General features: G+C 43.1%; 4 protein-coding genes and 1 long non-coding RNA gene across 8 annotated transcripts; 3 read left to right on the top strand and 2 right to left on the bottom strand.

The window, feature by feature from the left end:
- Positions 1 to 14212: 14212 nt before the first annotated feature.
- nipal3 (NIPA like domain containing 3) lies at positions 14213 to 23915 on the top strand. Of its 2 annotated transcripts, none has more exons than XM_020488342.2 (11): positions 14213 to 14442; positions 14846 to 14914; positions 15045 to 15216; positions 15615 to 15674; positions 16124 to 16269; positions 16525 to 16621; positions 16915 to 17050; positions 19404 to 19492; positions 19584 to 19647; positions 21318 to 21421; positions 21786 to 23915. In XM_020488342.2, the coding sequence occupies exons 1-11, from the start codon at positions 14398 to 14400 to the stop codon at positions 21977 to 21979; spliced, it is 1176 nt and encodes a 391-aa protein (XP_020343931.1). In that variant the 5' UTR covers positions 14213 to 14397; the 3' UTR covers positions 21980 to 23915. The 2 variants fall into 2 exon arrangements, with proteins under 2 accessions (XP_020343931.1, XP_020343933.1); XM_020488344.2 differs by having other exon boundaries at positions 21318 to 21412.
- A 12044-nt stretch (positions 23916 to 35959) lies between these two features.
- Positions 35960 to 129556, top strand: rcan3 (regulator of calcineurin 3). Of its 2 annotated transcripts, none has more exons than XM_031829202.1 (4): positions 35960 to 36157; positions 104376 to 104549; positions 113030 to 113201; positions 126193 to 129556. In XM_031829202.1, the coding sequence occupies exons 1-4, from the start codon at positions 35960 to 35962 to the stop codon at positions 126351 to 126353; spliced, it is 705 nt and encodes a 234-aa protein (XP_031685062.1). In that variant the 3' UTR covers positions 126354 to 129556. The 2 variants fall into 2 exon arrangements, with proteins under 2 accessions (XP_031685062.1, XP_031685063.1); XM_031829203.1 differs by lacking the exon at positions 35960 to 36157 and adding an exon at positions 61704 to 62165.
- Positions 129557 to 166857: 37301 nt separating this feature from the next.
- On the bottom strand, positions 166858 to 187650 carry dcdc2b (doublecortin domain containing 2B). 2 transcript variants are annotated; one of them, XM_020487012.2, is made up of 15 exons: positions 187058 to 187649; positions 185942 to 185996; positions 181647 to 181717; positions 181436 to 181567; positions 180974 to 181108; positions 179521 to 179560; positions 179321 to 179386; positions 179024 to 179192; positions 173518 to 173624; positions 172680 to 172751; positions 172482 to 172535; positions 172214 to 172324; positions 169151 to 169261; positions 168817 to 168957; positions 166858 to 168162 (listed from the first exon to the last, which is right to left on the bottom strand). In XM_020487012.2, exons 1-14 carry the CDS (start codon positions 187339 to 187341, stop codon positions 168835 to 168837), a joined length of 1530 nt encoding a protein of 509 aa, XP_020342601.2. In that variant the 5' UTR covers positions 187342 to 187649; the 3' UTR covers positions 166858 to 168162; positions 168817 to 168834. The 2 variants fall into 2 exon arrangements, with proteins under 2 accessions (XP_020342601.2, XP_031685064.1); XM_031829204.1 differs by lacking the exon at positions 172482 to 172535 and having other exon boundaries at positions 187058 to 187650.
- Positions 187651 to 194277: 6627 nt separating this feature from the next.
- On the top strand, positions 194278 to 195452 carry LOC109894687 (uncharacterized). Its single transcript, XR_002255901.2, has 3 exons — positions 194278 to 194715; positions 194870 to 195022; positions 195267 to 195452. It is a non-coding gene; the product is annotated as an uncharacterized LOC109894687 (long non-coding RNA).
- A 2884-nt stretch (positions 195453 to 198336) lies between these two features.
- On the bottom strand, positions 198337 to 217337 carry soul3 (heme-binding protein soul3). Its single transcript, XM_020488345.2, has 5 exons — positions 216673 to 217337; positions 207242 to 207336; positions 203141 to 203282; positions 202601 to 202784; positions 198337 to 202022 (listed from the first exon to the last, which is right to left on the bottom strand). The coding sequence occupies exons 1-5, from the start codon at positions 216920 to 216922 to the stop codon at positions 201851 to 201853; spliced, it is 843 nt and encodes a 280-aa protein (XP_020343934.1). The 5' UTR covers positions 216923 to 217337; the 3' UTR covers positions 198337 to 201850.
- Between the last annotated feature and the right edge of the window lie 67573 nt (positions 217338 to 284910).

Consider the following 284910-nt stretch of genomic DNA (forward strand, 5'->3'; position numbering starts at 1 on the left):
TACATGTTTATATACAGTATCAGTACATGTTTATATACAGTATCAGTACATGTTTATATACAGTATCAGTACATAATTATATACAGTATCAGTACATGTTTATATACTACTGGTCAAAAGTTTTAGAACACCTACTCATTCAAGGGTTTTTCTTTATTTGTACTATTTTCTACATTGTAGAATAATAGTGAAGACATCAACACTATGAAATAACACATATGGAATCATGTAGTAACCAAAGAAGTGTTAAACAAATCAACATTTGTTTTGCATTTGAGATTCTTCAAAGTAGCCACCCTTTACCTTGATGACAGCTTTGCACACTCTTGGCATTCTCTCAAACAGCTTCATGAGGTAGTCACCTGGAATGAATTTCAATTAACAGGTGTGCCTTGATAAAAGTTAATTTGTGGAATGTATTCTTAATGTGTTTAAGCCAATCAGTTGTGTTGTGACAGGGTAGGGGGGTATACAGAAGATTTGGTAAAAAAACAAGTCCATATTATGGCAAGAACAGCTCAAATAAGCAAAGAGAAATAACCGACACAGGAATGGAAGACCCAGCGTTACCTCTGCTGCAGAGGATAAGTTCATTAGAGTTACCAGCCTCAGAAAATTGCAGCCCAAATAAATGCTTCACAGAGTTCAAGTAACAGACATTTCTCAACATCAACTGTTCAGAGGAGACTGTGTGAATCAGGCCTTCGTGGCCTAAATGTATCCTGCATAGCTGTCCTTTTTACTTGCATAGGGCTAGCAGGAAAAGCTGGGAAAAGAAATTGCCCAACTTGCTCCACGTGTCAGAATCATGATCATGCTAACTCGCTGCCTACATTTATGATGGTAGTTCATCATAAAGTTCACCCATCAGAATTATGGAGAATATTTTTGGGTTGGTTCACACCAGAGTAATATACATCTATATCTCTATGAACAGAATGAAAGCATACCCAAATGCGCTTCAGCCCAGCTTGAGTAAAAAGGGAGTCAGGTGCTCAGCTCAGGGACTTGATAATCCCAAAAATCTGTCTTTACAACCAGGACACTTCAGTAGGTGACTATCTGTAGAAAAACCAAAGCAAAAGGAAATCTCGGTATAGAAGTTTGATTATTCACAGGGCACACAAACAGGCTTCTCTTTATTAACTTTGTCTGGTATAGTCAAACTATTGATGTGTCCTGGGGTAAGGAAGTATTTTTGTGATCTCTATATATGTCTCTTATCCACAGCTGAGGGATACATGTCGTGTAATACTCTGACATAGGGTTGCAAAATTCTTGCAATTTTCCCGAAACTCCTTGGTTTTCCTTAAATCCTGGTTGGAGGACTCCTGCTTATTCCTTTCTGATTCTGGGAATCTTCCAACCTGGATTCCTGGAAAACCTGGAATTTGGGGAAATTTTGCAACCCTACTCCGACATGTTCTAATTTATGACTACTTAGTTAACAGAAATGGTCTTTGTGTGAATAACGTGATGAGGGTGAGGAGCAGGTAGGTAACCTGAGTTGAGTTGACTCTGAGGGGAGCAGCCAGCGCTAGCCAGCATAAGGAGACATCAGACAGACAGGCAGACTATTGTGTGACTCAAGTACCTTCTGATTGAATGCACCTGTCAGGGAGAGAGAGGGAGGGAACGGGGGAACGAGGGATGGAGAGAGAGGGAGTGAAGGGGGGAACGAGGGATGGAGGGAGAGAGGAAGGGAAGGGGGGACAAGAGATGGAGAGAGAGGGAGTAAAGGGGGAATGAGGGATGGAGGGAGAAAGGGAGGGAAGGAAGGAAGGGGGGAACGAGGGATGGAGGGAGAGAAGGGGGAACAAGAGATGAGAGGGAGGGAAGGGGGGAACAAGAGAGTGGGAGGGAATGGGGAACGAGGGATGGAGAGAGAGGGAGGGAAAGGGGAATGAGGAATAGAGAGAGAGGGAAGGGAGGGATAGAGGGAGGGAAGGAAGAGGGGAACAAGGGATAGAGAGAGAGATGGAGGGAAGGGGGGAATGAGGGATGGAGAGAGCGGGAGGGAAGGGGTGAATGAGAGAGAGAGAGGGAGGGAGGGAATGGGGGAATGAGAGAGGGAAGGGGGGAACGAGGGATGGAGAGAGAGAAAGGGGGGAATGAGGGATAGAGAGAGAGAGAGAGAGAGAGAGAGAGGGACGGGGGAGAGAGAGAATGAGGAAATGGGGAATGAGGGGTGAGAGGGAGGGGGAGGGAAGGGGGAGAGAGAGGGAGGGCAGGGGGAGAGAGAGGGAGGGAAGGGGGAATGAGGGATGAGAGAGAGAGAGAGAGAGAGAGAGAGGGAAGGGGGAGCGTGAGAGCAAAGGGGGAGAGAGAGAGGGAGCGAAGGGGCTAGAGGGATGAGAGAGAGAGGGAGAGAAGGGGGGAAAGAGGGATGAGAGAGAGGGAGAGAAGGGGGAAAGAGGGATGGAGAGAGAGAAAGAAGAAAAAGAGGTGCGAAGGATGACTTCCTTCAAGATGAATGTGGACTGTCATTATGTAAAACACCACAAATCAAGATTGAGTGTGAATGAAGGTTTGGAGGAGATAGAAGGAAAAGGAGGAGGACAAGGTGGAACATACTTGGAGGAGAGGAAGGAAGGGAAGGGGGTGGTAACTTGTCATTATGTAAAACGCTACAAATCAAGATTGAGTGTGAATGAAGGTTTAGAGGAGATGGTCTGAGGAGGAGGAGGAGGAAGTGAGGGGGGGTGGTAACTTGTCCTCTCCTCTGCAACAGGTTAAACCTGAATTCAAAGCTAACAAAAGCCAGTGATTGCAGGGTGCTGAAAATAGGAAGGAACAAGCAAACAAAACAGAAGAAGAAATGAAACAGTCTTTGTTCCTCCTGCTGTCCTCTTTTCCCAGGGCTTCTCTCTCAAAGCTTTGTCTTCAGCTGAGGGTCTCTCCCTCAAAGCTCTGTCTTCAGCTGAGGGTCTCTCCCTCAAAGCTTTGTCTTCAGCTGAGGGTCTCTCCCTCAAAGCTCTGTCTTCAGCTGAGGGTCTCTCCCTCAAAGCTCTGTCTTCAGCTGAGGGTCTCTCCCTCAAAGCTCTGTCTTCAGCTGAGGGTCTCTCTCTCAAAGCTCTGTCTTCAGCTGAGGGTCTCTCCCTCAAAGCTCTGTCTTCAGCTGAGGGTCTCTCTCCCAAAGCTTTGTCTTCAGCTGAGGGTTTCTCTCCCAACGCTCTGTCTTCAGTCGCAGAAACAAGATCAAGTTGTCACCGGATGACCGTGGCAAAATGTACCCAATCATACAGGCAACATGGCAGCAAGCATGCAGGCACACACACAGGATGGCACACACACACACAGGAAGGCACACACACACACACACACATGCATGGACGCAGGAAGGCACACACATGCAAGCAGGAAGGCACACACACACACAAACACACATATGCACGCAAGAACACACACACAAAGCAGCAATGCAGTCTAACACACACACACCGCTCCCAAACATAAATATATAGCCACTCAATTACACATAATTATACATTCACACAGCCATACTAAATCAGGCACTAGCTGAAACGCTGCTAGACACAAACATACATAAATTACCATTATGAAAAATGAAGTGTTCTGAAGAAATGACAAAATATTAGATTTAAGATTAGGATGAATGCGTGGATTGTCTAAACACAGACCACTATGTACAAACATACTTCTTACAGCACGTACAAGGGATGCTGCCAGAAGCATATGCAGCTGTGTAAAATCTTAGCTGAGGCCAAAAGGTAAGACAATTAGTTCCTTTTCTCCCCTCGTCTCTTTTCCTTGATTCGGTCATTGTTTCAGATCAGGGCTGTCAAAACACTAATGTTACAGTGATGCAGTCATGGCAACACTGTCATAATGTTACAGCTGTACAGTCATGGCAACACTGTCATAATGTTACAGTGATGCAGTCATGGCAACACTGTCATAATGTTACAGCGGTGCAGTCATGGCAACACTGTCATAATGTTACAGCGGTGCAGTCATGGCAACACTGTCATAATGTTACAGTGATGCAGTCATGGCAACACTGCCATAATGTTACAGTGATGCAGTCATGGCAACACTGTCATAATGTTACAGCGGTGCAGTCATGGCAACACTGTCATAATGTTACAGCGGTGCAGTCATGGCAACACTGTCATAATGTTACAGCGGTGCAGTCATGGCAACACTGTCATAATGTTACCGCGGTGCAGTTATGGCAACACTGTCATAATGTTACCGCGGTGCAGTCATGGCAACACTGTCATAATGTTACAGCGGTACAGTCATGGCAACACTGTCATAATGTTACAGCTGTACAGTCATGGCAACACTGTCATAATGTTACAGCGGTGCAGTCATGGCAACACTGTCAATGTTACAGCGGTACAGTCATGGCAACACTGTCATAATGTTACAGCGGTACAGTCATGGCAACACTGTCATAATGTTACAGCGTTGCAGTCATGGCAACACTGTCATAATGTTACAGTGGTGCAGTCATGGCAACACTGTCATAATGTTACAGCTGTACAGTCATGGCAACACTGTCATAATGTTACAGTGATGCAGTCATGGCAACACTGTCATAATGTTACAGTGATGCAGTCATGGCAACACTGCCCCGTTGCTGCTGTGACTTACGAGGACATTACTCACCTCTGCACAAAAACAAGCATGGACACACACACCAAGTCTGTCACGCACGTACGTACACACACACGGAGCATGACCCGTAAGCCCCAAACCTCCTCATTTGTATTCAGCCTAATTATAGTACTTATGCCATTAAGGATCTCCAGCAGGTTGACTCCTCTGTTTCTACTGAGCAGGTTGACTCCTCTGCTTCTACTGAGCAGGTTGACTCCTCTGCTTCTACTGAGCAGGTTGACTCCTCTGCTTCTACTGAGCAGGTTGACTCCTCTGCTTCTACTGAGCAGGTTGACTCCTCTGCTTCTACTGAGCAGGTTGACTCCTCTGCTTCTACTGAGCAGGTTGACTCCTCTGCTTCTACTGAGCAGGTTGACTCCTCTGCTTCTACTGAGCAGGTTGACTCCTCTGCTTCTACTGAGCAGGTTGACTCCTCTGCTTCTACTGAGCAGGTTGACTCCTCTGTTTCTACTGAGCAGGTTTACTCCTCTGTTTCTACTGAGCAGGTTGACTCCTCTGTTTCTACTGAGCAGGTTGACTCCTCTGTTTCTACTGAGCAGGTTGACTCCTCTGTTTCTACTGAGCAGGTTGACTCCTCTGTTTCTACTGAGCAGGTTGACTCCTCTGTTTCTACTGAGCAGGTTGACTCCTCTGTTTCTACTGAGCAGGTTTACTCCTCTGTTTCTACTGCGCATGTACGGCTGCACTATCCCCATGGCAGGACAATACATTTTCGGGCTTATGGGCCTGGCGGGATGGAAGGACAGGGATTGAGTGGTTTTGTCCAAGTCCTAATGGTTACACTTTCGTAGATGATCCATATCATGTTCTATATGGCCAGGTGCTGGGATCGTGCTGCTACCTTTAGAAATATGGGCTTCAGAGGGTTTGTTTGGTAACTCAATACAGTGAAAACAATTGTGCTTTATTATGTAGATGGCCTGGCATATGATAGGTAGTGAATCTGGGGCGGCAGGTAGCCTAGTGGTTAGAGCGTTGGGCCAGTAACCGAAAGGTTGCTGCATTGAATCCCCGAGCTGACAAGGTAGAAATCTGTCGTTCCCCTTTAACAGCATGCATAGTTAAATAAAGGTTATAAAAATGAATAAAAAAACGTATGTAAGGTCAGTGATACGGGGACATAGAGGTTGCACGCTGTTACTAATAATAGAATGTTCTGGACTGGCAGAGTAGTGTCAGATCTCCCCAAGGAGATGTAGGTGTGGAGTCAGGCGCAGGAGAAACAAGTTCCGAAGGAGAAGGACGTTTTATTAAACAAGCAAAATGAAACCAGGTGAAACACAAAACAGACATAACCAAAAGAAAAGGAAAAAGGGTCGGTGGCAGCTAGTAGAACGGCAAAGACGAACGCCGAGCGCCACCCGACGCACTTCAGCGTCCTGTAGTGGACCAGCGCATGAAACGAGGGGTTAATACGATAGTAAGACGGGAGCTGTAACCTATAACACACCTCGTTTATTCTCCTCAGGACTTTAAATGGCCCCACAAACCGCGGACCCAGCTTCCAGCAGGGCAGGCGGAGAGGCAGGTTTCGGGTCAAGAGCCAGACCCTGTCCCCCGGTGTGAACATAGGGGCCTCACTACGGTGGCGGTCAGCGCTCACCTTCTGTTGCCCACCGGCCCGTTTCAGGATTTCCTGGACGGCTCCCCAGGTCTCCTTTGAGCGCTGCACTCAATCCTCCACCGCAGGAGCCTCGGTCTAACTCTGATGCCACGGTACCAGGACCGTGGCATCCCAACAGCTCAACACGCACTGAAATGGCGACAGGTCCGTGGAGGAGTGGCGAAGTGAATTCTGGGCCATCTCGGCCCATGGGACGAACCTCGCCCACTCTCCAGGCCGGTCCTGGCAATACGACCACAGAAACCTGCCCACATCCTGGTTCACTCTCTCCACCTGTCCATTACCAGAGGTCAGGCTGATCGAGACCCCCAGACGCTCCATGAATGCCTTCCAAACCCGGGACGTGTGTAAACAGAGCCTCCACAGTCTGTAGGGTCGTAGGGAGACCGGGCAAAGGGAGGAGACGACAGGACTTAGAGAACCGATCCACAACGACCAGGATCGTAGTGTTCCCCTGTGACGGAGGAAGATCGGTAAGAAAGTCCACAGACAGGTGTGACCAAGGCCGCTGTGGGACGGGGAGGGGATGAAGCTTCCCTCTAGGCAGGTGTCTAGGAACCTTACACTGAGCCCACACCCAACAGGAGGAAACATAAACCCTCACATCCTTAGCCAAGGTGGGCCACCAGTACTTCCCCCTAAGAGCCCGCACTGTACTCTCGATCCCCGGATGACCAGAGGAGGGTGGCGTGTGGGCCCACCTGATCAATCTATCATGAACACCAAGCGGAACGTACCTCCGACCTGCTGGACACTGTGGTGGAGGAGGTTCTAACCGAGACGCCCGCTCGATGTCCTTGTCCACCTCCCATAACACCGGTGCCACCAGTCAAGAGGCCGGAAGGATGGGGGTGGGATCAATGGGCCGCTCCTCGGTATCATAGAGACGGGACAGTGCGTCGGCCTTTGCGTTACGGGAACCTGGTCTGTAAGAGATAGTGAAGCTAAATCTGGTTAAAAAAAACATCGCCCACCTTGCCTGACGAGGATTCAGTCTCCTCGCCGCCCGGATGTACTCCAGATTACGGTGGTCAATCCAGATGAGAAAAGAGTGTTTCACCCCCTCAAGCCAATGTCTCCACACCTTCAGAGCTTTTACCACAGCCAGCAACTCCCGATCCCCCACATCATAGTTTCAGAATGAGCTTCCTCGAAAAGAAAGCGCAGGGGCGAAGCTTCGGGGGTGTGCCCGAGCGCTGTGATAGCACGATTCCAACACAAGCCTCGGACACGTCCACCTCCACTATGAATGCCAAAGAGGGGTCCGGATGCGCCAATACGGGAGCATCGGTAAACAATGCCTTCAGACGACCAAAAGCTCTGTCCGCCTCCGCCGACCACCGTAACCGCACCGGACCCCCCTTCAGCAGTGAGGTAATGGGAGCAGCCACCTGCCCAAAACCCCGGATAAACCTCCGGTAGTAATTGGCAAACCCTAACAATTGCTGCACCTCCTTTACCGTGGTCAGAGTCGGCCAATTACGCACGGCCACAATGCGGTCACACTCCATCACCACCCCAGATGTGGAAATGCGATACTCCAGGAAAGAGAAGGCTTGTTTGGAGAACACACATTTGACTCCACCGCCATGGCGATGAGAGGTAGTGGGTAACTGAACCCCACTGTGATGGAATTTAGACCTCTATAGTCAATGCACGGATGCAGACCTCCCTCCTTCTTCTTCACATAAAAGAAACTCGAGGAGACAGGTGATGTGGAGGGTCGAATGTATCCCTGTCCAAGAGATTCGGTGACATATGTCTCCATAGCCACCGTCTCCTCCTGTGACATGGGATAGACGTGACTCCTGGGAAGTGCGGCGATTACCTGGAGGTTTATCGCACCTCGTCGATGTGGTGGTAATTGGGTCGCTCTCTTTTTACAGAAGGCCAAATCAGCATATTCGGGGGGGATGCGCACGATTGAGACTTGTTCTGGACTCTCCACCGTCGTTGCACCGATGCAAACTCTCACACACCTACCTGAGCACTCCTCTGACCACCCCTTAAGAGCCCCCTGTTTCCACGAAATTTTAGGATTGTGAAAAGCCAACCAGGGAATACCCAGCACCACTGGAAACGCAGGAGAATCAATGAGGAAGAGACTAATCCACTCCTCATGACCCTCCTGCGTCACCATTTACACTGCACCCGTTGGCCCACTCCAGCGCTCCTCCAGCACCGGTCAGCAGTGTGTCCTCTCCGACCACAACTGGTGCAGGAGGAGACCGTTGGCCCACTCCAGCGCTCCTCCAGCACCGGTCAGCAGTGTGTCCTCTCCGACCACAACTGGTGCAGGTAGCTATTTAAGGAATAGAAGGAAAGTTATGAAGAGGATTTCATACCGCCTGAATTCCACATTTAAAGACATCTCAAGGAAAAGAGTTTGATAGTAAGCATCAACAGTTGTAGATGCGTAAGTAACAGCCTCTCAATGGGGCTATCGACTTCTCAACCTCAAAAACAGGAAATAACCTGAGAATTTAGGGTTGTCTTTAAGATTACGAGATTGTTAAAATGGCACATGCTTCCGAAAGCAATGCTCCCGATGGGTGCTTGTCCTAAAACAAACATAATGATCCAATCAATGCAGAATCATAATTAATGTCACACTCAAGGCAAAGGTATGCACAATCACACCCACCCAAACCATTCCTATAATGTTCTTGCTCGCATTGCCAATGTCACCGTCACCTTTCTGAATCAAAGCCTCTGTATTCCTGAACGTGCAAGGAGACAAGTCAGGACAGGTAGAAAGGATTTAAGAAAGTCCTGCTCTGCCACTACCTCATAACGACACAACATTCCTCTGCTAAATGGAGTACCACCTCATTGCTCAAAAGGAAACCAAACAGCCTTCCTGAAAAAGTGACATGCTGTACGGTAATAACACATACCCTTCCTTCCTCTTTTTTCTTCCTAATGTACATGGATTCTTCAGCCATGATTAGAGACGTATGTTTTGGCTGCCTGCAGGATTGTTTGCTTTTTGAAACTGGTTTGTCGGATGAAAGTGTACTTTAGGGACACTGGTCACCAACACACACTTATGTGCATTCCTACGGATATGGTGGGCATCGCCAACGCATGGCAACCAACGCACGGCAACCAACACACGGCAACCAACACGCGGCAACCAACGTGCGGCAACCAACGCGCGGCAACCAACACACGGCAACCAACACACGGCAACCAACACACGGCAACCAACGCATGGCAACCAACGCATGGCAACCATCGCACGGCAACCAACACACACTTATGTGCATTCCTACGGAGATGGTGGGCATCGCCAACGCATGGCAACCAACGCGCGGCAACCAACGCACGGCAACCAACACACGGCAACCAACGCATGGCAACCAACGCATGGCAACCAACGCATGGCAAACGAGAAAGAGTGACATCCATACAGCTAAACACGATAGTTATATATGACAATATAAAAAATGGATACATATGACATAACATAAATAAAAGAGAGTTAAATATGACAACATAAATAATAGGTATACATGACATAATATAAACATTACATAGTTAAATGACAATATAAATCATATATAGTTATATGATAACATAAATAATAGTTTGATATGACAACATAAATAGTAGACAATATGACAATATAAGTAATAGATAGTTAAATATGACAATATAATATATTATATAATTAGATAGTTACAGCTGTATACAGTATATGACATAATAGGAGTAACAGGGAGAATACACATAAGAATACACATAAGGCGTAGGCACACATGAACACCAACAGACGCACAGACACGAACACACACACCATCAATCATGTGCTTCACCTCACAAACAATCAAAACTAAACACAATATCTGTTGCCCCAAAGACAGAACAATATTAAATATGAGATGCAGTAACAAAGACAATGGTGTGATGAGAGGACTCCTACACATCACCTCTGATCCCAACTCAAAACCCATACTCCTAAACATCACCTTTGATCCCAACACCAACTCCAATACATCACCTCTGGTCCCAACACCAACCCTAACTCCTACACATCACCTCTGATCCCAACACCAACCCTAACTCCTACACATCACCTCTGATCCCAACACAAACCCTAACTCCTACATACCCCTACTGATCCCAACACCAACCCTAACTCTTACACATCACCTCTGATCCCAACACCAACCCTAACTCCTACACATCACCTCTGATCCCAACACAAACCCTAACTCCTACATACCCCTACTGATCCCAACACCAACCCTAACTCTTACACATCACCTCTGATCCCAACACCAACCCTAACTCTTACACATCACCTCTGATCCCAACACCAACACTAACTCTTATACATCACCTCTGATCCCAACACTAACTCTTATACATCACCTCTGATCCCAACCCTAACTCCTACACATCACCTCTGATCCCAACACTAACCCCTAACTCCTATGCATCACCTCTGATCCCAACACTAACCCCCAACTCCTATACATCACCTCTGATCCCAACCCTAACTCCTACACATCACCTCTGATCCCAACCCTAACTCCTAACTCCTATGTATCACCTCTGATCCCAACACTAACCCCCAACTCCTATACATCACCTCTGATCCCAACCCTAACTCCTACACATCACCTCTGATCCCAACCCTAACTCCTATACATCACCTCTGATCCCAACTCCAACTTCTATACATCACCTCTGATCCCAACTCCTATACATCACCTCTGATCCCAACCCTAACTCCTATACATCACCTCTGATCCCAACCCTATCTCCTATACATCACCTCTGATCCCAACCCTATCTCCTATACATCACCTCTGATCCCAACACTAACTCATATACATCACCTCTGATCCCAACTCCAACTCCTATTCATCACCTCTGATCCCAACACTTTACTTTGACACTGCATCCGTCATAGCACATTAGACCAACACCTTTATGCACCTCTCCCCACATCCAAGACCCACACCTTCTACTGGGGCTTATGAAACGCCTCAGTCCTACCCATTCAACCCCCCAGTAAAACGACTAGGAGCTTGCCTTTATTCTCGACTGTAGAACCAGGAGGGAGTCGTTAGCATTCAAAGCTATTACAATGACAAGATATTGGGGGATTTATTTTGGAGTAGCCGATTGATCCTCCCTTAGCCCCTGTGGGTTATCATAGCCAGACAGCTCAACAGCTGTAGAAACTCCAACGGTTATTATAGGTGGGCGGATACAGGTGGTAAACTGAACTGGTCGGTCCAGTATGCAGTATGTATGACCCTCTAAGGGCTCGAGTAAGATGGACCCTCTCCCCTTTGGCGCATGGCCCCAGGACCCCCACACCCACACTCATATATGCACACACACACACACACACACACGCTCACACACACACACACACACACACACACACACACACACACACACATATTCATTCATAGTCACAGATCATGTCCGAAATCTGTCTTGCCTACTTACTAAAACGATATACTGTGTACTAATTGTACTACATACTATTTAGAACATACTGTTTAGTAAAAATGGATGCAGTAAGCATCACACACACATCCGTGTCAGGTGGTGCAGTTTAAGATGAGGGAGGACAATTTATTTTCATGACCATGGCCTTATTGCTATTACAGTCATTCATATTCCATTCACCCAGCTCAATGTAACATCGATGGGTTTAGGCTACTAATGAAAGTGTTCAATGTAGATACACAGGTCGAGAGACATTTTTAAGTAATCAAGGTGACAGACAGTGACACATTCAATAGCGCCTTGCACACTTGCCTGCATCTAGCTGTTCTAAGGTGTAATCATTAAACCAACAGTTGCAAACGAGAGTTTCTATTGGACAAATTCAGGTATGATTATCCCTGTTTTGTTCCGTTTGTTTCCGTTTGAGAATGAACACACCCCTGATCACACGCAAACACAGTTCACTTTCATAGCAGCCACATACGAACAGCATGATCAATTTTCTTATTGTATAATTCCTTCTGGCATCTATGCGCTCTCCTCCTTTGCCCTTCGCTTTCATCCATGTCAATGTGCCAATTTGAGTTTGTTATTCACTGTGTCTCATAGCATCATTGCCATGGGCTTTGTCAGTTATTGTCAACACTGGCAATATGTCCCCAATGATTGAGTGAATCTATTGGCAATTTCCCATCTAACTAAAAACTCTGCTCTCTATGCAAAGTGATAGTACACTTCCAACTGCAAATTGACAACGTATCACATCAATTCCCTCAGTTTGTGTGGTTGTGTCCCCATGTGAGGGAATAAAAAAAAATGGTTTGCTTCAGGGCTGTAAATATCACATATACAAATCATATATAGTTTTATTTGTCTGCGTTTATAATGGAGTTCACCTACTCAAGGTAAGGAGGACACTTTCCATGATCAAAGTCTACAAAATTAAGCCCAGGAAAGGTACTCCCCCTACTGGACATATTGCATGTTTTTCCCAACAAACTAAATACAAAATATAGACTACATGTAATCTATTTGCTTATTCACCACAAATAACAAATAGTAATGCATCCTCACATTAAGTAATGCATCCTCACAGACTCTCTGTCTGACATATTTAATCTTATCATAAATGTGACATAGCCTACTTAATCTTATCATAAATGTGACATAGCCTACTTAATCTTATCATTCATGTGACATAGCCTACTTAATCTTATCATAAATGTGACATAGCCTACTTAATCTTATCATAAATGTGACATAGCCTACTTAATCTTATCATAAATGTGACATAGCTAGCCTATTGTATCCATCTCCATCATTCACCTTTGTTTTATTATTTATATTTGACCATGGCTTTTCTCCAGTCCCGTAGGCAAATCCTCGGAATGTAATTTCATTTAACAAATGAGTTAGTCATGACTCATCTAGAACAGGTGTACAGGCGTGATCCCCGTGTGTAAAATTGGTGGGCACAAATATTTTCATCCCGTCTTTCACAGGCACAATACAATACCTCTGTTGACCTTGCCTAAAGCTACAATTGCAGGGAATGCGTATGGAACCAGTGACTGTGACGCAGTGCAGGGCCTGTCAAATGCCCGTAGGACTGTATGGCACAATAGCCAAGCTTGCGTTTCATTAATCAACGTCAAAAATGACTGAATGGCATCAGATTATGGTGATCTGTCTCCAGGGTGGCCCGGTTACCACCCAGTTTTAATAATAACACCATAGAAAGTACAACGCACAGGCCGATCCCAAATGTAACACATTTCTGTATCCTACCATTACACATGTCACAGGTATGTTGTGGTGGATAGACGAACAGTCATTGGAAGAAAACTTTATGAACCTCTGGTTTGCAAGCGTATAGCTTTAATGTAATGGTTATTTATCAGAATTTGTTCTCCCATTATGATAAAATACGTTTTTATTGAGGTAAAAAAACAAAACATACTGTAAATAATAAACGCAAAAACCTAGACTCCTTCATACTGTAAACAATTAACGCACGTGTTGACTCCATACATAGGTAGTTACCTCCCTTATGTAGCCTTTTCCTTGCCTGTTTGAAGAAATGGCTCGTTGGCGCGGCCTACTGTACTGATGTGACAGTGCGACAGCTGAATGGAGCATATCATGCAAAATAAACAACATTGGCAAGAAAACAACTCTTGTTAAATTCGTGGCAATAATTTCCATTAGCAACAGGCCTACACACCAAATAAATCACATTAATTGTTTTTTGTTGTTGTGAATTTGTCATCTTTATTTGCAAGATGAACAAACCATTTTGGCATGCAAATTCAATCTGCTAAATTACTGTCATAGTCCCCCATCACCGCGCAAGTCATCCAAAGGATGGTAGTTGAAAGTTTCTCTCGCATTTCTATCACAGCATCCGTGTCCGTTTTTGGTCTTTCTTCCAGCGGCATTCAAATGAATCTCGCTGTGCGTCATGCGTAACAGCTGTGTGTCAAATAGAATCCGGAAATACAAGCATCCAAAGATGGCGTTCTTCTCGTAGAAGAGTCTTACTGGGAAATTAACTATTGCTATTGTTTATTGATTGAAGTTGCATTTGAACAGATACATGATGTCTCTGGAAATGTTCGCCTGCTGTTGATGAATAGACATTTCCCTCAACCAGAATGGCAGGAGTAGAATATACTGCAGTCGGCGGCGATTCCTATACGGTGAGAATATGATGCGTCGTGGCGAGTGTTACATCCTGTTATGAACCGCAAATAGCAGTTTAAAAAAATAAATTGTCAAATGTAGCCAAAGAGCGACGCATTAAGATACACTTTGTCAAATGTTCAGTCTGTAACTTGAAACAGCTGGATGAGTATGTCCAACATGTTTATTAGATCAACTGCCTGTTTTATTAGTTGCGTTAAGGCGTTTAAAGTGTTGTGCTTAGTCTTATTCATTCGTCATTTGAAGATATCACATTCCATTAATACACTCGTGTGTCCATGCAATAACAACATGTGGGTGTGGCCTACATGTCACCTGTGTCACTGCCCACATATTTGAAGTGTCTCTTGAAATATTTATGACCCCTAAGTGAATGGATTTGTTTGTTTGCATTTACAGGAAAACCTAATTGGAACCTTGCTGGCCATTTTTGGTAATTTGCTTGTCAGCATCTCTGTAAGCATTCAGGTAAGCTCAGGCAACTGCCAACCCTCATGTTGTATGTTTTGGATATAACAAGGAGTGGGTGTCCGAAGAGACACAATATTTGTACAACGGTGGTTCTATTTAATTGTCTTTATTTTCCTGAATTTTCCAGAAATACAGCCATGTAACATTAGCAGGGACCAAGGACCCCCGTGCCTTCTACCGAACCAAAACATGGTGGTGTGGCCTGGTACTTACCGTTCTAGGAGAAGCAGCCAACTTTGTCTCCTATGCCTTTGCACCTTTATCTCTAATAGCTCCATTGAATGCAGTGTCTGTCATAGGTAAGCAAATTACACTTCACTCTCACTGCTGGGGAGCTTGGCCTATCATAGCCTGAGAGAAGCGAACGGATTGGGGAGCGACCTACCTGAATTTGTCCAATAGAATTTGTCCAATAGAAACTCTTGTTTTCATTGCAAAACGTTTCCCGTTTGGACAAAATGGTTTCCGATGCTAATGTTTTTTCTACGGTGCAAAACGTTTTGCCAACAGTGTCAATTTATGAATACAACCCTGAACTTGGAATTGAATGTTGACATGAAATAATAGGAAATGTGTACCAGATTGAAGTTGTTTATAACTATATTATCGACATTTCGGAAAGCAAACAATGCCTAAATGTAATGTGGCATTTTTTTAATCATGTTTAATGAACATTTGTTTTTTTTCTACTTTTCAGCAAGTTCAATCTTAGGTTTCATTTTCCTGAGAGAGAAATGGAAGCCAAAGGAATTTTTAAGTAAGTTCAATGGGTATTTTACATTTTATGATTCAGTTTTGGAACTGACATTCTGCTTTAGGCAAATTGTATGGAAATTATGCTGAGACAATGCAAATACTGGGCCCACTGCACACGCTGCTATTTGCTATGGATTTTCTTTTCCTCATAAAATAACCTGAATAATCAAGTGTTTTGGGGAAATGGATGAAAAGTATTTTTAAATGTAGTGTATATGCAGCCATTTACTTAGCATTTTAGAAATACAAAACCCATATTTGGAAAGTTTGTGTACCAAAAGCATTTATATACAATGCATGTTAATGCTAACGTGAATGCTAACATGAATGCTAACATGCTAACATGAATGCTAACATGCTAACATGAATGCTAACATGAATGCTAACATGCTAACATGAATGCTAACATGCTAACATGATGCTAACATGAATGCTTGTCTTTGACTCTAGAGCGATACGTTTTGTCTTTCCTTGGATGTATCTTGACGGTAGCCGGGACCTACCTCTTTGCCACGTTCGGACCCAACTATCACCAGAAACTTACTGCAGAGAACATAGTGAAACAGGTCGTAGGATGGCCCTTCCTCTTGTATGTGGTAAGAAATTTGATTCTGTATAGGAGAATGGGGATTGAGGTATTTCATAAATACTATTTTTAAGTCTACATACTTCACCTTTCTGTGCATAATTAGAATGTATCAGATTTGGACAAGAGCGTAACTTTTTTTTTCACCAGGTTGTTGTTTTCTTTGGCAACCCGATTTCCCCCACCTCTATGTTAGTTATGATAAATGGGCTATTTATAAGAGCTGTAATATCCCCTGTTGTTGTTTGGGTTTTCTACGGGACAGTTCTTGGAGATTATTGCCTTCTGTCTTCTGCTGTACTTCTACAAGCAGCGCAACGCTAATCACCTTGTTGTCATTCTCCTGCTGGTGGCGCTGCTCGGTAAGTTGGACGACGGCAAAATATTAATGTTCAATATTTAGCAACAACAAACTATTTTCTGGACATCAGCAACAGAGAACAGCAGATGTGTGTGTGTGTGTGTGTGTGTGAAGACCTCAACCCACTGATAGGTAGAGCTGTGATAAACAGTCCAATATTATTAGATTGATAGAAATTGAACTCAGGTCTAAATAATAGAATTTCATGAAAGTTGCTCTTTACTGAAAATGTCTCTTTTCATTTAACGTTTCTGTTTTTAAAGGGCTTGTTAACCACCGCTGCTTCTTCCCCAGGTTCTGTGACTGTGATCACAGTGAAAGCAGTGGCAGGCATGCTGGTCCTCAGCGTCCAGGGCACCATGCAGCTCAACTACCCCATCTTCTACGTCATGTTTGTCTGCATGGTTACCACTGTGGTCTTCCAGGCTACGTGAGTGCACAAGGCAGTTAGCAATAGCTAACCCTTCATTCCATTTTCCCCCAAAAATACAAATATTTGAGCATATACAGTCCCAGTGGAATGAATGTGTCCAAACTTTTGACTGGTACTGTATGTGGTAAGGACTGTATGTGGTAAGTATTCCATGAGTAGCCTACAGGGTAACTACTAGAGGTCGACCGATTAATCGGAATGGGCGATTTAATTAGGGCCGATTTTCAAGTTTTCATAACAATCGGAAATCGGTATTTTTGGACGCGGATTAAAAAATATTTAACTAGGCAAGTCAGTTAAGAACACGTTCTTATTTTCAATGACGGCCTAGGAACAGTGGGTTAACCTCCTTGTTCAGGGGCAGAACGACAGATTTTTACTTTGTCAGCTCGGGGATTCAATCTTGCAACCTTACAGTTAACTAGTCCAACGTGCTAACCACCTGCCTCTCATTGCACTCCACGAGGAGCCTGCCTGTTACGCGAAATGCAGTAAGAAGCCAAGGGTAGTTGCTAGCTAGCATTAAACTTATCTTATAAAAAACAATCCATCAATCATAATCTCTAGTTAACTACACATGGTTGATGATATTACTAGTTTATCTAGCGTGTCCTGTGCTGCATTTAATCGATGCGGTGCGCATTCGCGGAAAAAGGACTGTTGCTCCAATGTGTACCTAACCATAAACATCAATGCCTTTCTTAAAATCAATACACAAGTATATATTTTTAAACCTGCATATTTAGTTAATATTGCCTGCTAACACTAATTTATTTTAACTAGGTAAATTGTGTCACTTCTCTTGCAACAGAGTCAGGGTATATGCAGCAGTTTGGGCCGCCTGGCTCGTTGTGAACTGTGTGAAGACTATTTATTCCTAACAAAGACAGCCAACTTCGCCAAACGGGGGATGATTTAACAAAAGCATTTGCATAACATTTGTGAAAAAGCACAATCATTGGACGACTGTACCCAACCATAAACACCAATGCCTTTCTTAAAATCAATACACATAAGTATATCTTTTTAAACCTGCATATTTAGCTAAAAGAAATTCAGGTTAGCAGGCAGGTGAAATTAGCAGCCAGGTGAAATTGTTTCACTTCTCTTGCGTTCATTGCATGCCGAGTCAGGGTATATGCAACAATTTGGGCCACCTGGCTCGTTGCGAACTAATTTGCCAGAGTTTTACGTAATTATGACATAACATTGAAGGTTGTACAATGTAACAGCAATATTTAGAGTTCGGGATGCCACCCGCTAGATAAAATACGGAACGGTTCCGTATTTCACTGAAATAATAAACGTTTTGTTTTCGAAATGATCGTTTCTGGATTCGACCATATTAATGACCAAAGGCTCGTATTTCTGTGTGTTGTTATGTTATAATTAAGTCTATGATTTGATATTTGATAGAGCAGTCTGACTGAGCCGATGGTAGGCAGCAGCAGGCTCGTAAGCATTCATTCAAACAGCACTTTCGTGCGTTTTTCCAGCAGCTCGTCGCTGTGCTTCAAGCATTGAGCTGTTTATGACTTCAAGCCTATCGTCTCCCGAGATTAGGCTGGTGTAACCGATGTGAAATGGCTAGCTAGTTAGCGGGGTGCACGCTAATAGCGTTTCAAACATCACTCGCTCTGATACTTGGAGTAGTTATTCCCATTGCTCTGCAAGAGCCGCGGCTTTTGTGGAGCGATGGGTAAAGATGCTTCGAGGGTGGCTTGTCGATGTGTTCCTGGTTCGAGCCCAGGTAGGGGCAAGGAGAGGGATGGAAGCTATACTGTTACACTGGCAATACTAAATTGCCTATAAGAACATCCAATAGTCAAAGGTATATGAAATACAAATGGTATAGAGAGAAATAGTCCTATAAATACGATATTAACTACAACCTAAAACCTCTTACCTTGGAATATGGAAGTCTCATGCTAAAAGGAACCTCCAGCTTTCATATGTTCTCTGTTCTGAGCAAGGAACTTAAATGTTAGCTTTTTTACATGGCACATATTGCAATTTTACTTTCTTCTCCAACACTTTTGTTTTTGCATTATATAAACCAGTTTCATTATTTATTTGAGGCTAAATAGATTTTTATTGATGTATTATATTAATTTAAAATAAGTGTTCATTCAGTATTGTTGTAATTATCATTATTACAAATAAGAAAAATTGAAATCGGCCGATTTAATCGGTATCGGCTTTTTTTGGTCCTCCAATAATCGGTATCGGCGTTGAAAAATCATAATCGGTCGACCTCTAGTAACTACATGTATTGTTTATATATAAGGTCTACTGCTATGTGAGACACTTGTATTGTGTTTGACTGACACCTCATTGTGAACCCTCTCAGGTTTCTCTCCCAGGCTACTCACCTGTACGACTCCTCCATGATAGCCTGTGTGAACTACATCTTATCCACATCCTTTGCGATTGTCGCAGGTAAGAGAGCTGCTGACATTGTCAATTTAACCTCTGTGGAATCACAGCTCAAGAAGGTGTGAACATCAGTCTTTTATTTTCACATCTACAGGAGCCATATTTTACCTGGAGTTTAATCACGAAGACATTCTTCACATCTGCATGTTTCTGTTGGGGTGAGTAGGCAGTTCTATAATAGTCTACATGTGTCAGATTGGACATATGGTGATATGGCCCCAAAACTTGCGCTATCAGACAATTAAACAAATGAGATGGTTGTTTTTTCCTATTAGTTTAATCAGTTGTCATAAGTGCTATGTAATTGATAGACTCAAACAATTTTATTTTTACAGGGACAGTGCACATTAATCGACGTTTCAGTAAAAGTGCCGGTTTTAGCCAGCCGGCTAATTTTCAACCACAGTCCCTGGGCAGGTTATTAAAAAAATTACAATATAGACAATCATTGAGCAGTGAGCACACGCAGAGCAACATAGGACAAGCACTACGTAGCATACAGACAGAGCAACATAGGACAAGCAAGACGTAGCATACAGACAGAGCAACATAGGACAAGCAAGACATATCATACAGACAGAGCAACATTGGACAAGCAAGACATATCATACAGACAGAGCAACATTGGACAAGCAAGACGTATCATACAGACAGAGCAACATTGGACAAGCAAGACGTATCATACAGACAGAGCAACATTGGACAAGCAAGACGTAGCATACAGACAGAGCAACATTGGACAAGCAAGACGTAGCATACAGACAGAGCAACATTGGACAAGCAAGACGTAGCATACAGACAGAGCAACATTGGACAAGCAAGACGTAGCATACAGACAGAGCAACATTGGACAAGCAAGACGTAGCATACAGACAGAGCAACATTGGACAAGCAAGACGTAGCATACAGACAGAGCAACATTGGACAAGCAAGACGTAGCATACAGACAGAGCAACATTGGACAAGCAAGACGTAGCATACAGACAGAGCAACATTGGACAAGCAAGACGTAGCATACAGACAGAGCAACATTGGACAAGCAAGACGTAGCATACAGACAGAGCAACATTGGACAAGCAAGACGTAGCATACAGACAGAGCAACATTGGACAAGCAAGACGTAGCATACAGACAGAGCAACATTGGACAAGCAAGACGTAGCGTACAGACAGAGCAACATTGGACAAGCAAGACGTAGCGTACAGACAGAGCAACATTGGACAAGCAAGACGTAGCGTACAGACAGAGCAACATTGGACAAGCAAGACGTAGCATACAGACAGAGCAACATTGGACAAGCAAGACGTAGCATACAGACAGAGCAACATTGGACAAAAAGCAGCAAGACAAAATTCATAAAAGCAACAAAGTGTTTCCACACCTCACAAGCTACAGACAACAGACAACATGGAAAGCGGCAACACACAGCTAGGGACCATGTTCACAAATCTGATTGACCTTTAGCCATGTCTTCAAGCATTTTGTGAAACTGTGATATGTGGTGCAGTTATGTGTGTCTGATGGCATTGTATTCCAGACATGGGAAGCTCTCACAGAGAACTGATTTACTAAAGGTGCTTTTCCTTAAGGGAACTATACAGTCACATCTCATGGCAGACCTTGTGGATCTGCTGCCATATGTTTGGGTTTTCTGTTTAACACAACTACTGAGTGGAGGGGGAGCCAGGCCATTTATGATCTTGAATACAAGACAATGTATTGCACAAGATTTTCCCAACTCAGGAGCTCATGCTTTCTGAGGATGTAACAGTGATGATGGCTATTGGGCTTCCTATCCATGTAATGTCTTATCTCTGTCCTTCATTAGATGTTTCTCTTGTTTCCTGGGAGTCTTCCTGATTACCAAGAACAGGAAAAGGCTAAAGGCCTTTGAACCCTATGTGACAATGGACATGTCGCAAGGTAATGAAGGTACAGTTCCCTTTGCCGTGACGCATGCTTCCCCCCCCCCTCCATTGTCCCCAATACGAATTCAATAGCTTGCTGACGTTGTACGGTAAATTCCTTGAATCTTCTGACTTTGATATTAAAACTCGCTTGACTGTCTTGCAACAATTAACAAAAAAAGTTACCTGTGAATTATGATTGATGCCACCATGGTGCTCTCCACGCGACACAGGCAATCTAATGGGAATTAAAGCCAATAAGTCAATTGGTTTCTCTGCCCCATTGCCATGAATTCAAACTCACATTGAGTTAATGACATCTGCCTTGTGTTACAGATTCACCTTGTGTTATGAATTCATGTCATTCTCACCCCTTTTCCTAAACACAGGTATTCCCACCATTCACGACAAGGGCTGGCGAGCAGTGCAGCCGGACTATAACGGTTCCTTTTCCTACGGTGCCCTGGTCAACAATGACAGCGTGGCGCCCGCCACTCTACCAGAGCTGGATCATGACCAGCTGGCAGTCACACCCAGTCCCACCGCTGCCCCCTATAGTTCAGCTGACCTGAAGAACGACTGAGGCACCTTTCAGACGTGCTTCAACCTCCCCCCCCGTAGGCTGCGTCTCAATCCTCCACCCTTCTCCTGAAGTGGTGCACACGTCTGGAAAAGGGTTCAGAATAGGGATGTAACCATAGACTCAGTGTAGGATGATGTCATCATTACTATGTTACCCCCATCTGGCCATGTCTAACAATAAGGAAGTGTTTTGTGGGTTGTCAGAATCATGCTGTGCAGCGGTGGTTCCCAAACTGTGGGGTGCCCCCCCCCCCCCCCCCCCCCCCCCCCCAAAAAAAAACATTTATGATTGTTATTTTTTTTTGGGGGGGGGGGGGCACCCAGTCCAACTTTCAACGTACTCTTGAAAAGTTTTAGTAGTAGAATGCAGAAGGTGCAACTTCTAAATTGGGTAGTACGTCATCAGTTCCTCTTGTCATGTCAGTCATTGCCTTCCTTATAGTGAGCTATGTATAACCTGTCAGAAATGTCCCGATCAACTATCCCATGTTGGCTAACATTTTCTAGATAGGTTTGTTTAGCCCTTGGATTTTATGTTTGAGTCACTCAAATATCACATTTAAACATTACAAAATGTATAGCAATTTGAGTAAATTTGCTTTAAATGGGGGGGGGGATGTTCCCCAATGCTGGAAGGGGTGTCTGAGTGAAAGTTTGGGAACCCCTACTCTACAGTAATTCAACTGAGCTGTACACTTTTCTTTTAATGTCTTCCTATCTACGGACTGCAATGAGGGACATTTCAACCATGAGACATTTGCTTTATTCCTGCAAATCATTCCAAGAAAGGTACTGAAGTATCCTGAAGTTGTCACTGACCACGGACAAACATCGACCTGGATCCACGCAATCCAGGCCCATAGACATGTCATACCTTTGGACATTAATGTGCCTTAGACTAAAGCACCCTGCCTGTTTCTCCCTGCTGCTGTGTGTTCGCCACATAAGATTGAGTGACTTATTCCATGTTAATGCATTTCTGCAGGATTTCTTTTAATAGACTTGCCAATGAATACTGTCTGCAGTTTTCCTTGTATGTTTTGCTTGAGCAGTTGAAGTCACCCCACAATTCTGCCTCTGACGAGTAAGACGGTGTACGACGGCTTAGTCCAAAAATGACCAAAATGCTTATAAACTGTTATTGTTTTAAGTTATTTTAGCTGCATTTGAATCATCAAGTTGTAGTTGGGACTATGGTCTTAAATGCACAATGATTGTGTGAATTTCATGTAAAACTGAAAGAAATGGTGATTTAAAAAAAAAAAAGTACCATATTTATTGTGTTTGAAGCATAATGTGATAACGGTTGGACGGCTTTATTCAAGTGGTCTTCTTGTGTTAGGAATGGATTTGACGCTTGGGCTTCGAATCTACATAGCGTCTGACTGGGAGTGCTGATCTAGGATCAGGTCCACCCTGTCCATGTAAGCCTGGATCAGCACTCTTGAGACGCTTTGTGGCTACGGGCTGTGCTCTGCTCACCACACTATCCATTTATAACAATGTCAATGAGTGTGACGCCACTTTTTCTGCTCTTTAAAAAAAAAAAAACATATGTTTTTAAGTTGGGATCTACCTTTAGTTTAGCTGCGTTTATTATGTGGACTAAATGGGATTCTGAATGTCTTAAGTTATATAGATGTTATGACAATTTCCTTGTATCACTGTGCAAGCTAAACCAATATGAAGAAATGTCCAATGAGTGACTGAGCTGATTTAGAATAGACTACTGACGTCTCTGGTCAACACTTGTTGTTTGTCATTCTGCCAGTCTTTTCAATGAATAGGAAATCCAGAGGTACTGACACGACCAATGAGCTCACAGTATACTATTGTTTTCTTCCTGTAATGAATGATTTGTAACCCTTAACCTCATTGCCACCACTGTTGCTGTATTATGAACTAGGTAAGCAAATAAATAATATACTACTGACGTTCATGCAAAAGATTCATGTATAGATATGACTATATGAAACATTAAATTGGGAGGGTATCCAAATATAATTTTGGTGATGACAGAACGTCGTCGTTTTTCCACTAGGGTGGATGAGCTGCAACAAGTCAATTTGGAATCTCGCCCTCTGAGGTGAGCTGAAATTGAGGAAATATTAGTTTCAGACCTGATATTTTCTTAGTCATGCAGTTTTTGTGGTATGTTAAATATCTCAAAAAGATTTTACAACTCCATTGTCACTGTCGCAATATATCACCGAGGAGCTTCAGCATAGGGCTTCAGTAAAGTAAAGTCCAGTTTACTGCGTGCTTGCCACCAATCTTGAACACGAACATCCTCCCCTTGCTCAATTACCATTGGTAGAAAAGCGCATCAGCTGGGTTATCATTGGTCTCACCTGGCAGTGACCGGTGCTGGTGTAGGCTGCATCAGATATTGTACAATAATCTAATGTAAAGAAAAACTGCGTCAGAGAGATACATCAACAACTGTAACCAACTGTTTTTCTTCAGGCGACAGTGAATGTTGATATTTCCGGCTGGACTGTGTTAGTAATTAGGTATGTAGACGGACGAGTCGGTCAAGGATCGATTCAGACAAGGTGGTAAATTGTATGACAAGCTACAGTTTATTCAGAGTGAAGATATCTAGAACAGCGTAATTACGGCTCTCCCGCTGGTTCGTACGGAAGCGCAGACGAAGAAGAGACCGATACAATCAGTACACCACTTATATATAGAACAGAAAGTAGGTTGATTCTGGAAGATCGGATCTTTGGATTGGTTCAGCTGGGGTGTAGTCTGTAGTCTTCCGCCATTGGCTCAGTTGTCTGTCCGTCATCGTAGAATCCTCTTCGGGCATTCAACTTTCAGCTACAACGGAGATCATGTGTGTGTGCGCTGGTTTTGGCCATTAGTGTAATGCGGGAGCTATCCTGTAGGGGACCCCACAGGCTCAACTCTGAGTTGTAGCCCTTTATCAACAATAGTTTGGTCACCTACATAAGAATTAGCATTTCTCTACAAAACCCTCTCTTCACGTCTCACCAGAGACGTGACACAACCTAACTGGATCCAGACACAAAGAGAAACTTCTCCCAATGGGACTATGAAATAAGGCACGGTTTTAAACAGAAATAGATATATATGTATTACATCATGTTCTCCATTCAATCCCACTATGTACTAAGTTGGCTACCAGCCACCTAGGAACTTACAACCCTCATTTTACAGAGCGGAGAACAACAGCTCAAAATAAAAGTAAATGCTTGTCTACATAAGCCAACTTTTTTCCCGCAGGAAAAAGTTGTGATTCCCTCTCTTCACATCTCCAAAGAGATGTGACTTAAACTAGGCAAGTCAGGCGGAATGATCCACTTGCATAACACATACATACATCCCCATAAGGCAACAGCAGATATAATGTAAACCTAAATAGGCACTCTCCTCCTCGAATTCATGTAGGTCTTTATCCAGCAGAGGAAACATCTGGGAAGGGGAGGAAGGGTCAATGGCTCTAGAGATAACCCCAGTGGCAAGGGGACGGATGCATGGAATGCAACAGCATCCACAGAGAACTAAAATGGCAGCGAACACCGAAATGGATACCAAAATGGAGGACACCAGGGTTTTATATTTACCAAACGCACTCATCCAGGAGTCCCCACATAGAGGTATCCATCCCAGAATGAGATTTCATTTTACCATTAAGCGTCCTCAAACCTTCTAGGGCCATGGTCAAGCTACCATCGGAGGCTGTGTTACTAGGGATGAAAGTGCAACACTGTTCACCAAACATAGTACAAGCTCCACCTTTCTCCGCCAGTAGCATATCTACTGCAATGCGATTCTGGAATGTCATAAGAGAAGTTGCAGCCAGGCTCTCATGCTCCATACCGTTATCACGCACCTGGCTCCTGTTATCTAACAAAAAAAATGCTTGTTCTCGCAACCCCACGCTCTGAATGTGCCCTCCCTTCTGTATTTTTCCAGCATGAGAAAGTCCCCTGGCCCTGACACTTTTAACAATGTTTCAAGTCAGCTATGTTGCATAACACTTGCATACATCAACACAAGCCAACAGCAGATAATATTCAATCATATATATGGTAATGGCTACAATGTAAAACACAGGAACCAATAATCCCTCTTTTTCACACCCCCCAGGGTGTGAACAAAAATTCAGCAATGAATCATACAACAGTCACAGAGTTTAAAATACCTTCATGTCAAAAGAGAACAGCTCATTCAAAAACAGCACATTAAAAAAAATTTGTGTGAAATTTAAGTCCCCCTTTTGACACCCACAAGGGTGTCACTTAGCAAAAACAGGATAACACTTTGTTTATTGACATGTAAGATACCGGATAAAACTTTGGTCATGGAAAACAGAGTAAAACAAAGCAAAGCATTATTATAAACCATCTGGTCCTCTCAGCTACTCCTATCCTGCACCAGTTGGGCTTCATGCCACCCAGGGACTCAAAACCTTCACAACAGGGAGAACAAACATACTGGAAAGAAAACCCATCATAAAGATGTATAACAAGGAACTGTGGTGGTGTAAGATTTATTCTACTACCTCGCCCACAGCATACCATGGGTCATCCTCAGTCAGTCTCATCCTCCCCTGAAAGCATGCTTCAGTATCAGCATCTCCAACTGGAGCATCAAGCAAAGGCATCATCATGCCTGAAGCCTTCACCACATCTGTAACAGACTTCTTAAAACACGGTATGATGCAAGCAGCACAACACGTCAAATAACAAAAATTAGGGTCAGAAATCCAGTAACCACCATTCTAGTTTACTTACCAAAACCAGGCTCCCAGTCAAGAGAACAGGCCAGACTCCTCCACCCCCGCCATGGTCCACATCTCAGCAGATAGTGCATCAAGCCCACTAAGGGCCTTAGATATACTACTATCTGGACTGGTGTTATTAGGAATATACGTGCAACATTGTTCACCGAACATCTTGCATACGCCCCCCTGACTGGCAAGAAGCATATCCCAAGCAAGTCTATTCTGTCTGGCAACCCTAGATGTGGCCTCAAACTGTTCAGACATACCAGTGAGTGCATCACGGGGGTAATTAACAAAACGCTGTTGATCATAGTAGATGTAATGAATCCATGCAGTCTGTCTTGCATCCACTGTGGCTGGACCTATAATCCATCATTCCTGCCCAAGGCCTGAAGCTCATGAGGAACCCCCACCGGCACTCCCAACAGGTTAGTGTGTATGTCAACTACATCCTCTGTCCATGGAGCACTACTTCTATGTCTCCCATGGGATGGAATGTTTTCAGGTCCCCTGGATACAGAACCCAACAACTGTTCAGCAGTAACATCAACAATGGTCAGTGGAATTATCAAACTGGTCAGAGCACACGTACCTTGCCAGTCTCCTCTAAGAATGAGTCTCAGCACTCTTTTGGGTCCACAGATCCACCACACATCAGCCAGACCACTAGTTTGGTTTAGGCCTGTAACTGGCCAAGTGGAATTAATGGTTATGTTACTACTGCAATCAGCTTCAGGCAATCTCCCATAATCAATGCCATTACCTGTACCCGTGATGCAACTGTAATTGCCCCCATATGCCTCAACACCCCAAGGGGCCCGATGAGGAGGTACTGTAGGAAACACAAGGCTCAAAGAGGAACAGAGAGTTGAATTGGCCTCAACCAGGTATAAACCTCTCAGAATACACAACCACCCCTCTCCTTCTCCTATAGCAAATGGGTGTGTAGCCAGAACAGGTCCATCATGACCAATGTTTCATGTAACTCATGTAGTCCTTTCTTTTCAGGGTCTTAACTGTACCTCATAAGAAAGCCACAAATTGTCCCTACCAATAACACCAGTCTCAGTGCCTAATTGATCAATAGCTGAATAGTCTAACATTAATTACCTGAATGGGATTTTTTAATACAGTGGTGGCAGGTTCGGTCCAGGGGTGGTAGAGGAGTGTGTCTGGCCCTGGTTCATCTGGGACCTCTGGTTTTGGCAGCACCTTAATAGAAAACACACCCATCGTGTCTGTCCCGGTCCTTTGTAGTCCGAGGGTGTAAGTGCCTGCATCAGAGAGCTTAATAGTTTTGATGGTTAGCAAGATTTCATCACCTTTACAAAGTTCAACAGTGCTCCCAGGTTTTCCCATATCATGAAAAGCCTATCCACCTTTGTGGGATCCCCTATGCTATAAGGATACCCTCTCTTCCAATCCCAGAACTGTCCCAAGTCGGTTATCCTGTAATCCCCATACGGACACCCTCCCAATTTAATATAATTTCATTTATAATTTTCGTCCACTTGTTCTGTAGACATACATTCAGCATTCCACGGGTCAGAACCTGGAATCCGCTGGTACATCACCATCTATTTCCATCGATTTCTCCAGAGTCCTGGAAATAAGGCCTCATAGACAGGGAGTTAGACAACAGCCCCATAAAACTAAAACAGTCACACAGGTGAATGTAGCCCATAATACAGTGATCATAATATTTTCCCCATTTTCTAAACATATTATCCAACCCAATTAATCAGAAGTATCCACCCCAGTGTTTTCTGTCAACCCGTGATCCAGGGTGGTCAAACCAGCTGAGGCTTCGGGTACTGATTCATCCGGAGCTGTGTTATTTGGGATGTCACCCACGATAAGACCGCTCAGACAAACAGCTTCCATGTGAAGCCCCACCCTTTCCCCGAGAACACATCACTTAGCAAGAGCCAGACACATCTTCACTTCTATGAACAAAAACAGGGGTGACAGGACAGGGAGGATTTTCTTCATTCGAGAGATGGCCCCCGGAATTCTGTTAATTCCAGTTCTCCTCTCGAACACTGTTTATTGTTCGATAGTGTCAGTGTGTCTTACCCTCCCACCGTGCGATATGAATCCGGGTAGCTCTTTCAGCTAGCTGCCACCAGGAGACCTTGGTATGGTCCCCCCAACAAGCCTCTGGGACTGGATTGAGTGACTTCACCTGCAGTTCACCTATAATGCATAAAATGCTGGACATACAGGCTTGGTTAACAAACAGTTTCTCATGTTTGATCTGATTCTATCTTTAACTTCTATGCCCATTTGTTAACTACATTTAAAAAAATATTAGTTTCTTATCCAATAGGCCCCATCCTATCCTAGACCACAATTTACCTATCCCCCTTTTGATACCTAGCTTTGCCCAGGTAACAACTTTACCTGCTCTAAATAATGACTTAGGTAAGATTAGTATATTATCCGTCTGTTCTGACATTATCATGTAGGAGCGCCCCTTTAATTTTCCACATGTCCAATTCTCCCTTTTGTCTCCACTCAGTGACTGTTATCTACACACTCCGTTATCCTTGCTCGTCCTGGCTCCCTTCTAAAACTTCTCCTCTCTGCTCTCCAACCGTCAAGGTCTCTGCAGTGCGGGGGAGGGCTCATCTGTCTGCCTTTTCCCATGTTTCCACATTTTAACTAAATGTCTCACTGTTTGGCTTTATCTAAACTCATGGATTTTTATTTTTTGAAAAACATGTCTATGGTGGCAATTACTAAAGTCTTTATATAGGTTAAGTAAACTCCACTATAATTAAGTTACCTTAAAAAATTAAATTTAAAAAAAATAAAATAAAATAAAATTTTTTTTATAAAACAGTATTACCCATGACCACAAATGTATTATTCAAATGGCACCCCCTTGTGGCTGATCAGACCACCCGAGGGAGCCATGAAATCCGGTCACGGGTTACACCATCCCCCCACATTCGTGTTCCATACCATAGACATATTAAAGAACCCTTTATCCTTAAAATAAAATAAAAATCACTTGTGTAATTAAAACTCATAAAATAAAAAACTCATAAAGGTTCCATATGTGAGCGTGCCTCTTTAAAATATCATGTCTCTGGAAACATGGAAATCCCCTTAACCCAAACATTTACTACAAAAACAAAACCTAATAATTATGATAATCCCCTCAAACTCAAATAATTTGTCTCGATGTTTCATGTCTTATTCGTGTTTCTGCAAATTTTCTCCCAAAAATACTTCTTAAATACCCAGCCATTAGACAGACACACACAACTGTGATAAATGTGCACTGTCCCTTTAACATAAAAACCTCAGCCTGCAATCCACTCTGCGGGCCTTTCATAGTTCTCCATAATGAAAACAGATTCTAATGTTAGTATACCTTGACCTCCTGTTTAATTTCAATGATGTTATCTGAACAATCAAACCAAAATCAATACCCGGGAAGTACTTGTGTAAATGAATTAAAATAACTAAATAATTTGGTTAGAACACCACTCCAGTCTTACATCGACCACACCCTTCGCCCCGTACCTAGTGTACAGCTTATCTATTACTCAGTGGCTCAATTCATGTTTAACGTAAGTATGTTCAGATGTTGATTATGTAATTCTACAACATTAGTATAGTTCAAACCTCATAATATAAATCCGCAAAAAGAAATTTGCGTTAATAGAGTTTAACACTCTTTCCAACAGTCATGCACCCCCCTCAATATTCTACGATATAACTCTCATCAGCAAGCCTGCGACTTTTTCAACATTCTCACCGGTTCCAGCTCCATCTGAAACACCTCATGTACCACACTCGCTTTGTCCCCGACCTCATTCATATCGATATTAGTCCCCGACTGAATATCAAGCGTGTTTCATGCACAGGATTTGATTCTTGCAAATCTTCATTTACGCCAGTAAGCAGACCAGTGGGAGACGCAATGGCCCCGCCTTCTGTTCATTCTCTGTTTGGTCCCTTGGTTCTTAAATACATGGCTTTTATTTCTTTCAACTTCCTTGTCTCTGGCCTCCTGCTACGTCCCTCTCAACTCACGTTCCATTGTTTTCAGCTGGGCCCCTGTTGGCGGCCACCCCCCTAGATAACCTGCTTGTGTCCATCTTAACTTCAATCCCTCCCAAACTTTCTTTATAGGCGTCCATCGTTCCTTTCCCCCTGATCTATATTCAATTTTTTGTTCTAGGAACTCATTAAACCTCAGCTTTGGAGTATTGGGGTTCGCCATTGTGAATTTGCTTTAAACGTAATTTAATTTAATTCAATCGGAATTTAATCGTAGTTTTAATCGAAATTCTCTCCTTCTATCTGAATATAGTTAGCATATACTTCGCCCGACGTTGATTAATGCCCACGAGGTATTCGAAGAGACACTATTGCTCGTGCTCTGCCTTATCTCAGAGCTTCTCCTTCGTATATTCAGGTTGAGAAAAACCGCATGGGCTGGTATAGCATTTGTGGAGCGCACAACCAAGGGATCTATTCGACTATTTAGTCTCAATATTTAAATATTATATTCAGATATTATTTCAATTATACATCAGTCATTTCATTCCTGATTATACATTTATACATGTACCTATTAACATAGGTACATAGGTACAATATAGAAGTTTCGGATTTATCCAATATCCCTTATTATAATTCTCTCTCTCTCCCTCTATCTAACCACCAACAATCTTAATGGAAACAATTACAACCACATTGCATTTTAACATAACATAACATAAACAGTTACAAATAGACAAAACAAGACAAAACAGCACGTTATATCTCTGACCCCTGAAAGCCGATCCTTATCAGTGAATTTCTATCAGACTGAGCCGTACCGGACCACAGGATAAAATTACAACTTATCCCCATCGGCGCCAGATTTGAAGAATAGTAATTAGCTATCCCCTACTGATCTCTATTCCTGATCCCTATCGAGCTGACCCCTATCAGAATTATTACACATGTCCGACCCCTATCGGTGAATCTCTATCAGACTGAGCCGTACCGGACCACAGGATAAAATTACAACTTATCCCCATCGGCGCCAGATTTGAAGAATAGTAATTAGCTATCCCCTACTGATCTCTATTCCCGACCCCTATCGGAACTAACACACATGTCCGACCCCTATCGGTGAATCTCTATCAGACTGAGCCGTACCGGGCCACAGGATAAAATTACAATTTATCCCCCTCGGTGCCAGATTTGAAGAATAGTAATTAGCTATCCCCTACTGATCTCTATTCCCGACCCCTATCGGAACTAACACACATGTCCGACCCCTATCGGTGAATCTCTATCAGACTGAGCCGTACCGGGCCACAGGATAAAATTACAATTTATCCCCCTCGGTGCCAGATTTGAAGAATAGTAATTAGCTATCCCCTACTGATCTCTATTCCCGACCCCTATCGGAACTAACAAAGACAAAACAGTGATCACTCATCATTGAAAGCTAGCAGACCGTGCTGACCGGACTGATATCTCATCAATGATTTAAATCACACCGGCCGTCGCCGGTTCGTTACTACATATGTTCACATACACTGTTATTTCGACTCGTCAGCAAATTATAAATTTACACAAGAATTCATACTTACTCGGAAAAACTGATAAAAATTTGGACAGACTATTCGACAATATGCAAAGTTTGATTTAACAGGCTTTTGCTTACCTTATTTTTATATGGTGCACCTTGAAATCAGTTTTCCGAGTTGAGCAGAATTGTTGCCCTCCCCCGAAAGTCTTCACCCGTCTTTCTTATTTATTTAATGAATCGTCCTTTCCCCAACTCGCCTTCTCCACACCCAAATCAACTCACTTCGACTGGATCGTTAGTAAACTATACTCTGCTACCATTTCTGTTAGTAATTAGGTATGTAGACGGACGAGTCGGTCAAGGATCGATTCAGACAAGGTGGTAAATTGTATGACAAGCTACAGTTTATTCAGAGTGAAGATATCTAGAACAGCGTAATTACGGCTCTCCCGCTGGTTCGTACGGAAGCGCAGACGAAGAAGAGACCGATACAATCAGTACACCACTTATATATAGAACAGAAAGTAGGTTGATTCTGGAAGATCGGATCTTTGGATTGGTTCAGCTGGGGTGTAGTCTGTAGTCTTCCGCCATTGGCTCAGTTGTCTGTCCGTCATCGTAGAATCCTCTTCGGGCATTCAACGTTCAGCTACAACGGAGATCATGTGTGTGTGCGCTGGTTTTGGCCATTAGTGTAATGCGGGAGCTATCCTGTAGGGGACCCCACAGGCTCAACTCTGAGTTGTAGCCCTTTATCAACAATAGTTTGGTCACCTACATAAGAATTAGCATTTCTCTACAACTGTCTTGACCAGAAATCATATTGACATTCTGGAATATTTATTTTTTGCTCAATGATAGTGGTAAGTCGTTTCAAGAGGCCACTATTCCGTCTATTGTCACTCTAAAAAAATATGTAAATATATGCGCGATTTTGATTCGTTGACATGTCGCTGTGTGTCACTTTGACATTGATGGGGTTTCGCCCTTAGTGACAGCTCAGCCGGCGCTAAGCTTTTATCTGGCAGCTCTTATGTAACAAGTTTTGAAACAAATCGGTAGCTTTTAAAGAGAGGCGAGTAAATATTACGTTAGGCTACAATGTTACGGGCTTGCGTTGTTGACATGCTGTGCAGTTTTGGCTACATCATTTGCTGTACTCTGTAGGCTATTCTGCGGTTTGGAAAGAAAAGTATGGCAGTTACGTTACCAGTCAGAAGTTTGGACACCTACTCATTCAAGGGTTTTTCTTTATTTGTACTATTTTCTACATTGTAGAATAATAGTGAATACATCAAAACTATGAAATAACACATATGGAATCATGTTGTAAGCAAAAAAAGTATTTTATATTTGAGATTCTTCAAAGTAGCCACCCTTTGCCTTGATGACAGCTTTGCACACTCTTGGCATTCTCTCAACCAGCACCTGAAATGCTTTTCCAACAGCCTTGAAGGAGTTCCCACATATGCTGAGCACTTGTTGGCTACTTTTCCATCACTCTGCTATCCAACTCATCCCAAACCATCTCAATTGGGTTGAGGTCGGTTGATTGTGGAAGCCAGGTCATCTGATGCAGCATTCCATCACTCTCCTTTTTGGTCAAATAGCCCTTACACAGCCTAGAGGTGTGTTGGGTCATTTTTCTGTTGAAAAACAAATTATAGTCCCACTAAGTGCAAACCAGATGGGATGGTGTATCGCAACAGAATGCTGTGGTAGCCATGCTGGTTAAGTATGCTTTACATTTTAAATAAATCACTGACAGCGTCACCAGCAAAGCACCATCACACCTCCTCCTCCATGCTTCACGGTGGGAACCACACATGCGGAGATCATCCATTCACCTACTCTGCGTCTCACTAATACACAATTTGGACAGATTTTCACCGGTCTAATGTCCATTCCTTGTGCTTCTTGGCCCAAACAAGTCTCTTCTTCTTATTGGTGTCTTTTAGTAGTGGTTTCTTTGCAGCAATTTGACCATGAAGGCCTGATTCACGCAGTCTCCTCTGAACAGTTGATGTTGAGATGTGCCTGTTACTTCTCGGACTGCAATTTCTGAGGCTTATTCTCTGCAGCAGAGGTAACTCTGGGTCTTCCTTCGCTGTGGCAGTCCTCATGAGAGCCAGTTTCATCATAGCACTTGATGGTTTTTGCAACTGCACTTTAAGAAACTTTAAAAGTTCTTGACATTTTCTGGATTCAAGTCTTAAAGTATTGATGGACTGTCGTTTCTCTTTTTTTATTTGAACTGTTCATAATATGGACTTGGTCTTTTACCAAATAGGGCTATCTTCCCTACCTTGTCACAACACAACTAATTGGCTCAAACGCATTAAGAAGGAAAGAAATCCCACAGATTAACTTAGAACAACAGTGTACTACTGATAATTGAAATGCATTCCTGGTGACTACCTCATGAAGCTGGTTGAGAGAATGTCAAGAGTGTGCAAAGCTGTCATCAAGGCAACGGGTGGCTACTTTGAAGAATCTCAAATATAAAATATGTTTTGATTTGTTTAACACTTTTTTTGGTTACTACATGATTCCATCTGTGTTATTTCATAGTTGTGATGTCTTCACTATTATTCTACAATGTAGAAAATAGTAAAAATAAAGAAAACCCCTTGAATGAGTAGGTGTGTCCAAACTTTTGACTGGTACTCTATCTACATCATTGTATTTCAGCTTGACAGCATACAGCATTCTTCTTCTATGATTATGAACGACATAGTAAGTTCTTACTACATTGTATTCATTTATAATTCAGGTTAGGTAGTGCTTCAATTATCCTTCTATTGACCGCCAGATGTCACCCTATCCCACAACAGAGTTAGAAATTATCCTCAATTGATGTATTTGTTCAGGGCCCTGGTTCGCCAAATTCGGACGGCTGTTGTTTTTATCCCCCCCCCCCCCTTCATGTTTTCTGAACACTTGTATTTATGTTGGACATAAAATACTGTGAAATTTAAATGAGGAAATCTGTTCCCAAGTATTCCCACGCATAAATAGGGAGACACCTCCTCCTCCTAGAGAGACATGTGATTGTATCCCAATGTGATCAAGGTTTGAAATAATTTTTTCGTTGTTGTCAAGTATTATATCTGGTTGGGATTCTTGCAGTCAATTTGCAGTGTACAAATTATTTATAACTATGTCTCCCCCCCACTCCCTACCATCTGCTCAAGGAAAAATCTGCCCACTGCTGAATGTAATTGGGGACCTCTGGTGTAGGGTATAAATGCTTGTGTTGCGGTCTTATAATGGGAAACACCCATAGACCTATAAGGACAAATAGGAATATCTGCAGTGTTTTGGTTTGTTCAATATTCTCATCAATTTGTTGACTAGAACTGTCTGTCTGTCATAAGATTGTGAGACCATGCAAGGAGCAGGGAAATTGCACCATCAATGTATACAATAGATATATTACTTGAGACAAGTAAATACTAAATTCTCTCTCTCTCTTTCCCTCTCTCTCTCTCTCTCTCTTTCTCTCTCTCTCTCTCTCTCTCTCTCTCTCTCTTTCTCTCTCTCTCTCTCTTTCCCTCTCTCTCTTTCCCTCTCTCTCTCTCCCCCCCCCCTTCAGTCTTGTCCCTGCTAGAAGCCCCAGAAAAGTTCCACCCCCCCCCCAGTGGCTCACCTCTCCATCCCCTGTTCCCTGCCTCTGGGTAGCCATGCTGCGGGAGGGGGCCAAGGCCTGGAGCAACGTCTCGGAGGCCTACAGCAGCGACCCCGAAGAGGAGGAGGAGGAGGACATGGTATGTGAGGAAGACGAGGACAGAGAGGAAGAGATGATGGACCTGAGTGAGCTGCCCACCGCCCTGTTCGCCTGCAGCGTCCACGAGGCCGTGTTCGAGGAGGACCGCCACCGGGTGAGACACTAGTGATGCTATCACTTCCTAGTTCGGTTTCACCACACCCTCTTGTTGGGAGCAATTCACTTTTTAAAATCTGACTATCCATCAGAGGAGGCTGGTGGGGGGAGCTATAGGAGGACAGGTTCAATGTAATGGTTGGAATGGAATAAATGGAACTATATCAAACACATCAAATATATGGACTCCGTTCCATTAATTCCATTCCAGCCATTACAATGAGCCCGTCCTCCTATAGCTCCTCCTACCAGCCGCCACTGCTATCCATGCACCTTACATTAGTTCTGGATTAAGTTCCAAAAATAGCATGATGTCATTATCAGCTAGAATTTGCACCTCACACAGCCTCAGCCTGGCCAAATTCAGTCATCTCTCCCACAGTGGCTGCCAATGGCCCAGGAAGCACACCTGCTGCCACAGGGTTCATTGGGGACATCAATGCCTGGAAACATCCCATGCTGGGGTCTAATATGATGACTCATACATCACACACTGTCCCTAGCTGAGTCACTTGCCATGTTATCTCACTCTCTCTGTTCCCTCTCTCGTTACCTCACTCTCTCTGTTCCCTTTCTCGTTACCTCACTCTCTTTGTTCCCTCTTTAGTTACCTCACTTTCTCTGTTCCCTCTCTAGTTACCTCACTCCCTCTGTTCCCTCTCTCGTTACCTCATTCTCTCTGTTCCCTCTTTCGTTACCTCACTCCCTCTGTTCCCTCTTTCGTTACCTCACTCCCTCTGTTCCCTCTCTCGTTACCTCATTCTCTCTGTTCCCTCTTTCGTTACCTCACTCCCTCTGTTCCCTCTTTCGTTACCTCACTCTCTCTGTTCCCTCTCTCGTTACCTCACTCTCTCTGTTCCCTCTTTCGTTACCTCACTCTCTCTGCTCCCTCTTTCGTTACCTCACTCCCTCTGTTCCCTCTCTCGTTACCTCATTCTCTCTGTTCCCTCTTTCGTTACCTCACTCCCTCTGTTCCCTCTTTCGTTACCTCACTCTCTCTGTTCCCTCTCTCGTTACCTAACTCTCTCTGTTCCCTCTTTCGTTACCTCACTCCCTCTGTTCCCTCTCTCGTTACCTCACTCCCTCTGTTCCCTCTTTCATTACCTCACTCCCTCTGTTCCCTCTTTCGTTACCTCACTCCCTCTGTTCCCTCTATCGTTACCTCATTCTCTCTGTTCCCTCCCTAGTTACCTCATTCTCTCTGTTCCCTCTCAAGTTACCTCACTCTCTCTGTTCCCTCTTACGTTACCTCACTCCCTCTTTTCTCTCTCATTTTCTCTCTCTTTCCCTCCCTCCTGAAGAGGCAAGTGATAAACAACACACAATCATGCAACTAAAATTGGCACCAAATGCCCCTTTAAATGATTCACTTTCCAGTTGAATGCCCCTTTAAATGAATCACTCTCCCTTTGAATGCCCCTTTAAATGAATCACTCTCACCTTGAATGCCCCTTTAAATGAATCACTCTCACCTTGAATGCCCCTTTAAATGAATCACTCTCACGTTGAATGCCCCTTTAAATGAATCACTCTCACTTTGAATGCCCCTTTAAATTAATCACTCCACTTTGTGAACTTGGTTGTTTGTACATCCTTCCCTCCCCATCATTTTATTCCTGACGTTATATAGATTCACAATAGCTTTTTTTCCAGCTTTAATATTGCAGATAAGAGCACAATCTATCAATGTAATTTTCTGCATCAAAGTTCTTGACATACTGACCTTCATGTCTTAAAGTAATGATGGACTGTTGTTTCTCTTTGCTTATTTGAGCTGTTCTTGCGATAAGATGGACTTGGTATTTTACCAAATAGGGCTATCTTTTGTACACCACCCCTAACCTTGTCACAACACAACTGATTGGCTCAAATGCATTAAGAAGGAAAGAAATTCCACAAATGAACTTTTAACAAGGCGCACCTGTTAATGGAAATGCATTCCAGGTGACTACCTCATGAAGCTGGTTGAGAGAATGCTAAGAGTGTGCAAAGCTGTCATCAAGGCAAAGGGTGGCTACTTTGAAGGATCTTAAATATTAAATATATTTTGATTTGTTTAACACTTTTTTGGTTACTACATGATTCCATATGTGTTATTTCCTAGTTTTGAGCCAATCAGTCTTCACTATTATTCTACACTGTAGAATATAGTAAAAATAAAGTCAAACCCTTGAATGAGTAGGTGTGTCCAAACTTTTGACTGGTACTCTATATCTTACTAGATTCAGGATATTTAAGCCTCTATATATCCACTAGTTTCAATATAACCATATTATTCGTAATTTCCTTAAGTGTTTGAGGGGGATAGTTGTATAGTGATTTCCTTTACGGTCCATTAAGGTATCGTATTATAATCTCCCACCGTAATAATTGAGTCATGTATTAACTGTAAGCTCGCTAAATCATTATATTTTCATAGAAGGATCATCTTTTAAAGGATCTGCATGGGATGAATATACCTCCCCCCAGCCCTTTTTCCATACAACTTTGTCTAATGGTGTATAATGATTTTCCTGTAAACAGAAGATATTATATTCCTTCTCTTTTAGCCAGGTAAAGACTGATCTTCTTTTCTTATTATCTACTAAGCCATTTCAATTATAACTAGCTGTACTTATTTCACCACTGACCACACTGAACATAATAAGTTTTGATGATACTTGCCATAATATAACCCGATAAAACCTCCCCCCATCCCATGTTGGGTTGTCGTTCCAGTGACAGGCTGACCAGCCCTGCACACATGGATCCTAGGACTTAAAAAAAGAGGACTTTAAGATATAGGGCCCCATCCTTTAAAAAGAGCACATGGTGTCACCTACAGTACAGAACCAGATTAACAGCCAACATCATTTGGAACGCCTTCATCTCGGTTCTACTGCATCTAGTTATATAAACATGTATACTGTGCCTTCGGAAAGTATTCAGACCCCTTGAATTTTCAGACCCCTTGAATTTTCCCCCGTTTTGTTAGGTTACAGCCTTATTCTAAACTGTATGAAATAGAATAAATGTTCCTCATCAATCTACACACAATATCCCATAATGACAAAGCAAAAACAGTTTTTTTTTAAATGTTTGCTAATTTATAATAAATAAATAAATAAATGAAATATCACATTTACAGACCCTTTACTCAGTACTTTGTTGAAGCACCTTTGGCAGCAATTACAGCCTCGTGTCTTCTTGGGTATTAGCACACCTGTATTTGGGGAGTTTCTTCTTCTCTGCAGATCCCCTCAAGCTCTATCAGGTTTTTTTCTCTTTTTTTTCTGGAGGGTGGATCAGCCTAATATGGCGGAAAGAATGTTGCTTCCAATGTAATTGTCTGCATCATTTCCAATCCCCCATATTTTTGGGGTAGATATATATATACACATACACACATGCATACATATACACATATATACATACACATACCTATATAGACATACATATACACATATATACATACACATACCTATATAGACATACATATACACATATATACATACACATACCTATATAGACATACATATACACATATATACATACACATACCTATATAGACATACATATACACATATATACATACACATACCTATATAGACATACATATACACATATATACATACACATACCTATATAGACATACATATACACATATATACATACACATACCTATATAGACATACATATACACATATATACATACACATACCTATATAGACATACATATACACATATATACATACACATACCTATATAGACATACATATACACATATATACATACACATACCTATATAGACATACATATACACATATATACATACACATACCTATATAGACATACATATACACATATATACATACACATACCTATATAGACATACATACTATTTAAAATAATATACCTTTATTATTATTCCCAACCCTTCCACCGATCCCCCAATTGGAGTAAACTAATAAACACTTCTGCTTTTACCTTCAATCCAGACATCTTATACACACTCTACAGACACAGTCTACTTTACAATAGTTCTCTCTTGTTTGTTCTTAGTCCTTCTTCTATTTCTGATGTCCATCCAGTTTGATTTCTATTTGTAACTATGCTATTTTACAAAAGCTCCGAACCTTTATACATTCTACAGATCCCGTATGATTTACATTGTTTATCTTGTTATTAGTCCCACCCTTCAGCTCCACTCAACCCCTCCCATCTGTCTCTTAACATCATCCAGTCCCACCCTTCAGCTCCACTCAACCCCTCCCATCTGTCTCTTAACATCATCCAGTCCCACCCTTCAGCTCCACTCAACCCCTCCCATCTGTCTCTCAACATCATCCATTTCGGATTTCTACTTGCCATATATTTTTCAACTGTGCTGTGATGCTTCACAAAATAATTGAACCTTCCTATTCTCATAGCTTCTACAGATTGTAAATTAAAAATAAACATTTTTAATAAAAAGCTCTGTCAGGTTGGACGGGGAGCATTGTTGCACAGCTATTTTCAGGTCTATTTTCAGGTTGTTGTCCTGTTGGAAGGTGAACCTTCACCGCAGTCTGAGGTCCTGAGCACTCTGGAGCAGGTTTTCATTAAGGATCTCTCTGTACTTTTCTCCGTTCATCTTTGCCTGACCAGTCTCCCAGTCCCTACCACTGAAAAACAGCAGCATGATGCTGCTACCACCATGCTTCACCGTAGGGATGGTACCAGGTTTCCTCCAGATGTGACACTTGGCGTTCAGGCCAAAGAGTTTAATCTTGATTTCATCAGACCAGAGAATCTTGTTTCTGATGGTCTGAGAGTCTTTAGGTGCCTTTTGGCAAACTCCAAGCGGGCTGTCATGTACCTTTTACCGAGGAGTGGCTTCTGTCTGGTCACTCTACCATAAAGGCCTAATCGGTGGAGTGCTGCAGAGATAGTTGTCCTTCTCTCCACAGAGAAACTCCAGAGCTCTGTCAGAGTGACCATCGGGTTCTTGGTCACCTCCCTGACCAAGGCCCTTCTCCACCAATTGCTGAGTTTGGCCGGGTAGCCAGCTCTAGGAAGAGTCTTGGTGGTTCCAAACTTCTTCCATTCAAAAATTATGGAGCCACAGTGTTCTTGGGGGACTTCAATAATGCAGAAATGTTTTGGTACCCTTCCCCAGATCGGTGCCTCGACACAATCCTGTCTCAGAGCACTACGGACAATTCCTTTGATCTCATGGCTTGGCTTTTGCTCTGACAATGCACTGTCAACTGTGTGACCTTATATAGACAGGTGTGAGACTTTCCAAATCATGTCCAATCAATTGAATTTACCACAGGAGGACTCCAATCAAGTTGTAGAAACATCTCAAGGACGACCAATGGAAACAGGATGCACCTGACCTTCATTCTGAGTCTCATAGCGAAGGGTCTGAGTATTTATGTAAATAAGCTATTTCTGTCTTAAAAAAAAAAAAACATTAACTAAATTCTCAAAACCTGTTTTCACTTTGTCGTTATGGGGTATTGTGATGTCATTATGGGGTATTGTGATGTCATTATGGGGTATTGTGATGTCATTATGGGGTATTGTGTGTCGATTGCTGAGCAAATCATTTTATTGAATACATTTTAGAATAATGCTGTAATGTAACACAATGCGGAAAAGGTAAAGGAGTCTGAATACAGAAAGTATTTTCCGAAGGCACTGTATATTAAAAAAATCCTTCATATTTTAAGTTATTCCCACAGTTGACAAATAATGGGCATAATAATATAAGCACTTCTATGAAGGATTGTTGCCCATAAAAACGGTCGGTAGTAGGAATTCTACATGTTTGTCAACATATATGGGATTCATACACTCACCCCTAAAAATCCTTGTATATTATGTTCACCCTTCCGGGGGCTTTGGCTTTTAGACAAACCCTGCCAGGCAGGCTCAGAATCTTGAGGGGGCGGTTCTGATCTCATTTAAATTGCACAACAAATCTGATAACTAGAATGTGGACTTTCCAAGATACAGTTTATGTCGTCCTATCATCAGTAATAATGTCTCAGATGACAACTGATCTGACATCATATTCTTTAAGTATGAACGCATATTTTCAACTGGTTGGATTACCGAAATAGGGTTCTGGTCCCCACCCTTTTGATGTTTTCAGACTCTCTCTATGTTAACAAAGGACTTTCTAAGAGTCACTCTGAGTAGAGAGAGAGGAAAGGGGGAAAGGTATTTATGGGGGTCATAAACCTCAACAGGCCAACTGCATGACAACATCATGGGAAAATCCAAAAGAAATCAGCCAAGAACTTGTAGACCTCCACAAGTCAGTTTCATCCTTCAGAGCAAACGCCTGATTTCCAAACGCCTGAAGGTACCACGTTCATCTGTACAAACAATAGTACGCAACTATAAACACCATGGGACCACGCAGCCGTCATACCACTCAGGAAGGAGACGGGTTTTGTCTTCTAGAGATGAACGTACTTTGGTGCGAAAAGTGCAAATCAATCCCAGAACAACAGCAAAGGACTTTGTGAAGATGCTGGAGGAAACAGGTACAAAAGTATCTATATCCACAGTAAAATGAGTCCTATATCGACGTAACCTGAAAGGTTGTTTAGCAAGGGAGAAGCCACTGCTCCAAAACCGCCATAAAAAAGCCAGACTACGGTTTGCAACTGCACATGGGGACAAAGATCAAACATTTTGGAGAAATGTCCTCTGGTCTGATGAAACAAAAATATAACTGTTTGGCCATAATGACCATCGTTATGTTTGGAGGAAAAAGGGGGAGGCTTGCAAGCCGAAGAACACCATCCAAACCGTGAAGCACGGGGGTAGCAGCATCATGTTGTGGGGGAGCTTTGCTGCAGGAGGGACTGGTGCACTTCACAAAATAGATTAATGAGGAAGGACAATTATGTGGATATATTGAAGCAACATCTCAAGACATCAGTCAGGAAGTTAAAGCTTGGTTGCAAATGGGTCTTCCAAATGGACAATGACCCCAAGCATACTTCCAAAGTTGTGGCAAAATTGCTTAAGGACAACAAAGTCAAGGTATTGGCGTGGCCATCACAAAGCCCTGACCTCAATCCCATAGAACATTTGTGGGCAGAACTGAAAAAGTGTGTGCGAGCAAGGAGGCCTACAAACCTGACTCAGTTACACCAGCTCTCTCAGGAGGAATGGGCCAAAATTCACCCAACTTATTGTGGGAAGCTTATGGAAGGCTACCCGAAACGTTTGACACAAGTTAAACAATTTAAAGGCAATGCTACCAAATACTAGTTGAGTGTATGTAAACTTCTGACCCACTGGGAATGTGATGAAATAAATAAAAGCTGAAATAAATCATTCTCTCTACTATTATTCTGACATTTCACATTCTTAAAATAAACTGGTAATCCTAACTAACCTAAAACAGGGAATTTGCACTAGGATTAAATGTCAGGAATTGTGAAAAACTGAGTGTAATCAGTTGAGTGTAACCGGGTCTCTAATCCGGACGCTTATAAGAAATCCCGCTATTTCCTCAGACGAACCATCAAACAAGCAAAGCATCAATACAGAATTAAGATTGAATCCTACTACACAGGCTCTGATGCTCGCCAGTTGTGGCAGGGCTTGAAAGCTATGAAGGACTACAAAGGGAAGCCCAGACGCGAGCTGCCCAGCAACACGAGCCTAACAGACCAGCTAAATGCCTTTTATGCTCACTTCGAGGAAAGCAACACTGAAGCATGCACAAGAGCACCAGCTGTTCTGGATGACTGTGTGATACTGCTCTCGGTAACCGATGTGAGCAAGTCCTTTAAACAGGTCAACATTCACGAAGCCGTGGGGCCAGATGGATTACTAGGATGTGTACTCAAAGCATGCAACCAACTGGAAAGTGTCTTCACTGACATTTTAAACCTCTCCCTGACTGAGTCTGTAATACTTACATGTTTCAAGCAGACACCATAGTCCCTGTGCCCTAGGAAGTGAAGGTAACCTGCCTAAATGATTACCGACCCGTAGCTTTGAAAGGCCGGTCATGGCTCACATCAACAGCATCCTCCAGGATACCCTAGACCCACTCCAATTCGCATACCGCCCCAACAGTTCCACAGATGACGCGATCTAAATCGCACTCCACACTGCCTTTTCCAACCTGGACAAAAGGAACACTTATGTGAGAATGCTGTTCATTGACTACAGCTCAGCGTTCAACACCATAGTGCCCACAAAGCTCATCACTAAGCTAAGGACCCTGGGACAAAACACCTACCTCTGCAACTGGATCCTGGACTTCCTGACGGGCCTCCCCCAGGTGGTAAGGGTAGGCAACAACATGTCTGCCACGCTGATCCTCAACACTGAGGCCCCTCAGGGGTGTGTACTTAGTCCCCTCCTGTACTCCCTGTTCACCCATGACTGCGTGGCCGAACACAACTCCAACACTATCATTAAGTTTACTGATGACACAACAGTGGTTGGCCTGATGAGACAGCATATAGGGAGGAGGTCAGTGAACTGGCAGTGGTGCCAGGACAACAACCTCTCCCTCAATGTGAGCAAGGCAAAGGAGCTGATCGTGGACTACAGGAAAAGGCGAGCCGAACAGGCCCCATTAACATCAGCGGGGCTGTAGTGGAGCGGGTCGAGAGTTTCAAGTCCCTTGGTGTCCATATCACCAACGAACAATCATGGTACAAACACACCAAGACAGTCGTGAATAGGGCACGACAAAACCTATTCCCCCTCAGGAGACTGAAAAGATTTGGCATGGGTCCCCAGATCCTCAAAATGTTCTACAGCTGCATCAACGCCTGGTATGGAAACTTCTCAGAATCTGACCGCAAGGGGCTACAGAGGGTAGTGCGTACGGCCCAGTACATCACTTGGGCCAAGCTTCCTGCCATCCAGGACCTATATAATAGGCGGTGTTGGAGGAAAACTCATAAAATTGTCAGAGATTCCAGTCACCCAAGTCATTGACTGTTTTCTTTGCTTCCGCACGGCAAGCGGTACCGGAGCTCCAAGTGTAGGACCAAAAGGCTCCTTAACAGCTTCTACCCTCAAGCCATAAGACTGCTGAATAATTAATCAAATGGACACCGGACTATTACATGGACATCATCAGCATCAGCATTTGTGGGTTCGATTACATTCTCAAAATGGACAGAAACACATAACTTTCTTCTGAAACTCTTCAGTCTATTCTTGTTTTGAGAAATTAAGGCTATTCCAAGTGAGAAATTGCCAAGAAACTGAAGATCTCGTACATCGCTCTGTACTACTCCCTACTCCCTACTACTCAAACTGGCTCTAACCAGAATATAAAGAGGAGTGGGAGGCCCGGTGCACAACTGAGCAAGAGGACAAGTACATTAGAGTGTCTAGTTTGAGAAACAGTCCTCAACTGGCAGTTTCATTAAATAGTACCAGCAAAACACCAGTCTCAACTTCAACTGTGAAGAGGCAACTCCGGGATGCTGGCCTTCTAGGCAGAGTTTCAAAGAAAAAGCCAAAATCTTAGACTGGCCAATAAAAAGAAAAGATTAAGATAGGCAAAGAAAACAGACACTAGACAGAGGAACTCAGCCTAGATGGCCCAGCATCGTTGAGCCTGGTGTTTTGCGGGTACTAGTTAATGAAGCTGCCAGTTGAGGACCAGTCTTTCATCCCGTCATTATGGAGTAACGGCCTTGTGCTAATACTTCATTTTACAGCCCGGTTAAAGCTGGTACCTTCCTTGTATTTACATGGTATTAACTAAGAAATTGTGGTAACAATGAATGCTATCTGGTACTTACCTGAAAGCATTCAACATTATTTGGAAGTACCATTTGGTATCAGAATAGTAACTACCGGGACCTCCCGAGTGGCGCATCGGTCTAAGGCACTGCAGTGCTTGAGGCATCACTACAGATCCGGGTTCGATCCAATGTCGTATCAGAATATGAGGGGTGTGTGAGGGAGTATTCAGTTAGTAACAAGAGAGAAGAAAGGGTGGTGGCGCAGTGGTTTGGGAAAAGGTCAGGAAGGCTATTAAGACCGCCCGATTCAGAGACTTTCAGAGATGCTTTCAGTGCTGCTGGCAGGAGCAATACTTGTAGGCTACTTTCACTGTCTATGGTGATTCAGGAAGACCCCCTATCACAAAACAATAGCACAATGCTTTTTGTGGTGCAGACATGCAGCACTACTATGGAACAGAAGTGAAGCATCGGTAGTGCAGGGAAAAGTCCATTCTTAGTAACCCCGCAATATGTAAAGTGCTTTGAACATCAGGAAAATCCTAATCTAAAGTAATTATATGAAGTTTAAAGGGACACTTCGGGATTTTGGCAAAATTAACTCCCCAGAGTCAGATGAACTTGTGGATACCATTTTTATCTCTCTGTGTCCATTATAAAGGAAGTTAGAGGTAGTTTCACAAGCCAATGCTAACTAGCGTTAGTGCAATGACTGAAAGTCTATGGGTATCTGCTAGCATGCTCATTGCCAAAATCTTGAAGTATCCCTTTAACTATAATCAGAGAACATCATTACCATGATGGCATTGTATTGCCATTGTGCACTGTGGAATGTAAACCTCAGCTCATTACATCAGTGTTGGGATCAGCTACTCACTAGGTCAGGGTTGGGGTCAGCTCCTCACTAGGTCAGGGTTGGGGTCAGCTCACTACTTCAGGGTTGGAGTGAACTACTCACTACATCAGTGTTGGGGTCAGCTACTCACTACATCAGGGTTGGGGTCAGCTCACTACGTCAGGGTTGGGGTCAGCTACTCACTACGTCAGGGTTGGGGTCAGCTACTCACTACGTCAGGGTTGGGGTCAGCTACTCATTACATCAGGGTTGGGGTCAGTTACTCATTACATCAGGGTTGGGGACAGCTCCTCATTACATCAGGGTTGGGGTCAGCTCCTCATTACGTTAGGGTTGGGGTCAGCTCACTACGTCAGGGTTGGGGTCAGCTCACTACGTCAGGGTTGGGGTCAGCTCACTATGCCAGGGTTGGGGTCAGCTACTCATTACGTCAGTATTGGGGTCAGCTACTCATTACGTCAGGGTTGGGGTCAGCTACTCACTACATCAGGGTTGGGGTCAGCTCACTACGTCAGGGTTGGGGTCAGCTCACTACGTCAGGGTTGGGGTCAGCTCACTACGTCAGGGTTGGGGTCAGCTCACTACGTCAGGGTTGGGGTCAGCTACTCACTACGTCAGGGTTGGGGACAGCTCACTACATCAGGGTTGGGGTCAGCTACTCACTACGTCAGGGTTGGGGTCAGCTACTCACTACATCAGGGTTGGGGCAGCTACTCACTACATCAGTGTTGGGGTCAGCTCACTACATCAGGGTTGGGGTCAGCTCCTCATTATATCAGGGTTGGGGTCAGCTCACTACATCAGGGTTGGGGTCAGCTACTCATTCCGTCAGGGTTGGGGTCAGCTCCTCATTACGCCAGGGTTGGGGTCAGCTACTCATTACGTCAGGGTTGGGGTCAGCTACTCACTACATCAGGGTTGGGGTCAGCTCACTACATCAGGGTTGGGGTCAGCTCCTCATTATATCAGGGTTGGGGTCAGCTCACTACATCAGGGTTGGGGTCAGCTACTCATTCCGTCAGGGTTGGGGTCAGCTCCTCATTACGTCAGGGTTGGGGTCAGCTACTCATTACGTCAGGGTTGGGATCAGCTACTCACTACATCAGGGTTGGGGTCAGCTACTCACTACATCAGGGTTGGGGTCAGCTCACTACATCAGGTTTGGGGTCAGCTCCTCACTACGTCAGGGTTGGGGTTAGCTACTCACTACGTCAGGGTTGGGGTCAGCTCACTTCATCAGGGCTGGGGTCAGCTGCTCACTACGTCAGGGTTGGGGTCAGCTACTCACTACATCAGGGTTGGGGTCAGCTACTCACTACGTCAGGGTTGGGGTCAGCTCCTCACTACGTCAGGGTTGGGGTCAGCTCCTCACTACGTCAGGGTTGGGGTCAGCTACTCACTACGTCAGGGTTGGGGTCAGCTACTCACTACGTCAGGGTTGGGGTCAGCTCACTTCATCAGGGTTGGGGTCAGCTACTCACTACGTCAGGGTTGGGGTCAGCTACTCACTACATCAGGGTTGGGGTCAGCTACTCACTACGTCAGGGTTGGGGTCAGCTCCTCACTACGTCAGGGTTGGGGTCAGCTACTCACTACGTCAGGGTTGGGGTCAGCTACTCACTACGTCAGGTTTGGGATCAGCTACTCACTATATCAGGGTTGGGTTCAGCTACTCACTACGTCAGGGTTGGGGTCAGCTCCTCACTACGTCAGGGTTGGGGTCAGCTCACTACGTCAGGGTTGGGGTCAAATCACTATGTCAGGGTTGGGGTTAGCTCACTACATCAGGGTTGGGGTCAGCTCACTACGTCAGGGTTGGGGTCAGCTCATTACGTCAGGGTTGGGGTCAGCTCACTGCGTCAGGGTTGGGGTCAGCTCACTACATCAGGGTTGGGGTCAGCTCACTACGTCAGGGTTGGGGTCAGCTCACTACATCAGGGTTGGGGTCAGCTCACTACGTCAGGGTTGGGGTCAGCTCATTACGTCAGGGTTGGGGTCAGCTCATTACGTCAGGGTTGGGGTCAGCTCACTGCGTCAGGGTTGGTGTCAGCTCCTCATTACGTCAGGGTTGGGGTCAGCTCACTACGTCAGGGTTGGGGTCAGCTCACTACGTCAGGGTTGGGGTCAGCTCATTACGTCAGGGTTGGGGTCAGCTCACTGCGTCAGGGTTGGTGTCAGCTCCTCATTACGTCAGGGTTGGGGTCTATTCGAAGTAAAGTCAGTCAATTCAGGGAGTAAACTGAAATTCCAATACAATATTTGAAAAGGTGATTTTATTTTCAATGTCTTCTCAATAAACCAAAAAGGATCAACTATTCATTTTAATTTGTAGGAAGAGGAGGAAGGGACACGCTACTAAGGTACACAATAGTACATTTTGGTAGACAGAAGGGGCTCTTTAGTAAAGGGGTGAATTGGTCATCAAAAAGAAAGGAGGACCAAGGCATTCTTCATAAAATGAATTAAAATGCCTTTATTTGTATGGCATGTTCAATAGAAACCAAGTTGAAAAAATCTGACGCGTTTTGGTTGCATGGCCTTCGTCAGGGAGTACAAAGAAATAATACAATGTCCTCTTTTGAACAGCTTTTCCAATCAGCCCTAATTGGAAGAGGGAGTGGTTACACAATTGATTGGACACACCTAGTAAGCAATACTATACACATTAAAAGGTGAAATACTGTAGCTATGTTATCATAAAAATACAACTCCAAGCTAGAAGTATCAGAACACTTAGAAAGGTAGTTCTAACCTTAAATATGACTGGGAGAAGTGAAGTATCAGAACACTTAGAAAGGTAGTTCTAACCTTAAATATGACTGGGCGAAGTGAAGTATCAGAACACTTAGAAAGGTAGTTCTAACCTTAAATATGACTGGGAGAAGTGAAGTATCAGAACACTTAGAAAGGTAGTTCTAACCTTAAATATGACTGGGCGAAGTGAAGTATCAGAACACTTAGAAAGGTAGTTCTAACCTTAAATATGACTGGGCGAAGTGAAGTATCAGAACACTTAGAAAGGTAGTTCTAACCTTAAATATGACTGGGCGAAGTGAAGTATCAGAACACTTAGAAAGGTAGTTCTAACCTTAAATATGACTGGGAGAAGTGAAGTATCAGAACACTTAGAAAGGTAGTTCTAACCTTAAATATGACTGGGAGAAGTGAAGTATCAGAACACTTAGAAAGGTAGTTCTAACCTTAAATATGACTGGGCGAAGTGAAGTATCAGAACACTTAGAAAGGTAGTTCTAACCTTAAATATGACTGGGCGAAGTGTCAAGAATACGAAAGCAATATATTCCATAGAACACTAGAATACAGCAAAACATGAACAACAACAGTCTAAACATAACTGAGGGCAATTGAGCAAAATGTCCACTAGATGACAGCAAATAGACCCATCACGACCTTACAGGAAGGGTGAGAAATCCATATCTTCATTTAAACCAGGGTATTTAGTGGCCTGTAGTTTGTAAATCCATATCTTCATTTAAACCAGGGTATTTAGTGGCCTGTAGTTTGTAAATCCATATCTTCATTTAAACCAGGGTATTTAGTGGCCTGTAGTTTGTAAATCCAAAGACTTTCCCTTTGGTATAGCTGTTTCAGACGGTCCCCTTCTAATAGAGGATGGAATATGATCAATACCCATAGCTTGGGTATTAAAAATCCTACAATGTGATTTTCTGGATTTCTTTTCTCATTTTGTCTGTCATAGTTGAAGTGTACCTATGATGAAAATTACAGGCCTCTCTCATCTTTTTAAGTGGGAGAACTTGCACAATTGGTGGCTGACTAAATACTTTTTTGCCCCACTGTACAGTATATATATTTATTTTATTTATTTGATTATTATAATATTTTTTTTCATTCACAAAAGTAGTGCATTTAATAGTGCTGCATTAACGGACCGGTATAGCATCTGTAGCGCGGGCAAGAATATTTTTTCAGCACCCCCATTGAAGATACAGTTAAAAAAATATAAATGTTTACAAAATCTACGCAGCACCCCAACCCCCAAACTACTTCCCGCAGCTATGTGAGCAGCAGAGCCATATAGAGCAGAGACTAGTGTCGTGGCCAGTGTGTTTGTTTGTATCGAGAACAGTGAGGTGACACCAGACAGAAGGATAGAGGGGATTGTGGAGAGAGAGAGCTACTGTGCTGCATGTGTTAAATTGTCCGTCTATTTTTGGGACTCTGTCCCAGAGGGGGAACGTGCGGGAGGGTGCGCAGTTGGCTGAAGGTCATCTAGGGCTGGGCGATATGGACAAATATCATATCACAATATGTTTTTTAAAATTAGGTGGTATTTGAGAGTATTTTATGTTTTTGAATAATTAAGGTTATAAATGTGTTTTATGAGTAGTTCATGACCCTAGGGTGGCAACACATACATTATAAGTGATTTCAATGGGTCTTTCTCCATTCTGATTGTTTTATACTGTTCAATTCAACTTCAACCCACATTTTTTAAATATAATTTTCAAGAATTTCTGCATTTCCTGCACTAATTTGAGATAATTTCCACACTGCCACACAGGGCGGCACGATATGGGCAAACCTTATTTTTAACCAATATGGCAATTGCTATTTGACTTGCGATTTAGAGCAAAACACTTAGGTCCTAACTGCTATGCTTTATCTTGGTCAGGTCACAGTTGTAAATGAGAACTTCTTCTCAACTGGCCTACCTGGTTAAATAAAGGTGTTCTCAACTAGCCCACCTGGTTAAATAAAGGTGTTCTCAACTGGCCTACCTGGTTAAATAAAGGTGTTCTCAACTGGCCTACCTGGTTAAATAAAGGTGTTCTCAACTAGCCTACCTGGTTAAATAAAGGTGTTCTCAACTGGCCTACCTGGTTAAATAAAGGTGAAATAAATAATAAAACATGTCATAGTTTTGATGTCTTCACTATTATTCTACAATGTAGAAAATAGTTTTAAAAAATACAGAGAAACCCTTGAATGATTAGATGTTCAAAAACTTTTGACCGGTAGTGTAGGTCTACACCATCACTGGTATTATCAGGCTCTTTAGCTAATTATGTTTGTGCTGATTCAGTACATTTATTAGTGAGCTAGCAATTAGCATTAGCAGCTAACAAGATTTATGCCCAAGTTGCTATAAAAATACAAACCAGCTGTTTGCAGATGTAACAAACAACAATCTAATAGTGTAATTATAGAACACTAGTGTATTTACAGTGCATTAGGTGAGTATTGAGACTCCTTTACCTTTTCCACATTGTGTTACATTATAGCCTTATTCTAAAATGTATTAAATTAAATTTTCCTCATCAATCTAAACACAATTCCCCATAATGACAAAGTGAAAACATGTTTTTAGATTTTTTTGCAAATGTATAAAATATTTTTTTAAACAGAAATACCATATTTACATAAGTATTCGGACTTTTACTATGAGACTCGAAATTGAGCTCAGGTGCATCCTGTTTCCATTTGATTGGAGTCATCCTGTGGTAAATTCAATTAATTGGACATTTTGTGGAAAGGCACACACCTGTCTGTATAAGTTCCCACAGTTGACAGTTCTGTCAGAGCAAAAACCAAGCCATGAGGTCAAAAGAATTGTCTGTAGAGGTCCGAGACAGGATTGTGTTGAGGAACAGATCTGAGGAAGGGTACCGAAAATGTTCTGCATCATTGAAGGTCCCCAGGAAGATAGTGGCCTCCGTCATTCTTAAATGGAAGAAGTTTGCAACCACCAAGACTCTTCCTAGAGCTTGCTGCACAAACTGAGCAAACGGGGGAGAAGGACCTTGGTCAAGGAGGTGGCCGAGAACCCGATTGTTTGTAGTTTGCCAAATTTGGCAAATGGCACCTAAAGAACTCTCAGACCATGAGGAACAAGATTCTTTGGCCTGAATGCCAAGTGTCACATCTGGAGGAAACCTGGCACAATCCCTACGGTGAAGCATGGTGGTGGCAGCATCATGTTGTGGGAATGTTTTTCAGCTCCAAAAACTAGTCACAATTGAGTGAAAGATTGAGTGAAAGAGGAAGGGAGCAAAGTACAGAGAGATCATTGAAAACCTGCTCCAGAGCGCTCTGGATCTCAGACTGGGGCGAAGATTCACCTTGCAACAGGACAACGACTCTAAGCACACAGCCAAGACAACGCAGGAATGGCTTCGGAAAAAGTATCTGAATGTCCTTGAGTGGCCCAGCCAGACCCCGGACTTGAACCCGATCGAACATCTCTGGAGAGACCTGAAAATAGCTGTGCAGCAAATGGGAGGAACTACCCAAGTATAGGTGTGCCAAGCTTGTAGCTTCATTGCCAAGATGACTTGCGCCTGTAATCGCTGCCGAAGGTGCTGAGTAAAGGGTCTGAATACTTATTTAAATGTGATTTTTAAGGTTTTTATATTGAATAAATTAGCAAAAAAGTCTAAAAACCTGTTTTTCCTTTGTTATTATGGGGTAATGTGTGTCAATTTTTAAAAATTCATTTTAGAATAAAGCTGTAACGTAACAAAATGTGGAAAAAGTCAAGGGGTCTGAATACTTTCTGAATGCACTGTATATTAAGAAGCAAAGGGAAAACTGCATTGTTGTCATTAACATGTTGCATGTTGCATGTGCTGCATTGATCATGCAGACTGAATGCAAGTGTCTCGTGGTCAAGGAACAACAAATGTGCTCCTTGAGTGTCTGGGGGTGGGGCTAAATCTTTGGAAAGCGGCATGGAGAGAGAGCGAGACAGAGATGACTCAAGTAGCAAAGTAAACTATAAAAATGGACGTTAGTCATGGCATATCACATTTAACAAACCAAACGTTCAAATACCATTATAGGAGGTAAAGTAAAATCCTAAACCGGTCCGTACATCAATACAGGTATATCGTAAAATACAGTATACCGCCCAGCCCTAAGGTTACCCATGATGCAGCGCAGATTGCATCCATCTTCCATCCCTCCTGCGGTCTTCTGTAAGCCTTTGGTGAGGTGAGCCTGCCTCTGGGTCAAATCCATGGTTATGTAATGGTTAATCTCTTTGGTGAGGTGAGCCTGCCTCTGGGTCAAGTCCATGGTTATGTAATGGTTAATCTCTTTGGTGAGGTGAGCCTGCCTCTGGGTCAAGTCCATGGTTATGTAATGGCTAATATCTAAACTCGACATCCAGAAGCAAATCTTCTGCAGGTCTGTCAGGAGACACTAGGTGATGGCTGACACTACACTGCTATCAAAATGAAGTATATAGCAACCCAAGTGCTTTTCCCCCATCAGACCTTTTCAATTTAAGCAACGTAATGATTTTAGGATTATTGATGTGACAAATGAAATATCATGGATTGCCTTGATCGATAATAATGACCTTACAATATCATAATCTAGTAATAAATCAGGGAGGCCAGATGACATCGTTCCTATTATCTAGTGTTATAATATGTAGTTAGTTACATAACGGTACAACATTCAGTTAAAACAGGCAACGTTCTATGTTTGTTGTACTGTGCTATTTTTGGCATTCGTGATCTGCAGCAGATGAATGCACTTCAATATGTAGGGCAAAGAAGGATGCCTAGTCAGTTGCACAACTGAATGCATTCAACCTAAATGTGTCTTCCGCATTTAACCCAACCCCTCTGAATCAGAGAGGTGTGGGGGTGCTGCCTTAATTGACATCATCAGAACCCAGGGAGCAGTTGTGGTTGGGGGTTAACTGACTTGCTCAAGGGCAGAACAGCAGAATTGTCCACCTTTCCGGCTCAGGGATTCGAACCAGCAACCTTTCGGTTACTGGCCCAACGCTCTTAACCGCTAGGCTACCTGCTGAATGGTGTGTATCTCGGCTGAGCATGAGTAATGAAAAGAATCAACACAGGGTGCATCTTCAGTGTCAATAGCTTGTAGTTTACTTACATCGTAAATTTGTCTGGCAGTGGTTAGAAGTATTGTGTTGGGAAGTCTGCCATGGTTTGACCTCCAAAGTGTTGTGCAGGTTGTTGTTATTGAAGAAGGAGCGTGTGACATTGAAAGTACACTTCTCTTGTGCCCTTTGGAGAAAGGATATATCGACAACAGGCTTATGCTTTTGAGGGTGCTTGCAATTTGTCAGGTGGGAGTCTTGCTTGAGGATAACAAGTCAATGTATTACTCTCTCTCTTTCCATCTCTTTTTCTACACATATCACGGTCTGTATCCCCCCCTCTTGTCCTTACTTGCTCTCCATCTCTTAAAAAATATATATACTTTATGTACTTTTACCCAATTGGTAGTTACAGTCTTGTCCCATCGCTGCAACTCCCCTATGGACTCGGGGGAGAGCCGTGCGTCATCCGAAACAGAACCCCGCCAAACCGCACTGCTTCTTGATACACTGCTCGCTTAACCCGGAAGTCAGCCGCACCAATGTGTCGGAGGAAATACTGTCCAGCATGGAGACCGGCCCGTCACAAGGAGTCGCTAGAGCGCGGTGGTACAAGGAAATCCCGGCCGGCCAAACCCTCCCCTAATCCGGACGACCCTGGGCCAATTGTGTGCCGCATCATGGGTCTCCCGGTCACAGCCGGCTGTGACACAGCCTAGGATCGAACCCGGATCTGTAGTGACGCCTCAAGCAACGCACCACTCGGGAGGCTCTCCATCTCTTTTTCATCCATTCTCTTGCTCGCCCTCTATTTCGTCCTAGTCATTTCTAACTCTCTCGCATGTTTTCTTTAAAGGTACAGTCTATTTTTATTCCCATGGCTTGTTATCTAGATACTGTATCTCTTAATGGCATTGTTAAAAACAGAGAGAGAGAGAGAGAGATGAAGAAATGGGAACACTTTCTATCCTTGAGCAAAGTTCCATCCCTTCATTCAGTCTGTGATTTCTGTAAACAACAATAACGCTCCTTCTCTCTCTGTTTCTTTGCCTGGTGAAAATGGCACACTTAGTCTCGGAACACTGTGCTATCTTCAATTCTGTGTGGTCTTCAACGCTGTGCTGTCTTCAACGCTGTGCTGTCTTCAATTCTGTGTGGTCTTCAACGCTGTGCTGTCTTCAATTCTGTGTGGTCTTCAACGCTGTGCTGTCTTCAACGCTGTGCTGTCTTCAATTCTGTGCTGTCTTCAATTCTGTGCTGTCTTCAACGCTGTGCTTTCTTCAATTCTGTGTGGTCTTCAACGCTGTGCTGACTTCAAAGCTGTGCTGACGTCAATGCTGTGCTGTCTTTCTCTACACATGCGTTTGAGCTGTGTTGTGTTGTTGTGCTGTGACAAGGTAGGTGTGGTATACAGAAAATAGCCCTATTTGGTAAAAGACCAAGTCTATATTATGGCAAGAACAGCTTAAATGAACAAAGAGAAACGACAGTCCATCATTACTTTAAGACATGAAGGTCAGTCAATCCGTAAAATTTCAAGAACTTAGAAAGTTTCTTCAAGTGCAGTCGGAAAACCCATTAGGTGCTATGATAAAACTGGCTCTCATGAGGACCGCCACAGGAAACGAAGACCCAGAGTTACCTCTGCTGCAGAGGATAAGTTAATTAGAGTTGCCAGCCTCAGAAATTGCAGCCCAAATAAATGCTTCACAGAGTTCAAGTAACAGACATCAACATCAACTGTTCTGACTGTGTGAATCACGCCTTCATGGTCGAATTGCTGCAAAGAAACCACTATTAAAGTACACCAATAAGAAGAAGAGACTTGTTTGGGCCAATGGCAATGGACATTAGACTGGTGGAAATCTGTCCTTTGGTCTGAGGAGTCCAACTTTGAGATTTGTGGTTCCAACCTCCATGTCTTTGTGAGACACAGAGTAGGTGAACGGATGATCTCCGCATGTGTGGTTCCCACCGTGAAGCATGGTGTCACGACTTCCGCCGAAGTCAGTCCCTCTACTTGTTCAGGCGATGTTCGGCGGTCGACACTACCGGCCTTCTAGCCATCGCCGATCCACTTTTCATTTACCATTTGTTTTGTCTCTGTTTTACACACCTGGTTTCAATTCCCCAATTACATGTTCATTATTTAACCCTCTGTTTTCCCCATGGTTTTTGTGCGTGTTTGTTTTATGTATTTCGGTCCTTTTGTGTGGGCTTAGTATTACCACGTGTATTTGGTAATTTTGAGTTAAGTTACTTTTATTACTCATCTCTGCTGTCCTGTGCCTGACTCCTCTGCACAAGCTACACCCAGACCTGTTACACATGGAGGAGAAGGTGTGATGGTGTGGGGGTGCATTGCTGATGACAAGGTCTGTGATTTATTTAGAATTCAAGGCACACGTAACCAGCACGGCTACCACTGCATTCTGCAGCGATACTCCATCCCATCTGATTTGCGCTTAGCGGGACTATCATTTGTTTTTCAACAAACAACACATCTCAGGCTGTGCAAGAGTTATTTGACCAGTAAGGAAAGTGATGGAGTGATGCATCAGATGACCTGGCCTCCACAATCCCCCGACCTCAACTGAATTGAGATGGTTTGAGATGAGTTGGACCGCAGTGTGAAGGAAAAGCACCCAACAAATGCTCAGCATATGTGGGAACTCCTTCAAGACTGTTGGAAAAGCATTAGAAGTGAAGTGTACGAAGCTGTCATCAAGGCAAAGGGTGGCTACTTTGAAGAATCTCAAATCTAAAATATATTTTGATTTGTTTAACACGTTTTTGGGTTACTACCATGATTCCAAATGTGTTATTTCATAGTTTTGATGTCTTCACTATTATTCTACAATGTAGAAAATAGTAAAAGCTAAGAAAAACCCTTGAATGAGTAGGTCCAAACTTTTGACCGGTTGATAAGAGAATTATGTTCTCCAGGTACATCACCCTACTCAGTCTGTAAACCAGAATTTGTAAGATCCTGGTCGAATGAAACAGACGGAGGTCCAGCTAAAATAGTCAAAAAGGTTTATTCACAGAACGTTCTACCGTTGTCACGTTCTGACCTTTATTTCCTTTGTTTTGTCATTATTTAGTATGGTCAGGGCGTGAGTTGGGGTGGGTAGTCTATGTTTGTTTTTCTATGATTTCGGCCTAGTATGGTTCTCAATCAGAGGCAGGTGTCATTAGTTGTCTCTGATTGAGAATCATACTTAGGTAGCCTGGGTTTCACTGTGTGTTTGTGGGTGATTGTTCCTGTCACTGTGTTTGTACCAGATAGGACTGTTTGTGGTTTTCACATTTCTTGTTTTTGTATCCAGTTGTTCATGTGTACATTTACGTATTAAAAGAACCATGGACACTTACCACGCCGCATATTGGTCCTCTGATCCTTTTCGCCTCTCCTCTTCGGAAGAAGAGGAGGAAATCCCTTACAACCGTCAAGAATACAAAACAATTCATTTTATACTGACTTCTCACACCCACACATTCACACAGCCATACGCACACACACACAAACAGACACACATACATGTCCTGCTACCCAGCCGCCAGAGCTTTGTGACCTTGTTCTTGACACGTACTCCCTGTTCTCTCCCAATCTCCAGTCAGGTCGGCACCAAGCTCAGACAGTCTGTGTTTAAAATACCATAAAGACATATTGTTTTACCCTAATTCTAACTAGGACTACACATTTATTGATTATGATTTTATACATTCTAATCAATTCCATACAATTATATGTTTCAGGGCGGAATATTCTAATCATTCAATTAACAGACAATTCTCACCTATCACCGGTACATTACAATAAAACAATATTAGACTATTGATTAAATATGCTCCTCATTCAACATAAGAACTGGTATCAACGATAAGAACAGAGTCCTATTGTACCATAACCAAAATCTTTCCTACGATACGTGCGCTAGTGCATTTAAAAGTATATTCCTTGGTCTCTTCCTATCATTTGGTCAGAGTCTTTATGGCCTGCGCTCTCGTCTAGGTCTCTTCTGGGTCAGAGTCTTGCTGGGCTGTGCTCTCGTCTAGGTCTCTTCTGGGTCAGAGTGTTTCTGGGCTGTGCTCTCGTCCAGGTCTCTTCCTGGTCAGAGTCTTTCTGGGCTGTGCTCTCGTCCAGGTCTCTTCCTGGTCAGAGTCTTTCTGGGCTGTGCTCTCGTCTAGGTCTCTTCCTGGTCAGAGTCTTTCTGGGCTGTGCTCTCGTCCAGGTCTCTTCCTGGTCAGAGTCTTTCTGGGCTCTGCTCTCGTCTAGGTCTCTTCTGGGTCAGAGTGTTTCTGGGCTGTGCTCTCGTCTAGGTCTCTTCCGGGTCAGAGTCTTTCTGGGCTGTGCTCTCGTCTAGGTCTCTGCCTAGTCAGAGTCTCTCTGGGCTGTGCTCTCGTCTAGGTCTCTTCCTGGTCAGAGTCTTTCTGGGCTGTGCTCTCGTCTAGGTCTCTTCTGGGTCAGAGTGTTTCAGGGCTGTGCTCTCGTCCAGGTCTCTTCCTGGTCAGAGTCTTTCTGGGCTGTGCTCTCGTCCAGGTCTCTTCCTGGTCAGAGTCTTTCTGGGCTGTGCTCTCGTCTAGGTCTCTTCCTGGTCAGAGTCTTTCTGGGCTGTGCTCTCGTCCAGGTCTCTTCCTGGTCAGAGTCTTTCTGGGCTCTGCTCTCGTCTAGGTCTCTGCCTGGTCAGAGTCTCTCTGGGCTGTGCTCTCGTCCAGGTCTCCTCCTGCACTGCGTTATCAATCTCTATACCTGCTGTCCTCCACCTGGCTTCTCTTGTTCTCGCTCTCTCTTTCTCATTTTTGCTTTCTCCCCCTTCTGTCTCTTTCTCCCCCCCCCCCTCTCTCTCTTCTCTCTCTCCATCATTCTCTTCTCCTTCGCTCTGTGTTCTTTCTCTCTGTCACTCTTCTCTCTCTCTCTACTCTCTCTGTCACTCTCTTCTCTCTCTGTCACTCTCTCTCCTCATTCTCTCTCTGTCACTCTTCTCTCTCTGTCACTCTCTCTCCTCATTCTCTCTCTGTCACTCTTCTCTCTCTGTCACTCTCTCTCCTCATTCTCTCTCTGTCACTCTCTTCTCTCTCTGTCACTCTCTCTCCTCATTCTCTCTCTGTCACTCTCTCTCCTCATTCTCTCTCTGTCACTCTCTTCTCTCTCTGTCACTCTCTCTCCTCATTCTCTCTCTGTCACTCTCTTCTCTATCGCTCTGTGTTTTTTCTCTCACTCCTCTCTTCATAATTGTTCTCTCATTTCCTTTCCCTCCCTCCCCACACTCTCTCCTCTTTCTCGGTTTTCCCTGGCTCCCTTCGCCTGTACATGGCCGATTTGCTTTATAAATAGCTTGGCCTAGATTACGGCAGCTGCAGTGGCGCCAGGGGGTGGCTGGGCATGGGCCGAGTGAGGTGGTGGGGCACTGGCAGCCTCCATCGCTGGGAAGGCGCAGGAATAGTGTGTGTGTGGAGGGGGGGTGTATGTGTGTGTGTGACTATGTTTGTGTGTGTGTGTGTGTTTTGATGCTGCTACTGCCTGCATGCCTGCTGTGTACACATGCACGATGCCCAGGGCTCATACTGACTCCTATTCCCTCCCCCCTAGAGCCCTTGCCCCTTGCAGCTCGACAACCAAAACGACACATGACTGTTATGTCTCATGTCAGATGTGGAGAGGTTTGTTTTCTGGTGTGTGAGTCTCACGTGTGTATCCTGAATGTTTGACGGTGTTGTTGCGTGTCATTGTGGGTTAGTGGGTCTCCCCTCTGTATGTGCAGGCTCAAGCCAGATCAAATCGATGGTCTACTACCCTAGTTTCATGTTCCCACACACAACCATGACTTTGGGATTGCAAATGTGCATCATGTTTTACATAAAGTGGATTTTGTGATGGTACATTTAGCAACAGTTCTTTATTATCTGTGTCCTTCTGTGGTCTGAAGTAACATGGTATGAGTCAATCATCTAGTAATGTCCCCATTTTATTTTACCTTTATTTAACTAGGCAAGTCAGTTAAGGACATGTTCTTATTTTCAACGACAGCCTAGGAACAGTGGGTTAACTGCCTTGTTTAGGGGCAGAACGACAGATTTTTACCTTGTCGGTTCGGGGATTCGATCTTCTAACCTTTTCGTTACCAGTCCAACACTCTAACCACTAGGCTACCTGCCATCAATCAGGGATCTGGTGAGGGGGAAGGAAGTTTGAATATCCAGGACACCCAGAATATTCACATTCACAGATTTGCAAGGAGCATATATACCTCTGAAAGATCACATGATTAAAGGGGGGTAGATGATGGGTTTTTATTCCAATTAAATTGTAAGATGGGTTTTGAAAATGCTGACTAACTGAGAGAATTTTAAATGAGGAAGAAAACTCTAGAGGAGTGCACAGAAAATGCCTCTTAGTCTATTCACACCCTAACAGAGACCCCCCATTGCCTCAGGCCTGTCAGAACCAGATTGAGCCACCCTATAGTTACAGAGCATCATATCTGGCTCATGTGGTTGTCTATCTGACTGTCTGTCTCTCTGGACAATGTACCCTGTGATGAATGACATGACACACAGACAGACAGAAATAGCCCGCTGCTTCGTCCAGCCTATTGCCTACTCATCGTGGCTTATTGTCTTAGCTAGTGAATGATGAAACTGAGAGCTTGTGCCAGAGTTGATGAGTGTGAGGTTATGCAATGCTGAAGCCTGTTGGAAGTTTGGACCAATCGGATAAGGCTGAACTAGTAAGGGAGATATGACAACTGTGTTTACTGTAGATACTACACTACAGGCTGCTTCTGCAATGTCCACTACGTTATACAGTAAATTAGCAGGCTATACTGGATTTGTCTGGATTGTTTTTACTTATTTAAGTAACTCTGATATTTCAATAACAGAATAGTCCTACATGGAAAAGTATTTAAATGGAACAGACTCAAACTTACTAGCATAGAGTAAAACATTAGATGGTGCATTCCGTTTCTGAAGAAAGAAAGAAAGCTGCATTTATGAAACCAATAGTGAAACAATAGTGAAATTCTATTCCAGGATATTTTTTGTGGACTTCATTATAGGCAGTTCTGATTATTGTTACTGGGTTAGAAGTAGGCCTAGAATACATAATTTCAGAGCTATTGTCGCAGTTATGTTCATGGGCTAAAAGAGAAGAAAAAATAAATAACAGAACCGAAGTGTAGCTCTACAAGCTGCAGTGCTCCGACAAACAGCATCGCAAATTAACAAACGAGGCTGATAATGACGTCAATGTTGTGCCCGAACGCGCGCTGGTTGGTGCACTCGCGAATGTTTCTGACCGCCGCTCTGTGTTGGAGCGGGGAGAGCGAGTTTTCTACTGCAGCATCACTCACTTCAAATAGCGCACCCAAACTGTGAGGATACCACCTCATCCGAAGCGAACCCATTGGAGTTACAATCACCTGCGAGGCTGCGACTGCGCTTTCTCTGAAGCAGACAAGGACCGAACGAAATAATTTATTTGATTTATCTTTTCTCTCAGCTACGAAAGGGAATGCCATCAATAAATATGAAACTGGAGATGGTGACCATCATCGCCTGCGAGGTAGACACAGAGGTGTTTACGTCCGACAAGCTGCAGGTAGGCCTATGACGTTACAGTTTCATAAAACCGCACGTTGAATATTTCAGAATTTTTGTCTGTTTGTGAAAAAACTTTGAATATTTCTTCATTTTTTGTCTGTTCATACTCAAAGACCCGTTGTTTCTGCATGTCCCAAAGTGCCTGTCTTGCTTACGTTCACCCTTGTTAGTTCTTTTTATCAATGAAACCGCAGCTCATCAAAATGCACGCCCTGAATGCGCATGGATGCCCTCCGTGCCATTGATTGACGATTGTGGGTTTGCTGAAGTGTGGACGAGAGGGGGAGATGGGGGGCAGACTTTTGTTTTTACTGTATGCGCTATAGACTACATCTCGCTGTCGCATCACTGATCCATTTTAGTAGGCCTATGCAAGTTACATTCTTAAAAGCAGGGGGTTTATAGGAGGGGGGGTTGTTGAATTGAACATGTGGAAGAGCACAGAACAGAAGTGAGGAGCAGTTTACACGCAGTGTCAGAGTGACCTCTCCTTCAGCATTGCCGGTGTGCCAGATACATAAGAGCGCATGCATCGAATAAAACAGTCATGGAGGCAGATGGTACTGAGATGCCTAAAGCCTTGACATTAGAAAGTGCCAGTGTTTACTTTAAATGGCACACAGATGGTGGTCAAAGCCATGGCTTAGCCACTGAACCCTTTAAAATTCCTTAGCCACGTTTTTCCTACCCACAGACTGTCATTGTGGATTGAGGCCATTTGCCATCCATTGTAGCCTGTTGTACAGCACAGAGCCCAGCACATGCCGTACCAGAACAATAACTTATTAAGATTCCGTTATCCTACGTCTTTCCTTAGTACAGTTAGTCAGTCTGAACAGAGATCCTATACTATGAGTCAAAGTACAAGGTAATGCTGCCATGTTCTCAGAAAACATAAACATTGTGTACATGTCTGCACACCAGGGGTCGGAAAACCGAAATTATTTTCCAATAATTTAATTCTGAACAGAAGCATTTATTTTTTCCATTCAGTTCCACTGTTGCGACCAGCAACATAAAGTTCCAAACTGGTTGGAATCCCCCAAAAGTAATGGCTAATATCATTCCTTTCTTTCCCTTTTTAAACCTCTGAAATATATATATATATATATATTTAGCTCGACACTAAATCATTTCACCAAACAGTACCGATAGAGCATCTAGCTATGGAGCAGTCAAGCTATAATAGTTATTTACATGCATTGGACAGACAAGTGGATGGCATGAGATGCGACTGACATTTTGCGGATGGGGAGAGAGAGAGAAATAGTGGAGGAGGATACTTGGCTTAAAGTGCTGGGCATTATTAAACCTACAGAGGAGGATTGGCTTCTATGAAGGAATTTTGAATGTCTCAACGTCTGAGAGTTGGCTTAACGTTGGACCAGAGCTAACTAGCTAGCTACAAGATTGTGTGTGCAGAGCAGCACCAGAATTAAAATAACAGCACTTCTTACCTTTTTGTAGTAAAAAAAAATAGAATGTGAAATGTAATAACTATAGTATCCTTAACTAGCATTGAAAAGCTAATCAATTCTCAAATTAATCTTCTCTCTCCATAATTTCTTAATCGCGCTATTATGCAGGTCATGTTCTTCACATTACTGTCTCTGGTAAAAATAAACACACTATATCAAATAAAATCTACGTTTATTTGTCACGTGCACAAGATACAAAAGGTGTTTTGCATACAAAAGGTGTAAACGCTACAGTGAAATGGTTTCTTGCATAACAGCAATATCAAAACCAGAAAGTGTCCAGATGGAAACATTTCATAATTATTAGATGACGTATACAGTACCTGACACACTGGTCTAAATTGATGGGGCATGTGAAGGAAATGCTATAACCATCCCCAGATACGTCTAGATAAGTGGTTGGGTCACTGTTGTTTAGACATGTACACATGTTCATGAAATACAATAGATGGCTGTAATCACCCCCAGACACACCTGGCTAATTTGATGGGTCATATACAGTGCATTTGGAAACTTTTCAGACCTCTTCAGACCTTTTTCCACATTTTGTTACGTTGCAGCATTATTATAAAGTTGTGTCAATCTACACACAATAGCCCTTAATGACGAAGCAAAAACAGGTTTTTAGAACATTTAGCAAATTTATTAAAAACAAAAAACTTAAATATCACATTTACATAAATATTCAGACCATTTACTTTGTTGAAGCACCTTTGGCAGCGATTACAGCCTCGAGTCTTGGGGAGTTTCTCACATTCTTCTCTGTAGATCCTCTCAAGCTCTGTCAGGTTGAATGGAGAGCATCGCTGCACAGCTATTTTTAGGTCTCTCCAGAGATGTTAGATCGGGTTCAAGTCCAGGCTCTGGCTGGGCCACTCAAGGACATTTGGAGACATGTCAGAAGAGGACTGGCCACCCCTCAGAGCCTGTTTCCTCTCTAGGTTTCCTCCTAGGTTCCTGCCTTTGTAGGGAGTCTTTCCTAGCCACTGTGCTTCTACATCTGCATTGCTTGCTGTTTGGGGTTTTAGGCTGGGTTTCTGTATAGCACTTTGAGATATCGGCTGATGTAAAAAGGGCTTTATAAATACATTTGATTGATTGATTGATGTCCCGAAGCCACTCCTGCATTGTCTTGGCTGTGTAATTAGGGTCATTGTCCTGTTGGAAGGTGAACCTTCGATCCATTCTGAGGTCCTATGTGCTCTGGAGCAGGTTTTCATCAAGGATCTCTCTGTACTTTGCTCTGTTCATCTTTCCTTCGATCTTGACTAGTCTCCCAGTCCCTGCCACTGAAAAACATCCCCACAGCATGATGCTGCCACCACCATGCTTCATCGTAGGGATGGTGCTAGGTTTCCTCCAGACGTGACGCTTGACATTCAGGCCAAAGAGTTCAATCTTGGTTTCATCAGACCAGAAAATCTTGTTTCTGATGGTCTAAGAATCTTTAGGTGCGTTTTGGCAAACTCCAAGCGGGCTGTCATGCGCCTTTTACTGAGGAGTGGCTTCTTTCTGGCCACTCTAACATAAAGGCCTGGTGGAGTGCTGCAGAGATGGTTGTCCTTCTGGAAGGTTCTCCCCATCTCCACAGAGGAACTCTGGAGCTCTGTCAGAGTGACCATCGGGTACTTGGTCACCTCCCTGACCAAGGCTCTTCTCCCTCGATTGCAAAGTTTGGCTGGGCGGCCATCTCTAGGAAGAGTCTTGGTGATTCCAAACTTATTCAATTGAATTTACCACAGTTGGACTCCAATGAAGTTATAGAAACATCTCAAGTATGATCAATGGAAACAGGATGCACCTGAGCTCGATTTCTAGTCTCATAGCAAAGGGTCTGAATAATAATGTAAATTAGGTATTTCTGTTTTACATTTTTTATACATTTGCTAAAGTGGGGTACTATGTGTAGATTGATAAAGATTTGTATTTATTTAATCCATTTCAGAATAAGGCTGTAATGTAAGAAAATGCGGAAAAAGAGAAGGGGTCTGAATCCTTTCTTAATGCACTGTTGTCATCTGGCAAAGTGGAGTCTTTTGTTTAGCTCGCTAAACAATGAACCAGCATAATCCCAAATCATACCACTACCAATACAAACATTGTCATAGGTTTAGTATGAATGTGCAATACATTTCTGAGTGACAGAGTGAGGGCTTTGCATAGGCACGTTGTTGTGTGTGTGTTTTTTTCTTCTTCTGTTCCCTGGATCGGTTCCAACCCCTGCCACACACACACACACACACACACACACACACACACACACACACACACACACACACACACACACACACACACGCGCAGAGAGAGAAAGAGTATAGACAAGCACCCAAAGGTATTTGACCTAAGGGGAAAGGTAAGGTAAACAGAACAGACAGGCTCATACCACCTTGTCTTGATAAACAGCAGCTCATCTCCAAGTCCACGTTCTCCCCTGCAGCACCTGAGCTCTGCATATAACTCTTCACCACAGACTCCCAAAACCCTACTAGCACATCTTGCCTGAGGATGAGCGTAACATCATGCAACGCAGACGTCCCACTTCTTGGCAGAGTAGCCAATGTTCATGCTTGCCTTGTTTGTTGTGCATGTTATGCAAGTGCACATTTTTTATGTCATCGGAAAAACCACAACCCCTCATCCTACTACCCCGATCGGTCTAATCTGTACTGAGACTGATCTGAGTGCAGCCTTCAAAAACATCTGTGGGGGGAGAGAGAGAAAGGGGAGCGAATGGGCTGACTTTGGGGGAGGATGGCAGATAGATCTGAACTAATCCTGGTTTCTGGCACGTCCTGGGGACAAGAGGACATTAGGTGAGGGGGGGGGGGGGGGGGGGGGGGGGCGAGATTAGTGGGGAACGAACGGGGTTAGGGAAGGCTCTGATTGAGCTCATCTCTCCCAGGCAGCTTGCCGTTGGTTCATCTCATCTGTTCCCTGTGTGTCTCTATTTACTGTTCCTAGGCCGTCATTGAAAATAAGAATTTGTTCTTAACTGACTTGCCTAGTTATATAAAGGTAAAATAAAAATTACATTTTTTTTTCAATTGCTAACAAGCATCGGTCAATACTGAAGCCACTTTTTCAAAACTCTTCACAGTCTGCATTACCAACAAAACACTTCACAGTCTGCATTACCAACAAAACTCTTCACAGTCTGCATTACCAACAAAACACTTCACAGTCTGAATTACCAACAAAACACTTCACAGTCTGCATTACCAACAAAACACTTCACACACTGCATTACCAACAAAACACTTCACAGTCTGCATTACCAACAAAACACTTCACAGTCTGCATTACCAACAAAACACTTCACAGTCTGCATTACCAACAAAACACTTCACACAGTCTGCATTACCAACAAAACACTTCACAGTCTGCATTACCAACAAAACACTTCACACAGTCTGCATTACCAACAAAACTCTTCACACAGTCTGCATTACCAACAAAACACTTCACACAGTCTGCATTACCAACAAAAATCTTCACACAGTCTGCATTACCAACAAAACACTTCACAGTCTGAATTACCAACCTGCATCTTGGACAAACAGTTAATCTCACCTCTAAAACTCACTCAAACCACCAAAACATGTCATACATGTCTCAAAATTACCTCGTTTGACCATAACATTGGCAACAATTCTCATTCAGAAAGCATGCATAACACACTGACCTAAAAACACTAACAATAGGGAGCATTACATAAATGATAAACGTTTTTCTTTGAGTTTTGAATGCTTTTTCACATAAATCAGTATTTCATTGAAGAATAAGAATAACACCTTTTCATTTTATTGACTTGTACTAAAGTATATGTAACAAGAATGAATCAGAAATGCAGCAGTTTGCTTCAATAGCCTTGATTTTTTTTATATCACTTTACAGATAGTAATTTACATGTGAAAAATAAAAAGTTGAAACAAAAAACGAATTCTTAAAATTCCAGGGCTGCAATAATAATGAAATAAAACCATCAACATGTATAGTATATCACTCATACTGTACAGTACTGTGAGGGTTCTAGTTCTCATCAACATGTATAGTATAATCACTCATACTGTACAGTACTGTGAGGGTTCTAGTTCTCATCAACATGTATAGTATAATCACTCATACTGTACAGTACTGTGAGGGTTCTAGTTCTCATCAACATGTATAGTATAATCACTCATACTGTACAGTACTGTGAGGGTTCTAGTTCTCATCAACATGTATAGTATAATCACTCATACTGTACAGTACTGTGAGGGTTCTAGTTCTCATCAACATGTATAGTATAATCACTCATACTGTACAGTACTGTGAGGGTTCTAGTTCTCATCAACATGTATAGTATAATCACTCATACTGTACAGTACTGTGAGGGTTCTAGTTCTCATCAACATGTATAGTATATCACTCATACTGTACAGTACTGTGAGGGTTCTAGTTCTCATCAACATGTATAGTATAATCACTCATACTGTACAGTACTGTGAGGGTTCTAGTTCTCATCAACATGTATAGTATATCACTCATACTGTACAGTACTGTGAGGGTTCTAGTTCTCATCAACATGTATAGTATATCACTCATACTGTACAGTACTGTGAGGGTTCTAGTTCTCATCAACATGTATAGTATAATCACTCATACTGTACAGTACTATGAGGGTTCTAGTTCTCATCAACATGTATAGTATAATCACTCATACTGTACAGTACTGTGAGGGTTCTAGTTCTCATCAACATGTATAGTATATCACTCATACTGTACAGTACTGTGAGGGTTCTAGTTCTCATCAACATGTATAGTATATCACTCATACTGTACAGTACTGTGAGGGTTCTAGTTCTCATCAACATGTATAGTATAATCACTCATACTGTACAGTACTATGAGGGTTCTAGTTCTCATCAACATGTATAGTATAATCACTCATACTGTACAGTACTGTGAGGGTTCTAGTTCTCATCAACATGTATAGTATATCACTCATACTGTACAGTACTGTGAGGGTTCTAGTTCTCATCAACATGTATAGTATAATCACTCATACTGTACAGTACTGTGAGGGTTCTAGTTCTCATCAACATGTATAGTATAATCACTCATACTGTACAGTACTATGAGGGTTCTAGTTCTCATCAACATGTATAGTATATCACTCATACTGTACAGTACTGTGAGGGTTCTAGTTCTCATCAACATGTATAGTATAATCACTCATACTGTACAGTACTATGAGGGTTCTAGTTCTCATCAACATGTATAGTATATCACTCATACTGTACAGTACTATGAGGGTTCTAGTTCTCATCAACATGTATAGTATATCACTCATACTGTACAGTACTGTGAGGGTTCTAGTTCTCATCAACATGTATAGTATAATCACTCATACTGTACAGTACTGTGAGGGTTCTAGTTCTCATCAACATGTATTGTATAATCACTCATACTGTACAGTACTGTGAGGGTTCTAGTTCTCATCAACATGTATTGTATAATCACTCATACTGTACAGTACTGTGAGGGTTCTGGTTCTCATCAACATGTATTGTATAATCACTCATACTGTACAGTACTGTGAGGGTTCTAGTTCTCATCAACATGTATAGTATATCACTCATACTGTACAGTACTGTGAGGGTTCTGGTTCTCATCAACATGTATTGTATATCACTCATACTGTACAGTACTGTGAGGGTTCTGGTTCTCATCAACATGTATAGTATATCACTCATACTGTACAGTACTGTGAGGGTTCTAGTTCTCATCAACATGTATAGTATATCACTCATACTGTACAGTACTGTGAGGGTTCTAGTTCTCATCAACATGTATAGTATATCACTCATACTGTACAGTACTGTGAGGGTTCTAGTTCTCATCAACATGTATTGTATAATCACTCATACTGTACAGTACTGTGAGGGTTCTAGTTCTCATCAACATGTATAGTATATCACTCATACTGTACAGTACTGTGAGGGTTCTAGTTCTCATCAACATGTATTGTATAATCACTCATACTGTACAGTACTGTGAGGGTTCTAGTTCTCATCAACATGTATAGTATATCACTCATACTGTACAGTACTGTGAGGGTTCTAGTTCTCATCAACATGTATAGTATATCACTCATACTGTACAGTACTGTGAGGGTTCTAGTTCTCATCAACATGTATAGTATATCACTCATACTGTACAGTACTGTGAGGGTTCTAGTTCTCATCAACATGTATTGTATAATCACTCATACTGTACAGTACTGTGAGGGTTCTAGTTCTCATCAACATGTATAGTATAATCACTCATACTGTACAGTACTGTGAGGGTTCTATTTCTCATCAACATGTATAGTATATCACTCATACTGTACAGTACTGTGAGGGTTCTAGTTCTCATCAACATGTATAGTATAATCACTCATACTGTACAGTACTGTGAGGGTTCTAGTTCTCATCAACATGTATTGTATAATCACTCATACTGTACAGTACTGTGAGGGTTCTAGTTCTCATCAACATGTATAGTATAATCACTCATACTGTACAGTACTGTGAGGGTTCTAGTTCTCATCAACATGTATAGTATAATCACTCATACTGTACAGTACTGTGAGGGTTCTAGTTCTCATCAACATGTATAGTATAATCACTCATACTGTACAGTACTGTGAGGGTTCTAGTTCTCATCAACATGTATAGTATAATCACTCATACAGTACTGTGAGGGTTATAGTTCTCATCAACATGTATAGTATAATCACTCATACTGTACAGTACTGTGAGGGTTCTAGTTCTCCCTCTCTTTGGCATTTGGCCACAAGTTCTCATCAACATCACATCTTATGTCTTCTCTGGCGATGCATTTTATTTTATTATACCTTTATTTAACTAGGCAAGTCAGTTAAGAACAAATTCTTATTTTCAATGATGGCCTAGGAACAGTGGGTTAACTGCCTGTTCAGGGACAGAACGACAGATTTGTACCTTGTCAGCTCGGGGGTTTGAACTTGCAACCTTCCGGTTACTAGTCCAATGCTCTAACCACTAGGCTACCCTGCCGCCCCATCTTGGGAAGTATCTTCTGGAATGTCTAATCCAACCCTGTCAGTCTTCAGGAGAAGTTTCTCCACAACCTGCATTCATGGCATCCAGTAAGGACAGTAAGGATTATACTATACATGGTCATGTGGATGGTGGTCATAAACCTTCCACCTCCACGCAGAGAAAAACTCCTCTATGGGGTTTAGGACGGGTGAGTATGGAGGTAGGAATAGTACTGCCATCCTGGGATGTGCAGCAAACCAGTCTGTGACTGCAGCAGAGAGGTGGAATGCCACATTATCCCACACAACAACGAAGGTAGTGCAGCAGAGTGGTGGAATGCCACATTATCCCACACAACAACGAAGGTAGTGCAGCAGAGTGGTGGAATGCCACATTATCCCCACAACAACGAAGGCAGTGCAGCAGAGTGGTGGAATGCCACATGATCCCACACAACAACGAAGGCAGTGCAGCAGAGTGGTGGAATGCCACATTATCCCAAACAACAACGAAGGTAGTGCAGCAGAGTGGTGGAATGCCACATTATCCCACACAACAATGAAGGTAGTGCAGCAGAGTAGTGGAATGCCACATTATCCCACACAACAACGAAGGTAGTGCAGCAGAGTGGTGGAATGCCACATTATCCCACACAACAATGAAGGTAGTGCAGCAGAGTGGTGGAATGCCACATTATCCCACACAACAACGAAGGTAGTGCAGCAGAGTGGTGGAATGCCACATTATCCCACACAACAACGAAGGTAGTGCAGCAGAGTGGTGGAATGCCACATTATCCCACACAACAACGAAGGTAGTGCAGCAGAGTGGTGGAATGCCACATTATCCCACACAACAACGAAGGTAGTGCAGCAGAGTGGTGGAATGCCACATTATCCCACACAACAACGAAGGTAGTGCAGCAGAGTGGTGGAATGCCACATTATCCCACACAACAACGAAGGTAGTGCAGCAGAGTGGTGGAATGCCACATTATCCCACACAACAACAAAGGTAGTGCAGCAGAGTGGTGGAATGCCACATTATCCCACACAACAACGAAGGTAGTGCAGCAGAGTGGTGGAATGCCACATTATCCCACACAACAACGATGGTAGTGCAGCAGAGTGGTGGAATGCCACATTATCCCACACAACAACGAAGGTAGTGCAGCAGAGTGGTGGAATGCCACATTATCCCACACAACAACAAAGGTAGTGCAGCAGAGTGGTGGAATGCCACATTATCCCACACAACAACGAAGGTAGTGCAGCAGAGTGGTGGAATGCCACATTATCCCACACAACAACGAAGGTAGTGCAGCAGAGTGGTGGAATGCCACATTATCCCACACAACAACGAAGGTAGTGCAGCAGAGTGGTGGAATGCCACATTATCCCACACAACAACAAAGGTAGTGCAGCAGAGTGGTGGAATGCCACATTATCCCACACAACAACGAAGGTAGTGCAGCAGAGTGGTGGAATGCCACATTATCCCACACAACAACGATGGTAGTGCAGCAGAGTGGTGGAATGCCACATTATCCCACACAACAACGAAGGTAGTGCAGCAGAGTGGTGGAATGCCACATTATCCCACACAACAACAAAGGTAGTGCAGCAGAGTGGTGGAATGCCACATTATCCCACACAACAACGAAGGTAGTGCAGCAGAGTGGTGGAATGCCACATTATCCCACACAACAACGAAGGTAGGGGAGTTTCTTGCCCCTCTCCTCTGCTGGCACAAGAGTATTATGCAGGTTATCCAGAAAATAAATGAGCCTCTCTGTATTGTAGGGGCCAATGAGTGGTTTGTGTAACAGCAAACCATCATTGGACAGTGCTGCACACATTGTGATGTTAGTCCCTCTCTGGCCTGGGACATCCACGGTTGCTCTCTGTCCAATCACATTTCTTCCCCTGCAGTGTTTTTTTGCCAGGTTGAATCCAGCTTCATCCACAAAGATGAATGTATGTGCAGTTTACCTGGTTTCCATCTCCATTACTCTCTAAAATACAGTAAATCCATAGTTTTACAGTACTTTACATTATGCATAGCTGTGGATGTACCATGTTTGGTAACAAGACTAAAAACAGGACTCCTGGCTAGGCTTTTAGCTGTAAGCGTATACCTCAATGGTGAATACATACATGCATGGAGTTGTTTCTGATTTGTCGGGGTGGATATATAATGATTAAATATTCTGCTGAGATGTTCTATATGTTTCAGTCTGGTTACTGCAGAAATGCACGACATTTGTCATCATTCTGTTTTGAATGTGTTAACAGTTTTGGAAACAGTGTGTTAGCATTTGAAAACGTGCTTCAAATATATAGTTTTGCAGGTGGTGGAGTATGAATGAGAAAAGAGTTCATGGATTTCGGAGAATGTGATCATTGAATGCATTTTGTGTGAAAACAATGAAAAATGATTCACAGTTTGGTCCACATACACTTCTGTTTCCCTTGACTGTGTGAAGAGTTTTGACAATGGGACTTCAGTTTTGACCAATGCATGTTAGCAATTGAACAAAACTGTAATATACAGATGCCTGATCATCCCGCTCTGCTTTAGAGCTGTGCATCTGGGTTAACTGAACTACTATAGTCTGTGATGGACCACGGAATGGATCACTGTGATTCACAGTCAATAACATTAATATTTCAGCATGGTGTTCTAAGCTATAGCTGAGATATGAATGTTACCGAGCTAGCACAAAATGTTCCCTAAAAGTTCTCCTTTGGTTATTTTTGGTATATTTATTTCACCTTTATTTAACCAGGTAGGCTAGTTGAGAACAAGTTCTCATTTACAACTGCGACCTGGCCAAGATAAAGAAAAGCAGAGCAGTGCGACACAAACAACAACACAGAATTACACATGGAATAAACAAGCGTACAGTCAATAACACAATAGAAAGAAATAAGTAATTACAATTTAGCAAATTAACACTGGAGTGATAGATGTGCAGATGATGATGTATATTGATGTATGATGATATTCTTGTGCAAAAGAGCAGAAAAGTCAATAAAAACAATATGGGGATGAGGTAGGTAGATTGGATGGGCTATTGACAGATGGGCTGTGTACAGCTGCAGCGATCGGTTAGCTGCTCAGATAGCTGATGTTTAAAGTTAGTGAGGGAGATATAAGTCTCCAGCTTCAGAGATTTTTGCAATTCGTTCCAATCATTGGCAGCAGAGAACTGGAAGGAAAGGCGGCCAAAGGAAGTGTTGGCTTTGGGGATGACCAGTGAGATATACCTGCTGGAGCGTGTGCTACGGGTGGGTGTTGTTATCGTGACCAGTGAGCTGAGATAAGGCGGAGCTTTACCTAGCATAGACTTATAGATGACCTGGAGCCAGTGGGTCTTTGAGAAACAACTTTCTCATTTACATTCTATGAACAAACATTTGTGAGCTTGTTGAGGTGGTAGGAATTGAGGGGAAATGTGCGATGCTATTGTTGGTTATAGTGATACAGTGTCTGCTTGTGAAGGATACTCTGTTCATCTTGTGGTGGTTCATGGCCAACCTGCAACTGATATGGGTACTGTTCTGATTCTGCCATATTGAGGAATTGCCACCAACAATATCATACTTGACCTCTGTCTCGCTCATGTGCAGGGTGTTACTATGCATTCCTCTACTAACACCCTGTATCGGCATTGGTAGAGGAACCTTAGTAACCCAAACCTTGCTGCCTGTTTGGATAGGATCAGACTAGGGCAGGGAAGTGAGATACCTGGTCAATTGCACAACTGAATGCATTCAATCAAAATGTGTTTTCCGCATTTAACCCAACCCCTCTGAATCAGAGCAGTGCGGGGCTGCCTTAATCAACGTCCACATCGTCGGGGCCCAGGGAGCAGTTGTTGTTGGGGGTTAACTGCCTTGCTCAAGGGCAGAACGGCAGCTTTTCCCACCTTGCCAGCTTGGGGATTCAAACCAGAAACCTTTTTGGTTACTGACCCAACGCTGTTAACCGCTAGGCTACCACCACCAACTACCATACTATGTTTTTTGAGATAGCCTCTGGTTTTTGCCTCTCATATGAGTTATGTTATACTCACAGACATCATTCAAACAGTTTCAGAAACGTCAGAGTGTTTTCTATCCAAATCTACTAATGATATGCATATATTAGCAACTGGGCCTGAGTAGCAGGTAGTTTACTCTGGGCATCTTATTCATCCAAGCTACTCAATACTGCCCCCAGCCATAACAAGTCAAGTCGATTGCTGGCCTAGTCCTTAGCAGTTGCTATAGGACCGGAGATAGCTGATGCTAACAGGGTTAGTTTAAGTGGATGGCTGGCAGTTGCAATACGACCTGAGATAGCTGATGCTAACAGGGTTAGTTTAAGTCGATTGCTGGCCTTGGCCTTAGCAGTTGCTATAGTACCGGAGATAGCTGATGTGTTAATCTGTGTGGTGGTGTGTTATTACCTGGAGAATATAGAGCAGCATCAGCAGATTAACATGCGTAAGGAATGAAATAGATAAACAGGCTCTCTAATTGGTACACGTCAGACATCATACAGTATACACGCACATACATGCAAACACACATGCGCATGAACATACACATTACACACACACCACAGAGAAAAAATACACACATGCATATGACTATCACACACACACCAATACATTCTGTTTTACTACTAAGATGTATAAATATATATATGTGTGTATATATATAGATATAGATATAGATATATAACTTCCCCTTAGTGTAAGGGACCAGGTAAGTCGATAAATGCATTAGGTGTGTGAAGTTGATGGATTGTAAACTGGGCACGTTTAAGCTTTAGAGGACAACAAAACGTGTAGGCTGTTTAAGACATGACCTCTTCCTAAAACACTGGAACCCATTATTAGGAAACTACAGATAGGAGAGAAACAACATATTCTGTGAGCTACACACTAGATACTAGACAACCTATACACACACACACACACACACACACACACACACACACACACACACACACACACACACACACTCTCTCTCTCAGTGACTCAGCAAGATGGAATAAGGTAGCTGTTGTTAATTCCGTCTCTGATAATGTTGTGTCAGCAAACCTCCATCCATCCAAACTAAATCCCAGGACTGTAGAACCCTACTTTCTTTCCATCAGCAGTTGAGGCCTGCTGGTCTGTTCCCAAGCCTACCATCATAACAATGGCAGTTGTCTGTGTCACCTCTGACTGTCGTCCTGGAAACTCAGCGTAGAGCTTTGAGGAGTCACACCTGTTTTGATGCCTGGCCAGCTCACTTCGACTCCTGTATGGTCAATGTTTTTGCTGAGATCTGTGTTTTGGTCTCTTGACTATTTATCAAGCATATACTAATGGTACAGTATAGGGCTGGGTGATATGACCAAAATATCATCTGATATTTTAAAAATTTGGGGCGGTATTTTTATGGTTTTTAATAATAAAAGTTATAAATGTGCTTTATGAGTAGTTCATGACTCTAGGGTTGCAACACATACATTATAAGTGATTTCAATGGGGCTTTCTCCATTATGGTTGTTTTATATTGTTCAATTCAACTATAATTAATTCTTTATTTGGTGGTGTGAATATATTTAATGTAGTTTTATTTAAAAATTATAACTTATTAATGTTTCACTATTTTTATGAAATTCACTGAGGAGAATGGTCCTCCCCTTGCTAATTTCTCCGCCTTAACAATAGGAGTTGTTGTCCCAAAGGCGGGAAGACAGGCAACAAGCTAGCTAACATATTCATTTTACCTTTACTTATCTAGGCATGTCAGTTAAGAAATTCTTATTTTCAATGATGGCCTAGGAACAGTGGGTTAACTGCCTTGTTCAGGGGTAGAACGACAGATTTGTACCTTGTCAGCTCAGGGATTTGATCTTGCAACCTTTCGGTTACTAGTCCACCGCTCTAACAACTAGGCTACCTGCCACGACACAGTTGCACAAACGAAATGCGTATCTAGGCCTACACCAGCATTGGTAACAGGCTGTATTAGATCGCTTGTTCTGACTAGTACATTTACCATGCTTGCTAGCCAGATAACTGTCAATTAGCATTAGCGGCTAACAATATTTATTTTAGTCACAACTTGCTAAGAAAAGACAAACTAGGAGAGAGTAGTTTGCAGACAGTGGGATACACAAACTATAAGTGTAATTATAGAACACTTGTGGAAAGCAGCATGTCACCAACATCGTACTGCATCTATCTGACTGTGCAGCATTGTGACCGGCAAGAAAGTGTTTGCGACTCCGTGGTCGAGCAACAGCTCTCTCTTTGAGTGACAGGGGGTAGGGCCTGGTGTGGAACGCGACATGCAGCAGAAGGGAGAAAAACGACTCAAGTAGAAAATGGAGAATTTTTTTTATTTTAAATGCCATTACACGCGCCAAGTGAAGTACCGTTATAGAAGGTAAAGTAAAAACCCAAACCGGTCAGTGCATCCATACCGGTAGTAAAATACGGTATACTGCCCAGCCCTAGTACAGTACATCAGCTAAAAATGAAATGTGTCAAAACGTCATGTTTGAGATTATGAGATTATGAAATTACATTTGATTGAAAACATGGAACATTTGAATTGCTGTTTGGCTTGCACGGTCATCATATCATATAAAACAACCTGCAGTGATAAAAGTCTATACATATTTCAAACAATCAGCAAATAACCTGCAAGGTTGCACTCAGCAAGCCGTCACAGAGGGCAGCACTTGCTCGATGATATAACCACTCCAAAACAGCTGTGTAGATGTATACATAGTAGAGATTTAGACAAACAGCGTGTGTCAGACGGACCGGTAAAGGAGAGGGGGAAGAGTGGCGGACGATGCGGACGGCTGTACTATGTTCTGTCCAGGTGGGAAACCAGATCTGGCCCTGGCAGGTGGACCAGGCCGGGGAGCATGGGGCTCAGGTTTTTACTTCTCCCAGTCTGGGGACATGTCGAATTGGGCCACGGTCGGCTCACATTCCCCCAAAACCTTAGAGAGGCTCTGGGTCTCGGGTGTCACATTAGAAAGGTTAGAACTATGTCCGCTGGAGTGACGTAGAAGAAGCTTCTATCATTGCCGGGGTGTCAGGTTACGGGAGCCAGGATGACAGGGTTGTGAGACGATAAGGTGAAGTCTAAAGGAAAAACCTTCAGCTAAGCAAATGGAATGTGGGTGTCACGTTCTGACCTTTAGTTCCTTTGTTTTGTCATTATTTAGTCTGGTCAGGGTGTGAGTTGGGGTGGGCAGTCTATGTTTGTTTTTCTATGATTTGGGGATTTCTATGTTTCGGCCTAGTATGGTTCTCAATCAGAGGCAGGTGTCATTAGTTGTCTCTGATTGAGAATCATACTTAGGTAGCCTGGGTTTCACTGTGTGTTTGTGGGTGTTTGTTTCCGTGTCTGTGTTTTTCACCACACGGTACTGTTTTGGGTTTCGTTCGTTCCACGTTTATTGTTTTTGTATTCAGTTGTTCATGTGTACAATTTCTTATTAAAAGAACCATGGACACTTACCACGCCGCATATTGGTCCTCCGATCCTTTTCGCCTCTCCTCTTCGGAAGAAGAGGAGGAAATCCCTTACACTGGGACAAAGCTTTTTATTCATTGATGTGGATGTCAATTCAACATCTATTCCATGTTAGTTCAACGTAATTTCATTGAAATGATGTGAAAACAACGTTGCATCAAACAGTGTGTTTAGGGATGACTTGATGAAATGGCTTCTTCCAATTATTGATAAAGAAACTGTTAAGAAACTGACTTTTAGAGCTGTTCAGGCTCCATGCATTGATGAGGAATTTAAAAATGGTTGAAAGAGATGGGGCAAAAGGAGTGGCTAATAAGTCCTGTTCTGACTGGCTGACTTACTGCAAATTGAGAAATTATGTGACTAAATAAAAAATAAATATTAATAAACTATATTATGAAGCCAATATCATTCATCAGATATAAAGAATGATGGAAAAACAATTTGGAGTACTTTAGGGGCGGCAGGGTAGCCTAGTGGTTACAGCGTTGGACTAGTAACCGGAAGGTTACAAGTTCAAACCCCCGAGCTGACAATCTGTCGTTCATACTTTGCAAATGAATGGCTGCTCATTTGAAATAATTGCAATTTATGTGTGCATGTCTTTGCTGTCTCTCTGTTGAAAACACTCGATCCATCTACGGGGAGTAATTCAACACAAAGTATCTGGTTGTGTAAGTCTCTAGTTGTCCACCAGAGGTCACCATGTCCTTTGTAGCTGCAGGTTGGTTCTTTCAGAGTACCACCCGGTGGTTCTCGGTCGAGTTTTACTAGACTAAAGTACTTAAACAGCTTCAGACTGAATGTTACTGTGTAGTCTTTTTCTTCTTCAAGAGAGAGAGTTTCAGAGTTTCTAACCATTTCGTACCTTTCAGCTCATGCTGTCTCATTTAAATTCCAACCATTTCAACGTGCAGCCACGCTCCACGTTTTTCTGGTCCCGTAGATTGTAACTATTCGTGACGTCCGGTTCAACACCATCTGCCTGCTTGGTCTAGTGTAAATTTCATTTGGAGGGGTTTTATGCACTCTGGCAAAAGGGGGCGTTCCATGACGCCGACATAATGTCTGTGCTCACGTGGGTGTGGTCACTGACTGGGTAGTACGTTTATATGAAAAGCAATTCTCATTTAGAAGGCTAACATCACATGTCATCTTCTCACAAATAGTTTCAAATTTAATCCTATAAATTCCACAACATTTGGATGTAAACCTGACAATTGGGAAGTATACACATTCAGAGATACAGTTATGTTGTTACACCGTCCTTAATGAGATCCCAAAACAACAACTGATCTGACATAGTTGTTCTTTAAGTACCCACAGACCATTCCAACTGATTGGATTACAGAAATATTCTTTCATTATTTAACCTTTTGATGTTACTGTACTGCAAAGTCTCTCTCTGTGGTAACAAAGGGATTTTTAACTTCCATTTCTGCAGAGTGGGAGAGGGAGTTGTAGGTATTTACGACCGTCATAAAACTGTGGTGAGAGAGAGAGGGGGGGGGGGGGAATCTGGCGCCTATGATCCTCACCCAAGAGGGCAAATCATGACACCATATAGCCAACTCCTTGGCATTAGGCGTATTTGTGACTCTGATTTATCATTTGATGTACATGCCAAAGATTTATGTGAGTGATTCAAAACAAGAGGGTATAAAGAAGAATTATTGGACAATTGTCTTAATAGAGTAAGACAAACTGAGCAGAATGCATTATTGCAACCACGTCAAAGGAATCCCTCTCCTCCCTCAGAAACGTAGGTGTCCACATACAGTCCCATTTCAAGGTCGATCAAGGAAGTGGTTAATAGGCATTGGCACATATTACACAAATGACCCCAGCTTTGGTAATGCATTAGTAAGGTGTTTGTAAACTTCCAACTTCAGCTGTATATCCATCCTGCCCTGCCTATCTAAAATCTTCGAAAGCCAAGTTAACAAACAGATCCCCGACCATTTTGAACCCCACCGTACCTTCTCCACTATACAATCTGGTTACCAAGCTGGTCATGGGTGCACCTCAGCCACACTCAAAGTCCAAAATTATATCCTAACCGCCATAATTTAAAAAACAGTACTGTGCAGCCGTCTTCATTGACCTGGCCAAGGCTTTCGACTCTGTCAATCACCGCATTCTTATCGGCAGATGCAGCCTTGGCTTCTCTAATGACTGATGCCTCACCTGGTTCACCAACTACTTCTCAGATAGAGTTCAGTGTGTCAAATCGGAGGACCTGTTGTCCGGACCTCTGGCAGTCTCTATGGGGGTGCCACAGGGTTCAATTCTCGGGCCGACACTTTTCTCTGTATATATCAGTGATGTCGCTCTTGCTGCTTGTGATTCTCTGATCCACCTCTACGCAGACGACACCATTCTGTATACATTTGGCCCTTATTTGGACACTTGTGTTATTAACAAACCTCCAAATGAGCTTCAAAGCCGTACAACACTCCTTCCGTGGCCTCTAAATGCCAAACTAAATGCATGCTCTTCAACCGATTGGTGCATCTCTACTTGCACATCATAATCTGCACATCTATCACTCCAGTGTTAATGTTAAATTGTAATTATTTCGCCTCTATGGCCTATTTATTGCCTTACCTCCTTAATCTTCTACATTTGCACACACTGTATATAGATGTTTCTATTGTGTTATTGACTGTACCTTTGTTTATGTGTAACTCTGTGTTGTTGTTTGTGTCACACTGCTTTGCTTTATCTTGGCCAGGTCACAGTTGTAAATGAGAACTTGTTCTCAACTGACCTACCTGGTTTAATAAAGGTGAAATACATTTATTTTTAATTACTATATGCAACGATATAGAATAGTATCAAGGCTATTGAAGCAAATTGCTGCATTTCTGATTCATTCTTGTTACATATACTTTAGTACAAGTCAATAAAGTGAAAAGGTGTTATTCTTTTTCTATAATGAAATACTGATTTATGTGAAAAATCATTCACACCTCAAAGAAAAATGTTTATCATTTATGTAATTCCATATGTATATTGGTGTTTGATTCGACATTTTGAACATTGAGATATTAAATAAGTGACAGAGAAGAAGCATAGAATATCTGTAGAAAGACAGATAGCTGTGGAATGTGTTGGGGGGACGGGAGCAGAGCACTGTGTTGATACAGGGGAGACAGATCTGTGGATTAGGTGAAGAAGGGGTTGAGGTCAGGAGGTGAGAACAGCAACGTGTTGATACAGGAGAGACAGATGGACATCTGTGGATTAGGTGAAGGAGGGGTTGAGGTCAGGAGGTGAGGACAGGTCACCTGAAGGGAGTAGTAAGGGTTTGGGATCTTGTTACTCTTTTCCTGTTAAACCATACATGTAAGGATAGGAGAGAGGGAGTGTCTTAAGTAGGATCTATATAACTGTGATGGAGAGAAATGTTGGGTTGTCTGAATACAGCTGTACAGAACCTTTGGGAAGAATTACACTTAGTTAAATCTTCTCTAGTGTCCGTGGGTTATTTACTCTGAAAAATAAGAACCTAACACCTCAAAGGGTAAAGTTCATTTATGTAATGCTCCCTGCTGTTAGTGTTTTTGGGGTCAGTGTGTTATGAGTGACAATGTATGCTTTCTGAGTGAGAATTGTTGCCAGTGTTATGGTCGAACAAGCTTAGTTAAACACAAGTATTAAGGGTTTTGGTGGTTTTAGATTCTGGGTTCTGACTTCTCAAACTTGAAACATTGTTATACTAGAGACATGATACATCAGAAGGAATACTATAGTATCTGAGGGGTGATAGAACCTGGTTTTTACATCAGAAGTTAATGGTTATCTGTAGGAGCCAGATGGCTTTGGAATGTGCTGACAAGAGGGGAGGCAGTCATATGATTGCTATAAGTGATATGGGTAGAGAGCTTTGGATTAGGCATCAAGGGGGTTGAGGTCAGGTCACCTTAAGGGAGGAGGACCGGTTTATTACCCCATCACTTTGTCTTCCTGTCAAACCATAAAAAATGTACGGGTTGGAGAGAAGGAGGAGTGCATCTAAATTTGAATATATTTACTTGTGTTGGTGGGGAGTATATTTACTTGTGTTGGTGGAAACATGTCTAATAAACTTGGCTGAGCTTTAATAGTGTCTGTTGAGTTTTTGACTCTGAGAATAAGAACCTAAGAGTGGTTTGAGTGAGATTTAGAGGTGAGATGAACTGTTTGTCCAAGATAAATGTTGGTAATGCAGTAATGTAGTGAAGTGTTTTGTTGGTAATGCAGACTGTGAAGTGTTTTGTTGGTAATGCAGGCTGTGAAGTGTTTTGTTGGTAATGCAGTTGTGTGAAGTGTTTTGTTGGTAATGCAGACTGTGTGAAGTGTTTTGTTGGTAATGCAGTTGTGTGAAGTGTTTTGTTGGTAATGCAGACTGTGTGAAGTGTTTTGTTGGTAATGCAGACTGTGTGAAGTGTTTTGTTGGTAATGCAGACTATGAAGTGTTTTGTTGGTAATGCAGACTGTGAAGTGTTTTGTTGGTAATGCAGACTGAGAGAAGTGTTTTGTTGGTAATGCAGTTGTGTGAAGTGTTTTGTTGGTAATGCAGACTGTGTGAAGTGTTTTGTTGGTAATGCAGACTACGTGAAGTGTTTTGTTGGTAATGCAGACTGTGAAGTGTTTGGTTGGTAATGCAGACTGTAAAGTGTTTTGTTGGTAATGCAGACTGAAGTGTTTTGTTGGTAATGCAGTGTGTGAAGTGTTTTGTTGGTAATGCAGACTGTGTGAAGTGTTTTGTTGGTAATGCAGACTGTATGAAGTGTTTTTTTGGTAATGCAGACTGTGAAGTGTTTTGTTGGCAATGCAGACTGTGTGAAGTGTTTTGTTGGTAATGCAGACTGTGAAGTGTTTTGTTGGTAATGCAGCCTGTGTGAAGTGTTTTGTTGGCAATGCAGACTGTGTGAAGTGTTTTGTTGGTAATGCAGACTGTGTGAAGAGTTTTGTTGGTAATGCAGACTGTGAAGTGTTTTGTTGGTAATGCAGACTGTGTGAAATGTTTTGTTGGTAATTCAGACTGTGAAGTGTTTTGTTGGTAATGCAGACTGTGTGAAGTGTTTTGTTGGTAATGCAGACTGTGTGAAATGTTTTGTTGGTAATGCAGACTGTGTGAAGTGTTTTGTTGGTAATGCAGACTGTGTGAAGTGTTTTGTTGGTAATGCAGACTGTGAAGTGTTTGGTTGGTAATGCAGACTGTGAGGTGTTTTGTTGGTAATGCAGACTGTGTGAAGTGTTTTGTTGGTAATGCAGTCTGTATGAAGTGTTTTGTTGGTAATGCAGACTGTGTGAAGAGTTTTGTTGGTAATGCAGACTATGAAGTGTTTTGTTGGTAATGCAGACTGTATGAAGTGTTTTGTTGGTAATGCAGACTGAAGTGTTTTGAAAAAGTGGCTTCAGTATTGACCGATGCTTGTTAGCAATTTTTAAAAACCTGGTAATGAATAATTTGGTATTGGAGATGAATGAGGTGGCAACCCTTGGTAATGGAAGGAGCAGTTTGTTTTTAACTCATAGATTGTGTGTGTATGTGTGTGTGTGCATGCGTTCTGTGTTGTGAAACCCAAGCGGACGTGGGGATAACTAATTCATGGGCACACACAAAAACACACACCTATACACACACCTATACATTCACAAACACACACCTATACAGTACATTGTGTGTGTGTGTTTGTGAATGTATATGTGTGTATACAGTATGTCTGTTAATGTAGAGGTGTGTCAAATTAAATCAAACTTTATCGGGCACATACACATGGTTAGCAGATGTTAATGCGAGTGTAGCGAAGTGTGTGTGTGTGTGTCTGTGTCTGTGTGTGTACATGAGAAATGGGATAACATGGTGGAACATTGTGGTCCGGTGACCCACTTGTAGAAGATTAAATGAAGCTCTACAGATGAGATCCAGTTGTATACTGTAGTACTACTACTACTACCCAACCAATGTGGTAGGGTTCATCAAGCCTTTTATCTTAAGTACATTATGTAGTAATACATCGTTAACTGTGGAAAGCCTGAGTAAACTGTTCCCAGATCTGTTTGTCCTCTTGGTCCCAGATCCGTTTGCGCTCTTGCCAATATACACTCAGTGGCCATTTTAGTGAACCCCATTCACTAAAATGGTTCGCTCCTACAGACAGTGAGTCACGTGGCCGTAGCTTGCTTTATAAAGCAGGCAGACAGGCATCGAGACATTCAGTTACTGTTCGATTGAATGTTAGAATGGGCAAAACTAGTGATCTAAGCGACTTTGAGCGTGGTATGATCCTCAGTGCCAGGCACGACAGTTCCAGTATCGCAGAAACAACCGGCCTCCTGGGCTTTTCACATACGACAGTGTCTAGGGTTTACAGAGAATGGTGCGACAAACAAAAAACATCCAGTCAGCTGCAGTCCTGTGGGCAAAAACAGCTTGAAAGAGAAGGAGAATGGCACAAATCGTGCCAGCTAACAGGCGGGCCACAAACAGGCAAATAACGGAGCTTATGAACAAAACTACTCAGTATTCTCCTCCGTAAAGACCGGGTGTTCAGCCTGATGAACCAAACTACTCTGTAATCTCCTCCGTAAAGACCGGGTGTTCAGCCTGATGAACCAAACTACTCTGTAATCTCCTCCGTAAAGACCGGGGGTAAAGCTGATGAACCAAACTACTCAGTAGTCTCCTCCATAAAGACTGTGGGTCAGCCTGATGAACCAAACTACTCTGTAATCTCCTCCGTAAAGACCGGGGGTCAAGCTGATGAACCAAACTACTCAGTAGTCTCCTCCATAAAGACTGTGGGTCAGCCTGATGAACCAAACTACTCTGTAATCTCCTCCGTAAAGACCGGGTGTTCAGCCTGATGAACCAAACTACTCTGTAATCTCCTCCGTAAAGACCGGGGGTAAAGCTGATGAACCAAACTACTCAGTAGTCTCCTCCATAAAGACTGTGGGTCAGCCTGATGAACCAAACTACTCTGTAATCTCCTCCGTAAAGACCGGGGGTCAAGCTGATGAACCAAACTACTCTGTAATCTCCTCCGTAAAGACCGGGGGTCAAGCTGATGAACCAAACTACTCAGTAGTCTCCTCCATAAAGACTGTGGGTCAGCCTGATGAACCAAACTACTCTGTAATCTCCTCCGTAAAGACCGGGGGTAAAGCTGATGAACCAAACTACTCAGTAGTCTCCTCCATAAAGACTGTGGGTCAGCCTGATGAACCAAACTACTCTGTAATCTCCTCCGTAAAGACCGGGGGTCAAGCTGATGAACCAAACTACTCAGTAGTCTCCTCCATAAAGACTGTGGGTCAGCCTGATGAACCAAACTACTCTGTAATCTCCTCCGTAAAGACCGGGGGTAAAGCTGATGAACCAAACTACTCAGTAGTCTCCTCCATAAAGACTGTGGGTCAGCCTGATGAACCAAACTACTCTGTAATCTCCTCCGTAAAGACCGGGGGTCAAGCTGATGAACTAAACTACTCAGTAGTCTCCTCCATAAAGACTGTGGGTCAGCCTGATGAACCAAACTACTCTGTAATCTCCTCCGTAAAGACCGGGGGTCAAGCTGATGAACCAAACTACTCAGTAGTCTCCTCCATAAAGACTGTGGGTCAGCCTGATGAACCAAACTACTCAGTAGTCTCCTCCATAAAGACCGGGGGTCAAGCTGATGAACCAAACTACTCAGTAGTCTCCTCCATAAAGACTGTGGTTCAGCCTGATGAACCAAACTACTCTGTAATCTCCTCCGTAAAGACCGGGGGTCAAGCTGATGAACTAAACTACTCAGTAGTCTCCTCCATAAAGACTGTGGGTCAGCCTGATGAACCAAACTACTCTGTAATCTCCTCCGTAAAGACCGGGGGTCAAGCTGATGAACCAAACTACTCTGTAATCTCCTCCGTAAAGACCGGGGGTCAAGCTGATGAACCAAACTACTCAGTAGTCTCCTCCATAAAGACTGTGGGTCAGCCTGATGAACCAAACTACTCTGTAATCTCCTCCGTAAAGACCGGGGGTCAAGCTGATGAACTAAACTACTCAGTAGTCTCCTCCATAAAGACTGTGGGTCAGCCTGATGAACCAAACTACTCTGTAATCTCCTCCGTAAAGACCGGGGGTCAAGCTGATGAACCAAACTACTCAGTAGTCTCCTCCATAAAGACTGTGGGTCAGCCTGATGAACCAAACTACTCAGTAGTCTCCTCCATAAAGACCGGGGGTCAAGCTGATGAACCAAACTACTCAGTAGTCTCCTCCATAAAGACTGTGGTTCAGCCTGATGAACCAAACTACTCTGTAATCTCCTCCGTAAAGACCGGGGGTCAAGCTGATGAACTAAACTACTCAGTAGTCTCCTCCATAAAGACTGTGGGTCAGCCTGATGAACCAAACTACTCAGTAGTCTCCTCCTTATAGCCTAACTCTCACACACTCACATAAACACACACATTTTAACAAAACAAATATATATATATGTGTGTGATTACTGATCAATTCATATGTACATTTATAATTAGTAGGTTTCATTTTCTGTTTTAACAAAGCTTTTTCATTTGGGTACTTATGTCTTGTAAATAGTTTGTTTGCTGTGGTTTTTCTATCAGGTGGGCTTTCAACCACACCTGCACATCGTTTTTATTTAGACATTTGTATCTGTATTGTTGTCTATCACTTGTTATCTTTGGTGTAATTTTTTTTTAAAGGATTTGGCGTAAGTAACATGAGTCCATGGCCCCATCCTGCCTGGTGTCAACGGTACAGACTGGTGATAGTGGTGTAATGGTTTGGGGATTATTTTCCTTGCACACGTTCGGTCCCTTGATACCAGTTGAGCAACGTTTCCGAGCCCCGACGCTGTTCTGGAGGCAAAGGGGAGTCCTACCCAGTACTAGATGGGTGTACCTAATAAACTGGCCACTGAGTGTCTCACTTCTCTGTTATAAAAAGTATGCAAATACAAGGCACCAAACACACAGGGTTGGTTAACTCCTGAGGTCCCTTGTGTCTCTACCAACCGAGGTAAACCAGCCCATAGTTTTAACGTCCCCATGTTTGGAATCATTTACTAACCACATGACATCTTGAGTCCCTGGTGCCAATAGGGTCGTTTAAAATGAGGAATGAATTCAGTGAGGTTTGCGAGTGTTTTGGTTGATTTTAATAATGTATTTGTGTTGTTGAAATGTAGTTTATATGTGCTGTTTTTTGTTGCTTTTTAATTTCATTAATTTGATTTGAGCATTTTTTGTTGTCAGGACACCATTCAGAATGAGTCTCAATTGGGCCCCTGTGAATAAATACAAGTTAAAACAAAGAAATAACAAATCCATTGCTGTATGCTGTCATTGTCAAGACAAACATTTTTAGCATGAAAATGATGGAAAAGGAGTTGGCATGATGGCACAAACAGACTGGCACTCAAACATAAATGTAAATGTAAGTAATTTCGCCATATTACAATCATAGGCAGTATTATTCAGAGAGACTTCAAATCATAGACAAGCAGAGCGTAAGTCTGGTATCTAATATCTATGACAAAGACAGTTCCATTTTGACAGTCAGGACAGCAGGCCACAGAGCAGCTGTGGTGCCTGTACATATAACTTAATTTCTCCTCTGGGCTCTGGTGTAACCTGAGAATCTGTTCTCTCGTAAATAAGGGGTCATGTCCGCATGTGGGCGCGGGCAGAATAATGTGACAGTTAACGCGCCTAAAACCCGATGGGAGCTGGCGGAGGACCACGGGGCTTTCAAGGAAGATCGACCGGACATTTGAAAACCAAGATGTAGAATATATATATACACACACACGCGCGCACACACACACACACACACCTGCTATCCACAGTAAGAGAGAAGCATGAAGACCTGGTGGACAGAGGGAGAAGCATGATGACCTGGTGGACAGAGGGAGAAGCATGATGACCTGGTGGACAGAGGGAGAAGCATGATGACCTGGTGGACAGAGGGAGAAGCATGATGACCTGGTGGACAGAGGGAGAAGCATGAAGACCTGGTGGACAGAGGGAGAAGCATGAAGACCTGGTGGACAGAGGGAGAAGCATGAAGACCTGGTGGACAGAGGGAGAAGCATGAAGACCTGGTGGACAGAGGGAGAAGCATGATGACCTGGTGGACAGAGGGAGAAGCATGATGACCTGGTGGACAGCGGGAGAAGCATGGTGACCTGGTGGACAGAGGGAGAAGCATGATGACCTGGTGGACAGAGGGAGAAGCATGATGACCTGGTGGACAGAGGGAGAAGCATGATGACCTGGTGGACAGAGGGAGAAGCATGAAGACCTGGTGGACAGAGGGAGAAGCATGAAGACCTGGTGGACAGAGGGAGAAGCATGATGACCTGGTGGACAGAGGGAGAAGCATGAAGACCTGGTGGACAGAGGGAGAAGCATGATGACCTGGTGGACAGAGGGAGAAGCATGAAGACCTGGTGGACTGAGGATGAGCACGAGGAAAACAGAACGAGGTGTTCTCTAAAGCTTTTCATCACAGTCGGCCCCTGTGGGCCCTGTTCATCTAACTTCATGGGGGAAGGTCTGTGCAAAATAATTGGGGGACATTTTGTGTCACTGAAGCAGTAACAGGACAGAATGAATGTTCAAAGTCTGGTTTGATCATATGAATGTACTGTAGATAAGTCAGTAGGTAAATAGCCTTGGCTTGTGTGAGCCGGAAGAGCTCATAGGAGCAGGAGCCTGTTTCTGCAGCGTGAGGCAGCTTGATGTACAAGTACCCACCCTGGACAACAGGATGCTAGTAAACTCATAAAAAAAAGAAACGTCCTCTCACTGTCAACTGCGTTTATTTTCAGCAAACTTAACATGTGTAAATATTTGTTTGAATATAACAAGATTCAACAACTAAGACATAAACTGAACAAGTTCCACAGACATGTGACTAACAGAAATGGAATAACGTGTCAAAACCAAAAGTTACAGTCAGTATCTGGTGTGGCCACCAGCTGCATTAAGTATTGCAGTGCATCTCCTCCTCATGGACTGCACCAGATTTGCCAGTTCTTGCTGTGAGATGTTACCCCACTCTTTCACCAAGGCACCTGCAAGTTCCCGGACATTGCAAAATTGGAAAATAGTTGGGAAGAGATTTTTGATGTACCCATTCCATGGCACATGGTTTATGAATTGATACGCAAAACAACGCCGGATTCAAAACTTCAAATGTTTCAATATAAATTACTATACAAAATTATTGCAACTAATAGAATGTTATATATATGGGGGATACAATCTTCCCAGCTCTGCAGATTCTGCTGTGAGGAGGCAGAGTCATTAGATCATTTATTTTGGTATTGTCCATATGTAGCTCATTTTTGGTCACAGGTCCAGGAATGGCTGAAGAATTGCAACATTTGCCTAGAACTAACAATACAGATAGCAATACTGGGTGATTTGAAAAGCCATAGTCAATCAATCAATAATATAATAATTATTTTAGCAAAAATGTTTATTTTTAATTTACAATCTGTAGAAGCTATGAGAATAGGAAGGTTCAATTATTTTGTGAAGCATCACAGCACAGTTGAAAAATATATGGCAAGTAGAAATCCGAAATGGATGATGTTGAGAGACAGATGGGAGGGGTTGAGTGGAGCTGAAGGGTGGGACTGGATGATGTTAAGAGACAGATGGGAGGGGTTGAGTGGAGCTGAAGGGTGGGACTAATAACAAGATAAACAATGTAAAACATACGGGATCTGTAGAATGTATAAAGGTTCGGAGCTTTTGTAAAATAGCAGAGTTACAAATAGAATAGGACATCAGAAATAGAGGAAGGACTAAGAACAAACAAGAGAGAACTATTGTAAAGTAGACTGTGTCTGTAGAGTGTGTATAAGATGTCTGGATTGAAGGTAAAAGCAGAAGTGTTTATTAGTTTACTCCAATTGGGGGATCGGCGGAAGGGTTTGCGGGGAATAATAATAAAGGTATATTATTTTAAATAGTATGTATGTCTATACAGGTATGTGTATGTATATATGTGTATATGTATGCATGTGTGTATGGATGTATATATTTACCCAAAAAATATGGGGGATTGGAAATGATGCAGACAATTATATTTGAAGCAACATTCTTTCCGCAATATTAAGTTGATACACCCTCTAAAAAAAAAATCATTAAAAAAATGTATAATAATAATTCCCAGACATTTCTGGGGGGAATGGCCCTAGCCCTCACCCTCCGATCCAACAGGTCCCAGACATGCTCAATGGGATTGAGATCCGGGCTCTTTGCTGGCCATGGCAGAACACTGACATTCCTGTCTTGCAGGGAATCACGCACAGAACGAGCATTATGGCTGGTGGCATTGTCATGCTGGAGGGTCATGTCAGGATGAGCCTGCAGGAAGGGTACCACATGAGGGAGGAGGATGTCTTCCCTGTAACGCACAGCATTGAGATTGTCTGCAATGACAACAAACTCAGTCTGATGATGCTGTGACACACCGCCCCAGACCACGATGGATCCTCCACCTCCAAATCGATCCCGCTCCATAGTACAGGCCTCGGTGTAACGCTCATTCCTTCAACGATAAACGCGAAGGACGATCAACTGTCCGCCGTCCTGTCTCCCTGTAGCGCTGTCTTAGGCGTCTCACAGTACGGGCATTGCAATTTATTGCCCTGGGCACATCTGCAGTCCTCATGCCTCCTTGCAGCATGCCTAAGGCACGTTCACACAGATGAGCAGGGACCCTGGGCATCTTTCTTTTGGTGTTTTTCAGAATCAGTAGAAAGGCCTCTTTAGTGTCCTAAGATTTCAGAACTGTGACCTTAATTTTTTTAATGTTTCATTTATTTTACCTTTATTTAACTAGGCAAGTCAGTTAAGAACAAATTCTTATTTTCATTGACGGCCTAGGAACAGTGGGTTAACAGGGGCAGAACGACAGAATTGTACCCTGTCAGCTCAGGGATTTGAACTTGCAACCTCCCGGTTACTAGTCCAACGCTCTAACCACTATAGGCTACCCTGCCGCCCCATTTGTAAGCTGGTAGTGTCTTAACGACCGTTCCACAGATGCATGTTCATTAATTGTTTATGGTTCATTGAACAAGAATGGGAAACAGTGTATTAACCCTTTATGATGAATATCTGTGGTTATTTGGATTTTTACGAATTATCTTTGAAAGACGGGGTCCTGAGAAAGGGCTGTTTCTTTTTTTGCTGAGTGTATATCATAGTTCCTTACCCCCAATCTTTCTCCTTAATGATGAGTGCCAAGCAGGGCCTTATACCCCCAATCTCTCTCCTTAATGCCGAGTATCAAGCAGGGCCTTATACCCCCAATCTTTCTCCTTAATGATGAGTATCAAGCAGGGCCTTACCCCCAATCTCTCTCCTTAATGATGAGTACCAAGCAGAGCCTTACCCCCAATCTCTCTCCTTAATGATGAGTATCAAGCTGGGCCTTACCCCCAATCTCTCTCCTTAATGCTGAATGTCAAGCAGGGCCTTACCCCCAATCTCTCTCCTTAATGCTGAGTGTCAAGCAGGGCCTTACCCCCAATCTCTCTCCTTAATGCTGAGTATCAAGCAGGGCCTTACCCCCAATCTCTCTCCTTAATGCCGAGTGTCAAGCAGGGCCTTACCCCCAATCTCTCTCCTTAATGCTGAGTGTCAAGCAGGGCCTTACACCCAATCTCTCTCCTTAATGCTGAGTATCAAGCAGGGCCTTACCCCCAATCTCTCTCCTTAATGCCGAGTGCCAAGAAGGGCCTTACCCCCAATCTCTCTCCTTAATGATGAGTGCCGGGATATTTTGTCAGGACAAGATGCTAGAATATGCATATAATTTACAGCTTAGGATAGAAAACACTCTAACGTTTCCAAAACTGTAAAGATATTGTCTGTGAGTATAACAGAACTGATGTTGCAGGCGAAAGCCTGAGAAAAATCCAATCCGGAAGTGCCCCATGTTTTGAAAGCGCTGTGTTCCAAAGTGTCCCTATTGAGCTGTGAATGGGCTATCAACCAGATTACGCGTTCTACGTATTCCCCAAGGTGTCTACAGCATTGTGATTACGCATTTATGTTGAAGAATAGCCGTAGGCGGCTACATTGCGCAAGTGGTCACCTGATGCCCCCAGAGAGATTCTCGCGTAAAATACAGAGGTAGCCATTACTCCAATCGGTCCTACTGAAAAGCGAATTGTTCCGATAGATATATTATCGAATAAATATTTGAAAAACACCTTGAGGATTGATGATAAACAACCTTGGCCATGTTTCTTTTTATATTATGGAGCTAATTTGGAATATTTTTTGCTGTTTTCGTGACTGCAATTTCCGGTTGATTTCTCAGCCAAACGTGAAGAACAAACGGAGCTATTTCGCCTACAAAAATAATATTTTTGGAAAAAAGGAACATTTGCTATCTAACTGGGAGTCTCGTGAGTGAAAACATCCGAAGTTCATCAAATGTAAACTATTGAATTGGATTGCTTTTCTGATTTCCGTGACCAAGTTACCTGCTGCTAGCTGGATAAAATGCTATGCTAGGCTATCGATAAACTTACACAAATGCTTGTCTAGCTTTGGCTGTAAAGCATATTTTGAAAATCTGAGATGACAGGGTGATTAACAAAAGGCTAAGCTGTGTCTCAATATATTTCGTTTGTGATTTTCATGAATAGGAATATTTTCTAGGGATATTTATGTCCGTTGCGTTATGCTAATTAGTGTCAGGCGATGATTACGCTCCCGCATGCGGGATGGGGAGTCAGTAGAGGGTAGGATGCTACATTTTTGAAAGTTGAAAATGTAAGTAGGCATAATAAATAAATCCTACTTATATTAAGCTATTAAGCCTCATAGACAGCCAGTTAAGTTATATTATATAGGTCTAGGCTCCGAAGACATAGACTCCAATTAAGCCATCTTGTATTTTGTAAATTCAGAAGGCACTCGCACATCTGAGCTATCTTTTTTGCAGGTGTGTTGCAACAGCCGGATAAGATGTGGAAAAAGTTGGAACCCGCACACTGCTCCTGATCGTATCACTGATCTTTAAAAACGTATTCAGGATCGGTGTCCCGTCCATGGGACAGTTTGAGCAATCATGGGCTAATGCAATTAGCATGAGGCTGCAAGTAACAAGAACATTTTCCAGGACATAGACATATCTGATATTGGCAGAAAGCTTAAATTCTTGGGTAATATAACTGCACTGTCCAATTTACAGTAGCTATTACAGTGAAAGAATACCATGCTATTGTTTTAGGAGAGTGCATAGTTTTGACAATGAAAAGTTATTAAGTTCTTGGTGATAGGAAACACTCTGAAGTTTCTAATACTGTTTGAATCATGTCTGTGAATATAACAGAACTTATTTAGCAGGCGAAACCCTGAGGAAAAACCATTCAGATCTTTTTTTATGTCATTCTCTTTTCAATGGGATTTCATTGGGAATCCAGATTTCTAAGGGACCTTCTTGCAGTTCCTACCGCTTCCACTGGATGTCACCAGTCTTTAGAAATTGGTTGAAGGTTATCCTTTGTGTAATGAAGAAGTAGCCCTGTTAAAAACTAGGGTAACTTCAAGTGTACTGTTTGTTAGAGGCGCGTGACCAGAAAGGTAGCGTCAGTTTGTTTTCTTCCTGTATTGAACACAGATCATCCCGTCTTCAATTTTATCGATTATTTACTTTAAAAAATACCTCAAGTTGTATTACAAAAGTAGTTTGAAATGTTTTGGCAATGTTTACAGGTAACTTTTGAGATATTTTGTAGTCACGTTGCGCAAGTTGGAACCGGTGTTTTTCTGGATCAAACGCGCCAAATAAATGGACATTTTGGATATATATATCGTCGGAATTCATTGAACAAAAGGACCATTTGTGATGTTTATGGGACATATTGTAGTGCCAACAAAAGAAGCTCATCAAAGTTAAGGCATGACTTACATTTTTATTTCTGCGTTTTGTGTCGCGCCTGCAGGGTTGAAATATGTTTTCTCTCTTTTGTTTACGGAGGTGCTATCCTCAGATAATAGCATCGTTTGCTTTTTCCGAAAAGCCTTTTTGAAATCTGACATGTTGGCTGGATTCACAACACGTGTAGCTTGAATTTGGTATCTTACATGTGTGATTTCATGAAAGTTAGATTTGTATAGTAATTTATTTGAATTTGGCGCTCTGCATTTTCACTGACTTTTGGCCAGGTGGGACACTAGCGTCCCACATATCCCAGAGAGGTTAATGCTGAGTATCAAGCAGGGCCTTACCCCCAATCTCTCTCCTTAATGCTGAGTATCAAGCAGGGCCTTACCCCCAATCTCTCCCCTTAATGTGCCAAGACAAGACCCATCAGGTCTAATTTTTTGTGTCTTTGGCCAAGCCTGAAACATACAAAAGGCTCTGTTTCAATAGCCAATAGCTATACTAGAATATAGCACTTAGTATGAGGCAACCCACTGGGCATCCATTCTAAGTACATTGGAAAGTAGCCAAAGTCTAGCTCCTTAAGAAAAAAGGTGTCCATTACCATTACCCATGCTCCTCCACTATCTCTATGCCACCTTTATGTACAACTCCAGGTGAGTTGGACTGGCCAATGAGCTGGTCAAAAGGAGCCAAGAGAGAGACAGAGATGAGTGACACAATCCCCTGAGGCAGTGGTCATCTTTCAGCAGATTGCCCTGTGGGTAATGTGGTGGTCATTTTCCTGGCGGTAATGGAAAAGCTGTCATGGCCATAACAACATCAAGACAACACAGATAGCAAGACAGGAAGTGATTATTCCCGAAAGGAAATCAACTGAAAAACAGTTGATCAAGCTAAAGACATCGATGGTTTGTGAATATATAGCGAAGGTACTGTTTGTTGTTCGGCTACTTTGGTCTAGGAGTGACACAAAGGATGAGTTAGAGATCGAATTACAATGAGCTGTCTCTGTGGTGTTACAGTGTGGATGAGAGGAACACACACCACACATGCACGTCTCTCACACACACAAACCGACAGCAACACACACGCAAATGTATCTGTCTGTTGTGTTATGTAAACGTAGCATGACGTTTGCTTAGTTTAGCATCGGGCTCAGTGACGATTAGCAGGGCTGCGGGCCCATACTTAAACACACACACCACACACCACACACACACACACACACACACACACACACACACACACACACACACACACACACACACACACACACACACACACACACACACACACACACACACACACTCTGCTGATGCACTCAAACCAGGGTCATACAACAACAGTTGGGCTGTACTTCTATAAGCAGAAACAACGTCTCCCTGTTATTGCAAAGTGCTATACACTGTAACAGGGCTGTTTTCCCTTCTGCTTGAATGTAGAAAAAAGCAACACCAGGTAGTCATCTGGATGAAACCTCAGACATTTCATATTTGCAAAGTCCAAAGAGTTAAGTGAATAACATAATGGTGACTAAATGTTTTCTGATGATATAAGCATCAGTGGAAATGTACTGATAGTGGTGATTTCAGCATAACATTGGTACGACCCTGATCCAACCCTGGTTGACTAGCCAAAAACTCATATCCGTCTAGTCAGCGGGTAATCAGTGTTCCCATGAAGGCAGAGCTTTAGTTAACAGGGCTTTAGTTAAGGTCAAACCCATTGAGCCAGGGCTTTAGTTAACAGGGCTTTAGTTAAGGTCAAACCCATCGAGGCAGGGCTTTAGTTAACAGGGCTTTAGTTAAGGCCAAACCCATCGAGGCAGGGCTTTAGTTAACAGGGCTTTAGTTAAGGGCAAACCCATCGAGGCAGGGCTTTAGTTAACAGGGCTTTAGTTAAGGCCAAACCCATTGAGGCAGGGCTTTAGTTCAGGACAAAGGCCTTCCCGCCTTTGGGAACAACACCCATTGTTAGGGCAGAGGTGTGCATCTCTTCATTATATACAGATCTCTGGTGTAAATGGGGAGGTGCACACATCACAGAACACCAAAAATACAACGGGCTTAAGATAGGGCACTTGCAGCGCCAGGGTAGTGGGTTCGATTCCCATGGGGGACCAGTATGAAAAAAATGAAAAAACAATGTCACTCTGGATGAGAGCATCTGCTAAATGACTAAAATGTCAATGTAAACTATAGTTAACAGGGCTTTAGTTAACAGGGCTTTAGTTAACAGGGCTTTAGTTGGCAGGGCTTTAGTTAGCAGGGCTTTAGTTAGCAGGGCTTTAGTTAGCAGGGCTTTAGTTAACAGGGCTTTAGTTAACAGGATATATCACTAACCTCACCTACAATGCAATAGTGAACAAACTGCAACATTTTACAATATTTACATTGACAATATCAGCCATCTACTGTTTGCCTTTGTCCCTATTCTCAAATTAGCCTTGAACCAAACGTGTGTCCAATTGTAGGAAAGGGTGGTAGTTGGTAGGAAAGGGTAGCTTTGAATGAGTCTAGATTAGAATATCACGGCTGTAAAAGAAACGGATGCATCTCATAATGAACGATAGGAGTGTTTATTTGGTGTGGAAACAAGATAGCACAACGCGTTCACCCCCATACTAACTGGTAGGATTGCAGAGCACAGAGACGAGTGTTAGCGCTCAGGCTAACATCTAGTTTACTTTCTGATTCTGCCCGTTGGGAGAGTGACCGTCACTTTCACCACAGACAGACTGAGTGAGGTCTGAGGTTGGCAACGATGGGAACTACTGACCACAGACTAGTCTGGACAACTCCACCAGACGCTATTATGAGCATTTACCTCAGTCCTCACGTGCTAATGCTAAAGACTATAACAAACCAATAACAAAAAACACACGCACTTAAACTTTAGCCTAGCCTTCAGCGCTAGAAACTTGTAAAACAACTCACATTTACCTCCCTCATAGAGGCTTATGCTAATGCAGATAAAACTAAAACACACGTTAGATATCCTAGCCGCAATAAGACTTAGTATTCACTGCAACAACAAAAAAAACTGTCCAAACAGTTAAACAACTCATGTCAAAATGACTGAGTCTATATAACTGCAACTGAGGCAGTCTGACAGTGGTTGTGTTATTGCTGTGGGATCGATATGGGAGTGGGAACGGTATCAACGGATGAGATGTAATGCCCCTGGAGACTCGCTCCGTTCCACAGAGATAGAAATCAGGGTATAGCGTGGGGAGCGTTAATCCTATAGAATCCTATAGAATACAATTAAAATGGGGCTGGATATATTGGCATACTACAGCTGAAGTCGGAAGTTTACATACACCTTAGCCAAATACATTTAAACATTCCCTGTCTTAGGTCAGTTAGGATCATCACTTTATTTTAAGAATGTGAAATGTCAGAATGATAGTAGAGGTAATGATTTATTTCAGCTTTTATTTCTTTCATCACATTCCCAGTGGGTCAGAGGTTCACATACACTCAATAAGTATTTGGTAGTATTGCCTTTAAATTGTTTAACTTGAGTCAAATGTTTCAGGTAGCCTTCCACAAGCTTCCCACAATAAGTTGGGTGAATTTCGGACCATTCCTCCTGACAGAGCTGGCAAAGTCAAGGTATTGGAGTGGCCATCACAAAGCCCTGAGTCAGGTTTGTTGGCCTCCTTGCTGACACACACTTTTTCAGTTCTACCCACAAATGTTATACGGGATTGAGGTCAGGGCTTTGTGATGGCCACTCCAATACCTTGACTTTGTTGTCTTTAAGCCATTTTGCCACAACTTTGGAACTATGCTTGGGGTCATTGTCCATTTGGAAGACCCATTTGCGACCAAGCTTTAACTTTCTGACTGATGTCTTGAGATGTTGCTTCAATATATCCACGTAATTTTCCTGCCTCATGAAGCCATCTATTTTGTGAAGTGCACCAGCCCTCCTGCAGCAAAGCACCCCCACAACATGATGCTGCCACCACCATGCTTCATGGTTGGGATGGTGTTCTTCGGCTTGCAAGCGTTCCCCCTTTTTCCTCCAAACATAACAATGGTCATTATGGCCAAACAGTTCTATTTTTGTTTCATCAGACCAGGTGACATTTCTCCAAAAAGTGTTTTTTTAAATTCCCCATGTGCAGTTGCAAACCGTAGTCTGTCTTTTTTTTATGGTGGTTTTGGCTTCTTCCTTGCTGAGCGGACTTTCAGGTTATGTCGATATAGGACTCGTTTTACTGTAGATATAGATACTTTTGTACCTGTTTCCTCCAGCATCTTCACAAGGTCCTTTGCTGTTGTTCTGGGATTGACTTGCACTTTTCGCACCAATGTACGTTCATCTCTAGGAGACAGAACGTGTCTCCTTCCTGAGCGGTATGATGGCTGCGTGGTCCCATGGTGTTTTACTTGCGTACTATGAGGGTTCTAGTTCTCATCAACATGTATAGTATAATCACTCATACTGTACAGTACTGTGAGGGTTCTAGTTCTCATCAACATGTATAGTATAATCACTCATACTGTACAGTACTGTGAGGGTTCTAGTTCTCATCAACATGTATAGTATAATCACTCATATTGTACAGTACTGTGAGGGTTCTAGTTCTCCCTCTCTTTTGCATTTGGCCACAAGTTCTCATCAACATTACATATTATGTCTTCTCTGGTGATGCATCTTGGGAAGGATCTTCTGGAATGTCTAATCCAACCCTGTCAGTCTTCAGGAGAAGTGTCTCCACACCCTGCATTCATTGCATCCAGTAAGGACATCTGGTCATGTGGATGGTGGTCATAAACCTTCCACCTCCATGCAGAGAAAAACTCCTCTATGGGGTTTAGGACGGGTGAGTATGGAGGTAGGAATAGTACTGACATCCTGGGATGTGCAGCAAACCAGTCTGTGACTGCAGCAGAGTGGTGGAATGCCACATGATCCCACACAACAACGAAGGTAGGGGAGTTTCTTGACCCTCTCCATTTCTTCTCTCCATTTCTTCCCCTGTGGCATTTTTTCCCCAGTTTGAATCTCCATTACTCTCTAAAATACAGTAAATCCACAGTTTTTCACTACTTTACATTATGCATAGCGCTGTATGTACCCTGTTTGGTTATTGAACAGACATCTTACCTGGACATATTGATACCTGAGTTCTTTCACACGTTCACCATTTCTCTCAAAGGGTACAGTTTACAACTGCTTCGTCCTTATTTAATGTTTCTCTGAAAGGGTACAGTTTACAACTGCTTCGTCCTTATTTAATGTTTCTCTGGGATTCGTTGTGCTGACTGTATTCACATTCCCAAAAGTGATATCGTCTGCCAGCACTCTGTCCCGAATTTCCTGCAGTTTTATTGCATTGTTCCCAATTACCATGTCAACAATGGCAATTTCCTGCGCGTCTGATAATATTCTGCCTCTCCCTCCTGTGGGAGGCAACCTTTGGATCCTACTGAAAAACACAAAACAATATATTTCAAAATGTCAGTGAACATACTGTTATTGTACTGTAATATGTATTAACACTTATCAATGATCACTGACGGATGCACATCTCACCTGTTGTTTTGCTAGAAAATTCGTACTATTGATGCAACTGTTGAACGCTGCAGATTTGGTTACAATCGAGAGAACATGGTTTACAACATGGTCGATAATTGTGGCCCTTATCTCATCAGAGACCACCGCTCTTGGTCTTCATCTCCTTTGTCCTCCCCACACTCTCCCTCTCGCTCCCTGACACTCTTCTTCCCCCACCAACCTGTCTTCCTTCATCCCATGTTTCTAAACTAAATCATCCTGAAGCCGTCCTCTTTTGTCTGTTTGGTAACGAGACTAAAAACAGGACACTTGGGTCGGCTTTCAGATGAAATTGCAATCAGCTGTGTTTGGAATGATTAAATATTCTGCTGAGATATTCGATATGTTTCAGTCTGGTTACTGCAGAGATGCACGACATTTGTCATCATTCTGTTTTGAATGTGTTAACAGTTTTGGAAACAGTGTGTTATCATTTGAAAACGTGCTGCAAATATATAGTTTAGCAGGTGGTGGAGTATTGAATGAGAAAAGAGTTCATGGATTTTGGAGAATGTGGTCATTGAATGAAACATGTTTAACAGTTTGGTCCACATACACTTCTGTTTCGCTGACCGTGTGAAGAGTTTTGACAATGTATGTTAGCAATTGAAAAAATGTCAATTAGTGTGGGGTATTTCAAAGTACAAGCTTATCACTCTGGGAGTTTGATGGCATGCAGCCTAGGTCCATTACTGATTAGATCAGGGCATGCAGCCTAGGTCCATTCCTGATTAGATCAGGGCATGTTTCAGGTCCATTCCTGATTAGATCAGGGCATGTTTCAGGTCCATTACTGATTAGATCAGGGCATGTTTCAGGTCCATTCCTGATTAGATTAGGGCATGTTTCAGGTCCATTCCTGATTAGATTAGGGCATTTTTCAGGTCCATTAAGGTTTAGATTAGGGCATGTTTCAGGTCCATTAATGAAGGATTAGATTAGGGCATGTTTCAGGTCCATTAATGATTAGAGTAGGGCATGTTTCAGATGGGTTATGGATAATTCACAGTTTCAGATGGGTCATGGATAATTCACAGTTTGAATAGAGGCTTAAGAGGACTCTAAAATACAATACAATGCAACACAATACAACAGACTTTAACATAATGTCAACAAGTTGGTTTTAAAGTTTCAGAAAGATAATTTATTCCAATCAGGTCAATGTTTTGGTCATTTTATTCATATTTCTGAAGTAGTCTTGAAGGCAGGATTGTCTGGAACATAGCAGACAGAAACATAGGGGAAAGGGGGAAACCTAGTCGGTTGTACAACTGAATGCATTCAACTGAAATGTGTCTTTGAATCAGAGAGATGCAGGGTGCTTCCATAATTGACATCCGCGTCTTCGGCGCCCGGGGAACAGTGGGTTAACTGCCATGTCAGCTCGTGGATTTGATCCAGCCACCTTTTGGTTTCTGGCCCAACACACTAACCACTAGGCTAGGCTAAATTGAAGCCTGTCATATTATGAGTTGAAGTTACCATGATGTAACCATTATGTCATTATGGCGTAACTGTGACTGGATGAAATCACTCACTGTACTGTAGCGGAGGATACCCTACATCTACACTGAGGTTCTTCAACATCCTGTTGTTTACTATGACATCAACTTTTTAATCACACTGTTTCACCGGTCTGTCGTGCTTACCTAACACCGAGACCCGGACCAAACACACCTATGTTTACCTTACTGTGTGTGAAGCACCCACCACTTTTGCCTGTTTTTCACACTACACACTACGCACTACACACTACGCACTACACACTACGCACTACACACTATGTACTACACATGACACACTACAGACTACGCACTACTCACTACACACTACACACTACAGATTACGCACTACTCACTTCACACTACCCCCTACGCACTACAGACTACGCACTACACACTACGCACTACTCACTACGCACTACACACCAAGCACTACAGACTACACACTACGCACTACAGACTACGCACTACACACTACGCTCTACACACTACACCCTACACACCTGATCTTAAAGGTGAGCCTGTCTTGTCTTCTCCTTGTGCACAACAACACATCACCAGATTACACAACAACACATCACCAGATTACACAACATCAGATTACACAACAACACATCACCAGATTACACAACAACACATTACCAGATTACACAACAACACATTACCAGATTACACAACATCACATCATCAGATTACACTACAACACATCAACAGATTACACAACACATCACCAGATTACACAACAACACATCACCAGATTACACAACAACACATCACCAGATTACACAACATCACATCATCAGATTACACTACAACACATCACCAGATTACACAACATCACCAGATTACACAACATCACATCACCAGATTACACAACAATGTTAGTCAACCCATGTCTTGGCGTGCACGAGAGGAGATTATCCATCTGAGAAATATAATTACTCTCCTTACCAGGTTGGATGGGGAGCGTTGCTGCACAGCTATTTTCAGGTCTCTCCAGAGATGTTCAATCGGGTTCAAGTCCTGGCTCTGGCTGGGCCATTCAAGGACATGAGACAAGGAGACTTGTCCCGAAGCCACTCCTGCCACTCTTGTCTTGGCTGTGTGCTTTGGGTCGTTGTCCTGTTGGAAGGTGAACTTTCGTCCCAGTCGGAGTTCCTTAGCGCTCTGAAGCAGGTTTTCATCAAGGATCTCTCTGTACTTTTCTCCGTTCATCTTTGCCTCGATCCTGACTAGTCTCCCAGACCCTGCCGCTGAAAAGCATCCCACAGCATGATGCTGCCACCACCATGCTTCACCGTAGGGATGGGGTCAGGTTTCCTCCAGACGTGGCGCTTGGCCTCCCTGACCAAGGCCCTTCTCCCCCAGTTGCTCAGTTTGGCCAGACGGCCAGCTCTAGGAAGAGTCTTGGTGGTTCCAAACCAGGGGGACCTTCAATGCTGCAGAAATGTTTTGGTACCCTTCCCCAGACCTGTGCCTCGACACAATCCTGTCTCAGAGCTCTACGGACAATTCCTTTGATCTCATGGCTTGGTTTTTGCTCTGACATGCACTGTCAGCTGTAGGACCTTATATAGACAGGTGTGTTTTTCCAAATCATGTCCAATCAATTGAATTTACCACAGGTGGACTCCAATCAAGTTGTAGAAACATCTGAAGGATGATCAGTGGAAACAGGATGCACCTGAGCTCAATTTTGAGTCTCACAGCAAAGGGTCTGAATACTTATGTAAATAAGGTATTTCAGTTTTACGTTTTATTTATAAATTTACAAAAATGTCTAAAAACCTGTTTTTTTTGTGTTAATTTTGTATTTTGTTTAACCATTATTTAAATAGGCAAGTCAGTTAAGAACAAATTATTGTTTACAGTGATGGCCTACCCCGGCCAAACTCTAACCCGGACGACGCTGGGCCAATTGTGCGACGCCCTATGGGACTCCCAATCACGGCCAGTTGTGATACAGCCTGGAGTCGAACCAGAGTTTGTAATGACGCCTCTAGCAAGGCCTTAGACCGCTGCTCCACTCGGGAGCCCGAGTGTGGGGTACTGTGGGGTATTGTGTGTAGATTGATGAGGATTTTTTAAATTTAATCCATTTTAGAACAAGGCTGTGATGTAACAAAATGTGGAAAAAGTCAAGGGGTCTGAATACTTCCCGAATGCACTGTAAATAGACCCTAAAGCTCTGTGTGTTGGACGATACTATTGGAACGAGGTGAATTACATGATGTGATCTTGTTATCATCTTGTACCAATAGTAAAGTCTGACACATACCAATATTATTTGTGTTTCATTTTGAGGACTAATTCTTATATGTGATTGAGAGCCTTTCTGTTCAGCCGAATTCTATCACAGTTGCTCTAGCCCAAAATGTCACAGCCAAGCCGACCAGCAGGCAGTCGGCGCCATTTAAACGTTGCCTAGTTTCATGGCCACTTGTCTTCCCTCTCTCCGGAACAGGTTTGATGAGCGAGAAAGAATAGTCTCCTTGATGGCTCCTTGAAAATACACTAACCATAGCATATGCCCCTAGAGTGCCACCACAACAGAGGACGGGAGTAACAAGAAGAGGATCTATGACATGGGACACCCCTATGTCCCCTATTGCTCAAATGACAGGATCGTATCCTGTTTCAAATGGCTGAATGATTCACCTAACTTTTCCGCTACTCCCATCTCTCCCCATGTGGGCCAGACACGTAGCAGTGCCCTTGGGCTATGCTGCCTTATAAACAATGCCCAACAGGATGTGGCATGCTACACATAGCTCCTTGAAAGTCATGTTTCTTGAAAAATGGATTACTAACATGCAAAACATGTTGGGACTGTATCATAAGTAAAATACCAACATATCGAACAAGGAACATCAATGCAATGTCATAGTTAGACATTTCCAAGCACAAACCTGTGATAGAGCTAGAAACACGAATTGGCGTTTTAGTTAATAGCTATGTAAACAGGAAGTTAGTGGTGCTAAAACTACAGCATTCAGTAGAACTACATAATGAACATCTTGTAACATACAACAGAATGCTGTTTTTTGAATGGATTTTTCCTTTAACGGAGACATTTCAGGACGGGTGCAGGGTCATCTGTAGTCTAAAATGGCCGTCCTCTCTTTCTTTCCTTCTCTCCCAGGAGAGGTTCGAGGCCCTGTTCAGGATCTATGACGAGCAGACGTCCTTCCAGATGTTCAAGAGCTTCAGGCGAGTCCGCATCAGTTTCAGCACTCCGGAAGCGGCCGCCCGCGCTCGCATCGAGCTCCATGAGACTGAGTTCAACGGCAAGCAGCTCAAGCTCTACTTTGCCCAGGTGAGTGAGCTCTTCCTGGGGGAAGGTTTGGGCCGGAACTGGGGCCTTTTGGGAGATATGGGAGTCATTACAGTCCAGGTTAGACCAGTGTTTTCTTCCAGTTAGTCTGTTTTCTTTCATTTGGTGCATAATGAGCCCCAGGTATTACAGAGGCTAAACTCAGAGCAGTATACTGAATCCTAGGGCATGCACTGTACTCTCCAAGGGTGGGAAACTGGCCCCAACAACACTGGCCTCAACATGATTTTTGAAAGACTTCCTCATCTCTGTACCCCACACATTCAATTATCTGTAAGGTCCCTCAGTCGAGCAATGAATTTCAAACACAGATTCAACCACACAGACCAGGGATGTTTTCTAGTGCCTCGCAAAGAAGGGCGGCTACTGGTATTTAAAAAGCAGACACTGAATATCCCTTTGAGCATGGTGAAGTTATTAATTACACTTTGGATGGTGCATCAATACACCAAGTCACTACAAAGATACAGGCATCCTTACTAACTCAGTTGCTGGAGAGGAAGGAAACTTCTCAGGGATTTCATCATGAGGCCAATGGTGACTTTAAAACAGTTACAGAGGTTAATACATCTGATAGGAGGAAACTGAGGATGGATCAACAACATTGTAGTTACTCCACAATACATACCTTATTGACAGATTGAAAAGAAGGAAGCCTGTACAGAATAAAATATTCCAAAACATGCATCTTTCACTAAAGTGAACCTGCAAAAAAATGTGGCAAAGTAATTCACCCTTTGTCCTGTATAGAGTGTTACACTATATATGCACAAGTATGTGGACAACCCTTCAAATTAGTGGACTCAGCTATTTCAGCCACACCTCTTAATGACAAGTGCATAAAATCGAGCACACAGACATGCAATCTCCATAGACAAACATTGGCAGTAGAATGGCCTCACTGAAGAGCTCAGTAACATTTTGGGGAAGTCCCTTTCCTGTTTCGGCATGACATTTTGGGAAAGTCTCTTTCCTGTTTCAGCATGACAATGCCCCGTGCACAAAGCAAGGTCCATAGAGAAATTGTTTGTCAAGCTTGGTGTGGAAGAACTTGACTGGCCTGCACAGAGCCCTGACCTCAACCCCATTGAACACCTTTGGGATGATTGGAACGCCGACTGCGAGCCAGGCCTAATCGCCCAACATTAGTGCCCGACCTCACTAATGCTCTTGTGGCTGAATGGAAGCAAGTCCCCACAGCAATGTTCCAACATCTAGTGGAAAGCCTTCCCAGAAGAGTGTAGGCTGTTTTAGCAGGAAAGGGGGGACCAACTCCATATTAAAGCCCATATTTTTGGAATGAGATGTTCAAGGAGCAGGTGTCCACATCCAATACAACACGTTACTGAGTACCATTCTCCATATTTTCAAGCATAGTGGTGGTTGCATCATGTTATGGATATGCTTGTAATCGACTGGGGAGTTTTTCGGGATAAAAAAATAAATGGAATGGAGCTAAGCACAGGCAACATTCTAGAAGAATTAATTCACCTTTCAGCAGGACAATAACCTTAAAGACAAGGCCAAATCTATGCTGGAGTCGCTTACCAAGAAGACAAGTGAATGTTCCTGACTGGCCGAGTTACAGTTTTGACTTAATAAATCTACTTGACAATCTATGGCAAGACCTGAAAATAATTGTCTAGCAATGACCAACAATCAATTTGACAGAGATTGAAGAATTTTGAAAAGAATAATATGCAAATGATGAACAATCCAGGTGTGCAAAGCTCTTGGAGACTTACCAAGAAAGACTTACAGCTGTAATTGCTGCCAAAGGTGCTTCTACAAAAGTATTGACTCAGGGGGTGTCAATTAAACTTATGTCAATTAGATAGTTCTGTATTTAATTTTCAATACATTTGCTAAAATTTCTTACAAAATGTTTTCACGTCATGTCATTGTGGAGTATTGTGTGTAGATGGGTGAATCTGTTTTGAATTCAGGCTGTAACACAACAAAATGTGGAATAAGTCAAGGGTTTGAAAACTTTCTGAAGGCACTTGTGGCGCAGGTTGAATCAAAGCACTCGGGAGGAGCCTATTTGTGTGCAGACTTTTATCCTTTCTTTATTTCTCTACTGTACTCTCCCCATTGAGAATATAGTGGTATTTCTCTACTGTACTCTCCCCATTGAGAATGTAGTGGTATTTCTCGACTGTACTCTCCCCATTGAGAATATAGTGGTATTTCTCGACTGTACTCTCCCCATTGAGAATATAGTGGTATTTCTCGACTGTACTCTCCCCATTGAGAATGTAGTGGTATTTCTCGACTGTACTCTCCCCATTGAGAATGTAATGTCTATTTCTCTACTGTACTCTCCCCATTGAGAATGTAGTGGTATTTCTCTACTGTACTCTCCCCATTGAGAATGTAGTGTGTGTGTGTGTGTGTGTGTGTGTTTATGCATGCCCGTCTGTGTGTGTACTCAGCATGTGTTTGTTCTGAGTGTGTGTTCTGAGGTGTGGGTTCCATAAGGGACGAGCCAAGGTGTGTGTGTGTGTCTTGTATTAGATATAATCCAGTACATTGTGTTCAGTCCAGGGAGCAAACAGGAAGATAATTTATATATTATACTGATCCAGTCCTCTCAGACCTACATGAAGTGGTAAGAGTGGTAAGAGTCTGTAGGGGTAAGAGTCTATAGGGGTAAGAGTCTATAGGGATAAGAGCCTATAGGGATAAGAGTCTATAGGGGTAAGAGCCTATAGGGATAAGAGTCTGTAGGGTAAGAGTCTATAGTGGTAAGAGTCTATAGGGGTAAGAGTCTATAGGGATAAGAGTCTATAGGGATAAGAGTCTATAGGGATAAGATGTGACAATACAGAGGCGGATGCAAGATGCAAGCAACGATGGTTTAATGAATACAGTTTACAGCAGCAACAGGACAGACTGACTGTACTCAGATGGAATCCGACCCAGGGACTAGGGCGCATCTTCCGATGATAGCGTGCTGAGAAATCCAGGGGAGTGTGTCCGGATGTGTAGGAGGGAGCACAGCAGATAATCCACACAAGGGCGGTGAGAGATGAGTACGGACACACGACACAAACTCAGAGAAGTAACAACGATCTGACAACAAGAAACACTGGTTACAGAACATATAAAGGGAAGATAAGTGATTCCAGCTGGCACAGACAATCAGGCCGAGATTGGGAACCACGCCCACACAAACACGGGAGAGAGAGAGAGAGAGAGAGAGAGAGAGAGAGAGAGAGAGAAAGAGAGAGGGAGGCAGTGGATTCATGAACCGTGACAATACCCCCCCCCCTAGGAACGCCTCTTGGCGTTCCCAGGCGGATTTACCTGTCGATTGAAATCATCGATAAGGGAGTGATCCAGAATGTCCCTAGCAGGTACCCAACTTCTCTCCTCCGGGCCGTAACCCTCCCAGTCCACCAGGTACTGGAATCCGCGTCCCCTCCTTCTAGAGTCCAAAATACGATTGACAGAAAAGGTGGGTTCCCCATCAACAAGTCGTGGCGGCGGGGGAACCGGGACCGGCGGGTTAATGCGTGCCTGAAACACAGGTTTTATTTTAGACACATGAAAGGTAGGATGAATTCTCCTATACGCCGGAGGAAGCTTGAGCCGGACCGCCACCGGACTAATGATCCTGATGACTTTGAACGGGCCGATAAATTTGGGGGCAAGCTTGTTCGAAACGGATCGGAGTGGAATGTTCTTAGTAGAAAGCCACACTCTTTGGCCAACGACGTATACCGGAGGCTTCGACCGGTGGCGATCGGCCTTAGCCTTGGTGCGCTCCCCCACCCGGAGAAGAGTCTCACGGGCTCTGCTCCATGCGTGACGGCACCTCTGGATGAAAGCGTGAGCGGAGGGAACAGTGACCTCGGACTCCGTACTGGGAAAGATAGGTGGCTGGTAACCTAAACTACACTCAAACGGAGAGAGACCCGTGGCTGCCACTGGCAACGAATTGTGAGCGTACTCAACCATAGAGAGTTGTTGACTCCAGGAAGAGGGATTCTTAGAAACCAAACATCGCAACACTCTCTCCAAATCTTGGTTGGCCCTCTCCGTTTGACCGTTGCTCTGGGGATGAAACCCTGAAGACAGGCTGACACTCGCTCCCAGTAACCTACAAAACTCTTGCCAAAACTTGGACACAAATTGGGGCCCCCTGTCAGAAACTACGTCCATCGGCAGGCCATGTAAGCGAAAGACGTGATCCACGACAGTTACCGCTGTCTCCTTGGCAGATGGTAATTTAGGCAAGGGAATAAAATGAGCCGCCTTCGAGAACCGGTCCACCACGGTCAAAACAACCGTCTTGCCCTGGGAGGGCGGGAGGGCGGTAACAAAATCTAGCGCGATGTGGGACCAGGGTCTCGAAGGGACCGACAGCGGTTGGAGTAACCCATCTGGGGGTCGATTAGAAGTCTTCCCAGTGGCACAAACCGAGCAAGCCAAGACAAAACTGTGAATGTCACGAGCCATCAGTGGCCACCAAAAGCGTTGCTTAACCAAAAAGCTAGTGCGGCTGACTCCTGGATGACACGCTACGTTGGAGCAATGTCCCCACCGAATAACATCGGACCGACACCCCTCCGGCACAAACAACCGATTAGGCGGGCAACCGGGCGGAGGCGTTACCCCTTCTAAGGCCGTTTTGACCCTCGATTCAACCTCCCATGTGAGTGTGGAGACCACTAGGGTCCCGGGTAGGATGCACTCGGGAGTGGATGGGCGTTCGGAATGGTCAAAAATGCGAGAAAGGGAATCGGGTTTGACATTCTTGGAACCCAGGCGATACGAGAGAGAGAAGTCAAAACGTCCGAAAAAGAGTGCCCACCGCGCCTGCCTGGAGTTGAGTCGCTTGGCGGTTCTGATATATTCTAAATTCTTGTGATCGGTCCAAACTATAAAAGGTACCCCCGAACCCTCTAACCAATGGCGCCACTCCTCCAGTGCTAACTTCACTGCCAACAACTCTCTGTTGCCAATGTCGTAGTTGCGTTCCGCAGGTGATAACCGATGGGAAAGGAACGCGCAAGGGTGCATCTTGTCGTCAGAAGAGGAACGTTGGGAAAGTACCGCACCTACCCCCACCTCTGAAGCGTCCACCTCCACCACGAACTGACGCGAGGGATCGGGAGCTATGAGGATGGGAGCCGAAACAAAGCGGCTCTTGAGTTTGGTGAATGCAGCCTCGGCTGTATCGGACCACCTGAACGTCACTCTGGGGGAGGTTAAGGCGGTAAGAGGAGCGACTATCTGGCTAAAGTTGCGAACGAAACGCCGGTAGAAATTGGCGAATCCCAGAAACCTCTGTAGGGCCTTACGGGAATCTGGGCTTGGCCAATCCACCACAGCCTTAACCTTGTCAGGATCCATGCGAATACCTTCAGTCGAGACGATGTAACCTAGGAATGGAACGGATTGTGCATGAAAAATGCATTTCTCCGCCTTGACAAAAAGTCCATTCTCCAACAACCTCTGAAGCACTCGTCTGACGTGCTGAACGTGTTCCTGGAGAGAAGAAGAAAAAATCAGTATGTCATCCAGGTAAACATATATGAACTGATCAATCATATCTCTCAGCACGTCATTGACGAGTGCCTGGAAAACCGCTGGGGAGTTGGATAGCCCAAAAGGCATGACCAAATATTCGAAGTGCCCTCTGGGGGTGTTAAACGCGGTCTTCCATTCGTCCCCCCCCCTTATGCGAACCAAATGATATGCATTCCGTAAATCCAACTTAGTGAACACGGATGCTCCCTGTAACCTTTCAAAGGCTGAGGACATCAACGGTAAGGGATAGGTATTCTTCACTGTGATGTTATTCAACCTACGGTAATCAATGCAAGGACGCAGAGAACCGTCCTTCTTCCCCACAAAGAAGAACCCGGCCCCCGCTGGAGAAGAGGAAGGACGAATGAATCCAGATGCCAGAGAATCAGAGATGTATCTCTCCATAGCCTCCCTCTCAGGAACAGAGAGTGAATATAACTTGCCTTTAGGCGGAGACTCACCTGGCAATAATTCTATTGCACAGTCATAGGGACGATGCGGAGGAAGAGAAGCAGCACGGGACTTACTGAACACCTCCTTCAGGTCGAGGTATTCAACGGGCACGTTAGACAAATCCACTGCCTCCTCTAGAAACACAGAATCAGACACAGACGAACAAGCAGACACCAAACAGGACTCAAGGCACTTGTTACTCCACATGGATATAGAGTTATGACCCCAGTCAACTCTGGGGTTGTGTTGGGTGAGCCAAGGGTGGCCGAGAACTAATGGTGCAAGGGGTGAGTCCATGAGTAGAAATGATAGTGTCTCAGTGTGATTGCCAGAAGTGATGAGTGTGATAGGTTCAGTGGTGTGAGAAATGTTAGGGAGTTCTTGACCATTGAGAGCGTTGATGGATATCTTGTGCGAGAGTGAGGTGATAGGAATCTGGAGTTTGTGAGCGAGCTTGAAGTCCATGAAATTACCCTCTGCTCCTGAATCCAGTAAGGCTTGGGTGTCGTGCGTGTGGGTGGCCCATCTTAGTCTTACCGGGAGGAGAGTAGATGATGAGATCTTCTCTGTGGCGACACCATCCGATAGTAGCCTCATGCTTACTACCGGGCCTGATCTTTTACCGGGCAGGAGTGGATAAAGTGGCCCGCTCAACCACAGTAGAGACAGAGTCCTTGGGATCTCCGCCTCTCCCTCTCTTCCCGGGAGAGGCGAGCTCTCCCCAGCTGCATGGGTTCGTGAGTGGAGGCTGAACTGGCCGTGTTCCCGCCGCTGGCATGCCAGCCCTCCGTGTCGTTATACGGTCTGTTAGGGCATGCTCGGTGGCCAATACGACTCAGACGAGCGTCGACCCTCAAGGCTAGTTCCACTAGTCCATTTAAATTCCTGGGAAGGTCCAGAACATAAATCTCCTTCTGGATCCGGTCCTCCAGCCCATGCAGGAACATGTCCCACTGCGCCTCCTCGTTCCACTGACACTCTGCGGCCAGAGTGCGGAATTGGATGGAGTATTCCGATACTGAACGGTCTCCTTGGCGAAGGTCAGCGAGTAGTCTGGCCGCCTCCCTACCCGCCACGGCCCGATCGAAAACCCTTCTCATCTCCTCGGAGAGTGTCTGGAAAGAGGTGCAGCATGGGTCCTGGTTCGCCCACACCGCCGTTCCCCAAAGAGCCGCTTTGCCTGATAGCAGTGTGAGTACGAATGCTACCTTAGACTGTTCACGGTTGAAGGTCCGTGGCTGCAACGAGAATTGCATGGAACATCTCGTAAGAAAAGCTCTGCAATAGTCAGGATCACCTGAATAACCCTCTGGTGTCGGTAGCCGTGGCTCTAGCTGGGAATCCGGCTCTGGCGGGGCGGGTTGAACTGCCGGTGTAGGTGGCGCAGCGAGACCCCTCAGATGTTGTAATTGTTGGGTCAGCTGGGATACCTGCGTCACAAGGGCTTGTACTGCCTGACCTGTGCTGGAGATGTTCTCCTCTTGTTGATCCATTCTCGTGATACTGCGGGAAATGAATTCGGTCAGACTCGTTGAACTCGCTGCATCCATGGTCTGGTCAGATCGTTCTGTGACAATACAGAGGCGGATGCAAGATGCAAGCAACGATGGTTTAATGAATACAGTTTACAGCAGCAACAGGACAGACTGACTGTACTCAGATGGAATCCGACCCAGGGACTAGGGCGCATCTTCCGATGATAGCGTGCTGAGAAATCCAGGGGAGTGTGTCCGGATGTGTAGGAGGGAGCACAGCAGATAATCCACACAAGGGCGGTGAGAGATGAGTACGGACACACGACACAAACTCAGAGAAGTAACAACGATCTGACAACAAGAAACACTGGTTACAGAACATATAAAGGGAAGATAAGTGATTCCAGCTGGCACAGACAATCAGGCCGAGATTGGGAACCACGCCCACACAAACACGAGAGAGAGAGAGAGAGAGAGAGAGAGAGAAAGAGAGAGGGAGGCAGTGGATTCATGAACCGTGACATAAGAGTCTATAGGGGTAAGAGTCTATAGGGATAAGAGTCTATAGGGGTAAGAGTCTATAGGGATAAGAGTCTATAGGGGTAAGAGTCTATAGTGGTAAGAGTCTATAGGGATAAGAGTCTAGGGATAAGAGTCTATAGGGGTAAGAGTCTATAGGGATAAGAGTCTATAGGGATAAGAGTCTATAGGGGTAAGAGTCTATAGGGATAAGAGTCTATAGGGATAAGAGTCTATAGGGGTAAGAGTCTATAGGGATAAGAGTCTATAGGGGTAAGAGTCTATAGGGGTAAGAGTTAGAGGTCGATTGGGAATGGAGACAGTAAAAAAAAAACAGGCAGGGACTACCTAGACTTGTTTCATTTTCAGTTGCTAAACGTTTTCAACATTTTCCATTCCAAATTAACATGACCCAGATTTTATCACTGACATCCATTCTGGCATGTCCCACTCTCCTCTCTTCTCCACTTCATATAGATTCAGAATTCTGGGGAGGATATAGACAAGTCGTACCTGGCTCCTCCTGCGCCCGTCAAACAGTTCCTCATCTCTCCCCCTGCCTCGCCACCCGTGGGCTGGAGCCAGAGCGAAGACGCAACGCCTGTTATCAACTATGACCTGCTGTGCGCGGTGGCCAAGCTGGGCCCAGGTCAGTACATACATATACACACACACACACACATGCATACATACATAGATACATACATACATATTGACAGTCTACACACCCTACAAACTCATATAGCATGTACAGTGCCTTGCGAAAGTATTCGGCCCCCTTTTTTGTGAAGAATCAACAACAAGTGGGACACAATCATGAAGTGGAACGACATTTATTGGATATTTCAAACTTTTTTAACAAATCAAAAACTGAAAAATTGGGCGTGCAAAATTATTCAGCCCCTTTACTTTCAGTGCAGCAAACTCTCTCCAGAAGTTCAGTGAGGATCTCTGAATGATCCAATGTTGACCTAAATGACTAATGATGATAAATACAATCCACCTGTGTGTAATCAAGTCTCCGTATAAATGCACCTGCACTGTGATAGTCTCAGAGGTCCGTTAAAAGCGCAGAGAGCATCATGAAGAACAAGGAACACACCAGGCAGGTCCGAGATACTGTTGTGAAGAAGTTTAAAGCTGGATTTGGATACAAAAAGATTTCCCAAGCTTTAAACATCCCAAGGAGCACTGTGCAAGCGATAATATTGAAATGGAAGGAGTATCAGACCACTGCAAATCTACCAAGACCTGGCCGTCCCTCTTTCAGCTCATACAAGGAGAAGACTGATCAGAGATGCAGTCAAGAGGCCCATGATCACTCTGGATGAACTACAGAGATCTACAGCTGAGGTGGGAGACTCTGTCCATAGGACAACAATCAGTCGTATATTGCACAAATCTGGCCTTTATGGAAGAGTGGCAAGAAGAAAGCCATTTCTTAAAGATATCCATAAAAAGTGTAGTTTAAAGTTTGCCACAAGCCACCTGGGAGACACACCAAACATGTGGAAGAAGGTGCTCTGGTCAGATGAAACCAAAATTGAACTTTTTGGCAACAATGCAAAACGTTATGTTTGGCGTAAAAGCAACACAGCTCATCACCCTGAACACACCATCCCCACTGTCAAACATGGTGGTGGCAGCATCATGGTTTGGGCCTGCTTTTCTTCAGCAGGGACAGGGAAGATGGTTAAAATTGATGGGAAGATGGATGGAGCCAAATACAGGACCATTCTGGAAGAAAACCTGATGGAGTCTGCAAAAGACCTGAGACTGGGACGGAGATTTGTCTTCCAACAAGACAATGATCCAAAACATAAAGCAAAATCTACAATGGAATGGTTCAAAAATAAACAAATCCAGGTGTTAGAATGGCCAAGTCAAAGTCCAGACCTGAATCCAATCAAGAATCTGTGGAAAGAACTGAAAACTGCTGTTCACAAATGCTCTCCATCCAACCTCACTGAGCTCGAGCTGTTTTGCAAGGAGGAATGGGAAAAAATGTCAGTCTCTCGATGTGCAAAACTGATAGACATACCCCAAGCGACTTACAGCTGTAATCGCAGCAAAAGGTGGCGCTACAAAGTATTAACTTAAGGGGGCTGAATAATTTTGCACGCCCAATTTTTCAGTTTTTGTATGTTAAAAAAGTTTGAAATATCCAATAAATGTCGTTCCACTTCATGATTGTGTCCCACTTGTTGTTGATTCTTCACAAAAAAATACAGTTTTATATCTTTATGTTTGATGCCTGAAATGTGGCAAAAGGTTGCAAAGTTCAAGGGGGCCGAATACTTTCGCAAGGCACTGTATCTACTGGCACTGTTATCTGAACTGAGCTCATCAGCTATTGTGAGAATCCTAGGATGACAGTAAGATACCAGAAAGTGCACCAAGTAGCGTAAACACATTGTGCAGTATGCAGTATGCTGGACAGTTATCTAAGTATGAATGTGTATCAGAAAAAGAGATTAATCCTTACAATATTTACAATTTAGTAATTTAGTCGATGCTCTTATCCATGGGCGATTTACAGGAGCAATTAGGGTTAAGTGCCTTGCTCTAGGGCACATCGACAGATTTTTTCACCTAGTCGGCTCTGAGATTCAGACCAGCGACCTTTCGGTTACTGGCCCAACACTCATGAGCGCTATTCTGTTTCTTGAATTGCTCTCTTATGGCACACAAACTTCCTAATGGCATACTCTGAGACTGTCTATCTGGCTGAGTTAAGGGCTAGCATTGACCATACTCTGTGATTGTCTGTCTGGCTGAGTTAAGGGCTAGTGATGGCCATACTCTCTGACTGTCTGGCTGGATGAGTTAAGGGCTAGTGTTGGACATACTCTGTGATTGTCTGTCTGGCTGAGTTAAGGGCTAGTGATGGCCATACTCTCTAACTGTCTGGCTGGATGAGTTAAGGGCTAGTGTTGGACATACTCTGTGATTGTCTGTCGGGCTGAGTTAAGGGCTAGAATTGGCCATACTCAGGGACTGTCTGTCTGTCTGAATTAAAGGCTAGCGTGTGTCATACTCTGACCCTGTCTGTCTGGCTGAGTTAAGGGCTAGCATTGGCCAAACTCTGTGACTGTCTGTCTGTCTGAGTTAAGGGCTAGCGTTGGCCATACTCAGGGACTGTCTGTCTGGCTGAGTTAAGGGCTAGCGTTGGCCATACTCTGTCCCTGTCTCTCTTGCTAGGTAAAGGGCTAGCGTTGGCCATACTCTGTCCCTGTCTCTCTTGCTAGGTAAAGGGCTAGCGTTGGCATTCAGGAGGTGACCTTTTAGAAATGCCAGCCATATCAAACAGGGAGTGTTCTTTCTACTGGAGACAGGGCAGTAATGTCACATGGTTCAAGAGGTCACCGAGTTCTCAGAATGCTTCACTGTGTCATCTGTAGTCTTGTCTGTGCGGCCCAATACTGTGTCCTTTCTACTGAAGTGTGCACTCGTACACAACTCCCCAACAAATGTAAAAGCATTGAGCTAGAAGGCAGTTTCCACCATGTTTCTTACTGCAGCCATTTCCTTCCTCGTCTCCTCCCCTTTGAACTTCTCCTCCAATGGGTTTTGAGATGAGGAGAGAGGAGAATGGATGCAAGGAGTATGCTTTTGAGATCCCTATGAAGGAATGTGAACAAGTGCACACTTCGGAAGAATATACAGATTATTATTGTATTTGTTTACGATGGTATAGACCCTGGTTATCTATGGAAAGGAAACCCTTCTCACCAGTAATATGCCAACTTAACGGCAGACAGACGCTCTAGTTAGTTACTCCTTTATATGATTTAGTAGGTTCAGGAGGCAAAGAGATTGTCTTGGCCACTCCCAGCCTGGGTTTTTGTCTGTGGTTGTCTGGAAATCCAGACATCTGAATATTGCAGCACTTTGAGTGCCTCTATCTGGTCTACCTACAAACCTGAATGGCTGTCAAAGAAGATGTCATTGAGCATTGCTTTGACTTGGCTTCATCTTTTATGCACCTCCCCCAGCCCCTCAGCATAATGCATTACAGGAAAGAATAATGATTCCTACATTACATGATTTACCATGTTGCAGTGAAGACCCACCATCACAGTGCCGTTACTATGGTAACACCAGAAGGCATCAGGAAATAGGCCTTGGCTCTTGCTGGGGCTTCTTTAGCCTGCCTCTAAATCATATTAGTGCTCTGCTGCAGTGTGGCCCGCTGGCTCTCTCTGCTGGCCGCCTGTGGTAGTGACCTTCCCAAAACAAAATGGGGACTTTTTCTGGCAGACGGGCAGTGTGGGAAACCTCTTCTCATGTTTCCCTTGGCCCTGTCTGGTCTCCATGGCAACTGTGATGCAATCTGCATATGCATTTGTATTGCTTAACCCTGGGATTCTCCGGATCCCACAGCACCGACTACATCAAATCTTATCTGTGATACCTCAATTTTATGTACTGATACTGGCTGTATTTTTTAGGAATCATATAACATTTAATCCATGCCATAACAGTAATTTCCTGTTAAATATTAACAGGACATTACTGTTATGGCATGGATAAAATGTGTGTGTGTATGTATGTATATATATATATATATATATATATATATATTGTAATGACCTGACTAGATCATAAAGGAACAATTGTCCAGACTGAGGCTTGAGTTTACGAATTGACGGTTTATTAACCCAACTTACACAGAATACAGTTTTTCCGTATCCCACGCCAAATAAATGAAAGATACCCCATAAACCAACCGTGACCTTCTCTTGTGAATGCCAGACGTAAGAGAGAGAACAATAGCTAAACCTGGTTTTAACTTCCAATGCTCCATCCCCCTGCCCAACCCCCTCCACGCCACTCCGCCAACCGCCAGAATGCCAGGCATCAGAACATTCCAGGCATTCCCGTGATTGGCAGATAGCAGGTTGATTGGCATGTCGGACCCCGCAAACACTGGTAAGTACAACACAACCCACTATTAGCCTAACACATAACACACAGCTGTCTGTGCGGGTCCCTACACAGCCCCCCCACCACAAAGTCCCTCGTCCCCGAGGGAACAAACAGTGTCTCTGAAGCGACCCAGAGGTCTCCTTTGCCTGCGTGGCCGTGATGGTCGCAGAGTGTCCAGATGTGAAACAGGGGGCTCCATCCGGGGCAGGGGGCTACCCCTCTGGGACCCAGGGGATGAAGGCAGGGATATGGGGGACAAGGAAGCAGGAATGGGGAATACAGTCCGTGGCTCCGGGGAACCACGCGGTGACACAGGGAGGGAGACAGGGGAAGTGGGCTGTCTGGGGTTTGGGGAGAAGAGGCCCCTCTGTATGGAGCTAACCTGTCCTGGTGCAGTGCCACCTTTCTCCCCCTGGGAGGAAGCTGCACCCGGTAAACAACCTCCCCTACCCTCTCCAGGACACTGCAGGGCCCCACCCAGTGACTGTCCAACTTGGGGCATCTGCCTTTCTTTCTTAGGGGGCTGTAGACACCGACCAGCTCCCCAGCCACCAAGTGCCTTCCCCAGGTGTGCACGTCGTAGTTCCTTTTCTGCCTCACACCTGCATTCACCAGCTGCTCTCTGGCGAAGGTGTGGGCTGTCTCCAGGCGGTCCTGGAGTCTCCAGGCATACTCCGGCCCCAGGGGAACATGAGGGATATCCAGGGGCCGACCAAACGCCATCTCCGCAGGGGTGCGGATCTCTGTCCCCAGCATGAGGAGGCGTGCAGGAGGTGGAGTCTTGGACAGCGGAGCGGCATGCCATGAGGACCATAGACAGGTGCTTGTCCTAGTCACGCTGGTGTTTGGCAGAGACGATGGCCAGCTGCTGTCCAAGCGTTTTGTTGAAGCGCTCCACAAGGCCATCACTTTGAGGATGGAGAGGAGTAGTGCGGGTCTTGTGCATACCCAGCCTCTCACACATGGTGGCAAAAAAACACAAGACTCAAAGTTTCTGCCTTGGTCGCTGTGGATGGACTCTGCAGCTCCAAACCTGCTGAACATCCCCGCTGTCAGGGCGTCGACAATGGTCTCTGCCTCCTGTGGTGGGGAACGGCCCAACTACATCCACTCCCACCCTCTCCTTGGGAACTCCCACTGGGAACTGTTGGAGCTGAGCATGAGAACGGCCTGGGGGGCCCTTTCTCGTTGTGCAGTGGTCACAGCGGCGGCAAAAGTCCTCCACATCCCTCTTGTGCTGCCCCCAGTAAAAGCCCTGACGGAGGTGGCGGAGTGTTTTTGTGACCCCAAAGTGTCCAGTCCCCACCCCCCCATGAGTGCTCTGGGGCACAGCCTCCCGCACCACAAAGTCCCTCGTCCCGAGGGAACAAACAGTGTCTCTGAAGCAACCCAGAGGTCTCCTTTGCCTGCGTGGCCGTGATGGTCGCAGAGTGTCCAGATGTGAAACAGGGGGCTCCATCTGGGGCAGGGGGCTACCCCTCTGGGACCCAGGGGATGGAAGGAGTCAGCTCTCCCGTAGCTGACACCTTCCATGCCCGCTGTAGCATGCCATCAGCCAGCCGCAGTCTCTCAAACTGTGACCACAACCCTTTGGTCGCGAGTGAGAACGCTGTCACCTCTTCCCATGGTGGCCTCACCTGCGCCTCTACCCACTGTAGCCCTGGCTGTAGGTCTGTGTCCTGTCCCTGCTACTGCCCCCATTCAGCCACGTCGTCAGTCTGCAGCTCACAGCAGACAGGCCCGCTCGCCCGACACACTGTGGCACAGATCCTCTCCTCTGCACACAGCTCTCTCCCGTCCCTCTCTCCGCCCACAGTGGCGGCAGCCATCTGCAGTACAGGGCCGACGGGACATGGCGTCGGCATTGGAGCTGCGTGCCCCTGCCCTGTGCACCACTGTGAAGTAATATGGCTGAAGCTCCTCCAACCAGCCCCTCTGGCTCTCTGAACGACATGAGCCACTGGAGAGCAGAGTGGTCAGTCCTTACAGTAAAGGGCAGGCCACCCAGGTAGTACTTGAAGTGTTTGATGGAAGCCACAACAGCCAAGAGCTCCCGCCGGGTGACACAGTAGTGGCGCTCGTGTTTGTTTTGCTGAAGTATGCCACCACTCTCTCCCCCTCTGGCCCAGCACCCCACCCATGCCCACATTGCTCGCATCTGTGTCCAGGATAAAGGGCAAGGTGAGGTCAGGGGGAGCGAGCACGGGGCCTCGATCAGTGTACGTTTGAAGGTGTTGAAGGCTTCATCACACTCCACTGTCCAAGTGAAGGCCTTCGGCAGCAGGCGGTTCAGGGGAACAGCTACGCTTGAGAAGCCCCTTACAAACCTCCTGTAGTACGAGGCCAGGCCCAGGAAGCTCTTCAGCTGACGCTGGTCGGTGGGGGTGGGCCAGTCTCAGACAGCACCCACCTTGTCCTCCATGGTGCTGATCCCCTCCTTCCCCACTCGGTGGCCCAAGAAGGACACCTCTCTCCTCATGAAGTAGCACTTCTTGGGGTGGAGCTTCAGACCTGCGGCAGCCACCCGCTCCAGCACACGCCAAAGCGCCACCAGGGCTGCTTTGAAGGAGCTGCCATGGGCCAGGATGTCATCAAGGTATACCAGACACTGCTGACGGGGGATGCCATCCAGCACCCTGTCCATCAAACGCTCAAAAGTAGCTGGGGCGTTGCACAGGCCGAAGCACAGGACCTTGAACTGCCAGTGTTCTCTGTTAGTGGAGAATGCCGTTTTGGCTCTGGCCTCTGGGGAGAGAGGCACCTGCCAGTAGCCACTGCGGAGGTCTAGTGAGGAGAAGCAGGTGGACCCCGTAACCAGGTCCAGCGACTCATTGATATGTGGTATGGGGTATGAGTCCTTCCTGGTTACCTCATTCAGCCTCCTGTAGTCCACACAGAACCTCAGCTTGCCCTCCTTCTTAGGAACCATGACGACTGGCGCCGCCCAGGGGCTGTCTGAGGGCTCGATGAAGTCTCCCCGCTGCATCTCCAATACAGCCCTGTCTGCCGCCTCCTGGCGTGCCAGCGGGATACGGCGGGGACGCATCTTGATGGGTCGAGCATCACCTGTGTCGATCTCATGCTGCACCAGATGAGTCTGACCCACCTCCTCCTCACTCAGCGCAAAGCTGTCTCTGAATTCAAACAGCAACTGCCACAACCGTTCCTGCTGCTCGGGGTCAAGACCAACACAGTTCCTCCCCCATATCTCCCTCACTGCAGACAGTGTCCTCTCCTCTCCTCTCCCATCTGGGGTAGCTGGGCTGGGGGAGCGTGGCCCGGGCTCACGGAGAGATGTGTCGTGGAGGTAGTTGGGGGAATGTAACACACAGCCATAGGTGACAGGGGGGCTGTCACACACTGATGTGGGGGAGCGGGGGCAGCCATGAGTCTCTGCTGCTCTAACTGTTGGAGTAAAGGGTTTGTTGGGGGGAGCCATGGTGACTGCCGGCCCTCCCTGGAAGCTCAGTGTGCCCCCATTTTAGGTCTAACTGGCAGCCTGTGCTCCTAAGAAAGTCCAACCCCGGGATACAAGGGTCCTGCACAGCCGCCACCCACACAAGATGACTCACAGCCCTGCCCCCTATGGTCAGAGTCATTATTCCCTTCCCTTTCATGGTGCCAGCTCACCTGTGACTGTGCGGAACTGCACAGTTGTGTGCTCACACTGAGTCCAACCTGGCACAATATCCGTCCTCACCAGAGTTACTGTGGACCCAGTATCCACCAGGGCAGAGCAGGGCACCCCCGCCACAGTGACAGGGACATGACAAACGTCCCCAACACAGGTCCGGCCCACCACAACAACAGGCTCCAGCCGCTTGCCCTCGTCTGCTTCTGGGGGAAGTGGAGCCTTGCTTCCCCGTCTGTGCCGGTGGTCTCCCGCTGAAGATGATGGTGGTTGGGATAGAAAGCAAGGGGTTGGCACTACCCGGTCTATGAGCTGTTTCCCTGAGCTCTGGGGAACATGGGGCAATCCTGGCTGGCTACAACCCCAGCAGACCCTGGGATCAGGGCGTGTGATTCGTGCCGCCTGGAGCAACACAGCACGGATGAGTTCTGTCATTTCAGCCACCCATGCAGGCTTTTCTGTCTCTGGGCTGCTCTGCCCCACAGCCCGCACAGAAGGTCTGTCTCCCGCCAGTATGAACTGGTCCCGTGCTAGCTCGCTCTGCAAGGAGGGGGGCATGTGAGCATATGTCTGCCGAGAGAGACTCTCAATGTCATTAGCTAGCACCCGTAGAGGCTCTCCAGGCTGCCTGCGTCTATTACTCAGTTCGGAGCGCAGCAGCCCGGGCTGTACACACTGTCCATAGCGCCTCCTCAGTGCTCCCATTAAAGCCCCATAATCATGTCTGTCCTCTGGGCTAATCAATATCAAACAGGCCAGAGCTTCATCCGTGAGGCATAAAGCCAACTGCAGTGCCCTTTCTTCATTCGACCACCATCTAAAATGAGCTAACAGTTCAAAATGAGCATGAAAAGCTTCCCAATCCGCCTTACCGGAATACTTCAGGGTCTTAACAGATACGGACGCAGCCGGGAACTGGGCGCCGCCATGTTTGTTTACATCCTGAACCCCAGATTCCTTGTCCTGCCGCGTCGACATCACCCCTTCGGTCCGCCCACCAGAATCCGCGCGAAGCATAGTCGACGAAGGACTCGTGCCCTCTTCAGCCGCCATCACTCTAACGTCCTCCCTCAAGCGGCCTCTGGGCTCTGACGCCATGGCGATCTCCTCAGCCAGATCCTCCGACGTCCATGCACACGCACCTCCTTGGCCATAATCGTCCCGTACCTCCACTTCACTTTCGGATTCTCTTGAAGCATTTTCAACCCCCGTGCTCACCTATGGTAGCTAGCCACAGAAGTCAGCTACCTCGCTGGCAAATTTTTACCAACATTTTTACTTCTGACACCAATGTAATGAAACAGCAGGCAGCAGGTCTCGAACCCTCGACCTTCGAGCCCGAGGTCCGGCGCGCTATCTACTGTGCCGCAAAAGCACGCTCGTGCGGCAGGGTCGATTTCCGCTATTATAAACCCAGGGTCGTTACAATATACACACTACCGTTCAAAAGTTGAGGTCACTTAGAAATGTCCTTGTTTTTTAAAGAAAAGCTCATTTTTTTGTCTATTAAAATAACATCAAATTGATCAGAAATACAGAGAAGCCATTGTTAATGTTGTAAATGACTATTGTAGCTGAAAACGATGGATTTTTAATGGACAAAAAAAAATCAGCAAAGGACCCCCACTACATGATGCTGCCAGCCTCGTGCTTCACGGTTGGGATGGTGTTCTTCGGCTTGCAAGCATCCCCCTTTTTCCTCCAAACATAACGATGGTCATTATGGCCAAACAGTTCTATTTTTGTTTCATCAGACCAGAGGACATTTCTCCAAAAAGTACGATCTTTGTCCCCATGTGCAGTTGCAAACCGTAGTCTGGCTTTTTTATGGCGGTTTTGGAGCAGTGGCTTCTTCCTTGCTGAGCGGCCTTTCAGGTTATGTCGATATAGGACTCATTTTACTGTGGATAGAGATACTTTTGTACCTGTTTCCTCCAGCATCTTCACCAGGTCCTTTGCTGTTGTTCTGGGAAATGAGCGGACATGAGCAGTATGAAGGCTGCGTGGTCCCATGGTGTTTATACTTGCATACTATTGTTTGTACAGATGAACGTGGTACCTTCAGGCTTTTTGAAATTGCTTCCAAGGATGAACCAGATTTGTGGAGGTCTCCAATTTCTTTTCTGAGGTCTTGGCGGATTTCTTTGGATTTTCCCATGATGTCAAGCAAAGAGGCACTGAGTTTGATGGTAGGCCTTGAAATACATCCACAGGTACACCTCTAATTGACTCAAATTATGTCAATTAGCCCATCAGAAGCTTCTAAAGCCATGACATAATTTCTGGAATTTTCCAAGCTGTTCAAAGGCACAGTCAACTTAGTGTATGTAAACTTCTGACCCACTGGAATTGTGATGCAGTGAATTATAAGTGAAATAATCTGTCTGTGAAAAATAGTTGGAAAAATTAGTTGTGTCATGCACAAAGTGTAGATGTCCTAATCGACTTGCCAAAACTATAGTTTGTTAAACCTCTCTGGGATATGTGGGACGCTAGCGTCCCACCTGGCCAAAAGGCAGTGAAAATGCAGAGCGCCAAATTCAAATAAATTACTATAAAAATTAAACCTTCATGAAATCTCACATGTAAGATACCAAATCAAAGCTACACTTGTTGTGAATCCAGCCAACATGTCAGATTTCAAAAAGGTTTTTCGGAGAAAGCAAACGATGCTATTATCTGAGGATAGCACCTCCGTAAACAAAGAGAGAAAAACATATTTCAACCCTGCAGGCTCGACACAAAACGCAGAAATAAAAATATAATTAATGCCTTACCTCTGACGAGCTTCTTTTGTGGGCACTCCAATGTCCCAATGTCACATGTCCCATAAACATCACAAATGGTCCTTTTGTTTGATGAATTCTGCCGATATATATCCAAAATTTCAATTTATTTGGCGTGTTTGATCCAGAAAGACACCGGTTTCAACCTGTGATACGTGACTACAAAATATCTCAAAAGTTACCTGTAAACTTTGCCAAAACATTTCAAACTACTTTTGTCATACAACTTTAGGTATTTTTTAACGTGAATAATCGATCAAATTGAAGACGGGATTATCTGTGTTCAATACAGGAGGAAAACAAACTCTGGTCACGCTCCTCTAACAGTACACTACAAGTGACCCTCGTTCTGAACAGGGCTACTTCTTCATTACACAAAGGAAAAACCTTAATCAATGTCTAAAGACTGATGACATCCAGTGGAAGCGATAGGAACTGCAAGAAGGTCTCTTAGAAATCCGGATTCCCAATGAAAACCTATTTAAAAGAGAGTGACCTAAAAAAAAAAATCTGAATGGTTTGTCCTCAGGGTTTGCCTGCTAAATAAGTTCTGTTATACTCACAGACATGATTCAAACAGTTTTATAAACTTAAGAGTGTTTTTCTATCCAAATCTACTAATAATATGCATATCTTATCTTCTGGGGATGAGTAGCAGGCAGTTAAATATGGGCATGCATTTCATTTGGACGTGAAAATACCAAGAGGTTTTAACACGACATATTTGGAGTGGTTGAAAAACAAGTTTTAATGACTCCAACCTATAAACTGTAAACTTCCGACTTCAACTCTATATATCTATATATCTATATGTGTGTATTCTGTCTCCTCCCCTATTGGAGTAGTTGGGCACACGATAGCAACAAGAGACAGTGTGATCCTATCCTAGTCTGCAGTACATTTCATTAGGCTGCAGCCAGCCAGTGTTATTCCAGCTGATAACGTCAGCCATCGCAGGGGAGGTTCCCCCTTTTCAACAAGTGCTAGGCTAACACTCAGTTCATAGTTCTAGAGGAGCCATGTTATACAAGCATTTCGCTACACCTGCAATAACATCTGCTAAATATGTGTATGCAACCATTCAAATGTGATTTCATTTGATTTTCTGATCCTGCGGCTTAGCGGTTAGCGTTGTTTTTTTTAATGACTGTTGGGCTTATTTACAGGCTCCTCTACCTCAGGTACCATAAGCTTGGATCTGTCCTGCAGTCTGTTCAATCTGCTTCAATTGTAGATCAGACTTTCATTGGCCATGGAATGATGATGTAGGGCTGTTGATGGATGTGTGGCATTCTAAAGGCAAATCAAGTCTGGTGTATTAAAGTCTTAATCTGTTTTTCTCTCTTCTCTTTCTCAACCCCTTTCTACCCCTTTTCTCTCTTCTCTTTCTCAACCCCTTTCTACCCCTTTTCTCTCTTCTCTTTCTCAACCCCTTTCTACCCCTTTTCTCTCTTCTCTTTCTCAACCCCTTTCTACCCCTTTTCTCTCTTCTCTTTCTCAACCCCTTTCTACCCCTTTTCTCTCTTCTCTTTCTCAACCCCTTTCTACCCCTTTTCTCTCTTCTCTTTCTCAACCCCTTTCTACCCCTTTTCTCTCTTCTCTTTCTCAACCCCTTTCTACCCCTTTTCTCTCTCTCTTTCTCACGCTCTCTTCTGTTTCTCTACCCCTTTCTACCCCTTTTCTCTCTCTCTTTCTCATGCTCTCTTCTCTTTCTCAACCCCTTTCTACCCCTTTTCTCTCTTCTCTTTCTCAACCCCTTTCTACCCCTTTTCTCTCTCTCTTTCTCAACCCCTTTCTACCCCTTTTCTCTCTCTCTTTCTCATGCTCTCTTCTCTTTCTCAACCCCTTTCTACCCCTTTTCTCTCTTCTCTTTCTCAACCCCTTTCTACCCCTTTTCTCTCTCTCTTTCTCACGCTCTCTTCTCTTTCTCAACCCCTTTTTACCCCTTTTCTTTCTCACGCTCTCTTCTCTTTCTCAACCCCTTTCTACCCCTTTTCTCTCTCTCTTTCTCACACTCTCTTCTCTTTCTCAACCCCTTTCTACCCTTTTTCTCTCTTCTCTTTCTCAACCCCTTTCTACCCCTTTTCTCTCTTCTCTTTCTCAACCCCTTTACCCCTTTTCTCTCTTCTCTTTCTCAACCCCTTTCTTCCCCTTTTCTCTCTTCTCTTTCTCAACCCCCTTCTACCCCTTTTCTCTCTCTCTTTCTCAACCCCTTTATACCCCTTTTCTCTCTCTCTTTCTCTATCCTTCGCTGTCTCTCTCATTCCATCCCTGCCTACCCTCTCCTTCTTTAGGGGAGAAGTATGAACTGCATGCGGGCACTGAGTCAACCCCCAGCGTTGTGGTGCATGTGTGCGACAGCGATGCAGAGGATGACGACGAAGCGCGGCCCAAGCAGAAACAGCAGATCGTCCAAACCCGGCGCCCAGACGGCCCGTCGCAAGTCCTGAACTAGGACGCCCGTTACGGACCCCACTCCTACGACCCCAACACACACATGCACCAAGCCCTGTCTTCTCTGTCTCAGGAGTCGCACAGCAAGACAACGCCCCTCATTTCAGTTCAACCCAAAACACACAAACAGCAGACAGTTGGTGGTGTTTGTGGAGGGAGCATGGCTATTGGATGGGATGAGGCGGCCTGGCCTGTATGGACGATGGAGGATGGATGAGATTTACACACACTCATCACACTCAAAGGAAAGGGAGGGAGGGGTGAGGGTGCCTAACTCTTGACCCCTGACCTCGGATCAGCCAGGGGCAGTAATGTAACAACTTGTCCTCCTAAAGCAGGCCCCCTGTCATAGATTATACACTCAGCTCTCATCTGTAGTAGTTCTTCTGTAGTAGTTCTTATTTCCTTCCTGCTTACTGTCGCTGGTTAGTTGTGTCACGCAGTGGTCTTTCGGGGACATGCTATACCTCTAATGAGGTTTTGAGTTTTTTTTATATACATTTGTTCTTCTGATTGTTTGTCTGTTCTTCTTCTGCTATTTATGATATCAGCTGATTGGTTGTTTCTGCTAACACAGAATGGGGATTGGTTGTCTGGTATTCCTCTTCTTGTCTTCATGTATATATAAGAACATACTCCTACAGAGACTCAAACACTAAACTGTTATATAAAGCAAAGGAACCTATGGAGGTCACTCTAATTAGCAACAGGTGGCCATGTGGTAACATCAAAGTTGTGGTGGTGTTTGCATTTGATTTCATTTTGGGGGAGGGTTCTGCTTATGTCCTTTTAATCAGAGAGGTGTCTATTGAAGTGTTGCTGAACTAGCTGTGCATTCTTCTTAACATGTATTTGATACCACAAACAATTGTTTTTTTGCATGCTTACTAACATAGCCGGGAGCTGAGGCATTTTATACTGGTCAAGATGACAGGGAAATGGAATGAAGCTTTTGACGACACGCATATCTCTAGTTTTATTGTTTCAGGTGAGAGGGGAGAGGCTGGCTGGGTGAGTAAAAAGACAGAGTGAATGAGACCTTTACAGTGTGAGTAAAAGCCTAAGAGTTGGGCTTTAGGATAGGAGTAAAAGCTAAGAGTTGGGCTTTAGGATAGGAGTAAAAGCCTAAGATTTGAGCTTTAGGATAGAAGTAAAGCCTAAGAGTTGGGCTTTAGAGTAGAAGCAAAAACTAAGAGTTGAGCTTTAGAGTTGAAGTAAAGGCTAAGAGTTGGGCTTTAGAGTAGAAGTAAAGGCTAAGACTAATCTCCTACAGGAGTGTTGACATTTTCAGAGGGCATTTATTTTTATTCCATCTTTCCGGTAATGTTTTGGGGTCTTTTTATGATATCAACACAGCTTTCTTCTTCTCAGACCTATATGGCTTGTTTTACACTGAAAATCTCTCAATCTGTCAGCTCTTAAAATGTAAGACTGCTTCTTAGTTCTTGCTGTAAATAGCTCAATAGTCATTAGGTGGAAATAGTCCATTAGGTTTAAATGATTGACATTAAGCGTTGGTGAGAAATTGAAAAAGTTTCATTTGCCACCCAGCCTCTGGAGATATCAAACAAAGCCTTCATCTCACCTTGCTGTCACAGCACAAACCTTTGGAAACTCAAGAAACTAAAGAGAAAGTAAAAAAATATATGTTATTAAAAATTTGTTTTATTGTCACATGAAATGTGTTTTACAGGGTCAGTCATAGTAGTACAGCGCCCCTAGAGCAAATTACTCTAATTTGGAATACTGCTGCATTAACAGTTGTTACTTTGCTCACAGCAACTCCCAAATAAAATTTATAATTAATTAATTTACTGTGCTTTTAGTCATTCATTTGAATCCTATCCTAAATATCTCAGGAGTAAATTTAAGAGTAACTTTTACCAGAATGATAGATGTTTCTCCTGACCATGCACTTTGAATAACAACAAGCATAAAATGTCAACTATAATGTAATGTGTCTGTTATTGGTCTGTCTGCATGCGAGCACTTTATTGTCAGCAGTCTTTTTTCTTCTCACTGTAATGGCAGTCTTTTTTCTTCTCACTGTAAAGGCAGTCTTTTTTCTTCTCACTGTAAAGGCAGTCTTTTTTCTTCTCGCTGTAAAGGCAGTCTTTTTTTCTTCTCGCTGTAGAGGCAGTCTTTTTTCTTCTCGCTGTAAAGGCAGTCTTTTTTTCTCGCTGTAAAGGCAGTCTTTTTTCTTCTCCCTGTAAAGGCAGTCTTTTTTCTTCTCATTGTAGAGGCAGTCTTGCTAGAGAGAATGTTCTGTATTTCTTTTGTTATTTTTTTAATCTTCTGTTTTTCAAGATGAACACCTGGGTAGCCTTCTCACTAGCAGAGCAGTGTGAGTTTAACACTCAATATCTCTTGTTACTGGGGTTTTGAAGGCTCGGAGGCCTTTGGATATATGTGCAGGAGTGTACTACTGAATAGGTGTGGTAGGAAGAACAGGAAAATGTGTCTTTTGAGATGATGGTTGGTTGCAACCACAGAACAAATGTGTGTTTTTGTTTTTTGTCCCTGGAACATAATTTCAAGTGCAAGCTTTGTCCTTTCAGAGGTGACTTCTAAAAACCAAGCAGCCAGCGAGTGTTGAAACACAATGCAATGGCACAGAATCTTTCTAGTTGTGCTGACTGGTGATAATATTGCTGATTGATGACTAAGAAAATAATTATGTTGATGAGGCTGATCTGATGTTTTCTACCGACTGCTGTCTCTGAAACTGGGAGCGTTTTGGGTCACAGGCGAAACGAGAAACATTTATAGTCATGTTGTTGCCGAAGCCAGTTCCAGTATGCGGCTCAAAAAATGTTGGCTTCTAATTTTATGTTGATGTAAAGATAAATAAATAAAAAGTTCTGAAATGCTCGATCAAATCAATTCTTATTGTGTCGTGTTAAAAATGGACTCAATGTTGTTGTTTTTGGAACGTCTACAAAGCAAAACGGTTAATACTGTCCGTTACTGTTGTATACTGTTCTGTTGAAATCTGAATATTATGTCTAGTACTGTAGTTATCCAGAACACGAAGTAGCAATCAAGCAATAATTTACAGTTATATACAGGTATCTGTATTTTATGTTGTGTACTAATTTCCAGAGTTTGTTGTCTCTGACTGTTACAACAGTACTTGCTTATATTTTTGTGGTATGATGGTCATTCGTTTCACGTGAGAAATACATAAAGAACTATTCTTAAAGACGTTTGGAGTTTGTGTTTTTTAAGCTCCGGCATAGTCCGTTTTTCCTTTTGCCCTGAATGTACTGTATCTTCAAATATACGACATATGCTACGTTACAGTTGAAGCCGGAAGTTTACGTACACTTAGGTTGGAGTCCTTAAAACTCGTTTTTCAACCACTCCACAAATTTCTTGTTAACAAACTATAGTTTTGGCAAGTTGATTAGGACATCTACTTTGTGCATGACGCAAGTAATTTTTCCAACAATTGTTTACAGACAGATTATCCTTTTTGGGATAGGAGGCAGCATTTTCACTTTTGGATGAATAGCGTGCCCAGAGTGAACTGCCCCCTACTCTGTCCCAGATGCTAATATATGCATATTATTAGTAGTATTGGATGGAAAAAACTCTGAAGTTTCTAAAACTGTTTGAATGATGTCTGTGAGTATAACAGAACTCATATGGCAGGCAAAAACCTGAGAAAAATCCAACCAGGAAGTGGGAAATCTGAGGTTTGTAGTTTTTCAAAGCTTGGCCTCCCGAATACACAGTGTCTATGGGGTCAAGTTGCACTTCCTAAGGCTTCCACTAGATGTCAACCGTCTTCAGAAACTTGTTTCAAACATCTGCTATAAAGGAGGGGGGAATGGGAGCTGAATGAGTCATGGGTCTGGCAGAGTGTCTCAGGCTCGTGACGCGCGGTCCCGACAGAGTTAGCTCTCGTTCCAGTGCTTTTCTACAGACAATGGAATTCTCCGGTTGAAACCTTATTGATGATTTATGTTAAAAACATCCTAAAGATGGATTCCATACATCGTTTGACTTGTTTCTACGATCTGTAACAGAACTTTTCGAGTTTTTGTTTGGACGAAGTGCTCGCGCCTCGTGAAGATGGATTACTGGGCTGAACACGTCGACAACAAGTGGCTATTTGGTCATAAATTATGGACTTTATGGAACAAATCAGTAATTTATTGTCGAACTGGGATTCATGGGAGTGCATTCTGATGAAGATCATCAAAGGTAAGTGAATATTTATAATGTTATTTCTAACTTCTGTTGACTCCAACATGGCGGATATTTTTCTGGCTGTTTTGGGCTCTGAGCGCCGTACTCAGATTATGCTTTTTCCGTAAAGTTTTTTAAAAATCTGACACAGCGGTTGCATTAAGGAGAAGTCTATCTTTAATTCTGTGAATAACACTTGTATCTTTTCTCAATGTTTATGATGAGTATTTCTGCAAAATCACCGGATGTTTTGGAATCAAAACATTACTAAATGTAACACGCCAATGTAAACTGAGATTTTTTTATATAAATATGCACATTATCAAACAAACATACATGTATTGTGTAACATGATGTCCTATGAGTGTCATCTGATGAAGATCATCAAAGGTTAGTGATTAATTTTATCTATATTTCTGCTTTTTGTGACTCCTATTTCTGGCTGGGGAAATGGCTGTGTGTTTTTTTTGACTTGGCTCCGCTAGCGGAACACTTGCCCTAGAAAGGTTATTTCACTTATAATTTACTCACAATTCCAGCGGGTCAGTTTACATACACTATGTTGACTGTGCCTTTAAACAGCTTGGAAAATTCCAGAACATGATGTCATGGCTTTAGAAACTTCTGATAGGCTAATTGAAATCATTTGAGTCAATTGGAGGTGTATCTCTGGATATATTTCAAGGCCTACCTTCAAACTCAGTGCCTCTTTTCTTGACGTCTTGGGAAAATCAAAACAAATCAGCCAAGACCTCATAAAAAAAAATGTGTAGACCTCCACAAGTCTAGTTCATCCTTGGGAGCATTTTCCAAACACCTGAAGGTACCACATTCAATACGCAACTATAAACACCATGGGACCACGCAGACATTATACTACTCAGGAAGGAGACACGTTCTGTCTCCTAGAGATGAACATACTTTGGTACGAAAAGTGCAAATCAATCCCAGAACAACAGCAAAGGATCTTGTGAAGATGCTGGAGAAAACAGGAACAAAAATATCTATATCCACAGTAAAACGAGTCCTATATCGACATAACCTGAGAGGCCGCTCAGCAAGGAAGAAGCCACTGCTCCAAAACCGCCATAAAAAAGCCCGACTACGGTTTGCAACTGCACATGGAGACAAACATCATACTTTTTGGAGAAATATCCTCTGGTCTAATGAAACAAAAATAGAACTGTTTGGCCATAATGACCATCGTTATGTTTGTAGGAAAAAGGGGGAGGCTTGTAAGCCGAAGAACACCATCCCGACCGTGAAGCACGGGGCTGGCAGCATCATGTTGTGGGGGTGCTTTGCTGCAGGAGGGACTGGTGCATTTAAAAAAATAGATGGTATCATGAGGCAGGAAAATTATGTGGATATATTGAAGCAACATCTCAAGACATCAGTCAGGAAGTTAAAGTTTGGTCGCAAATGGGTCTTCCAAATGGATAATGACCCCAAGCATACTTCCAAAGTTGTGGCAAAATCGTTTAAGGACAACAAAGTCAAGGTATTGGAGTGGCCATCACAAAGCCCTGACCTCAATCCTATAGAAAATCTGTGGGCAGAACTGAAAAAGCGTGTGCGAGCATGGAGGCCTACAAACCTGACTCAGTTACACCAGCTCTGTCAGGAGGAATATTATTGTGGGAAGCTTGTGGAAGGCTGTCCGAAACATTTGACCCAAGTTTAACAATTTAAAAGCAATGCTACCAAATACTAATTGAGTGTATGTAAACTTCTGACCCACTGGCAATGTAATGAAAGAAATAAAAGCTGAAATAAATCATTCTCTCTACTATTATTCTGACATTTCACATTCTTAAAATAAAGTGGTGATCCTAACTGACCTAAGACAGGGAATTTTTACTAGGATTTAATGTCAGGAATTGTGAAAAACTGAGTTTAAATGTATTTGGCTAAGGTGTATGTAAACTTCTGACTTCAACTGTAAATACTTTATTCTAGTCAAGGCTCTGTCACGATCGTGTGGAGAGACGGACCAAGGCGCAGCGTGTGTTGAGTTCCACATCTTTATTATAGTGAAACTTGAAACAAAACAAGATACAAACAAACGTAGTGCTATGTAGTGCTCCATGCACTCACTCAAAAACAATATCCCACAAACACAGGTGGGAAAAATGGCTAACTAAATATGATCCCCAATTAGAGGCAACGATTACCAGCTGCCTCTAATTGGCAACCATACAAAACACCAACATAGAAATATTGAACTAGAACACCCCCTAGTCACTGACCTACTACACCATAGAGAACCAAGGTCTCTCTATAGTCAGGGCGTGACAGGCTCATCCTATATAACTACTGCTGTTCACACCTTTTCTATTCATATGCTGTCCATTCTGTCTATACACACCATTATATACAGTATATAATGTATATGTATTTATTTTAAGGATTTCTTTCTTTTTACTTTTGGATTATGTGCACATTGTTTTCTAGATATTATTATGGCACTGATGAAGCTAGAAACCTGCGATAACATCTGTAAATCTTTGTACGACTTCGAGAAGGTGGATGTTTCCATATGTTTTTGTAAAAATGGTCCCAGCCATTACAAGTCAAATGCCTTCAATCTAGCTTCTGAGGGCCTATGCTAATGGCTGAGACCACAAAAGAAAAATCTTGATTTTGACCTTTTTTTCTCTTCAGTGTTAAGCCTTTCCTTTCCAACATAACCTGAAGAAATGACATCAGAATATAATTATATAATTAGAAACCCATTGAAATATTATTGATAAGATTCAACTGAATTTAAATTTAAATTTATATTTTAAAACTACAACAATTATTTTTATAAATTCTTAGGCCTTATTTTGAAGGTTGTAGAAGACCCTCACGGTTCCTCATTGTTTGAATTGTACATTGACCATGCATTCTTTCAGTACAGTCCAATTCTAATAGGGCCGGTTTCTCAGGCACAGATTGAGCCTATATACTTTTTTAATGGAGATTTTCTCTGATCTTCCTTTTTAGTCCAGGAGTAGGTTTACTGTAATCTGTTTCTGGGAAACTGGCACATAGTGTTTTGGAATATTAGCTAAATCTTTCAATAAACACTAAGCCTACATTATAAAAAAATAGGACAAATATTGATTGATTTATTGCAGGTCATATCACACCTCATCTGTCTTGACCGTGTTGAGAAGAAGCTGTTAATGCCATGAAGAGATGTAGGCAGAGGAATGAGGCTAAGGTCAACACTTTAATCTACACCTCCGGTGGGAGAAGTGCACAAAAGTTGACTTGATATTGTAAAGCCGCTTTGACTCACCTTTGACTGTACTGAAGTAGCGGATTTCTGTTTGTGTAGAATATATGGAAACTATCACTGGAAACATGATACGTACTGTAAGAGATACTTAGTTCTGTATATAGGGGCTGAACTAGCAATCAAAATAGCCATATAGTGGTGTGATATCTCAATGGCAACAATGCAAACATTTATGCTGACATATATTAAATAATATGACATAACCAATCTCTGCAAAGTGGCATGGTGTTCATTTTCAATGATTAATCGTTAATGAATGTCAAGCTATTAATCAGTAAGAAATCAACAATCCAAAGTCAATGCATCCCTCACCGACTGTTTGTATTGGAGTGAGATCAGCACAAAAGGGATGCCATTTTGAAAGATGCATTCATTCTTCTCCTGCATCTGTGTGAAATCTCATTTAGATCTTTAGAAGTGGCTTATCTAATAATCCTTATGTTAAACAAAAAAAAATCCGTAGGGGAACTTTTCAAGCCAACAGGCAAACAGAGTTTAGACTATTGGGAGCAGGCAGAAGAACAATTCCTGTCAAATTGAATGACTCAGTTACACTTTCTCACAAAAGAGGTTTGTGAGTTCTAGAGGGCCACCACCTAGCCTCGCACAGGTAAATATACCCGGTCAAAAATACTGTTTGAAATCATTTAAAATACTTAATCTGTACTTAATTGTGTTTGCCTGGCTCAATGGACCAATAGAATAATCTCAAACGGCAAACCCCGCCCATCTGGCACTCCAGGAAGACGAGAGCAAACACTCAATGTATTTGAAAGATTTCTAATAATATTTGAACCCAGGTTTGCAGGTAACATGATGCTAACAGCTAGGAGAAAGAACCATTGCTGCCTGTCATGGGATCTGGTCAGAAGAGAGGAAAGAAGAGGAGTGAAAAGAGAATTCCTCACAGAGAGAGAAAGCATATTTCCAATTCAGTGAGACACTTGTTGGCCAAGCCTTTCATTGAAGCTGTTGTCTTGGTAATAGAATATCCCCCTTGGGGTGAGGGCAGTGGCTTTCTGAAAGAGAAAAGTCATCCCATTACATATATGTTCTGTTATAGACCAATCCATTGGCCTGTGTATACAATATATTGTACATTAGGAGGGTATATTACATCAAATGAAAATGGGAAATACCCTATAGCTAGAGGGACATAAAATACTTTATTTAATTAGGGATCTTTTATTTGGGGACCTTTTAGTTGGGGACCTTTTAGTTGGACACCTTTTAGTTGGACACCTTTTAGTTGGGGACCTTTTAGTTAGGGACCTTTTAGTTGGGGACCTTTTAGTTGGGGACCTTTTAGTTGGGGACCTTTTAGTTAGGGACCTTTTAGTTAGGGACCTTTTAGTTGGGGACCTTTTAGTTGGGGAACTTTTAGTTGGGGACCTTTTAGTTAGGGACCTTTTAGTTAAGGACCTTTTAGTTGGGGACCTTTTAGTTAGGGACCTTTTAGTTAGGGACCTTTTAGTTAGGGACCTTTTAGTTGGGGAACTTTTAGTTAGGGACCTTTTAGTTAGGGACCTTTTAGTTGGGGACCTTTTAGTTAGGAACCTTTTAGTTAGGGACCTTTTAGTTGGGGAACTTTTAGTTACTGACCTTTTAGTTAGGGACCTTTTAGTTGGGGACATTTTAGTTACTGACATTTTAGTTACGGACCTTTTAGTTGGGGACATTTTAGTTACTGACATTTTAGTTGGGGACATTTTAGATATGGACCTTTTAGTGACGGACGTTTAATTTATAGACCTTTAGTTATGGACATTTTAGTTGGGGATCAGGGTTCAGGTCAGCGGCGTCATCTGGTTCTGGGCTTCCCCCTGTGGAAAGCGGGCCTCATTGGAGCAGAGATGTAGGGGAGAGATTACTAGCACGTTCACCCGCCTCTTGCTCAAAGTCTGCTACCACCCAGAGGATGCCCACAGCCAGGGTAAACAGAGTGACCCTTCTTGTAGGATTAAAAGGAGTAACATCTTCTTCTGTTACATCTTCTTCTTCTGGCTCTGCTACTTGGAGTTGGAGGCGTGGTACCAGGTGTCTCCCTAAGCACATTACCGCTGTTGGGGTGGTGAGGACAATCTGAAGTGGTCCCTTCCACCTGGGTTTTAAAGGGTCTTTACCTCTTTGGTGCCTCGTGACCACTACCCAATCTCAAGGCTGGAGATCGGGATGGGGATGGTCATCAAGGGGAGTTTGGGCAGCAGAGACCTATGAGTGAACAGCTGGAATACAGTTGGTCAGAGCTATACGGTACTTCATCATAGCGTCATCTAACAGATAAAGAACTGGGACTGTAGCTGGTGGTGACGCAGGGGTCCTCAAGGGATGAGCCATCAGTACCTCATGTGGACTGAGGCCAGTTTTACAGACTGAGGTGAAATATATTGAAAACATGGCTATGGGTAGCACATCCACCCAGGTAAGTCCTGTGTGAAAACATGGCTATGGGTAGCACATCCACCCAGATAAGTCCTGTTTGAAAACATGGCTATGGGTAGCACATCCACCCAGGTAAGTCCTGTGTGAAAACATGGCTATGGGTAGCACATCCACCCAGGTAAGTCCTGTGTGAAAACATGGCTATGGGTAGCACATCCACCCAGGTAAGTCCTGTTTGAAAACATGGCTATGGGTAGCATTTTTTTCCGTTTTATTTTTCAGAACACCATTGTAGCGTTCTATAAGTCCAGAACTTTCCAGGTGAAACGGTACATGCAAATGTCTCTTAACTCGTCAAACAATCACGTCAAACAATTCTTTCGTTATCTTCCAGGTGAAATGTGTCCCCCTATCTTTATCATAACTTTGTGGTAAGCCGAATCATGAAACAATATCACATAACAGGCATTTAGCCACAGTCTTTGTTTGCTTCCTTATTAGATGTGGGGAAGTGTGCAATCCATTTGGAGTAGTTTTAAATCACTACCAACAAATACTTGTTCTTCTTTTTCACACTGCATTTACATAGTTACAGCATAGCTTCCATCCTTACATGGACTGTAATGGTTTTGCTCTTCCAAAGTTGGGGCACACACACACGATACACACACACGCGCGCGATACACACACACGCGCGCGATACTCACACACAGCCACACCCTCTGTGTGGGATGCCATTGAGAAATCCTGGGTATTTGAGACAGGTAGGCAGACTGGAGTGGAGGTATGGCTAGCTAGTCAGTTACCCTGAGATTGGAGGTGTGTCGTTTTCATTAATGCCTAGGGCCAGGCAAGCAGACCTGAAAAACTAGCTGCTCTGGATTACACTTCCCAGCATTACCAGCCTACACACACACACACTCCACAGAGAAGTAACAGAAACCATCTGACATTCTGTTGTGGGTATCTTTTATTCCTCCCCTGTATAGGGTGTAGTTTGTGGTTTCTGCGTCTCGTGGGATTTTGTGATTTCTTCTTTTCGACTGCCATTGTATCCCCCCCCCCCCCCCCCCCAGCTACAACGGTCTCTGAGTGGACTATGCCCCCCCTCGGCTGAGGGAGTGGGTGCCAGGCGCTGCTTTTGATGCTCCTGGAAGAATGGTCTGGAACAGAACTTGACAGACAGCGGAGACAGTTAGTTGAGCAATCTGAAAAGAGGAAAAGTTGTGACAAAGGGAACTGTCTCTCACTTTATTTCCCATATACTATATCTCTACCAGTGTCTGCTGTATCTGTGAGTGATTTGGTCACAATACTGGCTCTCAGACAAGCTAATCTGGGAGTGGGATAGAACCGAGTAGCCGAGAGGGGGGGGGGGGAGATCCCAGACGACTTGACGACCGCCAGGCAGCAGGTGAGTCTCAGGTGCAACACCGAAGCCAGTCTATCTTTCTTTAAGAGAGCACTAACTACTTTGTTGTTCTTTTTTACCATGAACAATTATTTCCATAGCCTTGAATTTATGAAATGTGTTAATTGTCTTATATCTGAAGACTGATTCCTCTCTGTACTGTTCTAAAAGTAGATCCGTGACCTGTCATTCAACTTTCCAGCAGCTAAAGAAAATGTAATCTAGCCTTTTGTTTTTGTGGATGCTCTTCAACTCACACTTCCCTTATGTATAAGTGGTTTGATAAACTCAATATGTGCCTACTAATCGATAAACAGTGTTAGACAGTACTAGATGAATGTCTTGTTTGTGGCACAGTTCATCGTTGGCAGTCTCCTTTTTATGTGAAATACTATAAATGTATTTTTGTCCCGACTGTCCTTTAAAAGGCTGCTAACAATGCATTCTGAACCGATTGAAGTCATTGCGCAGGTACACCCTTTTCACAACACAAACGAAGACATGCTCAAGTGTTTTTTGTTGTTGTTGTACAGTTTCAGAGTATATGTATCACATATAACAATAGTCAATTGTGTATCTATACTGTGTATCTATACTGCCAGAAATCCCTGTTGATACATTTAATACATTTTACCATTACAAATATTAATATATTACGTAATGACATTTTGGATTTGGATTCAATACATTCTCGTAACTTCTAAAAGCAGTCGTCTCTTTGCCTCTTAGGAAAGGCTTGTGTGCCCGGGGACTAGATGGAGCCCTTTCAAGGACCCAGACACTGGGGTTTGAAAAGTGGGCTATTGGTGAACGGTAAATTGCTTTGGAAACAATTAATCAAACCTGCAGTGGAAAACTAGGAGTCAACAAATGTTTCTGTAGTTTTAGCGTGTCTTTGATTGACTTGTTCAATATTGACTCAGACCTGCATTTGATTAAGGGTTAGGTTGCTCAGCTCATTGTACTGTGTAGAGAATGTCTAACCAGTTAACAATGCTAGGCCTTTCTGTTGTTGAGGAAACTAAATTGTCTGTTGGAAGTAAATTGTATGAAAAAAACAATACAACCATATTTGTTTGCTGAGGGAAATGGAGGGGATATTAGCTTTGTGGAACAGCATACACTACAAACATGTGGCTTGAGGGGTCAGAGAGGGGTCAGAGAAGGGTTAGAGAGGGGTCAGAGAGGATTAGAGGGGGGTCAGAGAGGGTTAGAGAGGGGTCAGAGAGAGGTAAGAAAGGGGTTAGAATGGGGTCAGAGAGAGGTAAGAAAGGGGTTAGAGAGGGGTCAGAGAGGGTTCGAGGGGGGTCAGAGAGGGGTAGAGAGGGGTCAGAGAGAGGTAAGAAAGGGGTTAGAATGGGGTCAGAGAGAGGTAAGAAAGGGGTTAGAGAGGGGTCAGAGGGGGTTAGAGAGGGGTAGAGAGGGGTCAGAGTGAGCTAAGAAAGGGGTTAGAATGGGGTCAGAGAGAGGTAAGAAAGGGGTTAGAATGGGGTCAGAGAGAGGTAAGAAAGGGGTTAGAGAGGGGTCAGAGGGGGTTAGAGAGGGGTCAGAGGGGGTTAGAGAGGGGTCAGAGGGGGTTAGAGAGGGGTCAGAGGGGGTTAGAGAGGCGTTAGATGGAGAAAGAGGAAGAACAGCAAATAGAACAAAAGGTACAGTTGAAGTCAGAGTTTATAGTCAGCTTTATGTTCAGTAGACTATTGGTTGTTGAATAAATGCAGATGATTGGTAGGGCATTGTTGTAACGGCCTATTTCCTTTCCTAAGCTAATTGTGTAATGTACTACTGAAACAGAAAATGTTTCAATTTTGATGTCATATGTTCGCTTATTGATCTCCAAACGTCTACAACGTCCATGACTCATCTATACAACATGTGATCGTTAGTTATTAACGGCTGTCACCTCAGTAAATAGCCAAGCTGATAAATATGTAATTAGTAATCGCCCTGCTTCGCCCATGATTTAATGTTGAGTCACCAACAGAGACCTAGTTTTGTAATACTTGCTGCAGACTAAAGCTGACAGATAAAGAATGGTGAAATTGGAATTGGAAGCGTTAGTTGAGGTTCTTTATTCTCTATTTTGACTGTCTGAAAATAAGACTAATTGACTATTTCCTGAGATTTGGTTTCAAACAGTTGACAGTCAACTGCTCGGTCGAAACCTTGAACAAACAATGTGTCAATGGAGGGAACCCCCTTTTGAGCCCTTCATAGTTTTAGTACAAAGCACATCCTCATCCGCTTTGATTATACCAACTAACTGTCTTCTAATACATTAGCCAATTCCAGCTGTGCATCCAAAACACTGAGAAAGGTCAGATCTCTGTCTCCACCGTCAGCTGGATTTCATGGGAAAGCCATGCGTGGGGGTCGTAAACCCCATCTCACCTAGCTTCCTGATTGACCAGCTCAAAAGTGGATCTCATCCAATAGGAAGTGGCCCTGGAAGTGGAATCCAGCTGGTTGACCTGTGAATGAACCTGGCAGTAGGTGTTGCCTGGCAGTGGGTGTTGCCTGGCAAAATGTACCCGGAAGCCAGCTTTTAAAATCTTGTTGTGATGGTTTTAGTTAGTGTGTTAGTTGGTAAGGCAGGTCCAGGATCAGATCAGTATAGGTAGCTTGCTTATTAGGATATGGCATGTGCTATCACAAAGGTAGTGAGGATAGTGGTGGGCATTGGACTCTGTTAACCTGAGAGGTTCTAAATAAACTCAGATATTGGCTGAGACAGCACTACTGACTTGATTCTGTCATAACCATGGGCAACACAGAAAATGGCTGATTTAAAAGACTACAAACTACAAATGACTTAGTTTTCGGAGCAAGGAGAACAATGCTTTGGTATTGTTTATCTGACTGCTGTTAATGCTAACCCCTGACCACTAAGTTACCATGAGATGACAACAATACAGAGAACGGTTGACCGAGGAGGTTCCGCACTGATCCTTAGACTAACTTTTCTATTATGTTATTGAGTTTTTGTTTGAACAAGGGTGTATTACCAAGAACTAAAGATCTTGAGACAGAGTAGGATCTGGCGTCATAGAATCGTTGTTCTTCCTTTCTTGCCAACTGTAAATATCTATGTAATATCTATCTAACATGATGACGCGATAATATTAATTTCTGATCGTTTTACAGTCAAAGTCTCCATAGTGACTCACCTTATAAAGACTTCAGATCTGTGTGTTAAATCTAACATGATCTCCCGAGCTAGAGAACAGACTGCATGGAGGCCATGGTCTGAAAAAATGGGCGCAGTAATCGACTGGCTTGTGTTTTAGGATATGTGCTGTGTATTTTTCCCTCAGGATTAGTGCCAATCTAAACTCAGCAAAAAAAAAGAACCTTTTTCAGGACCCTGTCTTTCAAAGATAATTCGTAAAAATCAAAATAACTTCACAGATCTTCATTGTAAAGGGTTTAAACACTTAATGAACATGCACCTGTGGAACGGTCGTTAAGACACTAACAGCTTATAGACAGTAGGCAATTAAGGTCACAGTTATGAAAACTTAGGACACTAATGAGGCCTTTCTATTGACTCTGTAAAACACAAAGAAAGAGGCTCATGGTCCCTGCTCATCTGCGTGAATGTGCCTTAGACATGCTGCAGGGAGGCATGAGGACTGCAGATGTGGCCAGGGCAATAAATTGCAATGTCCATACTGTGAGACGCCTAAGACAGCGCTACAGGGAGACAAGACGGACAGCTGATCGTCCTCGCAGTGGCAGACCACGTGTCACAACACCTGCACAGGATCGGTACATCCGAACATCACACCTGCGGGACAGGTACAGGATGGCAACAACTGCCCGAGTTACACCAGGAACGAACAATCCCTCCATCAGTGCTCAGACTGTCCGCAATAGGCTGAGAGAGGCTGGACTGAGGGCTTGTAGGCCTGTTGTAAGGCAGGCCCTCACCAGACATCATCGGCAACAACGTCGCCTATGGGCACAAACCCGCCGTCGCTGGACCAGACAGGCCTGGCAAAAAGTACTCTTCACTGACGATTTGCTGTCTCACCAGGGGTGATGGTCGGATTCGCGTTTACCGTCGAAGGAATGAGCGTTACGCTGAGACCTGTACTCTGGAGCGAGATCAATTTGGAGGTGCAGGGTCCGTCATGGTCTGGGGCGGTGTGTCACAGCATCATCGGACTGAGATTGTTGTCATTGCAGGCAATCTCAATGCTGTGCGTTAAAGGGAAGACATCCTCCTCCCTCATGTGTTACCCTTCCTGCAGGCTCATCCTGACATGACCCTCCAGCATGACAATGCCACCAGCCAAACTGCTCGTTCTGTGCATGATGTCCTGCAAGACAGGAATGTCAGTGTTCTGCCATGGCCAGCGAAGAGCCCAGATCTCAATCCCATTAAGCATGTCTAGAACCTGTTGGATCAGAGGGTGAGGGCTAGGGCCATTCCCCACAGAAATGTCCGGGAACATGCAGGTGTCTTGGTGGAAGAGTGGGGTAACATCTCACAGCAAGAACTGGCAAGTCTGGTGCAGTCCATGAGGAGGAGATGCACTGCAGTACTTAATGCAGCTGGTGGCCACACCAGATACTGACTGATACTTTTGATTTTGACCCCCCCTTTGTTCAGGCACACATTATTCCATTTCTGTTAGTCACATATATGTGGAACTTGTTCAGTTTATGTCTCAGTTGTTGAATCTTATGTTCATACAAATATTTACACATGTTAAGTTTGCTGAAAATAAACGCAGTTGACAGTGAGAGGACGTTTCTAATACTGCAAATTTAATCAAATATCTAACGGATGCCACCTTTTACTTTTCTCAACAATAAAACCCGAAAATGTGAAATGTTGTACTAGTAGAGCATGTCTTCAGGCTTCCAGTAAAGAGATACACAACTTCCTCTCGGATTATGGATGAACTATGCCCCTTTCAGCCTCCACAAGAGGCTCAAAATATCTTGCTTAGGTCACCCCTCTTAGAAAAAAGGGTTCCAAAAGGGTTCTCCTATTGGGACAGCTGAAGAAACCCTTCAGGTTCTAGATAGCACCTTTTTTGATAGGTGCTGAACTAAGGTTACCATTTTAATTCCTCCCCTCACTTAAAAAAAAAAGTAAGCTGTTAAACATTTAATTATATTTTTATGGCCTTGGGTAGTGATTGACTTTTTCAACCAATGGATGGCTTATTATAACTGGCCAATTGATTGGATGCTGAATTTATATACTGTACTTTATTGGCTGTTACTATTTTGGGAGGGAGTTACTATGAGTTTGTTGTACTGATAACTGTGGAGTAGAGACACAGTGTCTGCATGTACATTGACTTCCAACATGTTGATCACTTTGGACAGAAGTTTGGATTTATGGAAAACAGATGTGGGGCCTCCCGGGTTCTGCCCTGCTCAGTGCCTTGCATTAGGAGAGGAGCTAGCTATCTACGCCCCCAGCGTGGAAAATATTCTTGCTGTTATGAAATTGTGTTTTGCATGTTTTGTGGTGGTGAAGCCATTTGAATGTAATCAGCTAGGAATGGGGCTGACTTTTTTCTCTCTGTGTGTGTGTGTGTGTGTGTGTGTGTGTGTGTGTGTGTGTGTGTGTGTGTGTGTGTGTGTGTGTGTGTGTGTGTGTGTGTGTGTGTGTGTGTGTGTGTGTGTGTGTGTGCGTGTGTGTGTGTGCGTGCGTGCGCGTCAAATCAAATTGTATTGGTCACATACATACACATATTTAGCAGATGTTATTACGGGTGTAGAGAAATGCTTGTGTTCCAAACTCCAACAGTGCAGTAGTATCTAACAGTGCAGTAGTATCTAACAATTCATAACAATACACACAAATCTATGAGTAAAATAATGGAATTACGATCATAGAAGGAAATCAGCCAATTTAAATCATTTCATTAGGCCCTAATATATGGATTTCACATACCTGGGAATACAGATATGCGTCTATTGGTCACAGATACCTTAAAAAATAGGTAGGGGTGTGGATCAGAACACCAGTCAGTATCCAGTGTGACCACCATCTGCCTCATGCAGCGCAACGCACCTCCTTTGCATAGAGTTGATCAGGCTGTTGATTGTGGCCTGTGGAATTCTGTCCCACTCCTCTTCAATGGCTGTGCGAGGTTGCTGGATATTGGCGGGAAGTGGAACGCGCTGTCGTACACGTTGATACAGAGCATCCCAAACATGCTCAATGGTCTGGTTAGTTTACAGACTATGGAAGAACTGGGACATATTCAGACATATTCAGCGTCCAGGAATTGTGTGCAGATCCTCATGGCATGAAGCTGTGCATTATCATGCTGAAACATGAGTTGATGGCGGTGCATGAATGGCACGACAATGGCGTCAGGATCTCGTCAAGGTATCTCTGTGCATTCAAATTGCCATAGCTAAAATGCAATTGTGTTTGTTGTCCATAGCTTATGCCTGCCCATACTATAACCCCACCGCCACCACGAGGCACTCTGTTCACAATGTTGACATCGGCAAACCCCTCACCTACACGACACCATACACGCTGTCTACCTTCTGCCTGGTACAGTTGAAATCTGTGAAGAGCACACTTCTCCAGCATGCCAGTGGCCTTTGAAGGTGAGCATTTGCCCACTGAAGTTGGTTACGATGCCGAACTGCAGTCAGTTCAAGACCCTGGTGTGGACAACAAGCAGGCAGATGAACTTCCCCTGAGACGGTTTCTGACTGTTTGTGCTGAAATTCTTCAGTTGTGTAAATCCACAGTTACATCAGATGTCTGGGTGGCTGGTCTCAGACCATGCCGCAGGTGAAGAAGCCGGATGTGGAGTGATCTGCGGTTGTGAAGCCAGTTGGGTGTATTGCTGAATTCTCTAAAACGATGTTGGAGGCAGCTTATGGTATAGAAATGAACACTAAATTATCTGGCAAAGCTCTGGTGGACATTCCTGTAGCCAGCATGCCAATTGCATGCTGCCTCAAAACTTGATAATTCTGTGACATTGTGTTGTGTGACAAAACTGCACATTTTAGAGTTGCCTTTTATTGTCCCAAGGAAAAAGCTGCACCTGTGTAATGATCATGCTGTTTAATCAGCTTCTTGAAATGCCACACCTGTCAGGTGGATGGACTATCTTGGCAAAGGAGAAATGCTCACTAACAGGTATATTAAACAAATTTGTGGCCAAAATTTGAGAGAAATAAGGTGTTTGTGCATAATGAACATATTTTATTTCAGCTCATGAAACATGGGACCAAGACTTTACATGTTGTGTTTAGATTTTTGTTCATTATACATAGGGCAGCAACCACTCATAAAGTGACCAGTGTTCCATTATTAAAGTGACCATTGTTGCATGAATGTACATATGGCAGCAACCTCTAAGGTGCATGTTAGAGTAACCGTTTGGTATCTGGCTAGTGACAGTGACTAAGTTCAGGGCAGGGTACTGGGCGGAGGCCAGTTAGTGGTGACTATTTAACAGTCTGATGGCCTTGAGATATAAGCTGTTTTTCAGTCTCTCAGTTCTAGCTTTGATGCACCTGTACTGACCTCGTCTTCTGGATGATAGCGGGGTGAACAGGCCGTGACTCGGGTGGCTGAGGTCCTTGATGATCTTCCTGTGATGTCAGTAGATGTAGATGTCCTGGAGGGCAGGCAGTGTGCCCCTGATGATGCGTTTGGCTGACCGCACCACCCTATGGAGAGCCCTGCGGTTGCGGATGGTGCAGTTGCCATACCAGGTGGTGATACAGACAGACAGGATGCTCTCAATTATGCATCTCTAGAAATTTGTGAGCATCTTAAGGGCCATGCCACATTATTTCAGCCTCCTGGGGTTGAAGAGGCACTGCTGCACCTTCTTCACCACACTTTCTGTGTGGGTGGACCATTTCAGATTGTCAGTGATGTGCACGCTGATGAACTTGAAGCTTTTCACCTTCTCCACTGCAGCCCTGTCGATGTGGGTGGGGACGTGCTCCGTCTGCTGTCTCCTGAAGATCACGATCAAGGTCCTTCGTTTTGTTGACGTTGAAGGAGAGGTTATTTTCCTGGCACCATTCCACCAGGGCCCTCACTTCCTCCTTGTAGGCTGTTTCGTCGTTGTGGAGGTGAGGGCCCCTGGCGGAATGGTGCCAGGAAAATAACCTCTCCCTTAACGTGTGTGCAAGCTTCCGTGTGTGTGTGCGAGAGAGTGTGCGGGTGTAGTACTGGCTGTATGTAATGGTACAAAGGCTGCTCTTCCGTGTTCCAGGGTTTTCAGCTTTTTATAGCCGATGCAAATGTTGTTATCGTTTGAAGCACCCCGTTCAGATTGAATTATATTGTATTGAACTCTTAGTAGCCGCCACACAATAACCCAGAAGCCGGGTTACTGGATGAAGCTGTTACACAAACACACTTACTGTTTGATTAGTTCATTTTTAAGGTCATGTTTAAGAAGTGTTAGCTTAACTTAGGGTGTTGTAATTTCATCCAAGTCATTTTTAGTTTTGGTATTTAGCTGGCAAGCTTTTTTGGAACATGTTGAAAATATACAAAAACTTCAAAAAAAAGTAAGCTATCCCTTTGAGCACTAGGAGTAAGTCAGTGATCTACTAATATTCTAAGAAAGGGGGAGATGCTACACCTATTAGCATTAGCCGTAACGCCAGTGAGAATACTAACCGTTTATTTTCAATAGACCGCGCAGTGCATTCTGGGTCGAGGATTCACACCCCTTGACTTTTTCCACATTTTGTTATGTTACAGACTGAATTTTAAATGGATTAGATTTAGATTTAGCCTACACACCCCATAATGTCAAAATACACGATAATATCAAAGTGGAATTATGTTTCTCAAAATATTTACAAATGAATAAAAAACTAAAAGCTGAAATGTCTTTAGTCAATGAGTATTTAACCCCTTTGTTATGGCAGCCTAAATAAGTTGAGGAGTAAAAATGTGCCGAACAAATCACATAAAAGGTTGCATGGACTCACTATTTGTGCAATAATAGTGTTTAACATAATTTTTTAATGGCTACCTCACATCTGTACCCCATACATACAGCAGACATTACATATCCCTTTGAACATGGTGAAGTTAGTAATTACACTTTGGATGGTGCATCAATACACCAAGTCACTACAAAGACACAGGCATCCTTACTAACTCAGTTGCCGAAGAGGAAGGAAACTTCTCAGGGATTTCAACATGAGGCCAATGGTGACTTTAAAACAGTTACAGAGTTTAATGGCTGTGATAGGAGAAATCAACAGAGGGTGGATCAACAACATTGTAGTTACTCCACAATACTAACCTAATTGACAGAGTGAAAAGAAAGAATCCTGTACAGAATACAAATGTTCCAAAATATGCATCCTGTTTGCAACAAGGCACTAAAGTAATGCCTAAAAAAATGTGGCAAAGCAATTCACTTTTTGTCCTGAATACAAAGTGTTATGTTTGGGCCAAATCTAATACAACACATTACCATTACCAATGTCCATATTTTCAAACATAGTGGTGGCTGCATCATGTTATGGGTATGCATGTAATTGTTAAGGACTGAGGAGCTTCTCAGGATATAAAAGAAACGGAATGGAGCTAAGCACAGGCAAAATTGTAGAGTAAATCCTGGTTCAGTCTGATTTCCACCAGACACTGTGAGATGAATTCAACTTTCAGTAGTACAATAACCTAAAACACAAGGCCAAATCTACACTCGAGTTGCTTACCAAGAAGACAGTGAATGTTCTCGAGTGCCAAGTTACACTTTGTCATTATGGGGTATTGTGTGTAGATGGTTGAGAAAAAAAAATATTGAATCCATTTTGAATTCAGACTGTTACACAACAAAATGTGCAATAAGTCAGGTGGTATGAATACTTTCTGAAGGCATTTTAGCTTTGAAATCAACACAGTCGTGAAGAAGGTACGACAACACCTCTTCCCCCTCAGGAGGCTGAAAAGATTTGGCATTGGCCCTCAGATCCTCAAAAAGTTCTACAGCTGCACCATTGAGAGCATCTTGACTGGCTGCATCACCGCTTGGTATGGCAACTGCTTGGCATCCGACCGGATGGCGCTACAGAGGGTGGTACGGACTGCACAGTACATCACTGGGGCTGAGCTCCCTGCCATCTAGGACTTCTATTCCAGGCTGTGTCAGAGGAAGTCCAGGTAAATTATCATAGCCACCCCAGCCATAGACTGTTCTCTCTGCTACCGCATGGTAAGCGGTACCGGAGCGCCAAAACTGGGACCAACAGGCTCCTAAACAGCTTCTACCCCCAAGCCATAAGACTGCTGATCAGTTAATGAAATGGCTACTCTGAGTATCTATTTTGCACTGACTCTATTCCCTGACTCTATGCACTGACTCTATGCTCTGACTCTATACCCTGACTCTATGCACTGACTCTAAGCCCTGACTCTATGCCCTGACTCTATACCCTGACTCTATGCACACTCACACATACTTACATTGACACTCCAAAGACACATATGTGCATATTCACGGGGTGAAAGTAGATTTAATTTCTTTCCGGTTGGGGACCTCCTATGTATGCAATCATAGAATTCCATATAGAACCTCTATTAATTCAATAGGATCTGTGGGCCTCATTGTCAAGATTTTTTTAAACGTATGACCTTTTATTGTGGCATAAACACAACCAGTCATGATGTTTTCATCTGATTGTCAAACCATCACTTCAAAGGGCTCCTTTACGAGGCGCCTGCGTACGTTCATCCAACATATTTCCAGCCTCTAAACAATGGGAAATGGAAAGAGTAATCTGTTACACAAAACACCACAAAGTCTCATGACATTTGGCGAATCATCATGAGGCCAGAATGAATGCCTCCACCGCTGTCTTCTCGTGTCTCGGGTGTCAGGCATTCATCTCTGCCTTGGCAAAATTTCTGTGTTCTCATCGAACCACGTAGGCTATACAACCTGTTTCCAAGTCCATTCCCTAATTGTCATGCCTAATGATGAATAATGGTGTAGCTTAATAGCCTACAGTTTATTTTTTTATATATTTTTTACATTACTGTGACAGGCTCATGTTTTCCCAAGTATTAATTTTGGCGGAAAGCCTTTCTGGACCACACCGCCTTACTTTTACCCTCAAACTACGCAACAGTTTCTAATTTAGGGCGAGCACCTCAAACTACGCAACAGTTTCTAATTTAGGGCGAGCACCTCAAACTACGCAACAGTTTCTAATTTAGGGCGAGCACCTCAAACTACGCAACCGTTTCTAATTTAGGGCGAGCACCTCAAACTACGCAACAGTTTCTAATTTAGGGCGAGCACCTCAAACATACCAAAACAGTTTCTAATTTAGGGTGAGCACCTCAAACTACGCAACAGTTTCTAATTTAGGGCGAGCACCTCAAACTACGCAACAGTTTCTAATTTAGGGCGAGCACCTCAAACTACGCAACCGTTTCTAATTTAGGGCGAGCACCTCAAACTACGCAACAGTTTCTAATTTAGGGCGAGCAAAGGGAAGGTTTGTAAAGGGAAGGTTCCGTACCGAAATAGATAGTGCTGACTGTGCCATCTACATTGTTCTGTAAACTGTACAATCAACATTGTTGAACAAGGAGAGACACAACGTCTCACATCGTTATTGTCTTGGTCCTATTAATAGTTCATGCTCAGGCGTTACAGGGAAAACATCCTCCAGCCTCATGTGGAACCCTTCCTGCAGGCTCATGCTGACATGACCCACCAGCATGACAATGCCACCAGCCATACTGCTCGTTCTGTGCATGATTTCCTGCAAGACAGGAATGTGTTCTGCCATGGCCAGCAAAGAGCCTGGATCTCAATCCCATTGAGCACGTCTGTGACCTGTTGGATCGGAGGGTGGGGGATGGGGCTAGGGCGATTCCCCCCAGAAATGTCTAAATGGCTTCCCAAGGTAGGCCAACTGCCCAAGGTAGAGCAACTTCCCAAGGTAGAGCAACTTCCCAAGATAGGCCAACTGCCCAAGGTAGGCCAGCTTCCCAAGGTAGGCCAACTTTATTCCTGTGGCTCGCCCATTTTGTTGGTGAGGATATGGCAGGCATGACTCAGGTGGCTCTTGGACTCATAAATGATTCATGACTCATACTCTGACTCATGTCAATTGAATGACTCTGACTCAAGTCAAGTTTCATATCATTCCTATGACTGAATAGCCTCCATGCTAAGATTTCAAAATACCTGTTCAGCAGGTACATCGTTAATATGACAGACTTTCTCGCAGGGAGACGCCAAGCACCAAGTTCATTAGCAATCATCTTCCAATAACCTAGGTAATAAAATGAACATATAGCCACTTTGTAGGACATGTTTTTACCTTTTTAATGGGCCAAACTGTAGTCCTACTACCAATGATTCTTATTTCCAAGGTCTATACAGCACATGCTCTAGCAAATATACAGCAACGACCAGCAAAAATAAGCACACCAGAAACCTGAAAACACCATCCAGCCTGGAACTGAGTGAGTAATGTTTAGTCTGAAGCTAAACTCAGCAACAACAAACAACGTCCCTTTTTCAGGACCCTGTCTTTCAAAGATCATTCGTAAAAATCTAAATAACTTCACAGATCTTCATTGTAAAGGGTTTAAAACGGCTTCCCATGCTTGTTCAATGAACCACAAACAATTAATGAACATGCACCTGTGGAACGGTCGTTAAGACACTAACAGCTTATAGACAGTAGGCAATTAAGGTCACAGTTATGAAAACGTAGGACACTAAAGAGGCCTTTCTATTGACTCTGAAAAACACCAAAAGAAAGAGGCTCATGGTCCCTGCTCATCTGTGTGAATGTGCCTTAGGCATGCTGCAAGGAGGCATGAGGACTGCAGATGTGGCCAGGGCAATAAATTGCAATGTCCATACTGTGAGATACCTAAGACAGCGCTACAGGGAGACAGGACGGACAGCTGATCGTCCTCGTAGTGGCAGACCACGTGTAACAACACCTGCACAGGATCGGTACATCCGAACATCACACCTGCGGGACAGGTACAGGATGGCAACAACAACTGCCCAGTTACACCAGAAACGAACAATCCCTCCATCAGTGCTCAGACTGTCCGCAATAGGCTGAGAGAGGCTGGAGTGAGAGATGTAGGCCTGTTGTAAGGCAGGCCCTCACCAGACATCATCGGCAACAACGTCGCCTATGGGCACAAACCCACCGTCGCTGGACCAGACAGGACTGGCAAAAAATGCTATTCACTGACGAGTTGCGGTTTTGTCTCATCAGGGGTGATGGTCGGATTCACGTTTTTCGTCGAAGGAATGAGCGTTACGCCGAGGCCTGTACTGTGGAGCGTGATCAATTTGGAGGTGCAGGGTCTGTCATGGTCTGGGGCGGTGTGTCACAGCATCATCGGACTGAGCTTGTTGTCATTGCAGGCAATCTCAACGCTGTGCGTTAAAGGGAAGACATCCTCCTCCCTCATGTGGTACCCTTCCTGCAGGCTCATCCTGACTTGACCCTCCAGCATGACAATGCCACCAGCCAAACTGCTCGTTCTGTGCATGATGTCCTGCAAGACAGGAATGTCAGTGTTCTGCCATGGCCAGCGAAGAGCCCGAATCTCAATCCCATTGAGCACGTCTGGGACCTATTGGATCGGAGGGTGAGGGCTAGGGCCATTCCCCACAGCAATGTCCGGGAACTTGCAGGTGCCTTGGTGGAATTCTGGGGTAACATCCCACAGCAAGTCTGGTGCAGTCCATGAGGAGGAGATGCACTGCAGTACTTAATGCAGCTGGTGGCCACACCAGATACTGACTGATACTTTTGATTTTTGCTGAGTTTACTTTTAAAGCCAAGAAGAAAAATAAATGACAATGATATATTATACTTTATAAGGACTGAATGCTAAGTTAAGGCTACCAAGCTTGCTATTGGACAGAACAGATCCGGCTGCAACTTCAATTAGCACGGAGGTGTGAAGTGAGAGACGTCAAAGCCATTGAGCCCAACTATGGCAGGAGAGTTTCACAGCCTCCCCCACCCAAATGCAGAGGCCTTTGAAGCCCCTTCCCTCTGTGTAGAGGTCATTACAATACAGTACCCCTTGGATTAATCTCTATTTTGAACTGATATGCAGCCAGGACACTTCACTTGTAAATTACCTCATTATGAAACAATATTGTTGCTTTGATCACATCAGAAGATATCCTCCTTACAATCTCCAAAAACACAACAGCCACAGGACAACTTTGTTTGGATGTCGTAAAGGACCCGTCGCGGAAACTGAAGAAATATAGCTAGCTAACGACTTCATTTTCTACGTGGAAAAAAACAGTGGACAGAGACTTGCTAGCTACGTTAGCTAGGTAGCTGGGATTTCTATAAGGAATCTGCCTCCTGAAAAAAGCTTATCCCAAGTGGGTGTGACACCTACTCCCGTTGCCTGCTGCTCTGCTGCTTGGATTCCACCTCGTGATCCGTTCACTGTCTGCGATGGCCTGTCTCCCCCTGTCTGGTACAGGAAACCCAGCCACACTCCCCCCTCTCCCCCGAGCTTTCGCTCACCTCCAGCACATACGCACTGTTGGGACGAGTGACTCTCTGAACTTACAATGGCTAGCCCCAAGTCGTTATATTTCTTTCTTGTGCTTTATGCCATTTGCCTCATGACTCCTGCATGTTGACTATGAACTTGCTTGTTACCCGACCATGGGACAGACTATGTTTGTTCCCACACTCGGGACTCTGACTCTCTATTGGTTACACGGACTCTTGGCCTCCCATCCTATTCTAACCACCTCTCACTGGCTTTGTATTCATGTTACTTTATGAAATTGCTGTACAATATGATCTCGTTGCCATTTGATGCACATTTAAATGTCATAGAAAATCAACACTGCAGAGCTCTCCCTGTCCTCTGCCGTGCCCTGATTGTATTACTGCTGATACAAGCTCTAATCCAGCTCTAATCCAGATGTGTTGGTCATTACTGAGATGTGGTAAGAAAGAGTGTTTTGAACACTGATGTTAACATTTCTGGTTATAATGTTTTTCGGCAAGACAGATCTTCCAAAGGTGGTGGAGTGGCAATCAAGGAACATCTTCAGTGCTCCGTTGTCGCCACCAAGTCTGTCCCCAAACAATTTGATTTTCTGGTTTTAAGCATTAAACAAATATATTGTTGTTGACTGTTGCTTGGTATTATCGTCCTCCATCAGCACCGGCCTGGCCTGCACCCTACCTGCCCTAAACTCTCTCCTGGCCCCTTACACTAAGTCTGAATTTGTCCTGCTAAGTGACCTAAACTGGGACATGCTTAAACCACCTGACCAAGTCCTAAAGCAATGGGACTCCCTACATTTTTATCAGAGTATTACCAGTCCCACAAGGTATGACTCCAAACACCCAGAAAAGGCTACTCTCCTTGATGTTATCCTGACAAATACTCCTGATAGATACCAGTCTGGTGTTTTCTGTAATGACCGTAGTGATCACTGTTTTACAGCCTGTGTTCGTAATGGCTGCTCAGTGAAACGACCTGTCCTGATTTGTCATAAACGCTTGCTAAAATAACTTTAATGAGCAAGCTTTCCTTCATGACCTGGCCTCTGTAAATTGGTATAGAATCAGCTCTGTCGAAGATGCCTGGACCTTCTTTTTTGATATTTTCAGTGAAATTGTTAACAAACACGCCCCCATAAAGAAAATGAGAATTAAAAACAGGTTCAGCCCCTGGTTCAACCGTGATCTGGCAAAGTTACTCCACCTCAAGAATTTCATTTGGCGAAAGGCTCGGCACACGCATACTCAGGCTGACTGGCTCTAGTTCAGGTAAAATAGAAATAAGTGCTCTCAGGCTATCCAGAAGGCCATAGTTAGTTACTTTAAGGAGTTCTCTCTTTGTGGGTCTAACCCCAAGAAGTTTTGGAAAACGGTTGAAAAGCTGAAGAATAAACCCTCTTCTTCAGACTTGCCCATGTTACTTAATGTTAATGATGTGGTTGTTACTGACAAGGAGCACATGTGGAAGTCTTCAATCATCACTTCATTAAGTCAGGATTTCTATTTGACTCAGCAATGCCTCCTTGCCCGTCCAACATTTCCTCACCTCCCACCCCTTCTCATGCGACTCGCCCCGATGCTCTTCCCTCTTTTTCCCCTACCCTGCTACAAAGTTTCTCCCTGCAAGCGATCACTGAGTCTCAGGTGTTTGGAAGACAACCACGGTGCGTCCTTTATTTAAAAGGGGAGATCAAGCTGATCCTAACTGTTATTGGCCAATTTCTATTTTGCCCTGTTTATCAAAAGTGTTGGAAAAACTTGTCAATAATCAACTGACTGGCTTTCTTGATGTCTATAGTATTATCTCTGGTATGCAATCTGGTTTCCGCTCAGGTTATGGATGTGTCACTGCAACCTTAAAGGTCGTAAATTATATTACCATTGCCCTTGATTCTAAGCAATGTTGTGCTTCTATTTTTATTGACTTGGCCATAGCTTTTGATACGGTAGACCATTTCATTCTTGTGGGCCGGCTAAGGAGTATTAGTGTCTCTGAAGGGTCTTTGGCCTGGTTTGCTAACCACCTCTCTCAAAGAGTGCAGTGTATAAAGTCAGAATATCTGCTGTCTCAGCCCCTGCCTGTAACCAAGGGAGTACCCCAAGTCTCGATCCTAGGACCCACAATCTTCTCAATTTACCTCAACAACATAGCTTAGGCAGTAGGAAGATCTCTCATCCATTTATGTCTTATACTCAGCTGGCCCCTCCCAGGATTTTGTGTTAAATGCTCAAAGCTTTCTTAGTGCCCAACAAGATTTCTCTGCCCTTAACCTTGTTCTGAACACTTCCAAAACAAAGCTCATGTGGTTTGGTAAGAAGAATGCCCCTCTCCACACAGGTGTGAATACTACCTCTGAGGGTTTAGAGCTTGAGGTAGTCACCTCATACAAGTACTTGGGAGTATGGCTGGAGGATACACTGTCCTTCTCTCAGCACATATCAAAGCTGCAAGCTAAGGTTAAATCAAAGCAAATGTATTTATATAGCCCTTCTTACATCAGTTGATATATCAAAGTGCTGTACAGAAACCCAGCCTAAAACCCCAAACAGCAAGCAACGCAGGTGTAGAAGCACGGTGGCTAGGAAAAACTCCCTAGAAAGGCCAAAACCTAGGAAGAATCCTAGAGAGGAACCAGGCTATGTGGGGTGGTCAGTCCTCTCCTGGTTGTGCCGGGTGGAGATTATAACAGAACATGGCCAAGATGTTCAAATGTTCATAAATGACAAGCATGGTCAAATAATAGTAATCACAGTGAACAGGTCAGGGTTCCATAGCCGCAGGCAGAACAGTTGAAACTGGAGCAGCAGCACAGCCAGGTGGACTGGAGGAGGAGTCATCATGCCAGGTAGTCCTGAGGCATGGTCCTAGGGCTCAGGTCCTCCGAGAGAGAGAAAGAAAGAAAGAAAGAGAGAAAGAGAGAATTAGGGAGCACACTTAAATTCGCACAGGACACCGGATAAGACAGGAGAAATACTCCAGATATAACAGACTGACCCTAGCCCCCCTGACACATAAACTACTGCAGCATAAATACTGGAGGCTGAGACAGGAGGGGTCAGGAGACACTGTGGCCCCATCCGATCATATCCCCGGATAGGGCCAAACAGGCAGGATATAACCCCACCCACTTTGCCAAAGCACAGCCCCCACACCACTAGTTTAAATCTAGTTTCCTCTATCGTAATCGCTCCTCTTTCACCCCAGCTGCCAAACTAACCCTGATTCAGATGATATCCTACCCATTCTAGATTACGGATACATAATTTATAGATTGACAGGTAAAGGTGCTCTCGAGCGGCTAGATGTTCTTTACCATTTGGCCATCAGATTTGCCACCAATGCTCCTTGTAGGACACATCACTGCACTCTATACTCCTCTGTAAACTGGTCATCTCTGTATACTCATCTCTGTATACTGCTTATTTATAAAACCCTCTTAGGCCTCACTCCCCCCCTATCTGAGATACCTACTGCAGCCTTCATCCTCCACATACAACACCAATTCTGTCACTTAAATTTTGTTTAAGGTCCCTAAAGCACACACATCCCTGGATCGCTCCTCTTTTCAGTTCGCTGCAGCTCACGACTGGAAGAGCTGCAATAAACACTCAAACTGGACAGTTTTATCTCAATTTTTTCATTACATCTTTTTTTATTTAACTAGGCAAGTCAGTTCAGAACAAATTCTTACTTAAAATGACAGCCTAGGAACAGTAGGTTAACTGCCTTGTTCAGGGGTAGAATGAAAGATTTTTACCTTGTCAGCTCAGGGATTCGATTTAGCAACCTTTCGGTTACAGGCGCAATGCTCTAACCTCTAGGCTACCTGCCTCCCAAAAATCACGGACACTTACTGACAGTTGTGGCTGCTTTGTGTGATATATTGTTGTCTTTACCTTCTTGCCCTTTGTGCTGTTGTCTGTGCCCAATAATGTTTGTACCATGTTTTGTGCTGCTATCATGTGATGCTTCTGCCATGTTGTGTTGCTACCATATAGTTGTCATGTTGTGTTGCTACCGTGCTGTGTTGTCATGTGTTGCTGCCATGCTATGTTGATGTCTTCAGTCTCTATTTTTGTAGCGTTGTGGTGTCTCTCTTGTCATGATGTGTGTTTTGTCCTATATATAAAAAAAAATATCCAAGCCCCGGTTCCCGCAGGAGGCCTTTAGCATTTTGGTAGGCCCTCATTGTAAACAATAATTTGTTCTTGTTGCCTAGTTAAATAAAGATTAAATAAAACATTAAAAAAGAATAAATAAACATCATCTCAATGTGAAGGTTTACTGCAGGTCTTGAATGTACCATATGACTGCGTGTTTTCTCTCTCTGTTACAGGATATTGTTGAAGATGACTTCAACTGTCTCACCTGAGACCAACTTCACTACAGCCGTCTCAAATACCACGACCACCACCAAGTCCAAAGAACAAATACTCACCCAAAGTAAGTGGGAGAGGGTGTCACAGGAGGTTGGTGCCACCCTCATTGGGGAGGACACGCTCATTATAATAGCTGGAGGGGAATCGGTGGAATGCTGTCAAATACATTAAACACATGGTTTGATGCCATTCCATTCGTTCAGTTCTAGCCATTATAATGAGCCGTCCTCCCCTCAGCGGCCTCCATTGGTGTGTGTGTGTGTGTGTGTGTGTGTGTGTGTGTGTGTGTGTGTGTGTGTGTGTGACATGTGTACTGTGAGTGCGTGTGTGTGTGTGTGTGACATGTGTACTGTAAGTGCGTGTGTGTGTGTGTGACATGTGTACTGTGAGTGCGTGTGTGTGTGTGACATGTGTACTGTGAGTGCGTGTGTGTGTGTGACATGTGTACTGTGAGTGCGTGTGTGTGTGTGTGTGTGTGTGTGTGTGTGTGTGTGTGTGTGTGTGTGTGTGTGTGTGTGTGTGTGTGTGTGTGTGTGTGTGTGTGTGTGTGTGTGCGTGTGTGTGAGTGACATGTGTACTGTGAGTGCATGTGTGTGTGTGTGTGTGACACATGCGTACTGTAAATTAGTGTGTGTGTTTTTTTTCTCACGTCAGTTTATTTGGAGTTCAAATTAAAAAAGATTCAGTAGTTCATAAACTATTCAGAATATTTTCTAAATTCCACCAAGTGGTTATCGTCAAAACACTTCCCCTATGGAAGTTCAAATCAATTGGATAGTATGGCCTAAGTTAAGATAAACATGTGCTGATAAATAACATCCCAGTGCGTCACACCATCTAATCATGATGTACTGTAAGGGACGGGCAACAACTGATACTTAACCTTTTCACTAAAGGATACATCTACAATCCCTCCTAAATATGCTACCTATCAACAATGAGAGGCTCAACACAGTATGCAAGATGGCTGACGAAGGAATGTTGATGACAATATACTAAATTACCATTCACTCTCACGAATAAATAACATGTTACCGCTCTGCTCATTTCCTCCAGGTTCAGGGGCTATGATTGCTGTCATCGTAATTGGTATAATTATCCTCCTAACTATACTGCTTGTCATCCTGAAGACATACAACAGGTCAGGCTGCATTCCATATAAATAGGCCTCCATGACATTGACATTCTCAGGGTGTTTTCACACTTAGTTCCTTTCAGCCAATTTTTGTGAACTCAGTGTGGTTCACTTAATTTTTTGTTCCGGGTGAACATTCCAAAGGAACTCAGACCCCTCAAAAAAAAATAAAAAAATAAGTGAACCGAACTGAAACCATCTCTGGAGTTGGTCTGAGTTCAGTTTGCTTGAATTTCGCGATCCGGGTCCCTCCTTTAGGGCAATGTGAACACAAAGCTCCCCAGGTTCGCTTGTCATTATTCCCGCACCACATACTAGACTACTGCAACACCGTATCCCCTGCCATAACCCCTCACACTAGACTACTGCAACACCGTATCCCCTGCCATAACCCCTCACACTAGACTACTGCCATAACCCCTCACACTAGACTACTGCAACACCGTATCCCCTGCCATAACCCCTCACACTAGACTACTGCATCACTGTTTCCCCTGCCATAACCCCTCACATTAGACTACTGCAACACAGTTTCCCCTGTCTTAACCCCTCACACTAGATTACTGCAACACCGTTTCCCCTGCCATAGCCCCTCACACTAGACTACTGCAACACCGTTTCCCCTGCCATAACCCCTCACACTAGACTACTGCCATAACCCCTCACACTAGACTACTGCAACACCGTTTCCCCTGCCATAACCCCTCACACTAGACTACTGCAACACCGTATCCCCTGCCATAACCCCTCACACTAGACTACTGCATCACTGTTTCCCCTGCCATAACCCCTCACATTAGACTACTGCAACACAGTTTCCCCTGTCTTAACCCCTCACACTAGATTACTGCAACACCGTTTCCCCTGCCATAGCCCCTCACACTAGACTACTGCAACACCGTTTCCCCTGCCATAACCCCTCACACTAGACTACTGCCATAACCCCTCACACTAGACTACTGCAACACCGTTTCCCCTGCCATAACCCCTCACACTAGACTACTGCAACACCGTTTCCCCTGCCATAACCCCTCACACTAGACTACTGCCATAACCCCTCACACTAGACTACTGCAACACAGTTTCCCCTGCCATAACCCCTCACACTAGACTACTGCCATAACCCCTCACACTAGACTACTGCAACACAGTTTCCCCTGCCATAAAACTCCAGCACACTGGTGATGTTGATGCTTCTGAACATTTCATGGGTCTCAGAAAATATCTGTGCTATAACAAATAACATTTTAGCACATTTACTATTGAATTGTATATATTGTCCTAATCCAGATGGTATTGACTGTATATATTGTCCTAATCCAGATGGTATTGACTGTATACGTTGTCCTAATCCAGATGGTATTGACTGTATACGTTGTCCTAATCCAGATGGTATTGACTGTATATATTGTCCAAATCCAGATGGTATTGACTGTATATGTTGTCCTAATGCAGATGGTATTGACTGTATATGTTGTCCTAATGCAGATGGTATTGACTGTATATGTTGTCCTAATGCAGATGGTATTGACTGTATATGTTGTTCTAATGCAGATGGTATTGACTGTATATGTTGTCCTAATGCAGATGATATTGACTGTATATGTTGTCCTAATCCAGATTATATATTGTTCTAATCCAGATGGTACGATTGTATATGTTGTTCTAATCCAGATGGTATTGACTGTATATGTTGTCCTAATGCAGATGGTATTGACTGTATATGTTGTCCTAATGCAGATGGTATTGACTGTATATGTTGTCCTAATGCAGATGGTATTGACTGTATATGTTGTCCTAATGCAGATGGTATTGACTGTATATGTTGTCCTAATCCAGATTATATATTGTTCTAATCCAGATGGTATTGACTGTATATGTTGTTCTAATCCAGATGGTATCGATTGTATATGTTGTTCTGATCCAGATGGTATTGACTGTATATGTTGTCCTAACCCAGATGGTATTGATTGTATATGTTGTTCTAATCCAGATGGTAATTGACTGTATATGTTGTCCTAATCCAGATGGTATTGATTGTATATGTTGTCCTAATGCAGATGTCGCTGATTTTTCCTGATTATTCATTAGAAATGAACTAACATTTAAAAATGCAATTTATAACTACAGTATGTGGGCTTAGAGTTTTTCTGGTCAGGTGACAAGGTCAGGGAAATCTCCGGGTCCTAAAGTTGACTTTTAGAATAGAATAATTTAGGACAATTATTTTTAAGTCATTTGGATTTCTTTTTAAAGTAACATATTCAAGCGTCTTTCCCTTTCATCAGGCGGACACATGCTTCCAGAGTGCTGGGTGGGGGCTCCAAAGGACCACCTCGTCAGAAGATGTCTTCCTCTACAGTGCAGACCAGCATACCCTTGGGAAATCTAGGAGCCAGCTATCTGTCTGGCAGCTTTGCTCTGTCAGAAAATGGATTCCGGCTACCCCGAGTGGAACTAAGTAGCCTGGACCAAAACAACTTGGAGCAGCAGAGTACCGGGAGCAATTCGACAGTGGTCACCATGCATGATACTCCATCACTGGGAAATACATAGCAGGCCTCTAATTTATTGGACAGGTAACAAAGTCAGCATATCATGCTTGAAAACAAATGATGAACAAATTGGTGCCATAGGGAGGCAATGGACATCTGTGGACACTCCTGTGGACATAAATGACTGCTTTCTTGACTATAGTGTTCAGAACATGGAAGCAATTATCCTGCTGTGCATTTATAGCTGTGCTTCCAACAACCATGAGGATAAGCGTTGGAGGAGACATGTCTAGTTATTCTATGTGTGTAAAATTCTACAGGATTTTGAATTGATTCACATTACTCTGATGTGAGTGTGTTTTGTAACAATAATGTTGTTATGGTTATCACCATGCAGGCGAAAATCATCAGAATGTTTCTGTGAAAAGTCCATAATAGTTTGAACCCAGTGGAGCTCTAGATAGCAGAAAATTATGAAAATAGGAAGTCCTAACTAGTTTGCACTTTACACCTATCCTGTCCTGTGATTGTTTGGTTTGTTGTTCTTTCATTGAAATGAATACTGAAAATAAATGTTGATATTTCTAAAAGTGTTTGCATGTTTCAGTTTGAACATGATTGAAAATGATTGAACATGATTAACATGATTAAATCTACATTTCACTATTTAGCAGACAGTTGTATAGAACTAGGTGAGTTGGTGACATTTTTCACTTCATATTCACTTTTTATATCACTGCCTAAATTTGTTAGAAAATGACCTGATTCACTTGGATGTAGTAAATCTATATCCGACAATAGCGAAATGGCTGGAGCCTCTGTCAAGCCTGAGAACAACATCAGTTTTGATGAAAAGATCGATGACAAGATCAATCAATCAAACGTATTTAAAAAGCCCTTTTCACATCAGCCGATGCCACAAAGGGCTATACAGAAACCCAGCCTAAAACGCCAGACAGCAAGCAAAGATAACACTTGCATAATGATAAGACGCACACATTAAACAATAGAAAAGTAGACCGTAAGTATTTACTTTAAACGGCACATGTCAACGGGAGTTATATTTTTTCCTGGATGACTGGCAAATGAAAGATTTGGCGCCCTCATCTGATGGAAAGTAGACATTGGCGCAATTTTGAGTCTGCAATTGAGCTTAATGAGCTGCAATTGCAATGCATTTGGGCGTAGTTTACGATGTTATATTAAATTGATTAAGACCATCACACTTGAACAAAATATATATTTTAGTTGTATGCTCTATGAAGCCGCAGTTAGCTTCTGAAATGAAACTATCAGATATAATTACTAGCTTTGAAGGAGTATCCAGCCAACGTTGCAGAACTGTTTATCATACTGTAGATGACTTGAATGCTACTCAGTACTTTTTTTTTACACAATGGTGTCCGTAGGTAAGTAGCTAGCTAGCATGTCTAGTAGACTACCGTATTGCTCTCTATCAATCCTCAAATATTTTATGTCTCACAAAGAAACCGAGCAGTCTGGATTTAATCATTAATTTAGCTAGCAAATTAAAGTCAAAATGTATTCACTTTCTTTTATTAACACTAGCTTTCAAGCAAATTAGAATACTTTGAATATATTTACATGATTGTTCAACTCGCACATTTGTAACAGTTCAACAGACCTAAGGTAAGGCAGGCTAGTGTTGTCATGTGGAATGTGGGGACACATGTCTAACACCTCTTTTTACATTTTTCTCCACCAGCAGTGTTGTCTGTCCAATATGAGTACCCATTTCAACTGAAATTGTGTTTTTCATAGACTTCTAATTAACAGTTTGAATCATATTTAGGCTAGTTAAGGATGATGGTCGACAGACAGGTTATTGACAGACAGGTACTTTGCCTCCTGCTGATACAGTAGCTGTGCTGTGGGGCTGCACCAACCCATATCCGAAGAGAAGCACAGAGGGGATTGAACATGTTAAAAGGAAGATTAAGTTTAATCAGTTCCTGGCTGAGGTTAAGTTCCTGTTTTTAAACATTAAGGTCAATTTACACCTGTATTTGGAGAGAGACTAAAACAGTTTCATTTATTATTCTACAGTGCATTCGGAAAGTGTTCAGACCCCTTTACTTTTTCCACATTTTGTTACATTACAGCCTTGTTCTAAAATTGATTAAATAGTTTTCTCCCCCCTCCTCAGTCTACACACAATACCCTATAATGACAAAGCATAAACAAATTTGCAGGAATTTTTGATCATGTATAAAGCTAATATCACATTTACATAAGTATTCAGACGCTTTACTCAGTACTTTGTTGAAGTACCTTTGGCAGCAATTACAGCCTCGAGTCTTATTGGGTATGAGCTACAAGCTTGGCACACCTGTATTTTGGGAGTTTCTCTTATTCTTCTCTGCAGATCCTCTCAAGCTCTGTCAGGTTGGATGGGGAGCGTTGCTGTACAGCTATTTTCAGGTCTGTCCAGAGATGTTCGATCGGGTTCAAGTCCGGGCTCTGGCTGGGCCGCCCAAGGACATTCAGAGACTTGTCCCGAAGCCACTCCTGTGTTGTCTTGACTGGGTGCTTAGGGTCGTTGTCTTGTTGAAAGGTGAACCTTCGCCCCAGTCTGAGGTCTTGAGCACTCCTTCATCAAGGATCTTTGCTCCATTCATCTTTCCCCGGATCCTGACTAGTCACCCAGTCCCTGCGGCTGAAAAACATCCCCACAGCATTATGCTGCCACCATCATGCTTCACCGTCGGGATTGTACCAGGTTTCCTCCAGGCGTGATGCTTGGCATTCAGGTCAAAGAGTTCAATGTTGGTTTCATCAGACCAGAGAATCTTGTTTTTCATGGTCTAAGAGTCCTTTAGGTGCCTTTTGGCAAACTCCAAGCGGGCTGTCATGTGCCCTTTACTGAGGAGTGGCTTCCGTTTGGCCACTCTACCATAAAGGCCTGATTGGTGGAGTGCTGCAAAGATGGTTGTCCTTCTGGAAGGTTCTCCCATCTCCACAGAGGTACTCTGGAGCTCTGTCAGAGTGACCATCGGGTTCTTGGTCACCTCCCTGATTGCTCAGTTTGGCCAGGTAGCCAGCTCTAGGAAGAGTCTTGATGGTTCCAAACTTCTTCCATTTAAGAATTTAGAAGGCCACTGTGTTCTTCGTGACCTTCAATGCTGCAGAAAGTGTTTGGTACCCTTCCCCAGAGCTGTGCCTCGACACAATCCTGTCTCAGACCTCTACGGACAATTCCTTCGACCTCATGGCTTGGTTTCTGCTCTGACATGCACTGTCAACTGTGGGACCGTATATAGACAGGTGTGTGCCTTTCCAAATCATCTCCAATCAATTGAATTTACCACGGGTGGACTCCCATCAAGTTGTAGAAACATCTCAAGGATGATCAATGGAAACAGGATGCACCTGAGCTAAAGTCTCATAGAAAAGGTTCTGAATACTTATTTAAATAAAGTATTTCTGTTTATTTATTTTGTATACATTTGCCAAAATGTCTAAAACCCTGTTTTTGCTATGTCATTATAGGGTATTGTGTGTAGATTGATGAGGAAATGATTTTATTTAATCCATTTTAGAATAAGGCTGCCAGGTAACAAAATGTGGGAAAAGTACCGGGTCTGAATACTGTCCGAATGCAGTGTATGTACTTGTTAATTGAAGATCTCACTTTCCATGCTTATCCTGTTCTTTGTAGAGCAGATGTAGTTTATAACAACATGTCCCTTTACATTTGCTGTACCTGATTGCATTCCTACTGCACCAGAGTGGGTCCTTGGTGTACTACTTCACTCTGGCCACCACAGGTGAGCTACATCTTTAACTAATATGACACATTGAACTACAGTATGACTGTTTTACACATCGACTGCTCATAATGTCATCCTCTAGGTTTCTTTTATCTCAAAATCACATGATTGACAGCTGTCGGGTCTTTGGCATCATTAAATTGAAGACTGTTATTTTATCAAATCAATTCTCTGTCATTATTATTACGTGATTAAACTAATCATGTACATGTAATTATCTAGGAAGTCGGGGCACCAAGGACAATCTTCAGATTAAAGTTATCATTTTTCTAATATTACTTTTCAGATATTTTAAAATCTGATCAATTATTCTTCTAATTGATGAATTGTTCTTTACCTCATGTTAGTCTCATTCCAAACGTCATAAGTTGTTGGTTATCTGCACGAACCCAGCCTTCACTATGAATCATCCATACATCAATTGTCTTAATCATTTATTTACTAACTAACTAAATAATTACAGAAATGCATAACAAACAAACAGTAGATATGGTTACCTGGAAATGATAGGGGATGTGCCCTAGTGGGCTAAACCGATATGGCGGCTTGGTAGACAAAGGGACTGAGAAGGGCGCAAAAGACAGAACACACTACACAGTTGATAATTATATTGATAGAAATACTAATCCTTTGCACATGAACGCTCACTCATTCGGGAATAATTGCAATCAATATATATATTTACGCCCAGTGTGTCGTCATGATCTCTGTTGGAATCGTCTTTCTGTTGGAAAGTTCATCTGAACTTCTCTTTGTGTCCCTGGAAGCTTTCTCGGTTAGAATGTATACTTCAGAGTCCCATTCAGAAATGTTCTTATAGATTAGATGTTTCGGCGGTTGTCGGTTTTCACATTTCAGGTTGACAAATCTTCTAGCTGCAGACTAGTAATTAGTATCGAAGATTTGCTCTTATTCTGTCGGGAATCGATAGTCTCAGAGTTTCAACGACCATTACAACCTTAGCGTATACTGTGTTTTTTTATGGTCTCTACTCAAATCTTCGCCCCCTCTGTGATCGAGGTACGCATGGTCTGAAGGGAATTCCTTCAGGTGGGGGTTATATTCGTAACTGTGGAAAAGGGCTGTCCCATAACGCCAGATCAATGTTTGTGCTCATGGGGCGGGCCTATGATTTAGTTAAACTTTAAAGGGAATTGGATTCTCTTTCAATAAACAGTTTAAAATCACATTACATCATTTCACAAATAGTGTTCTAGCTCTGCTGTAATGGTTCAGTGTTCATCTCTCCTCTTCCTCCCCTCATACAGATCTGTCTCTGGTTGTGCCTGTGACCAACTCCCTCTCCTTCCTGTTCACCCTGCTCACTGGGAAGCGGGGAGGAGGTGGAGGGACATGTTGTTATAATGTCACCACTTTCCAAACATTATGACACAACATTGTTGTTGCTCTCTGGGCAGTTTGGTTAGCTTTAGTACACATTGCATTGAGAATGATTGGTTATTTGGTATGGGCATACAATGCTGGCCTGTGGTTGTTTTGGTCATCATATTTTTCACATGCCGTGTGTGTGTTTGGGTGTTGGAGGAATGGTTCTCACCATGGTAGGCATCACTCTCTGCATAGTGAGCCCCATCACTGAGCCTGAAAGCACAGGACAGCAGAATGGTACACAGCTCTCACCATACAATTAGAAACAGTATATGTAGCAGCACTCCTATTGCATCTATCTCTGTGTGTCTTGCGCGACGACAAAAAAAAAGAAGGTCTGGGCACATTTTAACAGGCTATATCTCCTACAATCTAGTTCAAGGTATTGTTTCTAGTCTAAGGTACTTTCCATAGGCTTAGTTATATCATCAATAGATGTGGCTTCATACTACATAACATACGTCTTCAACTACAGTAGTGTTTAGGTTGTCCATAGGGTCCAAAACATTCTTCTTGTTAGACTGTTCGGGTAGTAGGCTCCCTCCCTGTTTCAAAAGGTTTTGTTACTGCTGTAGATACAACCCTGACCTCTGCCCCAACCCTGACCTCTGCCACAACCCTGACCCCTGCCCCAACCCTGACCTCTGCCCCAACCCTGACCCCTGCCACAACCCTGACCTCTGCCCCAACCCTGACCCCTGCCCCAACCCTGACCTCTGCCCCAACCCTGACCTCTGCCCCAACCCTGACCTCTGCCCCAACCCTGACCTCTGCCCCAACCCTGACCCCTGCCCCAACCCTGACCCCTGCCCCAACCCTGACCCCTGCCACAACCCTGACCCCTGCCACAACCCTGACCTCTGCCACAACCCTGACCTCTGCCACAACCCTGACCTCTGCCCCAACCCTGACCCCTGCCACAACCCTGACCTCTGCCCCAACCCTGACCCCTGCCACAACCCTGACCCCTGCCACAACCCTGACCTCTGCCCCAACCCTGACCCCTGCCACAACCCTGACCTCTGCCACAACCCTGACCCCTGCCACAACCCTGACCTCTGCCACAACCCTGACCTCTGCCACAACCCTGACCTCTGCCCCAACCCTGACACCTGCCACAAACCTGACCTCTGCCAACCAGGCAGTAGGGATTGGACATTGTGTGAATGAATATGTAAATTAACTTAGCGGGAACTCAGCATGCACAGTGCTGTGGCTAATCCCATAACTTATAACTACTGTGAGTTCAATTAGGGTTCATTCCAGCCAACTATTCTAGTCATTCTGATGCCATGCTGTGTGAATGCCCATAGAAACACTATAGGACTGCAGAAGACCACAGTCAATGTGTTGGTTTGGAAAACGGACCAACAGGAGTTCAGTTGTTTTAATCAATACTGCTACTGTGCATCTAGATCACAAACATGACATCATATTTTTTTTATGTATGTAAAGAGCTTATTTTGATATGAAACGGCAAAGTGTTATGTTGGTAGTGTATATTTTGTGGGAAAAACGGTATTCTGTTTACTGTTGTATTGCACGTTTTATTCAGAAATAATAGCATATGAATTATTTGAGTCAAAATGCTTGTACTGTACAACCACAGAGGACATTGCGGTAGTTTTTTTGTAAGATATGAAGTATTTCATATTGTATATTTCCATTAGATATTAAAGTATATTTTGATAAAACAGAATACTTTACATTCATTGTATGTGTTCTATAACTGAATAATACAGAACCCTATCCTACTTGTTCTCTTATTGTCTCAAAAATACTTCTTCCTGTTTACAATATGTTTGTGTTCTATAACTGAATAATACAGAACCCTATCCTACTTGTTCTCTTATTGTCTCAAAAATACTTCTTCCTGTTTACAATATGTTTGCCGCTTTCCATCAAAGTAAAAGCATTGTGTGTCATGAATATTCATTTCTTAAAGAAACATTACATAGATTACCTGATTACTGTACCACAGTATTTCCTGTAAAATATGTCAATATCATAAAGAATACATTCGCATTTTTGGATTCTTAGTTTACTAATGAAAACAATAGATGGTAGATTATAGAAACAATGATCTTGTTACTCTCCTCCGCTCTCCTCATAAGCCACAGGCCCATTCTGAGAACCGGACTGCTTCATTACGGTGTCTGGTGGAGGGTATGAGGACTGCTTCATTACGGTGTCTGGTGGAGGGACCGGACTGCTTCATTATGGTGTCTGGTGGAGGGTATGAGGACTGCTTCATTACGGTGTCTGGTGGAGGGACCGGACTGCTTCATTACGGTGTCTGGTGGAGGGTATGAGGACTGCTTCATTACAGTGTCTGGTGGAGGGACCGGACTGCTTCATTATGGTGTCTGGTGGAGGGTATGAGGACTGCTTCATTACGGTGTCTGGTGGAGGGACCGGACTGCTTCATTATGGTGTCTGGTGGAGGGTATGAGGACTGCTTCATTACGGTGTCTGGTGGAGGGACTGGACTGCTTCATTACGGTGTCTGGTGGAGGGACCGGACTGCTTCATTACGGTGTCTGGTGGAGGGACTGGACTGCTTCATTACGGTGTCTGGTGGAGGGGCTGGACTGCTTCATTACGGTGTCTGGTGGAGGGTATGAGGACTGCTTCATTACGGTGTCTTCTGGAGGGACCGGACTGTTTCATTACGGTGTCTGGTGGAGGGTATGAGGACTGCTTCATTACGGTGTTTGGTGGAGGGACTGCTTCATTACGGTGTCTGGTGGAGGGACTGGACTGCTTCATTACGGTGTTTGGTGGAGGGTATGAGGACTGCTTCATTACGATGTCTGGTGGAGGGTATGAGGACTCCCTTAAAAGAGAAAAACAATCAGACCGGGCCAAAATAGATTTTCTTTTAAGGATATTCTCTGGTACTTTTGTATACTTTTTAGCCAGTAGTTCTGAAAGTTGCGCCCACGAGCCAAAAAGTGGTCCCCGAAAATGGCGTACTACGTCACCTGAAGATATGTGCACGCTGTGTGTGTGTGTGCGTCTTGCTAGCTGTCACTCAAATGGGGATGGGCTGAAGCTCATTGGTTGAAACTCTAATTGCTAGGGTGCTGGCCCACACGGGGGTATATGTAGGTAAAATGGTGCTGCACAGCTTCCAGAATACTGTCGCTTTCAAAGTAGGGATTGTGTGGCACATTGAGAGTAATTCTGCTCATAGATTATGCATGTATGAACTAAAATTGACACATCCAGGCCAAAGTTGGAGGTTTAAAAAAAATGCTTATTAGGGGTCAAAGTACCAGAGCATGTTTTTAAACCACTCTAGGATGATCATTTAAATCATCCAGGGGCGCAACTTTCCCTGGCAGCGGTGTGCTTTAGGACCATGCGGACGCCTCCGAGCGGTCGGGTCGGCTGTTTGGAGTGTTTATCCCACTGGATAAAGAAAATAATAATAATTTGTCCCCTCCCCCACTTCTAAAACCAAACTTGCGCCCCTGTTTAAATTCACCTATTCAATCGAGTCTGATCAAATACTTGAACGGTTTCCCTGGATACCCCCGCTTGTCGGAGAACTTTGAGATGCGGAGGATGTTGATGACGAAGAAGCCCTTGAGTGTGGAGTGGTTGGCTTTGGCTCCGTCTTCGGCTCCTTGAATAGGGGTGAGTGTACAGACAGAATTCATTTCTAGACATTGAGTGTGTTCGTCTCTGTATTTATGTATTCATGCTGTACTGAATAAGTGTGTGTGTGTGTGTGTGTGTGTGTGTGTGTGTGTGTGTGTGTGTGTGTGTGTGTGTGTGTGTGTGTGTGTGTGTGTGTGTGTGTGTGTGTGTGTGTGTACCTCTGGTGTATCAGTAGCAGACACACAACTCTCTAAGGCAGCATCTTCTTTTTTGTGGACAGATGGACCTGCGGTAGAGTTCATTTCATAGAGCTCCAGGGATGTGTTGGCCTTTGTTAGACGAAGAACATGTAAACCATGAAAATGTATCCAACATCCTCAGTATGGTAGTGAATGACTATATCAGTGTATATCGCACAAGAACACACACCATCAGCGTACAAAACATTATGAACACCTGCTCTTTCCATGACATAAGCCATGTTCACATTGGCATATCCGATTCCAATCTGTTCTGTTTCCTGCATTCTGAACAGCCAAAAAGCACATGGAATTGGATATTTCATGCCACATTTGTAGGTGGTTTGAAGTCTGATACAAATCTGATTCCTGGCCATGTGACTTGTGTCTGAACGGTCAAATCTGATTTATTTGCTAGAAAGCTAAACAGCTAACTAACTAGCTAGTTGACTGCTGTGGCTAGCCAAAAAGGACTCGTTTTGAAAGTTGGATCTTATCGTTTGAGGCGTTATAAGTGTTCTTACACTATGATTTGAAACATTCAAAGCAACTGGGAAACGTCCATGACGATGTTGTTGTCACCTTAGCTTGCTACATACAGTGGGGCAAGAAAAGTATTTAGTCAGCCACCAATTGTGCAAGTTCTCCCACTTAAAAAGATGAGAGAGGCCTGTAATTTTCATCATAGGTACACTTCAACTATGACAGTCAAAATGAGGAAAAGAATTCCAGAAAATCACATTATAGGATTTTTAATGAATTTATTTGCAAATTATGGTGGAAAATAAGTATTTGGTCACCTACAAACAAGCAAGATTTCTGGCTCTCACAGACCTGTAACTTCTTCTTTAAGAGGCTCCTCTGTCCTCCACTCGTTACCTGTATTAATGGCACCTGTTGGAACTTGTTATCAATATAAAAGACATCTGTCCACAACCTCAAACAGTCACACTCCAAACTCCACTATGGCCAAGACCAAAGAGCTGTCAAAGGACACCAGAAACAAAATTGTAGACCTGCACCAGGCTGGGAAGACTGAATCTGCAATAGGTAAGCAGCTTGGTTTGAAGAAATCAATTGTGGGAGCAATTATTAGGAAATGGAAGACATACAAGACCACTGATAATCTCCCTCGATCTGGGGCTCCACGCAAGTTCTCACCCCGTGGGGTCAAAATGATCACAAGAACGGTGAGCAAAAATCCCAGAACCACACAGGGGGACCTAGAGAATGACCTGCAGAGAGCTGGGACCAAAGTAACAAAGCCTACCATCAGTAACACACTACGCCGCCAGGGACTCAAATCCTGCAGTGCCAGACGTGTCCCCCTGCTTAAGCCAGTACATCTCCAGGCCCGCCTGAAGTTTGCTAGAGAGCATTTGGATGATCCAGAAGAAGATTGGGAGAATGTCATATGGTCAGATGAAACCAAAATATAACTTTTTGGTAAAAACTCAACTCGTCGTGTTTGGAGGACAAAGAATGCTGAGTTGCATCCAAAGAACACCATACTTACTGTGAAGCATGGGGGTGGAAACATCATGCTTTGTGGTTTTTCTGCAAAGGGACCAGGACGACTGATCCGTGTAAAGGAAAGAATGAATGGGGCCATGTATCGTGAGATTTTGAGTGAAAACCTCCTTCCATCAGCAAGGGCATTGAAGATTAAACTTGGCTGGGTCTTTCAGCATGACAATGATCCCAAACACACCGACCGGGCAACGAAGGAGTGGCTTCGTAAGAAGCATTTCAAGGTCCTGGAGTGGCCTAGCCAGTCTCCAGATCTCAACCCCATAGAAAATCTTTGGAGGGAGTTAAAAGTCCGTGTTGCCCAGCAACAGCCCCAAAACATCACTGCTCTAAAGGAGATCTGCATGGAGGAATGGGCCAAAATACCAGCAACAGTGTGTGAAAACCTTGTGAAGACTTACAGAAAACGTTTGACCTCTGTCATTGCCAACAAAGGGTATATAACAAAGTGTTGAGAAACTTTTGTTATTGACCAAATACTTATTTTCCACCATAATTTGCAAATAAATTCATTCAAAATCCTACAATGTGATTTTCTGGATTTTTTTCTCATTTTGTCTATCATAGTTGAAGTGTACCTATGATGAAAATTACAGGCCTCTCATCTTTTTGAGTGGGAGAACTCAATTGGTGGCTGACTAAATACTTTTTTGCCCCACTGTAACTTCTGAGTGATAGGAAGCACGAGCACCACGACCAATCAGCCTACACCACTGCGCACATACCCGTTGTTACTATGACAACTAGCGTAGCCTTGTCAGCAAATGACTGCTGTCTGAACACGCATCTGATTTGGTCACTTGTAACTTGTAGCTGTTTAGACCGTCAGTAGTTCAAAACAGATTTGGAACAAAACAAAATGCATTTGAGCATTAAGGACTGCGTTGTGAACAAGGCTTTTGACCATCCAGGTGAAAGATATGATCCCTTATTGATCCACTTCGATCAGTGTAGATGAAGAGGAGGAGACCGTTTAAATCATTTTTACCCCTTGAGACAAGGATTGTGTATGTGATGCCATTCAGTAGGTGAATGAGAAAGACAAAATATTTAAGCGCCTTTTGGTAGTAGGTGTCAGGCGCACCGGTTTGTGTCAAGAACTGCAACGCTGCTGGCTTTTTCACACTCAACAGTTTCCCGTGTGTCTCTGGAATGGTCCACCACCCAAAGGACATCCAGCCAACTTGACACAACTTTGGGAAGCATTTGATTCAACATGGGCCAGCATCCCTGTGGAACGCATTAGACACCTTGTAGAGTCCATGCCCTGATGAATTGAGGCTGTTCTGAGGGCAAAAGGGGGTGCAACTCAATATTAGGAAGGTGTTCCTAATGTTTTGTACACTCAGTGTACACAGTATGATCTCTCTCTCTCTCTCTCTCTCTCTCTCTCTCTCTCTCTCTCCAGACAGACAGACAGACAGACAGACAGACAGGTGAGCCCCAAAGTACTGAAAGGTATGAGCTATTTTCATAATTGCACTGTACTTAATGAATGAAAGCCTTCTGTACCTGTGGCATTTCTGTATCAAGCGTAGGGCTCCCATCAATGTCATCCTCTTTGCAGATGGAAGAGCTGGTATTTTCAGGTGAGTTCCTGTCTTTCTCAGTCGATGATTCCAACTTTGTGATTGGACGAAAATCACAATTATCTGAGTGGTTCTATCATGTAACAGCAGACTAAAATGTACAGAGTTAAATGTAACAGCATATCTCAGTAGGGTAAACATGTTGAGAATGATTTGGCCAATCATGAGCGATGATCCTCGACCAGACAAACCTTGTCTGGGTGTTCTGGGTGAGGAAGGGGATCTTTTGTAGCCTTGGTCAAAATCTAGAGGAGAACAATACAAAGAAGCTCTCGCAGCTTCACACTACCAACCATACATCCTGGATAAACATGTATGATAAACAATCTGCGACTTCTACAAAATCTCATGTCACTCAAGGAATGAGACTATCCCATACAGATACACACCTGATCTTGGCTGTTGTAATGAGGAGGATTTCTCCCAATAAGGTCCTCGTCCTCTACTGTCTCTGCCACTCTCTAAAAGATAAAGACACAACACCACAATGCTAAAGTTTGCTTATCTATAATCCACACCTCAACACATTACATATAACCCTCATATACATTATATCAAGGAGAGAAATGGAAAATGGTCCCATTGCAACTGGTAAAGGACTAGGGAAGAAAGAACCATTTAAACTTGATTGTAACCCAGAAGGACATTTGGTTATAGGGAGGGGTAATATGATGAAAAAACTCAGAGCACATACAAAAGAGTTAAAAAACAACAATACCCCACAAAGTACACAGAAACATCATTATGTGAAGGGGTGGGGGGGCATAATTATTATTGTATTTATTATTTATTTTCTTTACACACTAAACAGCCCAACCGACTGCTTGGAGGCGTTCGCATGGTCCTGAAGCAAACTGTTGCCTCGTTTTGGATCACATTCCAATGATAAAACTGGGGGATGACAAAAATGCTATTTCAGAATGTGGGGGGGGGACATGTCCCTCCCGTCCCCAGTGAAAGTTGTGCCCCTGGTTATATGCAATTTCAGGCAATAGAGTGCATATCCAAATCAGGATCATTTGATTCCCTTTCCATACCAGGGCCATGTGTTTAACATGTTCATGGTGGTGGGTACAAAGGAGTGTTCATATCTGTTGTATCTGTTGCTGTTTAGTCCTACCTGAGGGTAGGAGCTGGATCTCAAAGTGGAGGGCTTGAAGGGAGAGCTTTGGGTAAGAGGACAATAAAAGAGTGGGGGAGAGAGAAAAGAATGAGGTGTCGGCCTACCTGGTCAACGGGAACATCTACTGCTGTGTTCTCATCCTCCAGCACCTCCTCAGCCCCCTGCACCTCCTCTCTCTTCTTCTGTACAGCTCTAAACACACTTGCCTGGGCTACAACACACACCAACATGAACATGAATGATCAATCATTGTAAATGTGCATCGACACAATCATGAATGCAATATTTCACACTATGCCAAGGGCCACACCAGACCATATGCCAGGGGCCACCGCAGACAATATGCCAGGGGCCACCGCAGACCATATGCAAGGGGCCACACCAGACCATATGCCAGGGGCCACTCCAGACCATATGCCAGAGGTCACACCAGACCATATGCCAGGGGCCACACCAGACCATATGCCAGGGGCCACACCAGACCATTTTTTTATTTTTTTATTTCACCTTTATTTAACCAGGTAGGCTAGTTGAGAACAAGTTCTCATTTGCAACTGCGACCTAGCCAAGATAAAGCATAGCAGTGTGAACAGACAACACAGAGTTACACATGGAGTAAACAATTAACAAGTCAATAACACAGTAGAAAAAAAAGGGGGAGTCTATATACAATGTGTGCAAAAGGCATGAGGAGGTAGGCGAATGATTACAATTTTGCAGATTAACACTGGAGTGATAAATGATCAGATGGTCATGTACAGGTAGAGATATTGGTGTGCAAAAGAGCAGAAAAGTAAATAAATAAAAACAGTATGGGGATGAGGTAGGTGAAAATGGGTGGGCTATTTACCAATAGACTATGTACAGCTGCAGCGATCGGTTAGCTGCTCAGATAGCTGATGTTTGAAGTTGGTGAGGGAGATAAGTCTCCAACTTCAGCGATTTTTGCAATTCGTTCCAGTCACAGGCAGCAGAGTACTGGAACGAAAGGCAGCCAAATGAGGTGTTGGCTTTAGGGATGATCAGTGAGATACACCTGTTGGAGCGCGTGCTACGGATGGTTGTTGCCATCGTGACCAGTGAACTGAGATAAGGCGGAGCTTTACCTAGCATGGACTTGTAGATGACCTGGAGCCAGTGGGTCTGGCGACGAATATGTAGCGAGGGCCAGCCGACTAGAGCATACAAGTCGCAGTGGTGGGTGGTATAAGGTGCTTTAGTGACAAAACGGATGGCACTGTGATAGACTGCATCCAGTCCAGAGTGTTGGAAGCCATTTTGTAGATGACATCGCCGAAGTCGAGGATCGGTAGGATAGTCAGTTTTACTAGGGTAAGCTTGGCGGCGTGAGTGAAGGAGGCTTTGTTGCGGAATAGAAAGCCGACTCTTGATTTGATTTTCGATTGGAGATGTTTGATATGAGTCTGGAAGGAGAGTTTGCAGTCTAGCCAGACACCTAGGTACTTATAGATGTCCACATATTCAAGGTCGGCACCATCCAGGGTGGTGATGCTAGTCGGGCATGCGGGTGCAGGCAGCGATCGGTTGAAAAGCATGCATTTGGTTTTACTAGCGTTTAAGAGCAGTTGGAGGCCACGGAAGGAGTGTTGTATGGCATTGAAGCTCGTTTGGAGGTTAGATAGCACAGTGTCCAATGACGGGCCGAAAGTATATAGAATGGTGTCGTCTGCGTAGAGGTGGATCAGGGAATCGCCCGCAGCAAGAGCAACATCATTGATATATACAGAGAAAAGAGTCGGCCCGAGAATTGAACCCTGTGGCACCCCCATAGAGACTGCCAGAGGACCGGACAGCATGCCCTCCGATTTGACACACTGAACTCTGTCTGCAAAGTAATTGGTGAACCAGGCAAGGCAGTCATCCGAAAAACCGAGGCTACTGAGTCTGCCGATAAGAATATGGTGATTGACAGAGTCGAAAGCCTTGGCAAGGTCGATGAAGACGGCTGCACAGTACTGTCTTTTATTGATGGCGGTTATGATATCGTTTAGTACCTTGAGTGTGGCTGAGGTGCACCCGTGACCGGCTCGGAAACCAGATTGCACAGCGGAGAAGGTACGGTGGGATTCGAGATGGTCAGTGACCTGTTTGTTGACTTGGCTTTCAAAGACCTTAGATAGGCAGGGCAGGATGGATATAGGTCTGTAACAGTTTGGGTCCAGGGTGTCTCCCCCTTTGAAGAGGGGGATGACTGTGGCAGCTTTCCAATCCTTGGGGATCTCAGACGATATGAAAGAGAGGTTGAACAGGCTGGTAATAGGGGTTGCGACAATGGCGGCGGATAGTTTCAGAAATAGAGGGTCCAGATTGTCAAGCCCAGCTGATTTGTACGGGTCCAGGTTTTGCAGCTCTTTCAGAACATCTGCTATCTGGAATTGGGTAAAGGAGAACCTGGAGAGGCTTGGGCGAGGAGCTGCGGGGGGGGGGCGGAGCTGTTGGCCGAGGTTGGAGTAGCCAGGCGGAAGGCATGGCCAGCCATTGAGAAATGCTTATTGAAGTTTTCAATAATCATGGATTTATCGGTGGTGACCGTGTTACCTAGCCTCAGTGCAGTGGGCAGCTGGGAGGAGGTGCTCTTGTTCTCTATGGACTTCACAGTGTCCCAGAACTTTTTGGAGTTGGAGCTACAGGATGCAAACTTCTGCCTGAAGAAGCTGGCCTTAGCTTTCCTGACTGACTGTGTGTATTGGTTCCTGACTTCCCTGAACAGTTGCATATCACGGGGACTATTCGATGCTATTGCAGTCCGCCACAGGATGTTTTTGTGCTGGTCGAGGGCAGTCAGGTCGGGAGTGAACCAAGGGCTGTATCTGTTCTTAGTTCTGCATTTTTTGAACGGAGCATGCTTATCTAAAATGGTGAGGAAGTTACTTTTAAAGAATGACCAGGCATCCTCAACTGACGGGATGAGGTCAATGTCCTTCCAGGATACCCGGGCCAGGTCGATTAGAAAGGCCTGCTCACAGAAGTGTTTTAGGGAGCGTTTGACAGTGATGAGGGGTGGTCGTTTGACTGCGGCTCCGTAGCGGATACAGGCAATGAGGCAGTGATCGCTGAGATCCTGGTTGAAGACAGCGGAGGTGTATTTGGAGGGCCAGTTGGTCAGGATGACGTCTATGAGGGTGCCCTTGTTTACAGAGTTAGGGTTGTACCTGGTGGGTTCCTTGATGATTTGTGTGAGATTGAGGGCATCTAGCTTAGATTGTAGGACTGCCGGGGTGTTAAGCATATCCCAGTTTAGGTCACCTAACAGAACAAACTCTGAAGCTAGATGGGGGGGGCGATCAATTCACAAATGGTGTCCAGGGCACAGCTGGGAGCTGAGGGGGGTCGGTAGCAGGCGGCAACAGTGAGAGATTTATTTCTGGAGAGAGTAATTTTCAAAATTAGTAGTTCGAACTGTTTGGGTATTGACCTGGAAAGTATGACATTACTTTGCAGGCTATCTCTGCAGTAGACTGCAACTCCTCCCCCTTTGGCAGTTCTATCTTGACGGAAGATGTTATAGTTGGGTATGGAAATCTCTGAATTTTTGGTGGCCTTCCTGAGCCAGGATTCAGACACAGCAAGGACATCAGGGTTAGCAGAGTGTGCTAAAGCAGTGAGTAAAACAAACTTAGGGAGGAGGCTTCTGATGTTGACATGCATGAAACCAAGGCTTTTTCGATCACAGAAGTCAACAAATGAGGGTGCCTGGGGATATGCAGGGCCTTGGTTTACCTCCACATCACCCGCAGAACAGAGAAGGAGTAGTATGAGGGTGCGGCTAAAGGCTATCAAAACTGGTCGCCTAGAGCGTTGGGGACAGAGAATAAGAGGAGCAGGTTTCTGGGCATGGTAGAATATATTCAGGGCATAATGCGCAGACAGGGGTATGGTGGGGTGCGGGTACAGCGGAGGTAAGCCCAGGCACTGGGTGATGATGAGAGAGGTTGTATCTCTGGACATGCTGGTTGTAATGGGTGAGGTCACCGCATGTGTGGGAGGTGGGACAAAGGAGTTATCAGGGGTGTGAAGGGTGGAACTAGACAATGATAACTAACCTGAACAACAGTATACAAGGCATATTGACATTTGAGAGAGACATACAGCGAGGCATACAGTAATCACAGGTGTTGAATTGGGAAAGCTAGCTAAAACAGTAGGTGAGACAACAACAGCTAATCAGCTAGCACAACAACAGCAGGTAAAATGGCGTTGACTAGGTAACGGGGCCAACAGATAAAACAAACAAGCAGAATGGAGTACCGTGATTAATGGACAGTCCAGCGTGCATCAGCTATGTAGCCAAGAGATCACTGTCCAGGGGGCAGCGGTGGATGGGGCAGGGAAGCTGGACTGGCGAGTGTTATCCAGGTTAAAGAAAAACTAACAATGACTAGATAGCTTGTAGCTAGTTAGCTGGTTAGCTTCTGGAGGTTCTTGAGTGTGTTCTAAAAATTAAAAATAATAGCGATTCCGTATCACATTGGGTGAGGCAGGTTTCCGGAAGGTATAAACAAATTAAAAATCAAAAAGAGATAGAAAGTAAATATGGGTCCAGTGAGTGTTTGGGACGCGGCGATTCAGACGGTTAGCAGGCCTGTGCTAACAAGCTAACAGTTCGTAGGCCCGGGCTAAACAAGGTAGCAGTTAGCGGACCGGAGCTAGACAAGCTAGCAGTTAGCAGGCTGAATTAGCAAGCAGGGATATAGCGAGGGCTAGAGAGTTATCCTTTGGGGGACGTCGCGATGGGGTGAGTCTGTTTATTCCTCTTCATGCGGTGACATCGATAGACCGGTCGTGGGCCCGGGTATTGTAGCCCAGGAGTATGCTACGGTGGTAGCACAGGTGCGCTGGCCGGGCTAGCTTCAAGCTAAGTGGGTGGAAACGCTAGCCAGGAGTAATCATCCGGGGTTGCGGTTTAGCTAGATAGTTAGTTGTGAAGATCCAGCTGAAAAATGTTCTGTTTGCGGTGGGAATCCGGGGATGAATCCGGGGATGAAAAATAAATAGGTCCGTTATGCTCTGGTTAGAGTCGCATTGTTCGAACTGGCGAGAGCTTTCCGAGCTAAAGGTTAGCTGATGACCGGTTAGCTGAAGACCGCTAGCATAGCTGGTGGTTAGCTGGCTAGCTTCAGTTGAGGGGTTCCGGTTCCGAAGTAAATATAAATACTTTAGGAAAAATAGCTAGATTGGGTGAGGCGGGTTGCAGGAGAGTATATGGAAGCTTAGGTTTAGCAAAATGTTTTTAAAGAGATATGCGAAGAAAAATATGTAAACAACGAAAAAGATACGATATATACAAGGGACACGACAGGACGACTTACTGCTACGCCATCTTGGCCAGGGGCCACACCAGACCATATGCCAGAGGCCACACCAGACCATATGCCAGGGGCCACACCAGACCATATGCCAGGGGCCACACCAGACCATATGCCAGGGGCCACACTAGACCATATGCCAGGGGCCACACCAGACCCACAAGCTGCTTTCTTGTGGCTCCCCTTCTGGTATCTAATTCCTATTAAATTCAGGTCCTCAGTGAGAACAGCAAGTCTGACACTGGCCCCCAGGTAATTGGAGTGTGTGTCTGTGTGCTCCTACCTGGTCCAGTCCTTAGTGGAGGCCTGGGATGGCCTCTGTTCCTCACTCTGACTTTCACTGGTTTGGCGTAGAAGATAGAGCTCTCCTCCTTCACTGGTCTCCTCTGGATGGATGGGAGAGCCGTCTCCCCCACCTCATCCCCAGTGGACTTCACCCTCCGCCCATCCGACTGGGACCACAACACCAGGGTCGTGTTCATTAGGCACCAAATGGAAGAAAACAGACTGAAACCGGGCTGGACTACTTGTACTTGTCCAATAAGAAACTTTATTTTCCACTAGAGTTTTTTGACAGTACCTCTGGAGAGTCCAGGAGAGCAGAGTCACTGTAACTGTCCTCAGGGCCACTGGCTGCCTTCCTGCCCTGAGCAAGACAAAGGGAGACAAGGTGTACCTTTATAACCAAGATCAATTGTCCTACAGACCAAAATAAATATACAAAATATTAGACTATGAAGTGTTAGACCTACAGTAGGTGTTAGACAGACAGTAGCTTACCTTATATCTCCTTGACAGTCTTCTATTTCCAGGGTAATTTCTGGAAAATATTATATAGAAATCCATATTATATTATATCATATACTATACTATATCATATTATATATTATATTTATAATATTATTTTATTATAACATATAATATATTATATCATATGTATTATATCATATTAAAATATATGATATCATATTATATTTATAATATTATAGAATTTCATATCATATTCAATGTATTATATAATATTATATTATATCATACTATATGATATTTATGTATGTATTTTATTATCTCATACTATATTCCAATATATTATATCATATCATATTTATTATATTATATATTATTGTAAAATATATCATATTATATTATATCATACTATATTCTAATATATTATATCATATATCATATTATATTAAAATATATGATATTATATGATATTATATCATACTTTATTTATTATACTATATCATATTATATTAAAATATATTATATCAGATGATATCATACTATATTCTAATATATTATATCATATAATATTTATTATACTATATCATATATAATAATGTATTTTTTATATCATATATTATATCATACTTTATTTATTATATTATATTATATCATATTATATTAAATTATATTATATCAGATTATATCATACTATATTCTAATATATTATATCATATAATATTTATTATACTATATTATATCATATTATATAAAAAATTATATTATATCAGATTATATCATACTATATTCTAATATATTATATCATATAATATTTATTATACTATATTATATCATATTATATAAAAAATTATATTATATCATATGTATTTTTTTATATCATATTATATCATATCATGCTATATTCTAATATATTATATCATATATATCAAAATATATATATATATATATTATATCAAAATATATGATATTATATTAATTATATTATTTCATATCATATTATATTTATTATATCATATTATAGCATAATGTATTTAATATATTATATCATATTATATTTATTATGTAATATTATATCATATTATATTAAAATATATGATATATGATATTTATTATATTATATAATTTCATATTATATTCATTATGTTTATTATAATATATTATATTTATTTTACCTTTATTTTAGCAGGGAGTCCCATTGAGACCAATATATCTTTAGAATATAATGCCCACACAGTCTTACATTTGACCTTTTAGTAATTTACCAGACACTCTTATCCAGAGCGAATTACAGTTAGTGCATTGATCTTAAGATAGCTAGGTGGGACAACCACATATCTCAGTCATAGTAAGTAAATTGTTCTTCACTAAAGTAGCTATCAGCAAATGTCAGAGATAGTAAGGGGGGGGGAAAGTGGCTGCCTAAAAGCTGTTTGTTCTATTTTCATATTATCTAACAATCTCTGTACTAGGATAATTCCATCCATACCTCTCAGAGGCTTTAGGAACCAACAGTTCCACGTAAGGAAGCTTCTTGAACCTCTCTGCTCCCACAGCCACATAGAACTGGCCACTCACCAGCTCATCTGCACTGGACACCGTTACTCCCTCTAGAGTGCACAACCTGAGGGGTCACAGGGTCAGGGGTCACTAATGGAGTCAGAGAGATTGTCATCTGTGTACCTGAGGGGTCATTGGGCTGCCATTAGTAGGTCAAACATGCTGTGTGAGGATGTGTGTGTGTCAGTGTGTGCGTATGTACAGTATATATGCATGTATGAGGGTGTGTATGTGTCAGTGTGTGCGTATGTACAGTATATACGCATGTATGAGGGTGTGTGTGTGTCAGTGTGTGCGTATGTACAGTATATATGCATGTGTGTGTGTGTCAGTGTGTGCGTATGTACAGTATATATGCATGTGTGAGGGTGTGTATGTGTACGTATCTGACCTGCGCACTGCTCCAGTGCGTAAACTGGCCTTCTCTGTGACTAGACCGAGGATCTGATCCAGGTCGTGCTGCCAGGTCCTGGGAATTATGAAACGGAATGGCGAGCATCGAAGATCTTCGTTGCGGAAAACACTGTAAAGGAACACACGTGTGTTTCTATGTGTGTAGTATTTGAGATGATGAATGGGAGTGTGTTAACAGGGAATCTTACTGTATGATACAGGGTAGAGGAATATACTTTCTCCATTTTGCTGACACATTCGGTCTGTGAAGTAATCTTGCCTAGGAAAGAAAGACATGACATTACAAAATAATACTGCACTGTAGTTTTAGATAGATTTGTCGGTCAGAATATAATACAAGAAAGAAATACCACTTCCTCTGATCAGTGAATGCCAAATTAAACCATGTGATGAAACATTGATATCAAGTGTGCCATTTGATATAATTTACCAAAACAAAGTAAATACCAATTGTATTAATTTCAGAACAGAACATCCACAGACATTTCACAATAAGCGGTTATGATCTATTATTATGATTATGATTATGATTATTATAGCTTATCAGTCAGAGGGCTGTGTCCATGGCAACACACATCATCATCTTGGCCAAAAACATACTGTATCTACAAAGACAGACTGAGTGCTCCACTTCATTGAATACCTAAACTTTATATAGCCACTCTGTCCACAAAACTTCCCCTGACCTTTCTATTACATCCAGAGTCTATGAAGTCAAACCCTATTAAGTCAAGTCCTATAAAGTCAAGCAATATGAAGTCAAACCCTATTAAGTCAAGCCCTATAAAAAAAACTCACGCCCTATTAAGTCAAGCCCTATAAAGTCAAGCAATATGAAGTCAAGCCCTATTAAGTCAAGCCCTATAAAAAAAACTCAAGCCCTATGAAGTCAAGCCCTATGAATCACTCATTGTGTCTGACCACATAATATAACAATAAATCAATACTTCAAACAAAATCCAACCACAGCTAGAAAATAAATGTTTCTACAATGTTTCCACTTTGAAGTGGCACTATGCAATGTTGTTTTTGTATTTAAACAGAGTGGTAGGCATGGGGCTGGCAGCAAAGGGCTGGGTAGGCTGGGAATCAGGCCTGCCCAGGCTTGTTCAGAGCCCTTATAACACAGGATGGGGCCACTGTATGACTTAGTTCTCTAAACAGAGTTACCAAGCTAACAATTCTAGTGAGAGAGAATGTTTTTGTATTGTTACCTGTAGTGTTCCCCAGATGTTTGACAAAAACCTCCTGAGAACCAATGTTTTGACATTAGATACATCTCAGCTCTGTTAAAAGCACACTCAAGAAAAGGAAGAAGAACATGCACAGGTAGCCTACTTTTTGTGATTTGTTTGACAATTGGATGAAAATAACATGACTGGTTCTGTTCATGCCACATTAAAAGGTAATACATTTTTCCCGTTTAAATGACATCTTTATTATTAGGCCTATAAATAGTTTTTTTTGCACAAGCAAGTGTGTGTACTGGACAGAGACCCCCCACCTCCCCCCCACACACATTCTGGGTGAGTTCAAATCTGATTTTATTAGTCACATACACATGGTTAGCAGATGTTATATTGAGTGTAGCGAAGTTCTGTTTGAGGAAATGGTCTCCTGGAAACAGTCCTTTTTTATTTCTAAAAAAAATATATATTTCACCTTTATTTAACTAGGCAAGTCAGTTAAAGAACAAGTTCTTATTCATTCCTTGCACCTCACTGACACATTCCTATGAAAACTTTAGGTAATGACCCAATGCGACTCTCAAGCATGAAACACACCAAGAACCTCGCTGCCGATAGACTACCGATAGGTACTTATCACAGTGGGAGGCTGCTCCTTCTCTTGCTGGAACAAGGGGTATCTGCTGTGTGCTGACCGATGACGTGGATAAACCCTGGATGACTGACAGTGGGACGCTGTATTGAAGTCACCTCACAGACATCTAGGTACTCCTCCTCAATTGTAAAAAAAGATATTGGTCACTAAAGACCCTGGTTCGATCCCAGGCTGTGTCGCAGCTGGCCACAACCGGGAGACCCATGAGGCGGCGCACTGTTGACAAAGCGTCATCCGGGTTAAGGGAGGGTTTGGCCGGTTGGGATGTCATTGTCCCATTGCACTTGTGCGACCCCTTGTGGTGGGCTGGGCGCATGCACGCTGACTTTGGTCGCCATCTGTAGTGTTTCCTCTGACACATTGGTGCGGCTGGCTTCCGGGTTAGGCAAGCAGTGTGTCAAGAAGCAGTGTGGCTTGGCGGGGTTGTGTTTCGGAGGATGCATAGCTCTCGACCTTCACCTCTCCTGAGTCGGTACGGGAGTTGCAGCGATCGGACAAGACTGTAACTACCAATTGGATATCATGAAATTTGGGAGAAAAAGAGCCAAAAATGTTTTAGAATAATAATAATTGTTTGAAAGATATAGAAAGGCATTTATTCATGTCTACATTAGTTTTTGACACGTGTAATCTATAACAGACATGCCAATGCATACTTTAAAATTATATATATATTTTTAAAAAATCCTTAAAGTGTAATTTTGTTCTTGAAACATTTAATTGAAATACTGTAGAATTCCATTCATTCCTATGGAGGACTGCTCCAACTAGGGAGTGCCAATATGGCCAACCGGTGGCTTCAAAGCCTCAATGGACAAACATAGCTTCAGGGTTTGTATACGTCATTGGTGCCGACTAGGTAGCGTCGATACTTGTCGAATCCCAATGCTCGTCAGTGGCCAACAACTTGATTTTGAGCCAATCAGACAGCACGAACCCCCACATGGAAGAGACAACAACAAAAAAGTTATAAATAGGATTGTTTCTCCGTACATTGCTCCCAGGCAGACTAAATAACTTTTTTGCCCGCTTTGAGGACATTCCAGTGCCACTGACACTGCCCGCAACTAAAACATGCGGACTCTCCTTCACTGCAGCCGACGTGAGGAAAACATTTAAACGTGTCAACCCTCGCAAGGCTGCAGGCCCAGACGACATCCCCAGCCGCGCACTCAGAGCATGCGCAGACCAGCTGGCTGGTGTGTTTACGGACATATTCAATCAATCCCTATCCCAGTCTGTTGTTCCCACATGCTTCAAGAGGGCCACCATTGTTCCTGTTCCCAAGAAAGCTAAGGTAACTGAGCTAAACGACTACCGCCCGTAGCACTCACTTCCGTCATCATGAAGTGCTTTGAGAGACTAGTCAAGGACCATATCACCTCCACCCTACCTGACACCCTAGACCCACTCCAATTTGCTTACCGCCCAAATAGGTCCACAGACGATGCAATCTCAACCACACTGCACACTGCCCTAACCCATCTGGACAAGAGGAATACCTATGTGAGAATGCTGTGCCAATTCAAGTGCCACACAATTGCCTTTCTACTATTTCATATTAATGTTGATGGGTTAGTTATGGTGGCCCTTCTGGTCTCAGTCAGACAATGGAGAATGTTTGTTCACAGCTTTCAAATGACAAATTCGCCCTGTAGTGGCCTCATGGGTGGAATATTATTCCGATTTTTCATAATTTCCAAATTAACACATTTTTTCACCTTTGTTTCTATGTCAAACAGTATTGATATATTTCAGTCAACTGTGATGTATAGTGTAATATTGGGTTGCAAACTCAAAATGTTCTACATTTCAACTATATATCTGATATGGTACAGGTGTCTTCTTTTTTCTAAGCCCATAACCATGTGTGTGAGGTCTATACCTTCGTTTCAAAGTAGATTTGTTTTAAGACTACCAAGAAACACTCAGTGTGACCCTGATTTAGCCCACTGCTGTAAAAGATAGGACTATGATATTGCTCTGAATCACTACACGCTCCACAGCTGAAAATGAAATACATTAATCTCTATCCATCCAGCCAGCCATTTGGGCTGAATACAAAGCAAGCACTTTCCATTGTGTGAACGGCAATTGAGATGCTGCGCTTGAAATGGGTTTATGTGTCCATGATCTCATTAACACAAGATCAATCTTCCTTATATGAATGTATCCGATGATGAACAAGAGATCTATTGAAATGGGCCAAGGATGACACGAGACACTGTAAGACTGAAATACGGTACAGAACATTGATTTGTTATTATTGATGTGTGGTCTACATGCTCTGTGAGTTTGTGTTGGTGCTGAGGACCATTATTTACAGATTACATGTATCTGAAAATCAATGCTATGCTATTGCTTTGGTCTATCATACTTTGGTCTACCACAGTGTCCTGTATTATGACATCCAAAGCACATCGAAAACCAATTCTAAACACAATGAATATGAAGTGTGGTCAAATAAATAATAACCATTGCGCAGTGAGAGAAAACCTGTTCTCTGTTACAACTGTTACCAGTTCAGATCTACCTGATTTTGAGGGTGTGTGTGTGTCAGCATGACCTACCCCTGATAGGTTAGATTAATGAGTAACGGACTGTACCGCTGACAGAGACAGAAAACCATATTGAAGCTTACCCGAGCTCCTTCTCCCATGGGTACAGGCTGCTTCTTCAGCCCTGTGTTCAAATAACTGCATGAAAAAATAAATAGACATGATAAAGGTTCACATGTCATCCTCAGTGAGACACAGCTTAACACATAACTGTATTACTGACTGTATTACTGTATGAATTACTGACTGTATAACCGATGGTGTTACTGACTATTATTGACTGTATTACCGACTGTATTACCGTATGAATTACTGACTGGGTTACCGATGGTGTTACTGACTATTATTGACTGTATTACCAACTGTATTACTGTATGAATTACTGACTGTATTACCGTATGAATTACAGACTGTGTTACTGACTGTATTACTGTATGAATTACTGACTGTATAACCGACAGTGTTACTGACTGTATTACCGTATGAATTACTGACTGTGTTACTGACTGTATTACTGACTGTGTTACTGACTGTATTACTGTATGAATTATTGACTGTATTACCGACTGTATTACCGGCTGTATTACTGACTGTATAACCGACTGTATTACCGACTGTATTATCGACTGTATTACTGACTGTATAACCGACTGTATTACTGACTGTATTACTGACTGTATTTATATAATGGTTGCTATCTACATTTATCTACTGCACACAGCAATAAATATCGAAGAAAATATTTTGACAACATCATATCTAGACATTTATCTAAACATACAGTACATGGTAGCCCTATAGGACCATATCTGAACAATTTAAAAGTATCTTAAAGGGAAATTCCGCCACTTTTCAACCTCATATTCATTAACTCCATCACTGTACCAGTGTCTATGTGAAAATGGTGCGTTTCTATGATATATGGTTAAAAAGTTGAGAAGGTCCTAAAAAAGAATGATCTGTGATATGATAGGGTAGGATTAAAAGTAGAAAAACAGATTTTTTTTGCCAGTTTCTATCCAGAGGGAGGGTATTTTCTTGCTACTCACATCACTGTTTTAAAAATGTTTTACATGTTGTTGATGTCATCGCATTTTCACTTATGTTAGACACTGGCATTGTGCTGGAGATAATGAAACTGGAAAAGTGGTGGAATTGCCTTTTCTAATCTAGACAACTCTACCTGATAGGCTACTCACTCAAGCTTCTTGAACCTCTCGAAGCCTGCGGCCACGTACTGGGCCCCTGTCTGGAGGTCATGCAGCTCCCTGACCCGGTGACCCTGCCGGGGGGTGTACAGGGTCCTCACGGCCAGCGGAGCCTGAATGCAGTGGGTCACGTCATTGAGAAACGCCTCCATGGTGGACACCTGTCGATGGTTGACCACAAACCTCCTGCCGGAGTAGAAGGGGTCCCCGTTCCTGTAGACCATCACACTCTTGACTGGAGGCAGGAGGAGGGTTGCTGACCCACAGTAAGCCATTTTTCCAGATACTGTCTTCCGTCTCTGGTTCCTGTCTGCCGTCTCTGGTCCCTGTCTGCCGTCTCTGGTCCCTGTCTGCCGTCTCCGGTCCCTGTCTGCTCTGGTTACTACCACTACTACTCAAACCTGTTCTAATTAATCTGTTGTGTTCTGTGTGGTGGTCTCTCAAAGCTCTGGACTGTCACGTTCTCTCTCTCTCTCTCTCTCTCTCTCCTTCTCTCTCTCTCTCCACACACTACTCTCTGGCGGCCGAGAGTATTTCCTGGTAGCCATGGCAGCAGAGCCAGCAATGACTGGCTTTGTGGGCCAAACCATTAGCAGCAACGAACGACAACAAAAGAGGGAGAGCGAGAGACAGAAGATGCAAGTGTTGTATGCTGAATAAATTATAAAAAAACATAAAACTCCTATGCATCATCTTTACATATATTTTTGTAACTATTCGAAAGCCTGTTGAATTCACATGTGTAGCCTAATGGCTGCTAGTTCTGTAGTATTTACAGTAAAATCTCTACAATAGAAGTTAATGCTCTGGGAGGGAACAAGAGGGTCTAGGAATACCATTTCCATACATCCATTTCAAACAGTCTCCCTTGACCTTGTATGGACTGTCAGGAAAGCACATGCAGCGTTTGGGTTTATTTTGATACCCACATAGACAGGAACAGTATGTTGTATAATATAACTGCACAATTTTAAATGATTGTGTTGAGTGTGTGCTCTCACTGTGAAACATTTGTGTGAATCACCTGAGATAAACTGGTTATGGCAGGGAGTTCCCTTGAATCTTTCCCATAACTTATTTTGAAAACAATGGAGATCATCATAGTTAAATGCAGTTATACAGACAACAATTATAGTGATGTAGAGGAACATCACATGTACTGTAGCAACAACAGTATTAGTAGTAAAAAAAAACATTTGCAAATTTTGTCAATGGATACTTACAAAAATAATCTTTATTAAATTGATATTTAATTTGACAATGTGTATTTGACAACATACCAACCGTTTGTGCTAAACAAAAGGTGCCAATTGGATAGCTACATCGGCAACATTTCAAACTAGATGTGGAGTGAGCTTAGGGTAAGTTCTTAACTCTACTACACTCACACCTTCTAAACTTGCTACCCCGGCCGTTGAGCTGAGCCCAGCTGCCAATCCGGCCCACAGGCACCCCTGTAACGGGGGTCAGTGTGCTGCGAACAGATTAACTTCCTCCACTCTCCAACTGCCCCATACCGGGCTCAAATCAGTGATCCTCTGCTTCGAAACACACCTGGCTGCCCTCCTGGACAACTTACTGACCATTTGAGATATACAAAAGCTAGGGGAGAGTGGGGTATGTTGAGACGTTTTTTTACATTCAGCATCACTACCTCAAGGGAAATATGTACCAAAGATATCTACATATATTTCAAGATGTCGTGTATCCCTGGAAATATGTAAACATAACAGTTTTGAAAACATAGCTGGTGCAAAAAAATGTGGTCTCTTGCTATAACTTACGGGGTAAGTTGATATGCCTTGTGGTAAATGGGTGATGGTGTCCTGTGACAGTGGGTGATGCTGATGGTGAGTCAAAGTTGAATTCATGAAATGGTGGTGTGATGTATTGTATATCTTAAATGCATGCTTACATTCAGATATAGGTCTCTCTGTTCAATATCACTTACCCTTCCAGTTCTTAACCAGTTGTCCATGACAGGGATGTTGTTTCGCTGTGCCAATTCGTAGGCAGCTCGTCCGCGAGATTCTTCATATGTTTATCAAGCTCAGACTTCTTCAGATAAGACCTTGTGTTCCTCTGCTACTCTGTAATAGCCTCTCTTTCACACAGATACATGTTTGTTTTCTTTTTCGTCAATGTCCCTCTTCAGTGTCATTCTGTCTATTTTGACATCCCTTGCTGGTTCTTGAATGGACTTCTTCCCTTTTCTCACTTCCTTGGCTGCTCTCTCTAGAAACTCAAGAGGGGCTAGAACCCTGCTTGTTTTATGTTTATAAACATGGGACATTATGATGTCTGCTCTGTAACAATACACATCTGTAGTTCATATGCATGACACATTGCAAAAATACTATACATGTTATGCATAAACTGACAAAATGAAATCCTCATTTGTATGGGGTATGGTGGCCATTGTCTCAACTTACCCAAGGACAAACATTTTGACTATATTAGCCCACACAGCTACAAGGATGCACTTTCATGCTAGTTTTAGAACCTCATATTGTAGCTTATAGAGACCCCAACTGATGTACAAAAGTATTTTAAAATGATCTACTTTGGTTTAGATAACAACATCATGAAACCTATAATTCAATCAATTAATTTGACTTGAAAATCTGTATTTTTCCATGTGGTTTCTTCCTTCACAGACTCCATGAAATGATGACCTCTTTCTAAAAATGTGGTTACATGATTAATTCTATGTATGGTTTCCTAGAAACAGGGGTGGCTTTGGTTCAACTTACCCCACTCTCCCCTACTAATTGGATATTGGACTAAACTTACTTACATAAAACAGGGAAAATGTTAGTATGATAAAATAATGTCCAGTTTAGAGCAAAAGCCTCTCCTTGGTCTTCTGCAATTAGGAAATATTCAGTCTCTCTTTCAGTGAGAGTGAGAGTGAGTGAGTGAGTGATTGAGTGAGTGAGTGAGTGAGTGAGAGAGGGAGAGAGAGAGAGAGAGAGAGAGAGATAGTGAGAATGTGAATGTCATGTCTGGTGCCTCTTTCACTTGTTTTTTGGTGAAGATGTGCCATCCTGCTGGTAGAGTACAATAACGTTGGTTAGAGACACCAACTGAGCAGAAATTACTAGCAGAACTCATGGTCTTCGGGAGAAGGGCAAACACTACTTACAAAGTCTTTGAAATGAGGTATGGGAATAATATTCCCCTTCCAATCTAAATGGTTCACGTCTCCGTCGATATCTCTCACACTGTCTTCAAACTTCAAACAGTTGATCTCTTATCTCACCAAATATTCACAAGTGTGTGCCTGTGGGATCAGGTAAACACTGAAACACAAAAATACAGAACCAGGTGTGATACAACTTGTCATTAATGAGGCAATTTAGGGGAAAACAGAAACCTTGAATCAGAAACCTTGCATTGCAGGAACGTTAGCTAACTACCTGCTGTGCCATGATGGTTCAGAGGCCGTAGTACAGTCATACAGGGTGGTCACCTCCCTCACAAACCCCAATACAAATGGGAATGCTTCCCTCCAAAAAAGGAATGCTGGGAAAATAACCGCTGTAACGTTAGAGGAGAACAGGTCTTGAACCTGCAACTCGGTTGTTCCAGTATCATGTTGTGCACGTCTGTGCCATTAGTGATCCAGACCATTTAGGCAGAGCATTCATTCATAACAGGTTTGCTGCCTACAACATTGTAACGTCATTTAGCTTAAACACAATTAGCTAGGTGTAGGGTGTCCAATCAAAAACGCATCTTTTGACCAATGGATAATTGGTCAATGGTTCAAACCTCATGTCTCTATCATAATCCATTCAAAGGTTATTGGAGTTTTTACATTTGTAGGAGGCTAGAATTAGGGTGACTAAAACAATAGAGGCCAGAATTAGGGTGACTAAAACAATAGAGGCCAGAATTAGGGTGACTAAAACAATAGAGGCCAGAATTAGGGTGACTAAAACAATAGAGGCCAGAATTAGGGTGACTAAAACAATAGAGGCCAGAATTAGGGTGACTAAAACAATAGAGGCCAGAATTAGGGTGACTAAAACAATAGAGGCCAGAATTCGGGTGACTAAAACAATAGAGGCCAGAATTAGGGTGACTAAAACAATAGAGGCCAGAATTAGGGTGACTAAAACAATAGAGGCCAGAATTAGGGTGACTAAAACAATAGAAGCCAGAATTAGGGTGACTAAAACAATAGAAGCCAGAATTAGGGTGACTAAAACAATAGAGGCCAGAATTAGGGTGACTAAAACAATAGAGGTCAGAATTAGGGTGACTAAAACAATAGAGGCCAGAATTAGGGTGACTAAAACAATAGAGGCCAGAATTAGGGTGACTAAAACATCTGAAAAATTGCATCTGTGAACTAGGCTGGATTCTGTATAAGAACTAACGATACTGGCTACCTGACAGGCTCACTTTCCCGATGAACTTGTCTTCTCGAATCCGCAGGACAAAAAAACAATATAGACGTAAGATGGATATCGATTATGAGACATAACATGTAGTATTTTCATATTTTAGTATACACTAAAATATTAATTAGAAATAACTTATTTTTTTTGCCGATTTCTCACAAAAACAGTACATCTCTATGAAATATCATTGGAGCAATGAGCTCATACCAGCCTTTCATTTTCAAAGCCTTTTATACTGAACACAAATATAAAACACAACATGTAAAGTGTTGGTCCCATGTTTCATGAGCTGAAATAAAAGATCCCAGGAATTTTCCATATGCACAAAAAGCTTATTTCTCTCAAATGTTGGGCACAAATTTGTTTTATTGTTCTATTAGTGAGCATTTCTCCTTTGTCAAGATAATCCATCTGCCTGACTGGTGTGGCATATCAAGAAGCTGATTAAACAGCATGATCATTACACAGGCGCACCTTGTGCTGGGTACAATAAAAGGCCACTCTAAAATCTTCAGTTTTGTCACACTACACAATGCCACAGTTGTCTCAAGTTTTGAGGGAGCATGCAATTGGCATGCTGACTGCAGGAATCTCCACCAGAGCTGTTGCCAGAGAATGTAATGTTAATTTCTTTACCACAACATAAGATGTTCTTTACCAACATCGTTTTAGAGAATTTGACAATACGTCCAACCAGCCTCACAACCGCAGACCACGTGTATGGAGTCTTGTAGGCGAGCGGTTTGCTGATATCAACGTTGTGAACACAGTGCCCCGTGGTGGCTGTGGGATTAAGATATGGTTATGCATAAGATACGGACAAACGAACACAATTGCATTTTATCGAAGGCAATTTGAATGCACAGAGATACCGTGATGAGATCCCGAGGCCCATTGTCATGCCATTCATCCGCCTCCATCACCTCATGTTTCAGCATAATGCATGGCCCCATGTCGCAACGATCTGTACCTAATCCTGAAAATGTCCCAGTTCTTCCATGGCCTGCATACTCACCAGACATGTCACCAATTGAGCATGTTTGGGATGCTTTGGATCGATGTGAACGACAGCGTGTTCCTGTTCCCGCCAATATCCAGCAAATTCGCACAGCCATTGAAGAGGAGTGGGACAACATTCCACAGGCCACAAATAACAGCCTGATCAACTCTATGTGAAGGAGATGTGTCGTGCTGCATGATGCAAATGGTGGTCACACCAGATACGGACTGGTTTTCTGATCCACTCCCCTTCTTAAAAAAAATAAAAATTCTGACCAACAGATGCATATTTGTATTCCCAGTCATGTGAAATACGTAGATTAGGGCATAATGAGTGTATATAAATAGATTTCCTTATATGAACTGTAACTCAGTAAAATCTTTGAAATCGTTGCAAGTTTCATATATATTTTTGTTCCTAATTCAGCTCATGTCATGATTCTAATTTTCCTTTTTGCGACACGTGTAAACAACTTTGAAGACAATGACCACAAAATGTAAAATACTCAAAGGTTTGGAGAAACCTACAGAGCTCGGTGCTTAAAAGAGTATGTTGATCCACCATGTGTCAAACTAAGTAACATAATAAAAGAATCCCCATCAAAAAGCCGTCAATTTAAGCTGGAGATATCCGCATGATATCTGCTATTTTTATGTCGACCGTCCGCATCTGCGTGAAAGTGGCAGAGCTACAGTGCTGTTTGTCAGAGGAGGAGACATCTCGAGAATCGGTCTTCTCACGAAAACGCCAGTTTTGCTCTGCTACCCCCACGGGACTCATCTTTAGTTTATACTGCCAATGTGCCAACTTCTGTCTGTGGTGCCTGAACCGTTTGGGCTACAAACTAATATGACCCCACTACTCTCACGAACATGATGGTGTTCTCCGTTTAGCTCTACAACAATCACAAGTGTCATACCAGGTTAAAAAAAATGATGAAAGTACAGAGGTAGTTTTGTAACAACAAAACATTTTTGTTAAATATGTGTCCAAAAAACTAAATTATTTCCTGAGCTTTCTTATATCTCCTAGATATAGGACAGAGACATCAAAACCTTACTCCTTATAATTTTTTTTGGGGGGGGCTGTCTGTTTTGCCATTTAATGAATGTGTTTTTCAATTTGTTTCTATGAGCTATAGTACTACAGTCCAAATGTATTACTTTAAAATGTGATACCTACAGGGGTCCTAAAATAGCTAAATGATCCATGGTACTGTATGACCATCATAAAACAATTCCATATGCTGTGTTAGAGAAAGACGCCTCTGAACGATTAAGAACATGAATAAACATATTTGTCTTGGTAAAATGTATTTTATAACACAAGGAAGTTACATTTCATCATCACAGTGCGTTTTAACCCTTTGAGCAGTGGGTGGACACCACCCCCTCCCCACACAGTCCCTGCTGGCAATGCTAACTAACAGTAGCTTTGAAGCTGCTTTACAGCAATATGCACAGCAAAACAACACATACGATAAGCAGAGGAACAACACTTTTGGAAACGTTGTGATTTATCTAGCTAGCTGGTTAAACATCTAGCTTAGCTAGCTGCTTTTACATGTGTGAACGTCAAAATTTGTGGGAAATGAACCAACTTTTCCTTTCTTTTCCAGTGTCCCAGCCCACACGAACTGAAAAACAAAAGTCCCCAGTGAAATTTGTAAAAAAAAACTTTTTTTTTAACTATTAAAAGTTGGAAATGCGTCTGTATTAGCAAGACATGAAAACCTAAATGTTTTTTCATAAACTATTTAAAGCCATTATTAGGCCTACCTGTGACCCCGGAAGTACTTATTTATATATTTAATTGTTTACCATTTTCGTTATGACACCACACGGCTTCTTGCTAGAAATCAACACCACACGTGAAAATGACTGGTACAAACCAAATGACTTGCCGCAAAAGGTTAGTCAATAACGAATAATATAAGTTTGTTGGGCTGGCGAAAAACAACCTCAAACCGCAGCGCAGCATTCACAGGCTAGAGTCGGAAGGTGAATGACATAACTTTGCCACCCCCTATGTCCCGACAGTGAGCTGAGACATATTGAGGAAGCTACTGCTGATGAAGATCATTATGTTTTAATGGTAGTTACTGTTTACGAGGCTGATAAGTTAGCTATGGACAACAACATATACCAAATATTGAGAACACTAATAGCCTCACAGGGACAACCTCAAGTAGAACAACATATTACAATGACTTCCCAAGCCTTGACAGCTCATCAGCAAAGGTAACTTATCATACTAATTTGAGTGTCCCGAATTTACGTTTACTATGTTATGTCTAGTCTATAAAACCAGGCTGAGTTGACAGGTGAATTGCAACACATGTATCTTAAGTGTTTGAACAGAGCCGAGGTAAGGATATAAGACATGTTTGAACAGGGTCTTCTCTGACATTTCCATTCCTTGTCCACCACGGAGCGCTCAGTCACTGCAGAAGCGGGCACTATGGAGGTCCAGGCACATCTTCTTCTTCACTCCTCAGGTGTTGGTGAATGACCTGTCTCGAGACACCTGCCCCACGCTGCTAGTCAGGTGTGTGGAGATTGACGAGGCTAGGGAATCACGCCTATTGCCAGGTATCTATCCTAGCACCAGTGGAGGCTGATGGGAGGAGCTATAGGAGGACGAGCTCATTGTAATGGCTGGAATGGAACGAAGTCAAACATGTTGTTTCCATGAATTCCAATTCTGCCTTTACAATGAGCCCATACTCGTATAGCTTCTCCCATCAGCCTCCACTGCTATGGTCTTATATATTTTTCCTGGTTCTTTGCAGAATGTTGACCCGGAGTCATACAAAATTGTGTGTTTCTCTACTCCAATGATTAATCCACGGATAAAAGGGGAAACCTAGTTAGTTTTTAGTTCTCTTTGATGAATCTCTCCTGGGTTTGTATGCTCGTATTAAAGGAACCCTGCATTAAAGGAGTGGCCTCCCTTTTGACCCTGGGACATGACATTTGTTTTGGTATGCCTCCATCTTGTGGCTGAGATTTGTCATTGCAGGATTTGTTTTTTATTTTTCTTCGCTACTTGGAAGTACATTTTCCCTCTGTGTGACATGACTTAATTCATTATAATTAATTCTAAAGATATAACAAAAATCTACATCCCAGGGTGCACTGGACACTCTTACTGACAGTTGTGGCTGCTTGCCCTTTGTGCTGTTGTCTGTGCCCTATAATGTTTGTACCATTTTGTCCTGCTGCCATGTTGTGTTGCTACTATGTTGTTGTCATGTGGTGTTGCTGCCTTGCTATGTCGTTGTCTTAGGTCTCTCTTTATGTAGTATTGTGGTGTGTTTTGTCCTTTTTTTTTTATCCCAGCCCCCGACCCTGCAAGAGGCCTTTTAGTAGGCCGTCATTGTAAATAAGAATTTGTTCTTAACTGACTTGCCTAGTTAAATAAATTAAAACAATTGCTTGTCAGTGCAAATGAGTTCACGGTGCGCTGAAGTGTTCACTCATTAGAGACTAATCCCAGGAGTGGAGGCCTCTGTACTGTAGCACCCATCTCACTATTCTGTCTCAAATGGCTGGAGTAGTAGAATGCTTTGGCTCGAGAGCAAAGGCCCAATCCAGCAACTACAAGTGTCCTATTAAAATCTGCCATGTGGAGAACTTGGATGGATTCACGGAATCCAGACATTAAAACATAATTCAACAATATTCAAAATTGTACTGAAATCAACTAAATCTATTGAATTTATTTGTGTATTAATTTGTCCAAGATTATCATAAGACATTAACAAAATGCATCAGTGATTCGTATTGCCCGTGTTTGGGAGTTTTGTGTAGCAGTTAGCGATAATGCTAATCGTCTTCTGGTAGATGGAAAGGCTTTTCTCAGTTAAATGCTAACTACAAGCATAGCCTACCTGGCAGAATGATGATCATGATTATTTATAACAATCGATACATCAATGATATGATTATTTGCATAAATTCAGTGACGATTTGTTTAGTAAGCTCTGCAATCACGTTTGCTACAGAAACACCACTACCAAACAAGTGTTTGACTGGTGCACAGTTTAATTAAAGGGTATCTACAACCAAATATTACAATGTTTGATTTTACCCAGACCTCAAAAGTGGTCTCCCGATGTGGTTTAAGCATTGTGGACTTAGAATGTCCAATTTGGTTCTTTTTATGTAAAAAAACAAAAGGGGGGGGGGGTTTCAAGTAAAACCTTAAACTAAAATGGAGAAAATGTTATAGGGCTATAAACTACTCCTCAACCACTGTCAACAGCCATCAAGCCACTGGAGCTGAAGTGACTGGTTGCTATGGGAATCGGAGAAATTAATTCTCAGCCAGGAGGAGACTGGACCCTTGTGGTGCTGCTGAATAACAGGCCCTAGTTAGTGCACCAACTCTTGTCTGAAGTGCTGCATTTCTTAACACCCTGACCAAACCGGCCACGCAGTTGTATGCGCCATCATGCGCATGTTGATTTTTGTCCATCTACACCAGATGTGATCATGACACGCAGGTTGAAATACTAAAACCAACTATGAATCAATTATATTCATTTCGGGAAGGGTCGAAACACACAACATTCAATGGACATTTAGCTCGCTAAGTTTGACTTGGGAGATGAACGTTGGGTTGTTATTTAACCCGACACGCCTATGTTCCAGTGGAGGCAGATACTATACAACGGGCTCATTGTAATGGCTGGAATGGAATAGATGGAACAGAGTCAAACATGTTTCCATATGTTTGTGTTTGATACCGTTCCATTTATTCCATTCCAGCCATTACATTGAGCCCGTCCTCGTGTAGCTCCTCCCATCAAGCCTCCACTGCTATGGTCTTATATATTTTTCCTGGTTCTTTGCAGAATGTTGACCCGGAGTCATACAGAATTGTGTGTTTCTCTACTCCAGCGATAAAAGTGGAAACCTAGTTAGTTTTTAGTTATCTTTGATGAATCTCTCCTGGGTTTGTATGCTCGTGAAAACCAACGAGATAGGATAGTCGGGACTTGCAGCGTGTGCTTCTACACCTGCATTGCTTGCTGTTTGGGGTTTTAGGCTGGGTTTCTGTACAGCACTTTGATATATCAGCTGATGTAAGAAGGGCTATATAAATACATTTGATTTTGAGTCTAGCTTCTCAAATAGATGCAAGTTCTATTTGAGCGTGGCCGGTTTAGTTTCCCTGTAAGGAAGTCTCTTGGATGATGGTCTAGACAAGATGCCATGGCCACAACATAGGTTTGCCTCAGCAAGCATCTCCTTCATTGTCTTACTCAATGTTGAGGGCAACTGGTGTAACCTACATAGGTTTGCCTCTCCCTGGGCATTGCATAATATCCATGTAACAGCCCGATATGGTGATAAATGGTGCATGGTTCCCTTTTGTTAGGGTTTGTGTAACTGATTGTAGCTGAGCCCCCAATTGTTCCCTTGTCATGGGGGAAGAATATTTGTTCAAGAAAAAAAAGGGTGTGCCCCTTGTCCTCTTTTGTAGACTATGCATTTTGATCTCGTGAAAGAAATGTACACACTTGATGTGGGTGTGAATCGGGTCATTTTTCAGGATGTTCCCTCTGATTCCTGCTCCCTCAGGCACAGCACTGAGCTGGGGTCTAGTAACCTCATGCCTTTAAACATTCAGGTTTCAATAGCCTCATTTCTAGTCTGGTGCCATTTCTGTGCTCACTGGCACCATATCGGTTCAAAGCCAGACTTCACAGATGTTGATCTGTTTTCGTATGTTTGGACTTGACTAATGAAACTTTTTTTTGTATAAAGTGGTAGTCAAGGTTACTATTAGGACTGTATATTTTAATAGGGAAATATCTATCCCCACCATCCTTGCTAGAATCACACGAAGGCCCACAGATTTAATATCATTTTTATTTCTTAAAGGAAACAAAACATTTGAACAAAAACAATCAAGAAATCCATAGTAGCTTTCGTCATTGCATTTCAAATGTTTTTCTGTACAGCACACTTTTACGAAAAACACAGAAAAATGTTTGCAAAAATCCCCCAAACTGCCTCTGCTCCAAATTGTTCCCAAAGGACCAGTCTGTTAGTTAGACGTGTTGGAGTCATGGCGGACACCCAGTTCAAATCATTCAGCATTCTCCAATTCCGTGCACATTTAGAACTAACGTTACATCCTACGTGGTGTCTACGTCACATTTAGAACTAACGTTACATCCTACGTGGTGTCTACAGCACATTTAGAACTAACGTTACATCCTACGTGGTGTCTACGTCACATTTAGAACTAACGTTACATCCTACGTGGTGTCTACAGCACATTTAGAACTAACGTTACATCCTACGTGGTGTCTACAGCACATTTAGAACTAACGTTACATCCTACGTGGTGTCTACAGCACATTTAGAACTAACGTTACATCCTACGTGGTGTCTACAGCACATTTAGAACTTTAACGTTACATCCTACATCAGCTCTGATTACGGACAGGAAAACAACTAACCTAAAGTGTAAAAAGCTGCAGAGGCCAAACAGTTAAGACTAACCACCACTGAAACAACTCGGTTAAAAGGCGCGCGTTATATCACTACACTGATCATGAAGTCATGGGGACGACGGTTTCTGTGAACTACTTTCAGACTGGACTTGGAGATTTTAAGTGATTGAGATGCTGTTTGTTTACATGCTGCTGAATGCGGTACATGGTCAAATAATGGTTATGACTGGTCATTAATGAGAAAGATGATCTCCTGAACAAGACTTTACACAGTGATTATTTGGCAAAGTACAGTTACCTGACATACTGTGACTGGTGTTGTCACAGCTACTTCAATATACAGCCCGGTGTTGAGCAATAATGGCCTATTCTCCTTTAAAACAACTGATAGCGCTTGAACTTTCCTATGTATTGTTGAGTCAACAAAATAGATTATGATATCACTTTTCTTATGCTAAATTCATCCTCTTAGTAATTGGTTTCATTAAAATATTTGGAAGATAAATACCTCGTTATTTTGAGCTTTAATGGATTTTCGCTAAAATGGGGTATAGAACCCTAATGCTGTGGACTAATAAATCACTTTTCTTACTCAGATAAACAAATATAACCGTGTATATGATAGGCAGCTCCATCACACTGCTCCATGCTTTTACTCTGTTTTCAATGTTACTCGTTTCTCGTCAGCAGTGTCAGGTAACTTGCGAATAGTACACACACACGGACACAAAACAATGTCTGGATAGGAACATTAGGTAAAGACACAGAATTAGGTCGTTTGTGAACATCATGGCTTTAAGAATGAGGAATGCATTGACTCTCAGAACATAGAAAAGTGTAGTACGCTGCAGATAGCTGCTCGATTGTCATACAACAAAAGGTAAGTGATTTTGGTTTGTAGTAATACGTATTTTCTCTGTCTCACCATGCTTATACATTCAGACTGTTGGCTGTTTAATTTATCCGGTGTTTGTCTGTGTCATGTTCAGTGTTTTTCATTGACAGAAAGAGAATGACACAATTTACTTACACTTCATAACGAATAAATCCACCCTCCTATCGCATTAAATTGTCTAAACGGTGGTAGACTGCACTTATCCCCCCTAAAGCAGACTGGAATAGCAGTCATCGTTCAGGATTGTTAATAACCTGGTAAGGATTCCAGTTCTTCAAGGTTTACAGTGTGACTGGCGCAATAATTAGGATCCACCAGAACCATGTATTTAGAGAGATGGGACATTGAGGTTTCTGCATTGATGCATTTACATGACACTATAACATTCTATGGCAGCCATGTTAGCTGTCCCCATTCACATGACATGGGGAATATCGAAACACCATGTCACTGTCTAGAATTTAGAACAATATTCAACATTCTATGGCAGCCATGTTAGCTGTCCCCATTCAAATGACATGGGGAATATTTAAACAACGCTATGTCACTGAATATCTAGAATTAGAAAGCTATTTTACAACCTAACAGTTGGCCCAACTCTCTAGAGGCATGGCTCTAATATCCATCCACTTCTCACAAAACATCAAGTAAACGTCACATGACTCCTCACCCTTCGGAGGTCGTCAAGACTATCAGGGCTCAACATTAACGCTTGTCCAGGACAGGTAAAATTAAAATAAAAAGTTGGGCAAGCAGAATATAGATTTGTTGTCCGAATGGACAAGTAAAAAAAATATCACAAAAATCACTATCAAACAAGTGCCTCCCGTATGCAATGTTTTCCACTGTTCGCATCGGAGTAGAATTGTATTGCATTGACAGGCACGAGCGTGTGCACATTTGTTGATATTCCTTGCTAGTTTATTTTTTATTTTTTACCCAGTTATAGCTAATTTTGGTCAGCAAACAGGGTACGGTCATTAAAATCCTGGAAAAGTAATGTGTGAATCATCTGCGTGGGTGAGCAGGCCCATGGACAGACAAACATTATAGCAGCGAGGTAACCTTTAATAATGACAGACAGACTAAAACTACATAGCCAATTCAAAACATCTTGTTTAGCCTGGCTAGTTTTCTGTAACTAACTATTCAGCGTGCATAAATGTCATGTCACTGGCACTCCAGTGCAACATTGATGAACGGGTGCATTAGTAAAGCAATGCTACATAACCCTGTTGTAAAACCTATCAAGCGCTCAACATTGTGAGAAATACATCTGACAGTTGGTGAGCTGGGAATCACCCCTCTATTAAACATTGGCCATGTCATTCTGACAACATTCAAATTATTATTAGAATAGCCTCATTGACAAATAACTCACACGCGGTCAAAAGATATCCCATATTTGTTAGTTACTTTGCTTTGACGTAGTCTACCTTATTGGCAAAGGGAGTTATTTTTATGAAGACAAAGTATTTGGTTGTAGTTGTAACGTTGCAATATTTTATAGGCTAAGGGTGGCCAACTATCCTCCAGGAGAGCCTTAAAAGGGGCAGTGTTGTATTTTGAGACAGGCAAAGAAGCCAATAGATAGATGGTTTCCTACATTTTTTTGTCTGATTCTCCATTTTATTTTGTAAAGTGGTTCCTTGCATCATACAATGATGTAAAAAATAGTGTTGCAGGCTTTTTTTGGGGGGGTGGGGACCAAGTAAAAGAAAAATCTGTCCTACTTGTCCGAATGACAAGTGACTAAAAGAAGTGAATGTCAAGCCCCAACTATGTGAGGAAAACAGCAGAGTAAAATATCTAGACTAGATGCCCTATCGTAAAGGTGTTCATGGACCCAAAGGATGCAGCCTCGCACAGGACTAGTAATAAAGGCCCTTTTCAGCAAAGCCCCTATGTCTCTTCTCTCTAGAGCAGGAAGGGGTGAATCAGTAGGATGGGATGAGGACGGGGGTGTTGGATGGGTCAGGTTTAGGAGGATGGGCCAAGGTTAGGCTGACCCTCAAGGCCGCTCCAGGAACCAAATCTCATTCTGTCGGTTCGCCACCGCAGGGTTGGTGTAGCCGGCCACGATGAACGAGTCATTCACATGCATGGCAGGGGAGTCCAGCATTTCCGCCATGGCGCTGATCTCATTAATGATGGTCACCTCGTTTGTGGCACCAGTGAAGGATCTGGAGGTTAGAACACAGGGCACATAGGAATCGAATGAGATTTGATTTCAAGTAAGGGAGGTGTGCGTTTACAGGTGCAGGTCTAACACTGGAGTCATTATAACTTCCTTACTCTCATTCTGCTATGTAAATTCACTAGGCTTTTGAAGAGACTCGCTTTGAGATTGTCCAAAACAATATGCTAACTTAAAACAAAACTGTAGCCACTGTCATTTTTGGAAGAAGGATGCATCAACATGGTGGCTAGCATAAAAGTATTGGTGGCTAACCGACTGAAATAATGTCATTAACTTCAGCCTCGTGACTGACTTAATGTTTGTATCCAATCGAGTAGCTAGCTAGTTACGTACATTACATTTGGTTCTGGGAAACCCAAAAACCAGCAAGCTAACTTCTTGACTAACTGTAGGCCGAAAAAATGTGAAATTCACTCGTTTTACTAGAAACTGAACTTGTTTATGCCTCAAACTGACAGTGGTTCCAGTAATGATTACAATTAAAAGTTTATAATTCATCTACTTTCATATTGTATTGCCATAAAATTGACCAAGCAGAGCAAAATAATTCCAAACTCCTACCTTGTGTATACAATGGTGGCAGGCCATTCCTCAATGCTTATTTCAGTGTCAGAAGGCAGGGGTGGCTGGACTTGGTATTCTGTGGGCAGGTAGTAGGCCACAGTGACGTCCCTGGACAAGACAGAGTGGTTCTCGTCCGTACGGATCACAGTCAGGATAGGGATGGTCATACCCAGATAGCTACCTAAGGACAGGACATGGACAACCAAGAGTCAGGAGTCTGAACTAGACTTGGCTAAATGTAACGGATGTGAAACGGCTAGCTTAGTTAGCGGTGGTGCGCGCTAAATAGCGTTTCAATCGTCACTTGCTCTGAAACCTTGAAGTAGTGGTTCCCCTTGCTCTGCAAGGGCCGCGGCTTTTGTGGAGCGATGGGTAACGATGCTTCGTGGGTGACTGTTGTTGATGTGTGCAGAGGGTCCCTGGTTCACGCCCGGGTATGGGCGAGGGGACGGTCTAAAGTTATACTGTTACATAAACAAGGATAATGTTAGAAGAATATAGGCCCAATGACCCCTATGAAGGCTGCTTTGGGCTCACCTGAGGAGTTCTGCTGGCAGATGTATCTCATGAGCTTCATGAAGCCGTAACAGATGCTCTGCTCGTAGGTGTCCTCATGAACCGTGATACACGCCCAGTGGGCCTTCTCATAGTGTCTCTTCTCATAGAGCATGTCTCCACACTGTGTACACACAAACAGAGCACTGGGTCACTACCTAAGCATTTAATAACGCCTAATGCAGTGTAACAACAACCACTTTGTTTCAGCATGTTAATAGATTCAGTCGTCAGTAGCTAGGATTCCATTCAATTAGCGACAGAATTTCATGCAAATATTGTAAAATCTACATAAAATGAGCATTTCCCCCCCAGGGATGTTTCCATCAAACATAATTTTTTTGCAGATAAAAGGCTGTGTGTGATGACAGTAAACATTACATTTATTTTTATTTTTTATGTACTGTTAAATTCCCATGTACCAAATACAAGTTAAATGGGTTTCCATCACATTTTCAACTCTACTGATGGGTCTCTCTACAACCACTGTGATTATTATTTGACCCTGCTGGTCACCTATGAACATCTTGGCCATGTACTGTTCTCAACCCGGCACAGTGAGAAGAGGACTGGCCACCCCTCGGCCTGGTTCCTCCCTAGTTTCTAGTCTTTCTAGGCAGTTTTTCCTAGCCACCATATTTCTGCAATGCTTGCCGTTTGGGGTTGTAGGCTGGGTTTCTGTATAGCACTTTGTGACATCGGCTGACGTAAAGTGTTTTATAAATAAAATGTGTTTGATCTTACATTTGTCAAAACAGCAGACAAGCATCGATCATCATGTCACCAGAATAAGATCCTCACTATTTATTGGATAGGAGCATCAAGCTTCACCACCCTGTGAAGTTCATCATAATTGATTTAATCTGTAGCCTAATAAACTGCATGCTTCCCCGAGTCGTAGTGGGAGGACCACACACCATATCATCGCGTGACTCACAAGTTTACTTTCAACATGTTACGTTCAGTATTTGCGTTTCCGACGCCATTTCTCGCATAATACATTTTACAGACAAAAATATCCCACCATGTCGAATGAACAAATATGTCGGCATATGCGCAATTGTACTGAAACTTCCTGTTTCCATCACAGCTGTCGTGATTTTTTTTTTTTTTTTTACAGTATGACTTTACTCTCATGAAAACTGGATAGAAAAGTGGCCACTGACAAGATTTGGTAACTGTGTTTACCAACAGATGTACCGTGAGGAGCCAGCATGGAGATCATGCTCTTCGTATGGGATTTGTTGATTGACACAGACATTAAAAGATAACACATCTCTCCTTTGTTTAACACTCCAGCCAAACCCTAACTTGAGGAAAGCCAATCAGACCATTTAAAAAAAATATATATATATATACTTTCACCAAGTGACTAGGAGACTTATTGAATTTGCTGAGGGGATTGCCTCTTCCCCATCCAAAATAAAATGGCAATCCCAGTCATATCAGCTTTCATCATATTGTAAACACAACTAGTCAGCCTTGGTGTCAGGTCTCAACAGAAACCGCTGTCATTGACAGTGGAAATGCATTGGCGCTGCGACCAGGATTTTATTATTTATTCAGTCCTTGGGGAAAATATGGAACGTAATCAGTTCTCAGATGACAAAATTAAGTTGCCATTTTAGTCATCCCCTTCATTACCATCAACCCTTATGTATAGGCGGTGGGGGAAAGCATCATTATCATACTCCTTCTCATGTCCTATTTCTTTATTTTTTTAAATGGCCAGATCAGAACAGCTACAAGGGTTGTCCATACCTCACTTCAAATGCTTTCTCCTTGAAACATAAAATCACAATTACCACTATCAAATGGGTATCACAGGAACCAAATTGTGTGACTGATGTGCAACAACTATCAGCTGGAGAGAAACTTTAAATGCAGACAAGTGGGGAAAGATGAAACGCGAGTTGGGCGATTCTTCTTTTTCCTGCATTTCATACTAGCTCTATGTAAGTAAAAAGGACAGCTACGCAGGATGAATTTATCATAGTTTATTAGAGTACAAACATTTATCATTTTTTTTGTATGGGTTAATGAATAGGTTATACAACTAAACAAAAGTACATTCTTTTATGTAAACATTTATAAAATGTAAATTTTCTAGATTATCCCTAGCCCAAGATGTACTCTCAAGGAGCCTACCATTCCAATACTCCTTAGGGATAGCCTCATTTTTTCCCCAATTTTCAACCTAAATGACATACCCAAATCTAACTGCCTGTAGCTCAGGCCCTGAAGCAAGGATATGCATATTCTTGATACCATTTGAAAGGAAACACTTTGAAGTTTGTGGAAATGTGAATTGGATGTAGGAGAATATAACAATAGATCTGGTAGAAGAAAATACAAAGAAAAGAAAAGTGTTTTTCTACCACCATCGTTGTAATGCAAGAGAAAGGTCATAATTCTAGCCAACAGTCTGGTTGTAATTCCAATAGCAGGGTATGTGCAAAATTTCAGATGACTAACTTGACTTATGAGTGAACAACAAGACTTTGGGTGAAGTCCCCAGGTACATTTGGGCAAATCGTGAAGGAGACAGTCGCATTCATATTCAATTTTTCTGCAAAAATATTGTCAAATGTGTATACTTGGACTTTGATTTAGCTTTCAAGTATTAGTAACCATATAATAAGTTCAACATTTGCAAACCAAACCAGTTTTCATAACTCTGAATATCCTTTGAATTTTTGTCCAACATGAAAAGGAATGCTGTCCTACAAGGTTAGTAGCTACATTTTACGACATATACATGGTTTCCGGACACTCCCGTAAAGCCCAGCTCATTGGCTATCTAGCTAGCTTTGTTTGACGAGGATACAGTCGTTCAAGTAATGGCCGCGTCATCGGCGTGCCATGAAGGCGTCGCTCTCTGACCAAATATGGTGTCCTATAGGACATGCTACACCCCTAATTAAATAGTGAAGTCTTGTTGCCTTCTAGGATCTCTGAGGAATAGATAAATGTGATTAGACTCGTTGAAACAACGTTTAGGGTGAGATTTATTATTTTCTTTGCAAATTGAACGAGTGGAAATACAAAATCGAACATGCATGCTATATGGACCTTCAGGTTATTTCTGGGACCCTTTATATGATAAACCAGAGCAAGATTTCAGAATGTAAGTACAAATTTCACCTTCAGAGGTGAATTTATCAAACCTATCGCATTAATGTGTTTTGTTAAGAGCTCTCAAACAATAGCATGGCATTTTTTCTCAGTAATAGCTACTGTAAATTGGACAGTGCAGTTATATTAACAAGAATTTAGGCTTTCAGCCGATATAAGACTTACGTGTACCGACATTTGTTGTTTCTCTAGCTAGCTAAGCAGCAACGTTAACAATCTTACCTTCAAAATGGTTTTTTTCACCACCCATTGGCGTTATAGCGCAGGGTCTTTGTGGAAACAGTGGAAAGTTAATTCGATATGACTCCCTCCTTTGTAGGAGTTACATCCAGGGACGCAGCAGTATGACAGGTTTGACTGCGTTGCCTAGGTTTCTGGTCTCGGTTTCCCCCACTAGCCTCATTTTAGTGCAGCCGGAAGTGGTGTGTGAATTAAGCGAATAGGACCACAACATTTTACAATGAGTCTTAGTAAGGGTTGGGTGGAATCCAGATTTTTTTTTATACGGTATAACACAAGGGCTGCCATTTTGTTCCAATCTAAAAATGAACAATTATGCTAACAAAGTACTAAGAAATTCCCATAGCAGATGCTAGCTAAATGCTAACAAGCACAAGCGAACAAATTGCAAGGTTGTCTAACCCAGCTCATAAAGTTTGACAACTTTCTCAAAAGGTTACTCAGTTTGCTGCACGCAAAAAACAAATATTAGACCGTAGGAATCTTGATACAGGAGAGGATTGATCCGTCTCTGCTGTAACCAAGAAGCTTTATATTGCAAGCTAGCAAGTTAGTAAACCAAATGCAGAGCATTTACTTGGCACATCCTAGATATTGAAAATCATTACGTTGGTATTCCAAAATACCCCGATATACGTTATTCCGCCCAAAGTCTTGTTGCTTGGCCGGCAGAGTAGACATTGGTGAATGAGTCAATCATAGACTTGCCTTTTCCTTACGCGCGATGAGGGTGAAGGGCACGTGCTCCCGGTCGTGTTGGCCATTGTTGTTGCTGGTAATCTGCTGGATGGGCTCAGCCATGTCTGTTTTGGTGAGGAAAAACAAAAATATTGGGTTAATTTCTATTGAGTTAAATCAAGAGGTTCAGGTAGTTTGGGGAATTCACATGTTTTGGGAATTCTGCGACCCTACCTTCAAGTACAACAACATGTCAGGGGTTGTATGCTTGTTGACAATGCTATAGTCCTACTAACTAAACAATATGTTCTTACATTTCCTGACTTGGGCTCTATGGATTCAGGAAAAACTGGTATTATCTTCCAACCTGCCTAATAGAGGTCAAACTAGTCAAGGCAAATGTAGACCCCTGTGGCATGACTGAAGTACAAGAAGTCTTGGTTTCCTCTTGCAGTCTATAGACGATAGTGTTCAGTCTAAAGACTATACATAGTGTTACGGCTCCTCCAATAACTCATGACTAGCCAGCTTCTCCTGGCGATGGCGTGAGAAAGGCTTTGTCAGCCAGGGCACAGTGCCAGTTTGTCAGTGCTCATAAATGTCACTCTGGTAGAGGGGAGGGATGCCAAGCTGCCCAAGGTAGACACACACAGCCAACAGTATGCCGTGAAATTACTCTACTGCACTATTTCTCTGTAAGCACAGCAAGCAACAACTTTACCTCTTCAATTTTAATAATGACAAATTCCATTGACTTTCCTCCCTGTTGTTATCTGTCGTCAAGGGGCTGTGTTCTCTAGCTGCCCACCTCTCCCATTCAGCAGGACTACTAATGAATGTAGGCTATACTTCCTTGGCATTGAATGCCAACTGGACAAATATCGGTTCTCCTCTGGCCCTGCTATTTAGTCGGTCACATCATGTCCATTTCTGGCTGCAGTAGGCATTACCCATGCTGATACCAAACAGAGCCATTATGAATGTATGAATAATAGTTATTAAAAATACCCTGGAATCCAAGGATGGGAAACCATAGATTTAACTTTAAGATTAAAAAAATAAATGGTACTAAGTTTCAACCTCTGGTATCATATAAACACACAGAAGAATGCATAGAATTGCAGGAAATTAACCTAAAACAGTAACATGGGTTGCAAGGTGGGGGTTTGTTACTAGGCCGATAAATTACATTACCCATTTGGACCTTTGCCACCTAGGAAATTTGTGCGACAGGACCTTCTTAAATAGTACTGGAGTACTCCTGCACTATACTACCATCAGTATCTGACTCAGTCTCACTAGCCTGGATCTAGGGCAGGGGTGCTGAACATATGACCTACAGGGTGTCAAACCTCCAGCCCATGAGGGGATAAGAAACTAACTCAAAACTAAAAATCTGAGATTATTATTTACACGTCTTAGGGTAGTCAGAACATTCTTGCAAAACAGAAGACTAGCAGACCAGATATATCTGGGGATTAGCACCATTGCTAAATGTCTAGACAAATGATTCAAGTGCTGTTTTGTGTATTTGTTGATGTATTGTTTGTCCAATTGCTGAGTCGTACTAAGTTCTTGGGATCAGATCGGAATGTCAACATAACAACTGTAACAATGGCTCTAGAGAAATCCACATCTAGATGGCTCATTTTTAATATGGCTGACGTTGGTCTGTTTATGGAGCCTGAAGTTGAGGTATGCTACATGCACCCTTGTGCAGCTCTCGGAGCTGACGGTGCCATTGACACCTGAATATTCTACTATCAGGGCTATTTTAAAATGCTTCTTATTTACTGTAAGAATTGTAACCAGCCTAATTGAAAGCAGCACAATAGGGATTTAGAGGGATTATTCACACTATCAGATTAGGACAATTCCACAATAACAGAGTGACAGACTCGGACACACAGTTTTTTGCCATTACGGTTCAAGTAAATGTTGTTTGTTGTAAACTTTTCAGTGGAAATTGTTACAAGTAGTCCTTGTGCATAGATTTGTATGGTTTGTTTGACTTTGCAATCATTGGTTTTTGATCAAAAGTTTGGACACCTCATTCAAAAACATATTTATTTTTACTTCTATTTTCTACATTGTAGAATAATAGTGAAGACTTAACTATGAAATAACACTTATGGAAACATGTAGTAACCAAAAAGTGTTAAAATATGTTATATTGTTCCAATAGCCACTCTTTGCCTTTGACAGCTTTGCACACTCTCAGTATTCTCTCAACCAGCTTCATGAGGTAGTCCCCTGGAATGCATTTCAATTAACAGGTGTGCCTTAAGTTAAGAAGGAAAGACATTTCACAAATTAATGCATTTGAGCCAATCAGTTGTTGTGACAAGTTAGGGGTGGTATACAGAATATAGCCCTTTTTGGTAAAAGACCAAGTCCATATAATGGCATGAACAGCTCAAATAAGCAAAGACAACCGACAATCCATCATTACCTTAAGACATGAAGGTCAGTCAATATGGAACATTTCAAGCACTTTAAAACATTCAAGTGCGGTCGCAAAAACCATCAAGCGCTATGATGAAACTGGCTCTCATGAGGACCGCCACAGGAAGACCCAGAGTTACCACTGCTGCAGAGAATACATTAATTTAAGTTACCAGCCTCAGAAATTTCAGCCCAAATACATGCTTCAGAGTTCATGTAACAAACACAGCTGGTTGAGAGAATGCCAAGAGTGTGCAAAGCTTTCAACAAGGCAAATGGTGGCTATTTGAAGAACCTCATTTTAATTTGTTTAACACTTTTTTTGGTTACTACATGATTCCATGTGTTATTTCATAGTGCTGATGTCTTCACTATTATTCTATAATGTAGAAAATAGTAAAAATAAAGAAAAACCCTTTGGCCGGTAGTGTATTTTAAAATGAAAAATCTGAGTCATTGTCACTCTGTTACCATGGAAATGTATGAAGAGGGATTGATCACATACTAGTGCTAGGATATAGCCTAAAATAGTATATAGCCTAACCTTTAATCAGAAAGGTCAATAAGCATAATATTTCACTTTGTTGGTATAAAGTTGAGCAAATCAAAATGCAGTCAGTGTTTCGCTAAGGTAGTAGTGACAATGGCCACACTCCGTGTTGTACTTGGGTGGTAGTGACAATGGCCACAGTCAGTGTTGTACTTGGGTGGTAGTGACAATGGCCACACTCCGTGTTGTACTTGGGTGGTAGTGACAATGGCCACACTCCGTGTTGTACTTGGGTGGTAGTGACAATGGCCACACTCCGTGTTGTACTTGGGTGGTAGTGACAATGGCCACACTCCGTGTTGTACTTGGGTGGTAGTGACAATGGCCACACTCCGTGTTGTACTTGGGTGGTAGTGACAATGGCCACACTCCGTGTTGTACTTGGGTGGTAGTGACAATGGCCACACTCCGTGTTGTACTTGGGTGGTAGTGACAATGGCCACACTCCGTGTTGTACTTGGGTGGTAGTGACAATGGCCACACTCCGTGTTGTACTTGGGTGGTAGTGACAATGGCCACACTCCGTGTTGTACTTGGGTGGTAGTGACAATGGCCACACTCCGTGTTGTACTTGGGTGGTAGTGACAATGGCCACAAGGCGATGGTACTAAATTAACTAAACCTTGAACGTGCTTCACAGCCCACGAGAGGCAGGGAGGGTGAGCAAAGAGGTTAACCCACACAGTATTTTAGGACCGGATTTATTAGCCCAAGCTTTCCCTCAAACAGAGCAGACTAAGCTATAGCTAATCCGTTGAGTCAGAATGCCCCAACGATGGCTCCATGCAATTACTTAGTCTGAGAAGAGCGAGGGAACAAGCGGGAGCCCCAGACCCAGTCTAACCAGAACTCATTAAGCAGCATACCCTAGAACATCATTCATCAGTCCTCGTCACTCAATGTTCAGCAGCCTACTCTGACACTAGCCTACTTCAACTCAACTAGGGAGGTGCTGTGGATTTGTCCAATAACAACCATATGTTTTACTAGTGTGTCCTGCTGAACATACTGGACTCCAGTGAAAACCTAGTAGCTACACTGAACAAAAATATAAACGCAACAATTTCAAATATTTCACTGAGTTACAGTTCATAAGGAAATCAGTCAATTTAAATAAATTAGGCCCTAATCTATGAATTTCACATCACTGGGAATACAGACATGCATCCGTTGGTCACATACTTACAAAAATAACAGGTAGGGGGTTTGGATGAGAAACCTGTCAGTATCTGTTGTGACCATTTGCCTCTTACACATCTCCGTCGCATAGAGTTGATCTGACTGTTCATTGTGGCCTGTGAATTGTTGTCCCACTCCTCTTCAATGGCTGTGTGAAGTTGCTGAATATTGGTGGGAACTCATTCCAGAGCATTCTAAACATGCTCAATAGGTGACATTAATTTCCCATTACATGGGTTACTATAAATAAATAAATTAATTATGGTGCTTAGAACTAGGGCCGGGACTAAACCAGTATTGCAATACCCGTTGGGACATTTTCAGCTTCCAGGAATTGTGTACAGATCCTTGTGACATAGGTCTGTGCATTATCATGTTGAAACATGAGGTGATGAAGCAGATGATTGTCGTACCAATGGGCCTCAGGATCTCATCACGGTATCTCTGTGCATTCAAATTGCCATAGATAAAATGCAAATTGTTAGTTGTCCGTAGCTTATGCCTACCCATACCAAAACCCCACCACCACAATGGGACACTGATGTCAAAGTTGTGAACAGCAAACCCTTCACCCACACAATGCCATATACGCTGTCTGCCAGGTACAGTTGAAACCATGAAGAGCACACTTCTCCAGCGGCCATCGAAGGTGAGCATTTTCCCACTGAAGTCGGTTACAGGACGATCTTCCCGGTGATGGTTTCTGACAGTTTGCGCAGAAATTCTTATGTTTTGCAAACCTGCAGTTTTCATCAGCTGTCTGGGTGGCTGGTCTCAGATGATCCCACAGGTGAAGATACTGGATGTCAAGGTACTGGGCTGGTGCAGTTACAAGTGGTCTGCGGTTGTGAGGCTGGTTGGACGTACTGCCAAATTCTCTAAAACAATTAACATTAAATTCTCTGGCAACAGCTCTGGTGGACATTCCTGCAGTCAGCATGCCAATTGCATGCTGCCTCAAAACCTCAGACATCTGTGGCATTGTGTTGTGTGACAAAACTGCACATTTTAGAGTCCTTCTATTGTCCCCAGCACAAGCTGCACCTGTGTAATAATCATGCTGTTTAATCAGCTTTTTGATATGCCACACCAGTCAGGTGGATGGATTATTTTGGCAAAGGAAAAATGCTCACTATCAGGTATGTAAACAAATTTCTGGCCAACATTTGAGAGAAATAAGGTTTTTGTGCATTTGGAAATCTTTTATTTCAGCTCATGAAACATGGGACCAACACTTTACATGTTGCATTTATATTTTTGTTAACTTTCTTGAACACCATTAGTACTAGTAAGGCTCAGAGGTTGAGACTTTACTCTGGGGACAGCTACATAGAAAACACAGTCTGGGTGTACCTTTTGCAGTCCTCTGCTGCGGCTGGCTGCCTGATGCACACCCAGTCTGCATTCCAGAGGCCCTAGAATTAGGTCAGGTACAACTGGCCTCCGTTTCCACTCTGCACCGGGCAGAGGCATTCTGGGTGCAAATCTGGTCGCAGGTCAACCAGCCAGCCAAACTACGTGTATGTACATTCAGTCCGCTGCAATCTGCATTCTAGCCTTAGGGTTAATTGGGTCACTCAGTGTTGCATCTTGTTAACCTCGGGCAGGGGCTTTAAATTCAGGCCAAAATATTCACATTCTCCATGGTAAAATTGTAAACGTAAGTGTCTTATTTTAACCTGGGGATTTTGAATGTCATTTTTCAGACGATTCCATATTCTGGAATGTATAGGTTATAATTTTCCCCCAGAGGTAGGGTAGGAAACAGTTAAGTTATTTACAGAGCCTGAAACATTGCTTTCAATATTTTTTTTCTTTAACGAGGGAGTAAGTTCAATATTTAAATTGTTTATGCTTTCAGTTAGTGTTAAAAGTAGGGCTGTGGCAATAGCAGTATCGCAAAAAACTAATTAAAACACAAAGCAGACCAAACCCTATTGTCCTTTAAAAAAAACTACGGCTTGGAAAATAAATACATGTGACTCTGGATGACAACAATTGTTTTGTTTCCAACATTATGGCTGTTTTCCTAAAGAAGTGAAATCTGCACGTTTGGTTATTTTGCCACAATACTAACGAGTATCATTCCGGCCCTAGTTGTAAGTACCATAATCCAGTCGTTCATTTACAGTGGCGACAAGTTATTTAGGGCAGATGGGGATTGCCTGTTTTGCATGTTATTTTGGCATTAATGCAAGTCACATATCAGTTTGCAAACAAAGTAGAATAAATAATGGAGTTAATAAAGCCACATACAAACATGGTCTCTTTTGTTTTCTTGTAAGGCAGCTCCAAAATGCACATGTTTCAGCCTAGCTCCGTGGTTTGTGGGGCAAGCCAGCAGAAAATAGGAACGTTGTTCCGTGATTGGCTTAGTGTTCTGTCACTCATGGTGACACTACGTCACGGCCAAGTAGTAAGGGTATAACATCGAAAATTCAAGTCCTTTGGCTCCTGCCACAGAGTTACATTAGTAGTGCCCTTCCAAGAAGGCTCAAGTTCAATGGCCACAGATAAAATGACATCAAATCACATATGTACAGTAGCTTTGATTGGACAGATCACATCAACATTTTACTTGCAAAATCTTAGCTAGCAGTCATCATCATGAATCCATTCGACAATCTACTGGCAAATCCTTTTTAATCCTTGTCATATGAAGAGAAATAATGAAGAGAAATTATAGATAAAACATCGGTGCTCATCGACCATTGGACATAAACATTAAACAACTAGTTGGGAAGGAATCAGTGACAGTGGCTAACTGCAAGCATTGCAACTGGGAAGTTGGGAATAAACGAGCTCAGACTGAGAAAAAAATCCAAATCAGAATTATAAATCCAGCCTCTTTCTTTCTTTAATTACAAAATTTTGCCCACAAAGGACCGCGACACCACCTTCCTGTTCAAGTGAGCACATCACAACAAGGTGAGTCCAAAAATGTGTTATATGCTGCTGCATAAATGATGTAATATGCCAGTGAGATAGTATTACTTTCTTAGCTACAGTATACATAAGTGTATGTTGTGTAATAAGCTGTTAGTAGCCCATGTGCCTCACCCTAATACTTTTGTCTGTTTTCACCTCATGTTACTGTTCTGACTCCGTGGTGCACATGTAGCCTTTAACCTCATTTTGAAAAATGTAATCATTGAATATTGTAAGAGCTTTCATTGTCTGCTTATATGCCCCCTTTTATTTATCCTACAGTTCTGACTTGATGTACAGTTTTTTTTTTTTACCCACTAAGAACGGCCCATGTTCTGAATTCTGTCGCTGTTCATTTCAAAAGTGCTGAACAAAGTTATATTGACTGCATCTGTCCTGGCTCGCCCATTAATGTCTTAATCAAAATTACGGATTGCCTTTTATCCACTTGTCGGCCCCTTATGCCATAGTTTGTACATCTCAATTGTCAGTAGAAACCACATTTGTTTAAGCAAGTCAGCCATATCAGCTATGTTTTTTATAAAGGAAGTAAATGAGGCTGATTGAACTGTTTCGCTGCCAGACAAATCTCCGCTGATAGCCAGGTGTAGCAGTGGTAAGATGTTGGGACTGCTGTTGGGACAGCTTTATGTAGGCCCTAACCGTTTGTGGGCACCGTTATAGAGCAATTCATGTATTGTGTAGTGACTTTGCTGGCATTCATCCCACTTTTTATATTTTTTGCCCCACCAAGATTTACATTCTAAAATAACCACTGTTCATTTATAGTAACCAAGGCTCCTCATGTAGTGGGAAATGGGTCCAAAACTACCCTTGCATTGTAGTTTAATTGGTTTTCCTCGAATCTCTTGTGGACAACTTAATTTTTATTTATTTAACTAGACAGTTAAGAAGAAATTCTCATTTTACAATGACTCCCTACCCCGGCAAAACCCTGCCCTAACCCGGAAGACGCTGGGGCAATTGTTCGCCGCCCTATGCAATGGTTGTGATACAGCCCAGGATCGAACCAGGGTCTGTAGTGACGCCTCTAGCACTGAGATGCAGTGCCTTAGATCGCTGTGCCACCCCGGGTGCCCCTACGTAACATAACTGGCATCGGTCAACAGATTGGGATGCGAATGACATCTGATTCCGATGTGCAGATTTTTCCTCATTGATCATTTTGACAAGTCACGATTTCCCAGGTGTTATCATCCAGTCTTTGTACTCATTTTTTTTGACAGAGTGGAATGTTAGCTAAACAGGCTGGTACCCATGCTACCGTTACTAGCCACAGGGAGAAAAATAAACAGAGGTGTAAATGGAGCTTTAAAAGGTGCAATATGAAGAAAAAGCTCTGCCATTTCCCAGTTACTAAAATTGTAATAGTTCCCCGAATTTCATAAGTGACAAAACAAGCAATCATTGTACCATCTAAGCCACTGAAATATTTTCAATAACCAAAAATCTTGGTATTTTCAGCTGGTGTACCAAACCGAAAGTAAAAAGACACAAAAACTAAACTTAACAGGAAGCATCAAATAGAATTAGTGCACACAGAACAGATCTACTGCTTCTTTGACTGGCTTTCAATGAAAATGACAGATCTTACTCACATTTCTATGTGAATTTGGTCGGGTCACCCACAAAAAGTGACATCACGGACAAGTCAGTTCAAGAAGAAAGCACATGTATATTAGGAGGCTACAAATACATGAAGCCCCTAATTCTCACGTCAGTCACTAAGACTATTATTCACAGCCTAGGATTTCCATTAAATTAAGTACATTCTGTTAAATCAATTGGAGTACACATTGTGACTAACCAAGATAGTACCGTATGAGTCACTGTATACATGCATGTTTGCACTCTTGGTGTGAAAGTGTCTAATATTTGCGCTCGGTGTGATACGACGTATCCAGTTTCTTGGCTGGTGTACAGCAATTACCTACAATGCACTGTAACCGTTTGTTTTGACAGCCGTCAACATTGACCGACAGTGGGATCGACAATGATTTAATATTGTCACTGGATGCCTACTTGTGAAACAAGTATACTTTGTTTGTGTGAGCGAATGACAATGTCTGGCACCCTGAAGACCCCGACTACCTGAATAGTTCTAGTTTGACCTGGTTGGCTGATCTGATCTCAATCGCAAAAAAATAGAACAATCGATTAAACGAGAAATAAAAAACAAAGTAGCCAAGATTGCACTTTGTTGTCACAACCAGTGTGAACCGTTTTGTTTATACTGTCTATACAAAGTCACACGCGAATGGCCCATTCAAAACCCGTATTACTTTCTCAATTCGAAATGTACAGTGAGTGTGTGTGCGCTTAATACCAAATGCTTTACCTCGAGGCACTTCCACTTGGTGTCCCCGTGCGGCGTCCTGCCAGTAGCGCAGCAATCCGTCTTGTTGCTCTTCGTCCTCGATCATCTCACCCGCCTCTTCCAGACTCCCAGTGCCCGAATCTGACAGCTGGTCTTCCGAAAAAGATTCCAGGTCCTCTAGCGTGATCATACCATTTGAGGAATCGTCGCCGCCTCCACCGATGCCGTCAAGTCCCCCACCGCCATTCATACGACAATTACCTGTCTCCATTCTCCACTCTTGGAACAGCTATCTAGATATAAAAGTACTCCAAAGCAAATGTGTACAGTAGGACTACTGTTGTCTAAATAAAGACCGCTGTTGGTGGTAGTTCAGAGAGCGTTGCGGTAAATTCTGACTCAGGTAAAAATTCGAATTAGGAAAACTTTAGGGCCATTTTTGCTCTGATCTTGACGTTTATTCCGACGCATTAAGCCATGTTCTTTTCCTTATACAACTGTGCAACCTATATTATATTTACAGAAACCATTTCAAACCTGTATATAACTGTTAACTCGTCGAAGACGGCAAACCAAATACCTAGCAAGTCCATGCGCGACGTGTTCCGTGGACTGTAATGAACTTGATGTTTATAAGACATGACCGACACCGGGCCACTCCTCCCACCGCAATACGGGATGCGAACTTTCCTTTCGTAGGATAGCGGAGGGAAAGTCTCTATTATCCGTCGGATGATTGGTTGAGCCTTATTGGGGGGCGTAACATCACTACTAGCGTTTACCAAAACAAAACAATGGCGTACAATTTCTCTTCCTGGGACAGGGTTGCCATGTTCGTGTTTTCTTACAATTAGCCTATTTTGAAAACTATGTCGCGGGTGAAAATGTATGTTTTGGTCACGGGTTGCAGGTTTTTGGGCTACTAAGTTCCACTGTGGCCGGCATGGCATTTCTCTTTTATATATATTTCACTGACCGGCTGCTGCTGACTATCAGGCAGTGAGGCCGGCTGTTGCTGAGTGAGTGGTGTGGAGGGCCGGAGAGGTGTGTGTTGAGAGAGCACTGCAGCTGAGCGAGAGGAGACCGAGCAGCACAAGCTGTGAACTTTTTACCAGTAGTAGGTAGGCTAATTCACTATTCATTACTCGCGAGTGGACATTTGAAATGGAAGTTGTGGAACTCCCTTGCATTCTCTTATGGGGAAAGAGAACTCAATGAAACTGACATTAAATGTAGAGAATTATGCATTTTCCTCTGTTGGCCATCAAGTAGCCTATTAATTTTGTCTTAAATCTGGTAAACAGTAAATTACGTACAAATGTTTTGCACATAAATCAGAGCCGGATGGTGTTCGTTTTCAGTAACTGGGAGAAGTGGAGCCCCGAGTGTATATCAGATTTTCCAACCCAGTAGGGCCTGACTCATATTTTTTTATATATTTTTTTACTAGGCAAGTCAGTTAAGAACAAATTCTTATTTTCAATGACGGCCTAGGAACAGTGGGTTAACTGCCGGCTCAGGGGCAGAACGACAGATTTGTACCTTGTCAGCTCAGGGGTTTGAACTTGCAACCTTCCGGTTACAAGACCCAACACTCTAACCACTAGGCTACCCTGCCGCCTCATAAAAGAGTAGGCCTACTTGTTTTGTCGCAGGTGATTGTTACTGTTAATAGTGGATAATATCATGAAATTCTACATGTTCTCATGGTAATATAAGGAAAACTTCTGTTTCAAAATGAACTCACTAATTATATACTTTCAACATAGATAAAAGGCAGAAATTCACTCCAAATTATCTTGCACATTTTCTGACAGATATTTCTATTTTATTTATTTATTTCACCTTTATTTAACCAGGTAGGCCAGTTGAGAACAAGTTCTCATTTACAACTGCAACCTGGCCAAGATAAAGCAAAGCAGTTCAACAAAAACAAAAACACAGAGTTCCACATAAACAAACGTACAGTCAATAACACAATAGAAAAAAATATATGTACAGTGTGTGCAAATGTAGAAGATTAGGGAGGTAAGACAATAAATAGGCCATGGAGGTGAAATAATTACGATTTAGCGTTAACACTGGAGTGATAGATGGGCAGATGATTATGTGCAAGTAGAGATACTGGGGTGCAAAAGAGCAAGAAGATAAATAACAATATGGGGATGAGGTAGTTGGCTGGGCTATTTACAGATTGGCTGTGTACAGGTACAGTGATTGGTAAGCTGCTCTGACAGCTGATGCTTAAATATGCTTATCAAGAAGGTAGTCTATTAAATCCATTGAGTAGGGGAGATGGGAAGGGACAGGATTATTCTAGAGTGATGAAGAATATGCTGACATGAGAGAACGTCACGTGTGTTTGGGTGTTGTGTGCTATCGCTCATTCGTGCCACTGTCATGAGCGAGGGAGCACAGAAAAAAAGCAGGGTTAGCACCCGTCGCGGCTTTGCCTGCCAACACGCTGCAGACCCCATTAGGCATGTAGGGGAACGTACGGAGGAGGACATTATATAATCATCTGCTCTGTAGTGTGACACATAGAGAACACTCAATAGGGCTCATGCCTGCCACCTTGCTGGAGTCCACCCTTCAGCATAGTGCACAGAGCACGAGAGAGAACTGGGCCAATGCTTCAACACAGAGGGGGGATAACATTATGGTTGAAAACAGACCTGCAGTCGCCAAGACGTGACAGTCGTTTCATTGATTTTAGCACTAGCAATTTGCCTGTTGTGATTCTTGGTAGTTTCGAAATCGGTCAAAATGTCATCTTTGTTTATGAAGCAACGGTTTGATTATCCTAGATATAAAGACACATTGGCATTGAATTGTCTTTTGTTTGGGATTCTCCGTAAAGACAATAATTACAGTATGTCAACCAGCTGGTCAGTCACAGTGGTCATCTGGGGTAACTTGGGCCCAAGTAGGGCTGCAAACCTGAAACAGTTGATTTATTATTGTCAAGTGAAGCCCATTGACCTTGTTTCTGCTTTTCGCAGAATCTGCAATGATGTCACCGTCGGGGATCATCTCCTTTTCCCCAGGCCATGGCACAGATCCTGTGCATCAGCCTCCATTGTAGACATCCGGCAGAGTGTGTAGGCTCTCTGACTCCCCTGTATATTAATAGCTATGGAGAAGAAGCCACGGGCCACGTGATTGGCTCCCACGTCACCCAACTCCACGCTTGTTCAGCCAATGAGGAAAGAACTCCTTCACTGAGCCTGCTCTGTAAGCCTCGGTGCTGTGGGTTGCAGTGCTCACCATTCCTGCACCTCATGACTTCCGTCTGCTAACCGGTGGTCGTCTGAAACGGAACTCATGGGGAAGCTGCTTGTTAGGCTATAAGGATAACAGGCTATAATTAGGACAATGTATATACATGTGCAATGTGTTTCAGTAAAAGGGAAGGTGATCGTTGCAGGGAATAAGGAGATCTAGTTGTGATTTATTTCTCTACTCATCCCCCTTTATGAGGTGTCTCTTTATCCAAGACCCACATGATACTTGCTGACAGACAAATATAAATGACTTAATTTATTCTCCTTTTCCACATGGCTGTTTTAGTATCACAACACTTCCCTAGATCAATGAATGATTTACTCATCTCCACTGCTTGTCTTTGTTTTCACACTTGCAGTTTGCACTCATACAATCATATTCCTTTGACATGGTGAGTCATTCATCTTCTTATGTTTGAAGGCGTTTGTCTTATTTTAGATTTCCAATCATTAACCGCTGAGGAATATGTTCCTTGTGTTCTTATTGGTACATAGAATGTCACTAATCACTGAGTGAGATAGATAGGCTAGGCTATGCACATCCAAAAGTCCAGTATCAGTACTGGACCAATGAGAAAGCTTGCACTATTGTTGTCTTACGGCACAGCACATGAAATAACTTATTTTCTTTATTCCTGTCTTTTTTTTTGTGACTTAAGTTTTTATTTATTTTCTACCCTTACTCACTCACCTAAGGTCGCTTGTCATAACCCCTCCCCCGCCTCCCATTTTCTATCGCCTCAGATCCGAAAACCCCTTTTTCATCAATTATCGTATTACAGCTGTTTAGTTAAACACTGGACACTGACAGACACAACAAGCCCCCCTGTCAACTCTAATATAGGCTCTGTCCAGCCAGCCGCCCCCAACCCATCCAATCATTTCCCCTGTAATCCCAGTAGTAATCTGATTTCACCGTACCCTGTTGCTTAGCCCTTTGTTCACTTGTCATTAGACTGGCACATAAAGGGATCCTGTCGAGTCGTGTGCTACTGCGACTAGTTTTAGATTTAGGCTATTTTCTCCCAACACTATGTCATTTTTATTAGCTACGAAAGAGAAACTGACACCATATGGTTTTCGGAGAATCTTATTTTTCGAATTTCAGTCTAAAGATCAGTTCATCAATTTATTTCAACATTAGATTCTGCTGGGTCTTGTTGTTAAGTACATTGTCATAGCGAACAGCGAGCTCCTTCCTTTCAAATCATGTCCTACTTAATCAAGGCGCATTAGATTATGTACCTGTCTTTCGGCCATTAGAAGCCTCAGACACGCAATCTAGTATGACCGAGCAGCAGGTCACAGTGACCTGACCATACTGCTTTCTTCAGGTTACTAGTGTGGTTCTTAGATTGCAGTAGTAAGAGCGTATGGACTTTGGAATGTAAACATGCATTGTCTGTCTGTCGTGTTTATTGTGTCCGTTACTCTGCTCCAACCGTCCTGACATCTGCTGTATGCAAAACTTTGGTGGAGGAGCGGGTGAGACAAAGCTGGCTGTAAATAAACACAGACTGTTTGGAAGAAAATACAAATGTAAACAAAAACATAGGCTGTTTGGTTTTGACATCATCGCGGGAGGAGTAAACGCTCAGGTTCAATACGAAGCCGGTTTAGATTCAGACAATCTATATTGTTCCGTTGCTGGACAACGTGGCCGCAGCCCTATAAAACACCTTTGTCAGCAGATTCACATAAAGAGATATGTGTCTCTTGACCTTCCCCACTGTGTATCATTGTAACACTACACTGAGTGGACAAAACATTAAGCATACCTGCTCCCTCCTTGACATAGACTGACCAGGTGGAAGCTATTGGGGAGGGGAGGGGGGGGGGGGGGTGCAACTTATTGCTTGCAAGTGCAACTCAATATTATAAACTTTATTGTCTACAGACATTGTATGTATATTGTATACACAATAAATTTCCTCTAGCCTATACAGCCTGTATATCTTGTCTTGGCTGAATACATCCCTGTATTGGGGATTTTCTCCATAAAACTCCATAGCCGTTTGTTGATTAGGCTACATATTGTTATACTATTGGCAGTGGTCTTTGTGATTTGTAGCTGTCCCACTTCTGCTCAGTGCAGGATTTAAAATAGGACCCATCAAATGGAAGGAAGAACAGCAGCATGCGGATGTTACGTTTCACTTGGTTGCTTGGAGACAAGTTCTTTGTAGCATTTCAAGGAGGAGGACAGACAAAAGGCTCTTGCACGTCGTCTAGCTATTGGCTTATCAAAGCCGGAAAATGTGACAGTTTCCAGAGTCAATGTCAAAGAAGTAATTAAATGTTTTTTTACCTGCATTAACAATAGGCCCCATCTTGTATTGTGAAGAGATAAAATAATTCTAACGTGACTAGGCTCTCTATCTTTGTCAGTAAAGGACCTTCTTAACCCAGCATTTGATTCACCTTCCCCAGGTCAGTTTTTCATCATTGTTAACATGTTGATGTTAGCATGTTGCCAGTAAGGCAGATGGTATGGATCAAATACAAATGTATTTGTCACATGCTTTGTAAGCAGCAGCTGTAGACTAACAGTGAAATGCTTAATTATAGGCCCTTCCCAACCATGCAGATAAAACAGGCTACAAACAGGATAAAACAGACTACAAACAGGATTAAACAGACTACAAACAGGATTAAACAGACTACAAACAGGATTAAACAGACTACAAACAGGATTAAACTGACTACAAACAGGATAAAACAGACTACAAACAGGATTAAACAGACTACAAACAGGATTAAACAGACTACAAACAGGATTAAACAGACTACAAACAGGATAAAACAGGATTAAACAGACTACAAACAGGATTAAACAGACTACAAACAGGATTAAACAGACTACAAACAGGATTAAACAGACTACAAACAGGATTAAACAGACCACAAACAGGATTAAACAGACTACAAACAGGATTAAACAGGCTACTAACAGGATTAAACAGACTATAAAACAGGATTAAACAGACTACAAACAGGATAAAACAGGATTAAACAGACTACAAACAGGATTAAACAGGTTAAAACAGACTACAAACAGGATTAAACAGACTACAAACAGGATTAAACAGACTACAAACAGGATAAAACAGCCTACAAACAGGAAAAAAACTAACTACAAACAGGATGAAACAGACTACAAACAGGATTCAACAGACTACAAACAGGATTAAACAGACTACAAACAGGATTAAACAGACTACAAACAGGATTAAACAGACTACAAACAGGATAAAACAGGATTAAACAGACTACAAACAGGATTAAACAGACTACAAACAGGATTAAACAGACTACAAACAGGATTAAACAGACTATAAAACAGGATTAAACAGACTACAAACAGGATAAAACAGGATTAAACAGACTACAAACAGGATTAAACAGGTTAAAACAGACTACAAACAGGATTAAACAGACTACAAACAGGATTAAACAGACTACAAACAGGATAAAACAGCCTACAAACAGGAAAAAAACTAACTACAAACAGGATGAAACAGACTACAAACAGGATTCAACAGACTACAAACAGGATGAAAACAAGCTAGCCTTCAGTATTAGTCACCGATTAGTCAGACAGGATTACTACAGAGTAGTGTAGTGTGCTAACAGCTAGCGTGTGAGTCAGAGACGAGAGCCATGGGGGGTTTAGGAGGTCTAGTAGATGATTTTACCCACCCCCCAAATCTAACCCTGGCCTTGGTGGAAAGGTCGAAGGGAGAGTTTGTTACAGGAAGGTTGATTTGACCCCCTAATCCTTTTCTGTAATGATTTGTGGAAAAGCCTATTTGATGCATTCAAATAGGCATCAGTCGAAGCTGGCGCATGTCTCCACAGTGCCCAGTGCTAAATTAGGCACCCTCAGAAATAAGACCTCATCTGTACATTATTGTGCCATTAGTTCCTGTCAGGGTTGGGGTCAATTAAAGAAGTAAATTGTCATTCCAATTCAGCAATTGGAAAAAGGGCATGTATTTTCAATGACTTCTCCATAAACTGAAAAGTAGAAGATATTTATTTCCAAAGTTGTACATTTCCTGAATTGAATGCCTTCAAATCGAATGGACCCCAACCACCCCTGCTATATCTCATTAAATAGTAATTCTAGTCAAATTATTGAGCCTTTTGAATGTGAATTCTGACATCTGTGATATATCTTACATAAATAATTCATTAAACATCCAAATGATTGTTTGATTTAAGGTTACATTACAGAGAATTCAGCTTGGCTAAATCCAACCAGTCCACTTTTAGAGTCATTTTTTGCTTTTGGGATTTGGAAAGAACAAGTGGGTCTAGTCTCTCTTGGGTCGTTCTATATGAATTCAACCAAATCAAATTTATTTATATAGCCCTTCGTACATCAGCTGATATCTCAAAGTGCTGTACAGAAACCCAGCCTAAAACCCCAAACAGCAAGCAATGCAGGTGTAGAAGCACGGTGGCTAGGAAAAACTCCCTAGAAAGGCCAAAACCTAGGAAGAAACCTAGAGAGGAACCAGGCTATGTGGGGTGGCCAGTCCTCTTCTGGCTGTGCCGGGTGGAGATTATAACAGAACATGGCCAAGATGTTCAAATGTTCATAAATGACCAGCATGGTCGAATAATAATAAGGCAGAACAGTTGAAACTGGAGCAGCAGCACAGTCAGGTGGAAGTTGAAACTGGAGCACTGATTGCACCCCTTTTGATTGAAACGAAAGCTTACATCCATGTTTGCCCATGGTAGAAGTGGTCAGAAAAGGACTTTTTCCACCTGAATACCAACACATTCAGGAGATAGGTCTAGATGTACTCAAAGTTTACCCATTTTGCATACCTTACCATGAGTCATCCATGTCTTCATCACTGATATCGTGAGCCCCCCCCCCCTCCCCCCAGCCGTAGTGCCTTATGAGTGGTAGGATGTGATTGGCTGACACTAATAACAGCCTGGCACATAATTGCGAGGACATCTATATGATTCCAGCTAATGTGTTTTTGCTGAGTAAAAGTTCACTGAGATTAGCTGTTCTCTCATTGAGTTTGAGTTTATTTGATGTTTTCAGGGACAGTGCACATTAATCAACGTTTCAGTAAAAGTGCCGGTTTTAGCCAGCCGGCTAATTTTCAACCGCAGTCCCTGGGCAGGTTTATTAAAAACAATTACAATATAGACAATAGCAACATAGGACAAGCAAGACATAGCATACAGACAGAGCAACATTGGACAAGCAAGACGTAGCATACAGACAGAGCAACATTGGACAAAAAGCAGCAAGACAAAATTCATAAAAGCAACAAAGTGTTTCCACACCTCACAAGCTACAGACAACAGACAACATGGAAAGCGGCAACACACAGCTAGGGACCATGTTCACAAATCTGATTGACCTTTAGCCATGTCTTCAAGCATTTTGTGAAAGTGTGATATGTGGTGCAGTTATGTGTGTCTGATGGCATTGTATTCCAGACATGGGAAGCTCTCACAGAGAAAGCGGATTTACTAAAGGTGCTTTTCCTTAAGGGAACTATACAGTCACCTCTCATGGCAGACCTTGTGGATCTGCTGCCATATGTCTGGGTTTTCTGTTTAACAAAACTACTGAGTGGAGGGGGAGCCAGGCCATTTAGGATATTGAATACAAGACATGCGTCGGTGTATTGCAAGATTACGATGATTAAGATTAAGATTTTCCCAACTCAGGAGCTCATGCTTTCTGAGGATGTAACAGTGATGATGGCTATTGGGCTTCCTATCAAGCACTTTGAGAGCCTGTTTGTAGACAGACTGAATAGGTCTTAATGTTGTACAGCAAGCTGCGGCCCAACTAGTCAAGCAGTATGTTAAGTGGGGGGAGTATCATAGATTTGAAGTACAGTTTTGCTACCTCTGTAGTCAAACAATTTCGTATATATTGGAAATTAGTTAGGTTGAATTTGGTTATTTGAATGACCTTTTTCACACGATTTTTAAAAGTATGATGCCAAGGTACTTAAACCAGCTTCAAACAGGATGAAACCGACTACAAACAGGATTAAACAGACTAAAACAGACAACAAACAGGATTAAACAGGATAAAACAGACAACCACAAGGATGAAACAGCCTATAAACAGGATTAAACAGGATAAAACAGACTACAAACAGGATGAAACAGACTACAAACAGGATTCAACAGACTACAAACAGGATTCAACAGACTACAAACAGGATTCAACAGACTACAAACAGGATTCAACAGACTACAAACAGGATAAAAACAAGCTAGCCTTCAGTATTAGTCACCGATTAGTCAGACATCAACAGAGTAGTGTAGTGTGCTAACAGCTAGCGTGTGAGTCAGAGACGAGAGCCATGGGGGGTTTAGGAGGTCTAGTAGATGATTTTTACCCACCCCCTAAATCTAACCCTGGCCTTGTTGGAAAGGTCGAGGGGAGAGTTTGTTACAGGAAGGTTGATTTGACCCCCTAATCCTTTTCTGTAATGATTTGTGGAAAAGCCTATTTGATGCATTCAAATAGGCATCAGTCGCAGCTGGCGCATGTCTCCACAGTGCCCAGTGCTAAATTAGGCACCCTCAGAAATAAGACCTCATCTGTACATTAGTGTGCCATTAGTTCCTGTCAGGGTTGGGGTCAATTAAAGAAGTAAATTGTCATTCCAATTCAGCAATTGGAAAAAGGGCATGTATTTTCAATGACTTCTCCATAAACTGAAAAGTAGAAGATATTTATTTCCAAAGTTGTACATTTCCTGAATTGAATGCCTTCAAATCGAATGGACCCCAACCACCCCTGCTATATCTCATTAAATAGTAATTCTAGTCAAATTATTGAGCCTTTTGAATGTGAATTCTGACATCTGTGATATATCTTACATAAATAATTCATTAAACATCCAAATGATTGTTTGATTTAAGGTTACATTACAGAGAATTCAGCTTGGCTAAATCCAACCAGTCCACTTTTAGAGTAGTTTTTTGCTTTTGGGATTTGGAAAGAACAAGTGGGTCTAGTCTCTCTTGGGTCGTTCTATATGAATTCAACCACTTTCTGATTGCACCCCTTTTGATTGAAACGAAAGCTTACATCCATGTTTGCCCATGGTAGAAGTGGTCAGAAAAGGACTTTTTCCACCTGAATACCAACACATTCAGGAGATAGGTCTAGATGTACTCAAAGTTTACCCATTTTGCATACCTTACCATGAGTCATCCATGTCTTCATCACTGATATCGTGAGCCCTCCCCCCAGCCGTAGTGCCTTATGAGTGGTAGGATGTGATTGGCTGACACTAATAACAGCCTGGCACATTTTTATTTATTTATTTTATTTTACCTTTATTTAACCAGGTAGGCAAGTTGAGAACAAGTTCTCATTTACAATTGCGACCTGGCCAAGATAAAGCAAAGCAGTTCGACAGATAAAACGACACAGAGTTACACATGGAGTAAAAACAAACATACAGTCAATAATGCAGTATAAACAAGTCTATATACAATGTGAGCAAATGAGGTGAGAAGGGAGGTAAAGGCAAAAAAGGCCATGATGGCAAAGTAAATACAATATAGCAAGTAAAATACTGGAATGGTAGTTTTGCAATGGAAGAATGTGCAAAGTAGAAATAAAAAAATAATGGGGTGCAAAGGAGCAAAATAAATAAATAAATAAAAATTAAATACAGTTGGGAAAGAGGTAGTTGTTTGGGCTAAATTTTAGGTGGGCTATGTACAGGTGCAGTAATCTGTGAGCTGCTCTGACAGTTGGTGCTTAAAGCTAGTGAGGGAGATAAGTGTTTCCAGTTTCAGAGATAATTGCGAGGACATCTATATGATTCCAGCTAATGTGTTTTTGCTGAGTAAAAGTTCACTGAGATTAGCTGTTCTCTCATTGAGTTTGAGTTTATTAGATTTTTTCAGGGACAGTGCACATTAATCAACGTTTCAGTAAAAGTGCCGGTTTTAGCCAGCCGGCTAATTTTCAACCGCAGTCCCTGGGCAGGTTTATTAAAAACAATTACAATATAGACAATAGCAACATAGGACAAGCAAGACATAGCATACAGACAGAGCAACATTGGACAAGCAAGACGTAGCATACAGACAGAGCAACATAGGACAAGCAAGACGTAGCATACAGACAGAGCAACATAGGACAAGCAAGACATAGCATACAGACAGAGCAACATTGGACAAGCAAGACGTAGCATACAGACAGAACAACATTGGACAAAAAGCAGCAAGACAAAATTCATAAAAGCAACAAAGTGTTTCCACACCTCACAAGCTACAGACAACATGGAAAGCGGCAACACACAGCTAGGGACCATGTTCACAAATCTGATTGACCTTTAGCCATGTCTTCAAGCATTTTGTGAAAGTGTGATATGTGGTGCAGTTATGTGTGTCTGATGGCATTGTATTCCAGACATGGGAAGCTCTCACAGAGAAAGCGGATTTACTAAAGGTGCTTTTCCTTAAGGGAACTATACAGTCACCTCTCATGGCAGACCTTGTGGATCTGCTGCCATATGTCTGGGTTTTCTGTTTAACAAAACTACTGAGTGGAGGGGGAGCCAGGCCATTTAGGATATTGAATACAAGACATGCGTCGGCGTATTGCAAGATTACGATGATTAAGATTAAGATTTTCCCAACTCAGGAGCTCATGCTTTCTGAGGATGTAACAGTGATGATGGCTATTGGGCTTCCTATCAAGCACTTTGAGAGCCTGTTTGTAGACAGACTGAATAGGTCTTAATGTTGTACAGCAAGCTTGGGCCCAACTAGTCAAGCAGTATGTTAAGTGGGGGGAGTATCATAGATTTGAAGTACAGTTTTGCTACCTCTGTAGTCAAACAATTTCGTATATATCGGAAATTAGCTAGGTTGAATTTGGTTATTTGAATGACCTTTTTCACATGCATTTTAAAAGTATGATGCCAAGGTACTTAAGATCAGATGATACCACCTGGAGCTTCTCCCCTGACACATAGACATCTGGCTCAGTAGCATCTGTTGCCCTCTTTGTGAAGAACATGCAAACAGTTTTTTTCACATTGAGATGCAAACACGAGTCACTGAGCCACTTTGTAACCTGGACCATTACAGTAGTGAGTTCTTGTGCAGCTTGTTGTTTGCTCTTTGCATGCACATATATCACTGTGTCATCTGCATACATTTGAACTTCAGACCCAGTACAGACAGAAGGCAGATCATTAATGTACAGGCTGAACAGGAGGTGCCCCAGTATTGACCTTTGGGGCACGCCCACATCATAGCTAAGAGTGGGCGACAGCTCATTGCTCACTCTGACACACTGAGTTCAAATCAAATCAAATGTATTTGTCACATACACATGGTTAGCAGATGTTAATGCAAGTGTAGCGAAATGCTTGTGCTCCTAGTTCCGACAATTCAGTAATAACCAACGAGTAATCTAACCTAACAATTCAAAACTACTACCTTATACACACAAGTGTAAAGGGATAAAGAATATGTACATAAAGATATATGAATGAGTGATGGTACAGAATGGCATAGGCAAGATGCAGTAGATGGTATCGAGTACAGTATATACATATGAGATGAGTAATGTAGGGTATGTAAATAAAGTGGCATAGTTTAAAGTGGTTAGTGATACATAAAGATGCAGTAGATGATATAGAGTACAGTATATACATATACATATGAGATGAGTAATGTAGGGTATGTAAACATTATATTAAGTAGCATTGTTTAAAGTGGCTAGTGATATATTTTACATCAATTCCCATTATTAAAGTGGCTGGAGTTGAGTCAGTGTGTTGGCAGCAGCCACTCAATGTTAGTGGTGGCTGTTTAACAGTCTGATGGCCTTGAGATAGAAGCTGTTTTTCAGTCTCTCGGGCCCTGCTTTGATGCACCTGTACTGACCTCGCCTTCTGGATGATAGCGGGGTGAACAGGCAGTGGCTCGGGTGGTTGTTGTCCTTGAGGATCTTTATGGCCTTCCTGTGACATCGGGTGGTGTAGGTGTCCTGGAGGGCAGGTAGTTTGCCTTCAAGGTAGGATTTCATCCATCTCAAGGCATCAGGGGAAAAGTTGAACTTGGACAATTTTGTGATGAGAATCTCATGGTTAACAGTATCAAAAGCCTTCTTTAGGTCCAGAAACACAGCCCCAACAACGCCCCCTTTGTCCATCTTGGACTTCACATTTTCCAGAAGAAAGCAGTTGGCCATTTCTGTGGAGAGTTTTGCTCTGAAGTCAAACTGCATGGAGTGTAATGTGAAGGGGCTGTTGTTGAGGTGGGCAATCAGTTGCTCTGCTACACACTTTTCAACAACCTTTGGCACCACAGGTAGTATACTAATGGGCCTGTAGTTACTCATGTCAGCAGGGTCGCCTGATTTAAAGATGGCCGTTATTATGGCCTACTTCCATACCCTTGGAAACACCCCGAGACCAATAGATGTGTTGGTGACCTTAGTAATGGGACCAATGAGTGACTCTTTGTAGTTCAGAAAGGTAGAGTCCAGCCCAAACACATCTTTGGCTTTAGAGTTCTTTAGTGAGCTAATCACCTTGTTCACCTTTGACTCAGAAACCTCCCTTATGATGAAGACAGGTTGAGCGTCATTTACTAGCACTGAGCCCAAGAAACCAGTGGAGGGGTTCTGTGTCAGTACCCTGACAGAGTCAATAAAGTAGGAATTGAAAGCCTCTCCTATTGTCTATAGCAGTAGACAGCCCTGTACAACCCATGGGTTTCTTTAGGATTCTGACACTTAAGATGCCTCTCAAAACAAAATCATAATTCAGTGATTATTCCACATAGTCCGCACTTTAACCTCAGTCGTTGTATCATTTCAAATCCAAAGTGCCGGAATACAGAGCCAAAACAACAAAAAATGTGTCGCTGTCCCAATACTTTTGGAGCTCACTGTATATGAATATTGTGGCCACTCGAATTTAGTCTTCCACCTCGCTCTGACATGAGGAACTGAAAATAGAAAAGTGCTCCACTTATCCTGTCTGGGTTGGCCTATTGTTTGTCGGCCATTGTTGTTTCAGGTGCTGGAGCCGGTCTGATCCAGAACAGGGCCATGTCTCAACGTGACCTGTGCTCCCTCATCAAGTACCAGGTCATCCTGGCCCAAGAACAGTTCAGTAACAACCCTCCGCCCCCAAGTCATAGTGCAGTATACACACAGACACGCATATATATATCAATACACACACACACACACACACACAGACACACGAATGCACGTACACACATACACACACACACGCACACTGGCATCACGCATGCACATACACACACACGCACATTGTCTTGGAAATGTCCTGTATTACCAAATCATGAGAGAGCAAACCACACACAAGTCAGAGTATATTATAAAGTCCCATCTTTAATTATACATGAGCTTCACCATAGCCCTGTGACTATCAGATCAATTCAGATCAATTCTCAGAATTCTCTGAGAGTGCTTACAAAACAGTTCTTAGTATCATTTATAGCCAAGACACACCCATCTCAACTCACATGACGAATAACAGATCTTAGGAACATTACACAAAGAAAGATTTTACTTGAGAGAGGAGTATCCCATAGCCAGACAGCATTGGCTATACATTATCGTTCAGTTTGGTTTCCTAAACGAAGTTCCTATCTAGTTCTTGGTACCACTTAGGACCAAAATATTACCTCATCCAATGGCATATATCAATGGTCAATTATAGATACTCCCATCTCAAATATAACCCCTCCTGGACAAGATCACGGAGAGGAGTGACTGGCACACAGACATTGTGGAGCCAACTAACTGATTCCACATTAATCACGCCATCCCTTCACATGGTTTAGGAATAGTTACAGACACATTCACAGATAAGACTAACCTGACCTCTCCCCTCTCTGGGCCCCAAGTAACTGAGCCCTAGCAGAGAAGGGATAACTGCAAACTGCCAACAGTATTATTCAAAAAGAAGACATTCTAATGACAATAAATAAGATAAAACATCTTATTTTATCTATGTTACCTAACTAATTCTGATTCCGCTACCACAACATACACAGACACACACTGCCATCACGCATGCACACAAGCACACACACTGGCACCACATATGCACATACACACACACACGCACGTACAGACACACACTGACATCACGCATGCACACACACACACACACACACACACACACACACACACACACACACACACACACTGCCACCAAGCATTTGCATGCACGTACACACACACATACACACACACTGCCACCAAGCATTTGCATGCACGTACACACACACAAACACACACACTGCCACCACGCATTCACGTACACACACACACACACTGCCACCAAGCATTTGCATGCACATACACACACACACACACACACACACACACACACTGCCACCAAGCATTTGCATTCACGTACACACACACACACACACACACACACTGCCACCACACTCAGATCGAAAAGTATGCCTTGTTTTGTATCTATGTGACCATTTTGTCCTTTAGTCAATTAATGATCTTTTTCGGAGCAGAAATGTCCTCAGGATAACCCCTATTCATTTTCTGTGATCAATCAACACATTACCACGTTGCATGGAAATATAATGTCAAATTATGTCAAGGAGCACGTCTTGGTGATCCTTGGTGTTGACAGGGGTCTCAGCACAGGACATTTCCCAGGTTCCCAGTGCCATGACTACAAGCTGCTGCTTCAGATGGGCCTTCACTTCCTCTTCCTCCAGGGAACCAAAGGCAGGAGCCCCCCCCCCCCCCCCCCCACACACACACACACACACAATAAGTGCTAGCTAGCATGCTGCTCAGGTAATTGTGTCCAGTCTCTATTAACTCAGATGGAACGAGCTGACGATGGAGGCCATGTTTATGAAGCCCACAGGTAGGATACAGTTCCAATACTACAGCCCCGTAACTTTGAAGCCACATGATAACACTTTATTTTACAGACCGGTTAAGGCTGGTACCTTCCTGGTATTTACATGTTATTATGTAATAAGAGCGCTTTTACATATCTCCTTATTATCCGGATCCAGGAGTGTTTGGTACCCTGATCCGCGCTATAAAGCATGTGTGAAACGCAAACAAACCCCGGCTGAAACAAATCCTGGACCTGAGTGAGTGGTGGGTCAAAGATCCAGGACCAGAGTACCAGGTATTGTGCTGCGGCAGCGCTAGTCGAGTGGAACTTCTTTGCCCGTTGTAAACAAGTTAGCTCGCTAACGTCATGTAGAATGTGTGTCTTGCTAATCGCACTCTTAAACGGTTATTTTCAGGTCTTGAGAAAGCAAAGCGTATTCTGTAGGATTCTCACAAACGCTCCAGGAAACTGAAGAGGGTACCTCAAAGAATTTCCCACCATTGGTAACTACCTCGTACCAAATAGTACATAGTGATGCTTGTGTCAATGAATCTCAAAGATACTGACGGTAATTACAGTTGTAACAAGTCATTTTCAAACTACCTGTTCAACTGCGGGCTGTAAAATTAACCTTAACCTTTAGACGCTTCTCCTAATTGTGAATGCTGCTTATTATGAAGGAGTCTTGGGCCCTGATTGGCTGGATTGGCCAGTATTGACCTGATTGCCCTTTGCTTCCAGGCCCAGGGGAGCCCTTCATCTACAGCCACTCCAAACTACAGAAGCTGGAGGAGGAGAAGCTAGGACATTTTAAAATGTGGGCTGAGAGCTCTGGCACCAGTAATTCACTCTCTTATTAGTAGCAGCTAACTGCACTCGGTCCTTTAGCCATGAATCATCCTTTTAAGATATTTAACTAAAGCCGAGGACAACAGCAACAGCGAGTGGCACAGTTGAAGCCACAACTTGCTCCAGATCTTGTTTTTCCATATTTGTTTGAGTAGGGGTGTATGCATTAAATAAGCAGTTGATTGTAAGTACACACATGTACCAAGGAAGGTGCAAACCGAAACGTATGCAGTGTCCTTTTTAGTAGCAATAAAAAACCTAGGATCAAGTTTTCCACTCTATTGAAACCTGAATCTAAGGGTGGTCTTGCCCTTCCCTCCCTTCAATTGTACTACTGGTCTGCCCAAATCCGCAACATGCTAACATGGATCACAAACAGACAAGAGTCGACGTGGATTCAGATAGAAGCCCAATCCTGTGGTTCATTGCCCTTAAGCTCAATTATATTCATTAATAACTTTAGTGAAGTAGGCAACATAGCCCAAACCTTTGTGATTTACAGCACCCTACTAGCGTGGAGGGACTGTAAGAAATACCTGGGCATTTCCTCCCAAATATGTTCTCACTCGCCTATAGTAGGCAACCCATACTTGCCAAAAGCCCTGAGGGATGCCAACTTTAATCTTTGGCATACTCTAGGAATCAGGACCTTTTCAGACCTATTTCATCAGAAAACCACTACACTGAAATCCTTTCAAGAGCTCTGCAGTGAATTCAATGTGCCAAGTACCCATTAAAAATAAATAAATAATTAGACATGTCATTTCCTTATTTACTTCCAAGAGGAGGTTTAGAACTCAGTTGAATGAAGTTGAAACCCTTCTTGTCACAGCACAATCCATTAAAGGCTCAATATCTTATATCTATAGACTCCTTTCTGAGAAAAGAGGCTCCTCCTTTACTCCTTTGAAAATAATCTGGGAAAAGGACCTTAGTCTGACTATCAGTGATGAGTTATGGGCGGAGGTTTGCGACAGGGTATACTGCACCTCTACTAATGTCACAATGAAAGAATCTAATTACCAATTTTTTTACAAATGTTATTACACTCCTTTGAGACTCCATAGAATGAAAACCGATATGTCTCCTAACTGTAAAAGATGTACCTCTGAAAGTGGAACCTATATGCATGTATTTTGGAGCTGTAAAGAGATTGCCAGATTCTATACATACTGCTGCACAGAAAATACTAGATGTACAGTTTGATATGACCCTGTGTATCTATCTTCTTAATGCCCAGCAGGACTTTGTTCTTGATCCTGGCAGAGAAAATTTGCTCATGACTATTACATACTTTGCTAAGAAATGTATTCTTCTATTGTGGGCCTCTAATACCTCTCCTACATTTAAAATGTGGATTGACCAGATTGTTGACTTTCTCCCTCTTGAAAAGCTCACTTATGACCTCCACAAGAGACAGCCCAAGTTTGATAGACTCTGGTCTCCACTATTCAACTATATTTCAAACTGGACAAAGTGAACGGGGTGACTAGGGAAATGTGCAGATAAATGTTGTGTAAGGTGCTGTAAAATCTTAAAACGAATTATTAGCTTGTCGTCTCAGTGAAGGCTAGAAATAGCTAATAAGAACCTTGATAGTGCTGCTGCAAGTGGTATATATGTTTTATCATTTATTTATTTTGTTCTTTGTGAGTACGTGTAGGTATGTAGGTATGTAGGATATGTATGGGTGTGTATGTATGTATATATATATATATATATATATATATACACCAACAACAAAAAACTTTTATTATTTTTAAAAATCTTTTCTTTTAATTGTATTTTTTTAAATTATTATTATTATATATTTTTACTTTTTTTTTTAAACCTGTCACATCTGTGAATGTGGAATGTGTTTTTAAAGCCTGTCACTTCTTCTGTGAATGTGGAATGTGTTTTTAAAGCCTGTCACTTCTTCTGTGAAAGTGGAATGTGTTTTTAAAGCCTGTCACTTCTTCTGTGAAAGTGGAATGTGTTTTTAAAGCCTGTCACTTCTTCTGTGAAAGTGGAATGTGTTTTTAAAGCCTGTCACTACTTCTGTGAATGTGGAATGTGTTTTTAAAGCCTGTCACTTCTTCTGTGAAAGTGGAATGTGTTTTTAAAGCCTGTCACTTCTTCTGTGAAAGTAGAATGTGTTTTTAAAGCCTGTCACTACTTCTGTGAATGTGGAATGTGTTTTTAAAGCCTGTCACTTCTTCTGTGAATGTGGAATGTGTTTTTAAAGCCTGTCACTTCTTCTGTGAAAGTGGAATGTGTTTTTAAAGCCTGTCACTTCTTCTGTGAAAGTGGAATGTGTTTTTAAAGCCTGTCACTTCTTCTGTGAAAGTGGAATGTGTTTTTAAAGCCTGTCACTTCTTCTGTGAAAGTGGAATGTGTTTTTAAAGCCTGTCACTTCTTCTGTGAAAGTGGAATGTGTTTTTAAAGCCTGTCACTTCTTCTGTGAAAGTGGAATGTGTTTTTAAAGCCTGTCACTTCTTCTGTGAAAGTGGAATGTGTTTTTAAAGCCTGTCACTACTTCTGTGAATGTGGAATGTGTTTTTAAAGCCTGTCACTTCTTCTGTGAAAGTGGAATGTGTTTTTAAAGCCTGTCACTTCTTCTGTGAAAGTAGAATGTGTTTTTAAAGCCTGTCACTACTTCTGTGAATGTGGAATGTGTTTTTAAAGCCTGTCACTTCTTCTGTGAATGTGGAATGTGTTTTTAAAGCCTGTCACTTCTTCTGTGAAAGTGGAATGTGTTTTTAAAGCCTGTCACTTCTTCTGTGAAAGTGGAATGTGTTTTTAAAGCCTGTCACTTCTTCTGTGAAAGTGGAATGTGTTTTTAAAGCCTGTCACTTCTTCTGTGAAAGTGGAATGTGTTTTTAAAGGCTGTCACTTCTTCTGTGAAAGTGGAATGTGTTTTTAAAGCCTGTCACTTCTTCTGTGAAAGTGGAATGTGTTTTTAAAGCCTGTCACTTCTTCTGTGAAAGTGGAATGTGTTTTGTTGGTTGATTGAAAAACAAGAAAACTTAATAAAACATTAAATTGAACAAAAAAGAAAGAAATACAATGTAGACATTGCTGATGTTGTAAATGACTGTTGTAGCTGGAAACTGTTCTTTTTTTAATGGAATATCTAAGTAGTTGTTTTTTTTTTTTTTTTTTTACAGGGACAGTGCACATTAATCAACGTTTCAGTAAAAGTGCCGGTTTTAGCCAGCCGGCTAATTTTCAACCGCAGTCCCTGGGCAGATTATTAAAAACAATTACAATATAGACAATAGCAACATAGGACAAGCAAGACATAGCATACAGACAGAGAAACATAGGACAAGCAAGACATAGCATACAGACAGAACAAAAAGCAGCAAGTCAAAATTCATAAAAGCAACAGTGTTTCCACACCTCACAAGCTACAGACAACAGACAACATGGAGAGCGGCAACACACAGCTAGGGACCATGTTCACAAATCTGATTGACCTTTAGCCATGTCTTCAAGCATTTTGTGAAAGTGTGATATGTGGTGCAGTTATGTGTGTCTGATGGCAGTGTATTCCAGACATGGGAAGCTCTCACAGAGAATGCAGATTTACTAAAGGTGCTTTTCCTTAGGGGAACTATACAGTCACCTCTCATGGCAGACCTTCTGGATCTGCTGCCATATGTCTGGGTTTTCTGTTTAACAAAAATATTGAGTGGGTGTACAGAGGCCCATTATCAGCAACCATCACTCCTGTTTTCCAAATGTTACCAAAAGTGAAAACTGACTTAATTTGCAACTATATGAAGTGAGTGCTGCTTGTCGCCTTTTTTCATTAGTTGTAAGTACCTTCTCTCTCTCGCTCTTCTTTGATTGGTCCAGGCTCCGGGTCCCTGGAAGTGAGAATGCATGTGATGATATTTTCGTCATTCCACGAGAGCATGAAGGAAATCGCTGCCATGTTGAACCACCATCTGCCCTGGTCAAGCTCATGACCTTTATGGGCCTCGGCAGGATACACCCAGAAGGAGTAGCTGGAGGTAAAAATACAACATCTATAGTCCTGGGGTGGTCTACTGGTTCACACCACCGCCAGCAGCACATGTAGGTCTATGGTCCTGGGGTGGTCTACTGGTTAACACCACCGCCAGCAGCACATGTAGGTCTATGGTCCTGGGGTGGTCTACTGGTTAACACCACCGCCAGCAGCACATGTAGGTCTATGGTCCTGGGGTGGTCTACTGGTTAACACCACCGCCAGCAGCACATGTAGGTCTATGGTCCTGGGATGGTCTAATGGTTAACACCACCGCCAGCAGCACATGTAGGTCTATGGTCCTGGGGTGGTCTACTGGTTAACACCACCGCCAGCAGCACATGTAGGTCTATGGTCCTGGGGTGGTCTACTGGTTAACACCACCGCCAGCAGCACATGTAGGTCTATGGTCCTGGGGTGGTCTACTGGTTAACACCACCGCCAGCAGCACATGTAGGTCTATGGTCCTGGGGTGGTCTACTGGTTAACACCACCGCCAGCAGCACATGTAGGTCTATGGTCCTGGGGTGGTCTACTGGTTAACACCACCGCCAGCAGCACATGTAGGTCTATGGTCCTGGGGTGGTCTACTGGTTAACATAACCGCCAGCAGCACATGTAGGTCTATGGTCCTGGGGTGGTCTACTGGTTAACACCACCGCCAGCAGCACATGTAGGTCTATGGTCCTGGGGTGGTCTACTGGTTAACACCACCGCCAGCAGCACATGTAGGTCTATGGTCCTGGGGTGGTCTACTGGTTAACACCACCGCCAGCAGCACATGTAGGTCTATGGTCCTGGGGTGGTCTACTGGTTAACATCACCGCCAGCAGCACATGTAGGTCTATGGTGCTGGGGTGGTCTACTGCCACAGTTGTGGCAAACCTTTGGCAAACAAACTTGTGGCAAACATTCTACTGTTTGCTGCAAACTCAATATGAATATGCAAATTAGATCCGGTTTTTGGATACTGTGTTAAAATTGAAATGTTGTATATACATAAATCAAATCACATATAACTTGAAATAACTTGCTTCTCACAGAGAACTAATCATACTAAATGTATTACATTTACTAAACAACGTATTCAATGTCTTAACAGATCAAAATAAATCCAATACAATGTTCTGATCCATCTCACAATGAAAACATTATGCAGAGTCCCACAATATTAACCTTAAAATCATCAGCATGCTAATGAAGAAAATAGCAAAGACCCACATTCTTCCCAAATAAATAGTTTATTATATATTTTTATCTTCCTACAACATTTACATGAGAGAAATGTGAACACTATGGAGATGTTGACCTTAGGATGTTTTAAAGGGGCAACTACAGAATTTACATGAACCAAGTGATAAGTGATAACTGAGCAATGAGCTTTCAACCAGTGGAAGTTTAAAAGATAATTAACAACATTTTAATATTTAAAACAACAAGAACTAAATCAAACCCAGTTCAGAACTTCCTGTTGGAAGGTGAACATTCACCCCAGTCTGAGGTCCTGAGTGCTCTGGAGCAGGTTTTCATCAAGGATCTCTCTGAACTTTGCTCCATTCACCTCTCCCTCGATCCTGACTAGTCTCCCAGTCCTTGTCGCTGAAAAACATCCCCACAGCATGATACTGCCACCACCATGATACACCGTAGGGATGGTGCCAGGTTTCTTCTAGACGTGACGCTTGGCATTCAGGCCAAAGAGTTCAATCTTTGTTTCATCAGACCAGAGAAACTTGTTTCTCATGGTCTGAGAGTTTTTAGGTGCCTTTCGGCGAACTCCAAGCTGACTGTCATGTGCCTTTTACTGAGGAGCGGCTTCTGTCTGGCTCTACCATAAAGGCCTGATTGGTGGAGTGCTGCAGAGATTGTTGTCCATCTGGAAGGTTCTCCCATCTCCACAGAGGAGCTCTGGAGCTCTGTCAGAGTGACCATGGGGTTCTTGGTCACCTCCCTGACCAAGGCCTTTCTCCCCCGATTGCTCAATTTGGCTGGGCAGCCAGCTCTAGGAAGAATCTTGATGGTTCTAAACTTTTTCCATTTAAGAATGATGGAGGCCACTGTGTTCTTGGGGACCTTCAATACTGCAGAAATGTTTTGGTACCCTTCACCCAGATCGGTGCCTCGACACAATCCTGTCTTAGAGTTTAATGGACAATTCCTTCAGCCTTATGGCTTGGTTTTTGTTCTGACATGCACTGTCAACTGTGGGACCTTATATAGACAGGTGTGTGCCTTTCCAAATCATGTCCAATCAATTGCATTTACCACAGGTGGACTCTAATCAAGTTGTAGAAACATCTCAATGATGATCAATGGAAACAGGATGCATCTGAGCTCAATTTCGAGTGTCATTGTAAAGGGTCTGAATATTTATTTAAATAAGGTAATTCTGTTTTAATTATTTTATTAATTAGCAAACATTTCTTAACATGTATTCACTTTCACATTATTGGTTATTGTGTGTAGATTGCTGAGGATTTTTTAGTTTTAATCTATTTTAGAATAGGTCTGTAACGTAACAAAATGTGGAAAAAGTCAATGGGTCTGAATACTTTCCGAAGGCTCTCTATACATCACATTACCAAAAGTATGTGGACACCTGCTCGTCGAGTATCTCATTCCAAAATCTTGGGCATTAATATGGAGTAGCCCCCCCCCCCCCTTTTGCTGCTATTATAGCCTCCGCTCCTCTGGAAGGCTTTCCACTAGATGATGGAACATTGCTGCGGGACTTGCTTCCATTCAGCCACAAGAGCATTAGTGAGGTCGGGCACTGATGTTGGGCAATAAGACCTGGCTTGCAGTCGGCGTTCCAATTCATCCCAAAGGTGTTCGATGGTGTTGAGGTCAGGGCTCTGTGCAGTCCAGTCAAGTTCTTCCGAACCGATCTCGACAAATCATTTCTGTATGGACCTCGCTTGGTGCACAGGGCATTGTCATGCAGACACAGAAAAGGGTATTCCCCAAACAGTTGCAACAAACTTGGAAGCACAGAGTCGTCTGGAATGTCATTGTATGATGTAGTGTTAAGATTTCCCTTCACTGGAACTAAGGGGCCAAATCACATCAAATTGTATTAGTCGCATGTGCCGAATACAACAGGTGTAGGTTACAGGTTCACCTTACAGTGAAATGCTTACTTATGAGCCCCAAACCAACAATGCAGTAGAAAAAAAAGAGGTGCAGCAGTAAATTAAAAATAGCGAGACGATATACAAGGGTACCAGTAGAGTCAATGTGCAGGGGCACTGGTTAGTCAAGGTATTTGAGGTAGTATGTACATGTCGGTGGAGTTATTAAAGTGACTATGCATAGATGATAACAACAGAGAGTAGCAGCGGTGTAAAGGTGGGGTGGGGGGGGGCAATTCAAATAGTCTGGGTAGTCATTTGATTAGAAGTTTAGGAGTCTTATGGCTTGGGGGTAGAAGCTGTTTAGAAGCCTCTTGGACCTAGACTTGGCACTCCGGTACCGCTTGCCGTGTAGGAGCAGAGAGAACAGTCTATGAATAGGGTGGCTAGAGTCTTTGACCATTTTTAGGGCGTTCCTCTGACACCGCCTGGTATAGAGGTCTTGGATGGCAGGAAGCTTGGCCCCAGTGATGTACTGGGCCGCACGCACTACCATCTGTAGTGCCTTGTGGTCGGAGGCCGAGCAGTTGCCAGTGATGCAACCAGTCAGGATGCTCTCGATGGTGCAGCTGTAAAACCTTTTGAGGATCTGAGAACCCATGCCAAATATTTTCAGTCTCCTGAGGGGGAATAGGTTTTGTTGTGCTCCTTTCACTGCTGTCTTGGTTTGCTTGGGCCATGTTAGTTTGTTCATGATGTGGACACCAAGGAATTTGAAGCTCTCAACCTGCTCCACTACATCCCCGTCGATGAGAATGGGGGCATGCTCGTTCCTCTTTTTCCTGTAGTACACAAACATCTCCTTTGTCTTGGTCACGTTGAGGGAGAGCTTGTTGTCCTGGCACCACATGGCCAGGTCTCTGACCTCCCTATAGGCTTTTTGTGAGAATAGCAAAATAGCAAAAGGTGTTCCTTTTATCCAGGTGGGAAAGGTGAGTGTGGAGTGCAATAGAGATTGCATCATCTGTGGATCTGGGTCTAGGGTTCCTGGGATAATGGTGTTGATGTGAGCCATGACCAGCCTTTCAATGCAATTCATGGCTACAGACGTAAGTGCTACGGGTCGGTAGTCATTTAGGCAGGTTACCTTAGTGTTCTTGGTCACAGGGACTATGGTGGTCTGCTTAAAACATGTTGGTATTACTGACTCGGACAGGGAGAGGTTGAATATGTCAGTGAAGACACTTGCCAGTTGGTCAGCACATGCTCGTAGTACACGTTCTTGTAATCCGTCTGGCCCTGCGGCCTTTTGCATGTTGACCTGTTTAAAGGTCTTACTCACATCAGCTGCAGAGAGCGTGATCCCATGCTCTCGTGCATGTTTCAGTGTTATTTGCCTCGAAGCGAGCATAGAAGTAGTTTAGCTCGTCTGGTAGGCTTGTGTCACTGGGCAGCTCTCGGCTGGGCTTCCCTTTGTAGTCTGTAATGATTTACAAGCCCTGCCACATCCGACGAGCGTCAGAGCCGGTGTAGTGCGATTCGATCTTAGTCCTGTATTGACTCTTTGCCTGTTTGATGGTTCGTCGGAGGGCATAGTGGGATTTCTTATAAGCTTCCGGGTTAGAGTCCCTCTCCTTGAAAGTGGCAGCTCTAGCCTTTAGCTTAGTGTTGCCGGTAATCCATGGCTTCTGGTTGGGGTATGTACGTATGGTCACTGTTGGGACGATATCATCGATGCACATATTGATGAAGCCAATGACTGATGTGGCGTATTCCTCAATGCTTTATGAGGAATCCCGAAACATATTCCAGTCTGTGCTAGCAAAACAGTCCTGTAGCTTAGCATCTGCTTCATCTGACCACTTTTTATTGATCGAGTCACTGGTGCTTCCTACTTTAATTTTTCTCGTAAGCAGGAATTAGGAGGATATACTCATTAGTGATGCACCGATATTACATCTTTGGCTGATACTGATATCCAATATTTTCTTTTCCCCAAAAAACGATACAGATAACCCAAACGTACAATTTTAGCGGCCTTTTAAGCATTCTAGTAAACGCAGCAGTCTAAGGGACTACATCTCAGTGCAAGAGGTGTCACTACAGTCCCTGGTTCGAATCCAGGCTGTATCACATCCGGTCGTGATTGGGAGTCCCATAGGGCAGCGCACAATTGGCCCAGCATCGTCTGGGTTTGGCCAGGGTAGGCCGTAAATAAGAATATGTTCTTAACAGACTTGCCAAGTTAAATAAAGGTTACACACACACACCACACCACACCACACTGACCAAAAAGTTATTTTGCTGGCATTTACGTGTGTCCCCATTACCAGTAAAACATATTAAAAACCTATTTCTTTCATTTACTTGCTGTGCTGTTTCATTGTTCATTTGTTCAGTCGTTTCATTCTCAACCAGGATTTCTATGGAACGCTGTTTAAAATAACACTATTTGATGTGTCAAATAAGCTTGTTGACCAATCAGGACCTGAATATGACTACATGTCACATAATAATTGAACACGTTCATACATTTTTTGCATAGTTATTACACATTGATTACACTATCACTCGTATTTCATATGTCACAACGATTCATCAATACGCATGCTATGATGCTGGTAAAGTTGTCTCGCGTACCTACAGTGCTGGTCATAAAAAAAAGCTAGCTAGCTCATGGACGCAAACAATGGTCTTCCCCAAAAACATAGCTAAACGATCTGTTTCAGTTGCTATAGTTAGCTATATAGCTAGGTGTCATCATCTAAAATAACCTTAATTTATAAGACCGTTCTTATTTGATTAATGGTCGGACCCATTTATGTGAAGTTAGCCACAATAAGGATTAGCCACAATAGTGGACTTTGCAGTTAGCCTTCAAAATAGAACTATAACATAATTCTACTATTTGTATTCATTTGCATCACTGTCAATGACATACTTTTATTTTGAAGGCAAACCGCAAATTCCACTATTGTGCCTAGTTTCACAACACATAACCCGGTTCGATCGAGCCTCACTAGCCAGATGAAACTATCTGGCTGCTTATAACATTAGCTTTGGGCAACAGGGTTAAGTAGCTGGCTAGCTATTTATTTTCATGAACTGAAGTTCAATTTCAATAGGCGAACAACAAGTGGCAACCTAGCTAATACTTACTCACAAGGATTCCTAAATCATTGCTAAGAATAATGAAAATGACAGCAGTTTCTACTGGTCATTCTTTTCAGGCTGGTTCTATTGGTGCTAGCTAGGTGCCAAGCTAAAGCTAGCTAGCTACCCCATAAGTTGCGGCCAAACAAATGATGCTTTATTACCAACACGGTATTGTAAAAACATTGTTCGTGGCCGGTGTTTGCTTGTTTGCATACTTTTTTTGTACAGCTTTGACAGTGCTACTGTATTTTCTTTGACACGCAAAGACACAAACTGTAACGGCTTTCTTCCTGGGAAGAAGAGGCGGACCAAAACACAGCGTGGTTAGAGTTCAAGTTAATTTAATAAGGTAACTCAAACATGAACAGGATACAAAACAATAAACGTCTTTGTGCATAAAACACAAAGACAGGAAACAACCACCCACAAAACCCAACACAAAACAGGCTACCTAAATATGGTTCCCAATCAGAGACAATGACTAACACCTGCCTCTGATTGAGAACCATATCAGGCCAAACATAGAAATAGACAAACCAGACACACAACAGAATGCCCACCCAGTTCACGTCTTGACCAATACTAAAACAAGGAAAACACACAAGAACTATGGTCAGAATGTGACACAAACGGCATTCCATAGTATGTATGTCGTGAAGCTAATAGCAGTGACGCTATTACTGTGTAACTTCCAGTAGGGCAACATCTGAAAAATAGCTCACTTGATAGTGTGTACCGGTGCTCGACCAGTCAGCGAAAGCCAACATCACCCACGACAGAGAACGGTTGATTGTCAAGAGCAATGAATTCCATTATCTTGGCTTTAATGGGTATCGCCTTTGAGTTGTCTCGTTGAAATTTTGTTATTTTTTCAAATGACTGCTCGTCTTATTGACTGCTCGATCCACACACACTAGTTTAGGAATGCTGTGTTGCACGTACAGCGCAACATTTCACATGGCGTCATTACGTCATGTACTTATGTTATATAGGTATGCACGTCAGCTTTGACATCAGTTTTGCACACCGGCCTTAAACTAGACATCGGCCGATACCGATAATGGCATTTTTTGCTAATATCGGACAATTCCGATATGTTCATCAGATATATCATGCATCCCTAATAATTATGGTCAGATTTGTCAAATGGAGGGCGAGGGAGAGCTTTGTATGTGTCTCTGTGTGTGGACTGAAAGTGGTCCAGTTTTTTCCCCCTCTGGTTGCACATTTAACATGCTGATAGAATTTTGGTAAGGTTCCCTGCATTGTAGTCCCCGGCCACTCGGGGCGCCGCCTCTGGGTGAGCGTTCTCCTGTTTGCTTATGGTGGAATTGAGTGCGTTCTTAGTGCCAGCATCAGTCTGTGGTGGTATGTAGACAGCTATGAAAAATACAGATAAAAACTCTCTAGGTAGATAGTGTGGTCTACAGCTTATCATGAGATACTCTACCTCAGGCGAGCAAAACCTTGAGACTTCCTTAGATATCGTGCACCAGCTGTTATTTACAAAAATACATAGTCCGCCGCCCCTTGTCTTACCAGAGGCCGCTGTTCTATCCTGCTGATACGGCGTTTAACCAGCCAGCTGAATGTTGATAATGTTGTCGTTCAGCCACGACTCCGTGAAGCATAAGATATTACAAGTTTTGAATGTCTCGTTGGTAGATTCATTTTCCACATAGGTCGTTGATTTTATTGTCCAAAGTTTGCTCGTTTGCTGACAGAATGGAAGGCAGTTGGTTTATTCGATCGCCTACAAATTTTCAGAAGGCAGCCCGCCCTCTGGCCTCGTTTTCTCCACCTTCTCTTCACGCAAATGACCGGGATCTATGCCTGAAAGCAGTATATCATTCGCGTTGGGCTCGTTGGACTCTGCCAGTTGGTGGTGATTAATCGCAGTTCTGATGTCCAGAAGTTATTTTCGGTCATAAGAGACGGTAGCAGAAACATTATGTACAGAATAAGTTTTAAAAAACAAGATACAAATAACTCAAAGAAACTAACAAGAAAAACACAATCGGTTAGGAACACGTAAAACACTGCCTTCGGTGATCTCCAGATCATTATTCCTCCTCTACTAAACTTAACAGTTGGCACTATGCATTCAGGCAGGTAGCGTTCTCCTGGGATCCGCCAAACCCAGATTCGGAATGCCAGAGGGTGAATCCTTTTTACATGCTACACGCTTCTGCACTCGGCGGTCTCGTTCTGTGAGCTTGTGTAGCCTACCACTTTGCGGCTGAGCCATTGTTGCTCCTAGACGTTTCCACTTCACAAAAACAGGTCTAGCAGGGCAAAAATTTGACGAACTGACTTGTTGGAAAGGTGGCATCCTATGAGGGTGCCACGCTGAAGGTCACTGAGCTCTTCAGTAAGGCCATTCTACTGCCAATGTCTGTCTATGGAGATGTGCTCGATTTTATTCACCTGTCAGCAATGGGTCTGCCTGAAATAGCTGAATGCACTCATTTGAAGGCGTGTCCACATACCATTCTACTACCAATGTCTGTAATGGAGATTGCATGGCTGTATGCTCGTTTTTATTTGCCTGTCAGCAACAGGTGTTGCTGAAATAGCTGAATGCACTCATTTGAAGGCGTGTCTCCCATACCATTCATACTGCCAATGTCTGTCTATGGAGATTGCATGGCTGTGTGCTCAATTTTATTCGCCTGTCAGCAACGGGTGTTGCTGAAATAGCTGAATCCACCAATTTGAAGGCGTATCCACATACTGTTGGAGATACACTATATCTTTCTGCTGACCTAGTAGAAATGGCTTTTGTGGGCTTAGTCGGCAGTGCAGTAATAAAGAAATATGTTTTCTGTCAGTTCAAAAGGATCTGGGTATCTCTTCTTCCACGGGATCTGATCCTCATTGACAGAAGGTAGAAAAGGTACACAGAGGGTCAGCCTTGTGTGTCACACACCTGGGTCGTAGCCTAGTCATTAGGAGCAAAATGGAGCAAAACTGACTTGAGCCACGGGGCGGGACTACTTGAACTTGTTCAGTAGGAAACACTCATTTCGTTTTCCATTGCAAAATGTTGTGCTACGCTGTGCCCTATTGAATAAGACTGAATGGAGCAGGAACAAAGCGCTGTAGCGATGGTTGGTGTCCTAGAAAGCCCCACTGTGTACTACTACACTTGCTTCCTCTATTATCAAGTGTTAAACTCTCAATGGCACCAGCATGTTTTGATTTGTCATGTCCCTTTGAGGCAACTAAGGTCCCCATGAGATTGCCTAGTTTGTTTTACCAGTACAAGATCCAATTCACACAGAGCACAAAACATCTGATTCCGTACAGCAGTATTTTATAATACTAATTTCAGTAAAAGGTAACTGGAAAATATTTGTACCATTTGCTAACTTGCTCAACACCTCTGACGCTGTCCAAATCCCGGGAATTGGGTCGAAGATTAGTGTGGAAAGACGGAAAGTCCTGTGCTTAGGCTACTGGGTCAGTTTTCGACACATAAGGGAGAATTTAGGCTACAGTGCCATGATCGGATGACTGTAATTGTATAAAGAAAGAACTAGACCACCTGCTAAAACAAACCTAGCGCTCTTAAGGGCTGAATATCAGCTTTTGTCTTTGAATGAAAGGTAAATGTCAGCATGTGCTTATCTCTCTGATTATCATATTTTACTAATGATACAAATTATCCTTAGCATGGTGGGGAAATAGACGTTGGTACATTGTTGTTTTCCGTTGTTGCTAGGGATCTATTTCATGCGAAACATCACAGCTATTTCAGAGCTGTTTCCTCCACAAGTTAACAAGACGTCGTGCCAGCCGGTTCTCTTGTTTGATACTGAATCACCATGGAGATTTGGGCCAAAAAATAAGCCCCCATGTTCTGTGGGCTTGTTCCCTGTCACATTGTCAACATCACAAACATGTACATTTAGACAAGGACGTATTTGTGGTCATCCATCTCACCAAAGTGTTATTCACAAACAATTTCACAATAGGCCTTGCATTTATAGCTCGCAATGAACTGCTGTTTCAACAGTTTGAAATGGAAATTATCTGAATGGGGGTACCTTGATTTCACCACCGTTTATATTTCCCTCAGACCAACCCGCTATCCCTATAATCAATTTTCCAACGGGGGGCTTTCATAAGAGGAGCTCGACTGCCCTATTTTCTCTCTCTCTCTCTCGGCCGATTGACTCTCAGCACATTCAGAGGTCCGATGACATTATCCAGGGCTTAGTTACATGGCCTAAATCGTAAAGGCCTTTCGTTCGTTCGCCTGCCCTGCTCTTCTCTCCCCTCCTGCCATCACCTTTGAAACCAATGACGATGGCAAGGTGAACCTCACCTTTAAAAATAATGACGAGGGCAGGATGAACCTCATCTTTAAAACCAATGACGAGGGGCCTCCCGAGTGGTGCAGTGGTCTAAGGCACTGCATCGCAGTGCTAGCTGTGCCACTAGATTCTGGATACAAGTCCAGGCTCTGTCGCAGCTGGCCGCGCCTGGGAGACCCATGAACCGGCACACAATTGGCCTAGCGTTGTCCGGGTTAGGGGAGGGTTTGGCCGGCATGGATGTCTTTGTCCCATCGCGCACAAGCGACTACTATGGCGGGCCGGGCACATTGCACGCTGACACGGTCGCCAGGTATACGGTGTTTCCTCCAACACATTGGTGCGGCTGGCTTCTGGGTTAAGTGGATATTGTTTCAAGAAGCAGTATGGCTTGGTTGGCTCTCGACGGGAGCCAGGAGTTGCAGCGATGAGACAAGACTGTAACTACCAATTGGATGCCACGAAATTGGGGAGAAAAAGGGGTAAAAACATTTTTTTTTACAATTATTGAAATACATTTATTTTAATTTTTACTATGACGAGGGCAGGGCGAACCTCTCCATTAAAACCATAGACAAGGGCAAGGCACACCTCCCCATTAAAACCAATGACGAGGGCAAGGTGAACCTCCCCATTAAAACCAATGACGAGGGCAGGGCGAACCTCCCCATTAAAACCAATGACGAGGGCAAGGTGAACCTCCCCATTAAAACCAATGACGAGGGCAGGGCGAACCTCCCCATTAAAACCAATGACGAGGGCAAGGTGAACCTCCCCATTAAAACCAATGACGAGGGTAGGGTGAACCTCTCCTTTAAAACCAATGACGAGGGCAGGGTGAACCTCTCCTTTAAAACCAATGACGAGGGCAGGGCGAACCTCTCTTAAAACCAATGACAAGGGCAGGGCGAACCTCTCCATGAAACCCTAGACGAGGGCAAAGCACACCCTCACCATTAAAACCAATAACGGGGGCAGTCGAACCTCTCCTTTAAAACCAATGAAGAGGGCAGGCGAACCTCTCCTTATAAACCAATGATGAGGGCAAGGCGAACCTCACCATTAAAACCAATGACGAGGGCAAGGTGAACCTCTCCTTTAAAACCAATGACGAGGGCAGGGTGAACCTCGCCATTAAAACCAATGACGAGGGCAGGGTGAACCTCTCCTTTAAAACCAATGATGAGGGCAGGACAAAGAAAAAAACATGTCAAAGGCAAAGTCACCCTTTTCATTTGAAGCCCTCTCTCTCTGTGGCTCGGTGCACAAACACACTACATTTTTCATCCCCCCCTTTCCTTTTATGATGGAGAAAGAGAGAGACACACACAGGGCAGGCAGGCAGGCTTTCTCTCCCCTGCTTATGTAACATTTCTCTGAATGATTACATAAGTCTAGGAAGCTCTAAGTAGGCTAGGCCTGGGTGACCTAGATATGCACGAACAGGCTGAGCTAGAGAGAGGAGAGGAGAAGAGTAGAATGGAAGAGATGGGAGCCTGACACCTTGTTGCATCTGTGATGAGCATAGAGGGGCCTCTCTTCTCCTAACATGATCTTTTTGCTTTGATTCCCCCTTACCAATGAACGCCAGAGATCGTTGTTTCCCCTTACCAGTGAACACCTGTCACGTTGTATAAATGATTGGAGACAGGCGCAGGAATACGTAGTAAGAGGTTTTTAATACTCTACCCAAAAATACAACATGCCATGAAAAGGTACAGGGACGAAACCCAAAACAAACACGTATACAAAAACAATACAGGGATGTAACCCAAACAAAAGAGCGAGGATAAACCTCTTACTACAGGTCTCGTCAGGTGCATTGTTTACGGGTCTCGTCCGGTGCATTGTTTACAGGTCTCGTCCGGTGCATTGTTTACGGGTCTCGTCCGGTGCATTGTTTACGGGTCTCGTCCGGTGCATTGTTTACGGGTCTCGTCCGGTGCATTGTTTACGGGTCTCGTCCGGTGCATTGTTTACGGGTCTCGTCCGGTGCATTGTTTACGGGTCTCGTCCGGTGCATTGTTTACGGGTCTCGTCCGGTGCATTGTTTACGGGTCTCGTCCGGTGCATTGTTTACGGGTCTCGTCCGGTGCATTGTTTACGGGTCTCGTCCGGTGCATTGTTTACGGGTCTCGTCCGGTGCATTGTTTACGGGTCTCGTCCGGTGCATTGTTATTACGTCTCTCATCCAGTCTATTTATTAATGCACAGGATGAGACCCGTAGTAACAATTGCACAATAATACACGGGACGAGACCCGTAATAGCGAGTACACAATACACACAGCAAGAAAGCCAAATCAACAAAGCACAGGTACTCACAAGACCAATGGACATGGGAACAATAACTGATAAGACAATGGTGAACAGATGGCACGTATATACAATTACTAATCAGGGAATTGGAATCCGGTGTGTGTAAATGAGACAGTTCAGTGACTCCTAGAGGCCGGTGACGTAGACCTCTGGAACTGGTGCACAGAAGGGCAGCAGCACCGCGGGAATCCATGACAACACCAGAGATCTTTGTTTCCTCTTACCAATGAACACCAGAGATCTTTGTTTCCTCTTACCAGTGAACACCAGAGATCTTTGTTTCCTCTTACCAGTGAACACCAGAGATCTTTGTTTCCTCTTACCAATGAACACCAGAGATCTTTGTTTCCTCTTACCAGTGAAAACCAGAGATCTTTGTTTCCTCTTACCAATGAACACCAGAGATCTTTGTTTCATCTTACCAATGAATCAAATCAAATGTATTTATATAGCCCTTCTTACATCAGCTGATATATCAAAGTGCTGTACAGAAACCCAGCCTAAAACCCCAAAAAGCAAGCAATGCAGGTGTAGAAGCACGGTGGCTAGGAAAAACTCCCTAGAAAGGCCACAACCTTGGAAGAAACCTAGAGAGGAACCAGGCTATGAGGGGGGGCCAGTCCTCTTCTGACTGTGCCGGGTGGAGATTGTAACAGAACATGGCCAAGATGTTCAAATGTTCATAAATGACTGGCATGGTCAAATAATAATAATCACAGTAGTTGTCAAGGGTGCAACAAGTCAGCACCTCAGGAGTAAATGTCAGTTGGCTTTTCATAGCCGACTGTCTTGGACGGGTAGCACGTCCGGTGAACAGGTCAGGGTTCCATAGCCGCAGGCAGAACAGTTGAAACTGGAGCAGCAGCACGGCCAGGTGGACTGGGAACAGCAAGGAGGCATCATGCCAGGTAGTCTTGAGGCATGGTCCTAGGGCTCAGGTCCTCCGAGAGAGAATTAGAAAGAGCATACTTAAATTCACACAGGACACCGGATAAGACAGGAGAAATACTCCAGATATAACAGACTGACCCTAGCCCCCGACACATAAACTACTGCAGCATAAATACTGGAGGCTGAGACAGGAGACTGTGGCCCCATCCGATGAACACCGGAGACTTTTGTTTCCCCTTACGTGTTTTATCACATCATCTGCATCTGTCATTTTAATTGGCCTATAGATTTGAGTAGGTTAGGCAGATCCAAGGTAGGACTTGAATTTAAAGGGAAATTAAGAATCCGATTGACTAAGCCTTTGCGCAAGTAAATATGGGGTAAATAGGAATAAGACATTGAAGAGACATTTAATTCCCAAATATAATTTTGCCAGATGTTTTCAGACCTCAAAGTATTTAGATGTCAAGGTGAATCCATGTCTCAGATCCAGCTAAATCAACAATGGAGAAGATTGGCACTAACATTTCCAGATTTGTGGTGCTATTATTTTCCATTAATTTGGGGTGAAGGCATAAAGAGTGGGATATGGACTCATATTGACACTAAACTACTGGGGTGGAATATGGACTCATATTGACCTTAGACTGCTGGGGTGGAATATGGACTCATATTGACACTAGACTTCTGGAGTGGGATATGGACTCATATTGACACTAGACTACTGGGGTGGAATATGGACTCATATTGACCTTAGACTGCTGGAGTGGGATATGGACTCATATTGACACTAAACTACTGGGGTGGAATATGGACTCATATTGACCTTAGACTGCTGGGGTGGAATATGGACTCATATTGACCTTAGACTGCTGGGGTGGAATATGGACTCATATTGACACTAGACTTCTGGAGTGGGATATGGACTCATATTGACACTAGACTACTGGAGTGGGATATGGACTCATATTGACACTAGACTACTGGAGTGGGATATGGACTCATATTGACACTAGACTACTGGAGTGGGATATGGACTCATATTGACACTAGACTACTGGAGTGGGATATGGACTCATATTGACCTTAGACTGCTGGGGTGGAATATGGACTCATATTGACACTAGACTACTGGAGTGGGATATGGACTCATATTGACACTAGACTACTGGAGTGGGATATGGACTCATATTGACATTAGACCAATTGAGTGCAGTGGTGTCATTAAAAAATATATATATATTAACAATATATATATTAATATTATATTAATATTAACCAGGTAGGCAAGTTGAGAACAAGTTCTCATTTGCAACTGCGACCTGGCCAAGATAAAGCATAGCAGTTCGACACATACAACAACACAGAGTTACACATGGAATAAACAAAACATACAGTCAATAATACAGTAGAATAAAAGAAAATAAGGGAGTTAAGGCAATAAATAGGCCATGGTGGCGAAGTAATTACAATACAGCAATTAAACACTGGAATGGTAGATGTGCAGAAGATGAATGTGCAAGTAGAGATACTGGGGTGCAAAGGGGCAAGATAAATAAATAAATACAGTATGGGGATGAGGTAGGTAGATAGATGGGCTGTTTACAGATTGGCTATGTACAGGTGCAGTGATCTGTGAGCTGCTCTGACAGCTGGTGCTTAAAGCTAGTGGGGGAGATATGAATCTCCAGCTTCAGTGATTATTGCAGTTCGTTCCAGTCATTTGCAGCAGAGAACTGGAAGGAAAGGTGGCCAAAGGATAAATTGGCTTTGGGGGTGACCATTGAGATATACCTGCTTGGGCGCGTGCTACGAGTGGGTGCTGCTATGGTGACCAGTGAGCTGAGATAAGGCGAGGCTTTACCTAGCAGAGACTTGTAGATGACCTGGAGCCAGTGGGTTTGGCGACGAGAGTGAAGCGAGGGCCAGCCAACGAGAGCGTACAGGTCGCAGTGGTGGGTAGTATATGGGGCTTTGGTGACAAAACGGATGGCACTGTGATAGACTGCATCCAATTTGTTGAGTAGAGTGTTGGAGGCTATTTTATAAAGGACATCACCGAAGTCGAGGATCGGTAGGATGGTCAGTTTTACGAGGGTATGTTTGGGAGCAATGAGTGAAGGATGCTTTCTTTGCGAAATAGGAGGCCGATTCTAGATTTCATTTTGGATTGGAGATGCTTAATGTGAGCCTGGAAGGAGAGTTTACAGTCTAACCAGACACCTAGGTATTTGTAGTTATCCACATATTCTAAGTCAGAGCCGTCCCGAGTAGTGATGCTGGATGGGCGGGCAGGTGCGGGTAGTGATCGGTTGAAGAGCATGCATTTAGTTTTACTAGCATTTAAGAGCAGTTGGAGGCCACGGAAGGAGAGTTGTATGGCATTGAAGCTCGTCTGGAGGTTACTTAACACAGTGTCCAACAAAGGGCCAGAAGTATACAGAATGGTGTCGTCTACGTAGAGGTGGATCAGAAAATCACCAGCAGCAAGAGCGACATCATTGATGTATACAGAGAAGAGAGTCGGCGACAGAATTGAGCCCTGTAAATACTTAAGTAAAAATATTTTAAAGTACTACTTAAATTGGGGGTATCTGTATTTGACTATTTATATTTCTGACAACTTTTACTTTTATTCCACTACATTCCTAAATAAAATAATGTACTTCTTATTCCATACTTGTTCCATTACACCCAAAAGTACTTAGTAAGACAGGAAAATGGTCCAATTCACACACTTACATAGAGAACATCCCTGGTCAACACTACTGCCTCTGATCTGGAGGACTCATTAAACATGAGTGTTGGAGTGTGCCCCTGTCTATCTGTAAATAAATACAAAAAACTAGAAAATTGTGACATCTGGTTTGCTTCATTGAGGATTTTTTTGATTGTTTATATTTGTTCTTTTGATACTTAAGTATATTTAAATTAAATACTTTTAGACTTTTACTCAAGTAGTATTTTATTGGGTGACTCACTTTTATTTTCTGTGAAGTTATCTTTTAATCAAGGATGACAATTGGGCACTTTTTAAACCCTTGATGGGGTGGGATATAGACTCATATTGACATTAAACTACTTTGGAGATTCGAACATTTCTGAGAAATTGAAATTCTGGTGTATAATGTCTCTTTCAGGCAGTTGTAAACAAACCGTTTAGTGGATTAGCTTTTTTTTCTCTGTTTTATCCCCTTCTGTAAATAAGCAGTGCGATTGCTTAGGATATCATTAAATCAGTCAAACACAATGTCTGATTGTGCTGCATGAATGCACAATATGATTAATTTCGCCAGCAAAACAAAGATTTGAAGTGTGAAACAGAAACAAACTAAGCTGAACTTCATGATTATTTTACAGGAAGTCATGGTTTTTATGACTTATTCTAGCAAAGCATTAGGAACACCTGTTTGTTCCATTACATCTGACCAGGTGAATCCAGGTGAAAGCTATGATCCTTACTGATGTCACTTGTTAAATCCAACTCAATATTAGGAAGGTGTTTCTGATGATTGGTATACTCATTGAGTAATAGTATGATCTTAGTTCTGCTGTCCTACCCCATCAGAACCAAAAATATAAGCTTGTTTTGCTCCATTGTTTGTAAACACTGTAATTGTAAACAACCACCAAATATCCTTAAAACATGGTTAAAACTACAATTTTAAACTCATTGATGGTCAGTCCTTGCATCCATAGCTCTGTCTATAAAATTTAGAGTGGTTGCATTTCTCAAGCCCTATCCCTCAGCTGTTTACCAAGACAGTGGCCTGGTGTTGGCTTTGTTGTTTGAACATACCTGTTGCCTCATACTTCAATTAAAACAGAATGGTAAGCATATCAATCAGGCTGTTTTACAAGGCTAGTTTATTGGGGCCTCATGTTGACAAACACTAAAATGTCCTGTATATTGTGTTCTCTAACCAAAGCCACATTTTGTGTCTCCCTTAGTGTAGTTCACGGCTATATCATTACATGTGTTTGCCAAGAGGGGATCTACGATGACTCATGACTAAGCCACTTCCCCTATTGAGCTCACTCTATACCAGGGGTCCCCAATTACATTCAGCAGTGGGCAGATTTTCCCTTGATGGTCTGTGGGCGGGAGCATAATAATAAATCATTTCTACACTGCAAAGAATCCCAAACAGATTTAGTATTTGACAATGACAGCATCATTTCAAACCTTGATAATATTGGGATACGATCCCATACAGTGTGCATATCTATTTATGCGTGACAATACTTGAGCAGTATTTCCCGAAATAAAAATTACTTTGAGCTCATTTCCTGGTACTATTACAGTCTTTTATTTCCAAGAACGAAAAAACTTGGGAAGCCAAAATAAAATGACCCGTGGGCCACCTATTGGGGAGCCCTGCTCAAGACCTCTCTGTGTCAGCTGTACTAATACGGCTTGTTTTAACCAGAGAGGAAGGGGAGGCAACACTCCCACTACTGTGTTTTTTTCTGGATCAAAAAGGGGACTTAGGTGGTGGGTGTGGCAAAGGGCACGTCGGCGCAGCTGAATTTTAGAGAACATTTTAATGGCACCCATCTTGGTGTTTTTTTGTGTGTTTTAGACAATTTTCTGCAATTCTACACATTTCTCCATGGAGCTGAGTAACTTAACGTAGCAGGCGCAAGAGAAACGCCTGAGCGGAGATTCCACGTACGGTTTTCAGCTGAAAAGGAAGCTAGGTTGAAGATAGCTGTATCCCTAAAAACCAGAACATCCGGTTGTTGGCAACTCTACTAAGGCTTAGAGACATTTTTACAGTTTAAAAGCTAATTTCCTGCAATTCTACACATTTTGGACCTGAGCATTTTTTTTCTTCAGTTTTAAAGCTAATTTCCTGCAATTATATGCATTTTGCCATGACATATGTTCTTTTGCTTAAACCTAATAACAAAATCACTACTAAATTCATTGTTTTTGGAATTTTCAAATCTGCCTGATTTTCGAGCTTTTATTTAGGTGATCATGATCATTTGACAAGTGCACCTTCTGCTGATGTCACGACTCCCGCCGAAGTTGGCTCCCACGCTTGTTCGGGTGGTGCTCGGCAGTTGTCGTCACCGGCCTGCTAGCCGCCACCGATCCCTTTTTCTTTTCGGTTAGTTTTGCCTCATTAGTTACACCTGTTCCTATTTTGTGTGTGCTTGATTTTCTTCCCTATTTAGCGTATGGAACCCGCCCCTTTGTTGTGCGGGATTATTTTGATGTTCACGTTGTATCGTTGGTGTTGTTAGTGCTCTGGACCTTGTTACCTGTTGTTTTGGGTTGGTCAGTGCTATTAAAGTGCACTTTTCCCCTGGACCTCTCTGCTCTCTGCGCCTGATTCCTCGCTATACACCTAGCCAGCCGTGACAGCTGAGGACAATAAAAGGCCACTCTAAAATGTGCAGTTTTGTCACACCACACAATGCCACAGATTTCAGAAATTTTGAGGATGCGTGCAATTGGCATGCTGACTGCAAGAATGTCCACCAGATATGTTGCCAGAGAATTGAATGTTAATATCTCTACCAAAAGCCACCTCCAATGTTGTTTTAGATCATTTGGCAGTACGTCCAACCGGCCTCACAACCACAGACCACGTGTATGGCATCGTGTGGTAGAGCGGTTTGCTGATGTCAACGTTTCGAACAGAGTGCATCCATCCATTTATCTATCTAGCAAGATGGCACCGGAGAACAAGGCTGACGTTTTACGTATATTCCTAACCAATTGTTTTTTTGTTAGATCTATGCATTGTTTGTATCTTGTTTTTTAAAATTATTTTGTACATAATGTTGCTGCTACCGTCTCTTATGACCGGAAAGAACTTCTGGACATCAGAACTGCGATTAATCACCAAGGACTGGCAGAATAATTTTCTTCCTTTAATAACGAGTCTGACGAGCCCGACGTGAATGATATACTGCTTTCCTGGGGCGGCAGGGTAGCCTAGTGGTTAGAGCGTTGGACTAGTAACCGAAAGGTTGCAAGTTCAAATCCCTGAGCTGACAAGGTACAAATCTGTCGTTCTGCCACTGTTCCTAGGCCGTCATTGAAAATAAGAATTTGTTCTTAACTGACTTGCCTGGTAAAATATATATATTTTTGAAAAAGGCCCAGATCCCGGTCATTTGCGTGAAGAGAAGGCAGAGAAAACGGGGCCAGAGGGAGGGCTGCCTTCTGAGAATTCATAGGCGATCGAATAAAGCCCGACTTCCTTCCATTCTGCCAGAAAACGTGCAATCTTTGGAAAATAAAATCAATGACCTACGTGGAGGATTAAACTACCAACAGAACATTCAAAACTGTAATATCTTATGCTTCACGGAGTCGTGGCTGAACGACAACATTATCAACATTCAGCTGGCTGGTTAACGCTGTATCAGCAGGATAGAACAGCAGCCTCTGGTAAGACAAGGGGCGGCGGACTATGTATTTTTGTAAATAACAGCTGGTGCACGATATCTAAGGAAGTCTCGTGGTTTTGCTCCTCGCCTGAGGTAGAGTATCTCATGATAAACTGTAGACCACATTATTTACCTAGAGAGTTTTCATCTGTATTTTTCATAGCTGTCTACATACCACCACAGACCGATGCTGGCACTAAGACCACACTCAATGAGCTGTATTCCGCCATAAGCAAACAGGAAAATGCTCACCCAGAGGCGGCACTCCTAGTAGCCGGTGACTTTAAAGCAGGGAAACTTAAATCCGTCTTACCAACTGTCTATCAGCATGTTAAATGTGCAACCAGAGGGAAAAAACTCTGGATCACATTTACTCCACACACAGAGACACATACAAAGCTCTCCCTCTGCCTCCATTTGGCAAATCTGACCATAATTCTAACCTCCTGATTCCTGCTTACAAGCAAAAATTAAAGCAGGAAGTACCATTGAGTCGATCAATAAAAAAGTGCTCCGATGTAACAGATGCTAAGCTACATGACTGTTATGCTAGCACAGACTGGACTATGTTCCGGGATTCTTCCGATAGCATTGAGGAATACGCCACATCAGTCATTGGCTTCATCAATAAGTGCATCGATGACGTCGTCCCAACAGTGACCGTACGTACATACCCCAAACAGAAGCCATGGATTTCAGGCAACATCCTCACTAAACCAAAGGCTAGAGGTGCCGCTTTCAAGGACAGGGACTCTAACCCGGAAGCTTATAAGAAATCCCACTCTGCCAACCGACGAACCATCAAACAGGCAAAGTGTCAATACAGGACTAAGATCGAATCATACTACACTGGCTCTGACGCTTGTCAGATGTGGCAGGGCTTGCAAACCATTACAGACTGCAAAGGGAAGTACAGCCGAGAGCTGCCCAGTGACGCGAGCCTACCAGACGAGCTAAACTACTTCTATTACTTCTATGCTCGCTTCGAGGCAAATAACACTGAAACATGAACAAGAGCACCAGCTGTTCTGGAAGACTGTGATCACGCTCTCCGCAGCTGACGTGACAGGTCAACGTGCAAAAGGCTTACGGATTACCAGGACGTGTACTGCAAGCATGCGCTGACCAACTGGCAAGTGTCTTCACTGACATTTTCAACCTCTCCCAGTCCGAGTCTGTAATACCAATATGTTTTAAGCAGACCACGTTAGTCCCTGTGCCCAAGAACACTAAGGTAACCTGCTAAATGACTACCGACCCGTAGCACTCACGTCTGTTGCCATGAATTGCTTTGAAAGGCTGGTCATGGCTCACATCAACACCATTATCCCAGGAAGCCTAGACCCACTCCAATTTGCATACCGCCCTAACAGATCCACAGATGATGGAATCTCTATTGCACTCCACACTGACCTTTCCCAGCTCAGACCCTGGGACTATACACCTCCCACTGCAACTGGATACTGGATTTCCTGACAGACCGCCCCCAGGTGGTAAGGGTAGGTAACAACACATGCAAACACGCTGATCCTCAACACAGGGACCCCTCAGGGGTGCGTGCTCAGTCCCCTCCTGTACTCCCTATTCACTCATGGCTGCACGGCCAGGCACGACTCCAACACCATCATTAAGTTTACAGATGACAACAGTGGTAGGCCTGATCACCGGCAACGACGAGACAGCCTATAGGGAGGAGGTCAGAGACCTGGCGATGTGGTTCCAGGACAACAACCTCTTCCCTCAATGTGATCAAGACAAAGGAGATGTTTGTGTACTACAGGAAAAAGAGGAACGAGCACGCCCCCGTTCTCATCGACGGGGCTGTAGTGGAGCAGGTTGAGAGCTTCAAGTTCCTTGGTGTCCACATCACCAACAAACTAACATGGTCCAAGCACACAGCTGTGAAGAGGGCACAACAAAACCTATTCCCCCTCAGGAGACTGAAGATATTTGGCATGGGTCCTCAGATCCTCAAAAGGTTCTAAAGCTGCACCATCGAGAACATCCTGACTGGTTGCATCATTGCCTGGTATGGCAACTGCTCAGCCTCCGACTGCAAGGCACTACAGAGGGTAGTGCGTGCGGCTCAGTATATCACTGCGGCCAAGCTTCTTACCATCCAGAACCTCTATACCAGGTGGTGTCAGAGGAAGGCCCTAAAAGTTGTCAAAGACTCCAGCCACCCTAGTCGTAGACTGGTCACTCTGCTACCGCACGGCAAGTGGTACCGGAGCACCAAGTCTAGGTTCAAGAGGCTTCTCAATAGCTTCTACCCCAAAGCCATAAGACTCCTGATCAGCTAATCAAATGTCTACCCAGACTATTTGCATTGCCCCCCTCTTTTACACCACTGCTACTCTGTTGTTATCATCTATGCATAGTCACTTTAATAACCCTACCTACATGTACATATTACCTCAACTTACCGGTGCCCCTGCACATTGACTCTTTACCTGTATATACAGTAGTCTTAGTATTGTTATTTTACTGCTGCTCTTTAATTACTTGTTACTTTTATTTCTTATTCTTATTAATATTTTTTTTTAAACTGCATTGTTGGTTAAGGGCTCGTAAATAAGCATTTCGCTGTGAGGTTGTATTCACCTTTTGTATTCGGCGCATATGACTAATACAATTAGATTTTCTGTCTGTCTGTCTGTCTGTCTGTCTGTCTGTCTGTCTGTCTGTCTGTCTGTCTGTCTGTCTGTCTGTCTGTCTGTCTGTCTGTCTGTCTGTCTGTCTGTCTGTCTGTCTGTCTGTCTGTCTGTCTGTCTGTCTGTCTGTCTGTCTGTCTGTCTGTCTGTCTGTCTGTCTGTCTGTCTGTCTGTCTGTCTGTCTGTCTGTCTGTCTGTCTGTCTGTCTGTCTGTCTGTCTGTCTGTCTGTCTGTCTGTCTGTCTGTCTGTCTGTCTGTCTGTCTGTCTGTCTGTCTGTCTGTCTGTCTGTCTGTCTGTCTGTCTGTCTGTCTGTCTGTCTGTCTGTCTGTCTGTCTGTCTGTCTGTCTGTCTGTCTGTCTGTCTGTCTGTCTGTCTGTCTGTCTGTCTGTCTGTCTGTCTGTCTGTCTGTCTGTCTGTCTGTCTGTCTGTCTGTCTGTCTGTCTGTCTGTCTGTCTGTCTGTCTGTCTGTCTGTCTGTCTGTCTGTCTGTCTGTCTGTCTGTCTGTCTGTCTGTCTGTCTGTCTGTCTGTCTGTCTGTCTGTCTGTCTGTCTGTCTGTCTGTCTGTCTGTCTGTCTGTCTGTCTGTCTGTCTGTCTGTCTGTCTGTCTGTCTGTCTGTCTGTCTGTCTGTCTGTCTGTCTGTCTGTCTGTCTGTCTGTCTGTCTGTCTGTCTGTCTGTCTGTCTGTCTGTCTGTCTGTCTGTCTGTCTGTCTGTCTGTCTGTCTGTCTGTCTGTCTGTCTGTCTGTCTGTCTGTCTGTCTGTCTGTCTGTCTGTCTGTCTGTCTGTCTGTCTGTCTGTCTGTCTGTCTGTCTGTCTGTCTGTCTGTCTGTCTGTGTATGCATAGAGGGACACTCATGTTCTTAGTTTTTAGAAGACCACTGAGGACGCTGATCTTTTCTCCTCCCGCTCTTAGCTCGGAGATGCCAGCATAACTTTTCACCCCATCTAATCCTTCTCTCACACCTCAGCTTCGAGCTTCCAATTCTCTTGTGCCCTGCTGCTGCACTCTGGGCCCACTATGTCTGCATCACTTGCAGGTCAAATACAGGTGTCATTGATTTGAAAAGTTGGTGCTGAGTAGGGTTGGCATCTGGCGCTGTGGCCTCTTTCAAAGCCTCTTACAGTGGCTTGCGAAAGTATTCACCCCACTTGGCATTTTTCCTATTTTGTTGCCTTACAACCTGGAATTAAAATAGATTTTTGGGGGGGTTGTATTATTTGATTTACACAACATTGTTTTGTAAACATGTTTTTTTTAAATTGTGAAACAAACAAGAAATAAGACAAAAAAACTTGAGCGTGCATGACTATTCTGCCCCCGCCCCCCGCCAAAGTCAATACATTGTAGAGCCAGCCACCTTTTGCCGCAATTACAGCTGCAAGTCTCTTGGGGTTTTTCTCTATTAGCTTGGCACATCTAGCGACTGTGATTTCTGCCCGTTCTTCAAGGCAAAACTGCTCCAGCTCCTTCAAGTTGGATGGGTTCTGCTGGTATACAGCAATCTTTAAGTCATACCACAGATTCTCTTGGATTGAGGTCTGGGCTTTGACTAGTCCATTCCAATACATGTAAATGTTTCCCATTAAATTACTCGATTGCTGCTTTTGCAGTATGCTAAAGGATCAATGTCCTGCTGAAACCTCCATCCCAGTCTCAAATCTCTGGAAGACTCAAACAGGTTTCCCTCAAGAATGTCCCTGTATTTAGCGCCATCCATCATTCCTTTCATTCTGACCAGTTTCCCAGTCCCTGCCAATGAAAACATCCCCATAGCATGATGTTGCCACCATCGTGCTTCACTGTGGGGATGTGGTTCTTGGTGTGATGAGAGGTGTTGGGTTTGCTCCAGACATAGCATTTTCCTTGATGGCCAAAAAGCTAAATTTTTGTCTCATCTAACCAGAGTACCTTCTTCCATATATTTAGGGAGTCTCCCACATGCCTTTTGGTGAAAACCAAACGTGTTTGCTTATTTTTATCTTTAAGCCACTCTTCCTATGGACAGATACTCCAATCTCCACTGTGGAGCCTTGCAGCTCCTTCAGGGTTATCTTTGGTCTCTTTGTTACCTCTCTGATTAATGTCCTCCTTGCGTGGTCTGTGAATTTTGGTGGGTGGCCCTCTTTTGGCAGGTTTGTTGTGGTGCCATATTTCCATTTTTTAATAATGGATGTAATGGTTTTCCATGGGATGTTCAAAGTTTCTGATAATTTTTTATAACCCAACTTCTCCACAACTTTGTCCCTGACCAGTTTGGAGAGCTCCTTGGTATTCATGGTGCCGTTTGCTTGGTGTTGCCCCTTGCTTAGTGGTGTTGCAGACTCTGGGGCCTTTCAGAAGTTGTGTATATATACTGAGATCATGTGACAGATCACGTGACTCTTAGATTCCACACAGGTGGACTTTATTGAACTAATTATGTGACTTCTGAAGGTAATTGGTTGCACCAGATCTCATTTAGGGGCTTCATAGCAAACGGGTACGTATGCACGCACCACTTTTCCGTAATTGTTTTTTGTTGCATTTTTTGTAATTTTTTTCATTTCACTTCACCAATTTGGACTATTTAGTGTATGTCCTTTATATGAAATCCCCCAAAAAATCTATTTAAATTACAGTTTGTAATGCAACAAATAGGAAAAACGCCATGGGGGATGAATACTTTTGAAGGCACTGTATGTTTCAAATGTCTTTTTGTTAATATAAAGGGATAGAGGGGTACCTATTCAGTTGCACAACTGAAGGCCGTCATTGAAAATAAGAATTTGTTCTTAACTAACTTGACTAGTTAAATAAAGGTAAAAAATAAATAAATGCATTCAACCCAACCCCTCTGAATCAGAAAGGTGCAGGGGGTTTGCCTTAATCAACATCCACACCATCAGCACCCGATTGTTGTTGGGGGTTAGCAGCCTCACTCAAGGGCTGAAAGGCAGATTTTTTTCTACCTTGCAAGCTCGGGGACTTAAACCAGCGACCTTTCGGTTATTGGGCCAATGCTCTGAACCGGTAATCTATCTTCATGTGTCATACTAGGGAAGTGATAGGTCCGTTACTTTCATTATGATACAATAGCTTGTGCAACGTCTATAAAAGTTGTCCGGACTACGACCAAATATTTATTCGGAAGAAATAAGAACAAATCTTGATAGATCGATTGATGCCATTTTTGTTTTGTCTGACAGGTTGAAAGCACCATGCCCCTCCACCGGTGACCAGCCAATCATGGACATGGATCGTGACTTTATCATGCTTAACAATAAGAGTGACAGCTCAAAGGTCCAATCCCCAACCAAGGAGAAGAACCAGCACGCTACATTGCTGCTGCAGAACAAATCTATCTCAACCAAGTTGGCCTCAACTGCTGAACATGAGCCCAAGTCAGAGGAACTGGAGGCTATGTCTTACCTGCCCAAGCATTGACCTGTTTGGAGATGACAAGGCCTTCCTCCAGATGACCATCCCAGACATCGCTAAACCAGAGAACATCACTGTCCGGACAGCTAGCCCCAGAACGTGTTCAGAGAGGAATGAGTCAATAGTGTCAAGTGAAAGTTTTACAGAAACAAATATGGCAGACCAGGTAAAACCAGTAGCGCTGCAGGAGTCTGCTCAGTTGACTTGGCTGAAAATCTCTGTCTCGTTCACTCCATCCTTTAGTTTCCAGAGGAAGAGCATGTTCACACCCCTGGCAGCCGATCCGGAAGGGAAGAGGACGAAGAGCTCGGCTCTGACTTCACCTTTGACCTCCAAGGGTGGAGCTCTGTTCTCACCAATCCTAACATTGAGAACGAGGTGAGCTCCACTGCCTGCTCCTTCCACCACCATGTCCCCTTCGTTCTCTGTCTTAAAGAGGGAATGCCAGGAGGCCTTACAGAAGGCCTGGACTCCCAAAACTCAGGCAGGGGACCTAGGAAATGGTTAAATCCAAATGGGACACCGTTTGTGTCTTGACTCCATGTTGAACCCCCCTCATCCAGGTTCACTCCAACTAAATGTGTCCCCTAGTTTCCCGTTCACAAACAACTAAACCACAATCAGTTAAAACTGAGATGTACTGTATATATACAGTTGTGGGCAAATACATTGGCACTTTTCTTAAATAATTTCCTATTACTTCTTAAAATAAGTTGAAATTGGATCAACTTTGGTCACAACACCTTGTTTTCAACATTATTAAATTTAAGTTTACAATTTTAATTTAGAAATTAAAAACACAATTATTGTCACCCTAGAGCTAGTACTTGGTTGCACAGCCTTTGGCCAACCCTAGAGCTAGTACTTGGTTGCACAGCCTTTGGCCAAGATAACTGCATACACTGCTTCTTGTAGCCATCAATGAGCTTGCTGCACCTTTTTTCAATATTTCAGGGGTGCCCTCCACCAACTGCTGTCTTCAGATCTCGCCATAGGTTTTTGGATGTTATTCAGATCTGGACTCTTTGCTGGCCACTCCAGAACAGTTCAGCATCTCTTCTTAAACATCGCCCCAAACCATCGCCAAATTAAGATTTAAAAGAAAATAACACCCTCCCTACAATCAATTATGAGGGGAGGATCAATAATGCTGTGGGGTTGCTTTGCTGCCTCTGGTACTTGAGGCCTTGAATGTGTGCAAGAAATCATGAAATCAACAGATTATCAAGGTGTTTTGAAATGCAATGTTCAACCCAAAATCTGTCTCTCTTTTGAAGGTTGTGGGTCATCCAGTTGGACAACAACTCCAAACACATCAAAATCACCCTGGAAAGGTTCAAGAAGAAACGTTCTGGAGTGTTCTGGAGTGTTCTGGAGTGGCCAGTGAAGAGTCCAGATCTGAATCACATCCATAACCTATGGAAAGGGCTGAAAAAAGCAGTTGCGTCATGCCTAAGAACAGCCCATAGCCGTGGTATATTGGCCATATAACACACCCCCTCGTGGCTTATTGCTCAATGATACCATACTGAGTCAGAATATTGAGAGGTGTAATATAATCTACATGTATAAACCTTGAACCATAGTCTGTCTCCTAGCTACCTGTTGTCGGCATGGCAACATGCTCGCAGACTGCTTGTATAATATCGATTTTATTTTCATTTCCCATTCAGACTGGCCTCTTTTAGGACAGCACCTGTTTTCTCTGAGACACCTCAGTCAGTCAGGAAAGCCACGTGTTTGATGAACCATTTATAAGAAAAGATTACAATACATGCAATGTATGATAGTCTTGGAGGTAGGCTCTGATCCTTCAGCGTAGCTCACTGCCAGAGCATGCATCATAAGATAAGATTATAATAATAATTAAAGGCAGAGAGCAAGGTATGCTATACCAATCCCCCCGTAGGAACCAAACACAGAACCAAACAGGTGGCTGATGGAAAAACAGAAAACACAGATCTGATTGGCTCCCTAGAGGTGCAGCGGTCTAAGGCACTGCATCTCAGTGCTAGAGGCATCACTACAGACGCCCTGTTTCGAATCCAGGCTATATCACAACCGGCTGTGATTGGGAGTCCCATAGGGTGGCGCACATTTGGCCGGTGTAGGCCATCATTGTAAATAAGATTTTTATTTCCCCCTAACTGTTCTTAACTGACTTGCCTAGTTCTAAATAAAGGTTACCTGGTGACATGGCGAGTAACACATTACTGCCACAGCATGGCATCAAGAACACCAGGGCAGCCATCAGAGTGTGTGCAGAGCCTAGCGGACTAAATAGACCGCCGTGTTAACGTAGAGGGATGATCTAACTGGTGCAATATCAACTGATGCTATCAGCTGATGCATCACTCAGGTTTCCTGTCTGAACCAGCTGCGTTTTTTTTTTTTTGACAAACAAGACTATTCATCACACAATTGTATACATGGCTTTGCCCAAGACAAAGAAAACTTGTGGAAAGTGCTTAAGGGTTCAGAATGGTCAGAGTGGTCTTCTAACTAAAGATTTAGACTTATGTAGAATACAAATGATACAAATGCAAAAGTGTCTTTTGTTTGAGAGATCATCCCGTGTGTTACCGAAGGTTAACATCTATTCAAATGAGGATGAGGATGATTCTGTTGATTCATTGTTAGTTATATTTCCTCTCACAGTCAATGCTCCTCAGTGATGTCGATTTTACCGGTAACAAGTTACCAGGAAGCTGAAGTAACAAGTTACCAGGAAGCTGAAGTAACAAGTTACCAGGAAGCTAAAGTAACAAGTTACCAGGAAGCTGAAGCATGCAGTGGCACGCATTGTTAGATAATTGCTTTCACCATGTTATGTGTTTGGTTCTCTTCACCTCAGAATAAGGTGTGTGAACTTTAATACCTCAATTCTCTTTTACTCTTTTACAGTTCAAGCTAAGCATCAAACAGTCATTACAATGACTGTTGAACACGGTTTCTTCTGACCGTCAAAATAAAGTTTACATGGCTTTGACGATGTCTTCCCAATCTCTGTTCCAGTCAGATGATGTCCAACGATGACTGTCCCTGCTCGGCTACCTTCTCTGTTTGTTGACTCCCTAGTAGGGTGACCCTCTGCTCCAGCCTCTCTGACCTCTGTCTGTCTTTCGGAGGGTTCTGGAAACAGCAGGTAGAAGTAGTCATAAAGTACATGACTAGGATAGTGTTCACTGAGCACGTAACAGAAGAAAAGTGTTTCTGGAACAGGGAGATACTATCTGACCTTGTTGAATAAGAAAGCTCAGTTTCATTTCCTGTTGCGCAACGTGTTGACGACGTGTTTTGGTGTGCCTGACCCAGCACTCAAGCGTTTTGATTTGGTCAAAGAGGCCACTGCTGGATCAAGAGGCTTGGGCATAACTGACACACATACACTCATTGTATCTCCCTGTGTGTCAGGTTCTGAGGTGCAGGAGGTTTACCTAAAGTCGTGGGAAGCCTTGCTGTGGCTGGCAATTTTAAAACGGTCTACAAGCAAAACCACAACATGGACGTCTTCTCTCAGGTACAGTTGTTTATCAGGATTTCAGTGGTTCCTATGAATCTTAGGGCCGGATTCCCGGACAGAGGTTAAACTTGTCCTTGACTAAGATGCACTTTCAATGGAGCTTATCAAAGATGCACAAAGAAACAGAGGGGCGAGAAACGTCCCCATCCACATTGAGCTTCAAGTTCCTCCGTGTCCACATTAGTAGTACGCGAGTCAGCTGTTTCTTCACCTGCACCCACCTGCAATTGCTAATAACCCATCCGCAACCGCCCAACTATGAAACTGATCATTTGAGGCCTTGCAACCGACCCTGACACGCTTATATAGAAAATGAGCTGTGGGCTACAGTTCGAGACGACGGAACGATTTTTTGACAGGGGGTACAGGACTTATTTTTGCCTGATTTAGATATGTTTATGCTTATAATTTCCAACATTTTGGAAGGCTGTTTGTTAGTCAATTTACATGTAACTTCTCTTCTTTCACTATACAGAGCCTTAACTTTTTCCACATTTTGTTAGGTTACAGCCTTATTCTAAAATGTGTTTAAATCTTTAAATCTACACGCAATAACCCATAATGAAAAAAATATATAATGTTTTGACAGTACAGGACATTATAAAAAGACAAAAAATGAAAATTACACATACGTATTCAGACCCTTTACTTCAGTTTGTTGAAGCACCTTTTGGCAGCAATTACAGCCTTCAGTTTTCTTGGGCTAAGCGTGGCACACCTATATTTGGGGAGTTTCTCCCATTGTTCTCTGCAAATTCTCTCAAGCTGTCTGATTGGAAGGGGAGCGTTGCTGCACAGCTATTTTCAGGTCTCTCCAGAGATGTTCGATCGGGTTCAGGTCTGGGCTCTAGATGGGCCCCTCAAGGAGACTTTTCCCAAAGCCACTCCTGCTTTGTCTTGGCTGTATGCTTAGGGTCGTTGTCCTGTTGGAAGGAGAACCTTCACCCCAGTCTGAGGTCCTGAGTGCTCTGGAGCAAGTTTTCATCTCGGAGCTCTAAGGACAATTCCTTCAACCTCATGGCTTCATACTTTTATTTTTAATACATTTTCAAAAACGTCTAAAAACCTGTTTTCACTTTGTCATTATTGGTTATTATGTGTAGATTGCTGAAGAATTTATTTTATTTAATCCATTTTAGAATAAGGCTGTAACGTAACAAAATGTGGAAAAGGTCAAGGGGCTGAATACCTTCCCAAGGCACTGTATGTTGACCTAGAAGACAAAATAAACTGCTCACCAGAATAATGTCATAAAGTGATTCAATCTAGTTGACATCGTAAAGTTTTTTCTGTCATCTCTGCTACTTTCGCAGAGCATTGACGTGTAGGGACCGGGGATAAAATTCAATAATTCAAAAAAAGTAGAAAGATGTTCTATGTTCAAAATTGAAAACGGGTGAAAACAACCCAACATATTTCTGATAAGATTTCAGTTCGGCTTGAATGCATATTTTATGTGATGGAAATACTATCCGTTTTCATGATGCTGATAAATATAGCACCTCGCATTCTCTCAAGAGGCTGAAAGAAATAAATCATATTTTTCGACTAGGGTTGGGCTGTATCCAGATTTTCATACCGTCATACCATTTCTGTACTATACCAGGCTATACAGTATAACCAAATTGTTCACCCAAGGGGAGCTATTTAAACAACAAAAAAATTATACAAATATTTGTTCTTTTTTTTAAACGGTATTGTAAATCATCCCACCGGTATACGGTATAAAAGGTATATCGCCCAAGCCTTTTCTCCACTCCCTTTCCCAAGTCAAAATGTTGCCTACATTTGGTGAATCATTTTACTGCAAGAAATGCTTAATTCCAGAGGAGTTATTATTAAGGCTATGTGAGAGGTTATAGATCTACAGTCAGTGTCCAGATTTCAGTTTCCATTTAATCCATCTGAACGGTAAGCTACAGTTCCTTTGACGTGCCATAGGCCTATTTAAAGTCCCTGTCTTGTGACACTAGCATTTCTATAGCGCCTCACAATCATCACCAAATCTTTCCCAAACATTACTATCAGGAATCAAGGTAAGACCCAGATGCAGACTGTCGAAGTAACAATGTTTATTGTGGCAACAAGGGCAGGGAAGGACAGGTCAAGGCAGGCAGGGGTCGAAGATCCAGGGTAAGGCAAAGGTACAGGGCGGCAAGCGGACTCAGGGTCAGGCAGAGTTCAATAATCCAGAGGTGGAGTAAAGGTACAGGGCGGGAGGCGGACTCAGGGTCAGGCAGAGTTCAATAATCCAGAGGTGGAGTAAAGGTACAGGGCGGCAGGCGGACTCAGGGTCAGGCAGAGTTCAATAATCCAGAGGTGGAGTAAAGGTACAGGGCGGCAGGCGGACTCAGGGTCGGGGTCAGGCAGAGTTCAGTAATCCAGAGGTGGAGCAAAGGTACAGGGCGGCAGACGGACTCAGGGTCAGGCAGAGTTCAATAATCCAGAGGTGGAGTAAAGGTACAGGGCGGGAGGCGGACTCAGGGTCAGGCAGAGTTCAATAATCCAGAGGTGGAGCAAAGGTACAGGGCGGCAGGCGGACTCAGGGTCAGGCAGAGTTCAATAATCCAGGGGTGGAGTAAAGGTACAGGGCGGCAGGCGGACTCAGGGTCAGGCAGAGTTCAATAATCCAGAGGTGGAGTAAAGGTACAGGGCGGCAGGCGGACTCAGGGTCAGGCAGAGTTCAGTAATCCAGAGGTGGAGTAAAGGTACAGTGCGGCAGGCGGACTCAGGGTCAGGCAGAGTTCAGTAATCCAGAGGTGGAGCAAAGGTACAGGGCGGCAGACGGACTCAGGGTCAGGCAGAGTTCAATAATCCAGAGGTGGAGTAAAGGTACAGGGCGGCAGGCGGACTCAGGGTCGGGGACAGGCAGAGTTCAGTAATCCAGAGGTGGAGCAAAGGTACAGGGCGGCAGACGGACTCAGGGTCAGGCAGAGTTCAATAATCCAGAGGTGGAGTAAAGGTACAGGGCGGCAGGCGGACTCAGGGTCAGGCAGAGTTCCATAATCCAGAGGTGGAGTAAAGGTACAGGGCGGCAGGCGGACTCAGGGTCAGGCAGAGTTCAATAATCCAGAGGTGGAGTAAAGGTACAGGGCGGCAGGCGGACTCAGGGTCGGGGACAGGCAGAGTTCAGTAATCCAGAGGTGGAGTAAAGGTACAGGGCGGCAGGCAGGCTCAGGGGCAGGCAGAGAGGTCAGGCGGGCGTGTACAGGGTCAGGACAGGAGGTCAAAAACCAGGAGGAAACGATAGGAGTTGACAGGAAAACGCTGGTTAGCTTGAATGAACAAGACGAACTGGCAACAAACAGACAGAGAAGAAGGGAAGATGGGAAGATGGGCGACGCCTGGGGGGGGGGGGGAGACAAGCACAAGGACAGGTGAAACAGATCAGGGCGTGACAGTACCCCCCCCCCCCCCCCCTTTAGGGACGCCACCTGGTGTTCCACCTGGGCAGATACCTGGTTGACTGGGGTGCTGGGAGTGAAAGTCGGCGACCCAGCACCTCTCCTCCGGGCCATAACCCTCCCAGTCAACTGGGTGCTGGAAACCCTTGCCCTGTGGTCGAACCCTCAGGAGGCATCTCACCGTGTACGCTGACTTGCCATCGATGACACGAGGGGGAGGGATGGACCTAGAAACAGAAGACAAGGTGCAGTCACCGCTTGGTACGGCATCTGCAAGGCACCCGACCACAAGGCGCTTCACAGGGTGGTGAGTACGGCCCAGTACATCACTAGGACCGAGCTCCCTGCTATCCTGGACCTCTATACCAGGCAGTGTCAGAGGAAGGCCCCCAAAAAATTCTAAGACTCCAGCGACACAAGCCATAGATTGTTCTCTCTGCTATCTCATGGTAAAGTGATTCCAGTGCACCAAGTCTGGAACACACAGGACCCTGAACAGCTTCCACCCCCAAGACATAATACTGCTGACCCTCTCTACTCTATGCACACACACACACAAACTGACACCCCAACACACACACACACACACACACACACCAGTGGTGGTCATTTGCCATTTAAGAGGAGGGATGATGATGAGGATTTTTTTAATGAGCATGGCCTTATTTCTATTACAACATATTGATTGTAGATGAACGACAGATGACTGTCGTTCATATTCCATTCACCCAGCTCAATGTAACATTGATAGTTTTAGGCTACTACATGATACTCTAATTTCCCCTGTATAATTTTGTGTTTATTTCACCTTTATTTACCCAGGTAGGCAAGTTGAGAACATGTTCTCATTTACAATTGCGACCTGGCCAAGATAAAGCAAAGCAGTTCGAGACATACAACAACACAGACTTACACATGGAGTAAAACAAAAATACAGTCAATAATACAGTAGAAACAAGTCTATATACGATGTGAGCAAATGAGGTGAGATAAGGGAGGTAAAGGCAATAAATAGGCCATGGTGACAAAGTAAATACAATACAATACAGAAAGTAAAACACTGGAATGGTAGATTTGCAGTGGAAGAATGTGCAAAGTAGAGAGAAATAATGGGGTGCAAAGGAGCAAAATAAATAAATACAGTAGGGGGAGAGGTTGTTTGGGCTAAATTATAGATGAGCTATGTACAGGTGCAGTAATCTGTGAGCTGCTCTGACAGCTGGTGCTTAAAGCTAGTGAGGGAGATTAGTGTTTCCAGTTTCAGAGATTTTTGTAGTTCGTTCCAGTCATTGGCAACAGAGAACTGGAAGGAGAGCCAAAGGAAGAATTAGTTTTGGGGGTGACCAGAGAGATATACCTGCTGGAGTGCGTGCTACAGGTGAATGCTGCTATGGTGACCAGCGAGCTGAGAAAAGGGGGGACTTTACCAATCAGGGTCTTGTAGATGACCTGGAGCCAGTGGGTTTGGCGACGAGTATGAAGCGAGGGCCAGCCAACGAGAGCGTACAGGTCACAGTGGTAGTTAGTTTATGGGGCTTTGGTGACAAAACGGATGGCACTGTGATAGACTGCATCCAATTTATTGAGTAGGGTATTGGAGGCTATTTTGTAAATGACATCGCCGAAGTCGAGGATCGGAGGATGGTCAGTTTTACAAGGGTATGTTTGGCAGCGTGAGTGATCATGAGGTGGCTACTACCGCTGATGATATCTGGAAATTTGCATGTTCACCCTGGACCATCTACTGTTGCTAGCCCCAATTCTGATGTGTGCTCTGATTTGTGCTTCACTGATTTCTGCTCTAGTAAAACCCTGGGTTTTCTGCACGTTAAAACTAGAAGCTTATTATCTAAACTTGATCAATTGAAAGTGTGGGTTCACAGCTCCAATCCAAATGTGTTGGTCATTACTGAGACGTGATTCAGAAAGAGCGTTTTGAACATTGATGTTGACCTTTCTGGTTATAATCTTTTTCAGCAAGACAGATCTTCCAAATGTGGTGGAGTGGCAATCTTTATCAAGGAACAACTTCATTGCTCGGTTGTCTCCACCAAATCTGTCCCCAAATCATTTGATTTGCTGGTTTTAAGCATTACACTTTCAAATAGATCGTTGTTGACTGTTGCTTGGTGTTATCGTCCTACATCAGCACCGGCCTGTGCCCTACCTTCCCTAAGCTCTCTCCTGGCCCATTACACTAAATCTGAATTTAAATGCTTAAACCATCTGACCAAGTCCTAAAGCAATGGGACTCCCTAAATCTTAATAATCTCAGATTATTACCAATCCCACAAGGTATGACTCCAAACAACCAGAAAAGGCTACTCTCCTTGATGTTATCCTCACAAATAATCCTGATAGGTATCAGTCAGGTGTTTCTGTAATGTGATCACTGTTTTACAGCCTGTGTTGGTAATGGCTGCTCAGTGAAACGACCTGTCCTGATTTGTCATGAGTAAGCCTTCCTTCGTGACATGGCCTCTGTAAATTGGCGTCGAAGACGCGTGGGCCTTCTTTTTTTTCTATTTTCAGTGGTATTGTTAACAAACACACCCCCATAAAGAAATGTAGAATTAAAAACAGGTTCATCCCCTGGTTCGACCGTGATCTGGCAGAGTTACTCCACCTCAAGAATTGTATTTGACGAAAGGCTCGGCACACGCATACTCAGGCTGACTGGCTCTCGTTCAGGCAAATGGGAAATAAGTGCACTCACGCTATCTAGAAGGCCAGTTCTCTCTCTGTGGGTCTAACCTCAAGAAGTTCTGGAAAACAGTTAAAGACCTGGAGAATAAACCCTCCTCCTCAGCTGCTCATATCCCTTAATGTTGATGATGTGGTTGTTACTGACAAGGAACACATGGCTGAGCTCTTTAATCACCACTTCATTAAGTCAGGATTCCTATTTGACTCAGCCATGCCTCATTGCCCATCCAACATTTCCTCATCTCCCACACCTTCTAATGCGACTAATCCTGATGTTCCTCCCTCTTTTTCCCCTGCCCCGTTACAAAGTTTATCCCTGCATGCAGTCACTTTGTCTGAGGTGCTAAAGGAGCTCCTAAAACTGACCCATCTGGGTCAGACGGTTTAGAGCCTTATTTAAGGCTGCTGCCCCTATCATTGCCAAGCCTATCTCTGACCTTTTTAACCTGTCTCTCCTCTCTGGGGAGGTTTCCATTGCTTGGAAGGCAGCCACGGTGCGTCCTTTATTCAAAGGGGGCGATCAAGCTGATCTTAAATGTTATAGGCCAATTTCTATTTTGCCCTGTTTATCAAAAGTGTTGGAAAAACTTGTCAATAATCAAATGACTGGCTTTCTTGATGTCTATAGTATTCCCTCTGGTATGCAATCTGGTTTCCTCTCAGGTTATGGATGTGTCAGTGCAACCTTAAAGGTCCTAAATTATGTTACCATTGCCCTTGATTCTAAGAAATCAATTCAATCAACAAAAAAATGTATGAAGCCCTAAAACCCCAAACAGCAAGCAATATAGGTGTAGAAGCACGGTGGCTAGGAAAAACTAGCAATGTTGTGCTGCTATTTTTATTGACTTGGCCAAAGCTTTTGATACGGTAGACCATTCCATTCTTGTTGACCAGTTAAGAAGTATTGGTGTCTCTGAGGGGTCTTTGGCCTGGTTTGCTACCTTTCTCAAAGAGTGCAGTACATAAAGTCAGAACATCTGCTGTCTCAGCCACTGTCTGTAACCTATGGAGTACCCCAAGGCTCAATCCTAGGCCCCACACTCTTCTCAATTTACATTAGCAACATACAGTTGAAGTCTGAAGTTTACATACACCTTAACCAAATAAATTTAAACTCAGTTTTTCACAATTCCTGACATTTAATCCTAGAAAAAATCCCCTGTCTTAGGTCAGTAAGGATCACCACTTTTTTTAAACAATGTGAAATGTTAGAATAATAGTATAGAGAGTGATTTATTTCAGCTTTTATTTCTTTCATCACATTCCCAGTGGGTCAGAAGTTTACATACAGTCAATTAGTATTTGGTAGCATTGCCTTTAAATTGTCAAACGTTTTGGGTAGCCTTCCACAAGCTTCCCACAATAAGTTGGGTGAATTTTGGCCCATTCCTTCTGACAGAGCTGGTGTAACAGAGTCCGGTTTGTAGGCCTCCTTGCTCGCACATGCTTTTTCAGTTCTGCCCAGAAATTCTCTATAGGACTGAGGTCAGGGCTTTGTGATGGACACTCCAATACCTTGACTTTGTTGTCCTTAAGCTGTTTTGCCACAACTTTGGAAGTATGCTTGGTGTCATTGTCCATTTGGAAGACTCATTTGCAACCAAGCTTTAACTTCCTGGCTGATGTCTTGAGATGTTGCTTCAATATATCCACATAATGTTCCTCCCTCGTGATGCCATCTATTTTGTGAAGTGCACCAGTCCCTCCTGCAGCAAAGCACCCCCACAACATGATGCTGCCACCCCCGTGCTTCAATATGGCCAAACAGTTCTATTTTTGTTTCATCAGACCAGAGGACATTTCTCCAAAAAGTACGATCTTTGTCCCCATGTGCACTTGTAAACCGTAGTCTGGCTTTTTTTATGGCAGTTTTGGAGCAGTGGTTTCTTCTTTGCTGAGCGGCCTTTCAGGTTATGTCGATTATAGGACTTGTTATACTGTGGATATAGATACTTTTGTACTTGTTTCCTCCAGCGTTGTCACTAGGTCATTTGCTATTGTTCTGGGATTGATTTGTACTTTTCGCCCCAAAGTATGTTCATCTCTAGGAGACACCATGGGACGACGGCTGTGTCGTCCCATGGTGTTTATACTTGTGTACTATTGTTTGTACAAATTGCTCCCAAGGTTGAAGCAGACTTGTGGAGGTCTATCAGTTCTTGACTGATTTCTTTTGATTTTCCCATGATGTCAAGCAAAGAGGCACTGAGTTTGAAGGTAGGCCTTGAAATACATCCACATATACACCGCCATATGACACAAATGATGTCAATTAGCCTAACAGAAGCTTCTAAAGCCATTTTCCAAGCTGTCAACAGCTTGGCACAGTCAACTTAGTGTATGTAAACTTCTGATGCACTGAAATTGTGATGCAGTGAATTACAAGTTAAATAATCTTTCTGTAAACAATTGTTGGAAAATGTACTTGTGTCATGCACAAAGTAGATGTCCTAACCGACTTGCCAAAACTATAGTTTGTTAACAAGAGTTTTGTGGAGTGTTTGAAAAGTGAGTTTTAATGACTCCAACCTAATTGTATGTAAACTTCCGACTTCAACTGGAGCTCAGGCAGTAGGAAGCTCTCTCATCCATTTATATGCAGATGATACAGTCTTATACTCAACTGGCCTCTCCCTGGATTTTGTGTTAAGCGCTCTACAACAAAGCTTTCTTAGTGTCCAACAAGCTTTCTCTTCCCTTAACCTTGTCCAAAACAAAGGTCATGTTGTTTGGTAAGAAGACCGGTGTGATTACTACCTCTGAGGGTTTAGAGCTTGAGCTTGTCACCTCATACAAGTACTTGGGAGTATGGCTAGACGGTACACTGTCTTTCTCTCAGCACATATCGAAGTTGCAGGCTAAGGTTACATCTAACCTTGGATTCCTCTATCGTAATCGCTCCTCTTCAGCCCAGCTGCCAAACTAACCCTGATTCAGATGACCATCCTACCAATGCTAGATTACGGAGACGTAATTTATAGATCGACAGGTAAGGGTGCTCTCGAGCGGCTAGAGGTTCTTTACCATTCGGCCATCAGATTTTCCACCAATGCTCCTGATAGGACAGACCACAGCACTCTTATTACAGGAATTCCTCTGTTTTAATACCCAATTAAAATTAAACTCTCTGTCAATTCATAAGAATTTGTATGACTCTTATTTGTATAAAATGGACAGAGCCCAGTCTTAGTCAACCAGCAGCGTTTATTCACGAGAGTACTGCCCATTATACATTTTACCACAGGCTATAAACTGAAAATGACGTCATTAGTTTCAGTATTAGCCCGTGTCATCTCCGTTCCAGTACAATGGCTGTATGGTTCTCACATCGTCTCTCCCTATTAAGATAATTTATGACCGAGCCAAGGCCAGCTTGTGTAGATAAGCCTTCTAGCCAGTCTGGCTATAAGTTCATTCATTTCTACCATGGTACAGACAGTCATTGTTCTAATTCTTGATTATATTTACACACATTATTTTCAGTACTAGGATTAAAAAGAAAATTCATACTGTGGAAGGACCACCAGAGGGCAGGCTGGGCTCACGGATAGTAGCCCAACAAGGCATGGGAGACAAGGTAACCAGAGGCAATTAAGCACAGCTGACGGTACTAATGACATACTCTCCTTCCCCTATAAGAGAGAGAATGGAATCAAATCAAATCAAATCAAATTTATTTATATAGCCCTTCGTACATCAGCTGATATCTCAAAGTGCTGTACAGAAACCCAGCCTAAAACCCCAAACAGCAAGCAATGCAGGTGGAGAAGCACGGTGGCTAGGAAAAACTCCCTAGAAAGGCCAATACCTAGGAAGAAACCTAGAGAGGAACCAGGCTATGTGGGGTGGCCAGTCCTCTTCTGGCTGTGCCGGGTGGAGATTATAACAGAACATGGTCAAGATGTTCAATGTTCATAAATGACCAGCATGGTCGAATAATAATAAGGCAGAACAGTTGAAACTAGAGCAGCAGCACAGTCAGGTGGAAGTTGAAACTGGAGCAGCAGCATGGCCAGGTAGACTGGGGACAGCAAGGAGTCATCATGTCAGGTAGTCCTGGGGCATGGTCCTAGGGCTCAGGTCAGTTGAAACTGGAACAGCAGCATGGCCAGGTGGACTGGGGACAGCAAGGAGTCATCATGTCAGGTAGTCCTGGGGCATGGTCCTAGGGCTCAGGTCCTCCGAGAGAGAGAAAGAAAGAGAGAAGGAGAGAATTAGAGAACGCACACTTAGATTCACACAGGACACCGAATAGGACAGGAGAAGTACTCCAGATATAACAAACTGACCCCAGCCCCCCGACACATAAACTACTGCAGCATAAATACTGGAGTAGAACCAGCAGAGAGGGGGGGGAAACTTATCTCTGGAAGATGGCCACCGAGAGAGAAGAGCTATCCAGGAAGAACCACTAAGACGGTGACAATCCCGTGACTTTTGTTGTAGTTTAAAGATAATCTTATTGTGTTCCTGATTCATCTGGAGAAGAAGATGTATGTTTTTCCTTGGAAGATTTTCATTGATTATGTTGGAGTGTTTGTGTTGACCAAATGCCCTCAATAGAGAACTGTGTTCAATCAAGAAAACCTACTCCTGACTCGTTTATTCCACCTTCCCGCTTTAGAGTGAATCACAATTACTTGGTCCGCTCACAATACATATACAGTAACATAATAGTATTCTGATTAGTCAGTCCTGATTGAAATGTATACATAATTAGTCATTATTGATAAAAATTCCCTTAACTCTATACTCCTCTGTAAACCCGTCGCAAGACCCACTGATTGATGCTTATTTATAACACCCTCTTAAGCCTCACTCCCCCCTATCTGAGTTACCTACTGCAGCCCTCATCCTCCATGTACAACACCCGTTCTGCCAGTCACATTCTGTTAAATGTCCCCAAAGCGCACACATCCCTGGGTCGCTCCTCTTTTAATTTCGCTGCAGCTAGGGACTTGAACGAGCTGCAAAAATCACTCAAACTGGACAGTTCTATCTCCATTTCTTAATTCAAAGACTCAGTCATCGACACTCTTACTGACAGCTGTGTCTGCTTCGCGTGATGTATTGTTGTCTCTACCTTCTTGCCTTTGTGCTGCTGTCTGTGCCCAATAATGTTTGTACAATGTTTTGTGCTGCTACCATGCTGTGCTTGTGCCATGTTGTGTTGCTACTATGTTGTTGTCATGTGTTGCTGCCATGCTGTGTTCTTGTTTTAGGTCTCTCTTTATGTAGTGTTGTGGTCTCTCTTTATGTTGTCTTAGGTCTCTCTTTATGTAGTGTTGTGGTCTCTCTTTATGTAGTGTTGTGGTCTCTCTTTATGTAGTGTTGTGGTCTCTCTTTATGTAGTGTTGTGGTCTCTCTTTATGTAGTGTTGTGGTCTCTCGTCATGATGTGTGTTTTTTGTCCTAATTTTTATTTGAATTTTATCCCAGCCCCCCTCCCTGCAGGAGGCATTTTGCCTTTTGGTAGGCCGTCATTGTAAATCAAATTGGTTCTCAACTGACTTGCCTAGTTGAATCAAGGTTAAATATATATATTTTTTTAAACCTAGCCTATGAATTCAAGTTTACAACAGGTGCACAGGTCGAGATAATTTTTTGTAATCAAGGTGACACATTCAATATTGCCTTGCACACTTCAAATTAAATCAAATTGTATTGGTCACATACACATGGTTAGTAAATGTTAATGCGAGTGTAGCAAAATGCTCGTACTTCTAGCTCCGACCGTGCAGTAATATCTAACAATTTCACAACTACTACCTGATACACACAAGTGTAAAGGAATGACTAAGAATATGTACATATAAATGGATGAGCGATGGCCAAACAGCATAGGCAAGATGCAGTAAATGGTATAGAGTACAGTATATACATTTGAGATTAGTAATGTAGGGTATGTAAACAATATATAAAGTGGCATTGTTTAAAGTGACTAGTGATACATTTATTACAACAAATGTTTTATTCTTAAAGTGGCTAGAGATTTGAGTAAGTATGTTGGCAGCAGCCACTCAATGTTAGTGATGGCTGTTTAACAGTCTGATGTCCTTGAGATAGAAGCTGTTTTTCAGTCCCAGCTTTGATGCACCTGTACTGACCTCACCTTCTGGATGATAGTGGGGTGAACAGGCAGTGGCTCGGGTGGTAGTTGTCCTTGATGATCTTATTGGCCTTCCTGTGACATCAGGTAATGTAGGTGTCCTGGAGGGCATGTAGTTTGCCCCCGGTGATGTGCTGTGGGCGGAGCAGTTGCCGTACCAGGCTGTGATACAACCCGACAGGATGCTCTCGATTGTGCATCTGTAGACGTTTGAGTGTTTTTGGTGACAAGCCAAATTTCTTCAGCCTCCTGAGGTTGAAGAGGCGCTGTTGCGCCTTCTTCACCACGCTGTCTGTGTGGGTGGACCAATTCAGTTTGTCCATGATGTGTACGTCGTGGAAATTAAAACTTTCCACCTTCTCCACTACTGTCCCGTCGATGTGGATAGGGGGGTGCTCCCTCTGCTGTTTCCTGAAGTCCACGATCATCTCCTTTGTTTTGTTGAGTGTGAGGTTATATTCCTGACACCATGCTCCGAGGGCCCTCACCACCTCCCTGTAGGCCGTCTCGTCGTTATTGGTAATCAAGCCTACTACTGTGGTGTTGTCTGCAAACTTGATGATTGAGTTGGAGGCATGCATGGCCACGCAGTCATGGGTGAACAGGGAGTACCGGAGAGGGCTGAGAACGCACCCTTGTGGGGCCCCAGTGTTGAGGATCAACGGGGTGGAGATATGTAATCATTAGGGTGTAATCATTAGTCCAAAAGTTGCAAATTAGTTTCTGTTGGACAAATTTGTGTATGTTTATCCCCATTTTAAAAATAAAAATAACACTATTTAGATTTTTATGAAATTCACTGAGGAGGACACACACACACACACACTGACTTTCACAATCACCACATAAAAACTGAGGTGTTTTCTTCCCTCTGCAGGCCAACTGAGGCACAGCAACAGAATGACTGTGTTTAAAGGTCCACAGCAGCAGGCGCCCCCTAGTGGAGCTACCAGAGCCTCCTCAGCGAGCTCTGTGGTGGGGCCTAGAGACCCTAATGGAACCTGCAGGACCTTTTCGGCGAGCTCCGTGAGGGGGCCTAGAGAGAAGCAGCAGGAAGAGAGGTGTCACCAGAGGCTCCCCCAGCAGGCCTTCCTGTCTGAGGAGCAGTCCGTCTCTGTTGTCCTCTGTTGACCCAAGACAGGGAATTTCTATGAGGATTAAATGCCCGGAATTGTGAAAAACTGAGTTTAAATGTATTTGGCTAAGGTGTATGTAAACTTCCGACTTCAACTGTAGCTCAGATGATATAGCTCAGATGATATAGCTCAGATGATATAGCTCAGATGATATAGCTCAGATGATATAGCTCAGATGATATAGCTCAGATGTTATAGCTCAGATGATATGGGTCAGATCATACAGCTCAGATGATAGAGGTCAGATGCTAATCCAATTACTAAACTGTTATTAAACGGCAATAGATTCACTTAGTATCACGTACCAATGGATATTGAGTTACTGTAAACAGCAGATGTTTGAATCAGTACACAGTTTAATAAACAACTGTTGTTCTACCATTTTCATCACCCTAGGCTACACTTAGATTTCAATAGAAGAATAGAATCTTCCAGATTCTGGATTTCAGAAGTAGTACTATTTCACAGTATCTTATTAATTTTATTTATCCCTAAATGTCTATGTTGTGTCTTTCCCCAGGCTACCTCCTCCACCTCCTCAGAAACACAGGCTCAGAGCTCCATCTGTCAGGCTGCCGCTCTAAGCGAGCCCCCTGCCTCGTCGTCGGGGCCGTCGGGCCTTGTCTCTGTACTGGTGTCCAGTCTACACCAACGCCACGCCATTACAGCCCACGTGTGCTCACTGGATGGCGTCGACTTTGTGGTCAGTAACCGCAGTGGTGGATAGGCAGAGTCAATAGGAGCTGGCCGGGATGGCAAACAGCAAACGGTTGGTGGAGAGAGTAACCAGCCTGCAGGGCCTTTTTGATCTCATCGTAGAGAAGGACTGCACCAAACTAGGTGAGGGAGGGCACACATTCACTTTTGAATAGAACCAGTTGGCTGGAATACTTTCTGTGGGTTCAATTCCTGATTTTCTAGATTTCTAAAGTATGCTCACTTTTGTTTGATTGTGACAGTTTGTGATTGTGACAGTGTGACAGTATCACAAAAATGTTCAAGGAAGTTTGATAAAATAACACATGTAAGAGTAGAAAGATCAGTTCAACATGACCTTTCTACTATGAGTCAAAAGATCACAGGCAGCAGATGCTGCTCCTCTACCAGACGCTGCCCTGCGTCAGCTTTCAAAACCCTCAACAAATAAAATCAAATTAAATGTTATTTGTCATGTGTGCCGAATATAACATGAGCCATAAATTCAGATTGGTGGGCCACCTGGTCAGCAGGTAGGGGCAGTCAAATTAATTGGGCATCTCTGTAAGCTTTCATTTATAATATATTTGATAAGAAAAAAAGTAAACAAAAGACACATTGAGATTGACCTCTCTTTTTCAAATAAGCCCTGGCCAAGAAAAGCAGCATATTACAATACAAACATATCGCTGGTACATCAGTGCATTGACACGTCAAAGCAGCAGTGGATTCAAGTACACTTCCATTCCAATTGCATTTCAATTCCGATTTGTTGAAGTGGAAAGACCATGCAACCAACAGGATAGTCATTCAGCCACGAAAGTGCCCCAGAATTGATGATAGCAATAATATGAGGAATATTGATGCCACCATCAGGAAATCAAACAGAATTTAGCTCAAATAATACGATACTTGGTATGTCTAACAATAGAACTAGAATCCATTCATCCATCCAGATTCTATGGTATAAACACTGCCCCTCCCCTCGACTTGTAGCTCCATTGAGGAACACTGCCCCTCCTCTACTTGTAGCTCCGTTGAGGAACACTGCCCCTCCCCTCTACTTGTAGCTCGGTCGAGGAACACTGCCCCTCCCCTCTACTTGTAGCTCGGTCGAGGAACACTGCCCCTCCCCTCTACTTGTAGCTCGGTCGAGGAACACTGCCCCTCCCCTCGACTTGTAGCTATGTCGAGGAACACTGCCGTCCCCTCGAATTGTATCTATGTCGAGGCTCTCCAAAAGGGGGCGTATGTGAGCTGCCCCAGAGCCGAGGAGATCTACCACTGCCTACGCTACTCCTGTTACACCAACACTGACACAGCCAGGAAGTGCAGCCTTTAGCCAGCCATCACTGCCTAGTTCCCCATTGGCACTGATCTAAGATCAGTTTTGCCCTTTTTCTTCCCTAATGGTTATTGGTTAGGATTTGGGGAGAGTGAGATGATCCTACAACTGATCCTGAAGGACAATTTCCCTCAAACGGGACCTCTAACGGCATCATGGCCTGCAATTGTGGCACCAAATGGAATAAAACAGACTGAAACAGGGCGTGATTACCTGGACTTGTCCAATAAGAAAGGGACTGAAACAGGGAGGGATTATCTGGACTTGCCCAATAAGAAACAGTCATTTTTATTCCCGATTGCAAAATGTTTTCAGTTGTGTTCCCTAATGAACAAGGCCCAGCCTTACTGTAAATATTTATTGCACATCGAAGTAAGACTTGACGGACACTAAGGTGAATGTACAGGATGCACATTGGGAGTGCAATGTGTCACTGCGTTTGTTTTGTTGAACAAATTATTGAAGTTATTACCATTTCTGTTCAAATAAAAGTTGTATTTTTGTGTTCATATTTTGTAGAGGTCAAATATATGGTTTGGATTGCAGGAATAAAAATGCACTATTTTTCTATAACTAAATTGCTTTATTCCAAAACAAATCCACAAAAGTATTTGACATGATTCAATAAAACACATTGACAGATATAAGTACACAAAATGAAGTTCATACTCCTAGATTACTTAGTGTTAGACTCATATCCTCTTTGTTCAATATTTGACTGTAGTAGATAACATGCAATTTCAACCTTGTCTGTAGTGTCTTTGCACAACCGCTGTCTTTCCCACACTCTGGGGGTGGAATTCCAGGAGTCTGGCAAGAGAGATTAGTAGTCTGTCTGAACCACAAAGTCACCACAAGAAGTGACTCTAGGACACGTCATTGGTCGACTGCTGTTATCTGCACTAACACTGGTTGCATTCCAGTCTTTATAACAATTGCATATAAGTACACAATCACATTGCATAAGATGACTCTGGGAACGAGCATGCACTATGGATTCATATAGCCCATAACTCTGTCATGGTCTGAATATAACAGTGCTGTGTTTGAGAAAGGGATTGTACTGCGACTTGTTGATGGTAACAAAGCCCTATCCACGTACACACACACACACGACTCCTTTCTCAAAACTAAACCAGCATTACAGGAGCATTTCATTAATCATTTCCTTGTTTTGCCCTAGAATTAAAAAAAAACACATTCTTGGACCTTTGTTTTGCCTTCAAAATCTTGTTCTAGAGCCGTGCCTGTCCCCTTCAGTTTGAGGGGTACCTATACTATGACTTAACATACGGTAGCTGGATACTGATATGCACAAGGTATCACATTTAGCAGACGCTCTAATCCAGAACGACTTAGTTTAAGGCATTCATCTTTTTTTTTGTAAATGTAGCTAGGTGGGACAACCACATATCACAATATAGTGGGGGAGAACAAGTATTTGATACACTGCAGGTTTTCCTACTTACAAAGCATGTAGAGGTCTGTAATTTTTTATCATAGGTACACTTCAACTGTAAGAATCGGAATCTAAAACAAAAATCCAGAAAATCACATTGTATGATTAAGTCATTTGCATTTTATTGCATGACATAAGTATTTGATCACCTACCAACCAGTAAGAATTCTGGCATTCGCAGACCTGTTAGTTTTTCTTTAAGAAGCCCTCCTGTTCTCCACTCATTACCTGTCTACACACCTGTCTACACACTCAAAATCAGCAGTGTATCAAATACTTGTTCTCCCCACTGTAGGTGAGTTTTTCCAGACTATGAAGTCCTAGCTTCTGTGGGAAGCTGGTTCCACCATTGGGGTGCCTGGGACAGAGAAGAGCTTTGACTGGGCTGTAAACTACGGGCAATGAGTTGTGGCTTCAAATGCTTTAAACACGTTGAGAATGCCAATTGGCTAATGGCAAACAAACTGTCAACCATAAAGTAAAAGTACAGCTATCATGCTCAAACAGATAATGGTGTTCCAAAACTATTAAAAGATTTGTGAATAATATTTTGTTTCTGCTGTTAAGGGCATTGCTTTAGCAGAGGTTAGCATGTGGGAGAAGTAGGGGCTCGGGATAAGACTA

The sequence above is a fragment of the Oncorhynchus kisutch genome, linkage group LG7 (genome assembly GCF_002021735.2).
Source record: "Oncorhynchus kisutch isolate 150728-3 linkage group LG7, Okis_V2, whole genome shotgun sequence".
NCBI classification, from domain to species: Eukaryota; Metazoa; Chordata; class Actinopteri; order Salmoniformes; family Salmonidae; genus Oncorhynchus; species Oncorhynchus kisutch.

What these genes read in the sequence shown, in the direction of transcription:
- nipal3 (XM_020488342.2), top strand. Translation starts at nt 14,398, where the DNA reads ATGGCAGGAGTAGAATATACTGCAGTCGGCGGCGATTCCTATACG. An exon ending in GAAGCCAAAGGAATTTTTAA is followed by an intron (nt 15,675 to 16,123) that starts GTAAGTTCAATG and finishes CTTTGACTCTAG; the next exon opens with AGCGATACGTTTTGTCTTTC. An exon ending in ATCCTTTGCGATTGTCGCAG is followed by an intron (nt 19,493 to 19,583) that starts GTAAGAGAGCTG and finishes TCACATCTACAG; the next exon opens with GAGCCATATTTTACCTGGAG.
- dcdc2b (XM_020487012.2), bottom strand. Translation starts at nt 187,341, where the DNA reads ATGGCTTACTGTGGGTCAGCAACCCTCCTCCTGCCTCCAGTCAAGAGT. An exon ending in TCCACTAAGGACTGGACCAG is followed by an intron (nt 173,625 to 179,023) that starts GTAGGAGCACAC and finishes TGTGTGTTGTAG; the next exon opens with CCCAGGCAAGTGTGTTTAGA. An exon ending in TTGATACAGAAATGCCACAG is followed by an intron (nt 169,262 to 172,213) that starts GTACAGAAGGCT and finishes CGTCTAACAAAG; the next exon opens with GCCAACACATCCCTGGAGCT.
- rcan3 (XM_031829202.1), top strand. Translation starts at nt 35,960, where the DNA reads ATGCTGCGGGAGGGGGCCAAGGCCTGGAGCAACGTCTCGGAGGCCTAC. An exon ending in TCGAGGAGGACCGCCACCGG is followed by an intron (nt 36,158 to 104,375) that starts GTGAGACACTAG and finishes CTTCTCTCCCAG; the next exon opens with GAGAGGTTCGAGGCCCTGTT. An exon ending in GGTGGCCAAGCTGGGCCCAG is followed by an intron (nt 113,202 to 126,192) that starts GTCAGTACATAC and finishes CTCCTTCTTTAG; the next exon opens with GGGAGAAGTATGAACTGCAT.
- soul3 (XM_020488345.2), bottom strand. Translation starts at nt 216,922, where the DNA reads ATGGAGACAGGTAATTGTCGTATGAATGGCGGTGGGGGACTTGACGGC. An exon ending in CCAAGTGGAAGTGCCTCGAG is followed by an intron (nt 207,337 to 216,672) that starts GTAAAGCATTTG and finishes TCACCAAAACAG; the next exon opens with ACATGGCTGAGCCCATCCAG. An exon ending in GCCACCATTGTATACACAAG is followed by an intron (nt 202,023 to 202,600) that starts GTAGGAGTTTGG and finishes TCTAACCTCCAG; the next exon opens with ATCCTTCACTGGTGCCACAA.